General features: G+C 47.2%; 5 protein-coding genes across 12 annotated transcripts; all 5 read left to right on the top strand.

The window, feature by feature from the left end:
• Nucleotides 1-10,477: 10,477 nt before the first annotated feature.
• On the top strand, nucleotides 10,478-62,397 carry SLC43A2 (solute carrier family 43 member 2). Of its 3 annotated transcripts, none has more exons than XM_060204111.1 (14): nucleotides 10,478-10,604; nucleotides 10,805-11,003; nucleotides 20,553-20,760; nucleotides 24,924-24,979; nucleotides 25,748-25,824; nucleotides 44,049-44,141; nucleotides 45,462-45,595; nucleotides 45,680-45,882; nucleotides 46,344-46,490; nucleotides 51,537-51,675; nucleotides 53,435-53,567; nucleotides 58,918-58,991; nucleotides 60,306-60,429; nucleotides 60,912-62,397. In XM_060204111.1, the coding sequence occupies exons 2-14, from the start codon at nucleotides 10,844-10,846 to the stop codon at nucleotides 61,071-61,073; spliced, it is 1,710 nt and encodes a 569-aa protein (XP_060060094.1). In that variant the 5' UTR covers nucleotides 10,478-10,604; nucleotides 10,805-10,843; the 3' UTR covers nucleotides 61,074-62,397. The 3 variants fall into 3 exon arrangements, with proteins under 3 accessions (XP_060060094.1, XP_060060095.1, XP_060060096.1); XM_060204113.1 differs by lacking the exon at nucleotides 10,478-10,604 and adding an exon at nucleotides 18,198-18,331 and having other exon boundaries at nucleotides 10,875-11,003; XM_060204112.1 differs by lacking the exon at nucleotides 58,918-58,991.
• Nucleotides 62,398-82,310: 19,913 nt separating this feature from the next.
• Nucleotides 82,311-100,706, top strand: LOC103111155 (phosphatidylinositol transfer protein alpha isoform). The gene is made up of 4 exons (XM_007520409.3): nucleotides 82,311-82,596; nucleotides 86,481-86,511; nucleotides 94,022-94,167; nucleotides 100,601-100,706. The coding sequence occupies exons 1-4, from the start codon at nucleotides 82,577-82,579 to the stop codon at nucleotides 100,704-100,706; spliced, it is 303 nt and encodes a 100-aa protein (XP_007520471.2). The 5' UTR covers nucleotides 82,311-82,576.
• PITPNA (phosphatidylinositol transfer protein alpha) lies at nucleotides 100,636-151,378 on the top strand. Its single transcript, XM_060204121.1, has 8 exons — nucleotides 100,636-100,709; nucleotides 108,382-108,447; nucleotides 122,360-122,443; nucleotides 125,502-125,579; nucleotides 126,307-126,417; nucleotides 127,708-127,830; nucleotides 147,547-147,612; nucleotides 148,835-151,378. The coding sequence occupies exons 2-7, from the start codon at nucleotides 108,382-108,384 to the stop codon at nucleotides 147,589-147,591; spliced, it is 507 nt and encodes a 168-aa protein (XP_060060104.1). The 5' UTR covers nucleotides 100,636-100,709; the 3' UTR covers nucleotides 147,592-147,612; nucleotides 148,835-151,378.
• A 6,089-nt stretch (nucleotides 151,379-157,467) lies between these two features.
• INPP5K (inositol polyphosphate-5-phosphatase K) lies at nucleotides 157,468-193,685 on the top strand. Of its 4 annotated transcripts, XM_007520410.3 has the most exons (12): nucleotides 157,468-157,727; nucleotides 162,276-162,383; nucleotides 162,680-162,788; nucleotides 174,419-174,535; nucleotides 174,875-175,050; nucleotides 176,948-177,059; nucleotides 178,185-178,294; nucleotides 189,911-190,097; nucleotides 191,159-191,296; nucleotides 191,515-191,598; nucleotides 191,768-191,872; nucleotides 192,055-193,685. In XM_007520410.3, the coding sequence occupies exons 1-12, from the start codon at nucleotides 157,675-157,677 to the stop codon at nucleotides 192,112-192,114; spliced, it is 1,359 nt and encodes a 452-aa protein (XP_007520472.1). In that variant the 5' UTR covers nucleotides 157,468-157,674; the 3' UTR covers nucleotides 192,115-193,685. The 4 variants fall into 4 exon arrangements, with proteins under 4 accessions (XP_007520472.1, XP_060060097.1, XP_060060100.1 ...); XM_060204114.1 differs by lacking the exon at nucleotides 191,515-191,598 and having other exon boundaries at nucleotides 157,536-157,727; XM_060204115.1 differs by lacking the exon at nucleotides 157,468-157,727 and having other exon boundaries at nucleotides 162,687-162,788.
• Nucleotides 193,686-197,669: 3,984 nt separating this feature from the next.
• MYO1C (myosin IC) lies at nucleotides 197,670-233,412 on the top strand. 3 transcript variants are annotated; one of them, XM_007520411.3, is made up of 32 exons: nucleotides 197,670-197,941; nucleotides 208,031-208,186; nucleotides 208,299-208,414; nucleotides 210,085-210,283; nucleotides 210,365-210,445; nucleotides 212,142-212,321; nucleotides 212,708-212,806; nucleotides 212,935-213,048; nucleotides 213,139-213,210; nucleotides 214,142-214,261; nucleotides 214,370-214,452; nucleotides 214,861-214,966; nucleotides 215,077-215,157; nucleotides 216,216-216,307; nucleotides 221,525-221,619; nucleotides 221,699-221,745; nucleotides 221,869-221,949; nucleotides 226,448-226,553; nucleotides 226,660-226,777; nucleotides 228,170-228,283; nucleotides 228,355-228,431; nucleotides 229,136-229,204; nucleotides 229,313-229,397; nucleotides 229,484-229,643; nucleotides 229,866-229,949; nucleotides 230,569-230,662; nucleotides 230,750-230,805; nucleotides 230,930-231,065; nucleotides 231,146-231,216; nucleotides 231,306-231,403; nucleotides 231,480-231,579; nucleotides 232,221-233,412. In XM_007520411.3, the coding sequence occupies exons 1-32, from the start codon at nucleotides 197,867-197,869 to the stop codon at nucleotides 232,245-232,247; spliced, it is 3,192 nt and encodes a 1,063-aa protein (XP_007520473.1). In that variant the 5' UTR covers nucleotides 197,670-197,866; the 3' UTR covers nucleotides 232,248-233,412. The 3 variants fall into 3 exon arrangements, with proteins under 3 accessions (XP_007520473.1, XP_016042483.1, XP_007520475.1); XM_016186997.2 differs by lacking the exon at nucleotides 197,670-197,941 and adding an exon at nucleotides 199,177-199,333; XM_007520413.3 differs by lacking the exon at nucleotides 197,670-197,941 and adding an exon at nucleotides 206,610-206,791.
• Nucleotides 233,413-235,995: the final 2,583 nt, after the last annotated feature.

Below are 235,995 nucleotides of genomic sequence, written 5' to 3'. Positions count from 1 at the left end.
TCAGGCGACTGAATGAATATGTCTTTTTTTTTTTTAAGGCATTTTAAGGAACAACTAAAGTAAAATAGTGGCCCAGGAGGCGGTGCAGCGGCTAAGGCACTGGACTCTCAAGCATGAGGTCGCAAGTTTGATTTCCAGCAGCTCACGTACCAGAGTGACATTCTTGTTTGCTTTCCCTCTTCCTGTCTCTCTCATCAATAAATACAATCTTTTATAAAAAAGTAAACTAATACATATATGTTAAAGCTCCTTAAGAAGTTAAAATTCGGGAGTCGGGCTGTAGCGCAGCGGGTTAAGCGCAGGTGGCACAAAGCACAAGGACTGGCATAAGGATCCCGGTTCGAACCCCGACTCCCCACCTGCAGGGGAGTCGCTTCACAGGCGGTGAAGCAGGTCTGCAGGTGTCTGTCTTTCTCTCCTCCTCTCTGTCTTCCCCTCCTCTCTCCATTTCTCTCTGTCCTATCCAACAATGACGACAACAACAATAATAACTACAACAATAAAACAACAAGGGCAACAAAAGGGGATAAATAAAATATTAAAAAAAAATTTTTTTAAGTTAAAATTCTTTGTACAGATTTTTTTTGGTCTTTTAATCATCAAGCACATATTAAAATTTAATTTCTATGATTATTTTATTTTTTGATAGAAAAAGAAATTTAGAGGGAAAGGAGCAATAGAGGAGAGTGAAATACAGACACGTGTAGCACTGCTTCATTGCTTGTGATGCTTTCTCCCTGCAGGTGGGAATCAAAAAGGCTTGAACTTGGATCCGTGCACACTGTGGCCTGTGCACTTAATTGGGTGTGCCAGCACCCAAATAAAAATATTTTATTTATTGGAGACGGAGCAGAATTGAGAGGGAATGGGGAGACAGGTAAAGAGGTTCAAGAGGTGGTGCGGGAGATAAAGCACTGGACTCTCAAGCATGAGCTCCAGAGTTCAATCCTTGGCAGCACATGTACCACAGTGATTCTCTTTCTCTCCTCTATCTTTCTCACTAATGAGAAATCAAGAGAGGAAGAAGCCGGATTCCTGAAGACCACCACTTGGACCACTCTTGGTATCTTTTTAAAAAAATATTTATTTAGGGAAGTCGGGCGGTAGCGCAGTGGGTTAAGCGCATGTGGCGCAGAGCACAGGGACCAGTGTAAGGATCCCGGTTCAAGCCCCCGGCTCCCCACCTGCAGGGGAGTCGCTTCACAGGCGGTGAAGCAAGTCTGCAGGTGTCTATCTTTCTCTCCCCCCTCTGTCTTCCCCTCCTCTCTCCATTTCTCTCTGTCCTATCCAACAACAACGACATCAATAATAACTACAACAATAAAACAAGGACAACAAAAGGAATAAATAAATATAAAAATATATTTATTTATTCCTTTTGTTGCCCTTGTTGTTTTATTGTTGTAGTTATTATTGTTGTTGTTACATATGTCGTTGCTATTGGTTAGGACAGAGAGAAATGAAGAGGGGGGAGAGAAAGATAGATACATACAGACCTGCTTCACCGCCTGTGAAGTGACCCCCTTGCAGGTGGGGAGACAGGGGCTCGAACTGGGATCTTTCTGCCAGTCCTTGCACTTTGCGCCACGTGTGCTTAACCTGCTGCGCTACTGCCCGATTCCCTCTTGGAATCTTTAAAAAATATTTTTAGGGAGTCAGATGGTAGTGCAGTGAGTTAAGCAGGGAGTTGCTTCACAAACGGTGAAGCAGGTAGCAGGTGTCTTTCTCTCCCCATTTTTTTTAAAGGAGACATTAACAAAACCATAGGACAAGAGGGGTACAATTCCACATAATTCCCACCAGATCTCCGTATCCCATCCCCTCCCCTGATAGCTTTCCTATTCTTTATCCCTCTGGAAGTATGGACCCAAGGTCATTGTGGGATGCTGAAGGTGGAAGGTCTGGATTCTGTAATGGCTTCCCCACTGAACATGGGTGTTGCCTGGTCCATCCATACTCCCAGTCTGCCTCTCTCTTTCCCTAGTAGGGTGGGTCTCTGGGGTAGTGGAGCTCCAGGACCCATTGGTGGGGTCATCTGTCCTGGGAAGTCTGGTCGGCATCATGCTAGCATCTGGAACCTGGTGGCTGAAAAGAGAGTTAACATACAAAGCCAAACAAACTGTTGAATAATTATGGACATAAAGGCTGGAATAGTGCAGATAAACTGTTGGGGGGTACTCACTGCAGACTATTGTGTACTTTTGCTTTCAGGTATATATTTTGCCCTAGTTTATGGATACGTGTGAGCATATGCTCTATCTCACGGGACCTGGTCTACATCTAGGTTTTGGGACTTTGTTAGGAAGTGAACCACCTGGAATAGAATTAGAGAATATTATGAAAGGAAAGGTCTCACCCGAGTAATGAAGCTGAAGGGTTGTCATTCACACCTGAAGTCTCTGGACACAGTCTGAAGTGAAGCATGCTGGGGTGGCACTCGTTGCGTTGATTAGGTTGGTATTGGCAGATGCAATATTATTTGGTATGAATTAAGGGAAGCATGCAGGAAAGTGAGTCCCACCCTAAGGTTCCAGGATTAGGGGAAATAAAGGCTCTATAGTGGAAATATGAGGTCCCTGCTGTCTTAGGGTTCAAGAAGACAATAGATAGTTATTGTTATCATCACAATGTTTGGTAATTATGTTAACTTTGAAAAGTCCCTTTGCTAGGATTTGCTGTATAATACTTAATATCACCATAATTTATGTCCTTTGACATTTGTATATAGCTGTGTCACCGGTTGCTTCTGTTCTCCCTGGACTAAGCATTTAAGAAAGTCAAAATATCAAAGACTCAGCCTATGTATTAAAAAGACTCAAGTCTGTGCTTTAAAAAGTTTCAGGCATACAATTTTCCCCTCTCATATTAATTAAATAGAGATTTATATGACTACAAATTGATAGGAGTGTACACAAACACCATTCCCACCACCAAAAGACTGTGTCCCATCCCACCCCGCCCCAGGAAGCCGAATATCCACCCTCCCCCTCACCCCAGGGTTTTTACTTTGGTCCCCTACTGCAGATTTAGTCAAATCCTGCTTTTAGTTTCCCTTTCTGTTCTTCTTTCTCAACTTCTATTGATGAGTGGAATCATCCCATACTCATCTTTATCTTTCTGACTTAGCTCACTTAACATAATTCCTTCTATCTCTGTCCAACATGGGTCAGAGATGGGTTCATTGTTCTTAATAGCAGCATAGTATCTCCCCCTCTGTTTTACCTTTCTCTCTCCATTTCCCTCTGTCCTATCCAACAACGACAACATCAATAACAACAACAACAACGACAAAAAAAGGGAATAAATAAATAAATATTAAAAAATATTAAGGGGGTCGGACAGTGGCGCAGTGGGTTAAGCACATGTGGCGCAAAGTGCAAGGACCGGCGTAAGGATCCTGTTTGAGCTCCTGGCTCCCCACCTGCCGGGGAGTCGCTTCACAGGCGGTGAAGCAGGTCTGCAGGTGTCTATCTTTCTCTCTCCCTCTCTGTCTTTCCCTCTTCTCTCCATTTCTTTCTGTCCTATCCAACAACGAACAACATCAACAATGGCAATAATAATAATAACCACAACGAGGCTACAACAACAAGGGCAACAAAAAGGGGGGGGAAATGGCCTCCAGGAGCGGTGGATTCATGGTGCAGGCACCGAGCCCAGCAATAACCCTGGAGGGAAGAAAAAGAAAAAAAAATCTTAAAATAATACTTTTAGAGGGCCAGGCAGTAGAGCAGTGGGTTAACAACAGCGATAACAACAGTAACAACAACGGCAACAAATGGGAAAAAAAAAGGTCTGTGGGAGCAGTGGATTTATAGTGCAGGCACTGAACCCCAGTGATATCACTGGAGGCAAGAAAAAATTAACTCTGTTTATTTAATTTGATAGGACAGAAAGAAACTGAGAGGGGAGTCAGGCAGTAGTGCAGCAGGTTAAGCGCACATGGCACAAAGCGCAAGGGCCATTCTCTACTCTATCCAACAACGATGACAACAATAATAACTACAACAATAAAGCAACATAGGGCAACAAAAGGGAATAAATAAATAAATAAATATTAAAAATTTTAAAAATAAGAGAAAAAAGAAAGAAAGAAACTCAGAAGGAAAGGGGATGGAAAAGGAAAGAGACAGACAGACACCTGCAGCACTATTTCAACACTTCCTCCTTGCAGGTGGGACCCTGGGGCTTGAACCTAGGTTTTGTGCATAGTAGCACATGCACTTAACCAGGTGTGCCACCACCTGGCCCCTTCTTCTGATATCTTTATTAGCTACTTATACTTTTTAATATAGATTATTTGGTTATATTCATTACTCAGTTTTTAATTCAGGAACTTAGCTTCTTCTCATTGATTTATAATATACATATATATACACACAGTTTTTAATTATTAGCCATGGTGCTCTTTCTTTTTCTGCCTCCAGGGTTATCACTGGGGCTCAGTGCCTGCACTAGAAATCTCCTGCTCCTGGAGGCTATTTATTCCTTTTTCCTTTTTTTTTTTTTTTTGTTGCCCTTGTTGTCTATCTTTGTTGTTGTCGTATAGGACAGAGAGAAATGGAGAGAGGAGGGGAAGACAGGGGGAGAGAAAGATAGACACCTGCAGACCTGCTTCACCGCCTGTGAAGCGACCCCGTGAAGCGACCCCCCTGCAGGTGGGGAGCTGGGAGCTTGAACCGGAATATCCTTGTTGTGCTTCGAGCCATGTGTGCTTAACCCGCTGAGCTACTGCCCGGGCCTTTCTTTCTTCTTTCTTTCTTTCTTTCTTTCTTTCTTTCTTTCTTTCTTTCTTTCTTTCTTTCTTCCTTCCTTCCTTCCTTCCTTCCTTCCTTTCTTTCTAATAGAAATAGAGAGACAGAGAGTGGAAGAGACTACAGCACTGAAGCTTCCTTCTATGTGATGGGACTGTGATCAAACCTGGGTCATACACTTGGCAAAGCAATACACTATCCAAGTGACAAATTAGCTATTTTGCCAGCCTCCTGTTTGTTTCTATTTTTTAAGGTAGTGCTGGGGTCACACCTACGGCCTCATATGTATGCAAGACATGAGTTCTACTGCTGGCAGCCACCTCCCTGGTCCATAGACATTCATTTGTTGCCCAGGAGCCAGAAGGCGGCTCACTAAGTAGAGTGCACACTGTGTTATGCTTTAGGAGCTGCTTTGAGCCTTCTCCAACACCTTATGGGAGCATCATGCACAGAAGTTTTGCTTTGTTTTTAAATATTTATTCCCTTTTGTTGCCCTTGTTTTATTGTTGTACTTATTATTGTTGTTGTTATTGATGTCATCTTTGTTGGATAGGACAGAGAGAAATGAAGAGAGGAGGGGAAGACAGAGAGGGGGAGAGAAAGATAGACACCTGCAGACCTGCTTCACCGCCTGTGAAGCGACTCCCCTGCAGGTGGAGAGCTGGAGGCTGGAACTGGGATCCTTACACCAGTCCTTGGGATTTGCACAATGTGTGCTTAACCCGCTGTGCTACTGTCCGGCCCCCGCAAAGAAGTTTTACAAGTAGTGGAGCTGTGCTGTGGTACCTCTTTCCTCTCCCTTTTCTTTGTCTTTCACCCTCTATATGAAGAAGAAGAACAAAGAGTCCACTTGGAATGGTAGAATTACACAGGCATGAAACCCCAGCGAAGTCCTGGGGAGGGGGGATTGGGAATTGAACCTGGAAACTTTGGTGCCTAAAGGATGAAAGTTTTTTTTGCATAACCACTGTGCTAGCTCCTCAGCTGTTTTTGCTGTTGTAGTTATTATTACTATTGTTATTGATGTCATCATTGTTAGATAGGATAGAGAGAATTGGAGAGAGGAAGGGAAGACAGAGAGGGGAAGAGAAAGAGAGATGCTTGCAGACCTGCTTCACCATTTGTGGAGCAACTCCCCTGCAGGTGGGTAGCCGGGAGCTCGAACCGGGATCCTTATGCTGGTCCTTGTGCTTTGGGTCACATGCGCTTAACCCACTGCACTACCACCCGGCTCCCTTTTTTTCCTTATAGGGTTATCACTGGGGCTCCTTGTTGGCACTATGAATCTGCTGCTCCTGGTGGCCATTTTTTCTTTTTTATTAGATAGGACAGAGAGAAACAGAGAGGAGGGGAAGATAGAGAGGAAGAGAGAAAGAAAAAGAAAGACACCTGCAGACCTGCTTCACCGCTTGTGAAGTGACTCCCCTGCAGATGAGGAGCCAGGGCCTTTAAATGGGATTCTTATGCAGGTCTTTGCACTTTGTACTATGTGCATTTAACCCAGTGTGCCCCCTCTTCTTTTACTTTTATATTTGGTTTCATTTAGCAAACTCATATATGCATATGCTTGGTGTTTACTTCTCTGTTAAGGACTGGTTATATAAAGATGAATAGGCCGGTAGTCGGGCGGTAGCACAGCGGGTTAAGCGCAGGTGGCGCAAAGCTCAAGGACCAACACAAGAATCCCGGTTCAAGCCCCCGGCTCCCCACCTGCAGGGGAGTCACTTCACAAGCGGTGAAGCAGGTCTGCAGGTGTCTATCTTTCTCTCCCCCTCTCTGCCTCCCCCCCTCCATTTCTCTCTGTCCTATCCAACAACATCAATAACAACAACTACTACAATAATAAAACAACAAGGGCAACAAACGGGAATAAACATTAAAAAAAAATTTTTTTTTTGATTTTTTTTATATTTATTTTATTTATTTATTCCCTTTTTTTTTTAAAGATGAATAGGCCAGAGAGATAATATAGTGATTATGGAAAAGACTTTCATGCCTGAGACTCAGAGGTCCATGTTCAATCCTTGGCACCAGCATATGCCAGAGCTGAGCAGTGCTCTGAAAAACAGACTAAGAAGGGAGTCGGGTGGTTAAGCGCACCAGCACAAAGCCCAAGGACTGGTGGAAGGATCCCGGTTCGAGCCCCCGGCTCCCCACCTGCAGGGGAATCGCTTCACAGGCGGTGAAGCAGGTCTGCAGGTGTCTATCTTTCTCTCCCCCTCTCTCTGTCTTCCCCTCCTCTCTCTCTCCTCTCTCTTTCCTATCCAACAACGATGACATCAATAACAACAACAGTAATAACTACAACAACAAAAACAACAAGGGCAACAAAATGGAATAAGTAAATATTTTTAAAAAACATTAAAAAAAAAACAGACTAAGAAGTCATAGTTCACATCCCTAAATAGTTCATAATGCGGAAAGGCAGAGGCAAATAAATGAAGTTATAAAATGATGCAATTGCTGACTAAGATAGTGGAAAGTACTCTGGGGAGTTGCTTAGGGAAGGCTTCCTGGAGGAGGTGCTATCCAAGGAAGGATTGTTTTAGGGTCAGAAGTGAGAGAACAGCATGTGCAGGAACTACTACAAGCAATTCCATGTGACTGAAGCATCTATGTCTAGGCAGCTCAATGGACTTCCAGGGCAAGAAAGGACTTAGGAGGGGAGGAGTCTGTGTGGGTCAAATTAGGGAATTTGAACTATAGCCTACGGCAAATCAAGTAAAGATTTTCTTTCTTTCTTTCTTTCTTTCTTTCTTTCTTTCTTTTTATTTTTTAGAGAGATGCAGAGAGAGACACACACAGAGAAACACCAGAGCACTGCTCAGCTCTGGCTTATGGTGGTGCGGGGGATTGAACCTGGGACTTAGGAGCCTCAGGCATGAGAGTCTGTTTGCATAACCATTATGCTGTCACCCCCACTTTTTTTTTAAAGCAAGCCAACTCATGTAGTATATCTTCATTATTATTATTATTAATGAGAAGATAGGAGGAGAAAGAACCAGACATCACTCTGGCACATGTGCTGCCAGGGATCGAACTCAGGACCTCATGCTTGAAAGTCCAAAGCTTTATCACCACCTCCTGGACCACCAAGTAAAGATTTTTCTGAAGGACTCCCACCAGCAATGTCAGACTTAATAAAGTTAGATTTACATTTTCCATAGCAAAGGTGGGTAGAAAGATGAATTAAAGAGACTGAAATTAGATGAAGAGCACTTGAGGTCCTAGAAACACAAATGAACAAATTAAACACAAATTTAGAAGCAATGGCTTTTGTATGTGCGCGCGTGTGTATGTATGTGTGTGTGTGAGAGAGAGAGAAGAGGGACAGTAACAACCATTACCCAACAAATTATTTATTAAAATATTTTATTTGATAGAAACAGACATTGAAAGGGGAAGGTGGGGCTTGAACCCTGATCCTTGAGCATTGTAACATGTGCAACCAGGTGCACCACCACCCAGCCCCTATTTATTTTTATGATAGAGACAGAAAGGCTGAGAATGAAAGATGCCACAGCACTGCGGTCCAGGTGGTGGCGTACCTGGTTGAGCACACTTAGTACCCTGTGCAAGGACCCAGGTTGCAAGCCCTCTCCCCACCTGCAAGGGGAAGCTTCACTACTGGTGAAACAGGGCTGCGGGTGTCTTTCCATCTTTCTCCTTTTTCTCCCTCAGCTCGTCTCTAGCTAATAAATAAATAAAATTTAAAAATAAAAAGAGAAAAAAATAAAAAGAGAAAGAGAAGACCACACCACTGAAGTTTCAGTGAGGTGGGAGTTGGGCTGGAACCTGGGTCCTGCGTATGGCAATGGGGCGCACTATCCAAGTGAGCTATTTTTGCACACACACCCCTCCCCACATACAAATACTCGTTGAAAGGCTCGCTCACAGCAGGCAGTGGTGCTATTATCTTGAGACTTGGGCAGGGGAAGTATTTTGAGAGGAGAAAGTAAATTGTTTTATTAGAGATGTGTCTGCAACAGAGATGGGTGTGGAATAACTGCCCGGAGACCCTGTTCAGGCAAGTGACTAGAAAGAAGAAAAAAAAAAACTGGCTTATCAGGTGGCGGTGGCAACCTCGTGGGTGAGTGAGATTCGACAGGGTGGGTGACCCGGGTGGGTGACCAGCCAGCCAGGATGCTGCAGTCCCGCAGAGCTCGGCGAGGGCCGACAAATCCTCCAGCAGAGGGAGGGTTCGTGCCGGCAGAGGACGCACTCGGGCTGCGGCGGGCCGGCAAGGAAACCCTGGGAAAGCTGGGGCGCCCCAGCCCCCGGGCAGAGCCGCCAGCAGCGCTCGCTTGAAGCGGCGCAGACCCAGTTGGATTTGAGGGTCCCTGCAGGTGGGGCTGGGGCCCCCGATGACGGAGGAGCAGCAGGGCGGCTGGACCTTCTTCAGCGCCCGGGCTCTCTTTCCCTGTCCCGGCGATGCCGCAGCGCAGCTTCAGCTGCACACAGCAGAGCGGGAGCCGCAGTTTCACCTGGCGGCAGGGCTGCTGCAGGAGGCCAGGATCTGCACGACATCGTCCTGGGGGGACTGACAAGTCCCCAGACTCGCACCCCGAGAGACACCTTCCAGGCACCAGGCAGACAGCAACCTGGAGAGGAAGGAGACTAGGGAGGGGGAGCGGCACAGCACCCCGCACGGGGATCCTTGACCCGGGATGGGGGACCCCGAGGGCAGGAGAGCGAGAAGCAGCACTCGGCGCCCGAGGCAGCCGCGGGGATGAAGCAATGGAGGCGGCACGGGCTCGGGGCGCCGAGACATCATCGGGCACGGTGCCCATAGCAGGGAAGCCCCGGGACTCGGGTTGCCGGGGCCGGGCGGAGCGTGGGAGCCTAGGGGGGGCGCACAAAGGACACCCGCGTGCCGGCCGAGTCCCGGGAGCGCAGAACCGGGGTACCCAGCCCGGGGCAGGGCCCTGGGGCGGGGCCCTGATGATGCTGGAGCCAATGCCCCCGGGGATCACGGCTGGGCTGTGACTCCAGCTCCAGGCGGCAGAGCAAAGGCACAGCCCTGCGCTGTTCCCCCCGACCCCCCCAACTCTCTTGTTTGTCTCCAAGTCCGGCCGGAACCGGCTTCTGCTCGCCGCGGGGCGGGCGGGCGGCTGCTGATTGGTCGGCGCCTGTTTCCAGCCCTGACTCAGCCAATGGGCGTGCTGCAGTGTTTTCATCTTGGGGTCGAAATAAAAGGGCTGGAATAAGGGGGGGGGGCAGAAAAGGCGCCGGTCGGGCCCGATACACACCAGTAGGAACCGGGTGAGCTAGAGCCGGGGATCTGGGTCCCAGGCAAGGGTGCGGGGTGGACTGAAGCCGTCCGAGTCAGATTCTAGGGAGACTTAACTATGACAGAGAAAACGGGTGGATGGATGCGGAGTCTCCACAGAGGTGACGAGGAGAGGAGGGCGCTAGGGGGGTGGAGGGAGCAGGCTGCGCTCCCAAGGAAATGGGCGAAGGGCCGAAGAGGCGGCCCGAAAAAGGGGTCGCTCGGACTCCTCGCGCCGCCGGTTTGAACCGGCTTCGCCTCTCCCATGCGGGGTTCGCGTGGCCGCAGCGCCTAGCGACCTGCCCGGCGGCCAATGGCACCGTTGTTCCTGTGCGCCCCGACCAATGAGCGGGTGGGGGGCGGGTCGTTCCGGAGCTCTGTGCGCTGATCTTGTGGTTGAAGCCACCGGCTCTGGGGAAGGGTCTCCAGTGCGGGCGGGCGGGCGGCTCCTGTCAACGTCCGAGGGAGTGGCAGCCCTCAGGTATATCCCTTCCCAGGTGTCGCGACCTCCAGCGGCGTCCCGCACGCGCACTCTCGAGCCCCGTTTCTCCTGCTGTAAGCAGGGACGAGTTCTACGGCTCCAGGCATGCATTAGCCCCTGCCTGCCTCCGTGCCTCAGTTTACCTCTGAGTCAGCTGTCGGGAACCGAGGCGGGTGGGGAGCGCCCGGGTCCGGGGTAGCGCTGCGCCGCCTGCCCTGCGCGCCCACAGCCGGGGCCTCGGCGCCTGCGGGTCGTGCATGCGGGCAGGGCAGGGCGGTGGTTGACGCCGAGGTCTGTGCGCAGGTGGCTGCAGAGCCGGGAGCCCGACCGCCGCGGCGCGCCATGGCGCCCACCCTGGCCACTGCCCACCGGCGCCGCTGGTGGATGGCCTGCACCGCTGTGTTGGAAAACCTCCTCTTCTCGGCAGTCCTCCTGGGCTGGGGCTCGCTGCTCATCATGCTCAAGTCGGAGGGCTTCTACTCCTACCTGTGCACGGAGCCAGGTGAGACGGGTGCCCCCTGCCCCCCGGGCTCCGGGATGGTGGGAGAGGCCGAGTACCTGCACCTGCTGGCCTCCCGGGGGGCGGAAGGAGGCCATTGCACCCGCGCCGGCGCTGCTGTGTACACATCAGTGGCCCCGTTTCGTAGATGCAGAAACTGAGGCTCACACACAATCTGGCTGGGGGGAGACTATGAGAGACACAGAACTCCCCCCCCCCAAATAAAACCCACAGAAAAACAAGGACCTTCTAGTTCTTCTCGCCACCTGCCCGCCCGCCCCCCCCGCCCCCCCCCACATCGCTCCCTTTGCAGTGAAAGTCACTGCAGCCTGGCACAGCGCTTGCCTTGCCGTAAACATGTTGCTCCCCCTCGCCTGAAAAAAGAGGAACTCCCCCGTTTCAGTGGCTGGGGTGCAAAGAGAGAGAGAGAGAGAGGAAGTGGCTTGGCCTCCACCCTGTGGAGGGATCATCTAGAATCTAGATGGTTTGAGTCAGGCCTCACTGGTGTCTCTTAAAGACGTGTCACATTACAATTTCTTGTCTGGTTGATTTTGTTGCTTTATGCTAGGTCTGTGGTCTGGGAGGTGGCGCAGTGGATGAAAGCAGTGGACTCTCAAGCATGAGGTTCTGAGTTCAGTCCCCAGTAGCACATGTACTAGAATGATGTCTGGTTCTCTCTCTCTGTCTCTCCCCCTCTCTCCTCCTGTCTTCTTCATGAATAAATAAAAATCTTTTAAAAAAAATGCTAGGTCTGTCCTTTACCTTTGCTGAGTGCAGGCTGAGGATGCAACCTCTTCCTTTACAGGAAGAGAACGCTTTGGATCAACTTGTGCTGCCCTGTGAAACCCCACACAGAATCCTCCCCGTTTCCCTACCCTCATCTTCCAGGAGATCCTTGACTGTGTCAGTCTCTAGGGAAGCTTCATGGGCAATATTGAGGGCAGGAGAAAGGGAGGGCGTGCAGAGAGGGCAAAAAGTATATCATTCATAACCTTTAGCCTTTCGCCTCTCAGAAATATTTCCTAATAGCCGTAAGGATTCTTGGCAGACCTTTCCCAACATCAGCAAGAAATCATGGGAGAGGAGAGTCCCTCAGACCTTGTTCCTTGAATAAACTTTCTGCTTTGCCCCACAGATGTTCCGAGATTAATGACTCAGGAAGGAACAGGCTAGAGAGTTTGGCTTCTCCTTTCCCTCCCTCCTCCCTATTTTAGATCTTGATTCTGCTTGCTTGCCTCTGTGATGGGCTTTTTTTCAGGCTATACAAAGGCTTAAAAATGGAAAGAAACATAATGTGCCCCGGGTGAAGTTTTTAGCATGTAGTCCAGACTGTAGAACTGTTGTGGTCAAAGTATTGTGGACTCACTGTGGCACTGGAAAGTTAGATTTTTGTCTGTCTCTTTCTCTCTCCCTCTGTGTTTCCCAGATCACCCCTTGACATAATTTAGTGTATGGTGTTGGCAGCATTGGAACTGGCTACTTCATTCTAGTCTCCACCTTGGCTTCTGCCTTCCTTTCAGCAGGCGGAGTCCCAGAGCTTGTGCAGACATTAGTGCTGAGCTGGTTTTAAGCCCCTGAGAGACTTGCCAGTCGCTCTCATAAACCAAAGTGAAGGTGAAAGGTCAGGACTGTGGGTTGAACTTCAACTTCTTATCACATGTCTTAGATTTTGGTTTTTCTGACTATCTGGCAATCCTGCTGAGCCAGCAGCGTCAGTGGGCAGGCCTGCTGATTTCACTCATCTTATCTCTCTGGCTTCCCTACTCCTTGTTTCTTCGAGTGAGTCTACATAACCTGTTGTCTTTCAGGGCCAGGGGTCTCTAGGCCTTGTCTAATTGAGAGTGCCTAGATAATTTTTGGGTCAAGATTTCTGCTTAGGCCTCACATATTCAAACTTGGGGTGGCTAAACTACACAGCAACAGTTTGGTTATTTACTAAATTAGAGTTGTGAAAAGCTGACCACTCTACAACTGAGGTGCAAACATATCAGCTTTTTGTTGCTTTTAGGACTGATGCTTTGGTTTGTTTGCTGTAAAGAAAATTTGCCTGAACCTGTTGAATGTTTCTCAGAACTCTCTCTCGGGACCCCAGCCAGATTGTGGCTACAGACACAGGATTGGGCTCCAGTTTGATGAGGCAGGAAAAGGGAAGAAATAGCCTGTTGTCCTGCAGCTCATCTTGCCCCACCCCTTGGACAGTCATAACAGATGACTGGGTTGGGACTGGGGACTTCAGGCTGGACATTTGGGCTTTGCTTCCCCGGTTCTGGGTAGGAGACCAACTAAGCTCCCAGCCCGGAAGGAAAGGGACTTTCCTGGTGCTGTGTCCTGGGCTGGGTGTAGCACAGCAGGCTATGTCTAAGATATGAGAGGGTGTCTTTTTTGCCTCCGGAACCACTGTCACCCATGCTGACCTCTTTCTTCATCTCCTCTGTCACCTGATGACCCACTTTGACAAAGTCGGTTCAGTGGCCTGGTGCTGTCTGTTGACCTGCCTCTTTCATCTACCCCCCCCCCCAACACACACACACAGTCAGTAAACATTTATGGTGCTGCTCTGCTCATCCACAGAGCAGTCCCAGCACTGGAGCCTGCAGTCTGCCAGCGCTGAACAAGCCATCACCCAGTCTGTATAATCCCATTGGTGGTCAGGACTCCAAAGAACAGGTGCCCAAAGCAAGAGCACGGTGGGGGCCGGTTCTCTTGGGTGGGTAGGCTTCTTTGATGTTTAGATAAAAGCACAAGCAGGGGTGAGTCAGAAGAAAGGGGGCTGCAGTCTGAAGGTAGGCTGTGCACTGGAGGAAAGGAGAAAGGACTGGCAGAGCAGGACCTGACTGGAGAGGTGAGTGGTGGGCCTGGGCCTGCAGGTCGGGGAGACCATTAGGGGAGACCATTAGGAGAGACTGGGTTTTCTTCTCAAGGCAGGAAGAAGTGATGGAGGCAGAAGAGGGTGAGGATCATATTCACTGTGAGACTCTGGATTGTTGAGGACTTGTCATATACCTGGTGCTGGCAGAGCTGGAGGCTCTGAGAGTGGGAGTTCTGGTCTCTGCCCAGTCCTCGTGTGGACACTAAGGCAGGCCCAGGTTCTGTGCTCTTTACCCCTCTGTAGCCACTGTGCTTGGGGCAGTGGGATGAAGCTGAGAGAAAGCTGTACCCCTCCATCTGGAGCAGAGTGGGCCTCCAGAGCTACCCTGGGCCAGAGGGGCTGCTGTCACCCTGGGAAGCCGGGCTGTGCGGTGCCCAGCATGCTGCGTCAGGGCCACAGAGGTGGGCAAGCTCATCCTGCTGCTTGCAGGCCCTCTCTGTTTATGGTTTTCTTCCACACTCAGAGGTCACTGATCCACAACTTTTAAAAAACCCATCCTTTCACTTTTATGGCTGTGGATATGAGTGTTGTCACCTTTTGCTCCTTTATTTTGAATTTAAAAGAAAAAATTCTTCAGTCCAGGAGGTTGTGCGGTGGCTGGAGCACTGAACTTGGGAGCATGGGGCCCCGAGTTCAGTCCTCAGTGTCTCATGTGCTAGTGTGATGCTGTGGCACATATGTGTGCTCACTCTCTTCCCCCCCATATATGTATTAAATAAAAAATAAATCTTTAAAATTTTTTTGGGTCTGGAAGATGGCACGGTAGGTAAAACACTAGATCCTTTTTTAAAAATTTTATTTATTTTTTTAAAGATCTCTTTTTTAAAAATATTTTTCTTAAAGATTTTATTTATTTATGAGAAAGATGGGAGGAGAGAGAAAGAACCAGACATCACTCTGGCACATGTGCTGCTGGGGATCGAACTCAGGACCTCATGCTTGAGAGTCCAAAACTTTACCACTGCACCACCTCCCGGACCACAGATTCTTTTTTTTTTTTTAATAGACAATTTTATCTTCTTTCTTTCTTTTTTAAGAATTTATTTATTTATTCATGAGAAAGATAGGAGGAGAGAAAGAACCAGCCATCACTCTGGTATATGTGCTGCCGGGGATCAAACTCAGGACCTCATGGTTGAAAATCCAATGCTTTATCCACTGCACCACCTCCCAGACCACAAACACTAGATTCTAAAGTTTGAGGTCCCGAGTTTGATTCCCAGTATCACATATGCCAGAGTGATGCTTTGGCTCTCCTCCCACCCACCCTCCCTTTTTCACCAAACTTTGTTTTTCTCTTTCTTTTTTTAAAGAGAAGTTCAGTAGTGAGAGGAGGCTTTGCAGTCTCAGGATGCCGCAGAAAGGGGCTGGTGCCCTTGAGCTCTCCCCCAGTTTTGCCTTCCTCTTTTCCATGCCATGACCTGATTTCCAACCCCATATTTGATGGTCCCTGAATTTTTTAAAGTGGGTTTATTTTTACTTATTAATTATTGGATAGAGACAGAGAAATTTAGAGGGTTAGGGGAGAAGTAGAGAGGGAGTGGGAGAGAGGTGGTCAAGGAGGCAGTGCAGTGGATAAAGCATTAGACTCTGGAGCATTAAGTCCTGAGTTTAATCCCCCACAACACATGTACCAGAGAGATGTTTGATTCATTTTCTCTCTCCTATCTTTCTCTCATTAATAAATAAATAAAAATAAGAAAAAGAAGCTTCCTCCCTGCAAGTGGGGACCAGGGGCTTGAACCTAAGTCCTTGTGCATTGTAATGTGTATGCTTAACCAGGTGTGCCACTATCTGACCTGAACCCTGAATTTTGATGACCCACTAGGGTCTGGTTCATCTTTCAGGGATCATGTGAGGGTCTTGTCAACAGTTCCATTCTTTTTTTTTTTTTTTTTTTGCCTCCAGGGTTATTGCTGGCGCTCAGTGCCTGCACCACAAATCCACTGCTCCTGGAGGCCATTTTTCCCATTTTGTTGCCCTTGTTGTAGTTATTATTGTTATTGTTGTCGCAGCTATTGTTGTTGTTGGATAGGACAGAGAGAAATTGAGAGAGGAGGAGAGAAAGACACCTACAGACCTGCTCCGCCGCTTGCGAAGCGATCCCCCTGCAGGTGGAGAGTTGGGGGCTCGAACTGAGATCCTTACGCCAGTCTTTGTGCCATGTGTGCTTAACCCACTGCCCTGCTGCTCAGCTCCCGATAATTCCGTTTTTACTAGATGACATTAAGAGCCACCTGGCCATTGCCCAGGACACTGTGATAGCCATATGTTGTCTCCATCTTCTCAACACTCTGAAATGCTTTCTTTCTTTCCTTCCTTACTTCTTTATCTCTCTCTCTCTCTTTCTTTCTTTCTTTCTTAAGGGAGAGAGAGAGAGAAAGAGAGAGAGAGAGAGAGAGGAGGTGAGACATAGATAAGGAGAGACACCTGCAGCATTGTTCCACAGCTTGTAAAGCTTTATCCTTGCAGGTTAGGCTACAGGTTTGAACCTGGGGCATCATACTGGCTCTACCATGTATGCTACCACTTGACCCCATGAAAAGCATCAGCCAGAGTGTTTTGGGGACTGACAGTCTAGATTCAAGTCTAGCTTTCCCATGAAAGGGAAAGACCTTTCTCTGAGACCTTTGGCAATTGACTTACCTGTTCTGAAACTCCTGGGACCCTGGTGTGGAATATTTGGAGGTGACAGGGCTCTGAGTAATAACGAAACAGCATAGAACATGCAGCCAATGCACAGGCTCTCCCTGACCACAGCTGGGGGGAGGTTGGGCCAGGGCCTCTCCAGAACAGTGCTCTGTCCTGCCTTTTGTTTGCACTGTGTCTGAGGCTGACCTCTTACCCACATCCCCCCTGCTGGACTGAGATGCCGCTTCCTGTTGCCGGATAGACTAAGGATTTGAGACAGACAGGAGATCCTGGGGCAGGGACCCGGGGAAGGGGGCTACTCAGGAACTTAGAGGGGGGCCGACAGCTAAGGGCCCCTTTGCTCCCTCAAGCATCATCCCACCAACTACTCCAGAGACACCTTTCTCTCTGTGTCTTCTGTGCTGGGGAACCCTCTCTCTGACCCGGGGATGTCAGAGGAGCCTAAGTGGGGGTCACAGCACCCTCTTTCCCCCAGTCTTCTCTGTGGAGATATTGTGTGTGAGTCTTCTGTGAGCAAGACCAAACAGAACGGGCATTGTTCTCTCTTCCCTGCCCCAGCTGTCTTCCTGAGCAGTCTGGTGCCTGTTCTCACCACTCTGGCCTCCTCAGCTCCCTGTCTGGCTTGGGCTGGGCCTCTCTGGCCACCCCCTGAAGGGGAGACATCTGTTTAATAAACAGGTGCAGGTGAGGCACAGAGCAAGCCGGGTGAGGCTGAGCTCTAGGCTGGCACAGAGGGGCACCCCTGGGCTTGGCACTTCCTACATATGTATGTGTTTGTCTCTCCAGGCCCACGCTGCCCAGGTGGGGGGAGAGGGGAGGAGCAGCTTGGGTGTGACTGTTTGGGCATCTGCCGGATCTGTGAGTGGGCTGTTTACTGCCAACAGATAGGAACCGGGGTGCTCACTGCTACACAGGCAGACAGGAGAAGCCGCTTAGACACCCCACCCCACCCCACCACCAGCACAGACAGACATATACACACATGGCTTTACCTCCAGGCATCACATGAAGGCAGGAGCAGAGGGTCAGCTGGTTCCGTTGTCAGGGATTTATCTGAGAGAAGGCAGGTGGTTCAAAGTTTAAGGCCCCTGCTCTCGTGTGTGAAAGACAGGAGGGACAGATTGCCTTTCTTCTACCCCATATCTCTCCTCTTGGGTTCCCCCTGTCTAGTTGTAGGGATGACTCAGTCTCTATAATCAATTCAAAATAGTTTCCCCCCTCCTCACGTGCAGCAAATCAGAGAGACATTTCGTTGTTATTTGAACATTTTATAATTCAATCTTATTTCTGATAAGAGAGTAAGAGATAGAGAGGGAAAGAGAGAGAGAGAGAGAGAGAGAGAGAGAGAGAGAGAGACCTATAACCCTGCTAACTGCTAATGAAGCATCTAGGAGTCCAGTTGTAGCTCCTCTCTGAGGAATCTGGGGGTGGGGCACCCTGAAGCCTCTGCTCAGAGTCTGCTGCCTGGCTTCCTCTGCTCCTGGCTCAGCTGTGGCTCTCAGCTTACAGCAGCAGACTCTGAAGTGCTGAAGATCTGAGTCTTAGTGTCCCCTAGTGTGATAAGCACTCCAGACCCTGCACGACTATAACTGGCTTCACAAGCCAGTGATCCTGGGCCCTGGGGCGCCTTCTCCCCCATGCACTCTGTCTCACCTGCACTGGTTCGCTCCTATCAGCACACAGAGCTGAGAAGGCCATTGTTGGGAAGAGACACTGTGCCCGACTTCAACTCTAGTACCTACTGACACAGCTGCTGCCTACAGCTCTGCCTTTTCAGAAGCTTCCCCCAGTGGATGAGCAGCTCAGATCTGTGATGTGTGTGTGGGGGGGGGGGGAGAAAGAGAGAGAGAGAGAGAGAGATCTGAATGGGTCCCAGTATATTCAGATGACATTGTCATGCTTTGGCTGCCAGCATGGTGGAGCCTCTTGGAAAACTGAGAGAGAGTGGCCAGGAATGGAGGTTTAGGGAAAGACCTGGCTAGTTAGGTTTATTCCCATGACTTCAGGAGGATAACGCTGTGGCTATAATCTCCTTAAACCCCTTCTGTCTTCAGCTTGGTTCAGAATGTCCTATTTCCTTTACCCTCTCTTGACCCTTTTGGTCCTTGTGATCTAATTCTGTTGCTTTCATTCAAAAGCAACTACTGGGAGGACCAGGGAAAGGTAAGGTGCTGGGACAGAGGTGACTAGAGCATAGTCCCTGCACAGCAGTCCCCCACCTCCTGGGAACGAAATAAAAACCTGTGCAACCACACGTGCAGTTATGGCCTTGGTGCCTAGAGGGTGACATAGGGCACATAGTCACACAAAGTGTCTCCATTCCTGTGACCGGGGGCAGCCCTGGGAGGTCTGGATGAGGTGACTGTGACCCACACCTTTAGGCGCTGGTGCCAGAGGCCTGTGTAGGGAGGCACACAGTTATCTGAAGAGAGCATTTCCTGGACTTGTGCTGTGACTTCACATTTAATCAGGTGTCCTTGGGATTAGTCAGCATCTCCTAACTAGCAGTCCAGAGGAGAGAGGGCTCCTTAACTGTCCTAGTCAGCTCTCCGCCCTCCTGCCCTCAGCTGCCACAGCACTTTTTCTTGTCTATTTTTGCTGTCTTAGTTCTGGGTGGACTTTGGAGGGGGCTATTAAGGCTGGAATTACAGCACAGGTGTGGCCAGAAAGGACTGAAACAACATAGTATGAGAGGTGCACTTCAGCAAGTGAAAGCAAGTAACTTTGGACTATTGAAAAACAAAACAAAACAAAAAAAACTACCTGTGTTCTGGGAGTTAGTGCAGTGGATGAAGTGTGTGATCTCAAGTCTGAGGTGCCTGAGTGATGCTCTGGTTCTCTCTTCTTCTCCTTCCCTCTTTCTCATAAGTAAAGAAAGTCTTTAAAAAAGGTAAATCCTTAGGGCTGGAAATAGTTCACATGGTAGGATGCTTGCCTTGGCACTCACGAAAACCTAGCTTTGAGTCCTGGTACCACATGGAAACACCATGGCATTTGAGTGGGGCAGTGTTCCTCTCTTTCAGTGTCTGAAATAAAAATAATGGAAAAATCAACCCAAGAGTAGTAGAACCATGTATGCACAAGACCCTGGGCATGTGTGTGCTACATACACACACACACACACACACTTTCCCACTTTCTTTTTATATATATATATATATATATTTATTTTATTTATTTTTTCCCTTTTGTTGCCCTTGTTTTTTTTTATTGCTGTAGTTATTATTATTGTTGTTGTTGTTGGATAGGACAGAGAGAAATGGAGAGAGGAGGGGAAGACAGAGAGGAGGAGAGAAAGATAGACACCTGCAGACCTGCTTCACCGCCTGTGAAGTGACTCCCCTGCAGGTGGGGAGCCGGGGTTCTAACCGGGATCCTTATGCCGGTCTTTGTGCTTTGCGCCACCTGCGCTTAGCCCGCTGTACTACAGCCCGACTCCCTCCCACTTTCTTAAGTGGTTCTAAAATGCATACAAAAATAATTTAATTAAACAAAAAAACTGGAGTCAGGTAGTGGCACATCCAGTGGAACACACATATTATAATGCACAAGAAGCCTGGTTCAAGTCCCTGGTCCTCACCTGCAGTAGGGAAGCTTCATGAACAGTAAAGCAGTGCTGCAGGTGTCTCTTTCTTTTGCCTTTTGTATATCTCTATTCCATCTCGGTTTCTCTCTGTCTCTATCCAAGAAGTAAATAAAATAAAACATATTTTTAAAAAACCCTTTCCTGGGGGGAGAGGAGTTGCATAGCATAGTGTATGTGGTACTGATGCTGTGCGACTATGGACAGGGAGGTGGCTTGTGGACTATATGTGTGTGAAGTCCACTACACTTAGCCATAAGGAGACCCACGGAAATTTAAAAACCTCTGCGTTACTGAGTCAGGGGCTTGGGCCAGACAGCCACGCAAGCCTACTATGAAGTCGTCTGAGCCCAGTGGGATGACTGGTTGGCTGTGCACCTGCCTCTCTGATTGTTGAGGGAATCCCTACAGTGGCCCTGTGATCAGGTTTCCTTCCTTCTACTCACAGAGAATGTCACCAACGGCACAGCTGGGGGCACAGCAAAGCCAGAGCAAGAGGAGGTGAGCTGGATGAATGGCTGGCTCAGCTGCCAGGCCCAGGATGAGATGCTGAACTTGGCCTTCACTGTGGGTTCCTTCCTGCTCAGTGCCATCACTCTGCCCCTGGGAATCGTCATGGACAAATATGGCCCAAGGAAGCTCAGGCTGCTGGGCAGGTCAGTACTGGGTTGGGAGGTGGGCAGGTTGAGACCCCCTCTGTAGGGGATGCTGGTACCTGCTATAACGTACACTGAAGCTCCCTAAAAGCCTACCCAGAGTAGAGTTTATATCTTGCCTGTGATCCTTGTTATTTTTTGCCTCTAGGGTTATCGCTGGGGCTCACTGCCAGCACTATGAATCCACTGCTCCTGTGGACTTTTGTATATATATATATATATATATATTTGGGTAGAACAGAGAGAAATTGAAAGGGGGGGAGAAGATAGAGAGGGAGAGAGAGACAGAGACACCTGCAGACCTGCTTCACCGCTTGTGAAACAACCCCCACCCCCACCCCACACACACACAGGTGGAGAGCCGGGGTTCAAACTGGGATCCTTGGGAGTTGTACTATGTGTCCTTAACCCGGTGCACCCCCCACCCCTTGTGATCCGTGCAGAAGGCACTATGATCCTTGTGATGTTCTGATTATTTTCATTAGAAAAAAGGCACAGGATCTCAGACCTGCTAGAAGGTCTGCAGCTGCTTGTCATCAAGAATAGTAGTTCTGGAAAGAGGTGTAGCGCACCCAGTAGGGTGCATGTGTTGTGTCCGCTGACCTGTGTCTGAGCCCTGGCCCCATATCAGAGTACTTTGGCATCGGTGAAAGCTCCATGCTGTGGCATTTCTCCCTCTTTCTATCTCTGTCTCTATCTCAAGGAAACAGAGTGATAAAGTTATCTGGTAAGTGGTGAAATCACATACATTTCAGGCCTTGGTACTGCATAAAAATTTAAAAATGAAGAACACTGGTTTTGTGGGCAGGGAGGTGACTCGGTCGGTTGGTGAGCGAAACTTGGCTATGTGGAGCTGTGGGTTTGACACCTGGCACAGCATGTGCTGGAGCAGTGGTCTGGTCTCTTGCTCTCTCTTTTCTTTCTTTAAATTTTTAAAAAATATTTATTTATTCCCTTTTGTTGCCCTTGTTTTACTGTTGTAGTTATTGTTGTTGTTGTTGTTGATGTCATTGTTGGATAGGACAGAGAGAAATGGAGAGAGGAGGAGAAGACAGAGGGGGAGAGAAAGCTAGACACCTGCAGACCTGCTTCATCGCTTGTGAAGTGAACTTCCCTGCAGGTGGGGAGCCAGGGGTTCGAACTGGGATCCTTATGCTGGTCCTTGAGCTTTGCACCACTTGCACTTAACCCGCTGTGCTACCACCTGACTCTTCTTTTTTAAATTTTTATTTATTGGATAGAGACAGCCCGAAATTGAGAGGGAAAGGGGTGATTGAGCTTCACCACTCACAAAGCTTTCCTCCTGCTGGTGGGGACCAGGGGCTTGAACCTGGGTCCTTGCGCATTGTAACGTGCGCTCAACCAGGTGCGCCACCACTCAGCCCCTGGTCTCTTGTTCTCTCAATAAATAAATAAATAGATAGATCTTTAAGAATATCCTAGTTTGGGAGGCTGATAAAATAGCTCACTTGGGTAGTGTGCTACTTTGTTATGTGTGTATGATCCAGGTCAAGCCCAGCCCTTACTACACTGAAGGAAGCTTCAATGCGATAGTCTCTTTAACTTTCTCTCTGCCTTGCTGCCTCTCTATTTCATGCTAATATATATACATATATATATGTGTGTATATATATATATATATATATATATATATATATATATATATTTGTTTTCATCCAGGGCGATAGTGCCCATCATAAAACACCAGATTTGAGTCACAGGAGAGCTCAGGTTCAGTCTCTGACACCACCACAAGCCAGAGCTGAGAAATGTTCTGGTATATCTTTAAAAAAATTATTTGTTCAAAAAAATAAAAAGGATGTTTGGTAGTTTAGTTTTCGTGGTCTTTTAAAAAGCATTTATTTATAAGATTGGGGAAGAAGAGAGAAGCAGAGTATTACTTTAGTATATGTGGTGTCAGATATCAAACTTGGGATCATATGCTGCTCCTCCAGGACAGCTGTTTCCTTTTTTTTTTTTTTATCTTTTATTTTTTTATTGAGTAGAGACAGCTAGAAAATGAGAGGGAAGGGGGTGACAGAGTGGGAGAGAGACAGAGAGACACCTGCAGCCCTGCTTTACCACTCATGACACTTTCCCCATGCAGGTGGGGACCGGGGGCTTGAACTTGGGTCCTTGTTCACTGTAACCTGTACATTTAACCAGGTGCCCCACTGTCTAGCCTGTTTTTTGTTTGTTTGTTTGTTATAGAGACAGAAATTGAGAAGGAAGGGGGATATAGGGAAAGAGAGAAAGAGAGACATCTGTAGCACCACTTCACTACTTGTAAATCTTCCTCCCTGCAGGTGGGGACTGTGGGCTTGAGCCTGGACCCTTCTGCAGTATAACGTGCACTCTACCGAGTGTGCTGCTGCCCAGCCCCACATTATGGTATTTTTGAACTACTTCTTTTTTAAATCGAACACTGCTCAGTTCTGGCTGTGTTGGTGTTGGAGATAGAATCTAGGACCTCTAAGCTTCAGGCGTAAATGTCTGTTGCAAAACTTGTTAGGTGGTCCAGTGAATAAAATGTTAGATTCTCTAGCATGAGGTCCTGAGTTTGACCCCTAGAATTGCATGTGCCAGAGTAGTGGTTTAGTCCTCTTTTCTTCCCCTTTTCTGTCTCATGAATAAATAAATTGCTCTTTAAAACAATTAAATGAATAAATGCATAAAATGTTGTGTTATTCCCCACATCCTTTTTTGATCTTAGATTTCCATAAATTAAAAAAGAAAAGCTAAGAAAAATCACATAATGATTATGCAAAAAGACTTCCATATCTGAGACTCTGAAATCCTAGGTTCAGTCCAAGGCACCACTACAAGCCACAACTGCGTAGTACTCTAGTCAAACAGAACAGAAAAACTGGGTGATAGGAGTTTTTGTGGCCTGGATGATAGTGTGGTGGATAAAGTGTTGAACGCTAATTGCCAGCATTGCACATGCCACAGTGATGCTCTGGTTAGCTCTCCTCTCTCTCATAAATAAATAAAGGCAAAAAAAAAAAAAGTTCTGTGGGCTAGGAGATTGTATCATGAGTGAGGACTCAGGTTTGAGCCCCTCCCCCAGCCACTGCAAGGTAGTACCAGCAGAGTGTCTCTTCTTTTGTCTGCATCTCTCAATCTTCCTCACCATTCTATCTAAGAAAAATATTTTGAACATCTTTCTCCAATATAAGCCCAGGGAACTATCAACTACTTAGCATTTGCAGTTCTAATATTTCTTTCATTATACATACATGGAAACAAATTAAAATAGTTGAGATTAAAATTTTATTTATTGGATAAAGACAGATAAATTGAGAGGGGAGGGGAGAGATATCTGCGGTACAGCTTCACTACTCATGAAATTCCCCCCACCCCGCAGGTGGGGACCAGGGACTTGAACCCTGGTCCTTACATATTGTAATACCTTACTGGGGACACCACCACCCATCCTCCAAAATTACAAAATAAAAGTTTTGCTACTTCCCCCTTCCCTGAGCACACTGGTGAGTCATCTTGTACGTCACCTGCAGAGATGACCCCCATTTAGAAAGTTCCAGTCACTGGGCTCAGCAAGTCCACTGAGCAGCTAACCCTACCAGCCCAGGCTGCACCCCAAGGCAGCTTCATTGGGAAGAGTCATCTTTCAGGCAGTGTTTGCTGTGATTGAGCTCTGCTACAGGGCTTGGGGGCAGTGTCATTCATTCTTGGGTACTTGAAAGGCCTTAGTCTCCAGGGCAGAAACAAGTGGAGGGGATTCAGGAGCTGCCATTCCTATTTCTGATGCTCAGTTGAGTTCTGTCAGTCTCTTAAAGCATAGGAATCCAGAGAATGGACTCCACCCTCTCTCACTTCAGAACTCTGGCCGCCTCTAGTCTGGGGATGGGAATGGACAGTGCTATCTAGTACTTAATCAGATCTGGCTTAAGGGCTAGAATTCCAATTTAGCCACCTAGTCCCTTGGAGGGCCTTGTGGAAATTTAATTTAATTTTTAATTTTTTATTTCATTTTCCTCACCATTAAAATGGGTCCAATCATTCTCTTTAGAACTGTTAAATTAAATGAAGCGTTGTTAATTTCTTGAAAGCATCTGCCACATAGTAAAAACCTGCAAGTTAAAAGGATATTAACAGTCACAGAATAATAGTAATACTAGACTATGTCTGCCTATTTTTAGTGCCTGCTTTGCTGTCTCCTGCTTGATGATTGCATATGGAGCAAGTAACCCTGACTGTGAGTATGCTTCTCCTCTAGCAGTCTGTCAGGCCTGGGGAGGGAGTAGCCAGGAGGTACAATGGGAAGCTGTCTCACCTCTTACGTTAGAGGAACACCTGTTGGGTTTTTCCTCAGACTCTTGTCTCTAATGGGTGACTGGGTAAGAGAGTGGTAACCCCAAAATAAATATCTGAGAGAAGCTCCCATGTTGTGTGGGGCTCCGTTAGATCCAGCCCCTGAATGGACTTGTGGTGCGAACCTGGGAGACATTCTGAACAGCAGGCAGCACAAGAGTGTGTGCAGAAACTGCATTCCCTCCAGGTCTCCTAAGCCACCACCTTAATCTAGCACCCCACACTGTTCAGGTAGAGCTGCTATTTCTAGTACTTTTAGAGGAGACACCAAAATCAGACTTGAGTTTCATCGAAGCCTTTGCTTAGGGCAAACCCTAGAAGAAGAAGAAGCCTTTGCTGATTTTGGGGTACCTATATTTCTGGTTTCAGTGAAGCCACTCCTTTGGGCCTCTTTCTTGCTGCTCAGGTTAGTGGACAAAGAAGGAAAGAAAGACATCTTTGACAAGAGTCTGAGCTCTGTAAAACACACAAGCAGGAGTGTGGGGAAAGGCCGTTTTGGCTCCCACGTGTCTGACACTAACCTTGATGACTTGTCATTCACTTCAACTGTATTTATTTAGGGCCTGTTCCCTGTCAGACCCTGAGCCAGTTCCTGGCCTCCCAGAAGCTTAGCTGTGGCTCCCCACTCATAAGTGTCCCTGTTTCCTTACAGCTCTGTCTGTTCTCATCTTCATCTCTCTGGCTCTGAATGGCTTTGGTGGAATGTGTATGACTTTCACCTCCTTAACAGTAAGTATCAAGTCTTTTAAAGTACTCTAACTGAATAATCTCTTGATGAATCTAAGTTATGCTTTGCTTGCTTTTGTTCTTTGCCTTTCTTTTGCCTGGCCATCCCAAGCAGTGGAAGGCTGCTGGTAGCCTCCTGTTGGTGGGGGACAGGGCTAGTCACAGCCCTCCTGCAGGGAGGGCCTGAAGCTATGAAACCCAGCCCTCAAAGGAGGTCTATCTCCTGCCTGTCGACCTTGGTTTAACTGCTGAGAAAGCCAGTTTAGTACATGTATGTCCAGGGAAGACAAGAGCAGGAAGCGGCGGCGGTGGGGAGCTACCACCTACTTTGTCCTATTCTCTGTGGAAGTTCTGGCTAACAGTGTAACCTAAAAGCAAACCTCCTGGGGGCCGGGCGGTAGTGAGACACCAAGGACTGGCTAAGGATCCCAGTTCGAGCCCCCGGCTCTCCACCTACAGGAGGATGGCTTCACAAGCAGTGAGGCGGGTCTGCAGGTGTCTATCTGTCTCTCCTCCTCTCTGTCTTCCCATCTCTCTCAATTTCTCTCTGTCCTATGCAACAACAACGACAGCAATAACAATAATAACAACAACAAGGTCAACAAAAATGGGAAAAATGGCTTCCAGGAGCAGTTGCTTCATAGTGCAGGTAGCCAGTGATAACCCTAAAGGCAAAAGACAATCAAACAAACAACAAAAACCAAAAACCTCCTTTGGGATCACCTCTACCCCAACCATTACTTTATCCAAAACTGGATAAAAAAAACTAAGGGGGGCACATAGGCTGCTTCTTTGAGCCTCTGTTTATTTGTTTTTAGAGACAGAATAGACGAGACCACGGCACTGATTCTTCCTTCAATATGGTAGAGACTGGACTTGAACCTGGGTTGCACACATGGCAAAGCATCGCTTATCCAAATGAGCTATCTCACCAGCTCTCTCCTATTTATGTTTTAAGGTTGTTTGTTTTTTTTCTTTTAAGTTGAAAAAGAGAGACAAAGAACCAGCACATCACTCTGGTACATGCAGTGCTAGGGATCCAACACTGGACCTCATGCCTGCAAATTTGTACTCTACCTCTAAGCCACCCCCCAGCTACATGTCTGGGATACTCTTTTTTTTAAATATTTATTTATTTCCTTTTGTTGCCCTTGTTGTTTTATTGTTGTAGTTATTGATGTCGTCGTTGTTGGATAGGACAGAGAGAAATGGAGAGAGGAGGGGAAGCCAGGTCTCTATTCATGGTAAAGTGTGCATCTATTAGGGCTAAGGAGGCAGCATAATCATAATGCGAATGACTTTCATGTCTGAGGTTCTGAGCTCTCGAGTTCCATCCCCAACACCCCCCCAGAAACCAGAGATGAGCAGTGTGTTGGTAAAAGAAAAGAAAGGGAAAGAGAAATGTGCCTGCTCCTATTCCCTGGTACTGGGGTGTGACCCAGGACCCTGTTTACAAGGCACACACCCTACAGGGTGAGCTAACTCCTGTCCCCACTTAGAATTTTTAAAAAAAATATTTATTTATTCCCTTTTGTTGCCCTTGTTGCTTTATTGTTGTAGTTATTATTATTATTTATGTTGTAGTTGTTGTTAGATAGGACAGAGAGAAATCAAGAGACGAAGGGAAGACAGAGGGGAAGAAAAAGACACCTGCAGATGTGCTTCATCACCTGTGAAGTGACTTCCCTGCAGGTGGGGAGCCGGGGGCTCAAACCAGAATCCTGTGCTTTGCACCACGTGCGCTTAACCCGCTGTGCTACCACCCGACTCCCCCACTCAGGATTTTTATTTCCATTCCACTAAAGAGTAAGAGCTGTGCTGTGAAGGAACCTTTACCTAGCTTAGAGTGTGCCCTGGGGACTGCTGGTGAGGAACTTGTAGGGGTGCTGGCATCTCTGTGACTCCATGCTGACAGGTGATGATGCAGAGGCCAGGTCAGACCCAGAAGTCTTCTGTTCACCTTTCTTATGCTTTGCCTTGTTAACTTTGTCCTAATGGGACGCACTGATGTTCTAGGTTCATGAAAGTGGAGAGCTCAGAGGAGCCTGTGTTAGGTGAGAAAGCTACTTGCAAAATCCGGGAACTTTGGTTGCCTTGCCCATGGTGGTGTGAGGGAGGTTTACTTTGTGTTCTTTGGTGCATTTTGATTTTCTAATCAGGTAACTTTTTTTAATGGGCATATTCCCTTCCCCTCTCAAGTACCCAGGAGTAGACAAATGTCAAAACTTTTAGAAATACATTGGAACTGCCAAAAGTGAAGACCAAGTGGTGGGTGGTACACGTGGTTAAATGCATGTATTACCAAGTGCAAGGGGAAACTTACCAAGTGGTGAAGCAGTGCTGCAGGAGTCTTTCTACCCCCCTTTTAATTTCTCTGCCCTATCAAATAGAACAAATAAAAATAAAGTAAAAAAAAAACTGTCAAGTATACACGCCACTAAGTTGTGTAAATGGCCCTGTTTATTCCTTGATAGTGTGAAAGCAACCTACTCTTTCATCAAAATGAAAATCAAAACCTGGCATGACCCCCCCACACCCTTTTTTTTAAATCTTGCCAGGCCTGTGTCATGGCCATTCTGATTTAAGGGGAATAAAGGAATGGGACAGTCCTTGAACTTGATGAATTTATACTCTGAAATAATGAAAAATGAAGGTATAGGACAAATAGATGAAAACTACTATACCATGAATCCCTTGAAGAAAGCCTTTGGGGGAGGCTTTTCTTAAGGGGACATAATATCATGCACAAAGCCCTAGGTTTGATCCTTGGTGCCACACAGGAAGAAGAGCAATCACTGGGGGAGAGCCACAAATTTCAAAGATGATAATGCAGCCTGTGGTTCCTCTCTCTCTCTCTCTCTCTGTCTCTCTCTCTGTCTCTCCCCTCTCTCTTTCTCTATCTGAAAAACAAAAAGAATGAAAAAGCCAGCTTGGGAGGCGCCTTGCAATGCCCACCCAAACAGACACACACACACACACACACACACACACACACACACACACAGAGACACTGCTCAGCAGAACTGTGCATACTCAAGAACCTGGATTCATTCTTTAGTGCCATATTAAAAATATTTTAGGAAGAAGTCAGGCAGTAGCGCAGTGGGTTAAGCATACGTGGTGCGAAGCGCAAGGACCAGCATAAGGATCCCGGTTTGAGTCCCCAGCTCCCCACCTGCAAGGGGAGTTGCTTCACAGGTGATGCAGCAGGTCTGCAGGTGTCTGTCTTTCTCTCTCTGTCTTCCCCATGCCTTTGATTTCTCTCTGTCCTATTCAACAACAACAACAGCAATAAAAACAAGAATAATGACTACAACAACAATAAAACAACCAGGGCAACAAAAGGGGAAAAAAATAGCCTCCAGGAGCAGTGCAGGCACCGAGCCCCAGCAATAACCCTGGAGGCAAAAAATATATATATATATATGTGTGTGTGTATATATATATATGTGTGTGTGTGTGTGTGTGTATATTTTATATGAAATATAAAGCACAGGTTTTAAAATTCTGTCTCACTTCATCAGTTGAGAAAATAATCTACATGTACTATTATTCTTTAAAGTACTGTTAAAATATGCCTTTCCCACTTAATAATGTACCTTTTACATGTTTTCCCGGTGGCACTTAAGAAATCTGCCTTATTTTTGAAACTCTAGAGCTCTACCTCATCATTAAACAGTTCCATTTTATTCCATAGTATAGCTGTAATGTAATCTAACCACTTTACTGCTAATGGACATTTGGGTAAAGCTCCAATTTTTTTTTCTGATTTATAATGCTGCTGAAGGGAACATTCCTATACATATATATTTCTGTAAAATAAATTCCTGGAAGTGCTAGACCACAGAATCAACATATTTAAAATTTTTAATATATACTGTCAGATGTTCTTCTCAAAAGGTTATGCATGATGTTATCTTAGCAGTCAGTATGGAAGTACCTTTGTTTTACACTTCTTCCAAACCCTTATCATTCACCTGTAAGACATTAGTCAGTCTAATCTGGTAAAAAAAAAAAATGATATGCTATGATTTTTTGTTTCCTTCTTGGGGCTTCACTACTACAGACTGGCTTTTTCAGATAGACAGAAAGAGACAGCACAGCACCAATGCTTCCCTCAGGGTGGTGGGGGCTAGGCTCAAACCCCAGTCATGCAACCTAGTCTGATATACCATGATCTTTAATAATAAGAATAAATGCTCTTTAATTGAGAGTGAGTTGCAACATGTTTTCACCTCTCTGTAATCAGTTGTATTTCTCCTGTGAACTGATTCTTTGTGCTCTTTGTCAATTTTTCTTAACAGTTGTTTAGCTTTTTAAAGTGTCTTTTTCAAGGCTCTTTCGAATACAAAGAAATTTGCTTTCTTTCTGAGTGAGCAAAGGGTGGCTAGCATGCTGGAGCATTTAGGCCTCTAGGTGGAGGGTGAATTGGCTTCAAGAGGACTGTGCTCCCCTTGAGGTTGTGGCAAATTATATGTGTGGTGTGCAGGTGCAGTTTCTGGGGCAGGGCCCATTGCTTTCATCAACCTCTAATAGCCTTGTGGAGCCCAGCATCCTGCAGCAGAAATGTTCTTATTATCCCCTTAGTCTCCTGAGAGGTAAAAGGCTACACAGGCTAAATAGTGATAAGGCAAGAAGACTGGCATCTCACTCCCTAACGTGTTTGTCCAGCCAGGATCTGTTCACAGGAGGCTGGTGGCTTGTCCTTTGAGGTCTCACCCCGGTAGAGTTTACACACCACCATGCTCGAGCACCCGGGTTCATACCCCATCCCCACTGACTAAGGGAAGCTTTGTGAGTGGTGGAGCAGTGCTACAGGTGTCTATCTTTCTCTCCCTCTTTATCTCTCCTTCCACTTTCAATTTCTCTCTGTGCTATCAAAAGAAAGAAGGAAAGAAGATAGGGAACAGCAGACTTCTGCCCTCCACTCCCACCTCACCCCTGGGTTAAGTCCAGACACTACAGGGAGAGGGGAGACTCGCAAACCCAGTTTTATTGGCATTCAGCAAAGCCCACTTGTTTACATATTGGCCATGGCTACTTTTGTGCTGTAGTGGCTAAGTGAAGGGCTTATGACAGAGACCATATGGCCAGCTAAGCCTAAAATATTTACTAGCTGGCCTTTCACAGAAGAAGCTTGACAGCCTTTGTTCTAGAGCTCTCATGAAGCTGCACACTATTCCCCGTCTGAAGGCAGGGAAAACACCCAGCACCCCCATCCTGCTGACCCCTTCTTAGTCACACAGCCATTCTCCATGCTCCTTGACAATTATCTCTGTTCTTTCCACCCCTGCCCCCTGCCTGAGCTGAGGCTTCCTGGCTGCCCCTCCTAAAACAGAAAGAGGCAGGCCAGCAAGGACAGGGCTGGAGTCTTGAGCAATGTTCTTATGCTGGCTGAGGCGTCTGCTGAGTAGAGCTGAATCTCATTCTGACGCAGCCCAGGCCTCTAAAAAGAAGAACTATCGGAACTGGCTCCCAAGGACTCAAGCTAGCAGCACAATAGTACTTTCTGTTTGTGGCTCCCACCCATGTTCTAATTCTGAGGACCAAGTCTTCAGGGTCCGCCTCTAGGAGTTTACTAAATCAAATCTCCTACCGCTGTGTTGGAGTCATGGAGTAATCACACAGTGATAACCTGGGAGCCTGGGAAAATGTGTTGCTGTGGAAACCTTAATTTGGGGACTTTCTGAATCCTGAGGGGCTTTGTATTGCATGAGCTGTATAAATAAAGACGACCAGGGGCTGTGAGCTGTTGCTTCTATTGGTAGACAGGGGGGTTCAGTTGGCAGAACCCTTTTTGCCCATACGCCAGGATGATATACCCAGTGGGCCTCCCTACAGAGCGCAGGTCTGCACGCAGGGCTGAGCCTTCCCTTTAGAGTGGAGGTTCAGGGTGGCACCAGTGAGGCTCATGTCAAAGTAGGGTGGGCTGGGCAGCGTGACATCTTCTGAAGAGGGTGCCTGATCACTCTGTGGGTTCAGAGCACCCCCCCCACTACCCCACCCCCCCATGGTGCTGAGACTCAGCCTCCCCCAGACATCTGGACAGCACACTTTGGCCTGTTTGCTCAGTGCCTTGCGTTTGCTTAGCCCTTTAGTTCGCTTCATTGACTGGTGAGCAAACACCCAGTGGCAGCCACAGCAGCGCCTCTGGGACACCACCCCACCATCCGGGGTCTGGGTTGCTTAGAAATGGAAGCAGATGTGGCCAACATTGTAAGCATATCTTTTCCACTTCATTACTCTGACCCCTGTCAACGTGGGTGGGACAGCGAGTTCTGAACTGAAACCCTTACAGAAAAGCGGTTACAAAATGTTGCTAGGCTCCTTGATGAAAAATTTCTCTGCAAGCTTTTCCTAATTGATTCACTGACTTTAAACCTGAGAAAAGAAGGGAACCCATGGGAGTTGAAGTGTGATTGTGAAGAGGACAAAATAAATAGCCCTTTCACATACCTGAGAGAAGGGGAGGAGACAGGCTGGGGATACAGTGTTGTAAGCAAGTGTTCTAGACAGGGATGGGGACTTTGGGGGAGTTTAGCATTCTATCCTGGCTGAACCGTTTCTGTAGGCAGAAGGGTCCCTACAGCACCAGTCAGTTCTCCAGGGGCCCAGGTGTCAGGTGAGCAGGACTGTCCTATCCGGAGGCAGCTCTGCCTCTCTCTTTCTGTCCTGTGCTCTGAGAAGCAAAGCAGTCAGCTGATTGCCATTGGCCTTGGAAACTCCCATCAAAGGGTTCCGCTTCATGAAATTCTCCAGCATGTGACATATTTAGGGCTGGACACAGAATATCATGGAGGGGTATCAGCAGAGCTGGACATGGCTGGGAAGGCAAATGAGGTGGCATTGAGGTGCCCCGACCCACCCTCCCTCTTCAGCAGTGAAGTATAAAGGTGACCACAAGGACCTTCTCTTGGAATTGTGTGCTTTAGAGGTGTCTGCTTGTTTGGGGTTAGGAAATAGCCCAGCTTTGCTTAATCCACTTGTTGGGACTGGTGTCTGGATCCTGGCCAGGACAGGTTGGATAGAACTCTGGCTGTGCTCAACAGCCACCGGAAGGCAAAACTCACCTCTAGAAAGGGTTTGTGGGCCAGAATACCAGTCCCTGCCTAGGCTGTGACTGGCATCTCTACAGTGGCCAGGATGCTCCTCCAGCAGGTGGAGTAAAGACACTACAGATGCTTTTCCTCTCCTCTCCTCTCCTCTCCTCTCCTCTCCTCTCCTCTCCTCTCCTCTCCTCTCCTCTCCTCTCCTCTCCTCCATGATTCTCCTGGTGGACATTTTTTTAATATATAAACCAGAGCACTACTCAGCTCTGGCTTATGGTGGTGCAAGAAATTGAACCTGGGATTTCAGAGCCTCAGGCATGAAAGTCTCTGCATAACCATTGTGCTACCTACCCCCCACCCCATTGTTTTTTAGTGCCACCAGGGTTATCACTAGGGCTCATTACTGGCACTGTGAATCCATGGCTCCTGGCAGCCATTTTTTCCTTTCTTTCTACTTTATCTTTATTTGATAGGATAGAGAGAAATTGAAAGGGGAAGGAAGATAGAGAAGGAGAAAGACAGACACCTGCAAAACTGCTTCATTATTCATGAAGCATCCTTCCTGCAGGTGGGGATCAGGGGCTCAAAACCCAGATCTTTGTGCATGGTGATATGTGCACTTAACTGAGTTCACCACCACGACCACCACCACCACCACTACTACTACGTCTTCTTCTTCTCCTTCTCTCTCCCCCCCCTCCTCCTTCTTCCTTTTTAAGATAAGAGTGTAAGAGAAAGAGGAGAGACACACAGAGGAGAGACACCATAGCACCACTCCAGTACTCAAGAAGCTTTCCTTTAGTGTGGTGCCCCCATGTGGTGTCCTGGAGTCTATACCACTTGAGCCCAGGTGCAGTGTGTGCTCAACTGGGCAAGCCATCTCCAGGCACCTAGAGAGATCCCAGATTTGGAAGGTCAGTATCAGGGGCTACATGGTGGCTCTTCTAACTCTGTGTGCCAGCGACCTTTGGGCACACCTTGGAGACTTCTTAGGTAGAGAAACCTACATTCTCTGGCATCTTGAAGAGATTCCTCCAAGAAGAACAGCCCATCTTCACTGCCCTGGGGCACTGAGCTCTAGGGACTTCTGTCCAGTAGCCTTGCTCAGTGGTCAGCGATTCAGGGGGAGGGGCTGCCTGTAGCTGCTGTTTTCTCCTCTGGGAAGGTCACACCATGGGCCTGTTTACAGTACAGCCAAGTGGCTGAGAGAATGAGAGACGCAGCATGGAGACACAGAAGTCCAGGCCAGGAGAGGATAGCACTGTGGGAGCCCACCCTAGCCCCAGCCCTTGCTGAGGCAGCAGGGCGGCCGTGGGAAGCACCTAGGACTGGAGGTGGGGTCCGTGAGCACAGCTGTGACTCTGAGGCAGGAAATGGCCTCTGCTGAGTGTCTTCACTGCATCTGTCACTGCAGCACAGCTCCTGCTTCCTATTTGGCAGCAGGGCTGGCTCTTCCCTCTCCACTGTGTCCTTGAAGCCCACACTAGGGCACTTTGCTCAGTTCTCTGCTGTCACTCCACCCAGGGCTTTGTCTGAGTAGCAATTGTGTGCAGCTGAGGGAGCAGGGCCAGGGAAACTAGTGGGGAGGAGACTCACTTGTGAAAACGAAGCTGGAGAAAGTCCACAGACAAATACAAGGTTCCCTGATGGTGTGGCCCCTGGACTTTGAGGAGGTTGGCCAAGGGCAGATGGGTGTAAAGAGAGTGTCTGAAGGGATGTACAACTTATCTGGTGGAGAGAGCAGGCAGAATGCTAATACAGACACCTAAGAGAATGAGAGGCGAGACTAGCTGCTTTGGGGCCCAGGTGAAGTGTGTGTCCACCATGGGCCAGGTGAGGTTTCCAAGAGGCAGGTACACTGACTGTGCATGTAAGCCTCACCCACTCTGAACCCCAAATTTGACCCTTACCAGCTTAGGGAAAGTCCCTTGATTCCTTCAAGCAATGTCTATGCCCATTGAGTAAGGGTAGTAAGTGACACTTAGCTCATAAGGTTGTCTTCAGGGTTTTAAAGATAATATATAGGAGGCATTAAAAACAGTTGCTATTACTATAATAATGCAATTATATCATAATTATGTTAGTGTAATTATGCTAGTATTATTTTTTAAATGTTAGAATTCTCTGCTCAGCTGCTCCTAGGCACAGCAAACGAGGAGACTTTCCAGTAGGCATAACTGCTTTGGGAGGAAGGGGAGGAAGAGGCTTCAAGGATGAAACACAATTAGTACTAACATTTAAAAAATAATTAATGTACACAGGGAAACCCTTTCTTCTGAGCTTGCTATTTACTGGTATTCACACATTGACTATTGCCAGGATGTTTATGCTTTGGATCTCATTGGCCAAGGTCTTCCTTGATGTTCTTTTTAGAGAAGTTTCATATAACACAAATTCCAGGTTGTTCCTAAAAGCTGAAACACACTTTGACTATCTATTTAGACACTTCTATTGGTAAAATAAATAAATAAATAAATAAACAAACAAACATGAACTAAGAGGTTAAATGATAAAACTGGGAAAACATACTTGCAGTATATGAACAAACTCAACTCTTTAAAAATACATATACAGAGTGGCTCAGGAGGTAGTGCACTGGATAAAGCATGGGACTGTCAAGCATGAGGTCCTGAGTTCAGTTCCTGGCAGCACATGTACCAAAATAATGTCTGGTTCTTTCTCTCTCCCCTCCTATCTTTCTAGTAAATAAACAAACTATTTTATAAATAAATATATATATATATATATATATATATAATCTATGTAAAGAGATTAAAATACTATGGGGGGGAAAAAAGAATTAATGAGACAGACTTAGAAAAATTCTAGTGGGAGGGTGTATGTGGTGGAATAGCTCGCTTAGATAGTGTGCTGCCTGTCACATGCGTTACCCAGGCTCAAGCCCAGCTTCCACCATATTGAAGGAAGCTTCAGGACTGTAATCTGTGTCTGTCTTTAAAAAAAAAAAAAATTCTAGCAGGGTTGGGGCATAGCTCCACCCAGTAAAGCACACGCTTCACTATATTCAAGGACCCAAGTTCAAGCCCCTGACACCATACAGAAGCACCACGCAAAGAAGAAGCTTCACAAGTGGTGAAGCAATGCTATGGCATCTCTTCTCTGTCCCGCTCTCTCTCTCTCTGCCTTTCACCCTCTATCTGAAGAAAAAAGGAAAAAAAGAAGTCTTCCAGGATGGAGGAGCTAAGTAGGTGCAAAGTCAAAGTGAAACCCTGGCAGCAAGGAGGAAAAAAAAAAACTAGAACCAAAAAAACCTGGAACCAGTAGGTTCTCAGTCACTGGTAGCCCAACAAATGTTTTATCTTCGTGTGTGGAACTGGGACTTCGTGCACACACGAGTTCACCTCCCCAGCACACTTCTTTTTGGAGGGAGCAGGAGGGGTGCCACAGTGTGAAAGCTGTGTCCAGTGTCGTGACACCCTCTGTGCAGTGCCACTCCAGGTGAGCCACCAGTCAGGGCTTCATTTCTAGCCACTGCACCCCCCCCCCAGATCCAAGACATTTTCTTTGTTTTAACTTTTTTTTTTCTGGCTTCTATATATTTTTTCCTCTTCTTCCTTCTTCTCCTCTTCCTCCTCTGCTACTTCCTTCTTCCTTCTTCCTTCTCCTCTTCCCCTTCCTACTTCCTTCTTCCTTCTTCCTTTTTTTTTCCCTAATTCTCTTCCTTCCCCTCTTCCCTCCCCCTCCCCCTTCTCTTTGGGTAGTGATGCCAGGGTCATATGCATGTATGATCCCACCAGTCCTAAGCTGGTTCTTTTTTTCCATTTTTTTTTTTTTTTTTTTTTTTTTAGCCAGAGCACTCATCGGCTCGGGCTTATGGTGGTGTGGGGAATTGAACCTGGGACTTAGAAGCCTCAGGCATGTGGATCTGTTTTTATAACCATTATGCTATCTACCCCCACCCTCTTTTTTTTCATTTTTAAAAGATTTACTAATTTTTTTAAATTTTAAACAGAGACAGAGAGGCAAAGAGAGCGGCAGAGATCACAGAACATCAAAGCTTCCTTTAGTGTGTCGGAGACCAGTTAAAATCTAGGTCGCATGCATGGCACAGCAGTGCAGTGTTCGAGTCAGCTATCTCATTAGCCCTAAGATTCATTTTTATTTTTTATTTTATTTTTTAAATTATCTTTATTTATTGGCTAGAGACAGCCAGAAACTGAGAGGGAAGGGGGAAATAGAGAGAGAGGCAGAGGGACACCTGCAGCTCTGCTTCACCACTTGCGAAGCTTTCTCCCTGCAGGTGGGGACTGGGGCCTCGAGCCCGGGTCCTTGCACACTATAACCTGTGCTCTCAACCAGGTGCACCACTACCTGTCCCCTAAGACTCATTTTTATATATATGAAAGAGTTTCACATGAGACAGAATAAGAGCAAAAGAGAGAGAGAGACAGCCCAGGGTACCGTGCACATGAGGTACCAGGGTTTAAAGTAGGAACCTCAGGCATGCAAGTCCAACACTCTGTCAGCTGAGATATTTCACACCTGAAACTGTTGTTTATTGCTTTTCTTTTCTTTCTTTCTTTTTTTTTTTTTCCCTCCAGGGTTATTGCTGTGGCTAGGTGTTTGCACCATGCATCCACTGCTCCTGGAGGCCTTTTTTTTTTCTTCCCTTTTGTTGCCCTTGTTGTTGTAGCTTTATTGTGGTTATTTTTCCCCCCTGTTGTAGTTATTATTGTTGTTGCTGATGTCGTTAGTTGTTGGATAGGACAGAGAGAAGAGAGGAGGAGAAGACAGAGAGGGGGAGAGAAAGACACCTGCAGACCTGCTTCACCGCCTGTGAAGTGACTCCCCTGCAGGTGGGGCCTCTTCTATTTTCTTTATGTAGACTCTGTTCCAGCTGTTTTACCATAGACATGTGTTGTATTAGTTTATTAATTTATTTACCAGAACACCACTCAGCTTCTGCATATGATGATGCTGGGTATTACACCTGGTGTCACCTGCAAGTCCTATATGCTATCATTGTACTATATCCCTCTCCTATACATTACTTTTTTTTAAAAATTATTTTATTTTAATTTATTTATTATATAGAGACAGAGAGAAATTGAGAGTGGAGGGAAGATGGAGAGGGAGAGACAGAGAGATACCTGCAGCCCTGCTTTACCACTCATGAAGCTTTCCCCCTGCATTGGGGACCGGGGGCTTGAACCCTGATCCTTGTGCACTGTAATGTGTGTGTGCTTAACCAGGTGTGCCACCGCCTGGCCCCTATATATTACTTTTATAGTCAAGAAAATTCATCATAATTTGAGATGTAAGATATCAGTGTTGGTGGGAAGGTTGTATAGTATGATTTGCCCTAAGGCTCTCTCTGTACTCTCCTAAAAATGACTCTGCTAACCAGAATAACTAGGTCAGATGTGCATTTTCTTGGTGTTGGTAAGAATGTTCTAGGCGGGAGTCGGGCTGTAGCGCAGCGGGTTAAGCGCAGGTGGCGCAAAGCACAAGAACCGGCATAAGGATCCCGGTTCGAACCCCGGCTCCCCACCTGCAGGGGAGTCGCTTCACAGGCGGTGAAGCAGGTCTGCAGGTGTCTATCTTTCTCTCCCCCTCTCTGTCTTCCCCTCCTCTCTCCGTTTCTCTCTGTCCTATCCAACAACGACGACAACAACAATAATAACTACAACAATAAAACAACAAGGGCAACAAAAGGGAATAAATAAATAAAATTTAAAAATATATATATAAAAGAATGTTCTAGGCAAGGAGAATCATGGCAGCTCAAAAGCTTCTGCCCTGTTCAGGCATGAGAATAAGGGCCTCCTCCAGGGACAGACAGGTAGTCATTCTCTCAAAGCTTCCTGTTCTTCCCTTTCCTGGATCTGGTGCTGGGGAGAAGATCAGGTCAGGTTTGTCTACTGGCTCCAAGCCCCTATTGTTCTGTTGGTCTCTAGCCTAGGCTAGAGGCACAAACTTAAGCTCAAGAAGTTAGAACAAATGGGCTGGCTAGCAGGTTGTCTGTTTTTCTGGTGTATTCCCTCACCCTATTGAAAAGTTAGAGATGGAGCCAGAGATAACTTACCAGGAGAACATGCACATTACCATGTGCAAGTCTCAGGTGCACCTCGTGGGAGCACCACATGGATGGCACTAGGGGAGCTCTGAATGGTGGGGCGGCAGTGCTGTGGTATCTCTCACCCCACCTACCCTCTCCCCACAGCCATATGAAATTTAAAAAAAAAAAAGAAAATTAGTTGGCCTAAGGGGTGGGGGAGATGTCCTAATGGTTATGCAAAAAGACTCTCATGCCTGAGGCTCTAAAGTCCCAGGTTCAACACCCACCAGGATTAGTGATTCCCAGGATCAGACTCAGGACTTCATCTCTGCAAGTCCAACACTCTGCCACTATACCACCTCCCTGACTGCCAAGTGACCATTGCTCCACTAATCTCGGCTTCCATCTGCTGTGCTGGTTGGATTTGAAGCCCTCCTGATTCCTTTCTTCCTTTGCCTGTCCTGGCTAGAATGGCATCCCAGGCAAGAATGGTTCTCCACTTTCATATGAGCAGAACCCCCTGGGGGAATTACGGCCCCAGAAATGCCTCCCAGCAAGATTGCTGTGCCAGATGCCTGAGTTTGAGAGGCCAGCCTTGTCCTCTGAACTGCTACACACCTGGGAAGCAGGTTTGCAAATCTGGTGGAAAGCCTTAGTACTCATGTGTGCCTAGCCACACACAGGAACACATCCCATTTCCTCTGTGCCCTTTGGGGGTGGATTTCTATAAGATCCTTGTTCCTTTTTTTAAATTTTTTTATTTATTAAATGGAAATATTGACAAGACCATAGGATAAGAGGGGTACGATTTCACCCAGTTCCCACCACCAGAACTCCATATCCTATCCCCTACCTTGAAAGCTTTCCTATTCTTTATCCCTCTGAGAGCATGGACCCAGAATCATTATTGGGTGCAGAAGGTAGGAGTTCTGGCTTCTGTAATTGCTTCCTCACTGACCATGGGTGTTGGCAGATCAACCCATACTTCCATCCTGTTTCTGTCTTTCCTTAGTGGGGCATGGCTCTGGAGAGGTGGGGCTCCAGGGTACATTGGTGAAGTCCTCTGCCCAGGGAATTCAGGTTGGCGTCATAGTAGCACCTGCAACTTGGTGGCTGAAAAAGCATTAAGATGGGTGTCGGGAGATAGCGAAGCGGGTTAAGCACATGTGGCACGAAGCGCAAGGACTGGTGTAAGGATCCTGGTTCGAGCCCCCAGCTCCCCACCCGCAGGGGTGTCGCTTCACAGGTGGTGAAGCAGGTCTGCAGGTGTCTGTCTTCCTCTTCCCCTCCTCTCTCCATTTCTCTCTCTGTCCTATCCAACAACGACATCAATAACAGCAATAATAATAACTACAACAAGGTTAACAAAAGGGAATAAATAAATATAAAAAAAGAAAGAAAAAGCATTAAGATATAAAGCAGAACAAATTGTTAAATAATCAGGAACCTAAAGGCAAGAATGAGATTTGAAGTCTCTATTTTGGAAAAAGCTAGTAGATCTATTTTAAGTATATTCCAAGGGGCCCATGACTTTACTAGTTTTTGCCTGAGCTTGACAGCTAACACTCATATGGACCAAAGGTATTATGTGGAGAAATAGTGTCAGGGTTGGAAATAGGACTAGAAAGCTGGATCAAATCTAGAAAAAGTATATAAATACCATTAATTGTAAACCCCATCAATTTGATCAGGGCCCATATTCAATGCAGGAGCCTGTGTAACCTCTGCATCCCTGTAGGTCTGAATTCAAAATCTGTGATCACGGCTAGGAACATTTTAGGCTGCACTAATTTCAGGACCCGTCTTCCTCGAGTGGTAGAGTATGTTGCCCGACCTCCCTTCAGAGAATGGGGCAGTTCCCACCACTGTTGATTTACACTGAGGGCAAGATCCTATAGAGGCCCACAAAGGGGGGGGGGTCCATTATGTTGTTCCTGATAGAGATGACTGGTGACAGTAGAGACAGGGATCTGTTAAGAGTCTGTGTGGGAATCCCAGGACTCCTTCACTGGGGCCTTGGGTGATGGGGTGGCCTGGTAGTGACTAAAGAGTCATCATTAAAGTGTGCCAGTCTCTTGCCCTTATCCAGCTTTTGTAGTTCTTACTTTGTCTGACAAGGTTAGCCAGGATCCTTGTTCTTAATCACACACACACACACACACACACACACACACACACACACACACACACAGAGAGAAGCCTGAGTAGACAGAGGGTTCACTCAGAGTAAAGAAATTCTTATGGGAACTGAGGTTCTATTTGAGGTGATTTGAATAGACAGAGGACTAGAAGCAGAGCTCTGTGTGTACTTAGTATACTTTAGGGAGCAACCTTGACCCCATGCTAGAAGGTAGTCCTGTTTCTTTGTGTGTTTTTTTAATAGTACATACATTTTACATTTACTGTTACATTTACTGTTACATTTTATTGTTCTGTGAGCCAGTGCCTGGCTCATGTGGGCTTTACTACTTCTAGGCTGCTTTCCATTCAATGCATATTTTTTCACTTTCTTGATAGTACCCTTTAAAGCAGAAATGTTTTTTAGTTTAATGATATTTCTTATTTGTTTTTTAGTGAGATGTAACTGACATAACATTGTAGTTGTTTTATCCAGCACTACAATCTGATGTGTAACTTACTTACATTTTATTTGTGTATAAAATAAGCAGAAATGAGAGAGAAGTATGTAGCAAATTCAGCTGTCTCTATTTGGCAATATTGGATGAACTTGTAGGCCAACATCATGTACTCCATGTATATTTAAAAATGCCAAATCATTTAAGACAAATAGGGGGAGGAGCATAAATTAAATACATATAAACAGACTGAATGCAGTGAAGCAGGTCGGCATAGCCAGCCACAACCAGAGAGAAATTCTTAATGTCAAGGACTCTGTAGGTATGAATGGGAAACCTTTACAACATGACTGGCTAGTTGGGAGAGTATTCTTTCTTCCTTTCTTTCTTTCTTTTTTTTTTTTTTTGATAATAGAATCAGTTATATTCATTGAAATGTCATTAATTAATTGTTCATTATTTTACAGTAATACAGCAGTGAAAGTCTCTGAGGGCAAAAAAAAAGTCAGAATGGTAGAAAATCTCAAGAATGTAATACAACAAATTACTCACTGATTCTATTCACCTTCAAAAACATGAAAGGACTCACAGTGGAGAGAAACCCTATGGATGTAAACAGTGTAGTAAAACATTCAGTTCTCCCAGTCATCTTCGGGCACATGAAAGAACTCACAGTGGAGAGAAACCCTATGGATGTAAACATTGTAGTAAAACATTCAGTTGTTCCAGTCATCTTCGGGTACATGAAAGATCTCACAGTGGAGAGAAACCCTGAGAGCACCATCCATCCCGTTCATTGTGCCAGGGTCTGTCAGGACCTGCTGAGCCAGGAAGCTTCCCCTTCAGAGTCTGTGTCCCAGGCAAAGGCTGTTCTCTCTGGGAGCCCCAGGGTCCCTCTTGATGGAAGACAGGACGAGCTTTCTTTGTGAATAAAAACCCTTCTCCCTTCCAAGAAACTGCCATCTCTTCTTCATTCCTGAATGTCTTTCAGGCCAGAAAATGGAAGATCAATCACAGCAATAGCTTGAGACTCTGTTTATCTTCCTTTCTTTTTTAATTACCACTACAGTTATCACTAGGGCTCAGTGTCAGCACTACGAACCACCACTTCCAGTGGTCTTTTTTTTCCTTCTATTTTGTTTGATAGGACAAAGAGAAATGTTGAGCAGGGGGCAAGAGGAGAGGGAAGATAGATGCCTGCAGACCTGCTTCACAGCTTGTGAAGCACCCCCTCCCCCCCCGCAGGAAGGGAAGTCGGGATTGAACCCAGGTCCATGCACATGGTAATATATGTGCATAACTAGGTGCACCAACACCTGGCCCCTAGATAATATTCTTTACCCCACAACTGTTTGAATCTATGACTGTTATGTCAACAGACACACACACACACACACACACACACACACACACCCCTCCCCTGGGACTAGATTTGTGTGGAGTCATGGAGGGTTTTATCATCAAAGTCACATGTAGTGGGCCCAGAATGAGCTAATATGAGATGTAAAGAGTGGACTTGCTGGGAGAAAGGTCTGAGTCATTCTTGCCATTAGCTTCCTCACATGCCTGTTACTGGGGCAAAACTATCAGATGGGAAGTGAACTGCCTCCTTGCTCTTAGAAACTGAAAAATAGAAATCCTGGGCAGGCTCCCTTGCTGGCCTAGAGGAACTGCAGAATTCCGACTGGCACCTTCCTGAAAGCTGCTCTCTCAGAACCTAACGCAGCTTTTGCTGACATCTGGTCTTTCTGGGACGACGATATTTTTATTTATAAAATGACACTCTCTTTCCCCAAATAGAGCCTTATTTTTAACAGGCTTGCTCCCTTTGAGGGAAGCCTGAGGCTCACAATTTTGCTCTTTGGCTTTTGAGAAACGCTGCAAACATGGGCAGGCCTCTAACTTGGGCCAGAGCAGTGAGGAAGGACACTTACCAGCCAAGAAAACAGCGACTCTGTCTTTGCACCTGGAGTCCAGTTTCTGCATTACCCTGTATAACCCCACTCCAGGAAGGACAGACTTTCTTTTTTTTTTTTTAAAGATTTTATTTATTTATTAATTAGAAAGATAGGAGAGAGAAAGAACCAGACATCACTCTGGTACGTGTGAAGCCAGGGACCTCATGCTTGAGAGTCTAGTGCCTTAGCCACTACGGCACCTCCCAGACCACAGAAGGACAGACTTTCAATTAGCAGTAATTACCCACAAGTTAAGTCCTCAGAATGACATGGGGGAGAGATCAGATAAAGAGAATGATGCCTGAGGACGCCTTGGTTTTTGTTTGTTTGTTTGTTTGTTTGTTTTTTACATCCTTCTTCAGCTGTCTACTGTCCCTGCTTTCAACAACCTGGCTTTTTTTCCTCCATATACATTTGCCACTGGGACTTTCTTGGAGGTCTTGCCCCAGCATGGTCCCACTGCTTCTGCTCAATTTCAGAGAGTAAGAGGGATAGAGAGAGGAGAGCCCCCAAAGCATTGCTCTGCTGCTTATGAAGCCACCCCCGTGTGTGGTGCTCCTGTGTGGTGGCACTTTACAAGTTGAGTCCTCTCCCAGCCCCAGCTCTCTGACATTTTGTCTTTCAGCTGCCCAACATGTTTGGTGACCTTCGGTCCACGTTTATTGCCTTGATGATTGGATCCTATGCCTCCTCAGCAGTCACTTTCCCTGGGATCAAGGTGAGGGTGTGGCCAGGCAGCTTCCAGCCTGTTTATTTTGTACGGGTGTCTGAACAGAGGCCTCTCCAAGACTCCTTCAGCCCTCTGTGAAGAGGGAAGTAATTGTGGGCGCTGGAGCCAGCCGCTCCCCAACACCCACACCTGGGAGGATGCACCTGGGCCCCAGGGGAGTAAGAAAAGAAACCCACTGGGTAGTGGGGGGAGGTGGGAAATTCAAGCATTTCACCGCAGGGTGTTACTTCAGGCGGCCTGGGCTGGGGTCAGACATGGGGGTAGGTGAATTTGTTGCTGTCCTGAGTCCAGCTCCAGTTTCCACCCCTAGCCCTGTTGTTGTTGGGCTATTACTCTCCATTAGCCAAAGCCTGCTCTCGGCCAAGTTGGTTCAGCTGTTTCCCTCCAGGCAGGATTGTGAGCCCGTGGAAGTCACTCAGGGTCAGGATGAAGCAAACACCTCACAGTCCATTGACCCCAGTTCCTACTCCAAATCCTACCATTCCTGGCAGACTTTCAGAAGGGAATTCTCCCTCCTCTGGCATTAGCACAAGTAAAATTCCCTTTCTTGAGGTACAGGGGTGATCATAGGCGAGAAGGAGTTACAGGTGTGGACTGACCACCCAAATCTAGGTGTCAGGAGGGCCTAGGGCCAACCACTCCATAGACTTTAGGGCGTCCTATGCTCCTGGAGCCTAAAGATGCCTCCTCTTTTCTGTGTTTGACTGTGTGTTTCCTTCTGGGAAGCTGGGCAGCTGTCTGCCAGTTTTTAGGACAAGAGAAATAAGTGGCAATAGTGACATGAAGCCAACATGTGTAGCAGCTTCCTACCTGCCAGAGAGCACTCTGTCAGGATTTCCACCCCCTGCTTTAACGTGTTACACACCAGGAGCACACCTGCCAGTGTTGTGCCTTTTTCACAGAGGAGCAAACCAAGGCTTCCCTGTTGGCACCTTCCATGTACCCCTGCAAGGCAGGCATGGAGGAAGCATCAGTGAACAGGGCAAGCAGGTTCCTGTTCTCAGGGAGAGGAACTAACAATAGACAAGCAAATGAATCAAGTCAGTAATCACAGCCAGGGCTGTTGACCATGAGCCAGTGACATGACCAGATGGGGGCCTCTCAAGGTGACATTTGTTCCAAGCTGCAGGCACAGGGGGTTAATGATGAACCAACAAGCACTGGGATTGTGGGGATACAGGGTGCCTGTGACTCATCTCCCTGCTGGTGGGCTGTGGTTCTTCTCACCTCTCAGCACAGGGAGAGCAGGGGCTGGAGCTGCCCTCCACCTGCTGCTGACTCTCCTTCCCTGCACCTTTGTACCTGCAGGTCATCTATGACTTTGGTGTCTCCTTCATCATCATACTCGTGGTCTGGGCCTGCTGCTCTGGACTGGTTTTCCTCAACTGCTTCTTTAACTGGCCTCTGGAGCCTTTCCCAGGGCCAGAGGACATGGACTACTCGTAAGTGGATGTGCTATCTGCCCCGAGCCGCACCCTGGCCAGGGTCCTGGGTCATGCTGACAGGTACTCTCCTGTGGCCTCTAGGGTGAAGATCAAGTTCAGCTGGCTGGGCTTTGACCACAAGATCACAGGGAAACAGTTCTACAAGCAGGTGACCACAGTGGGGCGCCGCCTCAGCGTGGGCAGCTCCATGAGGAGCACCAAGGAGCAGGCAGCGCTGCAAGAGGGCCACAAACTGTGCCTGTCCACTGTGGATCTGGAGGTGAAGTGCCAGCCTGATGCTGCAGGTATCCACTCCACGGCCCTCTCCTCCCAGCCTGAGACACCAGCCAGAGTTTCTATATTTATACACAGACTCCAAAACAGCGGTGGTCAGCTCAGATCCAGAGCTTTGATCCCTAGCTCTGATTCCGCACACACTGGGTCACCAAGTAAGGACGTTTGGGCTGTTAGCTCACTTCATCCCATAAAAGGTCAGGTGTCATGCCCACCCTGCATCACAGATGAGCGAATGAGGCCCAGAGGGGATAAAGGACTCACCCAATGCTTTTCACACACTGGGTGACCCAGCTCTACCAGCCACCCCTCCAACCCTTCCAAGACCCATCTTCCTGACAAGCATGTCATAATTTGTTCAGCGAATTGGACCTCCCCACCCATGTGCCCAGCTTCTAGATGGTGGGTGGGTCCTGGATCACAGAAGTACTGTGGTCTGCCCCCCCCAATACCTTCCATCCTCTCTCAACAGCAGCCCCCTCGTTCATGCAGAGTGTGTTCAGCCCTATCCTGCTGCTCAGCCTCGTCACCATGTGTGTCACGCAGCTACGTCTCATCTTCTACATGGGTGCCATGAACAACATCCTCAAGTTCCTAGTCAGCGGTGACCAGGATGTAGGTAGGTAGCCGTTGGATCCCAGTGCACAACTCTTTGTGAGCAATGGCCATCCCTGCCCATCTGAGGTCAAGTCCACTGCCCACGGGCTGGAAGCAGGGCTATGACATGGCAAGACATGAGGGAGCCACTTCATCTCAGCCAGCTGTTCTTAGCTGCTCTTTCAGGTCCCTGTCAGTTTCCCAGTTGAGGAGAGCAGGGTGGACTATAGTTATTGCTATATTTGGGGCGTGGAGTGTATGTTTTTTATTGCCTGAAGGGGGACAGTTGACGTGTGCACTTGTAAATGAAAACATTGCGCAGAACAGTCTCCACCTGAGAACTTGCTAAAAGATGACAAATCAAGCTTAATGAAAGGAATTACCAGAGAAACCACAGGGTTGGCATCTAGAGAGGCGGTAGACCTGGGTGGGTGGGGTAGACGGGAGGAGGACGGGCTGTCCCAAAGACAGACTCTGTGGCATTTGGAATCTCACTAGGACCTACTGCTCCGTGAACCAGAAGAAAGGCCAGGCAGAGGCTTCTCCTGTGTGTAATCTAGTCAGGGCTTGTTAAGTCTGGTAAACAGAACTGATAGCCCACATGCCTCTTTCCAAAACAGCACAGAAGGTCTTTAACTGATTAGAGGTTTTGATTCTACAAAGAAAGTCAGTACTTCCTTAGAGCCTGAGCTGAGTCAGCTTTAGTCATCCCTAAACGGGACAAACACTTTCGGTAAATCCTTTTTATTGGCAACCACACTGGTGTAATTTTTTTTTTTTTTTAGTGGGGGAGTTAAGTTGTTTTTTACCTCAGAGAGGCTACTCTGGGCATTATAAGAAATCAAATCCTGGGGCCAGGTGGTGGCTGGCGCACCTGGTTAAGTGCTCACATTACAGTACACAAGGACCCAGGTTCAAGCCCCTGGTCCCCACCTGCAGGAAGAAAGCTTCAGGTGTCTCTGTCTCTCTCCCTCTCTTATCTCCCTCTTCCCTCTCAATTTCTCTGTCTCTATCAAATAAATAAATAAATGAATGGAAATCAAATCCTGGGAGTCAGGCAGTAGCGCAGTGGGTTAAGCACACATGGCACAAAGTGAAAGGACCAGTGTAAGGATCCCAGTTCCAGCCCCCACTCCCCACCTGCAGGGGAGTTGCTTCACAAGCGGTAAAGCAGGTCTGTAGGTATCTATCTTTCTCTCCACCTCTCTGTCTTCCCCTCCTCTCTCCATTTCTCTCTGTCCTGTCCAGCAACAACATCAGTGGCAACAGTAACAGTAATGACAACAAAAATAAAAACAACAAGGGCAACAAAAGGGAAAATGAGTAAATAAAATTTAAAAGGGAGGGGTATCGGGCGTTAGTGCAGCAAGCTAAGCGCATGTGGCACAAAGTGCAAGGACCAGTGTAAGGATCCCGGTTCTAGCCCCCGGCTCCCCACCTGAAGGGGAGTTGCTTCACAGGCAGTGAAGCAGGTCTGCAGGTGTCTTTCTTTCCCCCTCTGTCTTCCCCTCCTCTCTCCCTTTCTCTCTGTCCTACTAACAATGACGATATCAACAACAATAATAACCACTACAACAATAAAGAACAAGAGCAACAAAAGGGAAAATAAATAAATATTTTAAAAAATTTTAAAATAAATCAAATCCTTTATCCATTTTTATTAAACTAGAGTACTGCTCAGCTGTTGGTTCTGGGGATTAAATCTGGGGCATCAGAGCTTCATAACATAACCATTATGCTATCTCCCAGACCTCAAATTCAATTATTTATTTATTTATTTATTTATTTTCCCTTTTGTTGCCCTTTTTGATTGTTGTAGTTATTATTGTTGTTGCTATTGATGTCATCATTGTTGGATAGGACAGTGAGAAATGGAGAGAGAAGGGGAAGACAGAGAAGGAGAGCGAAAGATAAGACACCTGCAAACCTGCTTCACCACCTGTGAAGCAGCTCCCCTTCAGGTGGGGAGCCGGGAGCCCAAACTGGGATCCTTAAGCCGGTCCTTGCGATACATGCCACATGCACTTAACCTGCTGCACTATTGCCCGACCCCTTCAAGTCCAAATTTTAAAGAATGCAAGAAAAGATGACAAAATGAATTAGACAACATGAGCGTCACTGTAAAATGGGTATATGGTAAGGAAACAAAATGGAGAAACCCTTGCCAACATTGAAAGGAAATGGATAGATAGTAAATGCCTTAAGCAGCCCAAAAAAAAAAAACCTACCCACTATTGTTTAGTTCAGTGATCTTCCTTCATATTTCTACCATTGGAAGCCCTTTATTATGTGACTTTGATTAAAATCTGTGCACAGCACTTTAGGGTAAGCTGCTCTCGCATGACAGAAACCCCCTGTGATAATTTCTCAGGCCCTAAAAGTAGAAACCCTGAAGTGTGCAGAAAAAGGCCTTGCTGGCTCCTGGAAGGTGAACTGTCCTGCTGCCGAGTAGTGACCTGCTGCTATTTGTTTCTCTGAGAAACTCTTTGCTACCTTAGAGGGATTTCCCAGCTGCTTCCCACATCGAAAGTCTGTTTCAATAAAGTAGAGGAAGTCGGGCCAGGAAATTCTGTCTGCAACTGACAGAACATTGGTTTTCCCCATCCTGCTTCTGTGAACTGTTGCAGCAATATTCACAGCCTGACTCTGCCTAGAGGGCCTGCTTTACAGTCTGCTGGCCCAGGGGAAGAAAGAGATCAGCACTGGCAGTCTGGGTGGCACCCGTGGTAGCAGATGTTTTCCCAAGGGATTGGAGTGATTCCTGGATTTTCCCTTCCCCCAGAGTGTAGAAGTGGTGGGCGGTTTCCCTGTGAGATACCACACTCACACACACATATGTGCGCACATGCACAGAACAAAGGGCCTTGGCCCTGCAGGATCCCTCTACTCCCACACCACTTCCCCATCATGGTCCAGGCAGCGCCACAGAACTGATTCAGCAGCCCTCCTGCAAAGAGGCAGCAGCTGCATGTGACAGCCCCAAGACAGGACACCATCAGCAGGCATGTATGCTGGATCCTCTCCTGGATTCTTTCCCAGAAACCTGATTCAACCTTGGTCTCCCTCTGGTGCTCTGCAAGTTAGATCTCAGTGGGAAATGACGTGGTGCCGAGACTGGAGTGAGCCAGTCTCCGCTGGCCTCCACATCTCATCTCTTGGTAACAGTCTTAGAGACTTCTGCTGCTAACCTCCCTCTTTTTTGCTCTTTTGCTTTTGCTTCCTTGATGCAGTGATGGCTACCGGTAAGCAGGTGGGATTATGGTGGGATGTTGCAACATGACCCTCTCCCTCCACTCCACCCACCCATTTCTGTTCAACCTAGAAACACTTTGAAGTCTTGTTTATTTTGAGAGAGAGAGAGGGAGAGAAAGATCAGAGCATCACCCTGTCATGTGTGTGCCAGGGATTAAATCCAGGCCCTCAGGGAATGTGCTCTACCCACTGAACCACTTCCATCATCACTAAAAGTCATCTGCCTTAAACTCCAAACATCTCTCTTGGCAGGACTGTGAATAGGAGTGGGACAGTCAACTTTAAGCTTCTGTTTATCTGAAAACTTCCATCATAACTATAAGACTGTGGTGCCTTCCTACTATATATATTTTTTTCCTAGTATATGTTTTTAATATTTTTTTATATTTATTTATTCCCTTTTGTTAACCTTGTTGTTTTTTTATTGTTGTAGTTATTGTTGTCGTTGTTGGACAGGACAGAGAGAAATGGAGAAAGGAGGGGATGACAGAGAAGGGGAGAGAAAGACAGACACCTGCAGACCTGCTTCACCACCTGTGAAGCGACTCCTCTGCAGGCGGGGAGCCGGGGGCTCGAACCAGGATCCTTACGCTGGTCCTTGTGCTTTGCACTGTGCTACCGCCCGACTCCTTTTTATTTATTTATTTGTTTTTTTTATTTTATATATTTTTTACCAGAGCACTGCTCAGCTCTGGCTTATGGTGGTGTGGGGGATTGAACCTGGGATTTGACGGAGCCTCAGGCTTGAGAGTCTGTTTGCATAACCATTATGCTATCTACCCCGCCCACTTCCTGGTATATTTCTAGAGACACAAAATTAGTGGCTGGTCACACACAAAGCCTCAGTCATAGGCACTGGTAATTTTGTGTTTCCCAAGTCAGACTTCCTGGAGCTTCTAGGGGAAGCATTGTGACACACTGAATTTCATTAGCCTTTTCTTGGAAACCAGCAGAGGATTTGGAGAATAGGGTGACCAATTCTTTGTTTTATTTAAAAAATTTTTTTATTTATTTACTTACTTATTATTGAATAGAGATAGATATACATTGAGAGGAGAGGGGGTTGTTGGGAAGGAGAGACACACCTGCAGCCCTGCTTCACCACTTGTGAAGCTTTCCCCCTACAGGTGGGGACCAGGGCCTTGAACCTGGATCCTTGTGCACTATAATGTGTGCACTTAACCAGGTGCACCACCACCTGGCCCCCCTTTGCTTCATTCTTAATCTCAGAAAATTTAAGCTTTCTGGGGCTGGCAAAATAGCCCACGTGGACAGTGTACTGCTTTGCCATGTGTACAACCCAGATTAGAGTCTAGCCCTCACCGCCTATGAAAGAAGCTTCAGGCACAAGGATATGGGTTTGAGCCCTCACTTCCCACCTATATGGGGAATATTTCACAAGCAGTGAAAAAGGTCTTCAGATGCCTGTCTGTCTCTCTTCCTATCTCCCCTCCCCTCTCAATTTCTCTCTGTTCTATCAAATAAATTAGGAAGAAATAAAGAGAAGAAGAAAAAAAAAGCCACCAGAGAGGTGGATTTGTAGTGCTGGTACCAAGCCACAGAAATGAGATTGGTGGCAATAAAAAGAAAAGAAACTTTAGTACTATGATCACTCTCCCCCGCCCCCACTCTCCTTTTCTGTCCAGAAAGAAAGAAAGTAGGCTTTTGTGCTCATCGCGACCCATAGTGACAAGGGACAGGGCACCTGGGAAAACTCCAGAAGAGCCTGTGCAAAGTCACACTGCCCAGTGCTTGCCCCAGGCATCACCAGGATCCCCTCCTACATGACACTTCTGTCTTCTGTCTACCTCCCCAGTTGGCCTCTACACATCCATCTTCGGTGTGCTTCAGCTGCTCTGCCTGCTAACAGCCCCTATCATCGGCTACATCATGGACTGGAGGTTGAAGGAGTGTGAAGATAGCTCTGATGAGCCCGAGGATAAAGATGCCAGCCAGTGCGTACAAAGCACCTATACCTCAGACCCTGGAGAAAGAAGCCCACAGACCAAATATTAGGCAGGGACAGGGTGGATGGGTTCATTTACAAAGTCTCTTAAGAGGCATGAGAAGGATGTGCTCAAAATTGCTTTCTTATCCCCCACACCACCATAGGCCAGAGCTGAGCAGTGCTCTGGTAAAAAAAGAAAGAAAGAATAGAAGGAAGGAAAGAAAGGAAATTGCTTTCTTTAAAACACTTGCACACACAGTTCAGCACACAGAACTGTCCTTTCTTTTTTGTGTGGATATTCTAGGAATCAGACTAGGGACTCATGTAAAGCATGTGCTCTGACACTGAGCTACACCCCTGACCAAGACTTTTTAGTACTTTCTGGACACATGAGAGTGTGAGAAGCTCTGAGCTAGATGAGAGAAAGGGAATAACCAGACAGGCCTGTGTGCAGCGAGCTGGGTAACAAACCATTCTGCTTTTAGGACACATTCAGATCTTCAGCACCAGTGGCATAAGGGGTATCAAATGCAGCTTGCCTGGGACCAAGCAGTAGTTCACCCTGTAGAGTGCACCCTTTACCATGACATAGACAAGTTGGGAACACCATGCACAGGGGGAGCTTCAGAGTGGTAAAGTGATGCTATGATGTTTCTCCTTTCTCTCTCCCTCTCTACCTGATATTGAAGTGTGTGTGTGTGTGTGTGTGTGTAGGCGGGGTTGCCTTCTGGTAGTGGTAGAATCAAACACAGAAGAGGCACAGAAAGCCCCAAAGACAGAAAAAAAAAAAAAAACTGATTGCCTATAATATTTATTCCATTCAGTGTGAGCATTTAAAGTTGACATAACCATAATATGTATTCATAGATTTGTTCTTGATTATGAAGATTAAACAAGGTACTGGAGTCCTATTTTATGCAAGGGTTGGGCTTTAAGATCAAAGGATGAGTTAATACTGTCTTCTCTGACTCCACCTAATATAATAAGCTACTTCATTATGTTAGGCCCAGTGCCAAGTACTTAATGTACAATATCTGAGTTAAGTCTTACAACACCTCAGCGAAGTGTGTACTGGTATTATGCCCATTTTACAGATGAGGAAACTGAAGCTTGAAGTTTGAGTAGCTTGCCTGAGGTCACATAGGGAGAAGTGGTGAGCCTGGGACTCCCTGTACTTAGTATTTATTCTTGGATGTCATACAATTGTCTGTGGGGTGTCGTGTGTGGGAAGTAAGAATAGAATCAGTAATAATGAATTCACAAGGAAGTAGTTGTAGAGAATGCTCTGTTATCTAGGTCAGGTCCTACAGCCAAGAAGTAATTTGTGCCCGTTCTGGTTTCATCTGCTGCATATTTGTTTTTCCTTCAGCCCCCTGCCACCCCAAAGGGAAATCCACTCACTCCCTTATTTAGCTTATTATCTGTCCTATTGTCAACTCCCTGCAAGATTTGGGTGCAGTTGGAGGTAGCATTGCAGTGAGGCTGAGCCACCTCCTAACTTCAGCACACTCCCCTCCCTTACTCCTCACCCTTTGAGCATAGTCACTGAAGCAGTGTTGATGACCATCTTCTCCTCTCCAGCTGCTCCTCTGAGTCACAGCCAGTGCTCAGTTGAGAGGGGCAGTGGGAACTATCCATAGTGCTGGCCCATGCCCAGCCCCAGCAGTTTCTAAAATGTGATTGGGTTGGTCTCTGAGTGTTGTGTTGTCCACTCACTCTGCCTCCCAAGCAAGCCCAGCTCTAATGTCTGCTGTCTGTCTCCACAGAGGCCAGGAGAAGAAGAAGAAGAGGGACAGGCAGATCCAGAAGATCACTAATGCCATGCGGGCCTTCGCCTTCACAAACCTGTTGCTTGTGGGCTTCGGGGTGACCTGCCTTATTCCCAACCTGCCTCTACAGGTTGGTACATTAGAGGGAAGACAAGGTGGCATTTGGGATGGTGAGACTAAAAGGTGCATGATGCATCTGTCATGAGAGCCATCAGCAAAGAACATGATGACTTTTCACTTAATTTCATCAGCTAGCCTATCGTTATGCACCAGTGTAGAAACCTTTGCGTGTGCAGTCTGTTTAGAGTTAAAGTGAGCTAAAAAACTGAAACTGGACTTGCCTTCACAGAAGATTCTCCTCCCTTCTTCTCCTTCCTCTTCTTCCTCCTCATCTTCTTCTTTTAATAAATATTTATTATTGGATAGAGTCAAATTGAGAGGAGCAAGGGAGATAGAAAGGGAGAGAGACAGAGAGACACCGGTAGCCCTGCTTCACCACTCATGAAGCTTTCCCCTCACAGGTGGAGACCAGGGGCTTGAACCTGGGTCTTTGTGGACTAATGTGTTTGCTTAACCAGGTGTGCCACCACCTGCCCCCCCCTTTTAATTTCTTTAATAAGGGGTTAACGGTTTATAGTTGCCAGTGAAATATAATAGTTTGTATGTGCATGACATTTCTCAGTTTTCCACATAATAATTCAACCCCCAGTAGGTCCTCCTCTGCCATCATGTTCCAGGACATGAACCCTGCCCCCTCACCACAGAATTCTTTACTTTGGTGCAATACACCAACTCCACTCTAAGTTCTTCTTTGTATTTTCCTTCTGATCTTGTATTTCAACTTCAGTCTGTGAGTGAGATCATCCCATAAAAGATTATTCTTTGTTAAGACATTTATTATTTTTGGCCTTTTAGGCATTTTGCTTTATTTTTTGATAGGACAGATAGAAATTGGGGTGGAGGAAGAAAAAGAGACTCCTGAAGTCTGCTTCACCACTTGTGAAATTTCTTCCCTACCGGTAGGGGTGGGAGTAGGGGCTTGAACCTGGGTCTTTTCAATCAGCTGGATGTGCCACCACCCAGACCCCTTTTCAGGCATTTTGTAGCTCATGAGCACCACCATCACAGCACATCCAGAACTGGGTGGGGTAGTTGTATCACCGCTTGTTTTGTATTTGTACAAACAGCTAAGAAATAATGTCCAACGAAATCTGGCCAATCTATGGTGCTGGCGGGAACATCTGTTCTTCTGATACAAAAGTACTTATAAGGATGTCTATGTTGGAAAGAATGGAAAAAGAGCTCTGGAGAGATGACAGTGGTTATGCAAGAAGATGTTCATGCCTAAAGCATCAATGTCCCCAGTTCAGTCCCTAGCACCTCCATAAACCTGAGCTTAGCCATGCTCTGATTTAATAGAAAAAGAATGGGAAAGACTGTGATGACCCTGGCATCAAGGTTCAAAATCCTCTGCACAAGATTTTTTTTTCAATTTTTCTTTATTGGATAGAGACAGCCATAAATTAAGAGGGGAGGGGGTGACAGATAGAGAGAGACAGAGAGACACCTGCAGCCTTGCTTTACCACTTGCAAAGCTTTCCCCCTGCAGGTGGGGACCAGGGACTTGAACCTGGGTAGCTGTGCATTGTAACGTGCTCTCAACCAAGTGTGCCACCACACGATCCCTAAGATTTTTTTTTTTTTACCAAAGCACTACTTAGTTCTTTTTTTTTATTTTATTTATTTATTTTCCCTTTTGTTGCCCTTGTTTTTTTGTTGTTGTTGTAGTTATTTTTGTTGTTGTTACTGATGTCGTCGTTATTAGATAAGACAGAGAGAAATGGAGAGAGGAGTGGAAGACAGAGGGGGAGAGAAAGATAGACACCTGCAAACCTTCACCACTTGTGAAGTGACTCCCCTACAGGTGGGGAGCGGGGGCTCAAACCGGGATCCTTGAGCCGGTCCTTGCACTTTGCGTCACCTGTGCTTAACCCGCTGCGCTACCGCCCGACTCCCCCAGACCACTTTTTAAAATTTTTATCAGATCACTGCTCAGCTCTAGCTTGTGATGGTACAGGGGATTGAACCTAGGTCTTTGGAGCCACAGGCACAAAAGGTATTTTTGCATAACCATTGTGCTGTCTGCCCTACCCCCACATGATATACTGAGCCAGGTCCAGGAGGAAAATAAAAGTCCCTTCCTTTCTACAAGTGACCATGTGTTGAGGAACACTGAGCACCCTGACGTGTCCTGCCCATGGGTGTGTGCTAACACAGTGCAGACCAGAGAAAACCACTGGAGACTCCTACCACTTCCAGGTGGGAGTGTTGCTGTCTTCCTGGTGGATACTCTCCCTGCAGGACTGACAGTCCCTTGTCCAGGCAAGGAAAAAAAGCAGCACCGGACATCAAGTGGGGAGGGGCTTGCCTGTTCAAGTATGCTCATGCTCAGTCAGGCACAGCTCCCTTTCAGCTCTGCACTCTGGCCTTTTCACTGCCCACATTCTTGTGGACAAGTTCCAGCTGCTGAGCAGGGAGGCAGGACTATATGCACAGGGCAAAGGGTCCTGTCAGCAAGGTGAATTGTACTTGAGTTTCTTAAGGGCTTGGCAGGTGACTCAGAGTCAGAGCACATGCTTTTCATGTGTGAGCCCCTGAGGTTAATCTGTATTGTTTTATTTAGTTTTTTTTTTTCAGTTTGCTGGTTTAGATAGAGAGTCAGAGAGGTAAGGTAAGAGAGAACACAGCACTGAAGCCTCCTTCAGTGTGATGGGGGCTTGGATCATGCACATAGCAAACTAGCACTCTGTCCAAGTGAGCTATTTCATCAGCACTGGGGTCAGTCTGATACTACATAGGGAACACTATGGAGAGCACCAAAAACAAAAGTTGGTGGAACTTTATAGATGTAAAGCAGTGCTTTGGTGTCTCCCCTGACCCCCAACTCTAAAATAAAATTATATAGGGGCTATGGAGACAGCATAATGGTCATACAAAGATTTTCATACCTGAGGCTCAGAGGTCCCAGATTCAATCCCCAGCACCACCATAAGCCAGAACTGAGTAGTACTCTAGTCTCTGTCTCTCTCTCATTAAAATGTAAAATGGTTTTTAAAATACACACATATAATAATATTTGGGTCATAAAATGGAGGCACTTCAGTGATATCAAGCATATGCTCTCTGGCACTGCATAAAAAAGTGCTTCTTAGAACTTACTCATCCTGCTGCATTAGCTTTTTAATTTATTTTTTAGCTTTAAAAATTTTTTTTTTAATATTTATTCCCTTTTTGTTGCCCTTGTTTTATTGTTGTTGTTATTATTTATTATTGATGTCGTCATTGTTGGATAGGACAGAGAGAAATGGAGAGAGGAGGGGAAGACAGAGAGGTGGAGAGAAAGACAGACACCTTCAGACCTGCTTCACCGCCTGTGAAGCGACTCCCCTACAGATGGGGAGCCGGGGGCTTGAACCAGGATCCTTACGCCGGTCCTTGCGCTTTGCGCCACCATGCGCTTAACACGCTGCGCTACCGCCCGACTCCCTAAAAATTTTTTTAAATATTTTGTTGCCCTTGTTTTATTGTTGTAGTTATTATTGTTATTGATGTCATTGTTATTGGATAGGACAGAGAGAAATGGAGAAAGGAGGGGAAAATAGAGAGGAAGAGAGAAAGACACCTGCAGACCTGCTTTACCTCTTGTGAAGTGACTCCCCTACAGGTGGGGAGCTGGGGGCTTGAACCGGGATCTTTGTCGGTCCTTGCACTTTGTGCCACATGCACTTAACCCGCTGCGCTGCCGCCCGACTCCCTGCAGTAGCCTTTTCAAGAAGCAGAGCTATCTTAGCGGAAAAGGACAGTTACTTGCCAGTGGGGCGGTTAAACTTTGGGTACAAAGACCTTTAGGTACAGACTTCTGGGAAGCAAAGATAGGACATTAAATCATAAGCAGTAGCTTTCTTTTTTTATTTTTTAAAATATTTATTTATTTTCCCTTTTGTTGCCCTTGTTTCTCGTTGTTGTAGTTATTATTGTTGATGATGCTGTCGTTGTTGGATAGGACAGAGAGAAATGGAGAGAGAAGGGTAAGACAGAGGGGGAGAGAAAGTCAGACACCTGTAGACCTGCTTCACTACCTGTGAAGCAACTCCTCTGCAGGTGGGGAGCCGGGGGCTCGAACCAGGATCTTTCCACCGGTCCCTGTGCTCTGCGCCACCTGTGCTTAACCCACTGCACTAAGTGGTAGCCTTCTTATTGCTGCATTGATACCTAGTTAACAACAGATTCCAAGTAGAGGATGGATCTTGATTATTAGGATTTGTTAATATCTTGGGTGTAAATACATTAATCATGGCTGATTTCAGCCAATGTGATGTCTCTGTTTGTGGAGCAAGAAAAGAGATTCACAGTAATATGTCACCATATGGTATTTCTACCATACAACATACCTTAAGTATTTTTAAAATTTTTTAAATTCTCTTTATATATTTATTGGACAGAGACAGGTAGAAATTGAGAGGGAAGGGGGTGATAGGGAGAGACAGAGAGACACCTGCAGCCCTGCTTCACCACTTGTGAAGCCTTCCCCCTGCAGGTGGGGACCAGGGGGTCGAACCTGGGTCCTTGTGTACTGTAACATGTGCGCTCAACCAGGTATGCCACCATCTGGCCCCCTATCCCTTAAATATTAATAAGATAGTTCACCTGGGAGGGTTTGAACCCCTGATAATACTACACAGAAGTATCCTGCCACTGAGGGAGGCTTTGGTACTGTGGACTGTGATGTCTCTCCCCCTTTCTCTCTCTCTCTCTCTAATCAGAGAACTGCTCGGCTTTAGCTTATGGCAGTTCTGGGGATTGAACCTGAGAGCTTAGAGCCTCAGGTATACAAATCATTTGCATAACCATTATGTTGTCTCTCCAGCCCCTCTCCCCCATTCCTATCTGAAAAAGTCGGCCTACAGCAGTGATGTCCTAACAATTATAAACAATAGCAATTAGCAAGTAATGACATAAGTATTTACTACTTTTTAAAAATACTTTTATAACTTTTTAGTATTTATTTTCCGTTTTGTTGCCCTTGTTTTTCATTGTTGTTGTAGTTATTGTTGTTGTTATTGATGTCGTCATTGATAGGACAGAGAGAAATGGAGAGAGGAGGGGAAGACGGCGGTGGGGAGGAGAGATAGACACCTGCAGACCTGCTTCACCACCTATGAAGCAACTCCCCTGCAGGTGGGGAGCCAGGGGCTCAAACAGGGATCCTTGCACTGGTCCTTGTGCTTTGCGCCAACTATTTTTGTTTTTAATAGTTCGTAAACTTCTGTTGACTACCTTACCAATAGGCTCACAAAGTTTCTGAACACTCTCCCTCAGAAGCTGGTATAAACCAACTCCAGGACCCAGGAACTGTGATTTGGGGGAGGCAGTGAAGCCCCTCACAGTCTTCTGCTCACATTCTGCGCTCTGTCTTGCAGATCCTGTCCTTTATCCTACACACGATTGTGCGAGGATTTATCCACTCCGCCATCGGAGGCCTGTATGCTGCTGTGTAAGTGTGGGGAGCAGCTGCGTCCCGGGGGTTGGGGGGAAGACCTAGAGTGTGGGCAGCCTCCTGCTCTAGGCTCATCTGTTGCATCAGGGAACAGGGTTTCTGTGGGGAGTGTTGGGAAAGCCATACCAGGAAGTGCATCAGTAGGTAGGAAGCTGGGTGCCCACAAGGCTTGGGATTTAACACGAAGTCAGATCTCCCAGCTATGGTCATTGCCTTGTATAGCTGATTATGCTATGCCTTGGGGGCCTCTGCTCAGCCAAGTGGGAGGCTGCCCCTGGCTGCTCAGGGTAAAGGTAGGGATGGGTTCTGGCTGCCTACAGCTAAACATTGAAGTTCAGATGTGCCTCAGCACAGAGAGCAACATGGATAATTGAACCCAAGATACGGTGTGTGTGTATGTGTATTGGGGGGGGGGGTGTAGGGGGGTGTGTGTTTTCTCCCTGCTAGCATTTAAAATAGAGACAGAGACAGAAAAAGAAGGAAAGACCCCACAGCACCAAGGCTTTTCTCCAGTGCAATGGATACTGGGCTTGAACCTAGCACACGTGGCAAAGCAGCATTCTATCTATGTGAAGCCATTTGTCAGCCCCCAGATGTATCTTACAGTTCTCACTCAGAACCTCATAGTATCTTCTCAGGCCATGTCTCAAATGAAACCTGCCCACAGCAATCACAGTTGTTCCCCCTTCTCAGACTAGGACTTGGCTCAAAAACTCTCACCTAAGCACCATCTGCTATTTCCCTCTCTGAACAATGGCCAGCTTATTCCTTGCTGGGTGCCTCTTCCCACCTCTGGGGCAGCAATGCCTGTCGCTGGTAAAGATTTTGCCAGTACTCTCCCAATAGTATTCCATACAAGTCATCCCAAGTCTGCCTGTCCTACAACCCCCCAGGCCTAGAGGAAATTGTGGCTCCCCTGGCATGGTCTGAGAACATCGACGAGAGCTGTGATGCTGAGTTTCTGTGACTACATAGTGCTCCTCTGGATTGAGGGCGCAGCAGAGCCAGGCCCAACTTTCCACCTGCTCCCTGGGCCTAAGCTGCAGGCTCCTGCTGGCATTGCACTTGCCACTCAGCTTGCCAGACATGACACCTGTGAACCTGGGGTACACCTGTGTGGGGTCCTCCCTGAAATTCACTTTGCAGAACTCCTGAGCAGACAATAGCCTGACGGTGGCATCCTCTGGCCTCAAGAGCTGCTCCTGTCTCCTCCTCCCCTGGCATCTTACTATGACCAGACTGAGGCAGAGGAGTATTTGGAAAGCCTGAAGAGTGGTGCCTTCAGTGACAGGTTCTCCATTGCCCTGGCAGGTACCCCTCCACCCAGTTTGGCAGCCTCACAGGACTACAGTCGCTCATCAGTGCACTCTTCGCTCTTCTGCAGCAGCCCCTGTTTCTGGCCATGATGGGTCCCCTCCAGGGAGACCCTCTGTGGGTAAGAAGGGCAGGGGGTCAGTAGCTCACTGGTGGCTGCCCCACTGTGCTGGATAGGAGCTGGGAAATCTCAGCCAGATTGCCAGAGGACAGGCACTATAGAGCTGGGGCTCGGTCAGCTTCAGAGGCTCCCCATGGGTGGAGGAGGAGGTGGCCTTTCTGAGCCTGATCTTGGAGTAAACAGCACAGTCACTGTCCTGCCCCACCCTTACAGTTTCAGATCAGCGGGTCTGAGCTAGGCACCCAGGCCCTGAGGGTACCCATGGGTGTCCCTGGAACAACTGGGGAATGCTGATGCTGGAATGTGGAACTCGGTCCTCCAATCACTTGGAACTTGCTATTGCAATGTTACCTCACCCCTCTGTGACCTTCTCTCTGTCCCAAACCTGAGTGTGAGGTAGAACTTTTGGCTGGGCTTTTTCAAAGACCTCAGCCCTTGCCTGTCCCCTGCCCCCAGTACAGCTTCTCTCATCTGCTCCCCAGGTGAATGTGGGCCTGCTTGGAATGAGCATGCTGGGCTTCTGCCTCCCACTCTACCTCATCTGCTACCGTCGCCAGCTGGAGAGACAGCTGCAGCAGAAGAGGGAGGATGGCAAGCTCTTCCTCAAGCTCAACGGTTCCTCCAACCAGGAGGCCTTTGTGTAGCACCTGCCACCTTGGAACTGTGACCTACTGCCCTTGCTTCAGTAACTGACCAGCGTCCTCCTTCCTGCCCCAGGGGACCCCTACATGCCCCCAGGATGCTCTCTGTCACCATGTTGGAGTCCATGCTTCCTCCCAGGGTCATGGTCCTGCCATGAAGCTCTATAGCAGGAAGACAGGAGAGGCCTGGCCTGCATGGGTGATTTTTTTTCTGCTGCTGGACATGGGAACTGCCCTGGGCTTTGCTCTCCCACCCCTCCTTTCAGAGGCCACTGAAGCCTTGGCACTCCACAGTGCCTGCTGGAGACACCAGGAGGGCCCCCCAGCAGGCAGGCTCTTCGGCCAGTATCTGGATTCTGCCACCCACTGCCCACCTCTAGCCCCACAGCTGCATGCCCACCAACCACACCTGCCTGAGGACAAAGACTTACACTGTTTGTACCGCCTGTTGCCTGGCCCCTCACCTCCCTTGGCCAGTATGAGGCTGCTTGAGGAAGGAAAGACCCACTTCCTGTTGTTGGTGCTAACTCCTTAGTAATGCCAGCCCCCTGTGACTTTTTCCTAGCTTGTCCTCCCTTTAGAGGCCTGTGGAGAGTCCTGGGTATAGGGTGCAGGGCTGGATGGTCACACAGCTCAGGAGCCGTGACTGAGGTGGGTTAGCAGTCCTTTGCCATCTGCTTTAGGGTTCAGGGGGGAAGCAAATTCCCACTCCACCCTCTTGTCCAGTCTGCGGCCTGTAGGGAATTAAAGGGACACTGGTAGGGCATCCCTTCACACAAATAGCAGTTTTTGTGCGAGTGGATGTGAGGTTGTGACTGACTGAAACAGGAGTCCAGGCCTGAGTGGGGATGTAGATTCTTGAGGGACCTGTATGTGTGGGTGTGTGTACATGTGGGATGTGTGTGAGGGGGGTTATGTGTGTGACAGATAAGGGTGGGATGGGGACAGGCTGGGGGTAGGGGCTGGCTCTAGGTTTGTGTCCTTTCCCTTCCCCCGCACCCACCCCCCAGAGCCAGCCAGACCTGTAGCCAACAGCACCCAGGAGCCAACCTCCAGCAGGGAAGCTTCTCCCAGGCCTAGGATCACAGAGCCCCCTGCTGGTTGACTTCTCCAGAGCCCTGGAGCTGTTTACATGAGAAAAGGCCCCTTCCTTGGCCGGGCAGGCCTGGCTCACCCACCAAACTACCTTGACTGCCCCCAGAAATGCGTCTGAGACTTTATGGGAGTGCTGCGAGGGGTGGTTGATTTTCAGGCCTATGGTTATTTTTTTTCTTTTTAGTCTTATCAAATTCCTTTTTATAAAGCAATAAATTCATTTCCCCTTGTACCCCCCTCCTAGCATTTCAATTAATGGCTGGTTGTGCCAGCCTTGAGCTTCAGAAGGAAAGGCAAAAGAAACTTTCCTGCCACCTTTGTGAAAGCAGACCACTGTGCTGCCCCAGTCATGCCCAGCTGCTGCCCATCTCTCAGGGCAACTGCTGTCTTGGGAGGGGCAGTGGGCCAGGAATAACCCACTCCTCCACCAAATTCACTCCCAAAAATGGGGTAGCTGTGGACATCTCGGAAGTGTGGGCTTCCCTTCTTCTGCTGCTTCTCCAGTCCAGCAGGCCAATCCCATTCTCCTGCCACCCCCTACTCAGATTTCCTGTTGCTGACCAACTGTCCTGAGATCCTCCTGAGTTCTGCCCAGGAGATGACCCTGGGAGAGTCTCAGGCTCAAAGACAGAGACAGGATGTGGTGGGGAGGGGACCGGTCCCCTGGAGAACAGGAAAGGGCCGAGCCAGGTCCCAGTTCAAGCTCCACATTGACGGTTGAGTACCTTGAACTGAACACACTTAATCTCCCTAAACTCTCTCTGCACAGATACCAACACACAAAAGACACCTATGTAAAACAAATTCTTCCATCTTGTAAGGAATGGAAACCATATCAATATTTCCCACACTATCAGTCTCAGGACCCTAGTTCTGTGAGGTGCGGGTCACTGTTCTAATTTTATACTCAGATGTGGGAAATGCTGAGTTGAAGAGTGCTTCTTTACAGCAGCACACACCCGTGGACTTTGGGACTCTTGGGAGGGTGTGGCCCAGTGCACAGGAATGGTTTAGTAGTCTGAGCCCTCCGCCAGTGACCCCCTGCAGTAGGTCCTTCCGGGGGGTTGCTTGTGGCTTCCTGAGCCAGTCAGTATACAGCTCAGTGGTAGAGCACATTTTGCACCAAAAACATCCCCAGCACCAAAAACAAACAAACAAACAAAAACCTGTAGATTTCAGGTCTGCAGAGACAAGCTAAGGCCTTCCTCTGTTAAGCCCCACCCTGGAGATTCTGGTATCCTCCGAAGAAGTTTGAGACCCATTAACAAAGAAAAACAACTTGGGGAAGCACAAGGCTAGCAAGCACCTTTCCAGCAAGAGAAATGTACAGGCCTGGCTTCTGTGCCCTGCAGTTCCCAGACCCAGCCAAGTGGAAGCTGCTGCCTTCCCGCCGCCGCAGGATGTGGGCCTTTGTGGAGAAGAAGCAAGCATTGGGCAACTAGAATAAAGGCCTGGTAACAGTGCATGGGAGAGGCATGGAAATGGGAGCAGCTGGGCTGGGGAGCATAATGTTATGCAAAAGACTAATGCCTGAGGCTCTGAGGTCCCAGGTTTAATCCCCAGCACCACTATAAATCAGAGCTCAGCAGTGCTCTGGTGTTGCTCTTCTCCACCTCTCTCATGGAAATAAAGTAATTTTTTAAAAAGCAGCTAGGTTGGATTGGTGCCACCTGTATCCCCCCTCCCTTGTCAGAGGTCAGTCATTGTGCTCTGTTGGTACCAGGGTGTTACCTATGTTCTCATTAGCAACGCTGAATCAACAAGCCAGGAGTTAACTCCTGTTTATGGCGAGGACTCATGTATGGGACTTGCGGACTGGGTCACAGTCATCTAAGCCGGGACGTTGCATTGGTAGTGACAACCTAGTGGCCACTAAACCTTAGGAGCAGATGGCAACAGCTTGAGTAGAGGAAGCAAATCCATTTTGTGGAGTCAAGGGTGGCCTGAGAGAGGGGTGAGCTCTGCTTAGTAGAGTCATCTTGGTTCTGAAGCTGTTGGATACTTGGCAGGAGAGGAGGACAAGTCTCTTGTCACCTCACCCCCCTGAGAGGTGGCAGGGCCTATGGCTTGATCAAAGGCAGTAGGGAAGCTCCTGGTGGGAAGCAGCAGGAAGTGGCCGCCCCTGTGGTTTCATCTAGACTGAGGAAAGGGTTGGGCCAACCCCAGGAGGTTTCCAGGACCCCTCTATCTAGGGGCTTGGTGTTTGTGCTAGGTTTCCTGTACACCCTCCTGGTCACCTGGTGCTCCCACTGCCTGAACCCCTACTGGGGGGTTTTCCAACCCCTATGCTGCCAAAGATGTGATTCCAATGCCTTTCCTCCCTCATACCCAGTGTCAGTCTGGTCTAAGGCACTTCTACTCTAAGGCTGGCTGTGGTGCACCTGGTTAAGCACACATACTACCATGCATAAGGACCTGGGTTCAAGCCCTCCTCACCTGCAGGGGGGACACTTCACAAGTGGTGAAGCAGGTCTGCAGGTGTCTTTCTTTCTCTCCCCTCCTCAATTTCTGTGTCCTGTTCAATTAAAAAACAAGGGACCAGGTGGTATGCACCTAGTTGAACATGTTACTTTGCGTAAGAACTTGGGTTCGAGCCCCCAGTCCCCACCTGCAGAGGGAAAACTTTGTAAGCGGTGATGCAGTGCTACAGATATCTTCTTGTCTCTCTCCCTCTTTTTTTTTTTTTTTTTGCCTCCAGGGTTATCACTGGGGTTTGGTGCCAGCACTATGAATCCACTGCTCTTAGCGGGCTTTTTTTTTTTTTTCATTTTATTGGATAAGACAGAGAAATTGAGAGAGGAGTGGAGACAGAGAGGCAGAGACACTTGCAGACCTACTTCACTGCTTTCAAAGTGACCCCCCCCCAGGTGGGTAGCTGGGAACTCGAACCTGGATACTTGCTTGGGTCCTTGCACTTCATACTATGTGAGCTTAACCTGGTACGACACTGCCCACCCCTCAACCCCCTTGATTTCTGGCTGTTTTTATCCAATAAAAATAAATAAGTGGGGAGTCGGGCTGTAGCGCAGCGGGTTAAGCGCAGGTGGCGCTAAGCACAAGGACCCGCATAAGGATCCTGGTTCAAGCCCTGGCTCCCCACCTGCAGGGGTGTCGCTTCACAAGAGGTGAAACAGGTCTGCAGGTGTCTTTCTCTCCCTCTCTCTGTCTTCCCCCTCCCCTCTCCATTTCTCTCTGTCCTATCCAACAACAATGACAACAATAATAACTACAACAATAAAACAACAAGGGCAACAAAAGGGAATAAATAAATATAAATATTAAAAATAATAATAAATAAATAAATAAGTGAAAACAATGGTGGCTGGGAGCATTGAATTCATAGTGCCAGCACTGAGCCGTAGTGATAACCCTGGTGGCAGTTTAATAAAGAGAAAGAAGCCTCTCACTCTTTCCTAAAAAATAAAAAAGAAGCTTCTACTCAAGCCCACCTCCTCAGAGTGCTGGCACATGCTGAAGGGAATGTCACACTGCCCTAGGACACTGAAATGGGGGGGGGCAGCAGTATTGAGGGCACATGTGCAGGACCGTCCCAAATGACAGCACAAAGCACATTCAGCCCATGCGGTTTCTGATGTCCTTGCATATCAGCCTCCAAGGATCTTCAGATTATGAGACTGACTACTGCACTAAGAGGGCCGCTAGCCTCCAGGGATCTGAGTAGAGTTTGACAGGGATGGGGACAAGCTGGGGGCCTCCTTGAGGGCTGAAATCCCAGACTCCCTCCCCCATGGGCTCTCTGGGGCCAGTAAGCTGCCTCTTCTGCCCCAAGAGTGAAGGCTGCCCCCCCATGGGGCCATCACCTGTTTCCCCCAAGTGGAGGTCACAGGATTGTGAGGTGAAGACCCCCAAAGTGAGGAGTCTGGTTTTCCAGTATGTAGCCCTCCCTGGGATAGCACTAAGAACAGTGTCAGGAAAGAGGTGTGGTACTCTCCACGTGGAACCCTCCTGGGCCTGTTCCTGCCCATGTGGAACCCTCCTGGGCCCCTCAGTGTTAACACATGGTTAGCAACCCCTTGGGACAGAGCCTTCTGGGACTTTGGGCAGCACCCTTCCCACCATCAGGCTCCATCTCCCTGTGGCCAGGCGGCAGGAGGGGGTCGCACCATACATTGTCGCTGACCTCAGACTAACCTCAGTTTCCCCAGGTGTAAAATGCATGTGCTTACCCCCTCACTGTGAGGCTCAGTGGCAGGGATGGGGAGCATGTGCACGGTTATTTAGCTATCAGTGACAGGCACTCACAATGAAAGCAGCACAGGTTTTTTTTAAATTTAATTTTAATTTATTTATTAGAAAGAGACAGACACCTGCAGCACTGCTTCACCATTTGTAAAGTTTTCCCCTGCAGGTGGGGACCAGGGGCCTGAACCCAGGTCCTTGTGCACTGTATTGTGAGCACTTAACTAGCTGTGCCACCACCTGACCCCAGCACAGTTTTTTGTTTTGTTTTGTTTTATTTTGTTTTACCAGAGTACTGGTATGGGGGATTGAACCTGGGACTTGAGAGCCTCAGGCATGAAAGTCTCTTTGCATAACCACTATGCTATACCCCCACCTACCCCCCAGCACAGTTTTTTTTTAATATTTATTTTATTTATTTATTCCCTTTTGTTGCCCTTGTTTTTTTATTGTTGTAGTTATTATTGTTGTTGTCGTTGTTGGATAGGACAGAGAGAAATGGAGAGAGGAGGGGAAGACAGAGAGGAGGAGAGAAAGATAGACACCTGCAGACCTGCTTCACCGCCTGTGAAGTGACTCCCCTGCAGGTGGGGAGCCGGGGTTCGAACCGGGATCTTTATGCCGATGCTTGTGCTTTGCGCCACCTGCGCTTAACCCACTGCGCTACAGCCCGACTCCCCCCAGCACAGTTTTTAAGAAGGAACGCAGAGCCCACAGGGAAGGCCGATGCCTCACCCACATAACAGGACACAGTTTGGGCAGTTCCAACCAGGTAATAGAAGAACACTCTGTGGTCCAGGAGGTGGCGCAGTGGTAAAGCTTAGGACTCTTAAGCATGAGGTCAAGAGTTCAATCCCTGGAAGCACATGTGCCAGAGTGATGTCTGGTTCTTTCTCTCTCCTCCTATCTTTCTCATAAATAAAATAAAAATAATAAAAAAAAGAACACTCTGTTTCCACTGACCTCTTTCTTATCAGAACCCCCTCTCTAAGCAAAAACTGTTTTTTGGGGAGGCAGGGGCTTGATAAATGTGTGATTTCACTGCCCCCAGGTAAAACTTTTTCATTTAGATAAACAGTAAAGAGAAGGGAGAGAATTCATAGCACTGAAGTTTCCCCTGGTACCATGGTACCACCCGTATGGCTTCAGGATTTAAACCTGTGCTGTGTGAATGACAGGACATACTCACTACTCAGTGAGCTCTTTCTGGCCCTTCTAAGCAAAAGTCTTAAGAAGTTGTCCTCTTGGGAGGTTATTATATTGGTTATGCAGAAAGACCTTCATGCCAGAGGCACCAAAGGTTCCAGAGTCAATCCCCAGTACCACCAGAAGCCAAAGTTTAGCTGTGCTCTGGTGAAAGAAAGAAAGAAAGAAAGAAAGAAAGAAAGAAAGAGAAAGAAAGGAAGAAAGAAAGAAAGAGAGAGAGAGGGAGAAAGAGAGGGAGAAAGAAAGAAAGAGAGAGAAAGAGGAATCAGGTGGTAGCACAGTGGGTTAAGTGCAGGTGGTGCAAAGCAAGGCCTAGCGTAAGGATCCTGGTTCGAGCCCCCGGCTCCCCATCTGCAAGGGAGTAGAGTCACTTCACAAGCGGTGAAGCAGGTCTGCAGGTGTCTATCTTTCTCTCCCCCCTCTGTCTTCCCTGCCTCTCTCCATTTCTCTCTGTCCTATCCAACAACAACGACATAATAATAACTACAACAATAAAACAACAAAGGCAACAAAAGGAAACAAATATTTTTTTAAGAAAGGAAGGAAAGAAGGAAGGAAGAGAACGGGGAGAAGGGAGGGAGAGAGAAGAAAAGAAAAAGGGGGAATAGAAGGTAGTTGTCTTCTTTTCATCTTGATGTCCACATTTTGGTGGGAGATTTGGTCAACAAGTTCCTTAAGAGCACCTTTTGATGGGGACTGTCCAGTCTTGATTCCAGGTTGAATAGGGTAAATGAAAACTCTGGCCCTCAGTATCACACATTTACACCACATGGCTGTACGTGTGCGTGCGTGTGCGTGTGCGTGTGTGTGTATACAAGCATGGGCTGCGATGAAGGCGTATTCTAGGTGTGTCAGGTGTGAAAATGCTTAAAGAAGTGTCTGGAAACTTATCTAGAGAAGGGCTGTTGAAATAGCTCACTTGGACAGTGTGCTGCCTTATGCATACAACTCTATTGGAGACCAGCCCCTGCTGCATTGAAGGAGACTTCAGTGCTGTGTGTTCCTGCTTGTTTCTGTTTTTACCAGAGTACTGCTCTGGTTTATGGTGGTGCAGAGGATTGAACCTGGGACCTCAGAGCCCCAGGTATCAAGAGCTTTTTTGTCTAGCCATTATGTTGTCTCCCCAGTGCTGTGATTCCTCTCTCTCTCTCTCTGCCGCTGTCTGTATCTGGGTGGGGGGGAGCTACAGGGCCAGGCTGTGGTGCACCTGGTTAAGCACATACAGTACTATGCTCAAGGTCCCAGGTTGGAGCCCCTACTTCCCACTTGCAGCGGGGATTCTTCATAAGTGGTGAAGCAGGTCTTCAGGTGTCTATCTTTCTATCACCCTATCCCCTCTCTCACTGTCCTATCGAATAAAGAGGAAAAAAAGAAAAGAAAAGAAAAAATGGCTATGAGGAGCAGCCAGTCCAGCACCAAGTCCCAGCAATAACCCTGGAGGCCAAGGAAAAAAGCTATCTGGAGAGAAGGGTAAGGTCTAGTGTGCTGACCCCTTTCTGTTGCTGCAAAGTCTTGGACAGTTCCAGCCACCATCCTATCCTATCCTATCCTATCCTATCCTATCCTATCCTATCCTATCCTATCCTATATCCTATCCTATATCCTATCCTATATCCTATCCTATATCCTATCCTATATCCTATCCTATATCCTATCCTACATCCTATCCTACATCCTATCCTATCTTATATCCTATCCTATATCCTATCCTATATCCTATCCTATATCCTATCCTATATCCTATCCTATATCCTATCCTATATCCTATCCTATCCTATCCTATCCTATCCTATCCTATCCTATCCTATCCTATCCTATCCTAGGCCCTAACAGCAGTGCTTACGGCTTATCCCACTGCCTATGTTCACCGAAGTCATCCTGGCAGCTGGGCTGTCCCTGCACTCACACTGTCTCTCCATCTGGCTTACTTCTGCCACAGAGCAAACGCTCACTAAATTTATGCTGGGCATGACAGACACTGCCTCCTCTCCCTTTCTCTCTCTTTCACCAGAGCACTACTCAGCTCTGGCTACGGTGGTATGGGTAATTGAACCTGGGACTTTTGGAGCCTCAGGCATGAGAGTCTATTTTCATAACCACTATACTAACCCCCACTCTCTTTCTTTTTTAAAATATTTACTCCCTTTTGTTGCCTTTGTTTTATTGTTGTAGTTACTATTTTTGTTGTCGTTGTTGTATAGGACAGAGAGAAATGGAGAGAGGAGGAGAACACAGAGAGGGAGAGAGAAAGATAGACACCTGCAGACCTGCTTCACCGCTTGTGAAGTGACTCCCCTGCAGGTGGGGAGCCAGGGGCTTGAACCAGGATCCTTACTCCAGTCCTTGTGCTTTGTGCCACCTGTGCTTAACCCGCTGCGCTACTGCCCAACTCCGCCCATACTTCTCTTTCTAAACCATGCATCTCCTGACTCTTGTCTTCTGCCCAGAGTCCCTGGCACCTGTCCAGAATTTGCTCCCTGGACCCTGGCCTGCCCTGTGCTGCCTCCTGTACTGCCACTCCGAGAGGCAGGAGGGAGAGAGTAGGGCCCTCTGAGTGGGAAGAGCTGCTGTTGGACTCTGGTTCTAAAAGGTGGGAGCTCACCTTGTCCTCCTATAGCTCCAAGCAGAAGTCATGCCATGAAGCTTCTCCTAGGATTTGCCGCCAAGCTGCTGCCCTCCCCCAACCAATCACCAGGAGGAATAGAGCCACTGGGCTCCTCCAGAGAAGCCCTAGGGGGATCCCCACTTCAGGGGAAGAGGGGACAGAGTGGCCTGACTATTTGAAATCTCACTCTTGACTCTTGGTGGAGGACTAAAGGGACAGGGACATAGGGCAGCTTGACACCCTGGGAAGGCTGGGAAGAGAGATGGATGTGGTCCTGATGGTCAGTGCAAACTCACAAGCTGGACTCTGTTAAATCCCTCCATTGTTACCTTTCATTGCCCATCTACCCTTTTTAGTTTCACCACAGCACTGCTCAGCTCTGGCTTTTGGTGGTGTGGGGGATTGAGAACTCAGGGCCTCAGGCTTGAGAGTTTGCATAACCATTATGCTATCTCCCCCACTCCAATTTCATTTTCTCAAGAGAAGTTGGAAATCCTGAGCTTTATATAAAATATCCCCAGGACTTCACACATGTGCATAACTGGGCCAATTCTCTCTCACTTGCTCTCAATTTAACATAGAGAGGGAAAGAGAAAAAGGAATGGAAAGAGAGAGAGACTGGGACTATAGCACTGTCTCACCATCTGTGGTGCTTCCCCCAGTACTATGGTGCTCCTATGTCGTGCTGGGATTCAAACCTGGGGCTTCATACATGATAAGGGATGTACCCTGCTGGGCACTCTATTTCCTGGTGGATCCTCAAGAAAATTACTTGAGGGGGTCAGGTGGTAGCACAGCAGGTTAAGCGCACAAGGACCAGCGTAAGGATCTGGGTTCGAGCCCCTGGTTCTCCACTTGCAGGGGAGTCGCTTCACAGGTGGTGAAGCAGGTCTGCAGGTGTCTGTCTTTCTCTCCCACTCTCTGTCTCCCCTCCACTCTCAATTTCTCTCTGTCCTATCCAGCAACAACAATAGCAATGACAACAATAAGGGTAACAAAATGGGAAAAATGGCCTCCAGGAGCAGTGAATTCATAGTGCAGGCACTGAGCCCCAGCAATAACCCTGAAGGTGAAAGAGAAAAAGAAAGAAAGAAGGAAAAGAAAAGAAAATTATTTATTTTTTTCCAGCAACTATATTTACTGTTGACTATAAACCACTAATCCTCCCATTAAAAAAATTAGATTAATTCACCTTCTTCACCTCATCTTGGGTGGAGCTTGAAGAAATCATGTTAAGTAAGATGAGCCAGAAGAGGATGAATATGGGATGATCTCATCATAGGCAGAAGTTGGAAAATAAGAACAGAAGGGAAAACACAAAGCAGAACTTGGACTGGATTTGCTATATAAGCATCAAAGTAAAGGACTCTGGGGTGGGGGGAGTGTATAGGTCCAGGAACATGATGGTGGAGGAGGATCTAGGTGAGGAGGGAGGTTAGAATGTTATGTGGAAAACAGAAATGTTACACGTGTACCAACTATTATATTTGACTGTCAACTGTAAGCCATTAATCCCCCCAGTAAGGGGGGAAAAAAAAGAATTAAAAGAGCAAAGATGCAGATACGACATTTGCAAGATGAATGTGTCCAGGCCATTGAAAAATAAACCTATGGACTTAGGGGCCTGCAGCTGGCCCTCCAGGCCATCAGCTCCCTGCAGGGAGGGGATGTGTGGACAGTGTTGAGCATGGAACTGCCCAGCAATGCCATCAATCATTGCTGCTGTCTCACGAGCTGGACCCACCTGCCAGTGTTTTCACACACTTCAGACAAATTAAATGCCCATTCATGCTGGGGAGAGTACTCAGCGTGATACAGCATAGGACCTACATGCTTGAGGACCCGGGTTCGATCCCCAGTAGTCCATCTATCCCAGTTGAGCTTTCTCATAAAAATAAACGAATGAAGGCTGGGGAGAGCATAATGGTTCTGCAAAAGACTTTCCTGCCTGGGACTCCAAAGTCCCAGGTTCAGTCACCAGCGCCACTGTAAGCCAGAACTGATCAGTGCTCTGTTCTCTGTCTGTCTCTCTTATCAAAATAAAAAGTAAATAAAATATTTTTAAGTCAATGAATCAATCTAATGTAAGTGAATATGTGTTTTGTCCCCCTTTTGGTTGAAAAATAAGTTGGTGTAGGTTGGGAGGGTCATTAATGACATTTGTCAAACTGTATGCTAAAAAATCATTCCCATAAAGACTTTTTTCCCCCTTACTTGTTGAAGTAATTCCACTATGTCCTTCAAGAAGTCTGACATGAATAATTCTTTTTTTTAAATAATTTATTTCTTTATTGGGGAATTAATGCTTTACATTCAACAGTAAATACAATAGTTTGTACATGCATAACATTCCCCAGATTCCCATTTAACAATACAACCCCCACTATTTCATTCATCATTTTTCATGGACCTGTATTCTCCCCACCCACCCACCCACCCCAGAGTCTTTTACTTTGGTGTAATACTCCAATTCGATTAGAAAATTACTTTAAATTATGACAGCTGGGTAGGGGTAGATAGCATAATAGTTATGCAAAAAGACTGTCATACCTGGTGCTCCAAGGTCCCTGGTTCAATACCCCACACCACCATAAACTAGAGCTGAGCAGGGCTTTGGAAAAAACAAAAAACAAGCAAACAAAAACACACACACATTAGAGCTGCTCAATAGCTTTTACTCTTGAGCAGATCAAACCCTGTCAGAAATAGAAATGGTGGGGTTTCATGGCGGTGCATTTGGTTGAGCAAGGACCTGGGTCCAAGTAACCAATCCCCACCTTCAGGAGGAAGCTTCACAAATGGTGAAAAAAAGCTGTAAGTGTCTCTGTCTCTCTCTCCCTCTTAACCTCCCCCTCCCTTCTCAATTTCTCTCTGTCTCTATCCAAAATAAATAAATATAGATTAGAACTAGAGCGAGATGGGTATCCCAAGTGGCTTCTGGCTAGTTTCTGCCTCCAGCAGATAGAACTGTTTTGCTTTATTTATTTATTTTTGTCATCAGAGTTATCACTGGGGCTCTGCATCTGCACAATTCCACTGCTCTCAGTGGACTCTCTTTCTCTCTCCCTACCCCCCCCTTTTTAAATAGAGGGTGAGAGGTGGAGAGGGAGAGACATTGAGTAAGAGATAAAGGTGAGACACCACAGCCCTGCTCCACCATTCTAACGTTTCCCCTGTGCAGGTGCTCCCACATGGGGCTCAGGGACTCAAACCCAAGTCCTTCAGCATGGTAAAGTGTGCACTCTATTGAGTGAGCAATCTCCTGGCTCCTAGTTGTCTTGCTTTAGTTGGTTGCCCTCTGTGGGCTGGAGCCTTTATCTTTTTGCTTTTGTCTCCCCCAGCTGGTGCATAATGAAATCAGTGAGCAAGTAACTGGAATAATTCTCTAGTCCGATTTCTTCCAGGACCCACATTTCCTGTTTAAGAACAGGAAGTTGTGGGAGTCAAGCGGTAGCTCAGTGGGTTAAGTGCGCATGTCACAAGGACCTGTGTAAGGATCCCGGTTGGAGCCTCTGGCTCCCCACCTGCAGGGGAGTCGCTTCACAGGCGGTGAAGCAGGTCTGCAGGTGTCTGTCTTTCTCTCCTCCTCTCTGTCTTCCCTTCCTCTCCATTTCTCTGTGTCCTATGAAAGAAAGAAAGAAAGAAAGAAAGAAAGAAAGAAAGAAAGAAAGAAAGAAAGAAAGAAAGAAAGAAAGAAAGAAAGAAAGAAAGGAGAAAGAACAGGAAATTGTAAGGCAGGCACTCCCAGTTGTCCCTACAATCTGGCCTGATCATCACACTGCTATGCCCAGTGGGACAAGCCAGGCAGAAAGAGTCAGTTTTTTTTTAATTTTTTAATATTTACTTATTCCCTTTCGTTGCCCTTGTTTTTTATTGTTGTCATCATTATTGTTGTTGTTATTGATGTCGTCGTTGTTGGATATGACAGAGAGAAATGGAGAGAGGAGGGGAAGACAGAGAGGGGGAGAGAAAGACAGACACCTGCAGACCTGCTTCACCGTCTGTGAAGCGATGCCCCTGCAGGTGGGGAGCTGGGGCCTTGAACTGGGATCCTTACGCTGGTCCTTGCGCTTTTAGCCATGTGTGCTTAACCCGCTGTGCTACTGCCCGACTCCCAGGGTCACAGTTTTATCTGTTCTTTGTACTGATGGCTGTCTCTTCACTAGAAAGCTGGCAAGTGGTCTCTCTGGGCCACGGTGACCTACCCCAGCACCTGGTGCTCACCATGGAACAGCTGCTCAATAAATATTTGGAGTACAGGTTTAGGGGTGGGAGGAATAAACCAAGAGTTTGAAACACACTGAGGCAGAAACTGAGAGAAAAGCATGCTACCTCAGCCAGGAAGGGACAGGCATTTGATGGCAACAGTGAAACACTGTCTCTGGAGATGCCCAAAGATGGGTTTCAGGTGTGGCAGCTATAGGCCCTGCCAGCCATTCAGCCATGGGGGCCCTGGAGCCTCAGGCTACACAAACATAAAGACAAGACTGGGGGAGCGCTGCAAAGAGATCAGAGAAGGGAGTCGGGTGGTAGCGCAAAAGGTTAAGCGCAGGTGGCACAAAGCGCAAGGACCAGTGTAAGGATCCCGGTTCGAGCCCCCGGCTCCCCACCTACAGGGGAGTCGCTTCACAAGTGGTGAAGCAGGTCTGCAAGTATCTATCTTTCTCTCCTCCTCTCTGTCTTCCCCTCCTCTCTCCATTTCTCTCTGTCCTATCCAACAATGACGACAACAATAATAACTACAACACTAAAACAATAAGGGCAATAAAAAGGAATAAGTAAATAAATAAATATTTTTTTAAAAAGAGAGATCAGAGAAAAACAAGCTGGGAGTGCAGAACCCAGAGTGGACCAGGTAAGACTGGTCAACAAGGATGTGATAGAGGCTCAAGGAGGAGAGACAGGGTGAGAGGTAAGGAAAGACAGAGAAGATGGGGGAGATAGCATAATGGTTATGCAGAGACTCTCATGCCTCAGGTTCCACAGTCCCAGGTTCAATCCCCTGCACCACCACCAGAAGCCAGAGCTGAACAGTGATCTGGTAATTAAAAAAAAAAAAAAAGACAGCCAGGAAGATAGCATAGCAGTTTATACAATGTTCTTCTTTAAAGTGTTACTGTGGTCTGGGAGGTGGCACAATGGATAAAGCATTGGATTCTCAAGCAATGAGGTCCCGAGTTCAATCCCCGGCAGCACATGCACCTGAGTGGTATCTGGTTCTTTCTCTCCTATCTTTCTCATTAATAAATTAATAAAATCTTTTTAAAAAGTGTTACTATTTCTATTTATTTCTGTCATATCCCTCTCTTTCAAGAATAGAGGCGAGATAGAGAATGGAAGAAGCCTCATCACTGAAGCTTCCTTCAATTCAAAAGCAGCACTCTATCCAAGTAAACAATTTTGCAAGCCCTATACAACAACTTTTATGCCAGAGACTCTGAGGTCCCTGGTTCAATTCCCAGCACCATCATAAGCCAGAGTTGAGCAGTGCTCTGGTAACTCTCACACACACACACAACCCAGGAGGTGGTACAGTGGGTAAAGTGTTGGACTCTCAAGCATGAAGTCCCAAGTTCTGTAATCCTCTGATTTTCATGCTCTCTCTTTAATAAATAAATAAAAGGTCAGAAAAAGAGAGAAGTAACTAGAGAGAAGAGAGATTAAAGAAAGACAGCAATATGGTAGGGGGAATAATTTAGTTGGTAGAGTGCAGGACTTTTGTGCTTGAAGCTTTTGTTCAATTCCTGGACCCACATGCAAACAGACTGTCATGCCTGAGGCTCCAAAGTCCCAGGTTCAATCCCCCGCACCACCATAAGCCAGAGCTGAACAGTGCTCTGGTTAAAAAATTAAAAAAAAAAAAAAAGTAGAAAGAGGCAGAGAGAAAGAAAAAGACCACAGCACTTCAATGTGGTAGGAGCTGGTCTCAAACCTGGGTCATGCACATGGCAAAGACTGTCTCTCTAGGGGCCAGGCAGTGGTGCACTTGGTTAAGCGGTCACATTAAGAGCCTGGGTTTAAGCCTCTGGGGGAAATCTTCACAAGTGGTGAAGCAGTGCTGTAGGTCTCTCTATCTCCCTCTTCCTCTAAATTTTTGGCTATCTCTATCAAATTAAAAAAAAAAAAAAGACTATCTCTTTCACCTGAAAGGCTCCCTGGCAGGGTGCAGCAGCTAGAGCTTGGGCTTGGAACTGTGAAGCCTCCAGTTTGATCCCCAGCATCATTAATGCCAGAGTGATACTTTGGTTCTCTTTCATGTAAATAAGTGAAATTTTCCAAAAGGAGGGGATGTATTTCCTCAGCCAATTAAAAACATTTTACTTATTTATTCATGAAGATAGGCAGAGAGAGAGAGAACCAGACATCACTCTGGTACATGTGCTGCCAGAGATTGAACTCAGGACCTCATGCTTGAGAGTCCAGTGCTTTCTCCACTGAGCCACATCCCAGACCACCAAAAATTAAACTTTTTAATTAAAAAAGTGGGGGAAATAGTATAATGGTTATGCAAAAAGACTCTCATACCTGAGGTTCTAAAGTCCCAGGTTCAATCCCCTGCACCACCATAAACCATTGCTGAGCATCTGGTAGAAAGGAAGGAAGGAAGGAAGGAAGGAGGAAAGGAAGGAAGGAGGGAAGGAGGGAAGGAAGGAAGGAGGGAAGGAAGGAAGGAGGGAAGGAAGGAAGGAAGGAAGGAGGGAAGGAAGGAAGGAGGGAAGGAAGGAAGGAAGGAAGGAAGGAGGGAAGGAAGGAAGGAAGGAAGGAAGGAGGGAGGGAGGGAAGGAAGGAAGGAGGGAAGGAAGGAAGGAGGGAAGGAAGGAGAGAAGGAAGGTAGGGAGGTTGTACCAAAGCATAGGACTCTGGTGGGAGGAGAAGGTGGGAGAGGGAGGAGGGGGGCCTTAGTGCTCTGGTGCATGATGGTGGAAAAGAAATTAAATTGAGGGTGTTTTGCAGAGACATGACTGCAGGATAAATAATTGTACACATGTGTAAACAACTATACTGTAAACCATGAACCGTCTGTCCTCAATAAGGTGATTTGAAAAAGAAAATAGTAAAAACAACAAGGGCAACAAAAGGGAATAAATAAATAAATACTTTAAAAAAAAAGAAAAAGAGGGAGTCGGGCTGTAGTGCAGCGGGTTAAGGGCAGGTGGCGCAAAGTACAAGGACCGAGATAAGGATCCCAGTTTGAACCCCGGCTCCCCACCTGCAGGGGAGTCGCTTCACAGGCGGTGAAGCAGGTCTGCAGGTGTCTGTCTTTCTCTCCTCCTCTCTGTCTTCCCCTCCTCTCTCCATTTCTCTCTGTCCTATGCAACAACAATAATAACAATAACTACAACAATAAAACAACAAGGGCAACAAAAGGGAATAAATAAATAAATATTTTTTTAAAAATTTAAAAAAAATTTAAAAAAAAAAGAAAAGAAAAAGAAGGGAGTCAGGCGGTAGCGCAGCGGGTTAAGCGCACGTGGTGCGAAGCACAAGGACTGGAGTAAGGATCCTGGTTCGAGCCCCCAGCTCCCCACCTGCAGAGGACCCAGCTCCCCACCTGCAGAGGAGTCGCTTCACAGGCGGTGAAGCAGGTCTGCAGGTGTCTATCTTTCTCTCCCCCTCTCTCCATTTCTCTCTGTCCTATCCAACAATGACAACAACAATAATAACTACAACAACAGTAAAAAATTACAAGGGTAACAAAAGGGAAAATAAATAAATATAAAAAATTTTAAAAAAAAGAAAAAGAAAATAGTGGTGCAGTGGATTAACTATTAGACCCTCAAGTATGAGGTTGTGAGTTTTATCTCTGGCATCACATGTGCCAGAGCACTGCTCTGGTTTTTTTTTCTCTTCTAAGCAAATAATCTTTAAAATAAAAACACTAGTGATAGATACACAAAATCTGAGACTTCATTTAACAAACCTCTTAAAAGCCTTAAGCCTTTATACTCTACCCTTAGAAGGAACCCCAAATACCTGTCATCATCTGTTAGAAACTACATTACCTGACTTCAAACATCTCCCATCTCTCTGGGGGAGGGTCCTCACCCAACCCTCAACTGTATGCTTCAATCTCTCCCCTTAATTCCCTGGAAGCAAATGTCCTACTTCTTGCTTCTATGCCTGGTATGCTCTGGCCCCTCCCAGCCCCCTACACACTCAGTTTAGAACTCTTCCTCATGGGTGTCTTTGCTGGGCCACATCTTGCAGTGTAGTCTCACCAAACCTGAATCTCACTCCTCAATCTTTTTCTTTTCTTTTTTTTCCTCCCCCCACTTTTGTTGCCCTTGTTGTTTTATTGTTGTTGTGGTTATTATTTATGTTGTTGTTTGATAGGACAGAGAGAAATGGAGAGAGGAGGAGAAGATAGAGAGGGGAAGAGAAAGATAGACACCTGCAGACCTGCTTCACCCCCTGTGACTCAACCCCCTGCAGGTGGGGAGCCGGGGGCTCCAACCGGGATCCTCACGTGGATCTTTGCACTTCCCACCATGTGCGCTTAACCCGCTGTGCTACTGCCCGACCCCCTTTCCCCTTTTTCTTTTTTTTTTAATATTTATTCCCTTTTGTTGCCCTTGTTTTATTGTTGTAGTTATCGTTGTTGTTACTGATGTTGTCGTTGTTGGATAGGACAGAGAGAAATGGAGAGAGGAGGGGAAGACAGGGGGGAGAGAAAGAGAGACACCTGCAAACCTGCTTCACTGCCTGTGGAGCAACTCTCCTGCAGGTGGGGAGCTGGAGGTTCCAACTGGGATCCTTAGGCCTTGCGCCAAGTGCGCTTAACCCGCTGCGCTACAGCCCGACTCCCCACTTTTTTCTTAAGAGAAATTGAGAGAGGAGAAGATAGGGAGAGATAAAGATAGACACCTACAGATCTGCTTCACCGCTTGTAAAGGGCCCCCCCTCCCCTGTGTAGGTGGTACCCAGGTCTTGAACTGGGATCTTTCTGCGGGTTCTTGCACTTTGTACTTTGTGAGCCACCGCCCAGACCCCTTTGTGAGCCACCGCCCTGACCCCTTTTTTCCATTTTTTTTTTCAACCAGAGCAGTATTCAGCTCTGGTTTATGGTGGTGCGGGGGACTGAACCTGGGATTTCATGGAGCCTCAGGCATGAGAGTCTGTTTGCATAACCATCTATCTACCCCCGCCCCCTTTTCCCTTTCTAATGTCTCGCTTTACCCCTTCTACTCCAACTCAAGGATTTAACATTATCTGGTTGTGCTTCACAAACGCACAGATTTGTGAACAAAGCGGGAACACTGAATGAATGGAGTTATTTAAACTACTGGGGAATAATCTGGATCCCTTCACAGGGCATCTCTGGATTTGGGGGGATTTTTTTTTGCCTCCAGCGTTATTTCTGGGGGCTCAGTCCCTGAACCACGGATCCATCTTTACCATTTTTTGTTGTTCTTGTTGTTGGGTAGGATAGAGAGAAATTGAGAGAGCAGGGGAAGATAAAGAGGAGGAAAGACGGGAGCCAGGCGGTGGCGCAGCGGGTTAAGTGCACATGGCGTGAAGGATCCCTGTTCCAGCACCGGCTCTCCACCTGCAGGGAGGTCGCTTCATAGGCGGTGAAGCAGGTCTGCAGGTGTCTTTCTCTCCCCCTCTCTATCTAACCCCTCCTCTCTTGATTTCTCTCTGTCCTATCCAACAATAACGACAGCAATAACAACAACAATAATAACAGCAACGATGATGATAAATAACAAGTGCAACAAAAGGGGAAAATTTAAAATTAAAAAAAAAGAGGGGAGTCTGGCGGTAGCGCAGCGGGTTAAGCGCAGGCAGTGTAAAACGCAAGGACAGGCATAAGGATTTCTCTGTCCTATCCAGCAACGATTACAACCATAATAACTACAACAATAAAACAACAAGGGCAACAAAAGGGGATAAATATTTTTAAAAATTAAAAAAGAGGAAAGACACCTGCAGACCTGCTTCACCGCTTGTGAAGTGACCCCCCTGCAGGTGGGGAGGGGAGCTTGAAGTGGGATCCTTGCTTGGGTCCTTGCTCTTCGCACTATATGCGCTTAACCAGTGTGCCACCGACCGACCCTTATTTATTTATTTATTTATTTATTTACTTACTTACTTACTTACTTTTGCCCCCAGGATTATTGCTGCGCTACTGCCCGGCCCCTATTTATTTATTTTAAATTTTTAAAATTATCTTTATTTATTGGATAGATACAGCCAGAAATCAGGGGGGAAGAGAGGGAGAGAGACACCTGCAGCCCTGCTTCACCACTCGTGAAGCTTTCCTCCTGCAGGTGGGGACGGGGCTTTGAACCCAGGTCCTTTTACACTGTAATGTGTGTGCTTAACCAGGTGCACCACCACCCAACCCCCTTTATTTATTTTTAACTAGAGCACTGTTCAGGTCTGGTTTATGGTGGTGCTGGGAATTAAATCTGGGATCTTTGGTGCCCCAGGCTTGAAAGTCATTTTGCATAATTATTACACTAGCTCCCTAACTCTCTTTTTCGTTTTTATTCAAAATATTTTATTTATTTATTTTATTTTATTTTATTTTATTTTATTTTATTTTATTTTTTGTCTCCTGGGTTATTGCTGGGGCTCGGTGCCTGCACTACGAATACAGTGCTCCTGGAGGCCATTTTTTTCCTTTTGTTGCCCTTGTTGTTTATTGGTGGTGGTGTTACTATTATTGTTTTCGTTGTTGTTGGATAGGACAGAAATGGAGAGATGAGGGCAAGACAGAGAGGGGGGAGAGACAGATAGACACCTGCAGACCTGCTTCACCACTGTGAAGCGACTCCCCTACAGGTGGGGAGCTGGGGGCTCGAACCGGGATCCTTAAGCGGCTCCTTGCGCTTTACGCCACGTGCACTTAACCCGCTGTATCGCCCAGCCCCCGAAAATATTTTATGTATTAATGAGAGGAGGAGAGAGAAGCAGAGCATCCCAATGGTGTAAGTGCTGCAAGGGATTGAATTCAGGACTTCATGCTTGAGAGTCCAACAGTCTAAGCACTGATCAACCTCTCAGACCTCAACTTTTAACTACGTATTTATTATTTCCATCAGAGCTCACAGCACTTCTCCGTTCTGGCTTATGGTGGTACCAAGAGACCTCCGAGGCATGAAATTCTGGTGCAGAAGCCTCTGCATATCTCCCTGACCCCTTGAGCAAGCATCTTAACCTCTTCCTTCCTCCTCCTTACCTGTGAGTGGAGACAATAATAGTACCTTTCCGGTTGAGTTGTTATAGAGTCAATTAGAAGGACATCTGAACACAAGGTTGGCTATTGTTAACATTAAAAAAAATTTAATTTATTTATTAAGAGGAAGGGGGAAATCCGGCGGTAGCGCAGCGGGTTAAGCGCAGGCGGCACAAAGCGCAAGGCGGGCGGGCGTAAGGATCGCGGTTTGGGCCCCGGCTCCCCACCTGCAGGGGAGTTGTTCCACAGGCGGTGAAGCAGGTCTGCAGGTGTCTCTCTTTCTCTCCCCCTTCTCTGTCTTCCCCTCCTCTCTCCATTTCTCTCTGTCCTATCTAATAATGACGACATCAATAACAACAAACAATAACTACAACAATAAAATAACAAGGACAACAAAAGGGAATAAATAAATATTTAAAAAAGAAGAAGAAAGGAAGGAAGGAAGGGAGGAGGGAGGAAGGAAGGAAAGAAGAAAGAAAGAAAGAAAAAGAAAGAAAGAAAGAGAAAGAAGAAAGAAAGAAAGAAAGAAAGAAAGAAAGAAAGAAAGAAAGAAAGAAAGAAAGAAAGAGGAGAGAACCAAGGCATCGCTGAGGAAGGCAATGGCAGGGACCTCATGTTCTAAAATCCAGTGCTCTAGCCACCGCGCCACCTCCCGGCCGCTTATTAGATGTTTTAACCACTTTTTTTTTTTCTGGTTCTTAACCCATCCCACCCGGGAGGTCCAAGCTTGCAAGTGCATCTGTTCTGGCTGCAACAGTCAGATCTTAGACCGCGACGGAGGCCTAGATGGCAGTCCCGCCTGCTGCAAGGGTGGTGGGCACGCTGGGGCCCACCTCAGACGCCCTCTGCCCCGGCGCGGCCCATTTAAGGACAGGAAGGGGGCGGGCCCGAGAAGGCCTCGCCTCCGAGTGAGGTCAGCGCGCACCGCTGCGTGTGACGCTCTGGTTGCCGCAGAGACGCCCCGCCCCCGCGCGGCGCTGCGGAACAGGAGCTCCGGGCGGCGTCGGCAGCGGCGCGGGAGGCGGCGAGGCCCGGACCGCAGGAGCCGGCGCGGCGACCGCAGCGAGGGCGACGGGGACTGAGCGGACCACGACGAAGACGTACAGGCAGTCGGGCCGAGCCGGGCCACGGAGCAGAGCGGCTGCCGGGCAGCGGGCGGAAGGCCGGGCGGGCAGCAGGCAGCCGCCGAGCCGCGGAGCCGCGGAGCCGCGGAGCGACATGGTGCTGCTCAAGGAGTAGTGAGTGTCCGCCCGCCGTGCGGAAGCGGGGACGAGGGGAGTCGGGGATGGGGACCGCGGCGGCCGATGACCCGGCTGTGAGGTGGGGGGGCGGGCGTGGAGGGCGCCGGGATGGGCTGTTGGGCGGCCCGGCAGGGGCTGCGGGGCAGGCAGCGAGGGCAGGATAGGCCGGGGCGAGGGGGAGGCTGAGGGGACCGTGAGCGCCGCGCCGCGCCGCGCCGCGGGGAGCAGCGGGGGCGTGGAGGGCCCGGCCGACGACGGGGCTGCGGGGCGCTGTCTGAGGGTCTGACGGGCAGGCCCGGGCCGGCCGGCACCCAGAAGCCCCCGCACGGCAGGCGGCTCCGCGGATGGAGCTGGGCGCGGGGAGCGCGGGCCGAGCCTGCAGGGGAGGCGCCGTCAGGGCCAGGCGCGGCGGACCCGGCGGAGGCCTGAAGGAGCGAATGAATCACTCGTGGTGGGGGCCCGGGCTTGGACATGGCGCCCGCGAGGAGGAGGTATCAACTGCTCGGGACATGGGGGAGCGCTGAAAATAGGCCGGGGGGGGGGGTTGCTGTGAAGGAGTCCGGGCGGCAGGGAGGGCCAGGATGTCAGTCCGGAGGGTGCAGGGTGGAGGGTGGAGGTGGGGTCAGGGCCGGCCTCTCGAGGGAGAGTTCTCAGTTTGGGTGCAAAGAGATGGAGGGATTGAGGAAGTTTCTCCAAGCCATCGAGGAAAGACAGGGAGGGCGGTGGTGACTGGGTGTGGGAAGCCAGTGGTGTCTGGTCAGCGTGGCAGGGGAATGGGCTTGATCTTGAAGCCCAGGTGACTGGCCGACAGGTAAGGATGAATTGCTAAGTTGTGTGTGTGTGTGTTTATATTTTTCCCAAAATGGTGGGGGTAGATAGCATAATGGTTCTGCAGAGACTCTCACGACCCTGCCCCCAAAGTCTCAGGTTCATTCCCCAGCATCACCATAAGCCAGAACTGATAGTGGTGTGGTGGTAAAACAAACAAATAAACAAAACAACCCCCCCCCCAAGTACATGATGCTCCATCCTTGAAGCACTTGGTTTCAGATAAATAGCTCAGGACTTTTAGTTTTCCCAGTTTCCAAAGAGGAGTGGTGTGTGTGTGTGTGTGTGTGTGTGTTTGTGTATGTGTGTAGTCTAGTGTGAACCCGGTGGTCCTTTGGAGAGGAGGGCTGTTGGGCAACATTAGACAAGAAGCCCAGGAAGGCTGGACGTGCGAGATGACTGAGGGGAGAGCAACTGGTAGAGTGTACTGGGGTAGCCAAGGCAGGAGTGTGGAGGGCTGTCTCCTGGTCAGGAATGACGCATTGACTCACCATCAGGCTTCTTCCATGCAGGTGGCCAGGACACTTAGGACATAGCGTGGAGCTTTGGGTAGCAAAGGGAGCACAGACTTGGGTGTCATCTAGCTCCACACCTCATCGCAAGAGCATCATTTTGAGGCCTCTCCACCTCTTTTTTGCATTCCATCTGGGGTTGATCCAACTTGAGTGCGTAGCTTTATGTGGTGAGGAAGAAGAACCTTGAGGTGCCAACAGGAGGAGAGCTTACTCCCCTTGGGGTTTTCATCTTGATAAAAACATTTTTTTTTTTTTAACCAGAGCACTGCTCAACTGGTTTATGGTGGTGCTGGGGGTTGAACCTGGGGAATTTGATTTTAATCTTGAATGTACAGACAACGGGCGCTTCCATTCTCCTGATCCCCTTTCTATTCTCAGCTGAATCCGAGAGTCTCTAGAAACCTCTAGTTTTGTGAGGGAAGTCAGGCAGGGCAGGGCAGGGACCTTTCGAGCTGAGTGAGCTTTGAAGAGAGCGCCATTCTTTGATCTACTCTCCTTGAAACTTGCCAGGGAAAGGCCCAAAGTACTATAGCTACAGAGCCTGCCTGGCATCTGAGCCTTCTTCCTACCCTGCTCATGCCTTGTGTGCACCACTGGGCAGGGGCAAAGAAGGGGTTATGGGAGGCCCTTGGCTGTGGCTGCAGCGCTGCAGCTCTGGGAAGGGTGCATGTGAAGGTCATACTGAAGCGAGCTCAGCCCAGCACTGCCTCTGTGGCCCTGTCCTGTGGAATTGTACCCCTATTGCTGCTGAAGTGGTTTTCTCCCAAGGAACTAAAGAGAAATGGCTGGGTGTGTGGCTGCATTGTAAGCTGCCTCAGAGCACCCTGCCAGGAACCGGCTAATGCCAGACTTTTTTTTTTTGCGGGGGGTCGGGGGGGAGGCCTGGTGACCACCCAAGGTTTGTCCCTGTTGATTTTTCAGACACTTCCTCTAACATCGTTCTCCTAGATTTGAATTCTGCAAATTCTTGGATGTGATTACTATTTTTTTTTTCTATTGCTCTTGAAGATAAAAACTTATTGTTTTCTAGGAAGTTTCTTCTGAGGGTGCAGAAACACTAGCCTCCAAGTTGGATGTGTTTTTTCCTGCACTGTCGGCTTTCTCCAGTGCAAGGGAGGAGAGCGTTAGTGGCAGAATCCAGTAACCTGCCAGATTTATGTTATTTGAGTCGTTCTAGAGGAGGGGAGCTAGCAGGCAGTGAATACTTGGAGCCCAGTTTGTTTTCCCCTTTACTTTTCCTCTTGGTGCCTTGCCTTTAGGACTTATATTTCTTATACCCTCTTGTGCCCCTTGCTACCTGGGGGACCATTTTGGAACTAGAAAATAAGTGAGTGGTTTATTGACCAGCTTGGAGTAGTGGTCCCAACTGGTAAAACCTGCATAGGAAAGAGATTGTGGTGGTCCAGGAGGTGGCGCAGTGGATAAAGCATTGGCTTCTCAACCATGAGGTCCCGAGTTCAGTCCCCAGCAGCACATATGCCAGAGTGATGTCTGGTTCTTTCTCTCTCTCCCCCTATCTTTCTCATGAATAAATAAATACATTATTTAAAAAAATAAAAAAAGGAAAGAGATTGTGTAGCAGCTCATGCTTCATCAAGATGCAAGATGCTTATGCAAGATGCAGGAGGTTCCAGTGGGTTACCAGCCTGGTGTCTGGGAAGTAAGAGTCTCGGGTTCTGGCTTCATTCATATGAATACAACCAAGTGTTTTTGTCTTAGTTCTTGGACCTCACAGCCTTGACCTGGGGGTTGGATGACCATTGTTCTATGTTACAAGTGCAAGGCACCTAGAGGACTCTCTGATTCTCATACCTTCATGGAGTTATGAGCAGTGTAAAGGGTGTTCTGGCAACGGCTCCTTCATGAGGCTACTTAATTGGTGGTCCCTCCAACAGTTGGTGGGCATTGAAATGAAGAGGGAAGAGAAAGCAGTCAGTTGGTGTCCCTTTAGATGGCTTCTGGTCAGGCCCCAAGTTGAATGTCCTCTCCTGATGGCTTTACAGTAGTAGTTTACATGGTAACATTCCACCCCAGGACAGAGATGGTGTGTGCTTTTAGAATGAGCAAGCCTTCAAGGAGCTTGATTCCTTCCTGGTCTTATACCTTAAGGATTATCTTTGAAGGAGTGTGTGTGTGTGTGTGTGTGTGTGTGTGTGTGTGTGTCTCCTCAGAAATGTAAATCCCAGGACCTGATCCTTTAGGTCTAAGCCTCCATCTTGGCTTCAGACATTTTTAGGAGAGGGTCCTTCTGTATAGATCTGCTTTACTGGACTTATTGACAGCTTGTATTGAGGAAGGAATTAGTGTTGGAGGGCTTGGGGGACAGATTTTTACTGAGTCACGGGGTTCTAAATGAGATGGCAGTCAGGCACAGAAGGACCTAGCCTTGAAGCATTCAAGGGACTGTTCCCTGCTGGGTTTTGATAGCAAGTATTGTGTTATATGCAACAAAATGTTTAACACTACTCAGAGGGGATGCTTAAGAAACTTGGGCAGGTTTCAGAGCCTGAAGCTGATACTCTTTTCACTCTCTTGCAGTCGAGTCATCCTGCCTGTGTCTGTAGATGAGGTAAGTTTTCTTCCTCCCTTCTTATCCGTAGTTGTGTATGATTGCTTGTGACCATTCAGTGAGCTGGACTCTGAATCACCCCCATTGTTTGTATGGGTTTCATGTTTGCCCTGATAGAGACGACCAGTACTCTGAATTTTCTCTGTGCTACTTCCAGTTGGTGGATGATACTTATTTTGATGTCTGGGTAACTGTGTCCAGTTGGCAGGCTGAATGACTTTGAATGGAGACTAAACCAGCCCCCTTACCTATTGGGACAGTGCTTGTTGGGGACATACTATTAAAGGAATGAAGTATATGCATTTCTGGAACCTGGGACATGTGCATGGCTCACACTGGTTGTGCAACAAACCAGCAGAGCAGGAAATCTTCGTGGCCTTCCCTAGTCATATTTTGGGTGACTTCTGGGAAGTCCAAAGCCCAGAATCCTCCTTTTACAGAGGGCAAAGAATAACAAATGGCTTGGCTTGTCCTCAGTCCTTTTATGGTTCCTTATTCTGATGTTCCATGTGTACGGATCTGGCAGGATTTGCCACAAAGTTCGTAGGCCATGCTGATTCAGAGTTGGTCTCTTAGACTGTCACAGAGCCTCCTTTGTCCCATTCTTTCTCTGAACTCTCCTAGAACAGCCTTGCACTTTGCTTCCTTCTAAATCCACCCCCAGTGCAACTTCCAGTTATGCTCAAGTTCAGGTGACATTTGTCAGCCAGCATTGTGTCCTCAGCCACTCCCTTTCTTGCACTGTCAGCATGAAGCTCCTATGATAACTTCCAGTCTGTTCCAAATATGAAATGGACTTTAAATTTTTACTTAGAAAATAGAAATATTAAGATCATAGGGTAAGAGGGGTACATTTCCACACAGTTCCCACCCCCCAGAACTCCTAATCCAATTCCCTCCCTTGATAGCTTCCCTGTTCTTTATCCCTCTGGGAGTATGGACCCAGGATCATTATGGGGTGCAGAAGGTGGAAGGTCTGGCTTTTGTAATTGCTTCCCCACTGAACATGGGCATTGGCGGGTTGATCCATACTCCCAGCCTGTCTCTGTCTCCCTAGTGGGGCAGGGGTCTGGGGAAGTAGAGCTCCAGGACACATTGGTGGAGTCTTCTGCCCAGGGAAGTCATGTTGGCATCATGGTAGCATCTGGAACCTAGTGGCTGAAAAAGAGTTAAGATATAGAAATAGACTTTTAAAAAGAAAATCAGAGTGGTTTGAAAGGTGGCGTAGTGGATAAAGCATTAGACTCTCAAGATGAGGTCCCGAGTTCAGTCCCTGGCAGTACATGCACCAGTGTGATGTCTGGTTCTTTCTTTCTCTCTCCTCCTATCTTTCTCATAAATAATTAAACAAAAAAATCTTCTAAAAATATTTATTTTCCCTTTTGTTGCCCTTGTTTTATTGTTATAGTTATTGTTGTTGTTATTGATGTCGTCATTGTTGGATAGGACAGGGAGAAATGGAGATGGGGAAGGCAGAGGGAGAGAGAAAGATAGACACCTGCAGACCTGCTTCACCACCTGTGAGGTGACCTCCCTTGCAGGTGGGGGGCAGGGGGTTTGAGCTGGGATCCTTATGCTGGTCCTTGTGCTTCATGCCATGTGTGCTTAAGCCTCTGCACTACCGCCGACCACCAATAAATAAAATCTTTAAGAAAAAAGAAAGAAAAGAAAAAATCAGAGTGGCTCTAGAGGTGGCGCAGTGTTAGACCCTTAAGCAGGAGTTTGATCCCTGGCTTTGCTTGTGCCAGAGTGATGCTATGAAACTTTTTCTCCTTTAAATAAATAAATAAATATATCTTTCAAAATTTAAATAAAAAAATGCAGAGATAGAGATCAGAGCACTGCTTGCCTCTGGTTTATGGTGGTGCTAGGGATTGAACCTGGGATCTCAGATGAAAAATCTTTTTGCATAACCATTGTGCTGCCTCCCCAGCCCATAAATCTTTGAAGAAAAAAAAAAAGAAGGAAAAAAAATCAACATAGTTTGCAGTAGCACACCTTATTATTATTTTTTTAATTATTATTTTTATTTATTGGAAAGAGACATCCAGAAATCAAGAGAGAAGGGGGTGATAGAGGAGAAAGACAGAGAGACACCTGCAACACTGCTTTTACCACTTGAAAAGCTTTTTTCCCTTTGCAGGTGGGGAGCAGGGGCTCAAACCTAGGTCCTTGTGCATTGTAACGTGTGCTCAACCAGGTGCACCACCAAGCAGCCCCCAGCAGCATACTTTAGATGCACCAAATAACCAGACATGTTAAAAATCCCATCCTCACCCCCACCCTCACCCCAAAAGGGGTGGGCAGGTATTAAATCCCTAGAGAATTGTCTCTGACAGGAACTACACATCTGATAAAGAATTTTGGAAACTTGGGAAGGGAGCCAGAGGTGGGCTTGGAACATGAGCTGGGAGTTCTGGGAAAGCCAGAAAAATGGATAAAATGCTGGGGGCACCTCAGATGTGCCTGGGGCCTGGGAACCCACCTCATACTTGGGCTGACAACTTGGGTTGACTTGGGGCCCCTGTTAACCCACATCTCTGGAGGTTTTATTGTCTTTATTAAAAATAGCAAGTGGAGAGGGTGGGTGTTCTAGTGCTGGAGCTTGGCTATAGGTTTCCTGCCGGGCTAGTGTGGGTGTGCCTCTTCCCGGGTGCGTACTCCAGGTTGGAGAAAACTCAGCTGGAGCCAGCCTGGGCTGCTACTCACTCAGCGACGCAGGAGAAATGACTCAGACTCGTGGCGGAGTGGCAATGCAATGTCTTTATTGATTAGAGAGCAATGAGTTTAAAGGATAGAACCAGAAGTGGCAAGTCAGAAACAGAAATGGCTAGGAAAGGGGTGGAGAAAGACAAAAGGGCACTGGGAAGGTAGAAACTTCCTTAGCAACTGTTGCGAAGGTTTTAACTGGTGGGATTAATGATACCCTGGAGGCAGGGAGGGTCTTGAAAGATTGACCAAAGGAATGGAATGGGTAGGGATCTTTCAGGCAAAACAATGATTATGTAGATAGGCCATAGTATCAGGAATGCAGGGTGGAGCAGGGGGAGCTGGCTTAGCAATAACCCAACATTTCCCCCTTTCTTTTTATCTAGTGGCCATAGTATCATGTGCTTAACCCGCTGTGCTACTGCCCAACTCCCAAGGAACTGTTCTTTTGATGGCTTTAACCTCAGCTCTAGAATCTAGAAGATCAAGAATCCTTTTTTTTTTTTTTTCTTTTAATGCGAGAAGAGAGAGAACTAGAGTATTACCCTGACAAGCGCTATGCTGGGGATTGAATTTGGGACCTTATTCTTACAGGCCCAGCACTTTATCCACTGCTCCACTACCCAGACTGTAATAAGGAAATCTTGAGTGGAAAAGCCAACCAAGTGATGACCAGCTTTCTCAGAATCCTTATCAGTGAATGACTGTCCTGATTCATTGTTCCCTGGGGAAAGGACAGACACATGTGACTGTGGGATTGACTTCCTAATTTGAGGCCTTGATTTGAAGTTCTCAGAGCTTTCTCATTTAAGGGGAGAAAGAAGGAAGAAAAGACTGGGTGAGGAGATAGCACAATGGTTATACAAAAGTTTATTGTCTGAGCTTCTAGGGTCCCAGATTCAATTCCCAGCACCACCTAATACCATAGCTGAGCAGTACTCTGGTATCTATCTCTGTCTCACTCATTAAACATGAGTGCTGGAGGGTACATAGCACAATGTTTATGCAGAGAGACTCATGTTTGAGGCTTCAAAGTCCCAGGCAATGCTCCGATTAAAAAAAAAAAAAAAACTTGGGTGGGATAGATAGTATAATGGCTATGCAAATAAATTCTCATGCTTGAGGCTCTGAGAGGTACCAGGTTCTATCCCCCTATACCCCACCATAAACTAGAGCTGAGCAGTGATCTGATTAAATAAACAAAAAAAAATTTTTTCTTAAAGAAGCAAAGGAGACCTTTACTTTTTAAAAAACATTTTATTTGTTGGATAGAGACAGAAATTGAGAGGGAAGGGGAAGATAGAAAGACGCCTGCAGCACTGCTTCACCACTTGCAAAGCTCTCCCCCTGCAGAATGGGGACTGGGGCCTTAAAGCTTGGTCCTTGCAAATTGTAATGTGGACTTAACCAGGTACACCACCACCTGGGCCCCTTGTCTTTACATTCTGATAACCTGGATCACTATTTGGGAGTGTGAATTTTATTTCTGTTAGTCAGTCTTTGTCATAGCACTGTGAGATTTTTAAGCGTTCTGCAAGAGCGTGAGATGGCCCTAACTCTTTGATCTGGGTGTGTCTGCCAAGTGGTTCCTGACTCAAGGCCATCCACCCTTGACTGGGCAGGGTTATTTTACTTCTCTTTTCCTGGGATGCATGGTATTCCATTGATACTCAGCCTAAAGGGCCATGTGGCTGGAACCAAGAGAGGTGCTGTTCTTGATTTGTTCATGTTGGTGACTACATCTTCCTGTACTCCCTGCTTCAGAGAAGACAGTGATGGAGTCTGTTTTTCCTAGCTGAGTGCTTTAGTACTTTGGGATGAAGAGACAAATCTCAAGGGCAGAGAGCATTGTTCTGGGCCTGAGGAGGTTCTTTGAACATTCTAGCTCCTAACCTTCCCTCACCCCACCCCCATTTGCTTTCCTGAGAGCGGGACCTCTAAATCAAAGGAAGCCTCCACTAGGAAGTTGCCTCTCTCTCTTTTAGCTTGTGGAGGCCAATCTTACTTACCCCTTTGGATTAACACAACTGCCTTCACTTGTCTCATTGGTATTAAAGGATCAGAATATCAAGAGAGATTAGAGGGGAAGATGCCAACTGTACAGACTGATCCTCTTAGAGCCTGCCCTCTGATTCCTACAGCTGAAGGGGTACGGAATGAAGGGGATTAGTCTCTGCCTGGGGGCCTCTCCCTGAATAGTACCACCAACCCATGCCCTCCACCAGGATTCCCCCCCCCCATGCCATTTAAGATTGCTGAGTCAGTAGTTAGATGTTCTTATGACTCCTCTCTGAAGCAGAATTATTGCTTTGTTTTAGGAACCCCCTGGCTCAGCCAAACCCTGACCCACTTGGTAGGAAATTTTTTTTTTTTTTTCCTAATACCAGAGCACTGCCCAGCTCTGGCTTATGATGGTGCGGGGGATTGAACCTAGGACTTTGGAGCCTCAGGCATGAGAGTCTTTGCATAACCATTATGCTATCTCCCCCTGCCCTTGGTAGGAGTTTTGATGTGTGCTTTGACCAGAAGATGCACTGGACACTCCATGGGGGCATTGAGTCAGGACTGATGTTGCTCAGGATTAGCAAGGTCAAGGTGACTGGCTGTCACCCAGATGTTCTTTATGAGATGAACTGGATGTTGATCACTTGTCTAGGCCATTCCTTTGACATTCTGTGCTGGCTTTTTTGCTTTGGAGGTTAGGGCTCATTCAGATTTGTGACAGTGAATTAACCTCCTCTACTGCTTCATATTCCACACTTTACCCAGAGTTTTCCAGGACTGGGCAGTGGCACACCAGTAGAGCACACAATGTATACATGTGCAAGGATCTGGGCTCAAAGTCCCAGTCCCCACCTGCAGAGGGGAAACTTGATGAATGATGAAGCACTGATACAAGTGTATTTCCATCTCTCCATATCTCTCTTCCTCTCCCTCCCCACCCCACCCCACCTCTTTGTGCCTTACCCTCTATCAAAAATAAAGAAAAAGGAAAAAATGGCTACTGGAAATGGAGATGTGTAGGTACCAAGCTTCAGAGATAACCGTGATGGCAAAAGGAAGAAAGAAAAGTTCCTTGCAGTGCTCAGCCTGAGGTTGGAAGTGAAGCATCTGTGGAAGCTGCTGCACGCAGTGGTTTCAGCAGCAGCTGTCTCAACATAGCCTCTGTGTTTTAATCTCAAGGAGAAAGGCCTGTGTGGCTCACCCTTAAATCAGAAGTTTGAGGCGAGGGCACAGACAAGGAAGCAAACCTTTATTTTCTCAACATGGAACTTGAGTAGCTGAGTACCTTTCTCTCATACTCCTAAAATTGTGCTTGGTTGGCACTGGCAGTGATAGGGAAGCTGCATCCTTAGATGTAGATGTGACTCTCTGCCTCAAATATTAACTTTTCATTCCTTTTTCATATTTTTCACAGAGCTGTTTATTTAAAATTTATTTAAAAGAAGAGGAGAAAGAACCAGTGTATCACTGTGGCACATGTCATGCCAGGTCTCCAACATGGGACCGTATGCTTGGGAGCCTAATGTTTTATCTACTGTGCCAACACTCACCTCTTAGAATCTAGAACACTACTCAGCTCTTGCTTACAGTGGTGCCAAGGACTAAACCTGGAACCTCTGCAAATAAATTCCTCAAGCAAATAAATTCTCTGCTCTGACACATTGAGCCAACTCCCCAGCCCCCTTCTTCATCTTTTTTTTTTTTTTTTTTACAGAGCACTGCTCAGCTCTGGTTTATGGTGGTGCAGGGGATTGAACCTAGGACTTTGGAGCCTCAGGCATGAGAGTCTCTTTGCATAACCATTATACTATCTACCCCTGCCCATCTTTTTTTTTTTTTAACTTTTTAAAATATATTTATTTTCCCTTTTATTGTCCTTGTTTTTTTATTGTTGTTGTAGTTATTGATGTCATTGTTGTTAGGACAGAGCGAAATAGAGAGAGGAGGGAAAGACAGAGAGGGTGAGAGAAAGATAGACACCTGCAGACCTGCTTCACTGCCTGTGAAGCGACTCCCCTGCAGGTTGGGGAGCTAGCGTCTCGAACCAGGATCCTTATGCCGGTCCTTGCACTTTGTACCATGTGCGCTTAACCTGCTGCACTACCGCCTAACTTTCCTTTCTTCATCTTATTTCGTCACAAACCCTCTCCCCTCCCTCCTTTCCCAACAGCTTCCATCACTGAGAAGAAGGTAGAAGGGCCAGGCCTGGCCACTGCCAAGGTCATTGGCCCTAAAACTAAGTTGTCCTTAGGGTTCAGAGGAGGCCAATCAATGATCTTGATAGGGTGGCATGTGACCCAAATAAAGGAAAACCAGGCTTTTGCCATCTATTTAGTGCCAACACAAGGGATGCTCCCAGCCAGCACAGACTGGGATAGGAATCTATGCTCTCTAACATGGGAGGCAGGATACTTGCTTCAACTTCACCGAGAGTCTGGGAAGCACCAGGAGGTGTGGTGCCCATAAAACTTGTTGTCTGAGCTGCTGGTAGGGTAAGGAGGGGCCCAGTGCTGGAGAAAATAAGACAAGCCAGTTTTATAGCAGAGTATGTGGCTTTGTGTCACAGAGTGCTAGAGGATGTGAAAATGAGAAGCATGAACTTAAGCACATCTGATGGCTAAAGCATTCTTAGTTTCTTTGGGTGGATTTGGAGGAGACCGCCTGTGAAATTCCAGAATGATCTCCTAAATGAGAGGACCCCCAGGTGATCTAATTGGACAGATACTGGCAGCTGGTCTGTGTAATATGGTGGAGAAGATTCTGCACTGATAATAATTCCTTCTCTCTGTCCCTTTAGTATCAGGTAGGGCAGTTGTATTCTGTGGCTGAAGCCAGCAAAAATGAAACGGGTGGTGGTGAAGGCGTGGAGGTCCTGGTGAACGAACCTTATGAAAACGACGGTGAGAAAGGCCAGTACACACACAAGATCTACCACTTACAGAGGTACGTGACTGCACCTAAGTGCCCGGGGGCTCCTTGGTTCTGAAGTTGAGATGATAGGTAATTGGCAGTGTTTCCAAATTAGTAGGTGCTTGCTTAAGTTGCTTCACTGTAAAAGCAGTGTAGTATTTCTTCGCTTATTTAAAGCTATTTTTTGTTTGTCAGATAGAATACTTGCTTCACTAGGCTTCTAGCCACTAGAGGTGACAGCGTAGTTTCTTGTGGCTCCTTTGACTGTCTGTGAATATGGAAGTACAGTGTGTGTATATGAATGGGCATCAGTTTCCTTTACTCCATTAATATAGCTAGCATCATAACTGCACATACTGTTTTTGAGTTTGCTGTTTTGTTACTTACCTACAATGATTGTCACTATATTGGATCTCATTCTTCTTATACTTTACCTCATTAATTAATTAATTAATTTTATTGTATTTATTTGGATAGAGACAGAATTGAAAGGAGCGAGAGAAACACACCAGCAGACAGACAGACAACTATAGCACTGCTCTACCACTTGTGAAGCTTCCCCTCTGTAAGTGGGAACTAACTAGAAGCTTGAACCTGGCTTCTTACACATGGTAATGTGGGCTCAACCAGGTGTGCCACCTCCCAGCCCCTGCCTCATTTCTGTCCTTTCTTTCTTTCTTTCTTTCTTCCTTCCTTCCTTCCTTCCTTCCTTCCTTCCTTCCTTCCTTCCTTCCTCCCTCCCTCCCTCCCTCCCTCCCTCCCTCCCTTCCTTCCTTCCTTTAATATTTTTAAAATTTTTAAATATTTAATTATTTATTCCCTTTTGTTGCCCTTGTTTTATTGTAGTTGTTGATGTTGTTGTTGTTGGATAGGACAGAAAGAAATGGAGAGAAGAGAGGAAGACAAAGAAGGAGAGAGAAAGATAGACACCTGCAGACCTGCTTCACTGCCTGTGAAGCGACTCCCCTGCAGGTGGGGAGCCAGCGTCTCGAACCAGGATCCTTATGCTGGTCCTTGCGCTTTGCACCATGTGCGCTTAACCCGCTGCGCTACTGCCTGACTCCCTTTTTTAAAAAATATTTTATTTATTTACTAATGGGAAAGATAAGAGGAGAGAAAGAACCAGACATCACTCTGGTATATATGCTGCCAGGGATTGAACTCAAGACCTCATGCTTGAGAATCCAATGCTTTATCCACCTCGCCACCTCCTAGACCACCTGCCTCATTCTTTTAATGTACACACAGTAACATAATACACATGTTGTACAGATGTGCTGTGAGTTGTTTCACTAGCCTTCTCTTGAGACATGCTTGATTTCAGATGTTTATATACAGTGTTCCAGTAAAATGCCTTTGGCACAAATTTCTTTTGATGTTTTTGTTTGTGAATATATAGAAAATGTTCCTAACAGTGGAATCTCTGAGTGAGGTAGTACATTCATTTACTCATTCATTTGTATTTTTATTTATTCCCTTTTGCCCTTGTTTTTTTATTGTTGTAGTTATTACTGTTGTTGTTATTGATGTCATCGTTGTTGGATAGGACAGAGAGAAATGGAGAGAGGAGGGGAAGACAGAGAGAGAGAGATAGACACCTGCAGACCTGCTTCTCCGCTTGTGAAGCCACTCCCCTGCAGGTGGGGAGCTGGGGGCTCGAACTAGGATTCTTACGCTAGTCCTTGCTTCACGCCATGTGCGCTTAACCCGCTGCAGTACCGCCCCACTCCCAATATTTATTTATTTACTCCCTTTTGTTGCCCTCGTTTTATTGTTGTAGTTATTGTTATTGATGTTGGCGTTGTTGGATAGGGCAGAGAGATGGGGAAGACAGAGAGGGGAGAGAAAGAGAGACACCTGCAGACCTGCTTCACCGCTTGTAAAGCAACCCCCCTGCAGGTGCAGAGCCAGAGGGGTCCTTGCACATTGTGCAATATGCTCTTAACCCACTGTGCTACCCCCCAACTCTCCTGAGATAGTACTTTTATGTGTTGTTGGGTATTGAACCCAGGACTTCATGTATGTTTAATACTGCTGAGATGCCTTTCTAGCCTAACTTTTATTCTGTATTTTTATTTTATCAGAGCACTGCTCAGCTCTGGGTTATGGTGGTTCAAGGGATTGAACCTGGGACCTTGAAGCCTCAGGCATGACAGTCTGTATTACCATTACATCTGTTTATTCTGTGTTTTTAGAGAAAGACACACACACCAAAGCATTGCTCTACCATCCATGGAAATGGTACTGTAATCTCATTAATACTGTAATTGGACTCCTATGTGATGCCAGGATTGAATATAGGTTTTTCATGCATGAAAGGCATGCATTCCATTGGTCCCCAGATATTATTTTTGTTTGCTTTTGAGTCACTAGGACTTTATGACTGTGATTACACTCCTCCCAGTGGACTTATCTCCCTCACCCCTTTCAATTCTAGATGGACCGAAAAAAGGAAACAAGAAAGAGACATCATATAGCATCACTTTACCACTTGTGAAATTTTCCCTGTGCTCCCATATGGTGCCAAGGACTCAAAACCTAGGGCCTCGTGTATGGATAGCCTGTGTTCTACTAGGTGCTATCTCCTGGGGCCTTGCCTTCCATCGATTTCTTTGTTTCTTTGTTTTTGTTGTTTGTTAAAGAAGCTTCACTGGGAGTCGGGCTGTAGCGCAGCGGGTTAAGCGCAGGTGGCGCAAAGCACAAGGACCGGCATAAGGATCCCGGTTCGAACCCCGGCTCCCCACCTGCAGGGGAGTCGCTTCACAGGCGGTGAAGCAGGTCTGCAGGTGTCTTTCTCTCCCCCTCTCTGTCTTCCCCTCCTCTCTCCATTTCTCTCTGTCCTATCCAACAACGACAACAACAATAATAACTACAACAATAAAACAACAAGGGCAACGAAAGGGAATAAATAAATAAATATTTTTTTAAAAAAGCTAAAAAAAAAAAAGAAGCTTCACTGCATCAGTCCTACTTTCTCAGAAAAGCAAGATACAGAGACAGTGGGAAAGACACAATAGCACTGAAGCTTCTTCCTTAAGTGCAGTGTGTGCTCGGATATTTATTTATTTATTTATTCCCTTTTGTTGCCCATGTTGTGCTGGGCTTTAAGCTGGGTGTACAGATGATAAAGCAAGTTCACTATCCATGTGAACTATCTTGCCAGTCCTCCTTCATCTTTTTTTTTTTTGAAATTTTTAAATACCTTTATTTACTGGATAGCGACAGCCATAAATTGAAAGGGAAGGGGGTGATAGAGAGGGAGAGAGATAGACACCTGTAGCACTGCTTCACCACTCGCAAAGGTTTCCCCCTGCAGGTGGGAACCAGGGGCTCAACCCTGGGCCCTGGCACATTGTAATATGTGTGCCCAGCCAGGTGCACCACCACCTGGCCCCCCTCCTTCATCTTTTTAAAAATATAGTATCAAGGGAGTCGGGTGGTAGCACAGCGGGTTAAGCGCAGGTGGTGCAAAACGCAAGGACCGGCATAAGGATCCCGGTTCGAGCCCCCAGCTCCCCACCTGCAGGGGAGTCGCTTCGCAAGCAGTGAAGCAGGTCTGCAGGTGTCTATCTCTCTCGCCCCCTTTCTGTCTTCCCCTCCTCTCTCTATTTCTCTCTGTCCTATCCAACAACAATGACATCAATCATAACTACAACAATAAAACAACAAGGGCAACAAAAGGGAATAAATAATAAATATTTTTTAAAAAAAAATATATATATAGTATCAGGGAGTCGGTCGGTAGCACAGCGGGTTAAATGCAGGTGGTGCAAAGCACAAGGACTAGTGGAAGGATCCTGGTTCTAGACCCCAGCTCCCCACCTGCAGGGGAGTCGATTCACGGGCGGTGAAGCAGGTCTGCAGGTGTCTTATCTTTCTTTCCCCCTCTCTGTCTTCCCTTCCTCTCCATTTCTCTCTGTCCTATCCAACAAGGACACTACCACCAACATCAACCCTAATTACAACAATGAAACGACAAGGGCAACAAAAGGGAATAAATAAAGAGATATTTAAAATATATATAGTATCAGAGGGCACTATAGTGAAGTGAACTAGTTCACAGGGATGGTGTGTTACTTTCCCACGTGCATGACTCAGGTTTGAGCCTAACCCCCACTGCACTAAAGGAAGCTTCAGTGCTGTGGTTTCTTCGACTCTCTCTACCTTACTGCCTTTCTGTCTCTATCTAAAAAATAAACAAACTAAATTAAATAAATAAATACAGTGCCAGAAATAAACTCAGGGCTTCATGTGCCATACTGCTGGTTGGCTTCCTGGGCAAGACACAGAGAGGAGAGCGAGCACAGTTCTGCTCCACAGTCGATCGAGCTTTTTTCATTGTGCTCCCATGTGGTGCCGGAGCTTGAAGCTAGAGCACTCTACTGGGTGAGCTATCTGCTGGCCCTCATTGCACCCTTGGATCTCTATAGTAGCCCTTCAGTGGCCTCCCTGTTTTCCAGTTTTCTGCAGTTTTCCATGTTCTGTCTTGAAGGTGAACACAACCCAGCCTCTACATTATCTCTTGTATTCCCTGCCTCATATCTTTTCCTAGCTATTTAAAATTTTGCAATTCTCTCTCTCTGAACTTTCCTAGCCCCACCTCCTTGCTTGTCTGATTCAGTCTTCTCCCATTCTCTATCCTGTGTGTGTTTAGGCCTCGCCTTCCCTGAGAAGCCACTCCAGTGCCTCCTGTTTTGTGTTCTCATGCCACTGTGCTCTGCTCCCAGAGCCCCATCCTCACCTACATGGTGTGCACTGACAGTATTGTCACTAGACTGTAGGCTACTTGAGGACTGGAGCCACACTTTTGTGGTTTTGTATTATTTTATATTTATTTAGCAGAGCACTGCTCAGCTCTGGCTTCTGGTGGTGCTAGGGATTGAACCTGGAGCCTTTGGTACCTCAGGCATGAAAGACTTTGAATAACCACTATGCTGTCTCCCTACCCTTCCTCTGTGGTTTCTACCTGTACCTCTGTGTCTGGCACACAGAAGTGTCTTAGTGGATGTGTCGGTGACAGACTGAATCACACAATGTCTCTCTGAACTAGCGCTCTACAAGGGTTGGCTCTTTTATTTATTTATTTACCAGAGCACTGCTCAGCTCTGGCTTATGGTGGTGCAGGGGATTGAACCTGGGACTAGACGGAGCCTCAGGTATGAGAGTCTATTGCATTACCATTATACTATCTGCCCCCACCCAAGATTAATGGGAGGAGGATGGAGAACCAGAGCACCAGTGCACCAGTCTGGCACATGCAGTGCAAGGAATCAAACTTGGGGCCCCACACTTTATCCACTGCACCACTTCTCAGACTCTGAGTTGGCTCTTGTTTTCTGCAGTCTCGGGCATGAAAGCTGATGCTGTTGTTGAGCCAGCTTAAAGGCTGAATAGATTACTGATCAAACTCTAAGGAAGATGACTATATTTGTCTTTAAAAAATTGGGTTCAGGGGAGACAGGTGGTAGTGCAGCGGGTTAAGTGCATGTGGCGTGAAGCACAAGGACCAGCTTAAGGATCCCAGTTCAAGCCCCTGGCTCCCCCACCTGCAGGGGAGTTGCTTCACAAGCCGTGAAGCAGGCCTGCAGTTGTCTATCTTTCTTTCCCCCTCTCTGTCTTCCCCTCCTCTCTCCATTTCTCTCTGTCCTATCTAACAATGACATCATTAGTAACAACAACAGTAACTACAACAATAAAAAACAAGGGCAACAAAAAGGGAAAATAAATAAATTTTTAAAAATTGGGCTCAGGAAGTCCTGGGTTTGATTCCTAGCACTATATGAGAGTACCAAGCACAGCACCAGAGGAGCTTCATGAATGATATGGTGGTACTTTGGTGTCTCTCACTCCGCCTGCCCCCCCCCCATCCATCTCATCTTTCAAAAAATATAGACTAAAATTGAGTGAGAAGGCATTTCGGCATTATCACATGTGTACAACCTGTGTTCATCTCCCACCACTGGTTTAGAAAGAGAAAAGGACTTACAAGGTACATGCTGTTCTGTAACCCAAGACAAGAATTAAAGAAAATGTTGGTGCTAAGCCTCGGGACATCTTCCTGAGGTCTTTTTGGCTCCCAAAACTGAGGAAAACAGCAAATTATCTTCAAATCTATGTCTCAGGTTATTTCAACCAATCCCCCTGGCCCATAAACTTAGGTTGATAGAATCTTAAAGCTATTTTATCTTTGCAGTGTGTAGCATAATGCCCCAGGCCCTGTGAGCTCGGGTGTGTGTGTGTGTGACAATAATATAATGACTGATCTGCTGCCTGTTCCTGCTGTCTAGTGGGTCAAATTGAAGTGGATGTTTGAAGCCAGCCAGGCTGGAGTGTCAGGCTCTGATGGATGGCCTGTCACATTCAAGAGTAACCTGCTTATCTCATGGAAACTTGCTTGCCAACTCTGCACTGAAGAAGCCAAAGTAAAAGCCTGTTGTCTTCTAATTAATCCATTTCTCTTCATTAGCAAAGTCCCCACATTTGTTCGAATGCTGGCCCCAGAGGGAGCCCTGAATATCCATGAAAAGGCATGGAATGCCTATCCTTACTGCAGAACCGGTGAGTTGTTCTAGTCGCTGGTGGAAGCTGGAGTTTGGGCCCAATGTAGACAAAGTGTGTGGTCAAGTAAACCCATGGATGAAGGTGTATTGGGTTTTGTGTCCCTACTTTAGTTTTCCAGATTAAGCTAGTGAAAAGGTGAACTGGGAGACTCCCTTAGGAGAGGAGTGTCAGTGTTGTCTAGTACAGTCTGACAGCCAGCTGGACAGGAGCCACCAGCTAGTCACAGCTTGAGTATTCCCTCTTTGGGAATGCCATGATAATTCTGATTACTTCTCCTGAATACTTAAGTAATGTTGTCTGTATAAATGCTGGAAAATAGTTAAAAGCAATAGAAAATAACCTCCATGGCTCTTTCATTCCTTGATAGTTCACTATTAGTGTGTTATTTTTTAAATGCTTAGTATGCACATGATCTCCAGACACATTTAGAATAATATACTATTATTAAATCTCCCCCCCCTTTTTTTTTTTGCCAGAGTGCTATTCAGTTCTAGTTTATAATGGTTGGGGGACTTTGGAGCCTCAGGCATGAGAATCTCTTTGCATAACCATTTAAATTGCTCATTCCTACTCACTAAATGGAGAATCTTTCCCCTGTTCATCCATAGTCTATATCCTTTAAAAAGCTTGCAGTGGCTACACAGTATTCCAATATATAACTATAGTGTGATCTTTTTTTGTCATTTTTTATTGTTATTGACATTTCCTGGTTTTTTTTCTTTTAATTTTTTATTTATAAAAAAGGAAACATTGACTAAACCATAGGATAAGAGGGGTACAACTTCACACAGTTCTCACCACCAGAACTCTGTATCCCATCCCCTCCCCTGATAGCTTTCCTGTTCTTTAACCCTCTGGGAGTATGGACCCACGGTCATTGTGGGATACAGAAAGTTGAAGGTCTGTCTTCTGTAATTGCTTCCCCGCTGAACATGGGCGTTGACAGGTCGATTCATACTCCCAGCCTGTCTCTCTCTTTCCCTAGTGGGTAAGGGCTCTGGGGAAGCAGAGCTCCAGGACACATTGGTGGGGTTGTCTGTCCAGGGAAGTCTGGTCGGCATCATGCTAGCATCTGGAACCTGGTGGCTGAAAATAGAGTTAACATACAAAGCCAAACAAATTGTTGAACAATCATGGATGTAAAGGCAGATGAAGAGTTGCGGGGGGGGGGGGTCCCTCCATTTTGTAGTAGCTAATAGATAGCTACTTTAATTATATTCCAAAGGGCCTGTGGCTATACTAGTTTTTTTGTTTGTTTTTTTCCCCTGAGCCTGAAATCTGATATGCCGGTGGATCCAAGTTATTGTCTGGGGAGATGATGTCATGGTTGGAAAAAAGGACCAGAAAGCTGGATCAGGGAAGAGAGTAGCTCCCTAATATAGGAAAGGGGTATAAATATTGTTGACTGTAAACCCCATCGATTTGATGTGATCTGGGACCCATGACATTTCCAGTTTTAATGTGTTATATTTATGTTTAAATTGAAAAGTGGTACTGAGGACTGAGGCTCCGGGAAGAAGCAGTTGTAGGAAAGAGCTGAAGGATAACCTTCCTGCCATGATGAAGGGCTGGGCTTAGATACCAAGAAAATAGCATAGAAAAGACTGGTGGTGTTGGGCAAAAGCAGAAATAAGGCCTGATTTTTAATGTTAAAGGACTTAGAAATAACTTCCCATGATACACTGTAAAACTCCTAGAGTGTGTGTACTAGATTTGGGGTTTGGGGCGTGGAAGAGATCCCTGCTAATACCTCTGAATGTTCTTTTTTTTTAAAATTTTTTAATCTTTATTTATTTATTGGATAGAGACTGTCAGAAATTGAGGGGAAGAAGGAGATAGAGAAAGACAGAGAGACACTTGCAACACTGGTTCACCATGTGTGAAGCTTTCCTCCTGCAAGTGGGGATCAGGGGCTTGAACCCAGGTCCTTGCACACTGTAATGCGTGTGCTCAGCTAGGTGTGCCACCACCAGGCCCTGAAACTATTTTTTTTAATATTGGCCAATCTCCTAGCTGGAGTTTCTGGAAAGGAAGGAATTGAGTTCCCAGAAAACTTTCTACTCTAGATATTCTGATGTTGAGTTACAGTAATCCAGACTTCTAGCTTTCCAGAATTTCTAGATCTTAAAAACCATTTAGGATTAGACCTCTGGAGTGCCCACACTAATACTGATCCATATCTTAGGGCCACCCCTCAAGGTGACTTAGACCCCTGGAATTAGTGAAGTGAGGTGCCTTTTCCACATCCACATACAGTTGACTGTGGGGTTCTCCTGCCAGCCTCTGCCTACATGTACTACAGTGCTTGCCTTATTTGTTGGACTCTGGAGCTCCCTGCACTGTATCTGATGATGCTCCAACCTTATGGCCCTTTTCCTGCGGACTTTGGGAATGACTAAAGTCCATAAAGACCATAAAGTCATTGCTCTCATCAATCCTTAGTGCAGTGACCTTACAGGGTTCAAGAACATTGTATTAGACTGGCAAAATAACACTTGGATACTGTTGCTTTGCCATGTGCAACCCCAGGTTCAAGACATGCTCTCCGAACATTAGAGGAAGCTTAGCTTTTTGAACCGCCTCCCCCCTGACTTGCTCTTAAAAAAAAAAAAAAGTATTAGAAGGTGAGCAATTAATGGTGGAATTGGGTGTGTAACAGAGTTTTATTGCTATAGTAAAACATCACTATTCCCTAAGTATCAGGGAAGAAGATGCTTAGGGGCTGGTGGTTTACAAAAATGACTTTCATGCCTAAGGCCCAAATACCCTAGGTTCAGTCTCTGGCATCAGCATAAACTGAGCAGTGCTCAAGTGGGGGGGGGTGGTGGGCAGTCATGCTCACTCTTCATTAAAAGACGTTGTGTACTGTATCTGGGTGTGTCTGGTCTAGGGCCAAAGGTGAATTTTCTTATTGTCTGAGGTTTGCACTGAACATGTATCTTGAGAACTTTAGCCACCTTGGCAGAAAGGAGGCAAATAGATAACGTGGACTCCTCCTAGCTTGGGGCAGGGTTCTGGGTGCACAACTTATGTTGACTAATAAATACCTTCATTTTCTTTGTAATTCTGCAGCTAACACAGACTTTTAAAAAATTTATTTATTTATTTAACATTTATTCCCTTTTGTTGCCCTTGTTTTATTGTTGTGGTTATTGTTGTTATTGATGTCATCGTTATTGGATAGGACAGAGAGAAATGGAGGGGGGGGGAGAGAAAGAGAGACACCTGCAGACCTGCTTCCACTGCTTGTGAAGCAACTCCCCTGCAGGTGGGGAGCCGGGAGCTCGAACTGGGATCCTTAACACCGGTCCTTGTGCTTCGCTCCATGTGTGCTTAACCCGCTGCATTACCGCCCAACTCCCTTATTTTTTTTTAATTTATTTTATTAGAGATAGAGAAATTAAGAGTGAAAGGGGACAGAGACAGAGAGGCACCTGCAGCCCTGCTTCACTACTCATGAAGCTTTCCCCCTGCAGGTGGGGACCAAGGGCTTAAACCTGGGTCCTTGTGCACTGTAATGTGAGTGCTTAACCAGGTGTGCCACCGCCTGGCCCCTCTTTTTTTTTTTTAAGACCCCAGGCATTCATTCACATATTTCCAAGTCTTTTGTCAAAAGAAAAATATAATATCAAAATATTCCACAAAGAGAAGTTGGAAAAGAAGAAAGTTGGGAGTAAGAGGCTAGTGTCTACAGAGAGTCAGAATCCACCTCTATGAGGAACTGAGATGTTAACTTTTTTTTTATTTAAGACCAAAACTGCTTAGTTCTGGCTTATGGTGGTGCTGGGGATTGAACCTGGGACCTCAGATCCTCAGGCTTAAAAGTTTTTTGCATAACCATTATGCTGTCTTCCCAGCCCAAGATGTTAGCACTTAGATCTGACTGACTAGATTGATAGCCCCCCCAGACTTATTTTTATTTAATGAGAGAGGGAAGAAGTGAGACAGTACCAGCATCACTTTTACACAGAGGATACCAGGGATCACATAGGACCTCGTGCTTGAGAGTTCATTGCTTTCTCTATGTACCACTTCCTGAGCCATCAGATGCTCTTTAAATAAAAACATAGGGGTTTGTGAGGTAGCTCATCCAGTAGAGCACATACTTTACCATGTGTAAGGGTTAGGGTTCCAGCCACCAAATAGAGCACCATACAGTGGGGAAGCTCTTGAGCAGTGTTAATGGTGTCTCTTCTACCTCTGTCTCTCTTCTCTATATCTCTCCTGCTGTGGAGGAGGGGAGAGTCTACCTGGAGCAGTGAGATTGCCCCAACAAAGCCTTGGTGGCAAAAGAAATCATTAATGATTGAATGATTACTTAAGACTTTTGCAGTGTACCTAGGCATACTTTTGCAGTTTACAGAAGAGAGAATGCTGTTAATGCAGAGGTGTTTTGAGGAGCAGGAAGGGCTAGAGAAGACTGATGTAGATTGTTTGGCTAAGGGGCAGGGCAGTGGTATACCTGGTTTATTAAATGCACACACATTAATTTGTCACAAATGAGTTGTTCTACTTCTCAGGGTCTCACCTAGACTAGTCATATGTAAAAACTCAAATGCCAATATATTAAATTATGCTCAAATACAAAAATTATTCATGATATTAGATATTCCCCTTTTGCGAAAGCATTCTTTCCTTGTAAATACTTCTATATGTGGGAATTTAAGTGATAATCAGAATATCAGTGTGTAGTGATAAATGTTCACTCAAGCACTCGGCTTGTCTGTTGAAAAGCACTTTCCTTATTTTTCAAAACGTATTTATTATTGGATAGAAACAAAGATAAGAGGGGGAGATAGGGAAAGAGACAGACATTTGCAGCTCCACTTGACCCTTTATGAAGCTTTCCCTCTGCAGGTGGGGACCAGTGGCTCGAACTTGGGTCCTTGTGCACTGTCATGTGTATGCTTAACCAGATGTGTCACCACCTCTCCCCTGATAAAGTACTTTCCACCCCTACAGAAGCCAGACTAAAAGAAGTTTGCTTGGAGAGCCTAGGTTCAGAATCAGGCGGTTTATTGGGGAAGCTTAGTGGCTGATGTCAAGAAACCAGCCACCCTGAGACTGCTCCATTTCAGCGGGGCTGGCCTGGCTTCTGCTACCAGGAGGCTGTTGGAGAACTGCTGCCAAACTAGCTTCTTGGGGACTTTCCCTTGATGGATATATATGTATATTCAGCATGTCCTTTTCTGTTACCATGATTTTCTTTAAGATGATAACAGGGCAGTGCCTCTGTGATGCCATCACTCCCAGAGACTGTTTTGTTTTCAGAGAATGGAAAGCAAAGAGTGAAAGGGAGAAAAAGACAAGTGGAGAAGGAGGGACGGACACTGTAACACTACTTCACTGTTCATGAAGCTTCCCCTTTGCATGATTCCAGTGTGGTAGCTGGGGACTCAAACTCAAGTCTTTGCACATGATAAATTGTGTGCTCAACTGGGTCAGCCATCTCCCAGACCCTTAAGTTATAATCTTAATCTGATGCTTTCTTTTAAATGTCTTTCACTGGATTCAGGGAAATTACCAATAATCCTTTAGTTATATCTGGTAGAGTTAATCCATATATTTCAACAGTGGTATCCTTGGTTTCAGTTTTAGAGTTATAGAGTATGACTGTTAACCCATGTACTGCTCAAGCATAGTCACGTGACATCTGTCAGAACTTGAGATAACTCCTACATTTAGAGGGTACAAAATGACCAGGTCTGTTGTCAGGAGAGGAGCTAGTTTGTCCTGCAGTGACATTAGAGCTGCAGTTATTTTCTCCAATAAATAATTGAGCTACGCTTTCCGAGGGCGTTTTGTTACAATGAGCAGGAGTAGAGAGGTGAGAGATTTGGTTACAGTGAGATGAAGGCTGCAGAAGGCAGATAGGCAGCACCTGGCCCAACATGCCCTGCACTGTGCCCTGTAGTGGCGGGGAGGGGCACCAGGTGATGATCAGACTGCAGAGCAAAGGGGCTTGGTGCTTCAGCCCATCAACACCAGCCTCTTTCTTGGCCCAGCTAGAAAGAATCCCAAGAGGCCTATTATTGCATCACTTTAATTAAATTAAATTGCAGTTTGGTCTTCGGGGACTTTTTTATAAGTGAAACTTGAGGGTTGGTGCATTTGAGGCATAAATGCACTCACTGGGGCGTGGAGGACGACTGAAAGAGAGCACAGGAGTGGATAGCTCTTTGCTCCCGTGGTCCTTAGGTGGGGTGGGGGTTTTGGCAAATGCTCACTCTTCTTCATTAATCTTCTTCTCTCTCTTTTCATGTCCTTGCCTTGGAGCAGTTATTACAGTAAGTATTTCAGGGAAGGGAGGGAGGTGGAATTCTTGATGGCTCATATTATAGGGAAAGCAAAAATAAAGAAGTGGTTGCACTTGAGACTCCTGGTAATTCTTCTTTCTCTTGAGTGATTTGAAGGGGACATTGACACTGAATATTTTCAGTCCTAATGAGAAACTTATTAGTGGGCCAAGCAGACCATATTTCAAGCTGCATTGGCTTGTGGCTTTGTCAGGTCCTCGCTTTGGGTCTCACATATGCACAATGTCCCAAGTCCTCCCACACCGTCACATCTTCTCAGGGTTGTACAGAAGCCTCAGTTCAGCCAGTGATATCTTTTCCACCTGGGCATCTGTTGACCCTAAAAAGCACTGAGCTTGGCAGAATTGGGAAGTCAGCAAGACCCCTTCCCCATGGCCGTCCGCACTGCTGTTGCCTCTCTCCACCCTTTAGCACCCTCATTCCTGCTGCTAAACACAGCCGGTTTCTGGGAATCTGCTTCCTGCCAAGGAGTTTGTGGGTTAATGTGCTCCTTCTTTGGGTAGTTCTAGGTTGTTTAACAGCAGTAAGAGAAGGAAATAATGAGCACAAAGGGCTCCTTACATTGCTGAAGAGAGAATTTCAGGCCTCAGCAAGACAGGCTGAAGGGGACTGGGGTGGAGGGGAATGTTGATGGTTGGTTCAGCAGCTTTCCTGTGCTCTTCTTGCTTTACTAATTAGCCACGGACAGCCTGTGCATAAGGTAGTATGGCTGGCTTAGTGCATGGATTTGGCAGTCAGTAAATACTATTTTTGAGCCCTTGTCATGTCATTACCTCGGTAACTTTGGGCTCATCACCTTACCCTTTTGAACTTCACTTTCTTTTTTTTTTTTTCTCCTCCAGGGTTATTGCTGGGCTCAGTGCCTGCACCATGAATCCACCGCTCCTGGAGGCCATTTTTCCCCCTTTTTGTTGCCCTAGTTGTTGCAGCCTCGTTGTGGTTATTATTGCCATTGTTGACGTTGCTTTGTTGTTGGATAGGACAGAGAGAAATGGAGAGAGGAGGGGAAGACAGAGAGAGGGGGAAAGAAAGATAGACACCTGCAGACCTGCTGCACCGCCTGTGAAGCGACTCCCCTGCAGGTGGGGAGCCGGGGGCTCAAACCGGGATCCTTAAACCGGTCCCTGCGCTTTGTGCCACGTGCGCTTAACCCACTGCGCCACCGCCCGACCCCCCGAACTTCACTTTCTACATCTGTAATAGGGGACTTACTGTGAGCTCACAGACTGGGGTGAAGATTGAATGGCATGATGTGTCTAGCAAATGGTCGTCTCCCAGTAAAGCTAGCTGTCACAAGGCAGAGGGAATCCAGTCATGGGAAATGGTTACTCTCTCACTTTGCTGTTTCCCTTCCTTCCAGAATGAGTACATGAAAGAAGACTTTCTGATTAAAATTGAAACTTGGCACAAACCAGACCTTGGCACCCAGGAGAATGTAAGTAGCACATTCCCAGAGCCCCAGGGTGGGTGGGATGTTGAGGTTCTGCTCTGTAGATTCCCCATCTCTGCCACGGGGTCTCGCTAAGACCCCCCTTTTTCCTGGCCATGAAGGCAACAGCCTGTGCCTAGGCCCGTCAATGACAGCATGGCCAACTATCCCAGCATGAGATTGCTCTGTCTCTAATTGTAAAACCAGAATCTATCAAGACTTATTTATTTAGTTAGTTAGAGCCCTGTTCAGCTCTAGCTTATGGTGATGTGGGGGATTGAACCTGGGATCTCGGAGCTTCAGGCATAAGAGTCTGCCTAATCATACTATCTCTTTCTCTCCCCTCCCTTTTTTTTTTTAAAGATTTTTTTATTATTTATTTATTCCTTTTTGTTGCTTTATTGTTGTAGTTATTGTTGTTGGATAGGAGAGAGAGAAATGGAGAGAGGAGGGGAAGACAGAGAAGGGGAGAGAAAGACACCTGCAGACCCTAACCCCTTTTTTTATAAATACTTTTTTAATATTTATTCCCTGTTGTTGCCCTTGTTTTATTGTTGTTGTCATTGATGTCATCGTTGTTGGATAGGACAGAGAGCGATGGAGAGAGGAGGGGAAGACAGGAGGAAAGAAACAGAGACACCTGCAGACCTGCTTCACCACTTGTGAAGCGACTCCCGTGCAGGTGGGGAGCCAGGGGTTCGAACCGGCATCCTTAACTCTGGTTCTTGCACTTTGTACCACCTGTGCTTAACCCGCTGCACTACCGTCCAACTCCCTCCCCCATTTTTTTTTTAAGAATTGTTTTTATTAATGTGGAGTGAAAGAACTAGGGTATCATTCTGATATATACATTACTGGGTCCAATGCTTGATTGTATTGCAGGACTTTTTCTTTTTTTACTTTTATTTTTGGTCGTCACTGGGGCTTCACTTCTCAGAGCTGACTTTTTAATTTTTTTTTATAAGAATTTATTCACAAGAAAGATAGGAGGAGAGAGAAAGATTCAGACATCACCCTGGTACATGTGCTGCTGGGGCTTAAACTTGGGACTTCATGGTTGAGAATTCAATGCTTTATTCACTGTGCCACCTCCTGGACCACTAAGCTGACTTTTTTAGATAGACACAAAGAGAAACACTACAATATCAAAGTTTTTTCCATGTTCAAACATGGATTGTATGCATGGCAAAGCAGGCATACTATGCACATGAGCTATTTTGTTGACACTACAAGACTCTTACATCCCCTTCTCTTAGTGTTGAAATATATCTAGATTGCAACTCCTGGCAGCCAGGAGATAACTTACCCCTAGTAGAATACACACTTTGTCATGGAGAAGGACCAAGTTTCAAGCCCCCAGATAGCACGTGTGTGTATGTGTGTGTTTCTCTGTCTCCCACACTCTATCTAAAAGGGGAAAAAAAGAGAGCATTCACTGTGAGCAGTGGAATTGTGCAAATACAGAGCCCTAGTGAAAATTAAAATAAGTGTTTTAAAAAATTGCAACTCTGGGGAGTCGGGCGGTGGCACAGTGGGTTAAGCGCACGTGGCGCAAAGCGCAGGGACCGGCGTAAGGATCCCAGTTCGAGCCCCTGGCTCCCCATCTACAGGGGAGTCGCTTCATGGGCAGTGAAGCAGGTCTGCAGGTGTCTATCTTTCTCTCCCCTCTCTCTCTGTCTTCCCCTCCTCTCTCCATTTCTTTCTGTCCTATCCAACAACAAAGCAACGTCAACAATGGCAATAATAACCACAACGAGGCTGCAACAACTAGGGCAACAAAAAGGGGGGAAAATGGCCTCCAGGAGCAGTGGATTCATGGTGCAGGCACCGAGCCCAGCAATAATCCTGGAGGGAAAAAAAAAAAATGCAACTCTGGCCAGGCAGTAGTTTGACAGTTATGTGCCCATGGCGTGAAGCACAAGGACCAGCGTGAGGATCCTGGTTTCAGTCCCTGGCTCCCCACCTGCAGGGGAGTCGCTTCACAAGCGGTGAAACATGTCTGCAGGTGTCTATCTTTTTCTCCCCTTCTCTGTCTTCTCCTCCTCTCTCCATTTCTCTCTGTCCTAGCCAACAACAAGGACAACAATAATAACAACGATAAACAACAAGGACAACAAAAGGGGAAAAAGTATCCTCCAGGAGCAGTGGATTCATAGGGCAGACACCAAGCCCCAGCAGTAACCCTGGAGACAAAAAAAAAAAAAAAAAAAAAACAACTCTAGGCACAGAAAGATCTCTCTCTTTCTCTCCCACCTCTGGCATCCCCATAAATATCGCTTTAAAGAAAACCTTATTCAGAGGGCTGAGCAGTGGCACACCTGTTTGAGTGTACACATTACTATGCATAAGGACCCAGGTTCAAGCCCCTGCTGCCCCACCTGCAGGTGGGATGTTTCAACAGGGAGCAGTGAAGCAAGTGTCTTATTTTTCTTTCTCCCGTTCTGTCTTCCTCTCCCCTCTCAATTTCTTTTTTTTTTTAAAGAATTTATTTATTTATTGATGAGAAACATAGGAGGAGAGAAAGAACCAGACATCACTGGTAAATGTGCTGCCGGAGATTGAACTCAAGACCTCATGGTTGAGAATCTGATGCTTTATCCACTGCGCCACCTCCCGGACCACATCCCCTCTCAATTTCTGTCCTATCAAGTAAAATAGGAAAAAAGAAATTCATTGGGTGGGGGACATAGCATAATGGTTATGAAAAGAGACTCTTATGCCCGAGGCTCCATAATGGTAGGTTCAACCCCCTGTATCACCATAAACCAAAGCTAAGTGGTACTCTGGTTAAAAAAATTAATTCATGACATAGAACTCTGGTGGTGGGAACCGTATGGAATGATATCCCTATTATCTTATAATCTTGTAAATCAATAATGAATCACTAATTTTTTTTTTTAATTCACTAACAGTAGAGAGAGAATCGGGGCTGGGTGGTGGTACACCCAGTTGAGCACATACATTACAGAGCACAAAGACCTGGTTTAAAGCCCCTGGTTTCTACCTGCATGAGGAAGTTTTTTGAGTGGGGAAGCAGTGCTGCAGGTGTCTCTATCCCCCCTCCCCTCTCAATTTATCACTCTTCTTATCCAGTAAATAAAGTATTTTACTTATTTATTTTCTAGCTTGTTCCATTTTATTTTTTATTAGTGATTTAATAATGATTAACGAGATTATAAGATAACAAGGGGGAGTCGGGCGGTAGCCCAGTGGGTTAAGCGTACCTGGCGCAAAGCGCAAGGAGTGGCTTAAGGATCCCGGTTTGAGCTCCCCACCTGCAGGGGAGTCGCTTCACAGGCAGTGAAGCAGGTCTGCAGGTGTCTGTCTGTCCTTCTCTCCCCCTCTGTGTCTTTCCCTCCTCTCTCCATTTCTTTTTTTTTATTTTTTTAATATTTATTTTATTTATTCCCTTTTGTTGCCCTTGTTGTTTTTCCTCTCTCCATTTCTCTCTGTCCTATCCAACAACGATGACATCAGTAACCACAACAATGTTAAAACAACAAGGGTGACAAAAGGGAAAATAAATATATTTAAAAAATAAGATGATAAGGATACAATTCCACATAGTGCCCACCACCAGAGTTCTGTGTCCCATCCCCTCCATTTGAAGCTTCCTGTTCTTTATTCCTCTCTGGTTGTATGGAACATAATTCTTTATGGGGTGCATAAGGTAGAAGGTCTGGCTTCTGTAATTGCTTCTCCACTGGACATGGCCGTTGGCAGGTTGATCCATACCCCAGCCTGTTTCTATCTTTCCCTAGTGGGGTAGGGCTCTGGAGGGGTGAAGTTCTGGGACACTTTGGAAGTCAGGAACCCAAAGGTAGGAATAAAGCAAATACAACTAGGGGGTCTTCATGTGGGGAAGAAGCTATGAAGTCTATTTTAAGTTTGTTCCATGTGGCCCATGACTTTAGTAATTCTTGCTTGAGAGTTCAACAACTAGCATCCAGGTGGACAAAAAGTATTGTCTTGGTTGTGGTCTGGGAGGTGGCACAGGGGATAAAGCATTGGACTCTCAAGCATGAGGTCTTGAGTTCAGTCCCCGGCACCACATGTACCAGAGTGATATCTGATTCTTTCTCTCTCCTATCTTTCTCATGAATAAATAAATAAAATCTTTTAAAAAAAAAAAGTATTGTCTGGGAAGGTGGTGTCAGAGTTGAGACTAGGACTAAAAAGCTAGGTTAGGGCAGAAAGTAGCTCCCAAACACGAGGAGAGTATATAAATACCATTAGTTGTTAATTCCATTGATCTTACCTGGGGTGCATATCTGTTGCTATTTAGCACAGGAGCTTGTGTAACCTCTGAGTTCTGTCAATCTGAGCTTTCAGTTCATGGTCATAGCTAGGAACGTTCTAGGCAGCACTCATTTCAGGACCAGACTTCCTTGAGTGGCAGAGTAAGTTGACCCAGTCTCCCTCTATTCAAAAATAAGTATTTTTTTTAAAAAGTAGAGAATCAAAATATCACTCTGACACATTTGATACTTTAAATCAAACTCATACTTCATGCTTTTCAGTACAAAGCTCTAACCATTGCAGCACCTCCTGAGCATCTCTTTTATTGTTGTTGCTCTTTGCTTGTTTTTGTTTTAAGACATTTATGAGAGCAGGAGAGGACCAAAGCATCACTCTGGCATCAGGAATGCTGTCAATCTAACTCTGGACCACATACTTGCAAGTTTGGTGCTCTGCCCGATGTGCCACCTCTTAGGCTACTGCTATTTTTTGCTGTTGTGCGCGGGCCGCGGAGAAGAGAGGGGGTCCGGAGCAAAGAGGAAACACAAATCTTTATTTGCGCTGGCACCTCAGAGTTGGGTGCTAGAGAGGCAGGTTGGCCACGTGGAGGTAGCGAAAATGGCCACCTCATGCAGTAACCTTTCCTGCATCTGAACACCAGAGTGAAGTGCTGGCAAGAGAGCGAGGTGCGGAAGAAGAAGGGCTTTTATAGGAGTAGCTTTCACGAGAATGGGAAGGGGGAGGAGTAACCATAGCACTCCAGGATAGGATAATAACTCTCGTGAGAATGGGAGGGGGGAGGAGTGACCAAAGCACTCCAAATATCGAGGGGATATAGACAATGCCTTGAGGGCACAACATGGCTGAACAGGCACTCCGAGAATGTCCCAACTCTCACGGGAACTAGCAGTAGCCTGAGGGGACAACATGGCAGATGTGACTGCATCGGCACAATTTCCCAGCATCTCCCCCTTTTATCTAATGCCCAGGGCAATAGTGTGTAAAGTCTATGAACTACTCAGGGTCAGTCTATGAAAAACCAGCAACGTGAAGGGAAGGAAGCTGCTGTAAAATTGTCTAAAGTGTCCAAAGGGTATACCAACAAGTCTGATAGAAGTCTCAGTCCAAAGTAGGCGACTAGGGGGAGAAATGGCAGGGGATGAAATGCTGCATGAGGAAGGTCAGCCTCTGGAATTCCGCTTTTCTGTAGATTGTGAGCTGGAACCGCCAAAACGTGACAGGCAAAACAGAAGCAGGAAAGGCAGACAGACAGTAAAAAAGTTCTGTCCTTGGAGTCTGTGAATCAGGTTCTTCAGATCGCGTCAGGTAACATCTAGGGTTTCAGGGGTGTGCCACTGTAGTCGTGCCATCTAGTGGGTGATGTCAGGGTGTGCAGGGGTCCAGATGGTTTTTTCTGGGATTACTGTGGAAGAAACACAGTCTGCTTCTCGTGGTTAGCAGGGCATCTGATTTGAATGCTTTATAGAAAAAGAGGTTTGGTGCCTTAGCCAACTGAGTATTGGGGGATGTATCTTTCCTATTCATTTATTATATATTCATGGGGAAAAAGAACTTATCTTTTAACAAAGACTCTAAGGTGTAGGAAAGCAGGAACTATCTTATCCCTTTTTTTTTTTTTTTTGTATCTTGCCTTTTGTTGCCCTAGTTGTTTTATTGTTGTAATTATATTGTTGTTATTGCTGATATTGTGGTTGTTGGATAGAGCAGAGAGAAATGGAGAGAGGAGGGAAGATAGGGGGAGAGAAAGACACCTGTAGACCTGCTTCACCGCCCGTGAAGTGATTCCCCTACAGGTGAGGAGCCGGGGGCTCAAACTGGGATCCTCAAGCCAGTTCTTGCACTTAACGCCACCTGCGCTAAACCCGCTGCGCCACTGCCCGATTCCCAGGAACTCTTTTAACATAAACTCTATGGCCATGCCAATAGCAACCTTGAGGGCACATGTGGCTTCCCATATGTCCCCCTTTCTTATATCATGTTTGATGTTTGGCAGACTTTGTTTTGTGGCAGGGCGGACTGTGCCTGTCTTAGGTTGGGGATCAGCCTTCCGTCTTACCCGTCATTGGAATAGCTGGTCATTTTTGCCCAGTAGTATCAGGTTCCCTGTCTTAGGTTGACTGGATAGCACTAGTTTCCTCTTACCTGTCATTGGCTAGCCAGCCCGCTACATGGTGGACGTTCTGATGGAGGGGGGCAAATCCTCCACAGCAACTCAATATTCTGCCATGTCCAGCCCATGATAGTGAGTTTGTATAGGTTGCATCTTTATGGCATCAATCTGTTGCCGCAAAAAGGCCATGAGCTTGTTAAGAATTATAGGACCTGGTCTGGGAGGTGTCGCAGTGGATAAGGCGTTAGACTCTCAAGCGTGAGGTCCCAAGTTCGATCCCTGGCAGCACATGTACCAGAAAGATATCTGGTTCTTTCTCTTTCCTCCTCTCTTTCTCATTAATAAATAAATTTAAATGTTGAAAAAAAAAAAAAAGAATTATAGGACCTATTGTGAGCAGAAGAAGTAAAACAAGCTAGGGTCCCACAACTAAGGGTAGACAGGTAAGGAAGGGGGAATGTATCCATTGGTATGAAGAGGTGGGATCATATCTTAAGTCTAAGGGAAGCAGTCAGTGGATGTGATGTCCAGGGGAACAGCCATTTGTCTTTGGGGGTAGTAAAGGATGTCCATGGCATGGGTGATGTTATAAAGGGAAACATCTTTAAATTGTTGGCTGACAAAGGCAGGCCTATGGTGGCAAGACAAGATACACCAGTTAAGTGTACAAGAATATGTGAATGTTGTTAATTCACATAGGTTGGATATGGAGGAACTTCTTACAGTTTAATACCTTACCATATGAACAGATGATTCCTCATATGAAGGCTTGATAGCTGTAATCACTTACTTGTGAAAAAAAATAAAACTTGTAACAAGTTAGAGGTTTACTATAATTGACTTTGGACTATAAACAGACTCAGGTTACTTAGAGAGTTAACGCATGTTAGTGACAATGGTTTTAACATTTAGAGTACTCTGAGCAAATGGGTCATACAAAAATTTTTGGTCATTCAACACACTCACTCACAAAACACAACTGGCCAGTCATAACATAAAGACATTCAGGGAAGGGGTAGGAGAGAGGGCTCTGTGAGCCAACTTTTGTAGGTTCTGCCATGTCATATTATGGATCCTGGGATGTATCCTGCGGCTAGTCCTCTTGTATTTCTTGTTCTTCAGGGATAACAGTGCCATCATGAGGGCATTGTCGGACATGGCGGGCAGGAACCCAGACAGGTTTAGAGTAATTATGAGGGAAAATGCATGCAAAACCTCTTCCCATGGTCAATAGAGGGTCAGGCCCTTTCCAAATTTTATCAAGTGGGTCTTTCCATTTGACCTTAATAGATGGGAGAGTAGATGGTGTTTGCCAGTGAAGAATAATAGGAGGTAAGTCCGAGTTATTGTAAATATTATATAGATTTAACGTAGTTAAGGCTTTTGCTAGCTGGATATTGGGGGGGTACATTCCTCCTTTATCTTTATTTAATTGAGCCTTAAGGGTTTGATGGGCCCTCTCGACAATGCCTTGTCCCTGTGGATTATAGGGAATGCCTGTGGTATGAGCAATGTTCCAGGGGGAACAAAAGTCTTTAAATTGTTTGCTGGTAAACGCATGTCAATTGTCAGTTTTCAGTTGAAGAGGTAAGCCCATCACAGCAAAACAGGAGAGCATATGGCTTATAAGCTTTTTAGAGCTTTCTCCTGTCTGAGCTGTTGCCCACATAAATTTAGAAAAGGTATCAATTGAGACAAAAACATATTTTTGTTTGCCAAAGTTTGGTATGTGGGTGACATTAATTTGCCAAATAGCATTAGCTTTTAAGCCTCGGGGGTTAACACCAAGAGTCTGAATAGCAGGTGTTTTTATGAGACTTGCACAGGAAGAGCATGTAGCTAGGATATGTTTTAACTGTGGTAAAGGAACATCAGGAAATCAAGCTCGAAGGCCTTTAAGATTAACATGGGTTAGAGAATGGAAATCAGCAGGATCAGAGACAGAGACTAGGAGAGCTCCTGTGGAGGCAAGGCGGTCAGCTGCAGCATTCCCTTCGGACAGGGAACCAGGAAGAGGGCTGTGGGAATGAAGGTGTTGAATATACAGTGGTTGGGTTCGAGAACAGAGCATAGAGGCAATTTGAATTAAGAGAGGGGAAAGTGGCTTGTCATCAATTCTCACATAAGAACGAGCAAGCCATGGAAGTAAGTTAACAGTATACACACTGTCAGAAAAAAGGTTGAAGGATTCTGGTACAGCTTTTAATGCAAGGAAAACAGCATAAAGTTCTTTGTACTGAGGGGAATTCTTAGGAAGCTCAGTAAAGAGAGGTTTAGGGGGTTGTTTGTCCAGGTAATATATGAGGGCAGCAGCTCTCTTTTTTCCACCATCAGTGAAGACTGTAGGAGCATAAGGAATGGGATCTTGAGAGAAAAGTTTAGGTGCTAGTAGAGGCAAAGGAATATTGTCAATCTTTACTGTCATAGTAGGGTGACCACGTTCTAAAACGGGTGGTCCACAAAATCTCAGGCCCCGAATTTGTACCATTCAGGGGTGTGCCATCTTTATGAAATTTGGACCAACAATCTCTCTTCCAGTGAAACCCTTTACGGCATCTGGGACACACCATATGTGGCTTCTAGCTCCCTAACTGAAAGCGGGCTTGCCCTGACTGGAGGCGTGGTAGCTCTAACTGGAGGCGGGGTTGCCCTGATTGGAGGCGTGGTTGCAGCTTATCAGGACATTGGTTACGCCAATGTCCTTGGCGACCGCACTGAAAGCAGGCCCCGTTTTGATTACGTGGGGTAACTGCATAAACCTGTGTCATAGCGGGTGCCGATAATTGCCTGATGTAAGTTCCTGTGTCGCTAAAATCCAGTTATCTGGGTGTAAGTGTTTAAGACTAAGGCATGCCTGACGGAATTGTGATATCATGCCATCCCAGACAATAGAACGCAGGAGGAAAGAGAGGATTTCAGGATTATAAACCTTTCTAAGGTTTGCCTCACCCTTGAGATGAAATTTGCTAAGGTTTCATCAGTGTTTTTGCGAAGAGAGTTAATAGGGACTGAGGAATCTACATTGGTTCGGGTCACCCTTTCCAGTGCTTGTGTTGCGCAGATGCGTACCTGTTCAAAATAACCAGTTGGGAACTTAGCTTCTGCCTGCTGAGTTCCAGATTCAAACGCTCCTGCTCCAAAGCATCAAAATTCCATTCTACCTGTTTATTACTATTTTCCTGCGATTGTCTAGAGCATTCATCACGGAAGCATGCCTTCCATTGTAGGTAGAGGGGGTCTGGGAGTGCAGCACAAGCCAGGTCTTTCCAGTCCTGGGGGGTGTTAAGGTGCTGGTAAAAACTCCTTAAAATGGACTTGGTCCGTGGAGCATGAAATCTGTCCTCTTTCACGGCTTGTCTGAGTTCCCTGAGCTCTTTGGAGGAGTATGGATGCCACACCTGAGGATTTTGTCTAGTTGGGGCCACATTTACCGGGAAGGTGTGGATTTGGTTCGATGACACTGAGGAGAGATCTGTGGAAGTGGAAGGTGCTGTAGTAGCAGGGGAAACTGAACACTTACCTACGGGGATGGAGCTCTTGGGGTGGACTGCACATGGTTTAAAGTCCTTAAATGCTGAAAAAATACCTTTTAACTCTCGTATTTCAGCCACAAGGTCTCTTAATGATGACGTATCAGCAGGGGGCGTGGCCAGAGAAGCGGAAGCCTCAGGAGAAACTGAACCTGGGGCGGCAGGGGGCGGGGTCAGAGGAGGAGCTTCCAAACACGTGTACGTGTCTGGGAACGGATTTTTTGGGTCTAGCGGCTGATCACTTAGGGTGTCTAAGTCTTAAGCACATGTGCTTTAACTCTCGTATCTCAGCCTCAAGGTCGCTTATCCTCATGGCAGACCACGTTGTACATATCTTGTAAATGGCAATTATAGCTATGAGAACCCACGGTGTAGCGAAAATTAAAAGTTTCTCTGAGAGCGAGAACCTGTCCCGGGAGAGAAGGAAATAATGTCTGGGATACCTCCTCATAAAACGAAAAAAATCCCATGGTGAGGGGAAACGCAGGGCCACAGAGTCAGGTGGCTGCCACTTACCTGTGTCTGGGCGGCTTTTCTGGACCTCAGGCCGGGCTTGAGTGCAGGACACGTCGGGTGCCAGATGTTGTGCACGGGCCGCAGAGAAGAGAGGGGGTCCGGAGCAAAGAGGAAACACAAATCTTTATTTGCGCTGGCACCTCAGAGTTGGGTGCTAGAGAAGCAGGTTGGGCCACATGGAGGTAGCAAAAATGGCAGCCTCACGCAGTAACCTTTCCTGTGTCTGAATACCAGAGTGAAGCACTGGCAAGAGAGCGAGGTGCGGAAGAAGGGCTTTTATAGGAGTAGCTTTCACGAGAATGGGAAGGGGGAGGAGTAACCATAGCACTCCAGGATAGGATAATAACTCTCGTGAGAATGGGAGGAGGGAGGAGTGACCAAAGCACTCCAAATATCGAGGGGATATAGACAATGCCCTGAGGGCACAACATGGCTGAACAGGCACTCCGAGAATGTCCCAACTCTCACGGGAACTAGCAGTAGCCTGAGGGGACAACGTGGCAGATGTGACTGCATCGGCACAATTTCCCAGCAATTTTTATTTTTAATTTATTGGGTTTTTTGTTTTTGTTACCTCTGTAAAGATTTATTTATGGAAAGTGAGAGGGAATTAGATGCTTTGGTATCTGCAGTGCCTGTCATCAAAACACAGGACCTCACACACATTTAAGTCCCTCTCCCACTGAGCCATTCCCCTGACCTGTGTTTTTCTTTTACTTGTAAATGCTGGTGCTGTTCTACCAGTACACTGCTCTGGTTTATGGTGGTACTGAAAATTGAACCTGGAACCTGTGAATCTTGTGCATGAAAGTCTGCTGTGTAAGCTTTGTGATTTCTCCCCAACACATTACTTTTTTTTAATATATCAAAATTAAAGCCTCTGTAGACCACAATTTGCCAATAACTCAATAAAATTGAAAATACACCTTCCTGGGGCTGGCTAGTAGTGCAGTGCGTAAAGTGCACATGGTGCAAAGCACAAGGACCGGCGGTAAGGATCCCGGTTCGAGCCAACAGCTCCCCACCTGTGGTGGTGGGGGGGTTGCCTCACTAGCAGTGAAACAGATCTGCAGGTGTCTGTCTTTCCCTCCCCCTTCTCTGTCTTCCTGTCCTCTCTCTATTTCTCTCTGTTCTATCCAACAACAATGACAGCAACAACAATAAAAAACAAGGGCAACAAAGGTGGGGGGAAGCCTCCAGGAGCAGTGTATTCATATTGCAGGCACTGCTCCCCAGCAATAACCCTGGAGGCAATAAATAAATAAATAAATAAAATACACCTTCCTTTATCCTGGCAATTGTATATTCTATATGGAATGTATCATAATTATGGTTTCTCATATGTGAAATAACTTGCATACAGGATATTTAATTATAGCATTCTGTGTATGGCCAGAGGTTAAAAACTACATAGGACACTACAGATATGGTTTAGCCTTCTCTTCATGTGTTATGCAGCTATTCAAAAGAACAGTTCTCAGGATACATTGTTTGGGGCCAGCAAGAGCTGATGAAATAGCTCACTTGGATGTGTGCTGCTTTGCCATGTGCTTGACCCAGGTTCAAGCCTAGGCTCCACTGCATTGAAGGAAGCTTCAGTGCTATCATCTCTTTCATTCTTTCACTCTGCCTCTCTATCTAATTAATTGTGATTAGTTAATTAAAAATATATTGTTCAGCTAAAATAAGCATACTACAAAACAGTATATAATGTGTATTACCATTTGTAAGGAAAGGTAAGTCTGTGCACATGGATATTTGTATATGTAGAGAATCTGGGGGCCAGTTGATGGTGCAACAGGTCAAGCACACATAATACAAAGTGCAAGGATCCCAGTTCAAGCCCATGGTTCCCCACCTGCAAGGGGGTCACTTCATAAGCAGAGAAACAGGTCTGCAGTTGTCTGTCTTTTTCTCTCCCTATCTCCCTTCTCTTCTCAGTTTCTCTCTGTCCTGTCTAAATAAAATAGACAAAAGGTCCGCCAGGAGCAGTAGAGTCATAGTGCAGGCAGAGCCCCAGCGACAATCCTGGAGACACACACAAAAAAAAAGGAAAGAAAATCTGGGGAGACAGCATAATGGTTAAGCAAAGAGACTCTCATGCCTAAGGCTCTGAGGTCCCAGTTCAATCCTCAGCATCACCATAAGCCAGACCTAAACAGTTCTCTGGTTAAAAAAAAAAAAAGCTAGAAAGCAGGGACTAGTGATAGCACAAGAGGTTAAGGGCACATGGCGCAAAGCACAAGGACCGTTGTAAGGATCCCAGTTTAAGCCCCTGGCTCCCCACCTGCAGGAGGGTCACTTCATAGGTGTTGAAGCAGGTTTGCAGGTGTCTGTCTTTCTCTCCCCGTCTTCCCTCCTCTCTTGATTTCTCTCTGTCCTATCCAGCAATAACAGTTAAGAGCAACAAAATGGAAAAAATGGCCTCCAGGAGCAGTGGATTCATAATACAGGCACTGAGCCCCAGCAATAATCCTGGAGACAAAAACAAAAAAAAGAGCGAGAGAATCTGGTAGCAGTAGTGTTACTCTGGGGAGGACTGGGTGACAAGAGAATTATCTTTAATTTTTTTTTTTTTTGCCTCCGGGGTTATCACTGAGGCTCTTTGCAGACACTATGAATACTGCTCCTGGCGGACATTTTGTCTATTATATTTTGATAAGACACAGAAAAACTTAGGGGAGGGGGACATACAGAGGGAGAAAGACACCTGCAGACATGCTTTATCACTTGTGAAGCGCTCCCCCTGCAGGTGGGGAGCCAGGGGCTCAAACCCGGATCCTATGTGTGCTTAGCTGCCCAGCCCCTTTCATGTTCTTTTGTATAGTTTGAATTTGTTATCATTTATATCAGTTGCCCAGAAAGTTGGTGCAGGGGGTAAAGCAATGGACTTGCTAACATGAAATCCTATTTTGCTCTAGGTACCATATAGGCCAAAATGGTGTTCTGGTTCTGTGTCCCTCTTTTTATCTCTCTCACTAGTAAATAAAGTAGCCTGTGCCTGAGTCTCTGAAGTCTCAAGTTCCACCCCCTGCACCATAAGCCAGAGCTGAGCATTACTTTAATGAAAGGAAGGAAGGAAAGAAAGAAAGAAAGAAAGGAAAGAAAGAAAGGAGCACCCCTGGAAGTGGTGCAGTATAGTAGAGTATTGAACCCTTGAGCATGAGGCTCTGAGTTTGATCACTGGCATTACATGCTCTGGTTTTCTTTCTCATAAATAAATATATAAATAAAATCAATTCCTTGGTATAGTTTTTTGTGTAATTCTTTTTTGAAAATGTTCATTTATGAGAGAGAGATTAACCTGGCACATGCAGTGTCAGATATTGAACCTAGGACTCCCTGTTTGTGAGTTCAATGCTCAGTCCACTGCGCCACCTCCTGGGCTTCCAGTTGGAATTATATTATCCACAGCTCTAAGAATCAGTTCATACTGTTCCTTCTGGGTAAAGGGTACTTTGTTACTAACAAAACCTACAGAATGGTCTCCCTTCTTCTGCAGGTGCATAAATTGGATCCTGAGTCATGGAAACATGTGGAAACCATATATATAGACATTGCAGATCGAAGCCAAGTACTTAGCAAGGTAGGAACATTTTAGAAATGTTCATGAAAATGTACCTTTGAGGTACAGAAATGTTTTCTAAATGTCAGAGAAACCAGGTAGTCCTGAGGGTGATTTGCTTTGCTGAAGTTTGCTTGGTCTGAAAAATCAGAGCACTAGTCTTCAAATTCATTTTTCTAAAGATTGATTTACTTATTAATGAGAAAGAAGAGAGAACCAGAACATTGCTCTGGCATATGGTGCTAGGGTTGGAACTCAGGACCTTATGCCTGTAGGTCCTGCACTCTCCCACTCACTACACCACCTCCTGGGCTCAAGTCATTTTCCCAGCCAAAGATATACTTTTTATTATCTGTATGCATCAAAAATGCTCTGGTAGGTTCTGTGGGCACACAGTATATGAAAGATAAATCTCCATGGCCTCGGGAACTTGCTGGTGATGTCTCAGAGCAACAAACATTGCTGTAAGCAGTCTAGAAACACACACTAAATGTGGAGCGAGCGGGGAGGGACCAGGTCCGTTCTGCTCACAGTAGTGTTCCCAGGAAGTTTTTGTTTGGGGAAGGAAAGGGGTAGATGCTTCCTGGTGCAGTATTCTTCCTTTTGGAACCTGGCTGCAGGAATTTGGCCCTCTGTCCACTGCTAGGGAGTAAGTGCTTGCTCATCGCATCCCAAGAATATGATAACCACTTTCCTGGAGTCTCTCTGTTACCTATATGATGTTTTGATTTGTGCATTAAAAAAAAATTATAAAAGCTGTCTGTTGTTTCCCTGACTAATAGGCCTAACCCCACTCTCAAAAGGTTAATGGAGTTTTCAAAAGTCTCTACTGAAGTGTTAATATATATAGCAAAGTTCATATACAAGTACAGCTTGATGGGGTTGTTTTTGTTTTTGTTTTCTCTAAATGTACCCATATTTAGCAGAATATGGCTTTCTGAGTCTGTCAGCTCTGGTGGTTTCACATAAGTGGAAAAAAGTAGAGGTTAGAAGTGAGGAAGATTTTTTGTTTGTTTTGTTTTTGGTGGTGCCAGGGCCTCACACATGCATACTTCCACCACTATTGGGCCGACTTTTTCATTCTTTTTTCATTTCAGAGGCTGTAACACTGCTCCGCCATCCATGGAGCTTCCCCCAGTGCCATAGTGCTCCCATGTGGTGCTAGGGCTCAACCCTGGACCTTACACATGGTAAGGCATATACCTTACTGGGTGAGCTAACCCCCAGCTCCAAAAAAAAAAAAAAAAAAAATTAAGCACATAAATAGCCTTTGACATCCCGACATCTCTCCCCCCACTCCCAAGATACTTGTAGTTCTCTGGCTTTTCTTTCCTCCTCCTACTCACCTCCATTTTTTTCTTTCTTCCTCTTCTTGCTTTTCTTTTCTTTTCTTTTTTTTGGTGTATGTATTTCAGTACTTTGCATCTATATTACACCAGCATTCTGGACAGATTCCCCCCCCCCTTTAATTCAGATAAAGATACAGAGGGGTAGACCACGGAGGAGGGAGAGGAGACACTATAGCAGTGTTCCATCATTTGTGAAGTATCCCCTGGCTTGTGTGCTTAGTGTCCCCATGTGGTATTGGGGGGTAGTGGGGTCAAACCCATGTCCTTGCACATGGTAAAGTATGTACTGTGTACTTTACTGAGAGAGCTATCTCTGGGTCCTCATAAGAAATTTTAATAATGCAGCTTCCCTCACCTACAGATGTTCTTACTCACTGTATGAGTAACTGAGAAGTCTGTATTTTGAAAATGCCTTCCATAGTAATTTGGATACTCTGTTATAAGCAGTGGGAATATGTGTCTGCATTCTCTAGTGGTGCTTTCATACTGGCAAAATTGAAAATAAACTCTTAGCAGCCCGGGAAGTGGCACAGTGGATAAAGTACTGCTGGACTCTCAAGCATGAGGTCCTCAGTTCAATCTTAGTATCACATATGCCAGAATATAATCCTCTGGTCTTCTCTCTTTCTCTCCCCTTCATTGCTCTTACTAGTAAGTCTTTTTTTTTTTTTTTAAGTAAACAAACTGGTAAAAAAAATAATCACACAGGGGCCGGATAGTGACACACCGGGTTGAACACACATGTTGAGTGCACAAAAGACCCAGCTTTGAGCCCCTGGCTCCCACCTGCAGGTGGGAAGCTTTGCAAGTGTCTCTCTCTACTTCTCTCCCTCTCTATCACCCCCTTCCCTCTCACCTCCCTTTTTAGCTATCTCTATCCAACAAATAAATAAAGATAATAATTTAAAAAAAAATTGCACAGACCTCTCCTGAAACAAATTATATTTTTCTGTATCTTATAAAGTTCTTCTGCCTTCTATATACAACAACAACATTACGAACTGGCGTGAGGAAAAAAAGTTTTGAAAATAAGAACTAGTATGGTGGGGGGCCAGGCAGTGGTGCACCAGATTAGACACACACATTATAGTGTGCAAGGACCCAGGTTCAAGCCCATGGGTCCCCCACCTGCAGGGGGACAGCTTCACGAGTGGTAAAGCCGTGCTGTAGATGTCTCTCTGTCTCTTTCCCTCTCTATCATCCCCTCTTTGAATTTCTCTCTGTCTCTATCCAATAATAGATAAATAAAAACTGGTATGGTGGGCTAGAGAGATAGCATAATGGTTATGCAAAAACACTTTCATGCTTGAGACATCAGTAGTCCCAGGTTCAATCCCCAGCACCACCATAAACTAGAGCTGAGCAGAGCTCTGGTCTCTCTCTTTCTTCCTGTATATTTCTCATTAAAACAAAAGATTTATTAAAAACAAAATTAATATAGGAATGGGTGGGTGGATAGCAAAATAGTTATGTAAAAAAAAAAAAATTATGCCTGAGGCTCCAGAGTCCCAGGTTCAATCCCCAGATCACCTTAAGCCAGAACTGAGCAATGTTCTTGTCTCTGTAGCTTTCTCTCTCTATCTCATTAAAAATAAAACAAAATAAAATGTGTTTTTTTTTTTAAAAAAAATTGGTATGAAGTATACTCTGATGGAAAATCTAATCTCTCTTTTTCTCTCTCCCTCCCAATCTTCCCTTCCCCTCTCCCCCAATTCTACAATTTTTTTCAGGATTACAAGGCAGAGGAAGATCCGGCAAAATTTAAATCTATCAAAACAGGCCGAGGACCCTTGGGATCCAATTGGAAGGTGCAGTTCACACTCACACCATCAAGGGGCTGGTATTGGTGTGGGTGGGCTTCTGACCTTGCAGGAGGGGGATGCTTGGGGTTGGGCTGAGAGAGAGCAAGAGGCTTTCCTCTTTTTTATTTTATTTTACTTATTTATTTATTTATTTATTGCCTCCAGCATTATTGCTGGGGCTCAGTGCCTATACCACAAATCCACTGTCCTAGAGACCATTTTGTCCCTTTTGTTCCTTTTGTTGCCCTTGTTGTTTATTATTGTTGTTGTTACTATTATTGTTGTTATTGCTATTGTCATTGTTGGATAGGACAGAGAAAAATCGAGAGAGGAGAGAAAGATAGACACCTGCAGCCCTGCTTCACCACTCACAAGACAACCCCCCTGCAGGTGGGGATCCAGGATCTCGAACCAGGGTCCTTAACGCCGGTCCTTGCGCTTTGCGCCACGTGCATTTAACCCACTCTGCTTCCTCCCGGCCCTCTATTTTTTTCTTTTACCAGAGCGTTGCCCAGCTCTGGTTTATGGCGGCGCAGAGGACTGAACCTGAGATGTCGGAGCCTCTGAGTCGAGAGTCTCTTTGCGTAGCCATTACGCTGCCCGCCCGCCCGCCTGCCCCGCCTGCCCAAGACGCTCCTCTTAAGCCGCCTGCATGCTTGTGCTTTCTTGCTTCTCTTCGTTTTGTTATTCTTATTTTTTAAATCTTTCTTTCTTTGTGTTATTTCTAATACAGCAAGAACTTTTAAATCAGAAAGACTGCCCATACATGTGTGCATACAAATTGGTTACTGTCAAGTTCAAGTGGTGGGGCCTGCAAAACAAAGTGGAAAACTTTATACACAAGGCAAGTGACCAGAGGTGAAGCCTTCCTCCCAGTGTGTGTGTGTGTGTGTGTGTGTGTTTTAGGAATGAGGATGGGTGTTTTGCCCTAAAGAAAAGATCTTACAACCCCTAAGACTTGCATCTTGTGGTGGCCAACATTAGAATATTCTAGTTTGTGGTCCAGGAGGTGGCGCAGTGGATAAAGCATCAGACTCTGAAGCTGAGGTCCTGAGTTCAATCCCTGGCAGCACATGTACCAGAGTGATGTCTGGTTCTTTCTCTCGCTCGCTCTCCTTCTCTCTTCATGAATAAATAAATAAAATCTTTAAAAAATATATATATATATTCTAGTTTGATTTCCCAGGCCCTACTTCCCTTTGCACCTGTCATAGACAGTGCTATCCATCCAAGGGCATAGCATATGACAGGGAAGGAAAATAGAAGAAGGGAGCAGGAAGGAACTTCTGTGATTAAATGACAAAACTCAGTCTCTTTTCTTGAAGCAAGAAGACAGAAGGTACTGTGAACCTAGTTCAACAGTACCCTGAATTACCTAACTGGCCAAACCTAAGGAGTTAGTATACCTTATATTCTTTTTTTTTTTTTCTTTTCTGTATTAAAATGTTATCTTGAGCTACATTTAATAACTGATGGCCAGTTGTAGCATGACTTTGTGCTCCAGAGACAAGGAGGAAACTTTTATTTTTATAACTTTTTAAATTTATTTTCCCTTTTTTGCCCTTGTTTCTTATTGTTGTTGTAGTTATTATTGATGTTTTTATTGATGTCGTTGTTGTTAGATAGGACAGAGAGAAATGGAGAGAGAAGGGCAAGACAGAGGGGGAGAGAAAGACACTTGTAGACCTGCTTCACCGCCTATGAAGCGACACCCCGGCAGGTGGGGAGCCTTGACCTCGAACCAGGATCCTTATGCTGGTCCTTGGGCTTTGCACCATGTGCACTTAACCCGCTGCGCTACCGCCCAACTCCCAAGGAGGAAACTTCTGTGGTGTCTTTGGGGCCATGGCTAAGCTTTGAGCTTTGGGTGGCCTGTCTTAGTACCACTTTTGAGCACAGGCCCTAACTGTGTGTGTGGTAGGCACCTGTGCTCTCTCAAGGGGTTCCTCCTGTCTGAATCCATACCTATTAGACTTGTGAAGGCAGAAATCACTAAGACTCAAGGGTGATCCACATTAGTCAGGCAGGCATCACTCCTCCCCCACCTCCCTAGTAAATTGTGGCTGTTGGCACAGAAATCTCAGAGGTGGACCTGCACCTTCTGGGCTCTAACTTGAGTCTATCCTTTTTATAGCAAGAGAGGCGTTTGTTTACAAACTTCCACCGGCAGCTGTTCTGTTGGCTCGATAAATGGGTTGACCTGACTATGGATGACATTCGAAGGATGGAAGAAGAGACGAAGAGACAACTAGATGAGGTAAGTGGACCCCTGAGGAGATCCTAGTGCACTCAACTAGGTAAATATATGAATGTCAGGGAGATGTCGCACTGGGGCATTTCACTATGATTCTAGGAAGGTAGAAACATGCCAGTGTCTACTGTTAGGTAAGGTGAAATGCCAGCCAATGTGGCCTTATAGGGGGAAAATAGCCTGTGTTACTGAATTTGCAATCTAGTTGAGGTCTTGGCATATCCAGAGAGAAGCTCATGGTGGGATATGCTAAATGCCAAATGAGTAACACAGTTGCTGCAGTAGTTCTTCAGAGTCAAGTAGAAGAGTCATGCTGGTTTGTAGAGTTAGAGGTGACCCTGGGAGGAGGCAGGCTGGCTAATCCACAGATAGCACCCGCATTGCCCATAGAAGACAGTAATAGTTTAGCACAACCATTCTATGAGGTTGAAATACATGCACACACACATACACCCTTTTGTTGTTACTGCTGCCATGGCTTCATCACTCTGGGCCAACTTTTTCAGATAGAAAGAGAGCAACAGAGGAGAGGGGAAAAGACCATAACACCAAAGCTGCTTCTATTGCCATGAGGGTTGAAGGAGCAGGTTACCAAAAAAAAAAAAAATTTTTTTTTTTAAATTTCACTTTATAGGACAGAGAGAAATTGAGAGGGATGGGGGAGATAGGGAGAGAGACAGCTGCAGACCTGCTTCACCACTTGTGAAGCAGCCCCCCTGCAGGTGGGGAGCAGGGGCTCAAACCAGGATCCTTACACCGGTCCTTGCACTGTGTGTTGTGTGTGCTTAACCTGTTGCGCCGCCGTGCCCCCCCCCCCAATTTTTTCTCCTTATATTTAATAGGACAGAGAGAAATTGAGAGGAATGGAGGAGGGGTTTACAGTGGAAGAGAGATACCTGCAACCCGCTTGTGAAGATTCCCCCTACAGGTGGGGACTGGGTCCTTGCACATGGTGATAACATGAACTCCCAACTGAGTGCACCAACATTCAGCCCTGAGATAATGTTAAGTAGTTTGGAGTGCTAGGTGGAGTTTGACAATCCTGGAAGGAGGGCTGCTCTTTGCGAGTCTGGAGATGAAACAGCCTTCTTGCCTCACTTGAGGATGTGAGACGACTTTGAGGAGATAGTGAATAAAATTGAGACAGGGCACTGTTCTACAGATTTTCCTACATGCCTGACCTTTTGGTCTTTGCAACACCTGTCAGGATGCCTCACTGTGTCCCTATACTCAGGAGAAACTGTGGAGTGCTCAGCTCACACTTCCTGCAGGTGACCATCAATATTGGACCAAGCTCTTCCAGAGAGAGACAGAGACAGAGAAAGACACACACACACACACACACACACACACACACACACACACACACACACACACACACCATTATTGGATAGCGACAGAGAAAAGTTGAGAGAGCAGACAGGAGATGGAGAGAGGGAAGAGACAGACACTTGCAGCCCTGCTTCACCACTTATGAAGTTTTTCCCCTGCAGTTGGGGTGCAGGGGCTTAAACCCAGGTCCTTAATGTGTGTGATCAACCAGGTACACCACCACCTGTCCCCCCACCCCACCCAAGGCCTCTTCCCTACCCTTTAAATGGGCTCTGGGCCCTCCTGCCCTTTGACGGCTCAAAAAGAAGATGGGAAGACAGATTTCATAAGAACTGTCATCGTTTTCTTCTTGACACAGCTTACCAGCAGGCATTGCTTTGCATGAACTTGCCCCAGTAGCACCTCAGCTGAGACCCAGGCCTAGGCTAAGGTGCCCCATATAACAGAAATCCTCCCCTCTCCACTATGCTAGTCTTGGTGGAAGCTGGGCCCAGGAGCTCTTTCCTTTGGAATCTCATGGGGAGTAGGGTTATCTTGTTTTGCTTTTTTTTTTATTCCCTTTTGTTGCCCTTGGTTTTTATTGTTGTAGTTGTTATTGATGTCATTGTTGTTGGATAGGACAAAGAGAAATGGGGGGGGGGGAGACAGAGAAGGGGAGAAAAAGATAGGTACCCACAGACCTGTTTCACCACTTGTGAAGCGACTCCCCTGCAGGTGGGGAGCCAGGGGCTCGAAATGGGATCCTTATGCCGGTTCTTGCGCTTCACCCCATGTGCGCTTAACCTGCTGCACTACCGCCCGACTCCTGGTTGTGTTTTTTTTTTTCCTTCAGGGTTATTGCTGGGGCTGGGTGTGCCTGCACTACAAATCCACTGCCCCTGGCAGCCATCTTTTTTCCCATTGTTTTTGTTGCAGTTGTTGTTGGATAAGTCAGAAATTGAGGGAAGAGGGGCAAAGAGATTCATACATGCAGACCTGCTTCACTGCTTGAGAAACAACCCTCCTGCAAGTTGGGAGCCAGGGGCTTGACCCAGGATTCTTGGGCTTCGCACTATGTGTGCTTAACTCAGCCCCTGGGGAGTAGATTTTTAACAGAGAGAGAAAGAGAGACATGCATACACACACACACAGAGTTCCTGGGTTGACTCACAGGTTAGGTGGTGTGCTAAGTTCCTTTCTGTTAAAAGCACATGTTTTGGTTACTCACTCAGCTCCATTTGACAAGGAAGTGGCAGAATATTAGATTTTTAGGAAGATTTTAATGTTCAGAGCTCTCACAGTTCTGACTACATAAGAGACCCTAGTCCTGATAAAAATGAAAAGAAAAAAACATAAATTTTTGGAGCCTTCAGCTGGAGCTGCCTAAAGGGTCTGCCTGAAATGTATGTGCACACGGAAGCTCTCCCTGACAGCATTTTGCTCTGTATTACAATCTACATATATCTGTATATCTATATCTATTCTGTATATCTATTCTATATCTATATAGAATTTGAATTCTGGGAGTCGAGCGGTAGCGCAGCGGGTTAAGCGCAGGTGGCGCAAAGCACAAGGACCGGAGGAAGGATCCTGATTTGAGCCCCTGGCTCCCCACCTGCAGAGGAGTCCGCTTCATAGGTGGTGAAGCAGGTCTGCAGGTGTCTGTCTTTCACTCCCCCTCTCTGTCTTCCCCTCCTCTCTCCATTTCTCTCTGTCCTATCCCACAACGATGACATCAATAATAACTACAACAATAAAACAACAAGGACAACAAAAGGGAATAAATAAATAAATAAATAAATAAATATAAAAATTAAAAAAAAAAAAGAATTTGAATTCTTAGAGTTGGCAGAATTCTCCAGAGGATCTTTATCTGCCTCCTTTAAATCCAGAGTTTGAGAGTCCTTCTCATTAGGAAATTCTTTTTAATCTCCCAATCTTAATTTTTGCATGTTTCTCCAGTGGAGAATTGTGTCCACAGCGTAGATGAGCACTCCTCCCCCCATGACTACAAATGCAGGAAGTCTTGAGGGTTGGAATTTATAAATAGTTGGCAGTGAACTAGAAAACAAAGCCAAAGGGATCAGGTGGTGGCATATTGGGTTAAAATGATGCACATAGTATGAAGCACAAGGATTCCAGTTCCAGCCCCCAGCTCCCCACCTGCAAAGGGGTCGCTTCACAAACAGTAAAGCAAGTCTGCAGGTGTCTCTCTGTCTCTGTCCTGCTCTGTCTTCCCCCTTCCCTCTCAATTGCTCTCTGTCCTATCCAATAAAATGAAAAAATGGCCGCCAGGAGCAGTGGATTCATAGTGCTAGCACTGAGCTCCGGTAATAACCCTGGAGGCAAAAATAAATAAAAAACAATGGAGGAAGTCGGGTTAAGCGCACCTGGCGCAAAGTGCAAGGACTGGCTTAAGGAGCCCAGTTCGAGCCCCCCGGCTCCCCACCTGCAGAGGAGTGGTTTCGCAGGTGGTGAAGCAGGTCTGCGGGTGTCTTTCTCTCCCACTCTCAGTCTTCCCCTCTGTTCATTTCTCTCTGTCCTATCTAACAACGATGATATCTGTAACAACAATAATAATAACTACAACAATGAAAAACAACAAGGGCAATGAAAGGGAAAATAAGTAAATAAATATTAAAAACAAAACAAAGTTTTTTTTAAAAAAAAAAAAAAAGCAGTAGAATAAAAAATAAAACTAAGGGGTCCAGGCGGTGGCACACCTGGTTAAGCACACACATTATAGTGCACAAGGACCAGAGTTCAAGGCCCTGGCCCCCACCTACCAAGGGAAAACTTCACAAATGGTAAAATAGGTCTCTGTCTCTCCTTCTCCCCCTTCCTTCTCAATTTCCTTCTGTCTACCTAATTATAAATAAAGTAAAAGGGGTGGCGAGCATAACATAGTGGGTTAAGCACACATAGCACAAAGCCCAAAGGCCGTGGTGCAGGCACTGAGCCCCAGCAATAACCCTGGAGGCGAAAAAAGAAAGAAAGAAACCCACATGGGGTGGGGGCCGAGTCGAGTGGTAGTGCAGCAGGTAAAGCACATGTGGTGCAAAGCGCAAGGACCAGCATAAGGATCCCAGTTCGAGCCCCCAGCTCCCCACCTGCAGGGGAGTTGTTTCACAGATGGTGAAGCAGGTCTGTGGGTGTCTATCTTTCTCTCCCCCCTCTCTCTTACCCTCCTCTCTCCATTTCTCTTTGTCCTATCCAACAACAATAGCTATAACAATAAAACAATAAGGGCAACAAAAGGGAATAAATTTTTTTAAAAAAAGAAACCCACATGGGGGGGGCAAAGGCAATAGAGCAGTGGATTAAGTGCACATGGCACAAAGCACATGGACTGGAGTAAGGATCCTGTTCAAGCCCCCAGCTCCCCACCTGGTGGGGGGGTTGCTTCACAAGAGGTGAAGCAGGTCTGTTGGTGTCTATCTTTCTCTCCCCTTCTCTGTCTTCCCCTCCTCAATTTCTCTTTGTCGTATCAAGCAACAATGACAGCAATGACAACAATAATAACAACAACGACAAACAACAGGGCAACAAAAGGGAAAAAATAGCCTCTAGGAGCAGTAGATTCGTAATGCAGGCACCAAGCCCCAGTGATAACCCTGGAGACAAAAATTAAAAGAAAAAAGAAACCACTTAGACCTTTGTATGTTAACTATACCTTTTGCTTTCTTATTACTTATTTATTTTTATTGGATAGAGACAATAAAATTGAGAGAGGTGGGGGAGATAGAGAGAGCGAGAAAGAGAGACACCTGTGAAGCTTTCCCCCTACAGGTAGAGACCAAGATCTTGACCCTGAGTCCTTATGTGTTGTTGAGTGTGCACTTAACCAGATTTACCACCACCTGACCCCCCTTTCTTATCTCCCCTCCCCTTTTTTTTAAATAAGAGAGAGAAAGAGACAGAAAAATACTATAAGCTCTGGCTTATGGTGTGCTGGGAATTAAACTTCGGACCTCAGAGCCTCAGGCATTGCTTATTTTAATTTCTTTATTGGGGGATTAATGTTTTACATTTGACAGTAAATACAGTAGTTTGTACATGCAGAACATTTCTTAGTTTTCCACATAACAATACAACCCCCACTAGGTCCTCTGTCATCCTTTTCCAGGACCTGTACTCTTCCCCCGCCACCCAGCCCAGTCTTTTGCTTTGGTGCAATACACCAACTCCAGTTCAGGTTCTACTTGTGTTTTCTCTTCTGGTCTTGTTTTTCAACTTCTGCTTAAGAGTGAGATCATCCCATATTCATCCTTCTATTTCTGACTTATTTCACTATGGACTATCTCCGTAGTCCAAGTTCCTCTTTTTCTGAAAATATGTTAATCAATTTTATTTACTTATTTAAAAAATTCTAAACCACTTTATTGAGGTATAGTGGCATGCAGAAAGCTGCTCATGTTTAAGGTATGTTTTCACTCTCTCTTTTTTTTTAATTTTTGTTTTAAAGATTTTATTTATTCATGAAGATAAAAAGAGAGAGAGAAAGAACCAGACATCACTCTGGTACATGTGCTGCCAGGGATTGAACTCTGGACCTCATGCTTGAGAATTCAGTGCTTTATCTACTGTGCCACCTCCCGGACCACTTTTCTCTCTTTTTTGCTACCAGGGCTATTGCTGGGGCTCAGTGCCTGTATACAACTCCAGCATTCCCAGTGGCCTTCTTTTCTTTCCTTTTCTTGTCTTTCTCTTCTTTTTGATAGGAAGAAACAGAGGGAGGGAGATAAATGTAGACACCTGAAGCACTATCTGCTGATCATAAAGCTTCCCCACTCCACAAGTGGGAGGACCAGGGGCTTGAGCTTGGATGTCTGTTGGGTACGCTTGGCCCCTAATGTGTACATCTTAATAAGTTTTAATAAGTATACACCCATAAAACCATCATGGCAATTAGTACCATAAACATCTATCACCTGGGAATGTTTTTATACAGCTCTTTCTCTCTACAGTCGTGAGGTCCCACTCCTAGAATCAATTAATTCCTTTGTTTATGGGGGGTAGAGTGAGCATCACTTGGGAACATGGGATTCTGTGGATTGAACATGAGACCTCAGGTGGGGAAGATAGCATAATGGTTATGCAAAAAAGTTTCTCTCTTTCTCTCTCCCTTCCTGTCCCCCAACTCTTCCTATTTCCGTCCTGACAAAATAAATAAGCAAAATTTTAAACTGTATTTTAAAAAGTAGAAAATAGTAAAAAAAAAAAAAAGTGGGGGGGGGGAATCACTTATACTCTTGACTATTTAAAGGCAACCACTAGGGGGCAGTAGGGTGCGTCTCTTGCCCAACATATGGCCTTGGTTTCCTCAGTCACCACATGAAAGCACCACAGCACTGGGAGAAACTCCATGGATGGTAGAGTGGTACTGTGGTCCTGTCTCTCTTTGACAAGTTTCAAATAAGACAAAAAAGGAAACAAGCCAGAGCACCAAGCCAGCACATGTATCACCAAGGATCAGCCAGAAACTTCAGGCATGCAAGTCTGATGCCGTACTAGCCGAGCAATTTCCCAAGCTGCCCTCTCCCTCTCTGTCTGAAAATCGAAAGGATGGAAGAGGGACCAGGTGGTGGCACACCTGGTTGACCACACATGTTGAAATGTGCAAGGACCTGGGTTCAAGCTCTCAGTCCCCACCTGTAGGCAGGTAGCTTTGTGGGTGGTGAAGCAGTGCTGCAGGTGTCTCCCTCTGACTGACTCTACCCAATAAATAAATAAAGATAATAAAAATTATAACAGAAAAGAAAGGGGGGCCAGGTGGTGGCACACCTTGTTAAGCACACACATTACAGTGCAAGGACCCAGGTTCAAGCCCCTGGCCTCCACCTGCAGGGGAACAGCTCCACGAGTGGTGAAGCAGGGCTGTAGGTGTCTGTCTGTCTCTCCCTCTCTAGCTTCCCCATTCCTCTCAATTTCTCTCTGTCTCTATTCAATAATAAATAAATAAAATATAATAAAAAATATATTAAGAAAAGGAAGGATGGAATACAGAGTCACAATGAGCTGGGGCCAGGTGACGGCACACCTGGTTGAGTACACATGTTACAGTGCACAAGGAGCCCCTGGGCCTCACCTGCAAGGGGAGAGGTTTGCGAGTTGCAGGTGTCTCTCTGTCTCTATTACCCCCTTCCCTCAACTTCTGCCTGTCTCTTTAGAATAGATAAAGATAATACAATTTTTTAAAAAATTAGAATGAGCTAGCAAGATAGTTCACCTGGGAGGGTGCCTGCTTTGCCATGTACATGACCCAGGTTTGAATCAAGCTCCCGCCACACAGGGTCAAGTTTAAGTATTATGCTATCTTTGTCCGTCTTTAGCTAAAAATGTTGACTCAGCAGTGAAGCTACAGGATAACAGCAGTTGAGCATAGGAATTGCATGCTTGAGGCCCTGGCTTGATCCCCAGAACCACAAGTTTCAGAGTCATACACTAGTCTCTCTCTAAATAAAGGAAGGAAGGAAACCACTATAAACATTGAAAATCCTTCTATGCATTTTTACTTAGGATTCTTTTACTCATATCTCTGAACATTGTAACAAAGTCACCTTCTCAGTAAAATAGTTTCCTCAAGGGGGCTAGGTGATGATTTCTGAATTGGGGATGGGGGGGAAGGCAGAGAGAGGAGAGACACCACAGTACCACTCATGAAGTCTTCCCTTTGTATGATGCTTCCATGTGGTGACCAGGGGCTTGAACCTGGGCCTTGCACATGGTAAAGTGTATGCTCTATTGGGTGAGATATTTCCTGGTCCTCTCTTAAGAGTATTTCATTATAAAAGTGAAATATTAGGGAGTAGGGTGGGTTAGGCTCAGGTGGCGCAAAGCTCAAGGACTGGCAAAAGGATCTCGGTTCAAGCCCCTGGCTCCCTCCCCACCTGCAGGGGAGTTGCTTCACAAGTGGTGAAGCAGGTCTGCAGGTGTCTGTCTTTCTCTCCCCCTTTCTGTCTTCCCCATCTCTTTCAATTTCTCTCTGTCCTATCCAACAACGACATCAGTAATAACTACAACAATAAAACATCAAGGGCAACAAAAGGAATAAATAAATTTTTTTTAAAGTGAAATAAAAAAAAAAGTGAAATAGTGGTTGGGCAGTGACACACCTGATTGTGTGCAGACGTTACCATGAGCTAGGACTAAGGTTCAAATCCCAGGTCTTCACCTGCAGGTGTGAAGCCTCACAAGTGATGAAGCAGGACTACAGGTTTCTCTTTTTCCCTCTCATTTGCTACCCCCCTCAATTTTTCTCTATGATATCAGATTAAGAAAAGGAAGAATCAGAAGGAAAAGGAGCTAGGCAGTGGTGCATCCAGTTGAACACAGATGTTACAGTGCACAAGGACCTGGAGAAGTTTCACAAGTGGTGAAACAGGCTGCTGGTGTCTCTCTCCCTCTCCTTCCTCCTCTCCCTTTTCTTATCTATCCCCACCTTCCCTCTCAATGTCTGTCTCTATCAAATATTGTAAAAGGAAGAAAAAAGGGGGAAATGACCCCTGGTGGTGGTGGATTCATCATGCACCAACAATGCGTCTGGTGGCAAAAAAAAAAAAGGTGAAATGATGCATTTGAATTTTGTTGGCATCCTCTGGATGAGAGGTGACTTGTCTCAGAATAGGCGAAGCAGTTGTGTTCCATAATAGGAAGTTCTGTCTTATTTGTATTCTTCAAGCATCAGAAAACAGGACGTGGCTTTGTCTTAGTAAATTAAAACAGGATAGTGAATATGTATCAACTTGGTTGAAACTCAGGGGGCTTTCCTCTGGTGTTAATAATGTCTAAGCCTGATTATTGAAAGACTTATTTATCTATGAGAGATGGAGAGAGAGGATCAGAGCATCATCATGGTGCATGCAGTGCCAGGAATTGAACCCACGTAATTATGCTTGGGAGTCCAATATTCCATCCACTGTGCCACATCCCTGGCCACTGGTTATTGAAAATTTAATGACTGATCATTATTGATCGGACAATTAGAAAGCAAGTTTCTATTGCTTTTTTTAAAAAAAGATTGAGGGAGTTGGGCAGTAGCGCAGCGGGTTAAGCGCACCTGGCATGAAGTGCAAGGAACAGCATAGGGATCCCGGTTCGAGCCCCTGGCTCCCCACCTGCAGGAGAGTCGTCGCTTCACAGGCAGTGAAACAGGTTTGCAGGTGTCTGTCTTTCTTTTCCCCTCTGTCTCCCCTGCTCTCTCCATTTCTCTCCGTCCTATCCAACGACAGCAACAATAACAACAATAATAATAACCACAACAATGATAAAAAACAACAAGGGCAACAAAAGGGGAAAAAATGATCTCCAGGAGCAGTGGATTTGTGATGCAGGCACTGAGCCCCGGCAGTAACCCTGGAGACAAAAAATAAAGATTGAGAAAAACAGTGAGAGAACCAGAGTCTCACTCCAGCACACAAAATGCTGGAGACTAAAGTCAGGACCTCATGCCTTCATGCTCTGATGCCTTAGCCATTGTGCTATCTTGCAGGCCACAGTTTTTTCTTTGTTTCCTTTTGAAATAACTTTCAGTCCACATAACACATATATATTGAGGCAACATAAATCCATACATTACAAAATACACCAGAGAATAAAGTTCTCCAGAGTTTGCTCCCATGAAGCCAACTAGCAGAATTAGGGAGCCTGGCCAGAGGGAAGCAGTGAGTTACATCCAGAGTGGTTCCTTTTAAAAACTTTTCCTTGGGACCAGGTGGTGGGTGGTACACCCAGTTGAGCACACACATTACATGCACAGAGATTTGGTTTCAAGCCCCCACTCCCCACCTGCATGGAGAAGTTCACGAGCAGTAAAGCAGAGTTGTAGATGTCTCTCTCCTTATCATGCAGGCTCCAACGCCCTGGTAGCATTAATAAATAAATATATATATATATATATATATATATATATATATATATATATATATATAGGCAAAGACTTGACGTCTGACTTACCTAAGACACTTTTCCAGGATTTCCATCTTAGCCCCACTGGTAGTAAGGCTAAGAACTACCCTCACCTGCCAGTCCCAGGAAATAAAAATGGTATATGTGGATTTCTGGGGAGTGGCTGTCGGGTAGGAGTTCTCCTGTTAAACTACAAAGGAAAGAAAAGTCACCTGAAAACTCAACAAAATATAGCCGAGGTTTCTTTAGAAACTCACTAAGCCACAGGCTTCCAGGGCCAGCTAGAATCATAAATAAATAAAATAAAAGCTTTTCATTAAGAAAAGTTGGGGGGGGGGGACAGTGGTGGCACACCTGGTTGAGTGCACATTACAGTATGCAAGGACCCAGGTTGGAGCCCCCAGTCCCCACCTGCTGGAGGAAAGCTTCACAAGTGGTAAAGCAGGGCTGCAGGTGTGTCTCTGTCTCTCTCCCACTCTACCATCCCCTTTCCTCTTGATTTCTGGCTCTCTATCCAATAAATAAAAGGAAATTAAGAGGACAGCACAAAAACTCATTTCAGCGGTATACTGTTTTGCCATGGCACCACCCAAATTAAGAAATCTGGTGTAATTACAATAATCATTATCAACAGAGAATATTAAAACCTCTGGAGAGGAGTCGGAGTTTTATGCTTTTAAACAAATTGCGGTTCCACATGAACTTACTAATTATAGTAGCTTGTGGAGGTAAAGAGAAACTATCGACATAGTTTTGAACTGTAGAAGAAAGTGAGAATTGAGAGGACCGGGCTACCAGTAGAGCACATGGTACACCGGCATAAGGATCCTGGTTCAAGCCCCCGGCTCCCCACCTGCAGGGGAGTCGCTTCACAAGCGGTGAAGTTGGTCTGCAGGTGTCTTGTCTCTCCCCCTCTCTGTCATCCCCTCCTCTCTCGATTTCTCTCTGTCCTATCCAACAACAACAACTATGACAACAATAATAATAACAACTACAACAACAAGAGCAATGAAAATGGGAAAAATGGCCTCCAGGAGCAGTGGAATCATAGTGCAGGCACTGAGCCCCAGTGATAACCCTGGAGGCAAATAAGTAAATAAATAGATACGGAGTCGGGCAATAGCACAGAGGGATAAGCGCACAAAGTGCAAAGCGCAAGAACCAGCATGAGGATCTCAGTTTGAGTCCCCAGCTCCCCACCTGCAGGGAGTCGCTTCACAGGTGATGAAGCAGGTCTGCAGGTGTCTATCTTTCTCTCCCCCTCTCTGTCTCCCCTCCTCTCTCGATTTCTCTGTCCTATCCAACAACAACAGCAGTGACAACAATAATAATAATGACAACAACAAGGGCAACAAAAATGAAAAATGGGGAAAACGGCCTCCAGGAGCAGTGGATTTGTAGTGAAATTCACCAAGCCTCAGCAATAACCCTGGAGGCAAAAATAAGTAAATAAATATATTTTTAAAAAATATTTATTTACTGCCTTTTGTTGCCCTTGTTGTTTTATTGTTGTTGATATTGGTGTCATTGTTGTTGGATAGGACAGAGAGAAATGGAGGAGGGGAAGACAGAGAGGGGGAGAGAAAGACAGACACCTGCAGACCTGCCTCACCGCCTGTGAAGCGACTCCCCTGCAGGTGGGGAGCCGGGGGCTCGAACCGGGATCCTTAGGCAAGTCCTTGCGCTTCACGCCATGTGCACTTAACCCACTGTGCTACCACCAGACTCCCCCTATCCTGCAGTTTTAACCTACAATCCTAGTCAGAGTTGTTTTAAAAATGATATTTATTGGGAGTCAGGCGGTGGCGCAGTGGGTTAAGCGCACACAGCACGAAGCGCAAGGACCGGTGTAAGGATCCCGGTTCCAGCCCCCGGCTCCCCACCTGCAGGGGCGTCGCTTCACATGCGGTGAAGCAGGTCTGCAGGGGTCTGTCTTTCTCTCCCCCTCTGTCTTGCCTTCCTCTCTCCATTTCTCTCTGCCCTATTTAACGACGACAACGATGACATCAACAATAAAAAAACCCAGGGCAACAAAAGAGAAAATAAATAAAATTTATTAAAAAAAAACTGCAGGATAGGAAGAAGAAATAAATAAGTAAATAAAAACACTAGGGTATTTAGAGCTTGTGTACATACTCGTTTCCTTTATAAAGATGGTGTTTGGAACAAAGCAGCGCTAACATGTAGTGAATACGTAATCCATGCCAAGCATTCTGCTAAGCTAAGAACACTGCATGAATATTTAATTTTCACTATAGCCCTTGGACATATGTGCTATTGGTGTGTCTGCTATTATTACTATTATTATTGTTGTCTCTATTATTGAGGCTTATCAGCTCAGGAAGTGACCCAGTGAATGATATTTTAGACTTTCACACATGAAGTCCTGAATTAGAATCCTGACATCACAAATGCCAGAGTAATGTTCTGGTTGTCTGTTTCTTCTTCTTCTTCTACTTCTACTTCTTCTCCTCCTCCTCCTCCTCCTTCTTCTCCCTCTCCTTCTCCCCTCCCCCGACTAATACATACATACATACATATATACATATATATATATATATATATATATTTCCCTTTTTCTTTCTCCCTCTCCCCACCCCCTTATGAAAAGCGAGAGCATAGCTTAAGAGAACTAAACCCCAGGGCTGGGTGGTGTTGCACCTGTTTGAGCGCACATGTTATAATGTGCAAGGACTAGGGTTCAAGCTCCCAGTCCCCACCTACATTGGGAAAGCTTCACAAGTGGTGAAGCAGGGCTGCAGGAGTCTCTCGCCCTATTTCCCCATTCCTTCTCGATTTCTGGCTGTCTCTATCCAATAAATAATAAGATAATAATAAAAAAATTAAAATAGAAAAGAGAGAGAACTAAACCCCAACCCTGGGAAGCAGAGGAGATAAGTAGAGATCATGCATGGGGGACCAGTGGCACCGAGATATAAATACTAGGGCTGTAGTTGTTTGTATGCAGAATTCTTTTTTTTTTTATTTTTTTTTTTATTTAAGAAAGGATTAATTAACAAAACCATAGGGTAGGAGGGGTACAACTCCACACAATTCCCACCGCCCAATCTCCATATCCCACCCCCTCCCCCGATAGCTTTCCCACTCTATCCCTCTGGGAGCATGGACCCAGGGTCATTGAGGGTTGCAGAAGGTAGAAGGTCTGGCTTCTGTAATTGCTTCCTCGCTGAACATGGGCGTTGACTGGTCGGTCCATACTCCCAGTCTGCCTCTCTCTTTCCCTAGTAGGATGGGTCTCTGGGGAAGCTGAGCTCCAGGACACATTGGTGGTGTCTTCAATCCAGGGAAGTCTGGCCGGCATCCTGATGACACCTGGAACCTGGTGACTGAAAAGAGAGTTAACATACAAAGCCAAACAAATTGTTGAGCAATCATGGACCCAAAGCTTGGAAAAGTGGAGAGGAAGTATTAGGGAGGTACTCACTGCAAACTCTAGTGTACTTCTGCTTTCTTACTTTGGTGCCGTACTCCAAACTCAGTCAATTTCTGCTTTGCGTTTCTACTTCTTTTTTTTTTTTTTACATGCATAACATTCCCCAGATTCCCATTTAGCAATACAACCCCCACTATTTCATTCATCATTTTTCATGGACCTGTATTCTCCCCACCCACCCACCCACCCCAGAGCCTTTTACTTTGGTGTAATACTCCAATTCCATTTCAGGTTCGACTTGTGTTTTCTTTTCTAATCTTGTTTTTCAACTTCGGCCTGAGAGTGAGGTCATCCCATATTCATCCTTCTGTTTCTGACTTATTTCACTCAACATGATTTTTTCAAGGTCCATCCAAGATCGGCTGAAAACGGTGAAGTCACCATTTTTTACAGCTGAGTAGTATTCCATTGTGTATATATACCACAACTTGCTCAGCCACTCATCTGTTGTTGGACACCTGGGTTGCTTCCAGGTTTTGGCTATTACAAATTGTGCTGCCAAGAACATATGTGTACACAGATCTTTTTGGATGGATGTGTTGGGTTCCTTAGGATATATCCCCAGGAGGGGAATTGCAGGGTCATAGGGTAGGTCCATTTCTAGCCTTCTGAGAGTTCTCCAGACTGTTCTCCACAGAGGTTGGACCAATTGACATTCCCACCAGCAGTGCAGGAGGGTTCCTTTGACCCCACACCCTCTCCAGCATTTGCTTCTGTTACCTTTTCTGATGTGTGACATTCTCACAGGAGTGAAGTGATATCTCATTGTTGTCTTGATTTGCATTTCTCTGACAATTAGAGACTTGGAGCATTTCTTCATGTGTTTCTCGGCCTTTTGGATCTCTTCTGTGGTGACTATTCTGTCCAAGTCCTCCCCCCATTTTTGGATGGGGTTATTTGTTGTCTTGTTGTTGAGTGTGGTAAGCTCTTTATATATGTTGGTTATTAAACTCTTATCTGATGTATGGCATGTAAAGATCTTCTCCCATTCTGTGAGGGGTCTCTTGATTTGGGTAGTGGTTTCTTTTGCTGTGAAGAAGCTTTTTAATTTGATGTAGTCCCATAGGTTTATACTTGCCTTAGTCTTCCTTGTAATTGGATTCGTTTCATTGAAAATGTCTTTAAAATTTATGCGGAAAAAAGTTCTTCCAATATTTTCCTCTAAGTATCTGATAGTTTCTGGTCTAACATCCAAGTCCTTGATCCACTTGGAATTTACTTTTGTATTTGGTGAAATACAGTGATTCAGTTTCATTCTTCTGCATGTTTCAACCCATTGTTTCCAACACCATTTGTTGAAGAGACTCTGCTTTCCCCATGTAATAGTCTGGGCCCCTTTGTCAAAGATTAGATGTCCATAGGTGTGGGGCCTCATTTCTGGGCTCTCCATTCTATTCCACTGGTCAGTGTGTCTGTTCATGTTCCAGTACCAAGCAGTTTTGATGACAATGGCCCTATAATATAGTTTGAGATCTGGGAGTGTGATGCCTCCAGTTCTGTTCTTTTTTCTCAAGATTGTTTTGGCAATTCTAGGTCTTTTCTGGTTCCAGATAAACATTTGTAGCATTTGTTCTATTCTCCTAAAAAATGTGCTTGGGATCTTGATGGGGATAGCATTAAATTTGTAGATGGCTCTGGGTAATATATTCATTTTGATGATGTTAATTCTTCCAACCCATGAGCATGGAATATCTTTCCACTTCTTTGTGTCTTTTTCAATTTCTTTGAGTAGCGACTCATAATTTTCAGTATACAAGTCCTTCACTTCTTTGGTTAGGTTTATTCCTAGATATTTTATTGTTTTTGTTGCTATAGAAAAAGGAACTGATTTCTGGATTTCAATTTCTTCTAACTTAGTGTTTGCATAGAGGAATGCCACTGACTTTTGAATGTTAATTTTATAGCCTGACACATTACTGTATTGCCTGATGATTTCCAAAAGCTTCTTGCTAGATTCCTTAGGTTTTTCCATGTATACTATCATGTCATCTGCAAATAAGGAGAGTTTGACTTCTTCTCTTCCAATCTGTATTCCTTTAATTCCTTGCTCCTGCCTGATTGCTATGGCAAGAACTTCCAACACTATGTTGACTAGTAATGGTGATAGTGGGCAGCCCTGTCTAGTACCTGATCTGAGAGGAAATGCTTCCAGTTTTTCACCATTGAGTATGATGTTGGCTGTAGGTTTGCTATATATAGACTCCACTATCTTCAGGAATTTTCCATCTATTCCTATTTTTGGTAGTGTTTTGATCATAAAGGGATGTTGTATTTTGTCAAAGGCTTTCTCTGCATCTATTGATATGACCATGTGGTTTTTGGTCTTGCTTTTGTTGATGTGGTGGATCACATTGATTGATTTACGTATATTAAACCAACCTTGCATGCCTGGGATAAACCCCACTTGGTCATGATGAACAATCTTTTTGATATACTGCTGTATCCGGTTGGCTAGAATTTTGTTCAATATTTTCGCATCTGTGTTCATCAAAGATATTGGTCTGTAGTTTTCTTTTTTGGTTGTGTCCCTGTCTGCTTTTGGTATCAGGGTGATGTTGGCTTCATAGAAGCTGGCAGGGAGTATTCCAGTGTCTTCAATCTTCTGGAAGACTTTTAAAAGTAGAGGTATTAGTTCTTCTTTGAAAGTTTTATAGAATTCATTTGTAAAACCATCTGGTCCAGGACTTTTATTTTTGGGAAGATTTTTGATAACTGTTTCAATTTCATTAGCTGTGATGGGCCTGTTCATGTTATCCACTTCCTCTTGACTTAGTTTTGGAAGTTGGTAGGTATCTAGGAAATCATTCATTTCTTCCAGGTTCTCTAACTTGGTGGCATATAGTTGTTCATAGAAGCCTCGCATGATATGTTGAATTTCTGCAGTGTCTGTTGTGATATCTCCTCTTTCATTTACTATCCGATTTATTTGGGTCTTCTCCCTTTTTTGTTTTGTCAGTCTGGCTAAAGGTTTGTCGATTTTGTTTACTCTTTCGAAGAACCAACATTTACTTTCATTGATCTTTTGTATGGTTTTCCTATTCTCAATGTTATTTATTTCTGCCCTAACTTTAGTAATTTCTGTCCTTCTGGTTGCTTTAGGGGTCTTTTGTTGTTCTTCTTCTAGGTCTTTAAGATGTGCAATCAGGCTGTTTATTTGTGCCTTTTCTTGTTTCCTAATGTGTGCTTGTATAGCTATGAACTTCCCTCTTAGGACTGCTTTAGCTGTGTCCCAAATATTTTGATAGCTTGTGTCTTCATTTTCATTGAACTCTCGAAACATTTTGATTTCTTCCTTGATTTCCTCTTTGACCCAGAAGTTGTTAAGAAGTGTACTGTTGAGCTTCCACATTTTGGCACTGTTACTAATCTTTTGTTGATTGTTAAGTGTTAGTTTAATTCCACTGTGGTCTGAGAAGATGCTTGGGATGATTTCAGTGCTCTTGAATAGGCTGATGCTGTCTTTGTGGCCTAACATATGGTCTATCCTTGAGAATGATCCATGTGGATTTGAGTAAAATGTGTATTCCAGTTTCTTGGGATGAATGACTCTGAAAATGTCCAATAGTTCTAGTTTATCTATCTCTTCATTTAGCTCCCTTATGTCTTTACTGATTTTCTTCCTGGATGATCTGTCAAGTTGAGATAGTGGGGTGTTGAAGTCCCCTACTATGATTGTGTTACTGTTAATATATTGCTGTAGCTCTTTCAGTAGAAGTTTGATGTATTTAGATGGCTTCTCATTGGGTGCATAGATATTAATAATTGTTAAGTCCTTTTGATTGACTGATCCTCTGAGCATTAAGTAGTGTCCCTTCCTATCTTTTTTAATCTTATCTATTTTAAAGTCTATCATGTCAGATATGAGAATAGCTGTTCCTGCTCTTTTTTGTGGGCCATTGGCTTGAATGATAGTTTTCCATCCTTTCACTTTAAGTCTGTGTTTGTCTTGTTGCGTTAGGTGAGTTTCCTGTAGACAACATATTGTTGGGTTGTGTTTTCTGATCCATCTTCCTACTCTGTGTCTTTTAATAGGTGAATTCAGGCCATTCACATTTATTGATATCAAAGATTGAATATATTTTAACGCCATTCTTGTAGAGTTTTAGAGTGTTTTGATATATGTTCTATTTGTGGTGGTCTGGTTGTTTATAGGAAACCTTTCAGAACTTCTTTCAAGGCAGGCTTGGTGATGGTTGCTTCCTTCAACTGTTGCTTGTCTGAGAAGGTTTTGATGCTTCCATCTAGTCTGAATGACAATCTAGCAGGATATAGTATTCTTGGCTGAAAGCCTTTCTCTTTGAGCACTCGATAGATATCTTGCCATTCTCTTCTGGCCTGTAGTGTTTGTATGGAGAAGTCTGCTGCTAATCTTATGGGTTTTCCTTTGTAGGTGACTCTTTGTTTTTCTCTTGCAGCCTTGAGGATCCTTTCTTTATCCTTATTCCTTTCCAATCTAAGTATGACATGTCTTGGTGTCTTTAGGTCTGGGTTAATTCTGTTTGGGACCCTCTGGGCTTCTTGAATCTTTATGTCTTTGGTGTTGTCTAGACTAGAGAAATTTTCAGCTATTATGGCCTGGAGAATGCTTTCTTCCTCCCCTTCTCTTTCTTCCTCTGGTAAGCCAATAATGCGTATATTGTTTCTTTTGAAGTCATCCCATAGGACTCTGTTGTTGTTTTCAGACTCTCTTAATCTCTTTTTGAGATCTCTTACTTCTTTTTTAGTTGTCTCTAATTCATCCTCAATCTTGCTAATTCTGTCTTCAGCCTCATTGATTCTATTCTCTCTGCCCTCTACTGCTTTCTGGAGTTCATCTATTTTGTTGCCCTGCTCTGATATTGTTTTAGTTTGTTCAGCTAGTTGCCTTCTTAGCTCAGCAATTTCAGCTTTCAGCTCTCTAATAACCATGAGATTATTAGAATTTTCTTCCATATTCTCATTTGTTGTTCCTGCATTTCTGATTACAATTTTTTCAAATTCTTTACTCACTCCTGTTATTATTTCCTTAGCTAATGTTTGGATGTTGAACTCGTTGTTTTGTGCTTCACCCTCTGGAGGACTTTTAGCTGGACTCTTGTCCTGGTTCGAGTCTCCAATATTTTTTCTTGTTGTTTTAACCATTTTATATAAGTTAACAGTTTTTTCAATCCCTGAGTTGGAGTTCAGTGGTGTAAAAGCCTTTTTTTTTTTCCCCTGTAGGCTATGGTAGCCTGAGGGCTTTTAAACTATCAATAGGCTTCTTGGCTTAATCAATGACTCCTGACCAAGAGATAAAGCAGGGTGTGGCAGAGATAATCCAGTGGTTATGCAAAGAGACTTTCACAGCCCTTCAGCTATGCCACCGAGGTATAGGTCTTCTCCTGAGTTTCCCGGTTAGATCTCTGTGCCCTGGTGTCCCTCCCTGTTGCTGCTCCAGATTCTGAGGGTAGTAGCAATGGAGACTCAGAGTTGTACTTGGTGAGTCTCTGGGGAGTCCTTTCCTCCCTTCAGCTGTCCCCTTGTTAGTGGAGCAGACTGGAGGTGGTGTCTCCACTGACAAACTGTCGAACTGTTAGCAGTCACTTAATCTCTCCTTAGGCCCCTCTCTCCTCTCTGTCACCAGCCATGCGTGTTTGTACTCACGGGTGATTTACTGGGTTTCTGTGGTCATTCTAGTCCTGTCTTGTTTCGGTCCGGGTGGTCTCCTTTGGTATTCCTAGTTGATCCGGGAGAGGAGAGGAGAGAAAGCGATCTGCTGCTTGTAGCTCTGCCTCTGGAAGTCTGTATGCAGAATTCTGTTTTTCTTTGTGCTCCACTTTTTTTTTTTTAAGATTTTATTTATTTATGAGAAAGATAGGAGAGAAAGAACCAGAGACATCACTCTGGCACATGTGCTGCTGGGGATTGAACTCAGGACCTCATGCTTGAGAGTCCAAAGCTTTATCACTGAGCCATCTCCTGGACCACTGTGCTCCACTCTTTGTTGGCAGGATTTTGAAGGTCGGGTGTATTTGTCCTGAATATCCATCAGCAGTAAGAGCCATCATTTTTTCTTGCTTTTTCTATTCCAGATGAGACAAAAGGACCCAGTGAAAGGAATGACAGCAGATGACTAAAGCCACCCTCACCTCTGCACTGTACGTATTGAATTCCTCACCATACATGTCCTAGATGTTTGTATCAGTATGGGCCTCAAGCCCTCAGCAGCTCTGAACAAAAATCAGAAAACCTGCCTTCTAATAATAATGATAATTAATTGTTATGCTAAACAGACTTGTCATACTCTTTGGCCACCCCTTCTAAAGATTATGATTACTAGGACAACCCAGAGATGTACAGTCTTACATAGAATTGTCCAGATAGAGACATGGAGAGGGTAGGATGGGGTAGTGGATGCAGAACGAAAATTTACCTGCTAGTCACTCTTCCTCTTGGAACTTGAGCCATTTCCAGTTGAAGCAGGCATTCTGGGGCACTCCTGATTTCTCTCTGTCAAGGCTGGTTCCTAGCTCCCATTTGCATTTCAAAGCTTTCTCTTAGAAAATGTGCTGGCGGGAGCCAGTTGGCAAGGGGCATATCTGATTAGGCACACACATTATAGTAAGCAAAGATGCAGGTTCAAACCCCTCGTCCTCACCTGCAGGGGGAAACCTTCATCTCCCCATCCCCTCTCGACTTCGGTCTCTATCCAATAATAAATAAGTAAATAAATAGATTATAGGACCTCGGAGGTATCATTCCACACCCAGCACCAAATTTTTGTTCCCTCACCCTCCCTATCACCACCATAGTTCTCACAAAAAAAAAAAAGAAGAAGAAAATGTGCTGGCCGTACAGTTTCCCTAGTATTCGTTGTTCTGTCTGGTATTTTATTTCCTCCTTCTTTGTATTCCTGGTCCCACTTATTCCAACAGCTTAAATAGAATTAGTCATGAAATGAAAAACTGGCCCTATTTCCATCAGGCTCTGAGAAATTATTCTATCAAATAAAAACTAGCACTAGGACAGGCGAAGTATAATAGTTATGCAAAAAGACTTGCATGCCTGAAGCTACAAGGTTCTTTTTTTTAATTAGTAATAGTAAAAACTAGAACTAAAAGTGAAAGAGGCCTGGGGTCTCAGCAGCAGTGAGTGATACAAAGTTCTGCTCCCTTTCCTTCCCTCTGCGCTTGTGGGGGGTCTATGGAGGTTAAAAGGGCAGCAGTAAGTGCATTGTTACATGCCAGCTTTTCCTTCACTGCCTGAAGCTTAGTTTCCTCTCTTCCGCTACCCCTCACTATTCCACTGGCATCCTTCTTTCTTTTGAAGTTCTCCCATCAGTGATAATTTACAGTGATGATTTCTGTTTTTCCCTTCTAGTTCTCCAAGACAGTGGTCACAGGAAGACCCAGCAGCTCCACCCTCCCAAGTGACAGGCCATCTTCGGAAGCAGCCTTTCTGTGCCCATTCTTCAGGCAACTTTCAACCCCTTACTGTAGCTAATTCTAGATGCCCTTTAATATTGTGAACAAATAGACCGTCCGGTATTATGAAGCCCATGTGTGCGGGAGCCTGCTCCTCTGAAATATGGTGTATAGGTTGCTGTATTTGCAGCTCCTCTCCCTCTCATATTGTGTTCACACCCATTTCTGTGTGCGTCCCCTCCCCCCCCCACCTTTGTTTCCCAATGACTTTTTAGTCTTTCAAAATAGCTACCTTTTGTGATGTGATAACTGAAATGATTTAAGTTTGTTTTTTACCTTGGGGTGTGGTTTTGAGTACTCACCTGGAGAGAGGGGAAGGGTTGGAAATAGTCTATTCTCAGTTCCACAGAGCAGTGTCGTGGTTTCACTACTCTGATCTCTGCCACCAGTGACCCATTGTTAGAGTACTCTAGGCACCAAGGAAGTACCCAAGGCCCAACCAGTCCCTGTATTAAAAATTTAACAAATACAGATAACCCTTGCCCTGGGCACTGAATCTCTGCTCACTCTTCTTAGAGACACCTATGGCTTCTTAGCCCTCCTGTTGCCCACTCTGTCTGCTGAGCCCCTAGTAAGTCCCAGTCGGCTCTCTGCCTGAAGGGGCCTATCCCATATGCCCCTTAGAATTGAGTCTGTCCCATATATACTAATTAGCCTCCCCCCCACCCCAGGAGCTCTGTATGTCCATGCTCCTCTTCCCTTTTGGGCTGGTGCTGCCACTCAGCAATAATCCCCTTTTTTCTGTGCTTTCTTGGATTCCTGTCCTGTCTTTGAAGCTGGTCAGGACATAAGAGCTCTGATCTTTTCATGCTGCAAAAAATAAGCATGCATAAGGCTTTTCCCCAGCAGAACATGTTCTCTCTTGGCTCGAGTTGCTGGAAAGGAATTTAGGGGATCAATAATTCAGTTCATCCTCCCCCCACCCCACTGAGTTTTGCCCTGGACAATCAGAAGCAGGTAGTGTTTGTAGTACAGAACTCTACCAGAGTAGGCCAGTGAGAAATCGCCAGCACCAAGGGAGCAGAAGCTGCTGAGTCCTTCACAGTTTCTTGTGACTTGGCAGAACATGAATATGCCTTCCCACTAAGGGAATCAGATAGCTGTGGTGTCACCTGGCATTTCCCAATGCTGGCCAAGTGATCCAAACCCATGCTGACCTGGATCCAGCTGCTACAGAATGACCAAATCTCAGCTGGGGAGTGAAAAATAGGATGGGATGATGCATCCTTGTGTTTTGTCAGGTTGTTTTGCCTTACTCATTTCAAAGTGCAATGAGGGAGTATCTCAAGGTTGCATCTATGACACCCTGGTGGATGCTTCCCTGTGATCCTCTCAGGACGAGCTTGGACGGTCTTGGACCCCCTTGGTGTGGTTAGCTCTGGCCTTCATTGAAACCCCTTTGGGACCAAGTGTCCCAATACACCTTCCTGCTAGTCTCCTCTAGCAGACCTTGTGAGGTCTATAGTAATGGGTCTGGGACAATTCACTTGGTTATTAGCATCCCAACTGCTGATAGCATTCATTTGACTGGGAAAGTTGAAGAGGCATTCCAACTGTAGAAAAGTGTCAGTGTTTTCATATAAATTCTGTATTAGCTATAACTATATTTGCTTCAAACTGTCCCTTCTTCATCTAGCAACAAGATAGAAGTTCAGAGGTAGGTTATCCTGGGAGAAACAAACAGGGTGATATCCTAAGCAGACAGCTGTTTGTGTGCAGAATCAATGTTAGGCTCCTTCCTTCAGCTCTTCCTTGACGTCCACAGCATATCACTTCAGCTTGAGTGTGGTCTCACTCTCTGCCTTCCTTTTCTCTGGCTCCTCCCACCTCCACCAGTTGCCCCAGTTTGGGAGCACCCATGTGAGCTTAGCTGGAAACATTCTGAGATTCACTTGGATTTGGGGTTCCTTCCCACATAATCTTAAAGTAAGGATGTCCCTACTCTATTCTGTCCCCATGGATAAAGTACCCTGTGCGCGCGCACACACACACCACCACCACCACCCAAAAAAAAAAAAGAAGAAAACTGACTACCCCTCAGAGGGACTTGTGATGAAAAGCTCAGCTCCGGGGGTACTACCTGAGGATGTGCCATACCCTTTCAGACCAGCTGCTTCCATTACAGTTCAGGGTCAAATCCCAAGAAGCAGCACTGCCTCTGTGAAAGGCCTGCCGGACTCTGGCCCTCTCACTGAGGGGTCAGAGACAGGGTCACAGTCTTGTGGGCACGTGTTTATCTCCCCAAGTTCTCTGACAGTCCCTGGCGGGACCCCTGACTCATTTTAGTTTATTCCTAGTGCTACTTTTACAAAATACACTTTTTGTGGAATTGATTAGATTACTTGTTTATTTAATGTGAGTTTGTGCCTTTTTGTCTCAATCTTCCAATACAGGTATATTGGGGTTGGGGGGAAGCAGTCTAATAAAATCCTAGACAGAGCTTTCTGGAGTCCAGCTTATTGATGATATCCTTATGTCCATTTTACAACTTAGATGTCCTTGAACTCTTGCTAACATTGTCCCCATTTTATCAGGGAAAAATTAGGATGATGGGGAGGTAGCACAGTAGTTTATAGAACAGACTTCCATTCAGGAGCTCAGATGTCATAAATTCAATCTCCAACACAATATAAGCCAGAACTAAGCAGTGCTCTGGTCAAAAAAAAAAAAAATTATTTAAAAATTATGAAAGGTACAATGCATCTCTGGAATCATTTGCAGATTAAAATTAATTTAAAATTTAAGTAAAACATCCCTGTGATGTCTGGGAGATGGCACAGTGGCTAGAGCATGGAACTTACAGCATGAAATTCTAGTTCTTTCTCTTCCCTCTCATGTGTAATCTCTTTAAAAAAAAAAAAAGCCAGGACCATCCATGGGGTTGAAAGCTTTCGTGGTAGAGCTCCTACCTCACCATATGCATGGTCTTACGGTCTTAAGCACATGCCGTGGCACCACATGGGATAACACTTGGGGAGTTCGTTCCATGGTTGGTGGAGCAACATTGTGTTGTCCCTCCTTTCTCTCTGTCTCTTCCTAAACAGAGACAGACAGAGCAAAAGTGAGTGAAAGAGACCACAGCAGCAAAGTTTTCTTCAATGTGGTGGGGGCTGGGCTTGAACCTGGGTCACACACATGGCAAAGCAACACACCATCCAAGTGAGCTATTTCACCACCCTCTCCATCTCTACAAATAAAAGGACAAATTAAATAAAAGGAATTAGGCTGGGAAACTGCTTATCAGTGTCACACATCCTCAAGACCCTTATTCCCTAGTACCAAATTTAAAAAATAAAACATACCTATGTTAACTTTTTATGATATATTCATCTTCATTAATAATTCACTAGAATCACATGTACCTTTAACAAAAAGGAAAATAGCAATCAAGATAGCACATAGATGAAGCACTGGACTTTTAAGCATGGGATCCTGAGTTCAAGGACCAGCAAATCTTTAAATAAAAGGGAGAAAGGGAAACAGCATAATGGTTATGCAAATTACCTTCCTGCCTGAGACTTAAAGAGCCCAGGTTCAGTTCCCTGTACCACCATAAATGAGAGCTGAGTAGTGCTCTGGTTTCTGTATCTTTCTCTCATTAAAATGAAATAATTTAAATATAAATAAATAGGATATCCTAAGGATTAGGGGAAATAGACACCACAGTACTATATCTCAGGAGTATCTGCTTTCTGGGGCCAGGTGGTGGCGCACCTGGTTGAGTGCACAAGGACCCAGATTCAGGTTCCCACCTGCAGGGGGGAAGCCTTACAGGTGGTGAGGGTGTCTCTCTACCTCTCTTGCTCTCTATCTTCCCCTTTAAAAAAGTATCTGCTTTTCTATTCACTCAGTTGGAAAATATGAACTTTGCTAGAGGAAGGTGAGAAACCAAACAATTATACTGCCAAAGGTCTAACCAGGTGGTGACACACCTGGTTGAGCACACGTTACAATGCACTAGGACCTAGGTTGATGACCCTGGCTCCCACCTGCAGGGGGAAAGCTTTGCAAGTGGTGAAGCAGTGCTACAGATGTCTCTCTGTCTCTCTCTATCACCCCTTTTTCTCTAAATTTCTGGCTGTCTCTGTCCGATAAATAAAGATTTATATTTTTTAAAAAAGGTCTAATTTAAAGGAATTCCCCTCAGGACAAAAAATTCAGTGGCCTGCCTACTCATATTCAATCTTCTAGAACTTCATCGAAGTTTTAATGGATGTCCAGCTATAAGAAAACTATTACTTTAGTTTAATGTGTAGTTCTGGGACCATACATAGGGATTTGCATTTATTTATTTTTCGTGCCAGGGCCTTACACTTGTGAGATCCCACTGCTTCACTAACTCTGTGGAGGGATTTCTTCCCGTTACTTCTTTTTTTTTTTTTTTTTTGCCTCCAGGGTTATTGCTGGGGCTCAGTGCCTGCGCAATGAATCCACTGCTCCTGGAGGCCATTTTTCCCCCTTTTGTTGCCCTTGTTATAGCCTTGTTGTTGTCATTATTGTTGTTGTTGATGTCATTCATTGTTGGACAGGACAGAGAGAAATGGAGAGAGGAGGGGAAGACAGAGAAGGGGAGAGAAAAATAGACACCTGTAGACCTGCTTCACTGCTTGTGAAGCAAATCCCCTACAGGTGGGGAGCCAGGGGCTTGAACCAGGATCTTTATGCTGGTCCTTGCGCTTGGCACCACATGCACTTAACCCGCTGGGCTACCGCCTGACCCCCCTTCCCATTACTTCTATGTGGTGGTACTAGTCCTAGTACTCTTAACAGGTGAACTACTGTATCTTCGCCTTCCTCTTTTAAAAGGATCTGAATGTACTATTTTAAACTAAATGATCATCTTCCAGATACAGTACAGTTCACTTTATATCCTGCTACATAAAGGATCGCAAAGCAGTCAACTAGCTTAAAATTAGATGAGGTTTTTTTTTTCTGTCTCCCTAAAGAAGTCATTTGAAATTCTCAGAGAACTGTAAAACAAGAGTGGTAAGAGCTTAATGCAATAGTACAGTAAGACTTTAATACAAGTAGTGTTCTCTGGTGAGTTGTTCCCTGCACTGTCACCTCAGTCATTGTAGATATATACAGGCATAGACTCAAGGCCCTGCTTCATCTCCAACACTGTGGAAAAAGACTATATCATGGGACAGAGCCCTGTGCTAACATACATCAGCTTAAATAGCAGCCTGGAAGATGGCGACTAAGCATTAGACTTAAGAGCATGAGTTCCCATTGTACCTGCTCAGGTCTCTCTCATATCACTAAATATGGCAAGTCAGGGAGAAAGCATGGTGGCTATGCAAGACTTTCATGCCTGAGACTCCGAGGTTCAGGATCAGTCCCTGGCATCACCACAGGCTAGAGTTGAGCAGTGCTATGGTTAAAACAAAAGTGATTAAAATACACACACACACACACACTACCCACTGCTCCCGGAGGCTATTTTTCCCCTTTTGCCCTTGTTTATTGTTGTCATTATTATTGTTGGATAGGACAGAGAAATTGAGAGGAGGGGAAGACAGACAAGGGGAGAGTAAGATAGACACCTGCAGACCTGCCTCACCATTTGTGAAGCGACTCCCCTGCAGTGGGAAGCTGGGAGCTCGAACCGGGATCTCTGCGCCAGTTTTTGCACTTTGTGCCATGTGCACTTAACCCACTGCGCTACCGCCCGACCCCCATATATAATCTTTTTTAATGAGAGGTACAGGACAGAGACCCTGACCAGAGTTCTGCTCAGCTGTGGCTTACAGTGGTGCTAGGGGTTGAATCTGGGACCTCAGAGCCTCAGGCATGAAAGTCTCTTTGCATTAACCATTATGCTATCTCCCCAGTCCAATTAATAAACCTTTTAAAATAAAATTTTTCCCCTTTGTTGCCCTTGTTCATCGTCACTGTTGTTATCGTTGTTGGATAGGACAGAGAGAAATCGAGAGAGGAAGGGAAGACTGAGAAGAGGAGAGAAAGACACCTGCAAATCTGCTTCACCACCTGTGAAGTGACCCCCCCACACACATGTGGGGGTCCGGGGCCAGGAACCGGGATCCCTCTGCTGGTCTTTGCACTTCATGCCATGTGTGCTTAACCCAGTGTGCTACCGCCCAACCCCCTAAAATAATTTCTTTAGGGTCTGGGCAATAGTGCACCTAGTTGAATAACATGTTAGTGCTCAAGGACCTGAGTTAAAGACCTTGGTCCCCTTGGGAGTTGGGCGGTAGCATCCCCATCTACAAGGGAAGCTTCACAAGCAGTGAAGCAGTACTGTAGGTGTCTCCTCAATTTCTCTATCTCTAGCCAATAAAATAAATATTAAAAAATACTTTCTTGGGCAGTGGTAGATAGCAAAATGGTTATGCAAACAGACTCTCATGCCTGAGGCTCCAAAGTCCCAGGTTCAGTCCCCTGCACCACCATAAGCCAGAGCTGAGTAGTGCTCTGATTAAAAAAATAATAATAAATAAAAATGCTTTCTGTACACAAACATTATATATCTGAAAATAACCTGACCATTTTCTCTGTCTCCCTTTTTAAACTGAATGTGAGAGATCAAGAGCATCGTTGTGGTCTGGGGGAGGTGCAGTAGATAAGCACTGGACTGTCAAGTATGAGGTCCTGAGCTCAGTCTCTGGTAGCACATGTACCAGAGTGATGTCTGGTTCTTTCTCAAAGTAAAAAAAATCTTTAAGGGCGGGGGTAGATATCATAATGGTTATGCAAACAGACTCTCATGCCTGAGGCTCCAAAGTCCCAAATTCAATCCCCCACACCACCATAAGCCAGAGCTGAGCAGTGCTCCGGTTAAAAAAAAAAAAACAGCATCACTTCGGCACATGCAATGTCGGATTAAACTCAGGCCCTCATGCTTTCAAGTCAAAGGCTACTGTAGTCATTGTACCACATCACAGGCTTCTAGTCTTATTTTCAACTGGCAGCCTCCTTGGTTTTTATCTCCCCTTCTCAACATTTTTCTCATACTACCAAGCAAGATATTTGTTTAAATCACTTTATTGGGGGGGGGGGGTAAAGAGAAGTTGTCACCATGAGTACAGTTTCTAGCTCCCTTTGATAGGGAGCCCCAACAAAGTATTTAAAATATAAATTATAACGTGGGTAGAGTGCATGCCTGGGTTTGATCCCCATTACCACAAAATGTAAAATAAAATGAGTTTTTAACTGGGCTACCAGGTCTGTGAACTTCATGCAAAGTGGTGTGATTTTGTGGTCCAGAAGGTGGCACAGTGGATAAAAGCATTGGACTCTCATGCATAAGGTCTTGAGTGGAGTCCCCGGCAATACCTGTACCAGAGTGATATCTGGTTCTTTCTCCTATCTTTCTCATAATAAAATCTTTAAAAAAAAAAAGTAGTGTGATTTGCTGGAGAGGACCAAGGTGCTAATCAGAACTGCAGATGAATCTCGAGCACCATCTTATCCCTTCTTTTGCGCCCCCCCCCCCCACTACATATAAGAGTTGGCCAATAAAAGAAATCATAGTTGGAATAATCGTCATTTCATATCTGGTTGTAAAACAGAAAGTGACTTTCGGCTAAAACTAGTAATACCATTGGGCATACAGCCGCCTGGGAACACTAGGGGAGAGGGTGGGAGCCCAAGTCCCTATGATGCAACAAAATGGTTTATTTTCTCTGTATCCTAAATAAGTATTTTTAAAAAGGTGGTTTGGCTGAGGGTGAAATGTATTGATACCTATCTTGGGAAAATGTAATGTACCTTTGTGACAAGAATCCTGTAATCAGTTATTTGCTCAATAAAGTAATACTGAAATTGAAAAAAAGATGGGTACAGCTGTTTCCCAATAAAATTTCATCTGTGAGCCAGAAAGAATAGCGGTTATGCAAACAACTTTCATGCCTGACGCTCTGAGGTTCCACCACCATAAGCCAAAGCTGAGTAGTGCTCTGCTAAAAAGCAAAAAAAAAGCATTAACTACATTTTTAATGTTTTTAATTTGCCAAACAGGAAAGAACACACACACACAGGACTGGGCAGTGGTGCATCTGGTTGAAGGCATACATTAGTGTGCAAGGACTCAGGTTCAAGCCCCAGGCCCCTACCTGCAGGGGTGAAGCCAGTGCTATCTCTCATCTCTCCCTCCCCTCTCAATTTGTCTCTATCCAAAATAAAAACTAAAAAAAAAAAAAAGTGAGTGGAGAAGTAGGTGTAGGAGAGCTCAGGGACCAACATAATGACGGGAAGGCAGAAGAAAGGCCCTGAGCGGCTGGAATAGCACCTACCCGACCGACCGTTTCTCCCTTTGGGCCTCCACCCGCTGGAGGAGGGACAAGGAGTCGAAAGAGTGAGATACTGGGCGTGGGCCCCGCTTCCGCCGGAAGTCGGCCCAGCCCTGCTGGCCTTGCGGGGCACTCTGGGAGCGGCGGGGGCGTCCCGGCGCGCGGGGCGGGGCGGTGTTCTGATGACGCCGGGACACGCCTCTCTGACGTCGCGGTCCGCTCCGGCCTTTTCCCCCCGGCAGCGAGGGCCTCTAGTGGCTGCGCGCTGGCCGCACCGTCCCGCCCCTTCTCAGCCGCACCACACAGAGCCCTCGGTGCGCTCAGGCCCAACCTCTACGGGGGCCGAGGCGGAGGGTCTGAATACGGAAGAAAAACAATCTGGCGCAAGAGAGCGGAGCGGGACCTGTCGCCGGCGGGGCACAGGCTGGGGCAGCGCCGGCGGGGGCTGAGAGTCGGGAGCCGGCCGGGCCACCGCGGGGGGACGATGGCGGCAGTGACCCCTCGGAAGACGAACGAACCGAGAAGCAGGAAGCTCAGGTGAGCACGGCGGCTGCGGGCAGACGGGCCTGCGGCGGGAGCGATCGCGGTCCCCGGCCGGGCCGGAGCTGTGCTGAGGGTCCCGGGCTGCAGCTTAGACCCTCACACCCCCACCCCGCCCCGGGCGGCGACCCCTCCAAGCCGGGGGCGCCCCTGGCAGGTGTCCCACCCGCTTGGCTTCTCGTGGGAGGCGGCCGCGCCGGGACAGGCTGAGGCTGATGAGCTGAAGGAGCCCCCACCACCCCCGCTCCAGAATCGAAGTCTCGCGGCCGGGCGGAGGTGCACCTGGTTGAGCGCACATGTACACAAGGACGCGGGTTCGAGCCCCCGGCCCCCGCCTGCGGGGGCAAAGCTTTGCGAGCGGTGAAGCAGGTCTGCAGGTGTCTCTCTGTCTCCCCCTACCCTCTCGGCTTCTGGTTGTCTCTATCCAATAAATAAAGGTAATTAAAAAAAAAAAAAAGGTGGTCCAGGAGATGGCACAGTGGATAAAAGCACTGGACTCTCAAGCATGAGGTCCTGAGTTCCATCCCTGGCAGCACGTGTACCAGAGTGATGTCTGGTTCTTTCTCCTCTTATCTTTCTCATGAATAAATAAAATCTTTTTTTAAAAAATAACTAGGAAAAATAAAATCAGAACAGAATTGAAGTCTTGTCCCGACTTGTGATCAACCCATTCATACATCACGGGGTCTTGTCTGATCCCTTCTGAAACGTGAAATCGGATTTAGATAAAAATCCCATAGTGAGGTGTTCGAGCCCAGTCCCATGCTTGCTCTTTCAGGAGGAACAGCCAGCTTAGCGCAGGTCACGATGCAAGGATTTGTTTAATCGTCGGGGCTGAAATGGGAACAACAACAAAAAAAAATTTTTTTTTTTTTAAATCCGACTTTAGTTCTTCGTTCACGGAAAGCACGTTCCTGGAGAAGCAAGGAGCCTTGGAGTAAAAAGGGCTGCCTCCCTTAATGCTGTCGGACAGCAGGGGGAGAGCGTAAGCAAATCTAGCTGGAGTCTCTGGCCAGGTGCCTACCGAAGGTGGTTTTGTATTGTTTTGTTGATGTTCATAGGGAGGGGCAGGAAGTTCCTTTAAACTTGCCAAGAATTTTTTTTTTTTCCAAGTTGTGCTTTTTAGAACATGGACCTCTGAAGTCCCAGGTTCAATCCCCCGCACCACCATAAGCCAGAGCTGTGCAGTGCTCTGGTATTTCTCTGTCTTTCTCTCTCTGCATCTCTCTCAAAAATAAAAATAAATAAAATACTTAAAAAGAAGAAGAAGAAGACCATGGGCCTCTAAGAACAAGCTCTGTTGAAGAAGAGATGTTTTGGAACATCCTGCTCCTTTCTCATGCGCCTGGGATCTCCTACCTAGGACTCACCTGAGGCTTGGGGGCCGTCCTAGCCACCAGCAGGGTTTGTGGGCCCTACCTGCTCTGTGCTCAGCTGGCGGGGTGGAGAGAGCTCTCCTTGCCCTGAGCCTCTGACAAGATCCAGTGTTGTTGAGACTCGCTGCTCTGCTCGCTTCCCTGGGGTTTATGTGAGGCAGCATTGAAGGATGTTATCCAGCTGATGGCTTTTTCCCAGGAGAGGATAGGCTCTAGAGAGAGGTGTTGAGAAACCTGTTATTGAGTCTTTCTACTTGGGCTCCGTGAACTGCTTGGCAAGATTGATTGTGCTTCAGGGATCTGTTAGGAAAGAGAAGAAGTGGATTGTGGTTTAGCTTCCCGCCGCCCCCACAACCCCAGAGCATTCTCACCTCTGGCTGATGCTGGTGGTGCCAGAGATTGAATGACGCTGGGACTTCCAAGCCACGCCCCCTTTTGTGTATGTGTCAGAGAATAAACTCATGGTTTCCGAAGGTGCACCACTTCTGAGCCACTTCTCCAGTTCAATTTTTTTTCCCCCAACCCAATTTGTATTCTGTTTCTTCTAGAGAGAGCAAGAGAATGGGAGAAGTAGGGGGCCAGGCGGTGGTGCACCTGGTTAAGTGCACAGATTACAGTGTGCAAGGACCTGAGTTCAAGCCCCTGGTCCCCACCTGTGTGGGGGTGGGGTGAGGGAGCTTCACGAATGGTGAAGTAGAGCTACAGGTCTCTCTGTCTCTCCCCCTCCCCTTCCCCTCTCAATTTCTCTGTGTCTATCCAATAATAAATAAAATTTAAAGTGATCCGGGAGGTGGTGCCGTGGTAAAGCTTTGGACTCTCAAGCATGAGGTCCCGAGTTTGATTCCCGGCAGCACATGTGCCAGAGTGATGTCTGGTTCTTTCTCTCTCCTCCTATCTTTCTCATAAATAAATAAAATCTTTAAATAAATTAAATTTTAAAAAAAACTTTAAAAACAGAAAGACTTGACAAAGAACCAGTTCATTCTAGAAGTTCCCTTGGTATTGTCCTTGGTGCTGGGGATCAAACTCGGCACATGCTTTACTTTACCCACCAGGTCAGCTCCTGGTCCCCTACCTATTGTCTATAAAATGCCTCTATCAAAAGAAAAAAGCCCCCTATCTTGGACTCAGGAGGCAGCACAAAGATTTGTGCACCAGATTTTCCTGGCTAAGTACCCAGAGGTCCCAGGGTCAAAACCTGGCACAACTATAAACTCTGCTTTTGCTCCTTAAAATATTAAAGCGGGCCAGGTGGTGGCGCACCTGGTTAAGTGCTCACATTACAGAGCACGAGATCCCAGGTTCAAGCCCTAGTCCCCACCTGCAGGGTGAAAGCTTCAAGAGTGGTGAAACAAGACTGCAGGTGTCTCTCCCTCTCTGCCTCCCCCTCCCCTATCAATTTCTCTCTGTCTCTAACACAAAATATATTAAAGCGATGCACCCAACCCAGGTTCAAGCCTAACCCCCCCCCCCACATTGGCGGGAGCTTCAGTGCTATGGCATCGTTCCCTTTCTCTTTCTCTGATTCCTTCTGAGAAAATCAGCCAGGAGTGGTGAAGCCCTGAGCTTCTAAATAAAACTAAATATCCACCTGCAGGGGGAAAGCTTCATGAATGGTGAAGTAGGGCTGCAAGTGTCTTTGTCTCTGCCTCTCTCTATTCCCCCTTTCCCTCTCAATTCTTCTGGATATCTCTATCCAATAAATAAATAAATATACTTTTTAAAAATATTTTTTAAATAAATAAATAAAATTTGCCTGTCTTGTACTGAATGAAACCTCTCATAAGATGAAAACTGAGTGGCCTGGGCGGTGCTGCAGGAGATAAAGTGTTGGACTGTCAAGCATGAGTTCTGTGTTTGCTCTCTGGCAGTGTATTTGCCAGGGTGATGTTTACTCGGATTCTCTTTCTCCTCCTCTCCTCTCCTCTCTCTCTCTTTCTTTCTCTCTCCCCCCCCCACAGACAGATATTTTTTAAAAGGGCAGGGGGAGTCGGGCGGTAGCGCAGCGGGTTAAGATCACATGGCGCACTGGAGAATGTTATGCTTGTACAAACTATTGTATTTATTGTTGAATGTAAAACATTAATTCCCCAATAAAGAAATAATAATAATAAAAAAGATCACATGTAGCAAAGCGCAAGGACCAGCATAAGGATCCCGGTTCAAGCCCCCGGCTCCCCACCTGCAGGGGAGTCGCTTCACAGGCAGTGAAGCAGGTCTGCAGGTGTCTATCTTTCTCTCCCCCTCTCTGTCTTCCCCCCCTCTCTCCATTTCTCTCTGTCCTATCCAACAATGACGACAACAATAATAACTACAACAATAAAAAAAGGGGGGGACAAATTTAAAAAAAGAAGAAGAAAGATGTCCAGGAGGTGACTCAGTGAAGAAAGGATTGGACTTCCAAGTATGAGGCTCTGAGTCTGATCCCCAGCATTGCATATGCCAGTGATCCTCCAGCTCGTGTGTGTTCTCTCCTCCTCCTCCTCCACTCTAATCTTTCAAAAATTTACACTTTATTTACTGGATAGAGACAAAGGGAAATAGACACAGAAGGAGAAAATAAGAAGAGATATCTACAGCACAGCTTCACCATCTGTGAAGCTTTCCCCCTGCAGGTTTGAACCAGGACCCGGGACCTTACACATGGTAACATGTTGCTATACCAGGTATGCCACTGCCTAGCCAAATATATAGATTTTTCAGAAGATTTTATTTATTTATTCATGAAGAAAATAGGGGGAGTGATTGAAAAAAAGACATCACTCTGGTACTTCTACTGCTGTAGATTGAACTCAGACTGGAACCCTGTCTGTTTTTTGGACATATTTTTTTTTATATTTATTTTATTTATTTATTCCCTTTTGTTGCCCTTGTTGTCTTATTGCTGTAGTTATTATTGTTGTTGTCGTTGTTGGATAGAACAGAGAGAAATGGAGAGAGGAGGGGAAGACAGAGAGGAGGAGAGAAAGATAGACACCTGCAGACCTGCTTCACTGCCTGTGAAGCGACTCCCCTGCAGGTGGGGAGCCGGGGTTCGAACCGGGATCTTTATGCCGGTCCTTGTGCTTTGTGCTACCTGCGCTTAACCCGCTGCGCTACAGCCCGACTCCCCTTTTGGACATATCTTATCCTCCCTCCTCCACAACTTCCCTTCACATCCCTTCCACAGCATACATGTGGTGACATGGAATGTGGCCTCTGCAGCACCCCCTCAAGACTTGAATGACCTGCTTCAGCTGAACAACCAGTGCCCGAATCTGGACATGTACATCATTGGGTAGGTGTCTGCAGGGCCCCTGCCCCTGCCCCCATGTCTGAGACAGATTAGCCTAACCAGTCCCCAGCTGTCCTTGCGGGTGAGCACTGTCCCATGTCTTCCCTTGCTCTAGAATCTGAAGGCTCAGAACTCTCTGCCTGCATCAGGGCCAAACGAGTGTGTCTTGTCCTGGGCCAACAATGGCAGAATACTGGCAGTTAACAGCCAGGGGAGGTAGAGACCATGGTCATCAGGAAGCAGGACTGCTAAGTCGGGAGGGTAATACTAACCAGGAGCTTCTGACCCGGGATGGTCAGTTTGCAGGAAAAAACCTGTGGGATCCTGAGCCTCCTTTCTGATCCTGCCTTTGAAGATACCTGGAGCAGTTTCTTCATGGATGTGCTGTCCCCTCTGAACTTCATCAGGGTAATTTTTTTTTTTAAAAAAACAGCATTGCACACAGCTCTGGCTTATGATGGTGCAAGGGGTTGAAGCTATGACGTTAGGACCTACGACATGAAAATCTTTTTGCATAATCATTATTCTATTTCCCCCAACCCCATCAAGGTAACTTCTAAGTTTATGAGGGACTAGGGAATATGTCTTACCTCTTGCCACCAGCTGCAGCCCTTTGACCTCCCCCTCAGGTTTTCATAATGTTTCCCATTTATTTAAAGAACTAGACCTCAGGTGCACCTAGCTCCCTGGGGTTACTGCCTGCCTGTGCTTTTCCAAGCTACCTGAAGCTAAACAGTCCCCAGGGGTTGGCTTAACACCTTGGTATTTTTCAAGCTGAGAGAATTCCTAAAGGAGGCATGGCAGGACCTGCCACCAGCCAGAGACTCACATATACGCAGTTCCACAGCACCTGGGCCAGCTGTTTCACTCGGATCAAGAGAGGGAAAGACAACACAGCAGTAGAGTTTTACCCCAGTGTGTGATTCTCCCAGTGGTGCTGGGGCTCCAACCCAAACCCTGTACTTGGCAAAGTGTGTCTAATATTGGGTGAACTATCTCTGCTTGCTTGGTGTTGTGCATTACAAGTAAACTCTTTAAATATATTTTTATTATTTTTAAATCTTTGTTTATTGGGTAGAGACAGCCAGAAATTCAGGGGGTGGGGGGGTGATACAGAGGGAGAGAGACAGACACCTGCAGCCCTGCTTTACCACTCACAAAGCTTTCCCCCTGCAGGTGGGGACTGGGAGCTCGGACCCAGATCCTTATGCATTGTAACGTGCACTCAGTCAACCAGGTGTACCTCAACCCAGCCCCTTAAAAGACTTCTTGGGAGCCGGGCGGTAGCGCAGCGGATTAAGCGCAGGTGGCGCTAAGTGCAAGGACCGGCATGAGGATCCCGGTTCAAGCCCCCGGCTCTCCACCTGCAGGGGCGTCGCTTCACAGGCGGTGAAGCAGATCTGCAGGTGTCTGTCTTTCTCTCCTCCTCTCTGTCTTCCCCTCCTCTCTCCATTTCTCTCTGTCCTATCCAACAACGATGACATCAACTACAACAACAATAAAAAGACAACAAGGGCAACAAAAGGGAAGATAAATAAATAAAATTACAAAAAAAAAAAAGCTAAATAAAATTACAAAAAAAAAAAAAGCTTTCTTAAAAAAAAAAAAAAAAGACTTCTTTACAGGGCCGGGGAGAGAACTAGAACATGTGCTTATTAGCACATTAGGCATCAGTGATCAGTCTCAGAACCCCATGTCTGTAAGTCTGGTGCTGACCACTGCACAACCTTCCTGACTTTTTTTCTTTTTTGTACTTACCATTACCAGTGCACTGTTCAACTTTGTCTTTTAGTGGTGCTGGGAATTGAACTTAGGGCCTTTGGGGTTTTTTTAAATTATTTTTTTTATATTTATTCCCTTTTGTTGCCCTTGTTTTTTTATCGTAGTCACTATTGTTGTCGTCGTTGTTGGATAGGACAGAGAGAAATGGAGAGAGGAGGGGAAGACAGAGGGGAAAGAAAGACACCTGCAGTGGTCCGAGAGGTGGCACAGTGGATAAACCATTGGCCTCTCAAGCATGAGGTCCTGAGTTCAATATCCGGCAGCACATGTACCAGAGTGATGTCTGGTTCTTCCTCTCTCTTCTCCTATCTTTCTCATTAATAAATAAAGTCTAAAAAAATAAAAATTTAAAAAAAGACACCTGCAGGGAGTTGGGTGGTAGCACAGCCGATTAAGCTCACGTGGCTCGAAGCACCAAGGACCAGCGTAAGGATACCGGTTCAAGCCCCCGGCTCCCCACCTGCAGGGGCGTTGCTTCACAGGCGGTGAAGCAGGTCTGCAGGTGTCTGTCTTTCTCTCTCCCTCTCTGTCTTCCCCCTCCTCTCCATTTCTCTCTGTCCTATCCAACAACGACATCAATAACAACAACAATAATAACTACAACAATAATAAAAAACAACAAGGGCAACAAAAGGGAAAATAAATATAAAAGAAAAAAGAAAGACACCTGCAGACTTGCTTCACCACCTGTGAAGTGACTCCCTGCAGGTGGGGAGCTGGGGCTCAAACCAGGATCCTTAACACCGGTCCTTGTGTTTTGTGCCACCTGCACTTAACCCGCTGTGCTACCACCCGACTCCCAGAACTTAGGGCCTTTGATGCCTCAGACTTGAAAGTCTTGTTGCAGAACGATGCTATCTCCCCAGCCTAGCCATACATTATTTAACTATAACAACTCTTGGTTTTTTTTGTTTGTTTATTTTCCCTGCTTCACCACTCATGAAGCTTCCCTCCTACAGGTGGGAACCAGGGAACTTGAACCCAGGTCCTTGTGCATGGTAACATGTGCACTCAACCAGGTACACCACCGCCTGGCCCCCTTAACAGCCTTCTTGAAACATGGGTGTTTGTAGCTAAAACCAAAACATACTGGATCAGCATAATAGCTCACTTGGATAGTGTGCCTTCTTTACCTTACCCCTAGCAAAGGATCTACCTCAGCACCCACTACACTGGAGGATGTTTGCTGCTATGGTTTCCTTCCCTCAAGCTCTGTCTGTCTCTATCTGAAGAAAAGAAAAAGGCCTCAGGAATCAGAAAGCCATCTGAGATTTTTTTTTTTCCTACCAGGGCTGGGTACCTATGTGATGACTCCACTGCTCTTGGTTAGTCATATTTTTTTTTTCCATTTTTCTTTTCTGATAAGAGACAGAGAGAGATAGATAGAGATAGATACAACACTGCTTCACCACTCATGAAGCTCTCCCCCTGCAGGTGGGGACCATAGGCTTGAACCTGGGTCCTCATGCACAGTAACGTGTGCTGTATATGATATGCCACCATCTGGATCCACTATGTGGGATTTGAATCCAGATCTTTCAAATCTCATAAAATACATATATTTAATTACTATACTTTATTGTTATGCTGGTGAATTCTAAGGCCATCACTTGCCTCCGGGTATCAGAAGGTGTCCTCTGATCGAGTACTTCAGATCATCAGTGACCAGTGATTTAGAAGAAGGAAGGTTTGTGTAGAATAAAAGGGTTCTCACTCAGAAGGGCTAGTGTTTTCTGTTTGTTTGTTTTTGCCTCCAGGGTTATCGCTGGGGTTTGGTGCCTGCACTACGAATCCACTGCTCCTGGAGGCTATTTTTTCCCTCTTGTTGCCCTTGTTTATCATTGTTGTTATCATTGTTGGATAGGACATAGAGAAATTGAGAGAGGAGGGGAAGACGGGGGGGGGGGAAAGGTAAGACACTTGGAGACCTGCTTTACCACTTGTGAAGCAACCCCCCTGCAGGTGGGGAACAGGGGGCTCGAACCGGGATCCTTATGTCAGTCCCTGCGCTTTGCACCATGTGCATTTAACCTGCTGTGCTACCTCCCGGCCCCCAGGACTAGTGCTTTCTTTTTTGTTTGTTTGTTTTTAAATATTCTCTTTTGTTGCCCTTGTTTTATTGTTGTAGTTATTGTTGTTATTGATGTCATTGTTGGATAGGACAGAGAGAAATGGAGAGAGGAGGGGAAGACAGAGAGGGGGAGAGAAAGAGAGACACCTGCAGACCTGCTTCACCGCCTGTGAAGCGACTCCCCTGCAGGTGGGTAGTTAGGGACTGGAACCGGGATCCTTATGCCGGTCCTTGTGCTTAACCCACTGCACTTCCGCCCGACTCCCATGTTTTTTTTTTGTTGTTGTTTTTGAGGAATCAGCAGGAAGGCTCCACATTGCTGGACCTTCACTTCTCTGCCCTGCACACTTGAGGGGTGAAACATTCTCCTACTCGAAGCACCTGGTGCAGTGTTTCTTGGGAATTCTTAAAGTTCTCTAGTCCCTGTCCTGGCTGACTAGATTTCTTCAGAATTATGAAAAAAGAAGAGAGAAAGAAAGAAGGAGAAGGATGGGGTGTGGGTCAGACGGTAGCGCAGTGGTTAAGTGCACGTGGAGCAAAGCGCAAGGGCCAGTGTAAGGATCCTAGTTCGAGCCCCCTGTCCCCACCTGCAGTGCAGTCGCTTCACAGGCAATGAAGCAGGTCTGCAGGTGTCTGTCTTTCTCTCCCCCTCTCTGTCTTTCCCTCCTCTCTCCATTTCTCTCTGTCCTATCAGATGATGCCATCAATAACAACAATAATTACAACAACAATAAAAAAAAACAAGGAAAACAGAAGAGAAATAAAAGCAAAATTAGAAAAAAAAAGAAGTATAGGAAGGAAGGACAGATGCCAGGTGGTGGTGCATCTGGGTAAGCACACACATTACAGTCCACAAGGACCAAGGTTCAGGACCCTGCTCTTCACCTGCAGGGGGAAAGCTTCACGAGTGATGAAGTAAGGCTGCAGGTGTCTCTCTAACTCTTTCCCTCTCTATCTTCCCCTCCATTCTCAATCTCTGTCTATATACAATAATAAATAATTAGTGGTCCGGGAGGTGGCACACTGGCTAAGGCACTAGACTCTCAAGCATGAGGTCCTGAGTTCAGTCCCTGGCAGCACATGTACCAGAATGTCTAGTCCTTTCTCTCTCTCCTCCTATCTTTCTCATTAATAAATAAAACCTGTAAAAAGAAAGAAAGATAACCATTATAAAAAAATAAATAATAGGGAGTTGGATGGTAATGCAGCGAGTTAAGCACACATGGCCCAAAGTTCGAGGGCCAGTGTAAAGATCCTGGTTCGAGCCCCCAGCTCCCCACCTGCAGGGGAGTCACTTCCCAAGTGGTGAAGCAGGTCTGCAGGTGTCTGTCTTTCTCTCCCCTTTTCTGTCTTCCCCTCTGATCTCTCCATTTCTCTCCGTCCTATCCAACGACAACAACATCAATAACAACAATAATAACTACAACAATAAAACAACAAGGACAACAAAAGGGAAACTAAATATTTTTTTAAAAAGAAAAATAATAACAATAAATAATTTTAAGAAAGAGTTCTGAAAAACGAAGGAAGAAAGAAAGAACCTGTCCTGCTTTGCCTGTGAGCACTGTGGCAGAGGCTGAGTCCCCCCAAGGATTACAGAGCTGACAGGGAATACAGAACATGGCAGCCCTGCTGCTGAGGCTAGAATATAAATGCCAGCTGCTGTAGCCCTTGGCTCCCTTCACATCAAATTTGAGTCCCTTCCTGTTGACTTGAGCTAGCTCCTCAAAGGGCAGAACCACTTCTCTCTCACCACCCACTTCCTCCCTGAGACTGGAAGCTAACTGGCAGAGAATTGGTAGACTGGAATTAAGCCAAGGAGATTAGCTCATCTTGTAGCAGGACACAACCCATATTACCCATGTGGCCTCCAGAGGTTGGGAGGCTGGCCTGAGGACCTGACACCCAAAGCAGACACCCTCGGCTATACTCTGAGGGGAAGCATGAAGCCCTTTGCAGCCTGTTCATAGGAAAGCTTATAGCTGACCTCCTTAGCAGGCTCCAGGACTCTTAGACCCTTCCTTAGCTCCTCCTACTTCATTTCCTTCTACTAGAACTTCCCCTACAAGTCTGCCTTTCTCCACAGCTCCTCCCCTTCTCTCAATCTAAAAAAATAGTTCCTCCCCCACACCCATGTTTTCTGTCCTTCCCTGCCCCTTCACAGAGTGGACTGGTGCCTATGTAGAAGAACCCAGCAGCCCAAACGTGTTGTGTGGATTAGGGTTAATATCAAGCCTCTTTCTAAATCCTTATCGGTTTTTTGGGATTCAGTCCTGAGTCCAACCCTTCCCCTATATCCATTGTCGATGTCCAGATGTGCATGTCAAGTGTGGAGATCAAAACTGGGAGTGCCAGGTGGTGGCACACCTGGTTAAGTAGACATACTACAATGTGCAAGAACCTGGGTTCAAGCCTCTGGTCCTGACCTGCAGGGGGAAAGCTTCACAAGTGGTAAAGCAGGATTGCTGTTGTCTCTTTCCCTCTCTATCTCGCCCTCCCCTCTCAATTTCTCTCTGTCTCTATCCAATAAAAAATAAATGGGGGGGCTGGGCGGTAGCTCAGTGGGTTAAGCACACATGGACTAAGCTTAGCACACATGGTGCTAAGCGCATGGACTGGTGTAAGGATCCCTATTCAAGCCCCCGGCTCCCCACCTGGAGGGGGGTCACTTCACAAGCGGTGAAGCAGGTGTCTTATCTTTCTCTCCCCCTCTCTGTCTTCCCCTCCTCTCTCAATTTCTCTCTGTCCTATCCAACAACGACAGCAATGACAACAATAATAACAACAATAAACAACAAGGGCAACAAAAGGGGAAAAAATAGCCTCCAGGAGCAGTGGATTCATACTGCAGGCACTGAGCCCCAATGATAACTCTGGAGATAAAAAAAAATTAATTAAATTTAAAAATCTGTAAGTTCAAGGTGGGACAGGGAACACATTTGTAGCAACTTTTGCCTGTCCTTAGACATCAGTTACCTCCTTTACTCAGTCCTGAGTTGGGGTTCCCCCTACTTTGTCTCCTCCACTGTGCCAGAGCTCCTGGACTGCAGGATCAAGTTTCATAATTCCTGGAAGGCCCCAGTACAAGCTCCCCACCCGGGGATTTCCTCCTTGGCCTCTGCACCTCTTGCTCCGGAAACAGCTACTCAGTGGTGGGTGTAGACAATCCACGCTGAGAGAGTGGGTCACTGGCAGCAGCCCATTTCCACCCCACTTCTGTCGCCACAGAAAACAACTCTTGAATCCTTCATTCTCTTGAGCATCATTCCTTCATCTGCAAAACAAGACAGGAGTTCTTTACAGGAAGATTCAGTATGATGTAAAATACTTCAGTAGGTAGTAGTATTCTCCACCTGCAAATACATGCCCTCTGCGCTCACTCAGACCTTCTCTGCATTACCTTCTTGCACATCTTGATATTTTTCTCTGTTGTAAGAAACAGAGGGGAGCTGGGAAATAGCTCACCTGGTAGAGCACACTGCCATGTGCAAGGACCCAGGTTTGAGCCCCCAGCCACCTCAGGAGAAGTCCTGCACAAAGGGCAAGCTTTACAAGTGGTGGTGGTGTGCTGTATTGTCTTTCTTCACCTCTCCTGCTTTGTCACCAAGAGTGGTGCAATTGTGCAGGTGCACATCCCAGCAAAAATAGTAATACTAACATGTACATGAATGAAGCATATTGTTTGATGGTTTTCTTAAATAAAGATTTGTTAATGGGGAGCCATGGAAGCAGAGTAGTAATTTTTTTTCCTTTTGGTGCCCTTGTTTTATTCTTGTAGTTACCATTGTTGTTCTTGACGTCATCATTATTGGATAGGACAGAGAGAAATGGAGAGAGGAGGGGAAGACAGAGGGGGGAGATAAAGACACCTGCAGACCTGCTTCACCGCCTGTGAAGGGACTACCCTGCAGGTGGGGAGCCGGGGGTTTGAACCGGTATCCTTAGGCTTGTCCTTGCACTTTGCATAACCTGCTGTGCTACCGCCCGACTCCGCAGAATAGTAATTTATGCAACAGACTTTTATGCCTGAGTCTCAAATCCAGTTAGAGACACAGTAGTCTCTAATCCAATCCTTGGCAACACCATGAGAAAGAGCTAAGCAGTGCTCTCATTAAAAAAGTGAATGAATGAGGGACCAGGTGGTGGCGCACCTGGCTAAGCGCTTACAGTGCGCAAGGATGCAGGTTCCAACACCTAGTCCCCACCTGCAGGGAAAAAGCTTTGTAAGTGGTGAAGCAAGGCTGCAAGTGTCTCTCTGTCTTTCTCCATCTCCATCTTCCCCACCCCTCTCAATTTCTGTCTCTATCCAACAATAAATAAATTAAAAATGTTTTTTTTAAGTGAATGAGGGGGAGTCAGGCGGTAGCTAGGCGGGTTAAGTGCACATGGTGCAAAGCGCAAGGACCGGCATAAGGATCCTGGTTGGAGCCCCTGGCTCCCCACCTTCAGGGGAGTCGCTTCACAGGCGGTGAAGCAGATCTGCAGGTGTCTTTCTCTCCCCCTCTCTGTCTCCCCCTCCTCTCTCCATTTCTCTCTGTCCTATCCAACAACTACAACAATAAAAAAAGGGCAGTGAAAGGGAATAAATAAATATTTTTTAAAAAGTGAATGAGGGGGTCAGGCAGTAGCACAGCAGTTTAAGCACGCTTGACGCGAAGCGCAAGGACCAGCATAAAGATCCCAGTTCAAACCCCTGGCTCTCCACCTGCAGGGGAGTCACATCACAGGTGATCTTTGTCTTCCCTTCCTCTCTCCATTTCTCTCTGTCCTATCTAACAATGATGACATCAGTAACAACAACAATAATAACTACAACAATAAAAACAAGGGCAACAAAAGGGAAAATAAATATAAAAAAAGTGAATGAAAAAGATTTTTAAATTTATATATATATGATTTTATTTATTCATGAGAAAGATAGGAAGAGAGGGAGAGAGAGAAAGAACCAGACATCACTCTGGTACATGTGCTAGTGAGGATTTAACTCAGAACCTCATGCTTGAGAGTCCACTGCTTTATTCACTGCACCACCTCTCGGACCATGACAAAGTTTTTTTTTTATTATCTCTATTTTTAAAAAATATTTATTTAATTTATTTATTCCCTTTTGTTGCCCTTGTTGTTTTATTGTTGTAGTTATTATTGTTGTTGTCGTTGTTGGATAGGACAGAGAGAAATGGAGAGAGGAGGGGAAGACAGAGAGGAGGAGAGAAGGACAGACACCTGCAGACCTGCTTCACCGCCTGTGAAGCGACTCCCCTACAGGTGGGAAGCCGGGGTTCCTCTATTTGTTTTTATTGGATAGAGACAGCCAGAAATCAAGAGGGAGAGGAAAATAGAGAAGGAGAGAGAAAGAGGCACCTGCAGCCCTGCTTCACCACTCATGAAACTTTCCCCCTGCAGGTGAGGACCAGGGGCTTGAACTTGGGTCCTTGTGCTACTGTAACGTGTGCTCAACTAGATGTGCCACCACCTAGACCCACAAAAAAGAAATATTTTTTACTGTGAGAATAAGAAGGAGAAAGAGCCAGAGCATCATTCTGGTACATAGGATGTAGGGGACTGAACTTGTCTTTTTTTTATCTTTATTTATTTATTGGACAGAAACAGCCAGAAACTGAGGGGCAAGGGGATGATAGAGGAGAAGAGACAGAGAAACACCTGTAGCACTGCTTTACCACTCGCTAAGCTTTTCCCCTGCAGGTGGGAACCAGGGGCTCAAACCTAGGTCCTTCTGCATTGTAACATGTGCGCTCAACCAGGTGCACCACCACCACCTGACGCCTGAACTTTTTGTTTGTTTTTACCAAAGTACTACTCAGTTCTGTCTTATAGTGGTGCGGGGGATTGAACCTGAGACTTCAGAGCCTCAGGCATGAGTGTTTCTTTGCATAACCGTTATGCTGTCGAATCCCTGAACTTGGAACCTCATGCTTTGAAGTCCAGTACGCTAGCCACTATCCCACTCCCTAGACCACTAATTTGATGGGTTTTTATTTGTGTATATACACCTATATTACCACAAGTCAAATTAAGGATATGGAATATTCCCAGCACCTCAGAAGACTCTTTAATGTCTCTTACCTACACTGACTTGTTAATATTTATTTTATTCCATCTGAAAGATAAAGAATCGCACGAGACAGAGAGACAAGCCGGAGCACCCCTCTGATACATGTGACATTGGGGATCAAACCAGGAACTTTAGGCATGCAAGTTTGATGCTCTACCAATTGAGGTGTTTCCCCAGTCACTGGTTTTGGTTTTATGCAGTGTCAGGGGCCAAACCCAGGGCTTTATACATACAAGGCATGAACTCTACCAATGAGCCACCTCCCAGCCCTTAAGAATCCTTACACTGAGGCAGAGGTGGGGGACAGCGGGCTGTAGTGCAGTGGGTTAAGCGCATGGTGCGAAACACAAGGACCGGAGTAAGAATCCCAGTTCGAGCCCCTGGCTCCCCAACTGTAGGGGGGCTGCTTCACAAGTGGTGAAGCAGGTCTGCAGGTGTCTGTCTTTCTCTCCCCCCTTTGTCTTCCCCTCCTCTCTTGATTTCTCTCTGTCCTAGCCAACAACAATGTCAACAACAGCAATAATAACAAGGGGAAAAAATGGCCTCCAGGAGCAGTGGATTCATAGTGCAGGCACTGAGCCCCAGCAATAACCTGGAGGCAAAAAATATATATATATATATTCTTACATTGGGGCCATGCCGTGGCACACCTGGTTAAGTGCACACATTACAGTGCATAAGGACCTAAGTTCAAGCCCCTGATCCCCACCTGCAGGGGAAAAGCTTCACAAGTGGTGAAACAGGGTCTGCAGGTGTCTGTCTCTCTCCCTCCCCTCTCAATTTCTATCTCTATCCAATAATAAAAATAAATAAAATATTTTTAAAAAATCCTTACACCCATGGCCCAGGAAGTGGCATAGGGGCTAGAGCTTTATATTTGCAAGTATGAGGTCTCAGGTTTGAGCCTTAGGCTTACACATTCCAGAGATATGTTCTAGTGTGTTCTCTCTCTCTCTCCCTCTCTCTTGTTCATTCTCCTCTTATTAATAAATTTTTAATAATTTTTTTAAATTTATTTTTTTTCCCATTTGCTGCCCTTGTTACTTTATTGTTGTAATTATTATTGTTGTTGTCATTGTTGGGTAGGACGGAGAGGTGGAGAAAGGAGGGAAGGAGGGGAAGACAGAGAGGAGGAGAAAAAGACACCTGCAGACCGCCTGTGAAGTGACTCCCCTGCAGGTGGGGAGCCAGGGGCTCGAACCGGGATCCTTCCACAGGTCCTTGTGCTTTGCGCCATGTGCGTTTAAGCTGCTGCAATACTGCCCGACTCTCTAATAAAATTTTTTTTTAATAATTCTTGAGAGTTGGGCTATAGCACAATGAGTTAAGCGCACGTGGTACAAAGCACAAGGACCGGTGTGAGGATCCTGGTTCGAGCCTTCAGCTCCTCACCTGCAGGGGAGTCAATTCACAGGCGGGGAAGCAGGTCTGCAGGTGTCTGTCTTTCTCTCCCCCTCTCTGTCTTTCCCTCCTCTCTTCACCTCTATCTGTCCTATCCAACAATGATATCAGTAACAACAACAGTAATAACTATAACAACAATGAAAAACAAGGGCAACAAAAAGGAAAATAAATAAATAATTCTTAATCCAAAACAATATTATCTTCCAGTTAACCCTTCCTGCATCTGTAAGATAGCTTCCTGCCTTGTCAGTGAGGAAACAGGCTGAAAGATTTGCCCAATATCAAATATTAAGAACCCAAGCCAAGATTTGAATCCAATAATTAATTTCAAAGCCAGTGTCCTTAGCCACTAACCTGTAAATCCATGTCCCCCTTTGAGACCCTGCCTGATGGGACTGGCAGCCCAACAGTGTCCTTAGGAGGAGACGGCACAGGATCTCAGGAGGGCATTAGTAAGAGGCATGCATGGGGCTAGGACAGAAGGGTCAGTTCAGTGCCATCTTGATGGCAGGATACCCTGACAGCTTTGTCCTCTCACCCCTTCACCACCCCCCTCCTTGGGCAGCTAAGGGAGTCAGACTGAAGTGCGGTAAACCCTGGGACATGGCAGTGGTGCTAAGGGCCCTCTAGAGTTCCTAGCACAGGGCCTAAAAGGGATGCACTTGGCCAGGGCAGCAACATAATGACCATTGCCCCCTTATCCTGCAGGTCTCCTATGTCCGCATGCAGGGGCTGCTCCTCCTGGTCTTCGCCAAACATCAGCATTTGCCCTTTATCCAGATCCTCTCTACTAATACCACCCCCACCGGCCTCTTCGGGTACTGGGTAAGAACTGAGTTGCTGTGTGAAGTAGCTGGGAGGCCTTCCATCACTGATCTGAGAAGGGCTGGACTTGTCCAGCTGGCCAAATGAAAAAGGTGAAACCTATCTTGGCACTGTCCTGGCCAGCACTGTGCATTACTGCTCCCCCAGATCACAGGAGGCTTAGCACCCTTGAGACCCCAGACTGCGTGAGCAGGGTGCTGGGGATAGAAAGGTTTTTCTGGGAAGCTAGTGTGTGGCCCTGGGAGCTCCTGCGGGAGGTGAGACCATCACCTCCCCTCAGGCCTAGGATGGGAAAAGAGAGGTGTTTCCTTTCCACCCTTCTTCCTCCCTGTCCTACAGGGGAACAAAGGGGGCGTCAACATCTGCATGAAGCTCTACGGCTACTATGTCAGCATCATCAACTGCCACCTGCCCCCCCACATGGGCAACAATGACCAGCGGCTGGAGCACTTTGACCGGATCCTGGAGATGCAGAACTTGGAGAAACTTGATATCCCCAACATCCTAGACCATGAGTGAGCATGCAGCTGGGAATCCCCTGCCCTCCCCCGGCACCAGCCTGGACTAACTGGTGTCCTCGTCCAGGTCCCTGCTCCGCAGTGAGGGCCAACCTGTGCTGTGTCTCCCAGCCTCTCCCCGCCTCTTCCCTTTGCCTGCAAGTGGTGGAGCAGGGCTGCAGGTGTCTGTCTCTCTCCCTGTCATCCCCTTCCTTCTCAATTTCTGGTTGTCTGTATCCATTAAATAAAGATAATTTCAAAAAAGAGAGAGAAATACACATGGAGAAACCAGAACACTGCTCAGCTCTGGCTTAGGGTGGTGCTGAGAATTGAGCAGGGACCTTGAAGCCTCAGGCACAAAAGTCTTTTGCATAACCATCATTCTACCTCTCCAGCCCTATATATATATATTTTTAACATTATTCATTTATTTATTTATTTATTTTGGATAGAGACAAATTGAGAGAGAAAGGAGAGAGGGAGAGAGAAAAACACTTGGCAGCGCCGTTTCACTGCTTGTGAAACTTCTCCTGCTGCGGGTAGGGCCCAGAGGATTGAACCTGGGTCCTTGCACACTATAACATATGTATTCAACCAGGCACACCACCACCTGGCTCCTTTATTTTTTAAAAGATGATATTAGTGAGAAAGAAAGAGGAGGAGGAACAAGAGAAAAAGAGAGCATCACTCTGGCCTGTGTGACGCCTCAGAGCTAATTTCAGGACGTCACATTGGTTGTCCAGCATCTTACTATTTAGTTGCCTCCCAGGCCAGTTTCCCCCTGCCCTCACCCCCCCCCCCGCCCATAGAAAAGAAAGAGACACAGAGAGATACCTATAGCACTACTTCACCATTCACAGAGCTTACCTCCCACCACAGGTGGAGACAGGAGCCTGAGGGCTTCAGCCTGGTCTCTCGTGCATGGTAACATGCTGAGTACTCAGCCAGCTGTGCCACCACCCTGCCCCACTCTCCATATATATATATATATTATTTTCCTTCTCGTTGCCCTTATTGTTTTTATCGTTGTGGTTATTATTGTTGTTGTTATTGATGCCATTGTTGCTGGATAGGACAGAGAGAAATGGAGAGAGGAGGGGAAGAACAGAGAGGGGGAGAGAAAGACACCTGCAGACCTGCTTCATCCTGCAGGTGGGGAGCCGGGGGCTTGAACTGGGATCCTTACACCGGTCCACACCAGTTCACACCATGCATTTAGCCCACTGTGCTACAGCCCGACCCCCAACTGTCCTTTTTAATAGACCAGCACAGCATGCTGCCACAGGCGGCATCAGGATCCAACACAGGGCGTCATGCTTGCAGGGTAAGGCTCTACTATTAAGCAACCTCCCTAGCGGCAAAAAAAAAAAAAAAAATTTCTTTTTTCTACTGTTATTATCTTTATTTATTTATTGACTAGAGACAGCCAGAAATCGAGAGGGAACAGTTGGATAGAGAGACACATGCGGCACTACTTCACCACTCGTGAAGCTCTCCCCCTGTAGGTGGGGACCGGGGACTTGAACCTGTGTCCTTGTGCATTGTAACATGTGCACTCAACCAAATGCACCACCACCTGGCCCCCAAAAACTTATTTTCTAAACTCACCAAGAAGCTGGTTCTCAGTCTTGCCTGGTGGCCACTTGAGGGAGAGGAGGGGACTAGATCCTGCGTCCTATTTGCCAGCTGCCCCTCTGACTGGTCTCTGTGAGTGAGAGGGGTTGAAGGCATCGAAGCAGTCCTGTTGGGTCCATGCCCTTGTCTTCACCTGATCCCCACACCTGGCTTCTTCCTCTGCCTCCTTGAGCTTTGCTTCCCAGCAGCCCTTGGAGGAGTGAGGAGGCCTGAGCTGCCTGAGCTCCCCCCTTTCTCATGGCATCACTAACCCTCAGGCCGCCTTCCTTCTTTCCTGAAGCCTCATTCTCTGGTTTGGAGACATGAACTTTCGGATCGAGGACTTTGGGTTGCACTTTGTTCAGGAAGCCATAAAAAAGCAGTGCTACGGTGACCTGTGGGAGAAGGATCAGGTACCACAAGAGGGAATGGTGTGGTGGGTTATCTGAACTGGTGGTTGAAGGTGCAGCGTGAAATGTGCGGAGCAGCCTCACATTCCAGACTCTTAAATGCTCATTCCTGGGCAGGGAAGAGTCTGATACTGCTTTGTTCTAAGTAACATAGGGGCTTGAACTTGGCCTCCCAACTTTTTGCTCTTTGATTTTAGAAGGTGAGAGAAGAGCACAGCACTGCTCCACCATCCATGGTGTTCCTTCTGGCACTGCCCATGGTGTTCCCAGCTAACAGCCATGCCACGTGGGAAAGGAGTAGCCAGTCCTGTCAGGACCTGGTCTTCTTCCCCGGCAGGAGTTAGAGTGTGGTTATTGGGTGTGAAAATGACAAGGGTCTTGGCCTGCCACGGCCTTGCACCATGCATCAACCTTCTTACATGGCTGTTGTTTTTCCCATCCTCAGGCTTCTTGTCAGCCTGCTGGAGGATGAAACAGCATTCCCACGGGCTTCTTCACGACCTCAGCCGCCCCTCTGACATTTGTGGCCCTGGAGAGATGGAATTTATTTTATTTATTTTTTTTTAATATTTATTTATTTATTTTCCCTTTTGTTGTCCTTGTTTTTTATTGTTGTTGTAGTTATTGTTGTTGTTATAGATGTCATTGTTGTTAGATAGGACAGAGAGAAATGGAGAGAGATGGAGAAGACAGGGAGGGGGAGAGAAAGACAAAAACACCTGCAGACCTGCTTCACTGCTTGCGAAGTGACCTCCTGCGGGTGAGGAGCCGGGGGCTCAAACCAGGTTCCTTATGCAGGTCCTTGCGCTTGGCGCCACATGCGCTTAACCCACTGCGCTACCACCCAACTCCCTGAGAGATGGAATTTAAAGCCTGGCCTCTGTAGTTCCAGAACTGGGAAATGACAGGCTGTTACTTCCCCTGGGACTGTGGAGTAATGTTTTCAATAGGATTCAGCTGCTCCCTGGGGGCAGCAGTGGGATGGGGTGCCTTCTCAGCCTGAGGCACTTAGGATGAGAAATGGCATGGTTTGACTTCTTGCCCCGTTTGTGATGGCATATGCCAACCCTTCAGATGGAGTGTAGTACTGGGCCTCTGGCCCCAGACTATGCCTTTCTCTCTCGACAGCTCCGCATTGCCAAGAGATTTGACCCACTGCTCCGGGAGTTCCAGGAAGGCCCCCTGCTCTTCCCGCCTACTTACAAGTTTGATAAGAATTCCAACAACTATGACACCAGGTAAGGAGGGCTCCCCCAGAAGAGAATCAGAGCATTGGCCTGGGAGGATAAGGAAATGGGGGTTGGAGGAAGACAGACTGCTGGCTTTTTGCAGTGGGGGCTGCCTCAAAATAGAAGTGTTGGGAAAGCAGGAATAGATTCATCTATCACCTCTCAGGACTGGTGCCTTCACCTCCTCCTTAAGGTGCTGACTGTCAGAGCTGTCCCAGATTGTCTTCAGAGCTGAACGGGTCCATGCTGCTGAGTATGGGCGATGGGGTGAGGGTGGAGCAGGCAGAGCCAGAGGAGAGAATAGTAAGGCAGCTGTTTCAGGACTTAGAAACCCCTGCCCAACTTCCCAGTCTTCTGGACCTCTCCAGAGGCAGACAGAAAGCTTGGCTCACTTACTTATGGTGTTAAGTACTCCTGCCCTAGCCTATAAGTGGGCCACATACTATTTAGGGAGATGAGACACGAGTAGTCAATGGAAAATTGCGTGGAGAGCAATATGAGAGAGTGCCTCTAAGAGTTAGAAGCACAGCTCTGCCCCATATCAGCTGAATAATCTCAGATGAGGGGTTAAGCCTTTATTTTATTATTCATAAATGGGGTGATAATAGTTCCCATAGTACAAGGTTGAGATTGACAAATGTTTAGTCCAATGGCTGGAAGCCAGTAGAACTGTGATGCCAGCTGTTGTCATTTTATATTTATTTCTTTAGGTGGTAGTTTTACTGAAAAAAATTTTTTTAATATTTTTAAAATTTATTTTCCCTTTTGTTGCCCTTGTTGTTTTATTGTTGTAGTTATTATTATTGTTATTGATGTCATCGTTGTTGGATAGGACAGAGAGAAATGGAGAGAGGATGGAAAGACAGAGATGGAGAGAAAAAGACAGACACCTGCAGACCTGCTTCACTATTAGTGAAGCAACTCCCCTGAAGGTGGGCAGCCGGGGGCTCGAACTGGGATCCTTATACCGGTCCTTGCGCTCTGCACCACCTGCGCTTAACCCGCTGCGCCACCACTCGTCTCCCTCCTCCTCCTCCTTTTTTTTTTTTTCTTTTTTACCAGAGCACTGCTCAGCTCTGACTTATGGTGGTGCAAGTATTGAACCTTTACTTTGGAGTCTCAGGCATGAGAGTCTCTTTGTGTAACCATTATGCTATCTACCCTCGCCTGAAAACTTTTCTAAGAAGCTGCAAAGGAGCCAGATAATTGCTCAAGGCTGTGGCGTAGGCAGAGGGCCTAGAGCAGCTATAGACAGTGGGTTCCTGGCTTAATTTAAGGCAAACACCATTGCCTCTCTGAGGAAAAAGAGCCCCTAACATGTTAAGGGTTTTGGTTATTTTTTTTTTTTCTTTTTTCTTTTTCACTTAACACATCCCCTTCCTTTATTTCTCCTAACAGGACTTAAAAGGGGTAGGAAATATCTCTAGGGTAGTCCGGGCCTCTGGGACTTAGGGGGTAAATAGATCTTCCCAACGCCAGGGCACAGTAAGAGGCAGATTTGCCATCCTGGAGCTTGAAGTGGGATGATAGAGCCACAGTGTTCTTGACAAGGAAGGAGGAGAGGGTGAGTCATCTCAGGAGTATGGAGCAAGACAGAGTTGGGTCATGGGCAGGGCACTGCACACAAGAAGCCGTGAACAACTGGAAATAGGACCTGGGCAACAGAGCAGGCCAGCAAGGAGGTAAGAGGGCAGACTCAGCTAGCCAGCTGGCCCAGGTCGCCAGCTTCAGGGAGACTGCCAGTTTTCACAGCCCCTCACTAGAAATGAGAGTCATCATGGAAACTGAAGGCCTCAGTGAGACATTCTGGGGGGCTGGGGGGTCAGGACCCTCTACCAGTTGACTTTAAAACCTCACTTTCCAGCAGGAAGAGAGCTATTGATAGGCCATGTGACCAGGTGTCTCTGCTCCCAGATTTGCTAGGAAGACCACCAAGAGTCTAGCGATCATTAGAAATGTCTTATCTAGGCTGGAATTGGAGGGAATAATAGTGGGTAGACTGACTCAGAGGTATTAAAAGATTACCTTGGGGGTGGGACTAGACAGCATAATGGTTATGCAAAGAGACTCTCATGTCTGAGGCTCCAAAGTCCCAGGTTCAATCCCCCGCACCACTATAAGCCAGAGCTGAGCAGTGCTCTGGTGTTTCTCTCTGTGTCTTTCCTTGCATCTCTCTCAAAAATAAAATAAGTAAAATACTTAAGAAAAGAAAAGAATGTGTATTCAACTTTAAAAAAAAAAAAGGATTACCTTGGGGGTGTTGGGCAGTAGCACAGTGGGTTAAGCTCACGTGGCACAAAGCGCAAGGACCGGCGTAAGAATCCCGGTTTGAGCCCCTGGCTCCCCACCTGCAGGGAAGTTGCTTCACAGGTGATGAAGCAGGTCTGCAGGTGTCTGTCTTTCTCTCCCCCTCTCTGTCTTCCTCTCAATTTCTCTCTGTCCTATCCAATAGCAACATCAATAACAATAATAACTACAACAATAAAACAAGGGCAACAAAAGGGAATAAATTAAAAAAATAAAAAAGGATTCCCTTGGGTGGCTCAGCTGGTCATGACAGACCTGGCACTGCCACTCAGACCTGAGTCCCTAAATGCTCTCCTCTAACCCACAAGACACTCAGTTCATATCCTGTCTTACAGTGGCAGTAAAAAGGAAGACTAGATCTATACAGCAAGAGTTTGTTAAGGAGTTGATCAGTGGTTTTTTGTTTGTTTGTTTTTCCATGTAAGAGATGTAATTCACACTGAGGTTGACATTGAGCATTTTTTGTGCACCAGGCATTGTGGAGAGGACTCTACCTACGTACATCACATCCTGAGTAGGTAGACACTTTTCAAACCAAGCCTCAGAATATCTAAGCAAGTCTGTAACAGAGTAAATGAACAAGAATTTGAACTTGAGTCTGTGTGAACTCCATGAGCCTCCCCTTGCTAGCAGCCCAGGTAATGGTGGAATATCTGGATAGGAGCAGGGGAGGTTTTAAGGGGACGCAGCTGGAATACCTGACTGGGGCTAGGGGCCAGAGGCTCCTGGGAGGTCCTGTAGTGGGCTGGATCTGAGCCTCACATGAGAATGAATGTCTAATTAGGCTGAAAGTCCTGACATCTCTACTAGGAAGTCTTCCTTGATACTCCTCCCTTTCACTACCTCCACACCTCGCATATGCCATGCTTTCAAGACATGGCATGCCTTTCTTGCTGTGCTATGAATTCCAGAGCACATAGTAGATCTGATTTATGACCATTCCTGGGATGAGCATAGGGCCTGGCAAATGCTTGGATTAGGAGCCTGAGAGAACAGAGGAGAAAATATACTAAAGGAGCAGCCATCTTGAGAGGTGCCTACCACCAACAGCAAATTAAAGACCCGAATAACTGTCATCAAGTCCGCGGAGCTAGCCTATTGCAGGTTCCAGAATTCCTGGTTTGGTTGAAGAAGATGGTAAGGGAACAGGCAACTGAAGCCAGGAGACGTCAATTGTAACGATTGTCAAGGCAGCAGCTGGCAGATGCAGGCAGGCATTCCAGTCAGTCTGCAGTATCACTGAGTGGAGCCCGACCCAGCTGTGCAAGTTACCTGTGTGAAGTGAGCTGTGTGGAGGGCATGCCTATCCATGGAGCTTTGCCTATCCATGGCAGCTTCCCTGAGCCAAGATGTAATGAGAAACTAGATCATTAAGTGGAGAGTGAAAGAGCTGAAGGCGGGGAAGTCCTGTCAAAGTCAGGGATTGCAACAGGGTTTTGTTACAATCTTCCTGAGCCCAGCCAACCTCCCTGCTAGGGACTGAGCAGAAGATATTAAGACCAGACTTGTGTCCAGAGTTCAGTGAGACCTAGAAACTCTACAGGAAGTTGAAGGGAAACGTGTTTGTTGTTTTTAGGACTTGTTTATTTATTTTCCCCTTATCTGTCTATTTGAATGAGAGACAGAGTAGATATGGTCATATGGTGGTGCCAGGAATTGAGGCTGGGACTTCTGAGTCTAGGCATGATAGTCTGGTGTGTGGGCCAGTGAAATAGCTCAGGCAGTGTGCTAATTTGCCATGTGTGTGACCCAGGTTCTAGGCTGGCCCCCCACGGCATTGAAGGAAGCTTTGGTGTTGTGGTCTCTTTCACTTCCCCTCTCTCTGTCTCTTAAAGAAAAAAAAGGCATCGGGCAGTAGCACAGCGGGCTAAGCCCATATGGCGCGAAGCACAAGGACCAGCATAAGGATCCCAGTTCGAGCCCCCGGCTCCCCACCTGCAGGTGGGGTCGCTTCACAAGTGGTGAAAGCAGATCTGCAGGTGTCTTTGTCCTCCTCACTGCCTTCCCCTCCTCTAGATTTCTCTCTGCTCTATCCAACAACAGTGACAGCAATAACAGCAATGACAATAAACAACAAGGGCAACAAAAGGGGATATAAAATAAAATATTAAAAAAAAAAAAAAGGAAACAAAAAAAAAAACATTTGCTGTATACAGGCCACACTCCTTGACCTAGAAGTCTTTTTACAGTCAGCAACCACTGCTTGGGGTCAGTGTCCTGTGACCACGGCTCAGTTTAAAACCCTCTAAGCAAAAGTAAACAACAACGAAAGCTACTATATATATATATATATATATATATATATATATATATATATATATATATATTTTTTTTTTTTTTTTTTTTTACCAGAGCACTGCTCAGCTCTGTCTTATGGTAGTGCGGGGAATTGAACCTGGGACTTTGGAGCCTCAGGCATGAGAGTCTCTTTGCGTAACATTATGCTATCTACTCCCACCCCTATTTTAATTTTTTTTTTAAGATTTTATTAATGAGAAACATATGAGGAGAGAGAAAGAACCAGACATCACTCTGGTACATGTGCTGCCAAGGATTGAACTCAGGACCTCATGTTTGAGAGTCCGATGCTCTATCCACTGCGCCACCTCCCAGACCACCCTGTTTTTTTTTTATTTATTATTTTTTTTTTCCCTCCAGGGTTATTGCTGGGCTCGGTGTCTGCACCATGAATCCACCGCTCCTGGAGGCCATTTTTTCCCCCTTTTTGTTGCCCTAGTTGTTGCAGCCTCGTTGCGGTTATTATTGCCATTGTTGACGTTGCTTTGTTGTTGGATAGGACAGAGAGAAATGGGGAGAGGAGGGGAAGACAGAGAGAGAGGGGAGAGAAAGATAGACACCTGCAGACCTGCTTCACCGCCCGTGAAGCGACTCCCCTGCAGGTGGGGAGCCGGGGGCTCGAACCGGGATCCTTACGCCGGTCCCTGCGCTTTGCACCACTTGCGCTTAACCCACTGCGCCACCGCCCAACTCCCGACCACCCTGTTTTAATATTTTTAAGGTAAAAGATTATTTAATCTCTAGGAAAAAAAAATCTTGAGTTTAGTCATAGCCACTGAGCAAAAAAAAAAAAAATCGGGCTCAGTGGTGGTGCACCTGGTTCAGCACACACGTTACAGTGTGAAAGGGTCTGGGTTCAGACCTCTGATTCCTACCTGCAGGGGGGAAGCTTCACAAGTGGTGAAGCAGTGCTGCAAGTGTCTCTGTCTTTCTCCCTCTTTATTTTTTTTTAATTTGTAATTTTATTTATTTTCCCTTTTGTTGCCCTTGTTGTCTTTTTTATTGTCGTTGTAGTTGTTGTTGTTACTGATGTCGTCGTTGTTGGATAGGACAGAGAGAAATGGAGAGAGGAGGAGAACACAGAGGGGGAGAGAAAGATAGACACCTGCAGACCTGTTTCACCGCCTGTGAAGCGACTCCCCTGCAGGTAGGGAGCTGGGGGCTCAAACCAGGATCCTTACGCCGGTCTTTGAGCTTTGTGCTACGTGCACTTAACCTCTCCCTCTTTATTATTATCAATTTATTTCTGTCCTATCAAAAGAAAAAAATTATTGAGATACCCCCCCCATAATGCCTAATGTAAGGCCATTCTAGCTGCTAGACATTGACCACAGCATGCTGGAAAGGGCAGTGGGGTGCAATGGAAAGAGCTAGGACTTCATGATTAGCAGACCTGGGCAATAATCCAGTCTCTGCCTGGGCACGGTGACCTCCCTGAACCTGAGTTTTCCATAGGAAGAGAAAAGTGTCACCTCAACAGGATTGTTGGAAGGATTAGAAGAGTCTGTGAGATACCTATCACTGTGCCTAATGCACAGTAGGGCCCTATTTTTAACTAACATTATGTATTTGGAGGACAGGAAAACATACATTATATTTATCTTATTTATTTCTTTGATTTGTCATTTGGGTTCTTATCAATTTTATCTGTCGCATTTCCAATTGCCTAGCATATATAATAAGGGTCCAATCCAGTATATCTTGGCTGAAATAATGTCTAACTTGCAACTGGATAGATGGCTCAGGTGAAGCTCTGGGTTTCCATGCCTGAAGCCCCAACTCCAGCACTGGTACCACATATGTCAGAGGTATGCCATCTCTTCATTTCTCTCTCTCATATAAATATGTAGGTAAAAATTATTATTTAAAAAATCAATTTAAGTGGTTCAGGAGGTGGCGCAGTGGATAAAGCACTGGATTCTCGACCATGAGGCCCCAAGTTCAATCCCGATAGCACATATACCGAGTGATATCTGGTTCTTTCTCTCCCTCCTATCTTTCTCGTGAATAAATAAATTCTTTTTTAAAAAATCAGTTTAGGGAGTTGGGCTGTAGCGCAGCGGGTTAAGCGCAGGTGGCGCAAAGCACAAGGATCCCGGTTCGAACCCCGGCTCCCCACCTGCAGGGGAGTCGCTTCACAGGTGGTGAAGCAGGTCTGCAGGTGTCTGTCTTTCTCTCCTCCTCTCTGTCTTCCCCTCCTCTCTCCATTTCTCTCTGTCCTATCCAACAACATCAATAACAACAATAATAATAAAACAAGGGCAACAAAAGGGAATAAGTAAGTAAATATTTAAAAAATCCAGAAGCTTAGTTGATTTTTTGGGGGGGAAGTGGTGGTGGAAAGAGGTAAAGTAGGACGTGGGTGTCAGACCCCTAGGAGAGCACCTGAAAAGTTGCTCTGAAGGACTTGGGCTGTGTTCTAGAGGCAGTGAAGACTCCTTAACGGTTTCCGATGTTGCCAGGATTCACCTCTACAAGCTTATTTTTTTCACATGGAGATAGAGAGGGAAACAGCACTGAAGCTTCCTCCAGTTTAAACTGTGTCATGTATGTGACAAAGAAGACACATTATAGTCTATAGTCTAGATAAAGAAAGGGAAATTGGGGGGGGGGGTAGCATAATGGTTATGCAAAGAGCCTTTCATGCCTGAGGCTCCGGAAGTCCCAAGTTCAGTCCCCCACACCACCATACACCAGAGCTGGTTAAAAAAAAAAAGAGGGAGTATATAAAGATAATAGAAAAAATAAAACATGAAAAAAGGAAAAGGCCTTTATTATGCCTGAGGCTTGTGGGTTCCAGATTTAATCTCCGACAACAGTATATGCCAGAACTGAAAGAAATACATATACAGGAGTGGTGGCTTATCAGGAGTGGTGGAGTCACACAGGTGCAGTATACCAAAAGTGGCATATTCCTATTACCACGTTCAAATTCCCAGTCCCCATCCGCAGGCCTGAAGTTTCATGAGCTGTGGGACTGTGCTGCAGGTATCTCTCCTCTGTCAGGAAAATTAAATTTTTAAAAAATGCCCGTAACAGTGGAATCATTGTGCAGGCACTGAGCCCTGTTAATAAACCTGGTGGCAAAATAAGCAAGAAATAAATAATAAAATGGGGAAGCATGGCTTGGCTTTACTTTCATAGGGTTTATTGAAATACAAGGGGAAGAAACCCCAAAACAATTATCACCCCATTCCAGAATTCAAAATCTGTTTAGAACACCCAGTGGTTGCTTGGGTGGAGCTGACTTGGAAGTTGACTGTGAGACTGGTAAAATAGCTTACTGGATAGTGTGTTACTTTTTTTTTTTTGAATTTTTTTTAATACTTATTTTCCCTTTTGTTACCCTTGTTTTTTGTTGTTGTTGTTTTTATTGATGTCGTCGTTGTTAGATAAGACAGAGAGAAATGGAGAGAGGAAGGGAAGACAGAGAAGGGGAAAGAAAGATAGACACCTGCAGACCTGGTTCACCGCCTGTGAAGTGACTCCCCTGCAGGTGGGGAGCCGGGGGCTCAAACTGGATCCTTATGCTGGTCCTTGCGTTTCATGCCATGTGTGCTTAACCCGCTGCACTACCGGTTGCTATGTGTGCAACCCAGGTTCAAGCCCAACTCCACCAAGTTACTACACGAAGGAAGCTTTAGTGCTGTGGTCTCTTACTCTGTCTCTAGTTAATATATATTTTGTCTTGGGCAGCCTGGATTACCTAGAGAAGTTAAAGGGCTTAATTCTGCACCTCAAGGGAGATGAAAAGTAAAGAACAGGCAGGAATGCTCTCTTTTGACTTTTTTTTTAAAGATTTTATCTATTTATGAGAAAGATATAAGGAGAGAGAAAGACCCAGACATCACTCTGGCACATGTTTGAGAGACCAGAGCTTTACCGCTGCGCCACCTCCCAGACCACAACTTTTTTTTTTTTTCCCTCCAGGGTTATTGCTGGGCTCGGTGCCTGCACCATGAATCCACCGCTCCTGGAGGCCATTTTTCCCCCTTTTTGTTGCCCTAGTTGTTGCAGCCTCGTTGCGGTTATTATTGCCATTGTTGACGTTGCTTTGTTGTTGGATAGGACAGAGAGAAATGGAGAGAGGAGGGGAAGACATAGAGAGAGGGGGAGAGAAAGACAGACACCTGCAGACCTGCTTCACCGCCTGTGAAGCGACTCCCCTGCAGGTGGGGAGCCGGGGGCTCGAATCGGGATCCTTACGCCGGTCCCTGCGCTTTGCGCCACTTGCGCTTAACCCACTGCGCCACCGCCCGACCCCCCCACAACTTTTAAAAACAAAGAATCATAGTAGACAGTGCCTATAGAGAGCTCATTTTGTACCAAACACTGGCCTAAACTTTCTTTTTTTTTTTTTTTTTTTGGCATCTAGGGTTATAGCTGGAGCTCGGTGCCTACACCACGAATCCACTGTTCTGTTCCTGGAGTCTTTTTTTTTTCCCTTTGTTGTGGCTCTTGTTATTTTTTTTATCATTGCTGTGGTTATTTTTATTATTGTTGTTATTGATGTCGTTGTTGGATAGGACAGAGAGAAATTGAGAGGGGAGGGGAAGACAAGAGAGGGGGAGAGATAGACACCTGCAGACCTGCTTCAGCGCCTGTGAAGCGACTCCCCTGCAGGTGGGGAGACACGGGCTTGAACTGGGATCCTTACACTGGTCCTTTCATTTTGTGCCAACTGCATTTAACCCACTGCGCTACCGCCCGACCCCCATGACCTAAACATTTTTATGATTTTTTTCACAAATGATTATCTTAGCAATCCTATGAGGTAACTTTTTTTTTTTAATTGGAGGGATTAATGGTTTACAATATATACAGTTGTTGATACATGTGTAAAGTTTCTCAGTTTTCTGTAAAACACTCTCACCCCCAGAGGTTAATAATCTTTATCTCTAGTTCACATGAAAAAACTTGAGGCCTCATGGGTTGGTTGGGTGTTTAAAAAACACACACGCGGGAGTCGGGCAGTAGTGCAGTGGGTTACTCGCAGGTGGCGCAAAGTGCAAGGACCGTCGTAAGGATCCCAGTTCTAGCCCCCAGCTCCCCACCTGCAGGGGGAGTCGCTTGACAGGCGGTGAAGCAGGTCTGCAGGTGTCTGCCTTTCTCTACCCCTCTCTGTCTTCCCCTCCCCTCTCCATTTCTCTCCAACAATGACAACAACAATAATAGCTACAATTTAAAAAACAAGGGCAACAAAAGGGAATAAATAATTTTTTTTTTTTTTTTAAATAGGGAGTCAGGCGGTAGCACATTGCCTTAAGTGCACGTGGTGCAAAGCCCAAGGACCGACAGTTCTAGCCCCGGGCTCCCCACCTGCAGGGGAGTTGCTTCACAGGCGGTGAAGCAGGTCTGCAGGTGTCTATCTTTCTCTCCCCCTCTCTGTCTTCCCCTCCCTCTCTCCATTTCTCTCTGTCCTATCCAACAATGACATCAATAACCACAACAATAATAGCTACAACAATAAGAAAACAAGGGCAACAAAAGGGAAACTAAATAAATATCAAAAGAAATTACACACGCTCTGTGGTTCACACCACCTTAAATCCTGTCTAAGTCAAGTTTCCCACCTCGAAGCTTGAATGCAAAAGATACTGGTCACAAGCACATAAAACATTCCCAGAATATTCTCCTTTCCTCCTTAAATAAAGGAGTAGCCAAACGGTCTGAAGTCTGACTCCAAAATACAAGCCTCAGCTTCTTTGATCTACTGATGCTTTTGTTCAAGAAATAAGCTTTGAAAATGAGGGTGGGTATAGATAGCATAATGGTTATGCATAATATAGATACCATAATGGTTATGGTTTCTATTTTTATTTTTTTGTTTTTTTTTTTAATATTTATTTATTTTCCCTTTTGTTGTTCTTGTTGTTTAACATTGTTGTGGTTATTATTGATGTCGTCATTGTTGGGTAGGACAGAGAGAAATGGAGAGAAGAGGGGAAGACAGAGGGGGAGAGAAAGACAGACACCTGCAGACCTGCTTCACCGCCTGTGAAGCGACTCCCCCTGCAGGTGGGGAGCCGGGGGCTCGAACCGGGATCCTTACTTGGGTCCTTGTGCTTTGCGCCACCTGCACTTAACCCGCTGCGCCCCCGCCCGGCTCCCTTATTTTTTGTTTTTATATTTATTTATTTATTTTCCCTTTTTGTTGCCTTTGTTTTTTATTATTGTTTGAGTTGTTATTGATGTCATCGTTGTTGGATAGGACAGAGAGAAATGGAGAGATGAGGGATGACAGAGGGGGAGAGACAGATAGACACTTGGAGACCTGCTTCACCACCTGTGAAGCAACTCCCCTGCAGGTGAGGAGCTGGAGGCTGGAACCGGGATCCTTACTCCAGTCCTTGCGCTTAGCGCCACCTGTGCTTAACCCACTGAGCTACTGCCCGACTCCCACAAAGAGATTCTTATACCTGAGGCTCCAAAGTCCCAGGTTCAATACCCCACACCACCAGTAGCCAGAGATGAACAGTGCTCTGGTAAGAAAAAAAAAAGTTTCAGAGTCACAGTTTGATTCACAAAAATGTAGACTAGTGGGGAGTCGGGTGGTAGTGCAGTGGGTTAAGCGCACATGGAGCAAAGTGCAAGGACCGGCATAAGGATCCAGGTTCGAGCCCCCGCTCCCCACCTGCAGGGGAGTCTCTTCACAGGCGGCGTAGTAGGTCTGCAGGTCTCTATCTTTCTCTCCCCCCTCTGTCTTCCCCTCCTCTCTCCATTTCTCTCTGTCCTGTCCAACAATGACAACAACAACAATAAAAACAAAAAGGAAATAAATAAATAAATAAATAAATATTTTTTTTAAACGTAGACTAGTCTGAGGATTCTTGGCTGAGCTTGACAAGGGCCCAGCAGACGTCTGATCCTATGGGCCCCTCCTGCTCCAACTCTCACCTAGAGGCCTCTTAGCCCCTGATTGACCCTGGAGTTAGGGATTCCAGCATACTCATGGAGCTACCCTCTTGTTCTCCTGCCAACCCTTTCTTCTCTCTCAGTTCTTCTGTTCTCCAACCCCAGTGAGAAGAAACGCAAGCCAGCATGGACTGACCGAATCCTATGGAGGTTGAAGCGACAGCCCAAGGATGACCCTTGCACCACCAGACTGCCAGTCCCCTATTTCTCCCTGTCGCTGAAGAGCTACGTCAGCCACATGATGTACAGCATCAGTGACCATAAGCCTGTCACTGGCACCTTTGACTTAGAGGTGAATTTCCATGTTGCTCAGTACTTGGCAGAAGAGCAGCCATGCTGGGCCACATCCCCAAACCCTTCATCCCTGGTTGTAATGTCAGCAGGTTCCCCAGGGGAGACCAGTAAGAGGACACATTGTTCCTGCTCCCAGGTCAGGTATCCCAGCTCTCCTTAGGAGCGGTTGATGGCTCTATCAAAAACGCGTTCAAACCCTTTGTGACTAGGTTTCCATTTCTTCTTGGTACTGTCACTTGGGGTTAATGAGTTCCATTAAGTTTATTACCTGCCATGTGAACTCAGACTTCCTTTTATTTGTCTTAAACCTGTCTGGATCAGGTTGCATGTGGAGCTCCCTCCATCCACCATCCTCCTGCCTTGCCTATAAAGACCAGGAAGGTGTGGTGTTGACCTTCAAGCTGCTGGCTACGCTCAACCCTCACCTTTTCCTACTGGCTTGTCTGTCTTTATATTGTTTTTTCTCCATATACTTGTTCTAACCAGAGCACCACTCCATCCCCAAAATTGGATTTGTACTTTTGGGTCAGCAACCCTGAGTCCTGAGAGCAGCTAGCTGGCTCCTCCCTTCCCTCCTTTCCTTCCCACTCTTTTACTCCCTCCTTCCCTCCCCATTCTTTCCTGTCTCTCTGGCTTATGGTGATGCTGGGGATTGAACCTGGGACCTCAGAGCCTCAAGCATGAAAGTCTTTTGCATAATCACTATACTATCTCCTTGGCCCTCTGGGTTCTTGCTTAAACCTCTAATAATTCTCCACCGTCCTGCTATCCTCTGCCATCACCCTTCAGTACTCATTTGTCTGTCTGGTTACCCACCATTCCCTCAGCCCTATCCTCCCTGGAAGGCTCTGCTACCTATTTTGGCCCTTTCTCTTTCCAGTTGACCAGCCAAAGTCTGACACTTTCTCAGGGCAACCTAGCGAGAGTCCCACACCCACCTCACTGGGTGCCCTCTTCCCTCCACTAGCCCTGGCATGTTGAAAGGACAGAGTAAGGATGTTCATCTTAGATAAGGGGATGATTCCACAGGATTTCAACCTTCTCCCCACCCCTGTATAGCTGAAGCCATTGGTGTCTGTCCCACTGATCACGCTAATACCTGAGGGCCTGTGGACCATGGAGAACGACATGTTGGTCAGCTACTCCTTAACTGCAGAGTTCCTCAGCAGCCCCTGGGACTGGATTGGACTCTACAAGGTGATGTGGCAGGCAAGGCCTGGAACCCTCCAGTCACCCTCTGGCTGACCCACCCCACCTGGAGGGCCCAGCTCATCCCTGTTCATCCCATTGGGGCTAGCAGTTAAGGGCAGAGCATATGGTATGATGGGCGACCCTAGGAATAAAGCCATCATCATCCTCTTCTTAGGAATTTCTAGAAGTTCCTCCCAGATCACCGATCCCCCCTCCTTCCACAGATGGGACTGCGCCACATTAATGACTACGTGTCCTATGTCTGGGTCAGGGACAACCAGGTCTTGTCTAGCGACCGGCTGAACCAGGTACCTGCCCCTTCCTGAGATACGGGGTTCACGTTTCCAGCGGGCCAGCTTGCCCACTGCTTGTTCCTGTTTTCTGGAAGGAACAAAGAGCTAGATGACTTGTTGGCAAGAGCTGGGTGGGGCTAAGGGTTATGAAGCTGACCCCATTCCTGCCTACCCTGCCTTCCAGGTGTACATCAATGTCAGTGACATCCCTGAGACTGAGGATCAGTTTCTCCTCTGTTACTATAGCAACAATCTCCGTTCTGTGGTGGGGATAAGCAAACCCTTTAAGGTAAGAGATGTGTGGGTCCTGCAGAAGACTTCACGTGGGCTTCCCTGAGGACCCAGACATAGCAGCCAACCCACACTGAGGAGCCACGTTAGTGGGGAAACAGAGATGATGGGGAAGAACAAAACAGCCTCTTCACTCACACCTCACCCCTGATCTCTTCACCACCTGCTTTATCCCTGCAGATCCAGCCTCGAATCTTCATGGGGGAGGACCTACCTGGTAAAATCCAACCACAGATCTGAGCAAGGAGGAGAGTGAACCCAGGGCAGAGGCCAGGGCTGGCAGCCAGCTCTGCCTACCACTGCCAGGATTGCTGGGCCCCAGCAGGAGGCAGTAAGTAGCCTCCACATCCCAGGGGAGCTCTGACCATACTCTTCAGCTCTCTCAAGTCCAGATCTCTGGGACCCACTACTTAAATACAAGTTTTTGTTGCTGAGATGTGAGTGAAACCAGCCAGTCTGTCAACAGTGAAGAGCAGGGACAATGACTGAATGTGGGAAGGACCCTCCAGGCTGCATCTCATTCCGTGACTTTCCCACACACACTCCCAGTCTCACCCAAGCAGGCCTGCCAGGCACATGCTCCAGCTGGCACAGACCTGCATTCTTATCATGCCATCCTGGGCTTGCCTGGGAGGAGGAGATGCTCCATACACTGGTTGGCACAAGCAGCATTGGGTTTCAGGAGTCTTGGCATTATACTGCTTGTCCTGAGGGATGGGCAGAGGGCCTGAGGACACCCCTCTTTCAGCAGAAGTAGTATGACTAAGACGATGGGGGCGAGGTGCTTTACTCAGACTTATATGTCAGGGTTATGAGCCGGCTGATGAGTTTCCTTCTGCCAGCCTCCTTGTCCCCTTGCCCAGAGAATCTAACCCAGGAAATTCCAAGGCCTGAGCAGTAGACCCAGGTTCACTTCCTTTTTATTTTTACTTTTACCAGTGGCTTGTTTTTTGTTTGGTTGGGTTTTTGGGGGGTTTTTTTTTTGTTTGTTTTTTAATCACTTCTCACTGGCTTCTGTTGTGCAGGGGATTGAATTTGGGACTTTGAAGCTTCAGGCTTGAGAGTCACTTTGCATAACCATATGCTATCTATCCCCACCCTTACTGGTTTTTGTTGTTGTTGTTGTTGTTTGTTTGTTTATTTTCTCTCACACCAGTACTAATCTGTGTCTTATGCTGATGTTGGGGATTGAACCTGGGAGCTCAGAGCCTCAGACATGAAAATCATTTGCATAGCTCTTATGCTGTGTCCCCAGCCTCCCTACAGGTTCACTTCTGCTGGTGAGACAGGCCCTAAGCTGCATGTCCCCAACCTGCCCTCTTGTGAAGGGTTGGCAGATGGTAGAGTTATAGCCACAGAGTTTGCCAGGATGATCCTTGCCAAGTAGAGCTGATCTAGCCCTTTGCTTGCCTGCAGTCACTGGCAAGAAACTGCCCCTGCTAAGCCCTGTGGCACCCAGAAAAAGGGGCATGGAAAGAGGAGAGCTGGGCGCAAGACATTTGGGGAAATCTGGCCCTGAGTGGCGTCTTCAAAGAGCATTCTCCAGGTATAGAGGACATAGTCTGTCCCTACTCCTACCACTGGCCTGTAGCCACTTGTGACTTAGTGACTCTTCTGCTTGGACGCCTCAGGGAGCCCGCACTGTGACTGTCATGCCCATGCTGCAACCTGAGACCCAGGACTCTCCTGTCAATATGCTCCGTCCCGGAAGCCATGTGTACCCTCAGGCTCTGCCCCTGACCTCTAAGTGGGCCTTGGTTGTGTGTGTTCTGTGTCTTTACACTGGGGGATAATTAGAAACACGGCTTTTACATTTGTGTATGACTCCTTTGTGATATTGGTGGGAGGGAGCACACGGTGGACTCCAGGATGAGTAGGTCCTGTAGATCCAGACGACACTCTGTGTCGAGTGTGGAAGATGTGGCCAAATGGGAATGGCTTCTGAGATCCCGGGGTGCTCCTTTGCCCCAGTTAGTGCATTCTGTCTATATTTTTGAATTTAGTTTACTTAGCTGCTAATTAGACTAGGTGTCCTAGAACTGATACTATTTAGGGGGCTGGAGATAGCTCACCTAGCAGAGCATGTGACTTACCAAACATGAAGCCCCCTGATTTGAGCCACAGAACCACAGGACTGGGTGAAGCTTCGAGGATGGTGGAGCAGTACTGTAGTGACTCTCCTGCTTCAAAATAAGGAGAATGAAAAATTGACCTTGAAGGGGCCTGGTGGTGACATACCCAGTTGAGGGGCATACATTATCATGCATAAGGACCTGGGTTCAAGCCTCCAGCCCTCATCTACAGGGGACTTCACACACAGTGAAGCAGGTCTGCATGTGTTTCTCTTCCTCTCTATCTCCCCTCTCTCAATTATCTCTGTCCTGTCAAAATAAAATAAAAAATGGCCCTAGAGCAATGAGTGAAATGAGACGTCTGAGGCCCCTGGTGCTGTAGTGCTGCACAAAAAGAAGTGACAGTCTTGGGGGAACAGCTTGGGGGGGAGATAGCATAATGATTATACAAAGAGACTCATACCTAAGGCTTCTAATTCCCAAGTTTGATCCCCTGCACCACTGTAAGCCAGAGTTAAGTACAGCTCTAGTAGAAAAGGTGGAGGAGTCTGGCGGTAGCGCAGTGGGTTAAGTTGCACGTGGCACAAAGCGCAAGGACCAGCATAAGGATGACAGTTCAAGCCCCCAGCTCCCCACCTGCAGGGGAGTCGCTTCACAGGCAGTGAAGCAGGTCTGCAGGTGTCTATCTTTCTCTCCCCATTTCTGTCTTCCCCTCCTCTCTCCATTTCTCTCTGTCCTATCCAACAACAAGGGCATCAATAACATCAGAACTACAACAATAAAACAAGGGCAACAAAAAGGGAATAAATAAATGGAAAAAAAAGGTGGTCTGGGAGGTGGTGCAGTGGATAAAGCATTGGACTCTCAAGCATAAGGTCCTGATTTGGTCCCGGCAGTACATGTACCAGACTGATGTCTGGTTCTTTCTCTCTCTTCCTATCCTCATTAATAAAAAAATAAAATATTGGGAGTCGGGCGGTAGCACAGCGGGGTTAAGCGCAGGTGGCGCAAAGTGCAAGGACTGGAGTAAGGATCCCGGTTCAAGCCCCTGGCTCCCCACCTGCAGGGGTCTCGCTTCACAGGCTGTGAAGCAGGTCTGCATGTATCTCTCTTCTCTCCCCCTCTCTGTCTTCCCCTCCTCTCTCTATTTCTCTCTGTCCTATCCAACAACGAAGACATCAATAACAACAATAATAATTACAACAATAAAAAAACAGCAACAAAAAGGGAAAATAAATATTTTAAAAGTCTTTAAAAAATTAAAAAATAAAATTAAATATTTTTTAAAAGGGGGCCCAGGTCGGTGGCACGTGTGGTTAAGAGTCCAGTGCTTTATCCACTACACCACTTCCCAGACCACTCTAAGATTTTCTTCTCCCCCCCCCCCCGCCCGCCAACAGAGGCAGAGAAACAGAGAAACGGCAAGAAATCACAGCACCAAAACTCCCTTCAGTGTGCTGATTGCAGTGCTGGGCTCAAATCTGGGTCAGAGACATGACAAAGCAGTACACTAAGTAAACTCTTTGCTAGCCTATCTTTTCTTTCTTCCTTTCTTTCCTTTTTCCTTTCCTTTTCACCAGAGCACTGCTTAGCTCTGGTTTGTGATAGTGTAAGGGATTGAACCTGGGACCTTGGGTGCCTTGGACATGAAGGTGTTGAATAAACCACTATGTTATTTCTCCTACCTGTAGCCCCTATTCTGAACATAAATATACCTGAAGAATCCTTAGCCCCAGCGTTCTCCCTCCTGTTCCTTCTCACATGCACAGTCATCTTGAGTGCTGCCACTTGGCACCTTTCATTTAATTGGCAGGAAGAAAGGGCTTGAGTACATTATTAATTCAGGAAAACCAAGGTTCAGAGCCATAGCACAGTCCCTCTGAAGCTACACAAGCAGCTGGGATGTCATGCAGAGTTAGAAAAGAGGAGTGGGGGTAGTAGCACAGCACAAAACGCAAGGACCAGCATAAGGATCCCGGTTTGCGCCCCCGGCTCCCCACCTGGAAAGAGGTCACTTGACAAGTCCTTGAGTTTCGCACCATGTGCACTTAACCCGCTGTGCTATAGCCCAACTCCCAGAAAATGTATTTCCTGAAAGTGTTGAAAACTGGGACCTGAAGCACTAATCAGTGTTTTCTTAGAAATAATGCTTAATTCCCCCCCCCCCGCTCCCCACAGGCAGGGGGGAGTCGCTTCACAGGCGGTGAAGCAGGTCAGCAGGTGTCTTTCTCTCCCCCTCTCTGTCTTCCCCTCCTGTCTCGATTTTTCTCTGTCCTATCCAACAATGACAGCAATAACAACAACGATAAATAAAAGGGCAACAAAAGAGAAAAAATATAGCCTCCAGGAGCAGTGGATTCATAGTGCAGGCACCGAGCCCCAGCAATAACCCTGGAGAAAAAAAAAAAAAAAAAAAAAGGAGTGGGGTCAAGACCTAGGCTGAGATCAGAGTTCCATCTATCCACAAAGCCTCAGTCATCTGTAAATATAAGTAATGTATCTATTCACAAGATTACTGAGAGAACAATTTTAAGAAGTTTTTGAACAATGTGATACCTATTTCTCACTCTGTTTAATGTCCCCTTAAATTGGGCCTTAAATTCCAAGGGTCTCCCTGTTTCTCCTAATAGTGGGACATACTTATCTGTCATTCACCCACACCCCCACTCCACCCACATACCCCTACCCCTGCCTCTAGTTGCAGGGCCCCTCCTTGTCTGGGAGTACTGAGTCCTGCAGTGATTGAAAGGCGGGAAAGGGAAGGGGGAGTGTTCTCCCTCAGCTTGGCCCCAGTCAGGATATGGCCGCTCTGGGCCCAGCCCTGACCCACTGGGTGGAAACAGGAAATGTGTGAGACTTGGTGAGCGCTGCGTCCCTGCCTGGCTCCATGGCTGATAAGGGCCATTGTGCGGCTGCCGGGGATGAGCCTGCTCTGGATAGATGTGCTTCCCGGAGGAAGGAAGGAAGCCTTGTTGTCCTTTCCTGGGCGGAGGGGAAGCTGTGATGAGGGAGGGACGGGAAGGGTGCGGGGGGGGGGGCACCTGCTCATGGGGTCATCTAGGCACTGGACTCCAGCCCTCCCATGCCAGCCTCCATCTGGAAAGGTCGCTTTCCCCCTTCACGCTTCCTCTAAGGAATGACTGGAGACCGGAGACCGGGAGGGCCCAGTCCTAGGCCAGGAAAATGTCAAATTTGATCTAACAACAATCAAAGTTAGAAAAACAGGAACACTCAGGGTGGGGGCACCTGAAGGTACAATTGACAAGTAAGGAGTGAGCAGAATTAACTGCCAAGGAGCAGAGGGACCACTCTTCCAAGCCTCTGAGCTTCTGGGGGAGGGTACAGCAGTGTTGTGTCTTTCTGGCTAACCCACAGACAGCACCCAGCAGCCTTGACCTCTAAATCCATGGGCTCACCTGCTCTTGCAAGCTGGGGTGGAGGTGTAGGAGGGGCCGTGTCTCACTGATGGACCCTCTTAGCTTCGGGCAGGATGTGCGTTAGGGCTCGGGGAGTGGCCAGTGTGCTCTTTAGCAGAGGCCAGTAAGTGGGCACTTGGAGAGAAACCCTAGCATGGAACCATTGGGGAAGAAATCTCCCACCCCTTGAGCTGGATCCCGGGGGGTCCACCATGGGTGACCCGCTCCTCTGGTTACCTGGGACAACAGGCATTTCCTCTATCCCTCAGCCCCTCCTCTTCCTGCCCCAGCCTGCTAGGCTAAGAGGCCTCCCAATCAGACCTGGGCTGCTCCAGCTGTGTCCTGAGGAGCTGGACCAGACATATCCCCTGGGGCTGGAGTTGAAGCTGAACCAAGTGGCCATCCCAGAGACCAGATTACTGGCTCCCAGAGAGCTCAGAGCCAGTGGGCAGGCAGGCAGTTCAGAGGCCCCAGTTCTCAGCACGCTGGCTACCACAGGGCGGAATGGCACTGCAAGTGGAGCTGATACCCACCGGGGAGATCATCCGCGTGGTTCACCCCCACAGGCCCTGCAAGCTTGTAAGCTGGGATGCTCGGGCTGGTGGGGAGGGTGGTAGCATCTCCCTAAGGTCCAGCAGGCTCCCTCAAGCAAACCCCTCCAAAAAAGGCGAGCAGACAGTAGGGGGGAACTCTAGAGTGGGGACAAGACTAGCACAAGCTAGAAGGAGCAAGTGGAAGGAAGGGGTGAGGGTTTAAGGACCACTAGGAACAGGTATTATTTTTAATATTCCCTTTTGTTGCCCTTGTTTTTTATTGTTGTAGTTATTATTGTTGTTTTTATTGATGCCGTCATTGTTGGATAGGACAGAGAGAAATGGAGAGAGGAGGGGAAGACAGAGAGGAGGAGAGGAAGATAGACACCTGCAGACCTGCTTCACCACTTGTGAAGCGACCCGCCTGCAGGTGCGGAGCTGGGGGCTCAAACCGGGATCTTTATGCTGGTCCTTGCGCTTTGTACCACCTAAGCTTAATCCACTGCGCTACTGCCCGACTCCCCACGTATTTTTTAAGATGTATTTCTGCATTAGCTAGAAGTCTTATATGAAACAAGGAGAAACCAGAGGACCATTCCAGTACATACAACACTGGGGCTTGAACCAGAGCTTGAGTCCCAGGCTCTAAGAACTGAGTTATCTCCCCGGCTGGCTGCAGAAACAGGGTTTTTCAAAGATGGAATCTGGGCTTATAAACCCCCCCCCCTTTTTTTTTCTTTTCTGGAGCAGCTCCCTAAACTTCTTCTGTAGGTTGGGCTCTGAACTGGATACTTGGGCAGCAGGGCTGCTCCGAGGCCCAAGGAAAGCTGGAAGGCTCCTGGCCGCCATGCAGACTCATTTAATGCCTGCCTACCCTTTTCCGGGAGGCCCAAAGAACTCAGAACAGCAGAGTGGGTCAGGAAGTAGGGTGAAAGGAAAGAGGTCATCACAAATGGGGAACAACTGACCTAACCTGGAACTCAGAGGAGGGACGGGCTTGTTCTGGGGACGCATAAGGACCCTAGGATGAAAAGAGAGCACGCCATCAGATGCACCCTCCCGTGCAGTGGTGAGTGGGCCAGGTAGTTGGCCAGAGAAGATAGGGAGTGAGGGGGAGTGGAAGAGAAAGAAAGTAGGAGAGGGAGAGAGTGTGTGTTTGTGACTAGACTCCCCTTGTCTTTCGACCTGGTTTCATAGTCCAAGGAGCCGAGACTCCGCGGACCCGGGTCCCAGCCACGCTAGAGCCGGGGTGCTCCGGCCGGGCGGGGCGTGGCGGCAGGGTGCGCGCGCCGGGTCTGGGCCCTGCCCGGGATGACGACAGGCGGCGGCCGGGCCACGGGCGGGCCCTGGGCGGGGAGAGCGTGCCAGGGCCGCCGACTCCGGAGCCGGCCACGCCGCCCAGCCTGGCCCCCGCCCGCGCGCCCGAAGAACCCAGTCGGTGGGTACTCGGGGCGTGGGCGCGGGGCAGCAGCAGCCGCATGGGCCCCGGAGGCCTCGGCCGGCGGGCGGGATGGGGAAAGGGCAGACAGCCGGGGCTGAGCCAGGCCCGGCGCTACCGTATGGAGGCGGGGGGCGGCCGCCTCGGGGGGCGCGGGGGCCCCGTGGGCTCTGCCCCGTACGGAGTCCCAGGGCCCGGCGGCGCCAGGACTCGGCCCCGCGCGGACTGAGCTCGTGTGTGGTTAACGTGACCCGAGCCGGGGTCCGGCACTCTGCGCGCCCTACGGGCCGCTCCCACCGCCCAGCTCGCGCTGGGTTCCGGAGAAGCCGCCGCGTCCCGCCCCTTCCCGTTCCCCGCCCCCGGGGCCCAGCCGCGCCAAAGCCCCGCGCCGCCCCGCGCGCCTAGTGTGGCGGGCTGGGGGCTCGGAGATGAATGGGAGGATGAATAGCTGGCCCCTCGGCCTCGTCCCGCCGCCCGGCACGCCCTGGCCGGCCCCTGCGCGCACTCCCGGAGCTCTGTGATTCATTCATTCATGCGGGCTTCCAGCGGGGGATTACTGAGCCCCCACTGTGTGCCAGGCTGGGCGTGCACCCCAGGCGGGAGCAGCCTCCTGGGAGAGAGCGACAAGGAAACAGGCGATTAGAGTGTAATGCGATAAGGAGGGGGCTGTGTGCTAAGGGGGAGTCCGGCAGGGGTTCTGGAGGAGGTGATATTTGAGCTAAGTCTTCAAGGATGACTAAGAATCAGTCAGGTGGGGTAGGGTGCGTGCGTGTGTGCGAGCGTGTGCGAGCGTGTGTGTGTGTGTGTGTGTGTGTGTGTGTGTGCGCGCGTGTGTTGTGTCACCGGGCCAAACAGGCTGCTGCTGCAAGCCGGTGCCTAGAGAGCCGCGTATGGCCAGTGGCTGGGCACCAGCTGCTCCTGGCTGTGTGTGGTGGTGAAGAAGAACTAGGGAGAGAAGGGTTTGGAGAGGCTGGCCCTGCACACAGGACCGCAGGAGTGAATGAGTCTGTGTACCGGGCCTGGCCAGATGTAGTGGGTCAGAAGGTGGGGGCTTGTGCGTGGAAGGAGCCCTATAGGCCTCCACAGTATTAACATGAAATGTTGATGGATCTGATTAGCATTTGTAAATGCCATTGGCTGCTGTTGGAGGGCTTGAGGCTAGTTAGTAGCTGCTGCCTGGTGCAGAAACCAAACAGTGGTGAAGCAGAGGGCAAGTTTTAGCAGGTGGTGGCTCCTCCTGCCAAAGTGAAGAGAAGAGGGCAAGCCTTTCAGTGACTCCCTCTCTACCTGCAAAGGGTGTTGAACAAGGTGTTCCATTTCGTGGCAGAGATATCCAGAAGACCAAAGGCCTGGAGCTAGAGTATATATGCATGGCTCTTTACTGGGGCCTCGTGAGCACTCAAGTAGAGCCTCCAAGTCTCCACTATTCTGCCTCATTTTCCCTCAACAGTTCCCTTGAGCCTAGAACAGTTCTTTCACTAGGCCCAGCCCTGACTGTGAGTACTCGTTCTGTGCTTTGTACTGCTGGTACAAAAAAGTCGTGGTTCTTTCCACTGCCCCCAAGAGGCCACAAGGCAGCCACAGTAGAAATCAGCTTAGAGCTGTGATCTGGGTTTCCACAAAACGCCCTTTCCAGGCTTTCATGTATGGTCCTGGGTAGGAGGAACATTTGAGAGGGCCCACTGCCCTACCCACACCTGCAAAGATTAGGCTAAGAGCATGAGGCTCATCCAGGGTAAAGAGAGCACTGGGTGACTCAGGTCGGTTTGGTTTGACCCTCTCCGCCCTTGCCCTTGCCTTAGTGGAGGGGGAGTCAGGGCACTGTCCTAGATGAGAGGAAACCCAAAGACAGCTTTGGGAAATAAACCCTAGCTCACTCAGAATCCATGGCTGCACCCTAGCCTGCCACCCGTGCCAAGACTCAGGTGGGAATTCAGAGTGCATGTGTGTGTGTGCGCGCTGCCACCTAGCCGCTGCAGGTGTCACACAGCGCAGAGTTGTGTACTGCCAGTATAGTCACCCAGGAAGCTAAACCTGGCAGGGAGCACACCAGCAGTTCCTGAGAAGCCTAGACATTTACGGAGCCTGCAGGAGCTGTGAGTGCTTTTACCAGTCCTGCAACCACCTGCCTGGTCTGAATTTCTGCAGACCTCACGGGGTCAGCTGGAGAGTACTGCAGGGAGTCTTGTAAAGAAGCTTTAGGCAATGGGTGTGTGTGTGTGACCCACCTGGTTAAGCACTCATGCTATAGTGTGCACAAGAACCCGGGTTCAAGCCCCTGGTCCCCACATGCAGGGGGGAAAGCTTCATGAGTGGTGAAGTAGAGCTGCAGATATCTCTCTCTCCTCTCCTTCTCTAGCAACTTCTCCCCTCTCAATTTCTCTGTCTCTATCCAATAATAAATAACAAGTAAGTGGTCTAGGAGGTGATGCAGTGGATAAAGCATAGGACTCTCAGGCATGAGGTCCTGAGTTCAATCCCCGGCAGCACATGTACCGGAATGATGTCTTGTTCTTTTCTCTCTCCTATCTTTCTCATTAATAAATTTACAAAATTGTGGTCTGGGAGGTGGCGCAGTGGCTAAAGCACTAGACTCTCAAGCATGAGGTCCTGAGTTCAATCCCCGGCAGCACATGTACCAGAGTGATGTCTGGTTCTTTATCTTTCTCATTAATAAAGTATTTTTTAAAATAAATATTTAGAAGTAAACAAATAAATAACAAGTAAGTAAAAAGAAGCTCTCAGGGGCCGGGTGGTGGCGCACCTGGTTGAGAGCACGTTACAGAGCCAGGTTGGAGTCCCCACCTGCAGGGGGAAAGCTTCACGAGTGGTGAAGCAGTGCTGCAGGTGTCTCTCAGTCTCTCTTCCTCTCTATCTAACCCTTCCCTCTCGATTTCTGGCTGTCTCTATCTAATAAATAAATAAAGATAATAAAAAAATTTTTAAAAAGAAGCTCTCAGCGGGCAGGCAGGCAGGCCTTGTTGCGGGCTCCCTCGCCTTGTCTCTCACGCCCTCTGGTCCCTGCCCCCTCCCCTTCTCCCAGCTCAGGTCTCATCCCCGCAAGTCCAGGTGAGGGGCTGCTGGTGGCTGGGACTGGCCCTGGGACCCACCCCGCGGCGGAGACGCCCCCTCCTTCCGCCGCGGGGCGGGGATTGTGGAGACGCCACCGGGCATGCGGGGAATGTGGCGGTGCGGCCCGGGGTGTGGGGGCGGCCGGCCGGACCCCTCCACGCGCGGATTCCCCTCATTCCAGCCGTTTGACTCGGCGGCGGGCGCGGCGGCCACGGAGCCCCGCCTTGCCCTTCAGCTCCGCCCTCGTGGCAAGCAGGCGCCCCCTCCCTTTCGGGGAGCTGTAACTAACGGGGCGCCCCTGGACCCCTACCCCCGTGTGCCAAGGCACGCCCCACCCCGGGCAGGTTGGTGGCTGAACTCCCTTCCCGCTGTCTGATGGATTTTAACCCCGGAGCACCGCGGAGGGCGCCCCCTCCCACCCTGCGCCCTCCTCTGCTAGCACCCTCCCTCTCCCTGCTCCCGCGGGTCTCCCATCCCAGCTGCGTGCGGCAGCACCCTCCACCCTCGGGAGCGCCCCATCTCCAGCTGCCGCCTCCAGCCCGCGGGTTCCCCGGAGCTGCGGCTGGGGCCAGGCTGTTGTTCCCGAGGTAATGAGCCTTCCCTTGGACGATGCAACCAGCACCTGCCGCAGCCTCACCCCTACCCTGGGGGAGATTAGTGCAAGGGTGGGGCACACTGGGCCTTTGGGTCTCAGCTCGTCCCCCGTCCCCCCAACCCCCGCCAATTACTATTATTATTAATTTTGCTAGCCAGCGCTTCTCCTGTAATCCCAAATTCCAGGCAGGCTAGATGACTCCGTTTCCTTCTCTTCCTTCTGGGAGAGAGAGAAAGAGGAGGGAGTATTAACACAGCACCACTCCCATCTGTGGAGTTGCCCCACTCTGTTGTGTTGATCCCATATGGTGCCGGGATTTGAACTCAGTACCTCGCACGTGGTAAGGCCCTGGCTTTACAGATCCTAACTCTAGAGGGTCGGGCGGTAGCGCAATGGGTTAAGCGCATGTGGCGCAAAGCGCAGGGACCGGCGAAAGGATCCCGGTTCGAGCCCCGGGCTCCCCACCTGCAGGGGAGTCGCTTCACAGGCGGTGAAGCAGGTCTGCAGGTGTCTCTCTTTCTCTCCTCCACTCTGTCTTCCCCTCCCCTCTCCATTTCACTCTGTTCTATCCAACAACGAACAACATCAACAATGGCAATAATAATAGCTACAACAACAAGGGCAACAAAAGGGGGTGGGGAAAATGGCCTCCAGGAGCGGTGGATTCATGGTGCAGGCACCGAGCCCAGCAATAACCCTGGAGGGAAAACAAAAAACTAGTACAGATCCTAACTTTATTGCGACGCCCCCCCTCCCCCCTTCACATGCGTGTGCATGTACTCAGTTTCCTTACCTCTCTCTCAGCTCGGAACAGCTAACGCTCTTCAGAGCTCTTTGTAATAGGCATGCAGAAAAGGCTTTTCTCACTAGGTAAGTGTGGCCTGGCAGACCCAGGACATGGCTTTTAGTTAGGTCCACCCCAAGCATGTGTGGAATGAATAGCTGGCCGGTGTGTGTGTGTGTGTGTGTGTGTGTGTGTGTGTGTGTGATCTGTACTGAGGCCTGCAAGGTGTCTTAGTGTTCTACTTAGCTTTCTTTTATTTATTCACTTACTTATTGGCTAGAGACAGGGAGAAACTGAGATGGAGGGGGAGAACAACACCTGCAGCTCTGCTTCATCGCTCATGAAGACGTCCCCCCGGCTGGGGGCCAAACCCTTGTGCTGCGTAATGTGCGTAACTGAATGTGCCACCATGTGGCCCCTTAGCTTTCCTTTCATTCTGTTATTTAAAAAAAATTTTTTTCTTTATTATCCCTTTTGTTGTCCTTGTTTTTTTATTGTTGTTGTAGTTATTGTTATTGATATCATCATTGTTAGATAGGACAAAGAGAAATGGAGAGAGGAGGGGAAGACAGAGAGGGGGAAGAGAAAGACACCAGCAGACCTGCTTCACCGCTTGTGAAGCAACTTCCCTGCAGATGGGGAGCAGGGGGCTCGAACCCGTACCCTTATCTGGTACTTATCTGCTTCTCGCCCCGTGTGCTTAACTCGCTGGCTACCACCCGACTCCCTCTGTTATTTTTTTACACTTTTTTACTATATTGGATAGAAACAGCCAGAAATCAAGAGGGAAGGGGGTAATAGACAACTGCAACACTGCTTCACCACTCAGTTTTCCCCCTGCAAATGGGAAATTGGGGCTTGACCCCGGTTCTGTCGCATTGTAACAGGTGCACTCAACCAAGTCTGCCACCACCTGGCCCCTCTTTCTATGTTTTTTTGGTAGAATAGGGAGCAAAATTGAGAGGCGGAGACAGAGTGAGAGAGAAAAATAAGATACCTGCAGGCCAGTTTCCTGGCCAGTGAAGTGTGCTCCCTCCTACCCCTTGTTCATGGTAATATGAGTCCAGCTGGATGCCACCACCCTCGCATGGTGCCCCAATTTTAGGCCGGTATTAGCCTCATTCCAGGGATAGGAAGGAGAGAAAAAGAGGTTTCAATAAATTGAGGGGCTTGCTCATTGCACTCGGTTTGTAAGAAGTAGCCACAGCGGGTTAAGCGCATGGGGGACAAATCGCAAGGACCAGCGTAAGGATCCCTCCCGTTGGAGGCCCGGCTCCCCACCTGAAGGGGGGGTCGCTTCAGGGCGGTGAAGCAGGTCTGCAGGTGTCTATCACTTCCCCTCTCTCGATTTCTTTCTGTCCTATCCAGCAACAACAACGGCAAAAATAAAAATAACAAGGGCAACAAAATGGGAACAATGGCCTTCAGGAACTGTGGATTCGTAGTGCAGGCACTGAGTCCTAGCAATAACCCTGGAGGCAAAAAAAAAAAAAAGTAGCCAAGCCGTGTGTGTGTGTGTGTGTGTGTGTGTGTGTGTGTGTGTGTGTGTGTGTGTAAAGACATAAAGACAAAGAGGTAGAGTACTGTGAGAACACAGCACAGCAGCTTTCTTCAATGTGCGGGAGCTAGGCTCCAACCTGGGTAGCACACATGGCAAAACAGCACATTCTCCCAATGAGCTATTCCACCAGCCCAATAGTCAACCCTTAGGCAAGCATTAGTCATCAGCACATCACCATCCCCACCACTGGTGGGATCTGAACCTTAGTTCATCTCTCCAGCTAGTGTCTCTCAAGAGCCTGTCTGGGAGGACTAGTTTGGTGAGAGGGAGGGTAACCTGGGCAGAGCCTGAAGCCATCCAAAGAGTGGCATAGGGAGATAGCACTGCGGTAGTGAACCAAACCTTCATGCCTGTGGCCTCAGCGGTCACAGTTTCAACCCCAGGCACCAGTTTGTGCTAGAACTGAGCAGTGCTGTAGTCTCTTTCTTCCTCTCATGAAAATAATTAAATAGCAACCTGGGAGGTGGACACGATGTAAGTCTCTCAAACATTAGATTCTATCCCCAGCATTGCATATGTCAGTGATACTCTGGTTCTATTATAAATGAATAAATAAAGCTTTTTTTAAAAGTAGATAAATCAATTGCGACACCTAGAGAGACCAGAGAAGGAAGCGACATGCACTCCCAAGGTGGAAACTTAAATGAGAGACCCACGAGTCCCTAGTTGAGGTATTTGGGAATTGAGGAGGAGGGTTTTGGTTCCAAATGTTGGAAGTCAGACCTGAATTTCCCAGATGACAAACAGCCCCTCGAGAGGGACCAGCCAGACCCCGGTGCTCCGCAAACACGCTCTGGAGCAGGCCTGGTCCCGCGAGCTCCATGCTCCAGAGGTTGCGGGGCCTCAAGCCCCGGGCGCCCACCCCCAGAGCGTCCTCGCCGAGGCTCCGCCTGCCTAGGCGCGCCGGCCGTATTTGGACATTTCGTTCTATTTTTAACTTTCCCGGGACCCGAGTCCGGGGGGTGCGAGGGAGGGGAAATCCTGCTTCCTCCGAGACCCACCAGCCTCAGCCCTCGCCCCGAGCCGCCCCGGTGCGTAGGCAGTGTAGACATAAGCCCGGAAGTGAGTTCCGGGTCGGTATAGACGCGGCGGCCGCGCGGGTTCCGGGCCCCACCCTGGAACCAAAGCCGTAGCTCCTGGAAAACCTGACTCAACTCCCCTCCCCGCCTGGAGCCCCGCCCCCGCCCCCGCCCCCGCCGGGAAAGCCCCCCGAGTTCCCACCCCACCCCCACCGGCCGGGCGGGGAGACCCCGGACTCTGCGGCGCGGGGAGGCGGGGGCGGCCGGGGAGTCCCGCGCGCCCGGGGCGGGGGAGGGGGCGGCGCGGGGGGCGGGGCAGCCCCTCCCTCGCTGACGCCGCCGCCGCCGCGGCCGAGCCCCGGGCCCAGAGCACCGGCTGCGGAGCAGGGCGTCAGGCCGGCCAGGCAGGATGCGCTACCGGGCGGCGGTGAGCGGGGGAGGCCGGGCTGGGCGGGGGTCCCGGGCGTCCCTCCCCGACTCCAGGCGCCGCCCCGGCCCCGCCAGGAAGCGGGCGCGGCCCAGGAATTTCGGGTGGAAAAATGTCCCGGAAAGTTTCATGGGGGGTCCGGGGGTGGGAGGCCGGGGTGGGGAGGGCAAAAGGGCTGTGGGACCCCGGGCCGGGCAAGTGGGTCCCGGGACCCCTCACTCAGCCGGAGGACAAGGGGGCGGGGGCTGCGGCCAGTTTTGGCAGCAGGATTGGAGGGCGATGTGTGTGTGTGTGTGTGTGTGTGTGTGTGTGTGTGTGTGTGTGTCACACACACATAGTAGGAGAGCCCCCACCCCGCCTTGAGGGGCGACCTCCTAGCTCAGGCTAAACCTCTGCGCCTGGAGGAGATCTGGTGGCCTCATTCTGGCTGACGGTGAGCTCTCACCAGCAACCTTTCTCTTCCCTACCCCCCAATTTCCCAGAGCCCCAGGCTCTCTTTGGAGTGTGTGGTGTCAGGTCAGGGCCTTCTTGAGCCTTTGAGGTGCCCCTCTCTGGGGCAGCTGGACTTCCCAGGGTAAATCCCCCACCCCCTGCAGGCTTCTGGGGTACCTCCAGAGCTCTGGCAGCTGGAGTGGAGGGTGTGGCCCAGCTCAGGGAGGGAGGGAGGGCTCCCCTTCTGGGGTGATTGTTGAGCCCAGCTGGGACTGGGACTAGAGAGGCCCTCTGGGGAAGCTCCCCTCTCTTAGGGCCTGAGGATGTCCTTTGGCTTGGTCCCTGGATATTACTCCTCCCCTGGAGATTTTGATGGGTGGAGATGGGAGAGATGGGCCCAACCCGCCTGCAGAATTCAAGCTGAGCTATTTGTCCTCTAAAGCACCTGTCACACGTGGCTCTGAGCTGAGAGACCTGAGGTCACCTGCTCTCACTCAACTCCTCCTCCTGCAGGAGCAAACAACTCAGAGGAGGGGATTTGTCCAAGGTCAATAGAACAGTTTTGCTGTTATGACAGGGATTTCCTTCTCATTCCCTCCCTTTCTCTGTACAAACCAGCATGTCCCTGGGTCCAGAGGCTTCACTCCCATGCCCTCTGCATTCCAGAGGTCTAAGCCCCCTCTGCCCCCATGTGACCCATATGTGTCCCGGTTCCCCTCTGCAGCCCTGCAGGACGGAGAACGCTGGCTTGTCATTGTCCAGCCGAAGCTGACCCTCCCTCTATGCTCTGTGCCCCATCCTCTCCAGGCCCTCGGCAGTGACGGGGTACGGGTGACCATGGAGAGTGCACTGACTGCCCGGGACCGGGTGGGGGTGCAGGATTTTGTGCTACTGGAGAACTTCACCAGTGAGGCTGCCTTCATCGAGAACCTGCGGCGACGCTTCCGGGAGAACCTCATATACGTGAGTGAGGCCCAAGTGGGGAGACTGGTGGTTTGGGGGCTGGGCCTAGGGGGAAACAGGCACTAGGTACCTCTGGGACAAGCTCCTGAAGTGCTCCTCCTGCCACCTCCAGACCTACATTGGCCCCGTCCTGGTCTCTGTCAACCCCTACCGGGACCTACAGATCTACAGCCGGCAGCACATGGAGCGCTACCGTGGAGTCAGTTTCTATGAAGTGCCACCCCACCTGTGAGTGACTCCGACCCCTCTGAGGGTTCACCCCCATCGCTGTGAGAAATCACCCCCCAGCACACACACACACCCTCAAATGATCCTGAGACCCACTTGGGGTGAATCAGTACACATCTGTGAGGAATCCCATGGTCCCCCACCCTAGAGCGACATGCTTTCCCTCCCAGATGGACCTCTCAAGACCCTCTGGACCGAGAGGGAAGGGGGAGATAGAGTGGGAGAGAGAACAGAGAAACACCTGTAGCTCTGCTTCACCACTCGCAGAGCTTTCCCCCTGCAGGTGAGGACTGGGGGTTCAAACCCGGGTCCTTGTGCATTATGACATGTGCACTCAGCCAGGTTCCCCACCACCTGGCCCCCATATTCATGGTTTGCTGATGATATATATATATATATATATATATATATATATATGTGTGTAACCTTTTGAAAAAATCTTTATTTTAAAAGATTTTATTTACTTATGATAAATGATAGGAGAGAGAGAAAGAACTAGACATCACTCTGGTACATGTGCTGCTGGGAATTGATCTCAGGACCTCAATCTTGAAAGTCCAGTGCCTTATCCACTGTGCCATCTCCCGGACCACAAATCTTTATTTACATATTGGATAGACACAGCCAGAAATTGAGAGAGAAAGTGGTTATAGAGAGGGAGAGAGACAGACACCTGCAGCACTGCTTCACCACTCGTGAAGCTTTCCCCTTGCAGGTGGGGACCGGGGACTTGAACCTGGCTCCTTGTTCACTGTAATGTGTGTGCTCAACCAGGTGAGCCACCATCCAGCCCCTATATATTTCTTTTTACCAGAACACTGCTCAGCTGTGGCTTACGGTGGTTCTAGGGGATTGAACCTGGGACCTCTAAAGCCTCAGGCATGAAAGTTTTGTGGGGCCATGTGGTGGCACACCTGGTTAAGCACTCTCATTTAAAGTGTACAAAGACCCAGATTCATACCCCTGACCCTACCTGCAGGGAGAAAGCTTTGCAAGTGATGAAGCAAGACTGCAGGTGTCTCTGTTTCTCTCCTCTATTTCCCCTTCCCTTCTTAATTTTTCTCTCTCTATCCAATAGTAAATAAATGAATAAATAATTTTTTAAAAGTCTTTTGCATAACCATTATACTGTCTCTCCATATGCAAGCTATATTATCCCAACTCTATGGGGTAACAGCCCCCCACCACAGTAACCCTCTGCACCTTATCTTTTTGTAAATTTTTTAAAAATATTTATTTTATTTATTTATTCCCTTTTGTTGCCCTTGTTGATCTTTTTGTAAATTTTTACTTATTATTTATTTTTCCTTTTGTTGCCCTTGTTGTTTTTCATTATTGTCATAGTTATTGTTACTGGTGTCATTGTTGTTGGATAGGACAGAGAGAAATGGAGAGGGGGAAGACAGAGGGGGGGAGAGAAAGATAGACACCTGCAGACCTGCTTTATCGCCTATGAAGTGACTCCCCTGCAGGTGGGGAGCCGGGGGCTTGAACCGGGATCCTTAAGCCAATCCTTGCACTTTGCGCCACGTGCGCTTAACCTGCTACACTATTGCCCGACTCCCATCTGCACCTTATCTTTGAGTGACCACAGTCCCCACCTGGTTGTCCTCCAGCACCCCCACCCACTCCTCAGTTGCCATTGTTAAAATGATGAGCCTCTGTCCTAGGTTTGCAGTGGCTGACACTGTGTACCGAGCACTGCGCACGGAGCGCCGAGACCAGGCAGTGATGATCTCTGGGGAGAGTGGGGCAGGCAAGACTGAGGCCACCAAGCGCCTGCTGCAGTTCTACGCAGAGACCTGCCCAGCCCCTGAGCGGGGTGGTGCTGTGCGAGACAGGCTGCTGCAGAGTAACCCGGTGCTGGAGGTGAGGGGGCAGGAGAGGCAGCTGAGGGCAGGGAGGGGCAGAAAAGGTGAGCTGTTTCTCATTGCCGGCATCTTCTCCTAGGCCTTTGGAAATGCCAAGACCCTCCGGAATGATAACTCCAGCAGGTTTGGGAAGTACATGGATGTGCAGTTTGACTTCAAGGTACATGTGGGTGTCTGAGAGTGGGTGGGGTATGGGAAGGAATTCCCTCCATTGGGCACCTGCTGTCCAGATCTGTGGCATCATCAGATGTGTCCTGGGTGTCTGCCCTGAGTGATGCTCTGTGAGTGCCACTGTTTCAGGTGCTGGTGACACAAACAAAAACCCTGTCTGTGGGCCACTCAGGTAGTAAACAGAAGAAGAGAGTTTGGCAACAGGTGCCATAGCAAAAGAAATCCAATGGGGTAAGAACTGGGAGCAGTTACTGTTTTAAATAGGGCAAGTAGGGTCAGCTTTACACGGGAGGTCACACTTCAGTAAAGGTGTGATGGAGATGGGAGCATACTGCGCAGATACTGGGGAGAAAGTCTGTGCAGAGGGAATGGCCGCTGTAGAAACTGGAGATTGGAGTATGCTTGGTGTGTTCAAGCACAGAGAGGATAACATGAGGGGCTGGAGAAGAGAGCGCGAGGGGCCATGGGATAGACGGGGCAGATGGCTCTGTTTCTTTTGAGTCTTAGTGGCAAAGAGATACAGATATTGGGTTGTCAGAAAAGTCATGACACACTTTTGCATAGAAAAAATACATCATGTGGTCCAGGAGGTGGCGCAGTGGCTAAGGCACTGGACTCTCAAGCATGAGGTCCTTAGTTCAATCCCCGGCAGCACATGTACCAGAATGATGTCTGGTTCTTTCTCTATATATATCTTTCTCATTAATAAATAAATAAAATCTTTAAAAAAATACATCATGACCTTTCTAACAGCCCAATATGTAGATATCTGAGTGTAAAGGAGGCATCAGAGGGTTTGAACCGGAAGTGCAGAAAGCGCAAGGCTCCCCACCTGCAGTAGGGACGCTTCACAAGCGATGAAGCAGGTCTGCAGGTGTCTGTCTGTCTCTCCCCATCTCTGTCTTCCCATTTTCTCTCCATGTCCTATCTAACAAAGGCGACATCAGTTCTTCTTCTAGCGTTTGCCCTTCTTCCGTAGCCAGTCAACAGGTCAGGTTGAAAGCTGTCAGGAGCTGCTTGTTGCTGGCTTTGAAAGTGACTGGGATCCATGTGGATTCAGTCGGCTAGAAAGGATCGTCAGTTTCCCCAATGAATGGGTACTCACGACATCAGTAACAACAACAATAAAAAAACAAGGGGAAAAAAATAGCCTCCAGGAGTAATGGGTTCTTAGTGCAGATGATGAACCCCAGTAATAACCCTGGAGGCAAAAAAAAAAAAAAGCATTAGATTCTCAAGCATGAGGTCCTGAGTTCAATCCCCAGCAGTACATATACCAGAGTGATATCTGGTTCTTTCTCCCTCGCCTCCTGTCTTTCTCATTAATAAATAAAATCTTTAAAAGAGAAAAGATAGGGAGTCGGGTGGTAGCGCAGCAGGTTAAGCACACGTGGCACAAAGCACAAGGACCGGTGTAAGGATCCTGGTTCGAGCCCCTGGCTCCCCACCTACAGGGGTTCACTTCACAGGCAGTGAAGCAGGTCTGCAGGTGTCTATCTTTCTCTCCCTTTCTCTGTCTTCCTCTCCTCTCTCCATTTCTCCCTGTCCTATCCAACAACAATGACATCAATAACTACAATAATAAAACAACAAGGGCAACAAAAGGGAATAAATATTTAAAAAAAAGAAAAGATAGGCTCTGCTTCCCAGGCCCCCTGACCACTCACGCATGCTCCCCTGCTCAGGGTGCCCCTGTGGGTGGCCACATCCTCAGTTACCTCCTGGAGAAGTCCCGAGTGGTCCACCAGAACCATGGAGAGAGGAACTTCCACATCTTCTACCAGCTACTGGAGGGGGGCGAGGAGGAGACACTGCGAAGGCTGGGCTTGGAGCGGAACCCCCAGAGCTACCTGTACCTGGTGAAGGTGAGTAGCTGGTGGGTGGGGTAGAGACCCCTAGGGAGCACGGAGCTGGTAATCCCAGTCTGCCGTGGGGGCTGGGCAATAATGCACTGGGTTAAGCGCACGTAGAGTGCAAAGCGCAAGGATCCGTGCAAAGATTTCAGTTCAGGCCCCCAGCTCCCCACTTGCAGGGGGGTCACTTCATGAGCAGTGAAGCAGGTCTGCAGGTGTCTATCTTTCTCTCCCCCCTCTGTCTTCCCTTCCTCTCTCAATTTCTCTCTGTCCTATCCTATAAAAACAAAAAAAATGAAGAAAATGTCCTCCAGGAGCAGTGGATTTGTAGTGCCGGCTTCGAACCCCAGCGATAACCCCGGAGGCAAAAATAAAATCCCAATCTTACCCCCATCTAGGGCCAGTGTGCCAAAGTTTCCTCCATCAATGACAAAAGTGACTGGAAGGCTGTCAGGAAGGCTCTGACTGTCATTGACTTCACTGAGGATGAGGTGGAGGTAAGGCCTCTGCTGGGGACCCCACCCCCTTTACAAACCTCTCAGAGGCTATACCCTCTGCCGCCTGTCCCATGGGTCTCTCTGCCCCTCCTGTGACCCCGCACCTGCCCCCTGCCTGATGCCCTTAGGACCTGCTGAGCATAGTAGCCAGTGTCTTACACTTGGGTAACATCCACTTTGCCGCTGACGAGGAGAGCAATGCCCAGGTCACCACTGAAAACCAGCTCAAGTATCTGACCAGGGTGAGAGGGGTGAGGGGAGGGCGAGCAGAGCACAGCAGGGGGTGGGGTGGAATGAGAGCAGCCTCACCATGCCCAACCCTTCCTCAACAGCTCCTTGGGGTGGATGGTTCCACACTTCGGAAAGCCCTGACACACAGGAAGATCACTGCCAAGGGAGAAGAGGTGAGGCAGGCTTCTCTGAACACCTTCAGGGGTGGGGCACGGCACCAGAGTTGCGGCAGCTCCCACTCTGCTGCCCCCTCCCCCTTTTCTACCCAGCTGGCACACTCAGCCATGCTGTAAGGACACAAAGCAAGTGGATTGGAGGGACCTGGGGTACTGGCTGAGGTCTGGTGGAAAGAAGACAAAGGCTGGAAAAATGCTCAGTAGCTCATTTGGATAGTGCGCTGCTTTGCTTTGCCATGTGTGTGACCCAGGTTTGAAACTAGCCACCGTCATTCTGTGGTGCTCCCCCCACATCTGGCCTCCAGGGCCATCACTGGAGCTCAGTGCCTAAATTCACTGTTCCTGACAGCCATTTTTTTCATTTTATTGGATAGGACAGAGAGAAATTGAGAGGGGAGGGGGAGATAAAGAGGGAGAGAGAAAGATAGATACCTACAGACCTGCTTTACCGCTTGTGAAGTGACCCCCACTATGGGTGGGGAGCTGGGGGCTTGAACTGGGATCCTTGCTCAGGTCCTTGGGCTTCACACTGTGTGCACTTAACCCAGTGCACCACCACCTGAGACCCTCCCCCCCCCACCCCGTCTCTGTCTCTGTCTAAAAAAGTCGTTCTGGAGTGGTAAAGCCCCAGTGAAAGAAAGTGAGACACACATACACAGACAGACATGGGGAAAGAAAGGAGGAAGGGGGAAGGCACGAAGGGAGAAAGAAAGGGCAGAAGGGCTTCAGGCTGGAACCGGAGCTTCTACCTGCAGGAAGGAGACCCCTACTTCTATGAGGTAGGACCACCATGTCTGTCCCTGATGCCCTTATCCCCAACCTTTAGGCTCACTGGAAGTTGCCAGAGTTTACTGGGCTTCTGCCTGAACCTGAGGAGTTGGGAAGGAGCCCAGAGTATGCATCACCCTGTGTCACTCTGCACCCACAGCTCCTGAGCCCACTGAACCTGGAACAGGCTGCGTATGCACGGGACGCCCTGGCCAAGGCCGTGTACAGTCGCACTTTCACCTGGCTGGTGGGGAAGATCAATAGGTCACTGGCCTCCAAGGTGAGCACTTGGCCCTTGCTGCTGCCAAAGCAGCAGAGAGACCTGGGGCTGGGAACTGCGGGTTGGCCGACACCAGGCCCCATGCTCTCCATTGATGACTGGCCCTAGGACGCTGAGAGCCCCTACTGGAGGAGCACCACAGTCCTCGGGCTCCTAGACATTTATGGCTTCGAAGTGTTTCAGCATAACAGGTCAGTGAGCCTGGCCCCTGCCTGGCCTCTCTTCTCTTCACTCCTGCTAAAGACTCCCCAGCCATTTGCATCCCACTCTATTTTCATTCTTTTTGTTTATTATTTTTTTTAATCTATTACCTTTATTTGTTGGATAGAGACAGTCAGAAATCGAGAAGGAAGGGGCAGATAGAGAGGAGAGCGGGGCCAGGTGGTGGCTCACCTGGTTAGGTGCATATATTACAGTCTGCAAGGACCCAGGTTCAAGCCCCCAGTCCCCACCTGCAGAGGGGAAGCTTCACGAGTGGTGAAGCAGGGCTGCAGGTGTCTCTCTGTCTCTCTCCCTCTCTATCTCCCCCTTCCTCTCAATTTCTGGCTGTCTCCATCCAATAAATAAAATATAGTTAAAAATCGCTGTTCTCCTCGCAGCTTTGAGCAGTTCTGCATCAACTACTGCAACGAGAAGCTGCAGCAGCTCTTCATTGAGCTCACCCTCAAGTCTGAGCAGGAGGAGTATGAGGCAGAGGGCATTGCGGTGAGTGCGAACCTGCAGGGGTCCCCCTTTGGCCACCCCCCCTGAAGTCCAGATGTCCATCTTCCTGAGAGGCACCCCAAAATGATGCCTTCCTTCTCTTTACCCCTCAGTGGGAGCCTGTTCAATATTTCAACAATAAGATTATCTGTGACTTAGTGGAGGAGAAGTTCAAGGGCATCATCTCCATTTTGGTGAGTCCTCTGCTCCTCCAAGGCCTCGTGTGTTAGGTGTGGTGGGATGGTAAACCCTCCTCCTTTCTCACTGGTCCTGTCCATAGGGGCCAATGTTTGCACCTGACCAGGGGCAGGGCAGGGCTGTGTGAAGGGTGAGCTGAGATGCTGGCCATTCCAGACACTGGCTATCTCTAAGTGAGCCATATAATCTGCTTCTCTCTCTCTTTACTTTTTATTTATTTATTTATTCTCTTTTGTTCCCCTTATTTTTTATTGTTCTAGTTGTTGCTGTTATTGATGTCATTGTTGTTGGATAGGACAGAGAGAAATGGAGAGAGGAGGGGAAGACAGAGAGGAGGAGAGAAAGACAGACACCTGCAGACCTGCTTCACCACCTGTGAAGCGACTCCCCTGCAGGTGGGGAGCCGGGGGCTTGAACTGGGATCCTTACACCGGTCCTTGCACTTTGTGCCCGTGTGCTTAACCTGCTGTGCTACCACCTGACTCCCCCTCTCTTTACTTTTTAAATATTTTTATTTATTTATTATTGGAGACAGAGAAAAATTGAGAGGGATGGGGAAGGTAGTAAGGGAAAGAGATGGAGGGACACCTACAGGCCTGCTTCACCACTCGTGAAGCTTTCCCCCTGCCGGTGGGTACCGGGGGCTTGAACCTGGGTCCTTGCGCACTGTAATGTGTGCGCTCATCCAGGTGTGCCACCTCTTGGCCCCCGCCCCTCTTTTTTTTGCCTCCAGGGTTATTGCTGGGGCTTGGTGCCTGCATTATGAATCCACTGCTCCTGGAGGCCATTTTTTTCCTCCCCATTTTTGTTGGATAGGACAGAGAAATTGAGAGGGGGAGAGTAGGACACCTGCAAACCTGCTTCATCACTTGTGAAGTGACCTCCCTCTACAGGTGCCAGGGGCTGGAACTGGGATCCTTGCACAGAACCTTGCACTTCATACTATGTGTGCTTAACTCAGTGTCCCACCACCCACCCCTGCCCTCTCTGTCCCCTGCACGTCCCCCGGAGTCTCCTGTGCTTTCCACCCCTCACCTTGTGCCAAACCCTCCAGGACGAGGAGTGTCTTCGGCCTGGGGAGGCCACCGATCTGACTTTCCTAGAGAAGTTGGAGGACACAGTCAAGCACCATCCACACTTCCTAACGTGAGTGGGACTGCAGGGCTGTTGGGACATAGCTCAGAGAGACCTGAGATTCCCCCCACAATCGTGCAGTGCCAGCAAGCAACTAGGAGATAGATAACTGTAGGAAAACCTAAGCTAAAGATGAGCACATAAAGCTGTGATTCTAGGTGCCACCAAAAAGTAGCAAGTGGGGCAACCTGGGAGGTGGCACAGTGGATAAAGTGTTGGAAGCTCAAACATGAGGTTCTAAGTTTTGTTTTTTTCCCATTTTGTTGCCCTTGTTATTGTTGCCACTGATGATGATGTTGTTGTTAGATAGGACAGAGAAATGTAGAGAGGAGGGGAAGACAGAGGGGGAGAGAGAAAGACACCTGCAGGTCTGTTTCACCGCCTGTGAAGTGACCCCTCTGCAGGTGGGGAGCTGGGGGGTCTCGAAACGGGATCTTTACTGTGGTCCTTGCACTTTGTGCCACCTGCGCTTAACCCGCTGCACTATTGGTCGACCCCCAGAGGTTCTAAGTTCTTTTTTTAATTTTTTATTATATTTATTTATTTTCCCTTTTGTTGCCCTTGTTGCTTTTTACTGTTGTTGTAGTTATTATTGTTGTTATTGATGTCATCATTGTTGGATAGGACAGAGAGAAATGGAGAGAGGAGGGGAAGGCAGAGAGGGGGAGAGAAAGATAGACACCTGCAGACCTGCTTCACCACCTGTGAAGTGACTCCCCTGCAGGTGGGGAGCCAGGGCCTCGAACTGGAATCCTTAAGCCAGTCCTTGCGCTTTGAGCCACCTGTGCTTAACCTGCTGCGCCACCGCCCGACTGACTCCCAGGTTCCAAGTTCTATCCCCAGCATCCCATGTGCCAGGGGGATTCTAGGTTCTCTTTTCTCTGCCCACCCCCCCATTGCCAATAAATAAGTTGGGCTGGTGAGATCCCATAATGGTTATGCAAAGAATTTCTTTTATTTTTTAATTTTTATTATCTTTATTTATTTATTGGATAGAAACAGCTAGAAATTGGGAGGAATAGGGTTGTAGAGAGGGAGAGAGACAGAAAGACAGACACCTGCAGCCTTGCTTCACCACTTGAGAAGCTTTCCCCCAGCAGGTAGGGGCTGGGGTTTGAACCCAGGCCCTTGAGTATTGTATCATGTGCGATCAACCAGGTGTGCCACCACCCAGCCCCACAAAGAGACTCTCATGCCTGAAGCATAGAGATCCCAGGTTCAGTCCCCAGCCCCACCATAAGTCAGAGAGCTGAGCAGTGCTCTGTTACAAAAAAGAAAAGTAAAAAAAAAATAAATAAAAAGGAAGCAGCATGGCTTCCTTCTAACTTTTTTCTGAGACTGAAACATGCTAAGTTTTTTTTTTTTTTTTTTTTAGTTTCCTTATTTGGAAATTGCTTTTTTATTTAAGGAATCCCCTAAAGAGAAGAGAAGGAAAAACAAACACGAGCACCTCTGCCCTGGCTCTGTTGTATATATTTTGTGTAGTCTTCTTTTCTGGCCTCTTAAGGAGAGGCTTTAAATGCACGGCCATGTTCCCCTCTTACTGAGGCTCAGAAAGGTGGAGTTGTTTGCCCAGAGTCACCCCACCTTTACTAAGTGGCAGCGTTGGGATTCAGACCCAGGACTGTCAGATGTCAGTATCCTGAGCTTTTTTTGTATAACTGACTCACACTCTTCTTTTTTTTTCTGATTGTGGAAATGTTGTTGCTCATTAAAGAAAAGCTGGAATGTACAAAAGCCACATGTAATCTTGTTACCCGGAGGTCATTTCTGTTAACAATTCGAGGCATTTCCTTCCTGCCTTTTTCTGTACTTTTTTTTTTTTCATAATTGAGATCTTGTATGTAAAGCTCAAGCTAATATTATATCCTGGGCATTTTCCTGTATCAAACAAAAAACTTTCCTAAAAACACTTCCTCCCCTGGCTTTAACCTGTACATCCTCTGTCACTCACCTCTGGGGGTCCCTGGCCAGCCTCCAGATTTCTGCTGGGATAAAAAGGCTGCCACAGACATCTTTGTGCCTTAAAATTTTAATTGCATCTTGGATTAGTTGCCTGGAATAATTCTTAAAAAATAAAAAATGGGAGGCCGGGCGGTAGTGCAGCGGGTTAAGCGCACGTGGCACAAAGTGCAGGGACCTCCTGTAAAGATCCCGGATCGAGCCCTGGCTCCCCACCTCCAAGGGAGTCTCTTCATAGGTGGTGAAGCAGGTCTACAGGTGTCTGTCTTTCTCTCCTTCTCTCTGTCTTCCCCTCCTCTCTCCATTTCTCTCTGTCCTATCCAACAACAATAACATCAATAACAACAACGATAAACAACAAGGACAACAAAAGTGAAAAAATAATAGCCTGTAGGAGCAGTGGATTCATAGTGCAGGCACCGAGCTCCAGTGATAAACCTGAAGGCAAATAAAATAAAAAATAAAAAATGGGCTTGGGCAGGAGAGATAGCATAGTGTTTATGCAAATAGCTTTCATGCCTGAGGTTCAGAGGTCACAGGTTCAGTCCCTGGCACCACCATAAATCAGAGCTAAGCAGTATAGTGAAAAGAAAGGGCCAGCTAATAGGTCTCTTGGATAGTGTGCTGTGGTTTCTTTTCAGCTCATTTATTTATTTATTTTTACCAGAGCACTGCTTAGTTCTGGCTTATGTTGGCGCTGGGGATTGAATTTAATACCTCTGAGCCTCAGACACAAAAGCTGTTTGTATAACTATTATTCTATCTTCCTAACCTCCCCACCCCCATATCGTTGTCTCTCTGAAGAAGTCAGTCCAGAGTGGAAAAACCCCAGAAAAAAAAAAAGTGGTCCGGGAGGTGGCGCAGTAGATAAAGCATCGGACTCTCAAGCATGAGGTCCTGAGTTCGATCCCCGGCAGCACATGTATGTACCAGGGTGATGCCTGGTTCTTTCTCTCTCTCCTATGTTTCTCATTAGTAAATAAATAAAATCTTTTTTTAAAAAAAGACATGAAAAAATAAGTATAAATGTGCTTAAATAATCTTTTGGGAGCAACTTTAATTCCTTTTTAATTTTTTATAAATTATTTATTTATTTTGGATAGAGACAAACTGAAAGGGAAAGGGAGGGAGATAGATAGACCTGCTGCACTGTTTCACCATCTGTGAAGCTTCCCCCTTGCAGGTGGGAACCAGGGTCTTAAACCCAGGTCCTTGCACACTGTTATGTGTGTGTCAACTAGGTGTATTTTAGATCTATTCATTCACTAATGAGAAAGAAGAGAAGGAGAGAAAGAACCAGAGGGGGGTCAGGCAGTGGTGCAGCTGGTTAAGTGCACACATTATATTCAAGCCCCTGGTCCCCACCTGCAGGGGGAAAGCTTCACAAATGCTAAAGCAGAGCTACAGGTGTCTCTCTCTGTCTCTTTCCTTCTATCTCCCCCCTCCTCTAAATGTCTCTGTCTGTCTCTAATAAATACATAAATAATCTGTTAGAAAAAAAGATGGGGGTCAAGCAGTAGCGCAGCGGGTTAAGCGCAGGTGGCGCAAAGTGCAAGGACCGGCATAACGATCTCGGTTTGAGCCCCCAGCTCCCCACCTGCAGGGGTGGTCGCTTCACAAGTGGTGAAGCAGGTCTGCAGGTGTCTATCTTTCTCTCCTCCTCTCTGTCTTCCTCTCCTCTCTCCATTTCTCTCTGTCCTATCCAACAATAACAACATCAATAACAACAACAGTAATAACCACAATAATAAAAACAAGTGCAACAAAAGGGAATAAATAAAAAAAGAGAGAGAAAAAACCAAAGCCTCACTCTGGCACAAGTAATGCCAGGGGCCAAACTGGGACCTCATGCTTGAGGATCCAAAGCTTAATCCACTGCACCACCTGATTTTCCAGGGTATTTTTTTTAATTATTTTTATTTTGTTTATTGGATAGAGACAGAAATTGAGAGGACTGGGAGATAGAGAGGAAGAGAGACAGAGAGACACCTGCAGCACTGTTTCACCACTCGCAAAACTTTCCCCATGCAGGTGGAGGCCAGGGGCTCGAACCCAGGTCCTTGCGCACTGTAACGTGTGCTCAACTAGGTGCACCACCACCCAGCCCCCAGGTTTTTTTTTTTTTTTAATTTTTATTTATAAAAAGGAAACACTAACAAAACCATAGGATAAGAGGGGTACAACTCCACACAGTTCCCACCACCAGAACTCCGTATCCCATCCCCTCCCCTGATAGCTTTCCTATTCTTTAACCCTCTGGGAGTATGGATTCATGGGAATGATAGGAGAGCGAAAGAAAGAACCAGACATCACCCTGGCACATGTGCTGCTGGGGATAGAACTTGAGACCTCATGATTGAGAGTCCAGTGCTTCATCCACTGCACCACCTCCTGGACCACTTTTTCAGGGTTTTTGTTATTTTGTTTGTTTTGTTCAGTTATCACCATAGTTTCACTGCTCCAGGGTGACTATTTATTTATTTATTTTGAGATACAGAAAAGCAGAGACAGATATGAAAAGAAAGAATGACAGAGAAGAGACCACAGCTTCCTTCAGTGTGGTGGGGACTGGGCTCAAACTTAGATTAGGCACTTGGCAAAACTATCCAAGTGAGCTGCTTTGCCAGCCTTCAGCTTACACTCTTAAAATGTAGTGGGCAGGGAGTCGGGCTGTAGCGCAGCGGGTTAAGCGCAGGTGGCGCAAAGCACAAGGACCGGCATAAGGATCCCGGTTCGAACCCCGGCTCCCCACCTGCAGGGGAGTCGCTTCACAGGCGGTGAAGCAGGTCTGCAGGTGTCTATCTTTCTCTCCTCCTCTCTGTCTTCCCCTCCTCTCTCCATTTCTCTCTGTCCTATCCAACAACGACAACAACAATAATAACTACAGCAATAAAACAACAGGGGCAACAAAAGGGAATAAATAAATAAAATAAATATTAAAAAAAATGTGGTGGGCAGTTCTCAGCTCTCTGAGCAGAGTCACACATCAGCTGGAGATAGTAACCCTTAATGCAGCAGAGTGCCGGCAGTGTGGAGCCTGGATCCCAGTGGTTCTAGTACTTGCAGGACCCTGAGCAAGGCTTCCCAAGGCTTCAGTGTCCTCTTCTTTGCAGAGAAGCTGATGTCCCTGCTCTCCCTGGCTGTCGCCAGGCACAGTGGGTTGTGGGGTGGTTCTGGAAGCCTGCTTCCTCTCCTGAAGTCCATTCATCTGGCAGAGGGCATAGCCCAAGTCAGCAGTCTGTCACTTCCTCTCCTTGTCACTCCCAGGCACAAACTGGCTGACCAGCGTACCAGGAAATCTCTGGACCGCGGGGAGTTCCGCCTTCTGCACTATGCTGGGGAGGTGACCTACAGTGTGACGGGTGAGGATCCTGGAGCTGGGGCCCATGAGGGGTGCAGGGCAGGAGAGGAGCTCTTCTCACCTGTGCTCTCACTCTCCAGGGTTTTTGGATAAAAACAATGACCTTCTCTTCCGGAATCTGAAGGAGGTGAGGAGAGCTGGGGGGCAAGGGTGGGCCCTGGGCCCCTGAATGACCTCCTGACCTCAGTCCCGTATGTCTGTACTACCTGCTTCTGTGTTTCTACCCTGATCCCCTGCTCTGCCCTCACAGACCATGTGTAGCTCGGAGAATCCCATCATGAACCAGTGCTTTGACCGGAGTGAGCTCAGTGACAAGAAGAGACCAGAGACGGTATGGAGGTTGTGGGATCCAAGGGTGTGTGTGTGTGTGTGTGTGTGTGTGTGTGTGTAGATGAGGGTCTGGGTGGACCCATTAGCAAGTTGCATGTGAGCTTGGGCATATCTTGGTGTGTGCACACATGTATCTGTAAGAGGCAGCCCATGGTGCATGTATCTGGTTTCCAGCTGTGTAACCTACGTGTGAACGTCTCTCAGTGTGGGCCCTTGTGTATCAGTGTTTGTGTAGGTTTCCATGTGTGCACATATATGTGTATATGTGTCTACACACATCTGTATTTGCATGAGCACTTGCTTGTATTTGTTTATTTGGTTTTTGGTTTTGTTTTGAGCAGAACACTGCTCAGTTCTGGCTTGTGGTGGTACTGGGGAATTGTACCTGGGATCTCAGAGCCTCAGGCTTGAAAGGCTTTTGCATAACCATTATGCTGTCTCCCCAGACCCTTGTATTTGTTTTTTTTATTTTTTAAAATATTTTATTTACTAATGAGAAACATAGGAGGAAAGAGAAAGAACCAGGCATCACCCTGGTACATATGCTGCTGGGGATTGAACTCAGGACCTCATGCTTGAGAGTCCGATGCTTTGTCCACTGCGCCACCTCCTGGACCACAGTTTATTTATTTTAAATTTTTACATTATCTATATTGGATAGAGACAGAAATGGAGAGGGAAGGGAGAGATAGAAAGGGAGAGAGAGGGAGTCAGGTGGTAGCACAGCGGGTTAAGCGCACATAGTGAAAAGCGTAAGGACCGGCGTGAGGATCCTTGTTCAAGCCTCTGGCTCCACACCTGCAGGGGGGTCAATTCACAGGTGGTGAAGCAGGTCTGCAGGTGTCTTTCTCTCCCCCTCCCTGTCTTCTCCTCCTCTCTCCATTTCTCTGTCCTATCCAACAACGACGGCATCAATAACAACAATAATAATAACTACAACAAGGGCAACAAATAAATATTAAAAAAAAAAAAAAGAAAGAAGGGAGTTGGGTGGTAGCACAGTGGGTTAAGCACAGGTGACACAAAGCTCAAGGACTGGCGTAAGGATCCTGGTTTGAGCCGCTGGCTCCCCACCTGCAGGGGCGTCGCTTCACAGGCGGTGAAGCAGGTCTACAGGTGTCTATCTTTCTCTCCCCCTTTCTGTCTTCCATTCTTCTCTCCATTTCTCTCTGTCCTATCCAACAACAACGACATCAATAATAACTACAACAATAAAACAACAAGGACAACAAAAGGGAATAAATAAATATTTAAAAATTAGAAAGAAAAGAAAGGGAGACAAGGGCAATAAAAGGGAAAATAAATATTAAAAAAAAAAAGAAAGGGAGAGAGGTGATCTGGGAGGTAGCACAGTGGATAAGGCACTGGACTCTCAAGCATGAGGTTCTGAGTTCAATTCCCGGCAACACATGTACCAGAGTGATATCTGGTTCTTTCTCTTCCTATATCTCTTATAAATAAATAAATAAATAAAATATTGAGAAAAAAAAGAAAGGGAAAGAGAGGGACCAGGTGGTGGCACAGCGGGTTAAGTGTACATGGCAGAAAACACAAGGACCAGCGTAAGGATCCTGGTTCAAGCCCCGGCTCCCCACCTGCAGGGAGGTCGATTCACAGATGATGAAGCAGGTCTGCAGGTGCCTGTCTTTCTCTCCCCCATCTGTCTGCCCTCTTCTCTCGATTTCTCTCTGTCCTGTCCAGCAACAACAACAGCAATGACAACAATAATAATAACAACAACAAGGGCAACAAAATGGGAAAAAATGTCCTCCAGGAGCAGTGGATTTGTGGTGCAGGACAGCGAGCCCCAGTGAAAACCTTGGAGGCAAAAAAAAAAAAAAAAAGAAGAAAGAAAGAAAAAGAGACAGAGAGATAACTACAGTCCTGCTTTACCACTTGTGAAGCTTTGCCTTTGCAAGCGGGGACCAGGGGCTCAAACCCAGATCCTTGTGCACTCAACCAGGTGCACCACCACCTGCCCCCACTTGCTTGTATTTATTCACTCAGCAGTTATTGCTGTGGATTCAGGATAGAGAAACATTTGTGGTCTCACAAAACTGTGCACAAGGTGTTCTGGAAACAGACAAAAGATGTGGGCCGGGTAGTGGTGCACTGGGTTAAGCATACAGTATCAAGTGCAAGGACCTGTGCAAGGATCCTGGTTCAAGCCTCCAGTTCCCCACTTGCAGGGAGGGTCGCTTCACAAGCGGTAAAGCAGGTCTGCAGGTGTATTTCTCTCCTTCTCTCTTTCTTCCCCTCTTCTCTCCATTTCTCTGTCCTATGGGGAAAAAAAAAAAACACTGAAAAAATGGCCACAGGAGCAGTGGACTAGTATTCATAGTGCTGGCACCAAGTCCCAGAGGCAAAAAAGAAAAGAAAAAGAGACTAGGATCAGTAAACTGCTGCTAGAAGGAAAAGGGTTGGGAGGCATGGGAGGCTTCCTGGAAGGGGAAGCATCTAAGATGACTTGGGAATGAGCAAATACTTGTTAGATGGACCTAGAGAAAGGATACTGTATGTAGCAAGAGAGCCCATATGCAGATAGTCCAGAAAAAAAAAAAAGCAGACAGCTGACAGGAGAGGCTGGGAAAGATAGGTGTGGCCATTGGTGCCAGTTGCCAGCAATGCCAGTGAGCTGTGAGCAGAGGGGTGGTTGTGGGCTTGGCAGGTGGAGGGTAGGGCAGGCTGGGGGGAGGTTCTAAGCTGAGACTTGTTTGGCAGGGAGGGCGTGAGCACCTTATTGTGCCAGCCTCTGCTCCCCACGCCTCCCCCCCCCCCAAGCACTCATCACTGGCCTCAGTACCCCCCTTCCACTAAGATACATCCCTTCCTGCCAGACCTTTCCAGCCACAGACTGGTGCACCCCTGCTCCCCAAGCAGCCCCTAGGAACCCTAGGCTCCTGGTTTATAGGAGGCCTTTGCCAGTCTCCCATGTCTGCTCCTTCTGTGTCCCTAACTCAGAGGGACCTGGGGGCTAGAAATCCGGACAGTGGGCCTGGCAGTGGTGCACTTGGTTGAGCAGGAACACATTATATGCACGAACACTGTTCATGTTTACTCAGGCCACCCCTGCCTGCAGTGCCTGTCTGCCCCACTCCCTTCTGACCCCCTTCTCCTTAAGCTGTATTATTTTTTCTTTTTACTTGATAGGATTGAGAGGGAAGGGGAAGATAGGGGGAGAGAAAAAGAGAGAGACCTACAGACCTGCTTCACCACTCATGAAGCTTCTCCCCTGCAGGTGGAGAACTGGGGTTTAACCCAAGTCCTTGCACAGAGTAACATTTGTGTCCAACCAGGCGGACCACCAGGCTCCCCTCCATTTAAAAAAGATTTATTGGGCTGGGGAGATAGCATAATGGTTATGGAAAGAGGGAGTTTTATACTTGAGGCTCCAAGGTCCCAGGTTCAGTCCCGTGCACCATCATAAGTCAGAGCTGAGTAGTGCTCTCGTAAAAAATATAAAATAGGAGTCGGGCTGTAGCGCAGCGGGTTAAGCGCAGGTGGCGCAAAGCACAAGGACCGGCGTCAGGATCCCGGTTCGAACCCCGGCTCCCCACCTGCAGGGGAGTCGCTTCACAAGCGGTGAAGCAGGTCTGCAGGTGTCTGTCTTTCTCTCCTCCTCTCTGTCTTCCCCTCTCTCCATTTCTCTCTGTCCTATCCAACAATGACAATAATAACTACAATAATAATAATTAAAAAAAAAGGGCAACAAAAGGGAATAAATAAATAAATATTTTTTAAAATAATAATAAAATAAAATAAATTAAATTAAAAGGAGGGACTGGGTGGTGGTGATAGACCCAGTTAAACCATTAGTACTATGCGCAAAGATCTGCACAAGGAACCGGGTTCAAGACCCCACTCCTCACCTGTAGCAGGGATGCTTCACAAGCAGTGAAGCAGGTCTGCAGGTGTCTCTCTGTCTATCTCCCTGTCTCCCCCTTCCCTCTCAATGTCTGTCCTAGCCAGTAAAATGAAGAAAAAAGAAAATGGCCGCCAGCTGTGGCTTCATAGTGCTAGCACCAAGCCCCAGTGAAACCCTGAAGACAAAAAAAAAATAAAAAGTAAAAATTTTAAATGTTTATTTGCTTATTCATGAGAGGAGGGAGGAGAGAGAAAGAGAATTAGACAATCAGTTTTATCACATTTGATGCCTGGGTTTCCAGATCTTTACTAAGGAGGCTGCTGCTTACAGAGACCTGATGTCCTTGGAAGGCAGAGAAATACCAGACCACTACTGAGCTCTCTGGTTTATAGTGGTGCGGGGGATTGAACTTGGGACTTTGGAGCCTCAGGCATGAGATTCTTTGCATAACCATTATGCTATCTATCCCCACCCAGTAACACTTAAACACACTGATTTTTTCAAACTTTGAACTATAACCAGCTAAAACTCTTACTAAAAACTGAATTATTGGCAATTCCCTCTCAGGACCTTAGTTGCTTTACCCAGGAGAGGAGCAGACCAACCTTGCATTGGCCCTTCTCCTCCCCCCCAGGTTGCCACCCAGTTCAAGATGAGCCTTCTGCAGCTGGTGGAGATCCTGAAGTCCAAGGAGCCAGCCTACATCCGCTGCATCAAGCCCAATGATGCTAAGCAACCTGGTAGGTCCCTCCCGCCCTTGGGGCCTGTGTGGTTGGCCTCCCTGATGGTGCTGCTAGCCTTCCATCTGTCTGTGGTAGACCGCTAACCAGCCCCTTCCCTCCCTAGGCCGCTTTGACGAAGTGCTGATTCGACACCAGGTGAAGTACCTGGGGCTGATGGAGAACCTGCGCGTGCGCAGAGCCGGCTTCGCCTACCGCCGCAAATACGAAGCTTTTCTGCAGAGGTGGGCGGGAAGTGGGGAAGGGATGACAGGAGCCCAGATCCGGGAGGGAGGACAGGGACTCTGATGCAGAGACTCTGGGCTGCTGTGGAACTGATGTCAAACTTGGTACAGAGGAACACCAGCCTGCTCAGGCATTGCCTCCATGGGGACCTGGGTAGGGGGTCCATGAGATGTGTGTCCACAGACCTGTCACCAGAGTAAAGGCTGTGTAGAGGACCAGGAGAGAGCTCACTGAGTAGCTTGTGCACTGTACCATGCATGAGACCCTGAGTGTGAGCCCTAGCACCACATGGGGGTGCCACAACACTGGGTAAGATCCATGGATACTGGAGCAGAGCTGGTCTCCCTCCCTCTCTCTGTCTAAAATTAGAAGAATGAAAAGGCTGTGGTGATGGTGATAGCCATGATGTTGAGGAAACAAAACAAAACAAACAAAAACCCAGGTTGACCCTGGGGGCTGGTGAGATAGCTCACATATCTGGTGGGACAAGGGTGCCCTGTTTGCCGTACTTGGACGCACACTCCAGCCCCCGGTACACCACATGGTAGTACCCTGGTACCAGGGGAAACTTAAGTACTATGGTTTCTCTCCCTTCCTTTCTATCTTTCTGTCTGAAAAGGTCAGCCCATAGTGACGGAACCCTGGTGATGACTAAATAAATGATTAGAAGAAGAAAAAGAGAGAGTGAGAGGAAGGCAGAATTGTCCTGTATGAGACCCCAGAGCGGGGTGGGGGTGGGGGTAGGTATCTACAAAGAGGAGTTCCCTACCAATCTCAGCAACGATGCCTCCATTTATTCCTAATTTAGGGGGTTAGGGATTAGGAAGGAGATCAGCTGTGAGCCTCACCTGTAGTTTTCTGGTTGTTGTGTGTGTGTGTGTGTGTGTGCGTGTGCGTGTGCGTGTGTGTGTGTGTGTTATTATTCCCTTTTGTTGCCCTTGTTGTTTTATTGTTGTAGTTATTGTATTGATGTCGTCATTGTTGGATAAGACAGAAATGGAGAGAGGAGGGGAAGACGGGGAGAGAAAGATAGACACCTGCAGACCCGCTTCACTGCCTGTGAAGCGTCTCCCCTGCAGGTGGGGAGCTGGGGGCTAGAACTGGGATCCTTACACTGGTCCTTGCACTTTGCACCACCTGCACTTAACCTGTTGTGCTACCGCCCAACTCCCCACCTCTGCAGTTTTCTAGCTCCCTGGTCTTAGGCAAATGCAAACACCATGATTTCCTCACCTTTGTAGTAGTAAACTGGCCCTCCAGACATTTCTTTGAACTGTGAGAAAACCACTGGAAGTACCCAGCATGTACCTGGGAAAGCTGGTTTCTGCCCCTAGAGCAGAGTGCTGGCTAGGGTAGGGAACTAAGTGAGTTTCTGCTCCCCCTGTCCCCAGGTACAAGTCTCTGTGTCCAGAGACGTGGCCCGTATGGGCAGGACGGCCTCAGGATGGGGTGGCTGTGCTGCTCAGGCACCTGGGCTACAAGCCAGAAGAGTACAAGATGGGCAGGTGAGTAGTGCCTACACCTGGTATTAGAGACGTGGGTGAGAATCAGAGGTTGATCACCGCTGCCCTCCCAGGACCAAGATCTTCATCCGCTTCCCCAAGACCCTGTTTGCCACAGAAGATGCCCTGGAGGTCCGGCGGCAAGACCTGGGTAAGAGACAGACCCGTTCTTCCTGTCCTGGTGGGCTCCCTCCTGGAGAGCAGGAGAGAAATCACTTAACTAGCCCAGTCCACTCCTCCTTCAGGAACTCAAGCTCGTCCACATACAGCTGCCTTTTCCCCTACCAGCCCAGTACCAAACCCCAAGCATGTTTTCTCATTCCTCTATTCCCTTTAACTCTCTTTCATTTATTTACCCATATTTATACTGTCACTCATTCGGCTACTCCCTCATTCATCATTTATGCCTCTTGGTGAACTCTGGTTATTTGTTCCTGTTTGGTGCCAGGCTTCACGTCAGCATGATTTAGTTCCAGTGAACTACACACACACACACACAACACCGAAGTTCAGATGGAGACAGGGAGTAGGATATAAGACAGAATAGAGGGAGAGGGTAGTTAGTTAGCTCAATGGTTATGCAAAGAGCCTCAGGCAAGTCCCTGGTTCAACACCCCCCCCCACACACACACACACACAAACACAAAATAAGCCAGAGTTGAGCAGTGGGAGATAAGAAGCAGAGGGGAGAGGGAGACCCACACACCCCCAAAGCACTCCATTCATGAACCATGTCCTGGTACTGTGCACAGTGCTCCTATGTGATGCCAGGGGCTGAAACCTGGGTCTTCATGCGTGGTAAAGTGTGCGCCCTGCAGGGTGAGATATATCCCAGACCTTCTTTCTCAACCACAGCCACAAAGATCCAGGCCACCTGGAAGGGCTTTCACTGGCGGCAGAAATTCCTCCGGGTGAAAACATCAGGTGGGGCTGGGGCCCAGAAATCTTCAGGGGGGAGGAGCTGAGGTGGGGCTGGGGCTGGGCCATCATGGTGAGGAGATGGAGGTCAGCCACCATCTGTGGTCTCTGCAGCCATCTGCATCCAGTCATGGTGGCGTGGAACACTGGGCCGAAGAAAGGCAGCCAAGAGGAAGTGGGCGGCACAGACGATCCGGAAGTGAGCAGTTGGAGTGCCTTGAGGTGGGTGTAGAGCACAGAGCTCATGGGGACCTGTTCCCCAATGTCTCCCCCTCCCCTGCCCAGGCTGATCCGTGGCTTCATCCTGCGCCATGCACCCCGTTGCCCCGAGAATGCCTTCTTCCTGGACCATGTGCGCACCTCTTTTTTGCTCAACCTGAGGCGACAGTTGCCCCGGAACATCCTGGACACTTCCTGGCCCACACCCCCACCTGCCCTGCGTGAGGTCCGTGAGCCCCCCCTGCCGACTGCAATGTGCTCAAATGCCTATATAGCCAGGGGTACCTGGAGCTGGGTCGTGGAGAGTCAGGACTCAGGAATGGAAGGGTTGTCTTGGCTGAGGGGTAGCGCTTAGGCAGCAGCCTGGTAGTGAGTATATGCCCCACAGCCTGCAGAAGAAGGGGAGCTAGGTTGACTCAGTACTTCACCCCCCCCCCCAATTCCATAGGCCTCAGAGCTTCTGCGGGAGCTGTGCATGAAGAACATGGTCTGGAAGTACTGCCGGAACATCAGCCCCGAGTGGAAGCAGCAGGTGTGAAGAATGAGGCACTCGTGGACTAGTTAATAAAGGCCGGGGAGCAGCAGGCACCCACCCAGGAAGAGTGCTGCTGCAGGGGTAGCACTTACGTGGCCTCATGCTTGAAGGAGAGGTTGGAGTAGATTGTGGGGTGCAAATAGGGTTCTCTTCTGGACCTGGCTTCACTGGGTTGATGCCCAGAGCTGTCTGTGGAAAGGTCACTACTTTCCTCTGATTGTCTTAGAGTGACAGCTAAGGCTCCCGAGAGTGTCATTGGTGTTCACTGTGCCTCATGCCTGCACCCTCAGCATTGGATGATGCTGACTGGCCTGTCCAGCTCCAGCTAACCCATAGCTGCTGTGGGCTTTAGTGACCAGCCAGCATCCAGACTCAGGTGGAGCTGAGCCTCCCAGACTCCAGGGTCTGATACAGTGGATCTGGACTCTTGACACTGTGATTATGACCCTTTGGGGGCTCTCTGTGCCTTGGTTGGTAGGGGGTGTGGGTAGGGAGAGGAAGCCCCTTGCAGGTAAGGCTCAGCCTTCTGGAGCTGGGACCAGGGAGAGGGTGAGAGAGGCTGTCTAGGTCCTTGTTCCTGTTCTAATACTCCTCCCTCCCACCCTTACCTCCTCAGCTGCAGCAAAAAGCCGTGGCTAGTGAGATCTTCAAGGGCAAGAAGGACAACTATCCCCAGAGTGTCCCCAGGCTCTTCATCAGCACGAGGCTTGGTGAGCCCCTGCCTTCCCAGTCCCCTTCACCATCCCATGACCCCACCCCCACCCCCACTATAGCCCTCTCCCCCATCTGGGTTGTAGGTGCAGATGAGATCAGCCCCAAAGTGTTGCAGGCCCTGGGCTCTGAGCCCATCCAGGTGAGAGGCGCCGTAGCCCTGGTCTAGCACAGTCTGGGTCCTGCTGCTCTGGGGCCTCACATTGTGGGCAGGGGATGGGGGGGTGAGTCCCCTGAGTCCCCTCAGCCTGGCCCTCTGTCCTCAGTACGCCGTGCCTGTGGTCAAGTATGATCGCAAGGGCTACAAGCCCCGCTCCCGGCAACTGCTGCTGACGCCCAACGCCGTGGTCATCGTGGAGGACACCAAGGTCAAACAGAGAATCGAGTATGCCAACCTGACAGGTGAGCCAGCATCTCGGGTTGGCCGGGGAGCCAGAGGTGATCGTGACACTTGACCCCTGACCTCTGCCCTGTTCACTCAGGAATCTCCGTCAGCAGCCTGAGCGACAGCCTCTTCGTACTGCACGTGCAGCGTGAGGACAACAAGCAGAAGGTGCTCCTTTGCCATGGGGGCTGGGGTCCTGGGTTCCATAGCTCTGGGCAGGGCTGACACCCACCCCCCACCCTGTCTGGGCCCCTCAGGGAGATGTGGTGCTGCAGAGTGACCACGTGATTGAGACCCTGACCAAGACGGCCCTCAGTGCTGACCGGGTGAACAACATCAACATCAATCAGGGCAGGTGAGTTGGGTAGTTGCGGGTATTGAGGGGACCCCTGGACACAGAGGGCAACCTCCACTCACCCCCTTCTCTGCAGCATCACGTTTGCAGGGGGCCCCGGCAGGGATGGCACTATTGACTTCACACCGGGCTCAGAGCTCCTCATCACCAAGGCCAAGAATGGGCACCTGGCTGTGGTGAGTGGGGCCTGGAAAACAACAGCCCACTTCCTGAGGGATGCCCTCAGTGGCCAAGGCCTCCCTGGTAGTACTTGGCAGAGCCTGGGCACCTCACCCATGAGACTCAATCCAAAGAGTACCATACTACCCACTTCCTCCTACTGCCCATTAAGGGCTGAAGAGAGGGGCCAGGTAGTGACACACCTGGTTAAGCGCTCACATTACAGTGTGCAAGGACCTGGGTTTGAGCCCCTGGTCCCCACCTGCAAGTGGGAAGCTTCACGAGTGGTGAAACAGGACTGCAGGTGTCTGTGTCTCCCTCTCAATCTCCCCCTCCCCTCTCAATTTCTCTGTCTCTACCCAATAATAAATAAAAAACATTTTTTTAAAAGAAGGGCTGAAGAGTGAGGCCCCTTGAGCCCCCACTCAGTGCAGAGGTTCATAAAGATAGCTGCATGTGGGGAAGGCTGGGGGTGAGGTGGGGTTTGCCAGGCGGGAGGGGAGGTCTGCCCTAGCGAGGGCAGGGATTTCTGTGGAAGTCAGACCAGAGGTTCCAGGAGTGAGGCTGCTAAACACTTGGCCGCTCCCAGCACTGCTGCTGCTTGTATCTTGATACCACACACCCAGCACCTTCCAGCTGCTTCTCCCTCTCCCCACAGGTGGCCCCACGGCTGAACTCTCGGTGATGAACGTGCCCCCAGACCCCTGCCACTTCCCAGTGCTTTGCTTACCCTCTCCTCCTTTTCCCAGTTACCAAAGACTCGAGCTTCCAGACAGGGACACAGGGACACCTCGAAGCCCACTGACAAAGCTCTGGCCTTGCCTACCCCTGTCTTAAAGGGACAGCAGAGGCCAGAGAGCTGCCCCAGGAGTGGGCCAGGCCGGGCCACAGCAATAGGAATGCAGGGGCCAGAGCCAGCCACACCAGCCCTACTGCCGATGCCAAATCTTTGAGGGAAGGGAACTTTTGCTGAGGTTTTCTCTGAGATTTTCTTTTTCATGCTTTATAGGAAACTATTTTTTGAAAAAATGAAAAGCCATTTTCCCACCTGAAGACACACTGGATGTGTTTTTCCCTGACTCCCACAGGGCAGGGAACGTAGGTGAGAGGTTGGGCGGTCTGGGCCCTGGTGCCCTCTTCCCTGCTCAGGCCACCCTCTCCTCCTTGTTCCTCCGACACCTTGTCTGTCTGTCTGCCTGCCCATCTGTACTCTGCAGCCCACTCCAACATCCCTCTGGGTGCTGAGACCACTCATAGCAGCCCCCTTCCTCCTACCTTAAAAATGCCTTTTCAGTCTCATCGCCCCAGCCCAAGGGTGCCCTGGGCTGAGGGAAGAGTCTTAGCTGGAGGATTTGGAAGACAGAGAGATCACCCACTCTAGCCTCCTGGCATGAACAGGAGACAAAAGCCCAAAAAGGGAAGGCCCAAGGTCACCCAGGAGGTTGGGACAAAACCAGGACTGCATCTCTGTTCTCAGCACATCTTACTGCCTCTACTAGGGGCAAGGAGCCTCATGAAACAGGCTCATGTTTTAAGGGTACATATGGCTCCCTGACCAGCAATCATTCTGGGGAGCCATCAGGCGGGAGGAGCACTTCTGCCTGGGCTCATGCCTTAGGATGACAAACACCCTGACCGCCACCTGGGCCCCTCCCTGTCCCAACAGCCCAGGGAAGGGGCTGGCCTCTGGAGAAGCTGCAGGGCCATCACTTCTTTCTGCTGCTGCCCCTCACATCTCCAGAGGAGCTGGGGGCTGCCCATTGCCTCTGTGCCCTGCTGGGGGCCTTGGCCCACTGCTGACATTTCTGCAATCCAGAGAAACACTAAATAAAGCAATATGTGTTTGCCAATACTGTTGTCCTTGTGAGTGTGAGGAAAGGGAGAGGACCCCTAGAAGGCAGCCAGGGGCCCTATATCACCATTCTTGCCAAGTTTGTAAAAGGAAGGAAGTAAGGCCATCTCCCTAGGGGAAAGAGCAGGAGTAAATAGTTTCTAGTTCTGTTTTAGACCTCTTTATTGGGTCAGGGAGGCAGCCCAGAGGTTTCTGCAACAGGCTTTCATGCCTGAGACTTGGAGGTCCCAGGTTCAATCCCTGGCACAGCTATGAACCAGTGTTGAGCAGTGATCTGGTTGAGAAAGGGCAGGGCAGGGCAAGGTGAAGAGAAGAAGAAGAAGAAGAAGAGGTTCAGGAGACGGCATAGTGACTAGACGGCATAGTGACTAGACGGCATAGTGACTAGACGGCATAGTGACTAGAACATGGGCCTCTCACTCTTTTTTTTTTTTTAAACCAGAGCACTGCTCAGCTCTGGTTTATGGTGGTGCGGGCGATTGGGGGGTTGAACCTGGGACTCTGGAGCCTCAGGCATGAAAGTCTCTTTTCTTTGCATAACCATTATGCTGTCTACCCCGTCCCATTTTTTTCTCCTCCCACCAGTTATCAGCTGCTTATCAGCACTGGCTTGCCTAATGGTTCCATTGCTCACAGTGGACATTATTATTATTTATTATTATTGTTTTAGTTTGAGAAGACAGAAATTGAAAGGGGAAGGGGAGATAGGGAGAGAGAAAAACACCTGCATCATTAGTGAAGCTTCACCCTTACATGTAGGGATTAAGGACTTGAACTGAACCTAGGACATTGCACATGCTGTGTGTGTGCAACTGAGTGTACCTCCACTTGACCCTTTATTTTATTTATTTGAATTCAGTTTAGTTTTTATTATTTTTATTTGACAGACATGGCCAGAAATTGAGAGGAATAGGGAGGTAGAGACAGGGTGGAGGGTAGAGAGCATAATGGTTATGCAAAGAGACTCTCATACCTGAGCCTCCAAAATCACAGGTTCAATCCCCAACACCACTATAAACCAGAACTGAACTGTACTCTGGTAAGAAAAAATATAAGTTTTAAGAGAGAGATACCTGCAGCACTGCTTCACTATTCGTGAAGCTTTGCCCCTGCAGGTGGGGACCGGGGGCTTGAACCCAGGTCCTTATGCATTGTAACATGCATTCAACCAGGTGCGACACCACCCAGGCCCTCCCCCACCCCTTTTTCTTATTTAGAGAAATGAGAAGAAAGTGGTCCAGTAGTGGGGCTAGGTGGTGGCACACTTGGTTAAACGCTCACAATAGGGTCCCAGGTTCAAGCTCCCTGCTCCCCACCTGCAGGGGAGTTGCTTCATAGGCAGCAGCAGGTCTGCAGGTGTCTATCTTTCTCTCTCCATCTTCCCCTCCTCTCTCCATTTCTCTCTGTCCTATCCAACAACAACATCAATAACAACAATAATAACTACAATAAAACAACAAGGGAAACAAAAGGGAAAATAAATATAAGAAAATGAAAAATAATTAAAAAGAAATAAAATTAAAAATAAATAAATAAAATTGTGGGAGGTGGCTCAGTGGATAAGGCATCAGACTCTCAAGCATGAGGGGACCCCAAGTTCAATCCCTGGAAGCACATGTACCAGAGTGATGTCTGGCTCTTTCTACTATGTTTCTCATTAATCTTTTTTTTCTTTTAAGATTTTTTCTCCAGAGCACTGATCAGCTCTGGCTTTTGGTGGTGCAGGGGATTGAACCTGGGACTTTGGAGCCTCAGGCATGAGAATCTCTTTGCATAACAATTATGCTATCTACCCCTGCCCTTTTTATTTCTTTTTTTTTTTTTTAATTTCTTTATTCATGAGAAAGGCAGGAGGAGAGAAAGAACCAGACATCACTCTGGTACATGTGCTGCCAGGGATTGAACTCAGGACCTCAAGCATGAGAGTCCAGTGTTTTATCTACTACACCACCTCCTGGACCACATAAATAAAATCTTTAAAAAAAAATCTTTTTTAATTTAATTTATTTATTGGATAGAGACAGAAATTGAGAAGGGAGAGGGAGATAGAGATGGAGAGAGACAGACACCTGCAGCCCCGGTTCACTACTCATCAAGCTTTCCCCCTGAAGTTGGGGGACATTGTAACATGCACTCAACCAGGTGCACCACCACCTGTTCCCTAATAAACTCTTTACAAAAAAGAAATGGAGGGGGCTGGGTGGTGATGCACCAGGTTAAGCACACATAATACAAAGCTCAAGGATCCCAGTTCAAGCCTCCGGCTCCCTTCCTGTAAGAGGTCGCTTCACAAGTGGTGAAGCACATATGCAAGTGTGTCTGTCTCACTCTGTCTTCCCTCTCAATTTCTCTCTGTCCTATCTAAAAATGAAAAATGGCCACTAGGAGCAGTGGATTTGTAGTGCTGGCACGGAGCCCCAGGAATAATCCTGGAGGCAAAAAAAAAAAAAAAGAATAGAAGAAAAGAAATAGAGGAAAGCAACAAGGGTAACAAAAGGGAATATATCAATAAAATAGAAAAGAAAAATGGAGAAAGAGACACAGAACTGCTCTACTGCTCCTGATACTTCCCCCTGCAGGT

This window comes from Erinaceus europaeus, chromosome 12 (assembly GCF_950295315.1).
Source record: "Erinaceus europaeus chromosome 12, mEriEur2.1, whole genome shotgun sequence".
NCBI lineage: Eukaryota > Metazoa > Chordata > Mammalia > Eulipotyphla > Erinaceidae > Erinaceus > Erinaceus europaeus.
The sequence above is the reverse complement of the archived record's forward strand: the minus strand, read 5'-3'. Positions and strand labels throughout refer to the sequence as shown.

Coding starts and splice junctions, on each gene's coding strand:
- SLC43A2 (XM_060204111.1), top strand. CDS start 10,844: ATGGCGCCCACCCTGGCCACTGCCCACCGGCGCCGCTGGTGGATGGCC. Junction 45,596..45,679: donor CCAGAGGACATGGACTACTC/GTAAGTGGATGT, acceptor TGTGGCCTCTAG/GGTGAAGATCAAGTTCAGCT. Junction 58,992..60,305: donor GGAGGCCTGTATGCTGCTGT/GTAAGTGTGGGG, acceptor TTGCCCTGGCAG/GTACCCCTCCACCCAGTTTG.
- LOC103111155 (XM_007520409.3), top strand. CDS start 82,577: ATGGTGCTGCTCAAGGAGTA. Junction 82,597..86,480: donor ATGGTGCTGCTCAAGGAGTA/GTGAGTGTCCGC, acceptor ACTCTCTTGCAG/TCGAGTCATCCTGCCTGTGT. Junction 94,168..100,600: donor AAGATCTACCACTTACAGAG/GTACGTGACTGC, acceptor TCTCTTCATTAG/CAAAGTCCCCACATTTGTTC.
- PITPNA (XM_060204121.1), top strand. CDS start 108,382: ATGAAAGAAGACTTTCTGATTAAAATTGAAACTTGGCACAAACCAGAC. Junction 125,580..126,306: donor CCTTGGGATCCAATTGGAAG/GTGCAGTTCACA, acceptor TTTCTAATACAG/CAAGAACTTTTAAATCAGAA. Junction 127,831..147,546: donor CGAAGAGACAACTAGATGAG/GTAAGTGGACCC, acceptor TTTCTATTCCAG/ATGAGACAAAAGGACCCAGT.
- INPP5K (XM_007520410.3), top strand. CDS start 157,675: ATGGCGGCAGTGACCCCTCGGAAGACGAACGAACCGAGAAGCAGGAAG. Junction 174,536..174,874: donor CCGGCCTCTTCGGGTACTGG/GTAAGAACTGAG, acceptor CCTGTCCTACAG/GGGAACAAAGGGGGCGTCAA. Junction 178,295..189,910: donor TCCAACAACTATGACACCAG/GTAAGGAGGGCT, acceptor CTCCAACCCCAG/TGAGAAGAAACGCAAGCCAG.
- MYO1C (XM_007520411.3), top strand. CDS start 197,867: ATGGCACTGCAAGTGGAGCTGATACCCACCGGGGAGATCATCCGCGTG. Junction 212,322..212,707: donor GCTACCTGTACCTGGTGAAG/GTGAGTAGCTGG, acceptor ACCCCCATCTAG/GGCCAGTGTGCCAAAGTTTC. Junction 226,778..228,169: donor TACGAAGCTTTTCTGCAGAG/GTGGGCGGGAAG, acceptor CCCTGTCCCCAG/GTACAAGTCTCTGTGTCCAG.